Source organism: Elgaria multicarinata, chromosome 2 (assembly GCF_023053635.1).
Source record: "Elgaria multicarinata webbii isolate HBS135686 ecotype San Diego chromosome 2, rElgMul1.1.pri, whole genome shotgun sequence".
Lineage (NCBI taxonomy): Eukaryota > Metazoa > Chordata > Lepidosauria > Squamata > Anguidae > Elgaria > Elgaria multicarinata.
In genome coordinates this window covers 68,448,113-68,680,192 of record NC_086172.1, presented here as the reverse complement: position 1 = coordinate 68,680,192, position 232,080 = coordinate 68,448,113, and the positions used below count along the sequence as shown (strand labels likewise).

Genomic DNA, 232,080 nt, shown 5'->3' with positions numbered 1-232,080 from the left:
ATTGGCTATGCTGTCTGGGACTAATGGGATCTGTAGTCCAGTAACATCTGAAGGGACACAGAAAATATTTGCATGTAATAAATAATATGCAAATATCTTGTGACTTCATTTATGGCAATTTCATTTTATTAGACCAAACTAGCTCTCAATGGGCCTGTTCAGACAACACATTAAGCCATGGTTAGGCCGCTAACCCTTTTGCAACACAGGGTTAGTGAGCATGGTTAAACCATGGGTATGTAGCCACCATGGATAAGAATGGTTCACAAGCCATGCTAAGTCATAGTTCACATGACATGCTAAGCCATCATGTTTAGCTCAGAATGCTTCACTACCATGGCTTAGCATGTCGTCTGAACAAGTTCAATGGCAGGCTGTTGGATTTGTATTAGAAGAACTGGGGTTTGGATCCCCAGTTAGCCAATGAAGCATAGTGGGTAAATTTGGGCCAGTAACAATCTCTCAGTTCACCCTACTTCACAGGGTTGTTGTGAGAATAAGCTCTGTGTATGCTGCCTTATGAGAAAGTGCAGGAAGCAACTGTAATAAAATAACAACAACAACAACAACAACAACAACAACGGAAAGCTCCATGAGCACAAACCTACGTATAATAATTACTTTGTGGCCATTGAATACCAGGAGGTAGGATTGATTTCAGTGGGAATTTTCATATAATAACCTCATCCAGAGTTCCATGTGTACTCTGATGCAAACACACAGACCTTTTGTATTTGCCAGCTTCCCTGTTCAGTGAAGGTACATGATCGGAATGTTCATCTTGTTTGGCATGCAGACTGGCTCTCAATTGGTAAGTTCTTGTGTGCGAAGGTATCTGGAGGAGAGTGTCTCTAGAAGCTACCAAACCAATAAACAATTGTTGGATCAGGGCATGTGAAGAGTTGGGGCATAAGAGCTTCAAGGCTTCTGCGATTGGGCAAAGAAATATGTATTTTCTTATCTTTTCCCATTTTTCAGGCTCAGGGGAGAGCAGATAACAACATAAATGATGCTTTTTGCTCTTGAAAGAGAATTAATCAGAGATGCATCTATTTCTTTGCAAAGCCTAGCAGTGCAAGTTTCAGCTTTGCTGTAATATAATCGTCCAATTTCCCAGCTTGTACAGCCATGAGATATTTGTCCTTGAAAGTTATAGCCTCGTAATTATTGGCTTATATATAATATATTTCTTGTGGTTAGGAATGGGATACTGCAATCTGTGTAAACTGTAGTGTCTTATCAAATAAGAAATCTAATGAAATGAGATGGGATTTCGGATGATAGCCAGTGGAAAATCTGTTCTGAGATGTTTGACCCCAAGCTGGTTATCCCAGAATGTTGACCCATCTGGCCAACATTTCATTTACAGCATGGCTTTTAAACTTGGGAAGAACGGACAAGCGCATTCCTTAGCAGCAACACAAGGAAAGTTATGCTCCTACACTACAGTGGCCTTCATCATTTTGAATCTGTGGAACAGACGAACATATTGTGCAACAATCAATCCTGGCAGGAAGAAACACCAAGTTGGCGGAAGGCTGACATAGAAGTGACTTTAAATGGTTTTTCCAAAGCAGATGTCTCTACATGTCCAAGCTATCTGTGTGCAAATATTACAGTACTGATTGGGGGGATTCATCACAGTAACACCAAACCTAGAAGTGTTAAAAAGTTTGGGATGGGATTGCGAAAACATCTTTCTCCATGACCCCAAACCAGCCTTTCCCAACCTGGTTCTTCCCAAAACGTCAAGAGGGGAAGGCTGAGGCAAATATTAGAAACTCAGAAATAATGCCATAAAGGGACATTTAAAATGGCTTTCTTATGGTAGCCAATTTGGGTAGGTGTGCTCTATAATACAAACATAATATTTATTTATTACGTTTTTTTACTGTCTAATAGCTAAAGCTCTCTGATGGGCTCACAACAATTAAAACCTCAAAATACAGCATAAAATACAATATAAACATAAAAGTTTAAAAGTACAGTATAAAAGTAAAACCAAAATAAAACCCAGCAGCAATTTCAATTGCAATAACAGATTTAAAACAACAGAACTAAAAGACTAAAATACCTGGGAAAATAAACAGGTCTGTACCTGGCACCAGAAAGAGTACAAGTTAGGTGACAGGGGAGCCTCTCTAGGAAGCTCCATCTATAACTGGGGTGCCAAAGAAAAGGCCCTCTTATTAGTTGCCATCCACCTTGCTTCCTCTAGCAGGGGCTCTCAGGGGAGGACCACTGAAGAAGATCTTAGGGTCTGGGCAGGTACATATGGGATGAGGTGATCCTTCAAGTAACTTTCTTGCCTTAACCGAAGGCTTTCTCCCATCCTTTTCCCTTAGCTCACCAATGTTTGGGTGCCAGCCTTGTTTGCCTGTAGCAGGGATGGGCAACTTGTAGGCTAAAACATCAGGAGGGCCTCAGCTCCCATAGCCAGCATAGCCAATTGTGAGGGTTCATGGGAGTTGTAGGCCAAAACCTGGAGGGGCACCAGTTGCACACCACTTGTCTACAACATGCCGCAGCAGAATATGGGAGAAATGTTTATAAAAATTGTTGGAAGTATGTTTTGCATATACAAATAATGTGGAGGAAATGAAAAGTAATGTCCATCATACATTAAGTCAGGCCCTTTACCACAATTGGTACATCTGAACAAAACCATTACTCAGATATTATTTCCGGGGAGCTCCTAGTGCTACTAGTGAGAAGGTACTGGGCAGCTATTCCATATTTCTCTCCTTAATGTATTTTCTGTGATAAGAAAAAAGACAAAAGCAGTGGGGAAACACAGGAGACTTCTGCATGTAACACATTGACTCAGTTCAGACAACACGTTAGTCAATGCAGTGACTAAACTCCACTCAATAGTTGAGTTTTTAGGGGGTACTCCCCACACAACTTGTTCTAACTTCACCATTGTGTGACTGGGCTACCGTGGAGTTGAGTAAATTCCATCACAATGTCTGATTGACAGTTCCTCTGCCTCTCTCCTTCCCTGGTCCTCCCAATGGTATACCATCAGCCATTGCTGTAAAAAACAATCCCAGCGGCTCTCCTAGAGCAGCACTCACTCCGTTCACTGCTCTTGCCAGGGAACTCTGTAGCCAGTGGGAAAAATCAACTCAACACAACGGAAAACTCCATGGAGCTCTCCACACGACACACAACACGGTTGTGCAGGAACTCTCCTCTGCACAGTGTGAATATTCAGTGTGGAGTGTTTTCCAAAAAAAGCCTCCACCATTGAGTGGAGTTTTCCCACCAGACAACACATTTCTCAACGGTGGTGTAAAAATTCCACCGTGGAGTTCTAAAACCACCATTGAGAAACATGTCTGAAATGAGCCATCATCATCTGGACCCCTGTAAAGTTCCATGAATGGGTCAGGGCAATAAAAGCCTTGCCTGGAATCACCCGGGTTGGCCAAGGCAAAACCATTGTGTGGACTGCAAGCACTAGGACAGAAAATAAAGGAAACCCACTTATCTTAATTTCTCCAGAGTAATATTTCCAGTATATCCATGATGGAATGAAAAGTACACTCACAGCACAGGGAAAGAGGCCTGGCTAAGCTATAGAGATGATTGCATATAAAAGAGCATATTATTTTCCTAGGTACCTCACATATCACAAGCATAAAGGGCTGCTTAAGCAGAGCCACCTGCATTTCAAATATGATGATATAATTGTGCTATGGTTTGCTCGAGAGCAGGTCAGTGGGCAATTATGTGACGGAAGCAAGCAAGCTCTTTCTCGCGAATTCAAACAGCACACACTTGGGCCATAGCTAGACAAGGGGGGTGTATGGCGACGATCTCACAATTTTATGATTGCGAGCTCGTTGCCCTGGTCTACAAGGGGGGCACAACATCGCAGCTGCCATTTTTAAAAAATGAGAACAAATGCTCATGCGCAAACTGGTGAGGTTTTTTTAGAACACACACACACACCTCCGCCTCCCCCCACCCCATCCCCAATGGGCACAGAGCTCTTGAGGAGCTCTGTGCCCCATGCCCAGGTCCAGGCTCCTCGCAGTTACTCACAAGGAGCCAGGACAAACCTCAACACCCGGCCACACATTCCATGGTCTCGGGATCATCCTGAGACCATGGAAAAAGTGCAACAGAAGGGTAGGGCGATAGCCTGGGGAAAGGGAGGGATCATCCCTCCCTGCTCCTGGGATGTCCTGTGCATCATGTGGATGCACAGGGACAATCCCGGGGCAATCCCCAGGATATCACTCCGTCTAGCTATGCCCTTGGTTCCTTCTTGTCCATCACTTGAGGCAGCAGGATTGGCCCATGACATCTTGTAGCCTCAAATGATAGACAAGATGGTGTCCCCTCCACCATCTTGTCAAGCTCCAGGAACTAACACGACTGGCCATTTAATCTTATTTTGACACTGGCAATGTGATATTATCCTCCACACCATACCTGAAGCAGCAGGCCAGTTTAGGGGCCCAGAACAAGCCATGCCACATGCACAGCTCTGTCCTCCAACAGAGAGCATTCAGAGCTGCTGCCCCTGTCCCCAGCATCTGCTACTTGAGGCAGTTGCTTCACTCTGTCTAATGGTAGGGCCACCACTAGAAAGAAGGGTTTTATAAAAGTAAGCTCAACTAGACTGAAGCTTCACTTGTTTTCACTTCCTCTGTTCATGCCCATTATGTTCAGGGATTAGTAAGCACATTCATCAAGAAATTTGTTTGCTTTTCCTAAATTCTTTTTATGATACAATGTAAATTAGCTCTGCAACAGCTGAATTGCATGCGCCTCATGATTCCTGGGCTGCTTCCAAATTGAACCACAAATAGAAAATAGGCGTTTTACCCATCCCAAAGCCCATGCCTGAAGGAACAGATGAATTCCAGCACTGGTAAGCACTAGCAGACATGATTTCAAATTACTGGTACATTTATTTTTTGATAAGCCTTCAATTTGATTACTTGGCTTTTGGAAGACAAGTTAAAATAATTTGGGGAATTTTATTTTGTTATGAAATTGTCCGTATACCAAGCACCTAACATCTTTATCTGCAGAGAGCAATGTTGATGGTCCAATGTGGAAACCACAGACTTTCCAGAAGTACTTTCTTTAAAAACAAAACAAATATATGAGGCAGGCAGGGAATCAGTAAAAGTTAGAACAGATTGTTGCCCACCCTGAGCTTAAATTAAAGGGATCCAGTTCCAAAATAATAAAAAGAGTCATTTTATATGCAACATGAATCTTTATTTTCAGCTCACATTGCCAGATACCCTCTGTCTCGGATTTTGCCAAATGCAAAACTGTAAATTGTGGGAAAGAGGAAATGACAGCATTCATTAAAAATATAGAGTTGGAAATTTTGTTCTAAGAAATCAGCTACGGGGTTCTTTAGATTAAGGGGACATCACATTTACTTACCAGTGCTTTGCTTCCTGCTTCTCTTCTGCAATTGTAATCAACTGAATTACATGAGAGTAGAGGGGCTGACCACATGGTCTGTAACTGAAAACTTCCCTGCTCATATACTTGAATGGGACAGTGCCCCCTAGCTGGGTATTTTGTAGCACAACTTTGGCTGCACATGGCAGGAAATCCAGAGATATTTCAGAAGAATCGAGATGTCCAATATCTTTTTAAAAAAATGAATAACCAGGGGAAGGACCGCTAAGGATTTCTCAACTTTCTGATAAGCAGATTGTCTCCAAAAATAGAAGTACACCAGCTTTCTGCAGGTCAAATTCACTTTCCTTTCAACTTGAAAGGAAATTTATTTATTTATTTATTACATTTTTATACCGCCCAATAGCCAAAGCTCTCTGGGCGGTTCACAAAAATTAAAATCATGAAGAGCATAAAAACAACCAACAATGTAAAAACACAAATACAAAATACCATATAAAAAGCACAACCAGGATAAAACCACACAGCAAAAATTGATATAGTTTAAAATATGGAATTAAAACAGCAAAGTTTAAAATTTAAGTTAATAGGTGTTAAAATACTGAGAAAATAAAAAGGTCTTCAGCTGGCGACGGAAGAAATACAGTGTAGACGCCAGCCGAACCTCTCTGGGGAGCTCGTTCCACAGCCGGGGTGCCACAGCAGAGAAAGCCCTCCTCCTAGTAGCCACCTGCCTCACTTCCTTTGGCAGGGGCTCGCGGAGAAGGACCCCTGTGGATGAACTTAAGGTCCAGGCAGGCACATATGGGAGGAGGCGTTCCTTCAGATAACCTGGCCCCAAACCGTTTAGGGCTTTGAATGTTAGTACCAGCACTTTGAACTGGGCCCGGACCTGGACTGGCAGCCAATGAAGTTGTAAAAGGATTGGCGTGATGTGGTCTCGCCGGCCAGTCCCTGTTAGTAGATGGGAAATGAGATTGTAGAACCAGAAAAAGTGGTATGACTAGTGGAAGATTTTAGACCTTAAAAGGAAGAAACACACACACATGTTTAAAGCAGCCTAGAAGTTCTTCTACTCTCCATGAGAATTCCAAGATGTTTGACATGAGTCAGAAGCAAGCAGTAGATTTCCAGCCACAGCAAAGAATTTGTGTCACCAGCATTGACTTCTTTGTAAAATGGGTACTAAAGGAGGCACCTGGTTTTTTATCAGCCACTCCATGCATTCACATTTTTGTGAACTGCTCAGAGAGCTTCAGCTATTGGGTGGTATAGAAAAGGCAATAAATAAACAAATAAAAACTATCATGACATCTGCTGGACAGGCCCATGAGGCATTTTCAGTGTTGCTGCCTGATTTGCAGATTCATATCTCCCTGCACTTTCACGCTTACCATAGTTCAGTGATGGAACACATGCTTTGCATGCAGAAGATCCCTGGTTCAGTTCTTGACATCTACAGTTCACAGTGGTCTCAGTTAGCAAGGAGTGGGAAAGACCCTTTTCTGCCTGGGACCACGGAAAGCTGCTGACAGTCAGGGTGGACATGACTGGGTTGGATGGACAATCATCTGACCTAGGATAAGGCAGCTGGATATTATGGCAGGATGCCAATGCAAATATCTACAGCAGGGGTGGGCAATCCATGCCCCGTGGGCCACATACAGCCCCTGCCACCACCCAGTCTGTGCGGCCGCCACCACCGAATGCAGCAGCAGGGAAAGCTTGATGAAAAAATGCACTTTTAGCATTACAGAGCACTAAAAGGGTCAAATTTAATTTAGCATGTTTGCAAGCTAGATTTGAACTGTTTTAGCACTCCGTTGCCACTACAGAACACCAACAATGTCAATTCCAGCATCCAAACAAACTAAAATCAACTGTTTTAGCACCATTAAAAACAACTAAAAATGCTTTGGAGAAAAGAAAGGGGTTTGCCTGGTACCCAAAAGATAGCAGTGTAGGCACCAGGTGAACCTACTTAGGGAGAGCATTTCATAAATGGGGCATCACAACTGAGAAAAAAAAAACCCTCTCTTGTAGGCACCCACCTAAATCCTTTAGTGGAGGGGCACCTGGATGAGGGCTTTGGAAGATGACCTAAGGGCCCAAATAACTATATAAAGGAAGCGACATTGCTTTAGATCAGTGTTTCTCAACCTGGGGCACTCCAGATGTGTTGGACTGCATCTCCCAGAATGCCCCAGCCAGCAATTCTGGGAGTTGTAGTCCAACACATCTGGAGCGCCCCAGGTTGAGAAAGGCTGCTTTAGATGCACTGATCTCAGCAGGGCGGTGATTACTTTCTATCTCCATCTTTCCGTATCTGGGGCAGTGTCGATATACAACTGACAGCCCTCTGGCTGTATCCATATCAAAATGTTTCCTCTGAAGAAATATTTGTTAAACTTAGGGATTTAATTAGTTATTTAATTTGTACACTGCCTCAAGGCAGCTTATAGGCACAATTAAAATTGATTTAAACAATAAGCCAATATATTAAAATATTATAAAAACATAACAGTTACAAAAGGAAAAAGGAAAAGGCCTGGGCAGGCTTGTATGGGGGGGGGGGAGATATTTTTTCAGGAAGCCGGGTCCCAAACTGTATGGGGCTTTATAGGTCATAACTAGCACTTTGAATTCTGCCTGAAAAGAGACCAGTAGCCGGGGAAGCTGCTGCAACTAGGGAGATGTGCTCCCTGTTACTGGTGTCAGTCAATACTCTGGCTACAGCATTGTGGACCAGGGATGGAAAGAGCAGGCTATTTTCAGTTCCTGAAGTCAGTTTCTCATGAGTTCATTTCTAAGGCGGTTCCGTTCCGCTTTTACATGTCTCTTGCAAATGTTTTAAAAGTGCACGAAATTACACTCTTTCTCCAGAAAACAGGATTTTTGGCATGCACTTAACTTCAAGATGTGCATTTTTAAGTTTCCTTAAAAATGCAGACCAAACAAAATCCTCAAGCACTCCCCATCTCCTGTCACTATAGACCCATGGTGCTGTTCATACCCCAGCACTTATCTCCAGTTCTCAAAATATTCTTTGTTCCTTGCTCGTAGCACTATGACTGTTACAGCACACACCATTTTCTACTGATCCCTCCGGTGCTATGATGTTAGTCATGCTATGTTGTACATTTCCCAACACACTTGGTAGACCTTGGCTACCCTAAAAGAGCAGGTATGATCCTGCTGCTGCCAGATGGTTATTTATGTTGAACTCCACATTGTATTTGAGGTTTGTTTCATCTGATTGTTACCGATGATGACATTTGCCCCCAAAGTTTATTTCATCTCTTCACTCTCCTCCACTGTTCTGGACTCCTCCTGTGGTTTCTCCTAGATAAAGCTGTCAACGGGCTGACACGTCCATCGTCCCCGTCATGGTTTCCCATTATGGTTCCCCTGAGTTCTGTCGAACTACATTCATGGTGCTTTAAGCAGGATAAGCTGAGTAAATCATTACAGCCTGGCTTCTCCGCATAGACACCCTTTTCATCAAAGAACAAGATTAAATTAGGCTTTCCTGATAAATTGATTTGATGATCCAATTTGGGTGGTGTATGAGGTGTTTATACAATTCCAAAGGGATCAAGATTTTTTAAAAAAGCATTGAGATAATAGACACTTTTCAAGAAGCTTCTGATATCCATGCACTGCCCTTTATGAATTTATTCCCTTTCTCACTAACCATAGAAGTCGGATTTCTTCTTCTTCATCTTAGGGGCCAACTAAGGCCAGTTCTACACCAAGCAGAATATAACACTATGAAAGCGGTATGAAAGCGGTACATGGAATGTGTCATGGGCCCCAACAGTTGTCAGCGCACTTTGACACTGCTATAAAGTAGTAGTGCCCTGCCTAAGTGTGAACATTAAATGTATTTAACATATCTCGTTTCCTCCCCCTATGTAATAGCTTCAGGAGAGGGATCAGGATTGGGACAACAGCACATGGCGCAGGGTTCATCTCTCCCTCTCCCCATCGCAGCCCTGATTACCTTCCCCACCCCCATCCCGAAGTAGCAATTAGCTTCGTGTGGGTGCTGCTGTTAGCACTAATGGAAGAGAACACCCTTTTCTGACCACAAATCAGATTCATTGGGACATGACTGATGTCTGGAGGCAGCTTACTCAGGCAAGTAGCAAGTGGGATCAAGCAAGAGTTACAGGACCTTGGACAGGTCCAAGCAGACAACTCTTTCTATGCCTCTTGGGCCAGCAAGCCCTGCCAAGCTCCACCGACTTCTTATAGGGCTGGTCCTCTGGCCTGGAGCTTATCACTTGGCCACCTGCCATGTGTGTTGCTTATGCTGGTATCATGAGGCCCCTGATGCAACGGGAGCTAGTTCCTCAGGAGAATCTGGCTCAGGGAATGCCGTGTCAAAAGAACAGAGGAAACTGCTTTATACCGAGTCAGACCATAAATCCCTCTAACCCAGTATCATTGGTACCAACTGGCAGCATCTCTCCTGGTTTTCAGGCATTTTCCAGCTCTACTTGGAGTTGCCTGGGATTGAACCTGGCACCTTCTGCATGCAAAGCATGTGCTCTACTTCTGAGCTACAGCTTTTCCCCTCTGGGATGCCCAGTTTGGTGTTCCCTGGCCTAAGGGGCTCAGGATCAGAACCTAGGTCTGGGTTCAGCATGATCTGGCTGGTTCCTCATGCTTCATCTCAGTCCTGGGTACTACTCAGGGTCATGGTCATGGCAGCTTCCCTCCAATTGCTAACAGCATTTTGAGGGTGGGGAGTCAACAGAATTAGAATGGGGGAAAGGGTTAACCTTCCTCATATGCCACAGCCCCAATCCTGATCCCCCACCACCACCATGGCTGTTCTTCAGGAAGAACAAAGTAGACATGTTCAATGCAATCATGCATTTCATGTTTCATGACTGGTTTGGCCTTTAGTCTGGAATTGTATATTATTTTTTAGGTGCGTGAGAATTCTACCTTTCTCACATTTCTTTAAAACAGTTATTGACCATATTTTTCAATAGAAGAAAAGCACAACACTTTAAGCTCATTGGTTGTTCATAACCAGCAATTACGTATAAGCACGCAGTGATTTGTTTGACTGAAATAAAATAAACTAACCATTCTGCCTAGTATTAGTCTGAGTACTTCAGAAACTGCTAAATAACTCCAGCTACCTTAGAAATCTACATGTGAGATCTACAAAAAAAATAAAAAATAAAAAAATAATGTTGCAGTGCATGGATTCTTCAATATTCCAGTCAGTCAGCCATGGTGGCCCCCTCCAGAATATGCCCCCCCACCTGGTTTTCCATTCCCCCCCCTCAATGAATCAGCATTCCCTGGGCACTGAATGTGTTTGCTCCTCCTTGGGCTGTTTGGGGGGGTCCCTCCCTTATGAACCTCAGGGAGAGAACCCCAGAAAATAGGCCCAACCCAGATTAGGTGTACTTCTGCAAAACGTGGGCTTCCCCTGCCGACATCTCCTTCTTGGGTGTGGATGGTGCTGTTTTGGCTACATAAAGATCGACACTCACCTCTGAACTTCAGCAATAGTGTGTGTGTGTGTGTGTGTGTGTGTGTGTGTGTGTGTTTTAATGGTTGGAGACACTAGTTACAGCTTGTGTTAGGAATGTGGTTCCAACTTTAAACTGTGGAAAATATATTTAATTGTCCAGTTTTGATTGTCAGTATCCCATGGGACTATTATTTATTATTTATTTATTTATTTATTACATTTTTATACCGCCCAATAGCCGAAGCTCTCTGGGCGGTTCACAAAACTAGAAAAAGAGGGAAAGTGGAGCTGCTTGTGGTATAACATTTCACAGCTTTAAGCTGTAAATCTGATGCACCTCTTCTCCAAATATATGTTCTGTTTCTCTTACTCCACCTTTGCCTTTCTTGGGAAACAGCGTTGCGTTAAGATGTCACGCCGATCGTGCGTCAGGCTGCACAGTCAGCTTTAGAAGTACATCCTTATTATGACAAGGCTGTGCTTCTGCGATGACTGTTGAGAGATGTCTACCCTCCATTTTAATTACAGCACTTAGATTGCCGCACAATGGTTTCAGCATAAATTGATCTTGTTTTACAGCCAGGAAGTTTGTTTTTCCCTCCCCTTTATGATAATAAATGTGCCACTGATAATGGCTACGGTGCAATATCATGGTGCATTGCTTTGTGTGTTGAGCCCACAACTTCAAGCTTTTCTTATTATGTGTTATTGATGCGACACTTTGAAAACATTTAACAAAACAAATTAAGAGGCTCGCCTTTTCTTTTTCCTAGGTTTGCTGTTTCAATCTTCTTGACAGCTACAGCTGCAATTAGTAATGATCTCACTTTAAAAAATCATTTTGTGATGGAAGCTCAGGTCTGTGTGCATCTATAGCTACAAAGCGAATAAGCTCTGTGGAAAGGCTGAACTAAACCCAAGGTATCCGCGATATTTTGAAAATGCCTCCATTATCCTTTCTGAATTGCAGTTTCTTTGGGACACCTGACTTCTAGAGATTCCTGCTCTTAGGTGTAAGGGGATGCAGAACCATTGGCCCAGCTCCATTTGGAGGCGGGGCACCAGAATACATGTGGGCATCCTATGTCTGTCTGCATGCAGCTGGCATTGGGGGGGGAGCTTGATGGGGCCTATTTAAGGCCATCTACACTTCCCTGGTTGAGTTGGAATTCTCTCTGTGCCCACCCATCCCTCACTCTGGGAATGTAGTATAGGTATAGGTTGTTTGCATAATGGGCAAAATGGGATTTCTCCCCCATTGCCAAAGCTAGATCTACCTAAGAACATAAGAACATCTAGTCCATCTTTCTGTTCACACAGTGGCCAACCAACTGTTGACCAGGAACCCATAAGCAGGACATGGTGCAGCAGCATACTTCCACCCATGTTCCCCAGCAAATGTTGTATAGGCTTACTGCTTTTTATCAGTGTTGAAGTGCACTGATTGGGCACATTATGTACTCCAAATCATCATCATCATCATCATCATCATCATCATCATCATTCTTACCCGCCTCGCCACTTGAATTGAGGCGGGGAACAACAGTGAATACAAAACACATTAAAAACTGATTAAAAACATAGCATACATGATTAAAACATACCAGTTTTCTAGCATTATTTCCTGCTTTTTATTCCACATTATCCAAAATACCATGACTGATGTAGCACACACTATCACGAGGCATAAATGTGCAAGAAGGATATGGCGTCACCATGATGGGATCTTAGCGACATGACATGAGGTCCAGATCTGGCCCTGGTGTCAGGTTTGTTGTCTGCTCTGTACATTGGGGGCAGTATAGATGCATGGAAGATGCATGGAAGCCTTCCCAAACCAGGTGTTCTGCAGCTGTTTTGGATTTCGGCTCCTATTGACTGCTGACTGACAATGCTAACTGGAGATACCAGGGATGGCTCCAGGCAACTTCTGTATGCAAAGCTATAAAACAGGTGTTGGCAACTTTGGGAGTTTTGAGGGGAACAAGTTCAATTTGGCCCTTTTGACGCTCCATGGCTGCAATGGATGCCATGTTTTTGTAAAAAAGCAAAAACTTATTTTTTATTTGGGGGGCAGCAGAGGGCGGGGGTGGGGGTGGGGGTGGGGGTGGGGCTGTGTTGGCCACATGTTGTCCACCCCTACCATAAAAGCACCAACTACTGCAAATATGTTTGGTTAAAATCAACAACCCCAAACTCAAAGAACCCACACAAATCCTTCCAAGGTGGCATTCAAAACCAGTTCCTTTCTCCTTCCGCTGAAAATGACATTTATTCTACTAATATGGCTACAGCGTAGCAGGAAGAGCAGTTGCGAAAGTGGGGTGTGATCAATAGTCGAGGACAGTTCTGGAGCACCAGCAAAACATTGTACAATTCACTCCCATTCTTCATGAGTTTCTACCCGAAGCATCATTCTTCAGCCAGTGCTGTACAAACCTCATGTGATCCAGGCATTCTGGCAAATGGATATGCAGCTTGCCTGCTCTGCAAGTTTTATTCCTTCATTTCTAAAAATGGTGTTAGTGCATTTTTAGACTGCTGCTGGGTTTTACTTTGGTTTTTATTCTGATTTCCCCCCCCTACTTTAAACATAAAGTTTTATGTTACTGTATTTCATGGTTTGAAGTTTCATTCTGTCAACTGCCCAGAGAGCTTTGGCTTTGGGGCATTACAGAAATAATAATAAAATGACGACAACAACAACAACAACAACAACAACGACACTTCAGGGGCCATTTATATTGCACTGCTTTCCCTGCACACAGCATGAAATGGTGGCACATTCCATTTGTTGTTGTTGTTTTAAAGTCAGTTTAAAAGGGGTCCATTTTGTGACGGCAAAGCAAGCGGAAGGACCGAGAGGTGTGTGGAAGGTGGACGATGTCATCTAAAGGATGCACGAACATCTGTAAGTGGGCAGTAATGAGCATGCGATAAAATGTTCGTCAGGTGACACTCCTGGCATAGTGGGATTTCACTCATCCCACTACACCAGGAGCATCATGAGAGGCGAGTGTTTTATCGCATGCCTGCTACTGCTCACTTACGGATGTTCACGCATCCTTTAGATGACGTCATTCACCTTCCACTCCTTCCACTCGTTTTGCCGTTGCAAAATAAACCCTTTTAATCCATCATTTTTAAAAAACAACAATGGAATTATTATTATTATTATTATTATTATTATTATTATTATCATCATCATCATCATCATCATCATCATCATCATCATCATTTGTATACTGCCCCATAGCCGAGGCTCTCTGGGCAGTTTACATAGGATAAAAACGCTTAAAAACAATATACAAAAATTTAAAATCACAAAAATGTACAATTTAAAACCACAAAAACATACAAAAACAAACCCAGACTAATTGCATATTGCTAAATGCCTGGGAGAATAGAAAAGTCTTGACCTGGTGCTGAAAAGATAACAATGTCGGCGCCAGGTGGGCCTCATCAGGGAGATTGTTCCACAATTGGGGGGCCACCACAGAAAAGGCCCTCTCTCTTGTTGCCGTCCTCCAAGCTTCCCTCAGAGTAGGCACCTGGAGAAGGACCTTGGATGTTGAGCGCAGTGTAAGGGTAGGTTCATGTCGGGAGAGGCACCATTTGCTGCTGCAGCATGATAAAAAAATATGAATGGGTCACGCGGTCATTGCTGCTTCCTCTTTCTCTCCCCATGTAAAGAGACCACTGTTATTGTGGGACAGCAGCAGGAGGCCATAGTGACAGTAGGGAAATGTGAAAATCCACCCGTCTGATGATGCTTGATGTTTAGATAGCCTGGTGCCCTTCAGATGTTTTGGACTTCAACTCCCACCAGCATGGCTAATGGTCAAGAATGATGGGAGTTGTAGCACAATCTATATGGAGGGTACCAGATTGAGGTGTCTGTCCAGTAGAAAAGTTTGGGAGTTCTGGCACAACACACATTCACTTCTCATCGCCGCAGAACAATCCCCTTTTTCTTTCCATCTTCTTTAATTGGACATGCATATGGATTTCAAATCTTTACTGGTAAGATGGCAATTTAAAAATAGGGGGGCGGGAAATGAGTCTTAGTCAGAGATTTGTAATTGCAATTGCCAGCTAGATGTACCAAGGTTAAGACAACCCAATTACCTGTTTTGCGTTCACCAGCGTCAACCATTGCAGCAGATTAGGAATCAAGCCAACCACAAGGAAGAAAACCATTAAATCTGCTTTCTTATAATCATTAATTATGAAGATATCATCATTCATGCTTATAATCTATGAAATGTCCCAGAGTAATTGATTTTTGTAGTTCAATGAATTTTAATGGCAAAGCTGCAAACAATGCTTGCAAAATAACTCATTTAGAGGGACAACTACACCGGCTTCGGCCAGCCCAGGCTACTTTCAGCATCAGAAAGAAGACAGCTGCACTCTCCCAGGTCTGTAGAGGTCAGTCTTCAGTCATAAAATTGACAGCATGCTCCATTTGGTACCAAGTGCGTGTGTCAGGGCAGCCAAGCCATCGCCACTGGCCCGAGGACTGTGGCGTCCTTCGTACTTTGTGAACACAGGTAATAATCCTTGCAAGCTGGCTGGTTTTAGGTATAAATGCAGTTCTGGTATAAATGGAAATGCAGATTTATGCCTACAGGCAACTCTCATGGCTGGATGCCAGGTCCAGCCTATTCAGAGAGTTTGCATGCAATAGCAGAAGACGGACTTGGAACTTTTTTTTGCAGTTTTGAGCTACTTGAAAATGTGGAATGAGGATTACTGAATTCTGATCATTAGAAGGAAAGCAGCTGGGAAGTAGTGCTTAAAGTTGCCAAGTTGACCTAAGAGACACGACCGGGTCAGGGTATATTGGGATGGGGAGTGGGGTTCCTGTTCGCTTCTGAGCTAACAAAATGTAAGATCTTTTTCCCTCCCTCCAGGACAAGGTGGGCAATATGCAGCCCATGGAGAATCCCGCTGCCCCACCAAACTTCATGTTGGCAAAACAAACAAACCCAACAACCACCACCGATTTGCCACCAAAAGACGCTACAAAACAAATGTAGCTTGTTTGCAAGCTAAATTTGGCCATTGGAGCATTCTGTTACGGTTTGCAGTGATTTCATTTTATTCATTTGCTTAGCCACTGGTGCCCTGCAAACTGTGGAGTGCAGCCGTCAGGTAAATCCAGGTGGTGGGGGGAAAATGATCCCTGGACTTCCCAAATTTGCCAACCCCTGCCCTAGTGGCCTACCTTAGGTGAGTAGACATCGATTGCGGTTGACTCCAACTGCAGATCCACTCAAACCATTGGGCTCCACTCCCTGCTCGTATGATTCATTCACCATGAGCAAAAGCTGTAACTTTGAGAACTGACTGGTTAGTCACCTCTGTATCTTTCAGTGCCTCTACATTTCTACCACTTTCTAAACCAGACCTACACAACTTGTAACTTATGGAGCTGAAGTTAATCCACCTAGGGTGGCTGTTTATGTGTTACCTCAAAAGATGACATATATCACCAAAAAGGAGGATAAAAGAGGGTACAGATTTATATAAAATCTGTACGTGCTAATTTATGCGTATAGATGCAGTTTTAGAAAGAATTACTATAATTTATGTAGAACTATAATACATCTCCCCATAGAGGAGAAGGCTGTGAATAACAGGCAACCAGTGTGCCTGCTCAGTGTGCTGCCCAGGGGCATTTTCAAGGCCCCTGTCCTTCCTTCTTAAAGTTCTTTATCCTTAAAGTGGGCAGAAGTTCAAGCCGAGGACATCTTCAAACCGAGGACCATTCCCTAATGGCAGTCCTAGAAGAGGACTGTCATCTGTAACATACAACACAAGGCCACCCTAAACCAAACAGCCATTTGTCGCGGCTTGCCAGGTGCAAGGCAAGCCCCTCAGTTTTATAATCCCTGAGAAACCATCCACTTAACCTTCCAAATGTTGCCAGGTACCTTGTCACCTCAGAACTTCCTTAACAACATCAGAGGCAGGTATTTTAACCTTTGCACAGGCCTGCTTTTGCTAGCGTGCCAGTCTCATCCAGCGCAGTCCACATAAGTAAGTGATTCACTGTGGCGTGTTGGCTAAACTGTGGTGTAGTGACTAAAGTGTCAGACTGGGAGTCGGGAGATCCGGTTTCTAGTCCCCACTTGACCATGGTGACTTTGGGGCAGTCACAGACTCTCAGCCCAACCCACCTCACAGGGTTGCTGTTGTGAGGATAAAATGGAGTGGAGGAGAATTATGTACCCCGCCTTGGGTTCCTTGGAGCAAAAAAGGCAGGATATAAATGCAATAATACACACACGCACACACATACATAGAGAGGGAAAACATCATTCCCTTTCCATCCACCCATTCTCAACCAGCAATTGCCCAAATGGTCAATGGTCACTGTAGCTAATGGATGTGCACTAGAATACTTGGATGTTGATCTCAGCAGAGCACATTGTAACAAATGCTGCTCCATGTGAGATTGTAGGGCAGGGGTAGGCAATGTGATGCCCACAGGCGCCAGTGTGACCCCCATATCCTTTTCTTAGTGTGTACCAAAGTGCCCTGCCCCCTTCCACTTTTTTTTAAATTAGCTCATTTTCTGACCAGGAACTGGGATTGCTTCAATGCACAAAGAGGCCTGCAGCCACTGCCTTCTTCATTTCCCATGGGCCACAAGGGGGCTCATAGAGATATTTAGGAAATGAAGACAGTGGGTGACTGTAGTCCGGTACTTTCCCTTTCAGCATGTCCAGCCACTAAAAAAGAAGTAGTGTGGGGGTGGGGGAGTGACTCCTGAGAGACTGAAAAAGAAACAGGTTGGATGCGTTGGCTGGCAGAAGGGTGGAAAAGAAAAGGAATTTGCCCTCAGGTTTCTGTTGGAACTGAAAAGTATGAGTTCAAAGGAGGTGTTTAGTGTTTTGGGGCTCAGACTCCCACCTCTGCCTTTCTGATTAGCCATGCCTCCCATGGCAGCCATTTTGTACTGGTGCCCACAACATTTTCTCAAACTACCAAATGTGCCCAAAGGCCCCCAAAAGTTGCCTGCCCCTGCTGTAGGGTATGATTCTGTGAGGTTGCCCCCGCAGGCTCTGTTGAGCCGAGGGCAGCAGGGTGGGTAGCTGCAAAGCAGTGTGGTGATAGGGGCAGTGCGCTTCCCCCCCCCCCGTGGGGTCTGCTCTCACACCTGCTTCCAGGTGTGGCCTTCTCCTCTGTTCTTCCCAAGTGCTGGGTTCTTCTTTGCCCCGCCATTTTTCTCCATAAATTGCAGGATGGCAATCCAATTTCTCTGTGAGATTTCATTTCAGCTCTGCTTGATTTGGTTGTTGTGTTTGTTTCCTTCGCTGACGGATGGATGTGGTGCCGGCAGGATGCGCTTCCTATCCAACTATAGAAAGAATCATCAGGGAAACCTGCAAGAAGCCATGGCTGTGTGAGAGAACTATTGATGAACAGGACCTTGTGGGGCGGAGTGCTAATTAAATAGAACTTATGTCATCTGCTAGCTGTCAAGATGTAATTGAATTAAAATTGAGGAGGTGAGATTAAAAGGCAGATAATATGAAAGCAGCACGGCTTTACTGTGAGGTGGGAGGGAAGAGCACTTCTAAATCCCATTTCTAACTTTCCTGCCTGGAATAGGAGGAATCAATTCTCTCTAACTTAACAGATTCAACCTAAAAGCACAGTGAGCTACACAGCAAGAGAGAGGGAGGGAGCTTTGCCAGGGCAAACCTGGTCCAATCGCAAGTCATGCCAATGCAGCTTGAACCAGTAAATTTTGTACACCTTTCATCTAAAACATTGTTGTGAGCCAGGGAAGGGTTTGGGCAGGAGAGAGTTAAAATTAATATGGTCCTGCCCAGCCTATCCGTTGTTAGGTAAACTACAGAGGATACATTGCCATGGGAGCTATGATGGTTCATGAAGGCTAAGTTAAGGGTGGAGGAGATTATTCATTCAGATTCCCCCCCCCCACCAGTAGCCAGGGGGAAGGAGCAATGTATGTGAAAAGAAGAAATGAGTGCAGTTTTGAGTCAGATTCAAAGAGACAGAGAATGACTTCGGGGACTCTGTAAGCTAACAGCATTTTGGGGTCCTGGCTGTCTCCCCAGAGATCTGACGTGGAAGTAGTGGGGATCCGTGGGGATTATCAGACAACCATTTTATAGCACACTCATTAGTGGGCACTCATGGATTTGCAAGGGTCCTATTCACAACGCTGTGTGCCTCCCATGCATCTCCTGCTCTTTCTGGTCTTCTTCCTGTGACAAAAGAAGACCCCAGTAAGTTTGATTTATTTTTAGAAATGGAACTTGCTGTGATCTCTTGCTGTGCATGGGAGAAGCAGCATGATAAAAACGCCCACTGAATGGGCCACGTGGTCATTGTTTATTTCTTCTTTCTCCTATATGAGAAAGAGGAAGTATTGCATGACAGAAGCAGCGGTGGAGAAGTGATGGTAGAGAACCGTGATTTTCCCTTGTCTGGTAAATCTCTATGGTCAACTTGTATAATAATAATAATAATAATAATAATAATAATAATAATAATAATAATAATAATTTAAAAAATTCTTACCCGTCTCTCCACTTGGATCGAGGCGGGGAACAACAATGAATATAAAACACATTAAAAACTGATTAAAAACAGCATACATGATTAAAACATCCTAAAAAATGCAGACATTGTAAAATGCCAATTCATCTCCGGTGACCAACTTCTAAGGGAAGCCAAAGAGAGGTAAGTCCTCACCTCTGACATTGTTCGCCACTTGTAGAAGTGAGTTGCTTTCATCAATATACTGCTCCTTTCAAATATAATGGGAAAGCCAGGAGTGTGCTACAAAGATGACTCCTTCCATGCTTATAATATGTGGATGATTTGGAATGATGCCATAGCTTCCCAGATGTGCCACACCAAGTCCACACACATTGCACATCTTAGAGGCACCTCTTCCCTTTCCCGCAACTACAAGGAGTTAAAGCTTTATTTAAGGGACCTGCAGGCAGTGTTTCCCCTCATCCTTCCCCAAACCTCCATCATGGTAGGAGATGCAGAAGAAGTGCCTCAAGGAAGGCAGCTTGCGTGCACATTGTGCTCAGGAGTGCTAGGCCTGCTGCTCTAGGTGGGTTCCATCTTGTCCAAGATGACACTAGAGCAATGCAGCTGGGAAATGAGTGACCAATATGCTTGTGTGGCACCAATCATATTTAATATTTATCAAGAACCAGAAAGACTACATTTAAGGTGCACAACTCTACTAGACATTCTCCAATGAAAGAACACTATTGTGGGCTTTCACTACACCTGTATATATCAGTAGGGCTTGCAAACCAGATCTTCCAGGTGCCTGTGTGGTGATCAGGGTCTACACAAATGCAGGTGACTGGCTATGGATGGTCAAATGGTGGCTGCACACCATTTGAACATCCATCATCTTTGCTGGGCTTTTATGCATGACACGAATTCAGCTTCGCAGTGGCACCATATCCAACAGACATGGCCCCAATTGTGTCTGTGTGGAAGTGGTCCTAGGTTGTATTATTGGCTCTCTTTTGGCACATCTTCATAAAGGTTTGTTTTGTTTTATAATTAACTTATGCATTGATAAATGGGTTTTAATATGCAATGCATTTATTTCCAGTTTCACCTGATTTATAGTGTATTACGAACCACAGGTGAAGATTTTAATTAAGTAGGTGGTGACTCTGATTCAGCATATGAAGTGAAACTGAAGTGGTGATAAATTTGATACTGAAGGTGATGCATCATTTTGAGTACAAAATGCATTAAATTTATTGCGCTATGCATTTGTTACACTGCATGATGTATAGCTTATACAAATGTGTTGGCTGACTTTTTTTCCTGCTTTTGTAGGATTTTTAAATGCTCACTAAGTCCCTGTCTCATGGGAAGAAGTATTGTTGGTACTGCCTTTTTAATCTTTGCCAAAACTCAGAAAGTAAAGCAGTTTTTGTCAATAATAAACAATTGAGAGACAGTATGGTATAGTGGTTAGAGAGTTGGAGATCTAAAGGTGACTGGGTGACTTTGGGGCAGTCACTGACTCTCAGCCTAACCTACTTCCCAGGGTTGTTGTGAGGATAACATGGAGAGGAAGAGCTGACCATGTAAGAGTTGCAGTCTAAGACATCAGGTGCTCACACAATTGGGGAAGGCTGACCAAGGGCCTTGCTAGACCTACTGGATAATCTGGCTGGGAGTCGGGGCAACAGCGCGCTAGCTAGCGCGCGCCGTCGCCCTTTTCCACACGTCAACATGCGACAGGGCAAAGGGAAGCCCCATCATGTCCGCCATTTCCCCCCCTTAAAGGGCCATGTGCGCAGGAGCACACAGCCGCAGAAGGTAAGTCTTTTTAAAAATAAATATAGGGTCCCCACTCCCCCTGCCCCTGATTCCCACACACACACACAATGCCTGATGCCCCCACTGCCCGCTCGCTCTCCCATCCTCCCCCGTCTGCCGTGCCTTGTCCCCCGTCCTTCTTTCCCCCCTTCCCCGATGCCCTGTCCCCCGTCCTTCTTCCCCCCCCCTCCCCGATGCCCGGTCCTCCGTCCTTCTTTTCCCCCCCTTCCCCAGCCCCTATCTCCTCCCCCCGATTCCCCCCCCCGGCCCAATGGGCACAGCGCTCCTATGAGAGCGAGCAGCTGGGAAAAGCCACAGACCCTGCTAGACCTTCCGCAGCCCCGGCCTCAGGCCGGGGCTGTGGAAAAGCCAGGCCATAAGCGAATCCGCTTATCCTGGGTTAAGGGAGGTCTTAGCCCAGCCTGACCCCGGAAACCCCTGTGCGTCATCTGGATGCACAGGAGGGAGACCGGGCCTCACACCGCACTAAGACCTCGTCTAGCAATGGCCCAAATCTCAATTAAGTTTCCAGAGCCAAGCCTGTTTCTCAGTTCTGCATGGCCAGTGAACCTGACAAAATGGCTTCCACGCAACCATTAAAGTTGAGAGTAGCCCAGTGAATCTTGTCCCTGTACTCTCCATGCTTCAGTAGTGACACTGTGATTTGTCCTGTGGAGCGTCCCAGTGACATGCTGGATTGCTCCTGGAGGCAATTTTTGCTGGTGTGAAAACTCTTCACATGATCTGAAGTATCCATGTAGCAATGTAACAGACATTGCAAGCAGAGCATGGAGGTTTAGCAGGCAGACACAGCACCCCTTGGGTATAAAGTTACAAGTAGTAAGGCTGAGACACGAATAGGAGTGATAATGGCTACCGATGAAAGTTTTCACAAGCCTGGAATGTGCAGATTTGCCGCAGAACAGGGAAATCTGCTTACATCTTCTGAAATATTCTTTGTTTCTCAATATTTATCACGTTATCTTTAAAATGCAAATAATAAGAATGGACCCAACTCTTAGTAAAGCAAAATGTCTGGTGCGGAGCCAGTAATTCTCTATTTTTTTCTTCATTTTTTTTAAAACAAGGATTTAGGCTCCGAAGGAAAATTGAAATCTGAAACATATGGTCCTAAATTAATAAGTAGCAATTCCATCACCTCGGGATCAATGAAGCAGAATAATATCTGGCTACTAATAACAGCTTAATAAAATGAATGGCTTCAGCCTTGTCATGAATTATTTTAAAGCAGAGGTTGAGGAATGGCAATGTAAACAACCATTGATTTCCACCACCACCCCTGTTTGAGAAAGTACAGTATCACAAATAAAATATAACTCCACTCTGCCTATAATTGATACCGGCCAAAGCTGCGCATCACTGACAAGTCTGGTGTGAAGGGAAACCGGAATGGAACTCTTGTGATTCTTGAATAGAGATTAGATGAATGGAAGAGGCATGATGCAAAAAGATGAAAGCTCAGGCATGGTGCCTGGGATCTAACATGATCTCATTAATAACCCGTTAGCCCAAACCAGCGAGTTCAGCTCCATTAATTGAAATAATGTGATTAATGGCATTCAAGCCAACTGGGCATACTCAGAGAAATAAATGGCATCTGTACTTCTCTCAGCCGCTAGGGATGAAATCCGTAACAGATGTTTAACTACTCGTGCAGACGGATCCAAGGCGTGTTTATCCAAAAACCAATTCCAGTGTGTTCTTTGGAGCTTATTGCGCACGGGCTGCAATCCTATGCACGCCTACTTGGAGTAAGCCCTATTGAACACAGAGGGACTTCTTTCTCAGTAAACAACCTCAGGATCTCCTTGTTAGTCAAACAGAAAATCTGTTAGAAGATTTTAGATGTTATTGTTTGAGTTTAGGAAGGATTTGACAGATCAGTTCATTATTAGGGCAGGATTGCTCCAGTGGAGGCTGATGGCTCCAATGTCAGTAGGCCATGATTAGTTTTAGTCAGAACCAGCTGAAACTCTAAAGGAGTTATATCCATGTGCTGAATCCATTTGGGATAAGGTGCAGCACCTTGGACAGCTTCTTTAGAGCTCTGGTCCTGACTAAAACCCAGAATGGAATCATAACCCCACTGAAATTGGAGCACCCAGATTCTTCCCCTCCCCCTGGGAGACTGCAGTCCATGGGGCGACCAAAAATTAAATATAGGTAATAGTGAGCTTGGTTGCAATTCTTATTTCCAAAGTCTAAAACTTATAACATTTGGGATAGATCCAGACTCAGCCTTTGCTGACTGGGGCAGCTGACGTTTGCTGTTCTCCTCTCCCCCCGCAACTCCTTGTGTCCTTGGAGAGGCCATAGCTCAATGGCAGAGCACCTGCTTTGCATGCAGAAGGTCCCAGGATCGATCCCCATCCTCTGCAAATGGGAGAAGAAAACCCCCTGCCTGAAACCCCGGTGAGCTGCTGCCAGTCAGTGTCAACTATACTGGGTTAGATTGATCAATGGTTTGACACAGTATATGGCAGCTTCCTATGTTCCTAAAAATTAGGCTTAAGAGGGTTGGGGTACACCTGCCCCCAAAGCTGATTTTCAAAGGGTGCAAGTGGTGCAAGAAGAGGGGGAATCAGCAAAGGTCTCTTTCTTTCTTCTGGCAGCACAATCCCTGTGCTGGATTAAACAACTTCTGTGGATGAGAGGAATCCTACTGTTTGTGGAATGCAGTCTGGATCCAACCCTTTGAATTCTGGGATTAAAAAATGTTGCAATTAACACTTGTTCCAATTCTTCTTCCCTCTGACTGGGGCAGAAAGAAATGCAGATGTAACTTATTATTAGCTGAAATGCACTTGCATATTTACATTCTAACTTCTTTTCTCTGCCCCCCCCCCCAATCCAACGAGACTGGGGATCCTTGGAGTTTGTTCACAACAGTCCAAATCCCACCAATCTATTTTCCTATTTGCAATCAATATAAAGAACTTGTGGAGGGGAAAAACACTAATGAACACACATCTGTTTTCCCATAGCGACTGGAACAAACTGCAGGCTGCATGTAGCATAGGGAGGTCAGCTTTTTGGACTTCTTACTTTCTGTCTTCTTGGCTTGTACTCAATCCACTCATTCCTAATCATAATACAAACACTGGCAAAGGAGTCTCCTTGTTAACATAGTGTACATTTCCACAGTGGCCCAGTACGCAAACATACCTTGTTTGTCTCTGTTTTCCCCTACATTTAGAAGTTAATTGCTTCTTCTATAAATATGTTTTCATCTTTTGCAAAAATATTTGCAAAAGAGAAGAAGTTGTTAGTAACATTCTTCCCATGGTTCCTTCTCCTTATTTTCACTTTTCAAAACAGAGACGTGCTCCATCTCTACAGTACAATTTAGTACAGGCAGACATTTGCACTAGATGCATTTGGTGGTGAGCAGTTGCTATGAATGCCCTTTGGTGCATTAGGGTAATTGGTCAAATGGTTGAGATTAATGTTAGTATTAACGCTTTTATGGCATTATTAAAATTGAAGGATAATGGAATTGAAATTCCTCTAAAACTCTTTATTATGACTTATTGTTGCAATGAAGATTGTCTTAGCTAAGTATTGGAAGACTTGTTTCAGTTCCCTCTATTAAGGAATGACTGGTTAAAGCCTTGGAGATTACCTAAATGGACAAATTGACTGACAATACACAAGGAAGAAATTGAGTCATTACATTCGTTTCTCTGTTACACAAATGGTTTCTTTTTATAACGTACAAGAACCTGCATTTTAACTTTTCGTCATCGGATATACTTTTTCTTGTTATCATTTGAACATATTAGTTGGGGGGGGGTTAATAAAGAAAATACTGCCAATTACTACATCAGCCTTTGCCAATGTGATGTTTTGGACTAAATGCCAGGAAGCAGGCAGCAGGTCCAAAGGTCAGGAATGATGGGAGTTGTAGTCCCCATACCTCTGGAAGGTGCCATATTGGGGAAGATTGGTCTACATGATAGTTCTTAAAGATTAATTCCTGGGGTCATGTGAACTGTATCTCACATTTAGGTCTGGGGTCTTTAAGGTCGTGTTGGTCCCTTTCACATCTACTTATGCAGCATTATAACAATAGGCTTTGACACTCACTGGCTTTGATTCACTCCAGAATGCACTGGGATGGAAAATGGGACATGTGGCTCAAGAGAAAAGCCATCTGTCCATGAAGGTGTTCTAACCACAATAACTCAATGACCGATGATGATGCCAATGACGAACAAAGAGAAGGGCAGCCATTGCTAGACAAAATACCAAAATCATGCTATAAAGCACCCAACTATTATATAGAAATCAGCCAAGTATTATATAATAGCAAATGCTATTTTGGACTGCATTAATAGAAGTATAGCTTCTAAATCGCATGAGGTACTGGTTCCTCTCTAATAAGCCCTAGTTAAGCCTCATCTTGAGTATTGCGTCCAGTTCTGGGCACCACACTTCAAGAAGGATGCAGACAAGCTGGAGCGTGTTCAGAGGAGGGGAACGAGGATGATCAAGGGGTCTGGAAACAAAGCCCTATGAGGAGAGACTGAAAGAACTGGGCATATTTAGCCTGGAGAAGAGGAGATTGAGGGGAGACATGATAGCACTCTTCAAATACTTGAAAGGTTGTCACACAGAGGAGGGCCAGGATCTTTTCTCGATCATCCCAGAGTGCAGGACATGGAATAATGGGCTCAAGTTACAGGAAGCCAGATTCTGGCTGGACATCAGGAAAAACTTCCTGACTGTTAGAGTAGTACAACAATGGAACCAGTTAACTAGGGAGGTTGTGGGCTCTCCCATACTAGAGGCATTCAAGAGGCAGCTGGACAACCATCTGTTAGGTATGCTTTAGGGTGGATTCCTGCACTGAGCTGGGGGTTGGACTCAATGGTCTTATAGGCCCCTTTCAACTCTACTGTTCTATGATTCTATGATATTTTATATAGAACCATTTCAAATGAGCATTTTACTAGACAACAGGAAAAATTCAATTGTGGGTATCTACACAGAGCTTTTACTCCAGTTCTGCTCCACCCTCAAGTTGATCGTGTCAGATGATGCACACCCCTCTCTGTAGCTAGCGCAGCATTTCTTGTCCTAAATCTGTTCCCCCCCCAAAAAAAAACTCATTTTGTGACGGAATTACTTTCAGAGCCATCATTAGTCACTATTTGCTGTGTATTATAACAACTGCTATCAAGTTCTATACCTGCAGTTTCCATTTTCTCCTTCCTTGCCTCTAAGGGCCAAAACAGACATTATTTTAAGACTTAAGTGTATCTAGCAATGATGTCGTCTTCTTCTTCTTCTTCTTCTTCTTCTTCTTCTTCTTCTTCTTCTTCCATTTTTTACTCTAGTGTAGGTTCAGGATCTGGCTCCCAGTATTGGAGGCTTTTAAGATCTGGATCAGGGAGCCCTGCACCTACTCTAGAGTAAAAGATTAAAGGAAGACATAGCTGCTAGACACACATTTAAAGTAGTGAGTGACTCACATGGTAACTGAGGGGACAGATAGCACTCTGGAGAAGACTAGATTTGGCACAGAGGCCTCCAGTTGCTAACTCCAGAGACATGTCCTTGTTACTGTTGAAAGAATGACAACAGAAGAATAACTCTGGGGGGAGGATTTTTGGGGAGGAGATGTATGTGCCTGCAAGGTTAACTAAACTTTGTACTTGTCTTCTGGGATAACTGTGTGTGTGTGTGTGTGTGTGTGTGTGTGTGTGTGTGTGTGTGTGTGTTTAATAGAATGAACCACTCTGCCAGTGACTAGGGAGAAGATAGTAGGCATTGCTTAGTAAACAATGGGTAATTGGTCTCTCCCAAACCCCACCCATTCCTGCCTTTCTGTAATAGTATAGTCCTTTTTCTTTGCGTAGAAGAAAGCCATTCCTTTTCTACCTTCCCTGCATGATGGAGCTAGGAGACACACTTCTATTTTTCTCCCTCTGTAACAAGTAGAAGCCATGACCCTAACAAGTTATGTCCATTAAGTAAACCTCCAGTTAAATGTATGTTTTCTTCAGACTCAGGCCACAGCTAGACCTAAGGTTTATCCTGGGATCATCCAGGGTTCGCCCCTGCCTGAGCACTGGATCCCCTGTGTGTCACCTAGATGAACAGGTTTGACCCCTGGATGATCCAGGGATAAACCTTAGGTCTAGCTATGGCCTCAGTCTCATGTTCATCAATCTGGCTCTGCTATCAGTTCCAGAGGGTTAGAATTTCCTTTAAAAACTTATGATTCCTGTAATTTAATAAAGGCAGTGTGTGGGGGTGGGGGTGGTTTAAGTTAAAGATTAGCAGGAGGTCTAATCTTTAGAATTTGAGACTGCAATCCAAATAAAGAAAAACAAACGAACTTCTGACACAGCACCATTGAATCGCTGTCGTCTTCATTTTGGATGGAACCGCCTTATTTGACAGCTTCAAAAGCTGTTGAAAATTGAGCATCACAGAAAGCCCTTCAGTTTTCATCATGAACAAAGAACTAATGATTTTCTTTTATCATTAAAAAAAAACACACAGGAAAGCAGACAGGGTCCAGCCAATGTTTTATTGAATAGCCATGGGGATTTCAGTTCAGTGCCCTTGTCTTCTCGGTCACATTTGTGCATTTGAATATTCCCATTTGAAAAAAAGGACTCTTTGACTCTTATTTCTCAGCCAGCTGCCCTCTGAACCATTTGCTCCTTTTGTAGTGCCATCCACCCATCTCTGAAGTTCTCAGCGCAGTTATTTCAGTAATGTAATTGCCACGAAGATTCACACACAAATACAACCCTATACCAATTCAGTCCTGAAATTCATTTCATATTGAAATCAAAAAGACTGAAATTCATTTCAAATTGAAATCAAAAAGACTGAAATTCATTTCATATTGAAATCAAATAGGGGCAACATAAAAGGGATAATTTAAATGGTATACACTACATCTTGCAGTGTCATCAGACTGAGATGTCTTACAACAACATTCTTGGGGGTATGTCCATGCTGAGATTACTTCAGATCCATCAGTGTTGTAGTGCAGCCAGGGTTCTCAGGGGCAAAGCACCAGGACCTTTTCATTAGCAGGGACAGTGATGTCATCCACCACCATCTTGAGCATTCCTATTCCCTCTGAGCTTAGCTGCAATCCATAGGGTAGCGTGTGTGGTTTTTCCAGGTAACAATATGTTGTTGTGAGCCATCCCTTTGGTGGCTTAATTTCCTGAATGGGAAATTAAGACCCATGAGTGGAGATGAAAACTGCTAGAACTGGTTTTTTGATGTGGACAGTTTTGGACTCTTGGCAAGATGTAGTTATGGGGACTGCAACAATGAGCAACAGCACTTCAGAATGTACCCACTATACCACTGGTGTGCGGGGGTACTGTTGGTGCTGAAAGCAGCATTCAGATGCTTGCCTTGTGTGGTGCTGTTGACTGAGGTGAGGAGACAGGGCTGTGAGATGAGACTGCACAATGCAGGTACTGTATGTTGAGAGGGTTTGGGAGCCCTGGCCTGGAGCACAAGCCAATGGCACCATCAGCTTGCATGACACATTGTTAGAGTGCTTCTAGATGAGGCTTTTATTGTGGAATTGCCCTACGTCATCCATGGAATTTTATGGGGATGGGAGCAGCAGATGATGGCATCTTCCATTGTTTCCCATGTTTCCCATCCCATGTTTGCTCACTGTTTCTTTGTTCTTTTTTCTTCTTCTTAACACACAAAAATCTGCTAAGGAGGGAAAGATGGAAGAGCTGCACAATGTCTTTTGATTGGGAGCCCTAACAGCTCTCTGTCTGGAAGCCAGGAATGGCTGCTACATTGGCCAGCCCCAGCCCTATCTCCTGCTGCCTCTGCTAAGCAACACATCAACATCTCAGCTTCTGTGAGAAATGTCAACACAGAAGTGGAGGGGGGAGCGACAGCATCATCGCCTCATTAGCAGTATCCAAGCGTAGTGATGGCCACCAATTTGGATGGCTTTAAAGAGGGATTAGACAAATCTATGGAGGATAAGGCCATCAGTGGCTACTAGTGCTGTTGGCTCTATATTACCTCCAGTAATGTAGGCTGTATGTTTCTGTACACATGAGCAAGAAGGTGCTGCTGCACTCATGACTTACTTGTCCATTTCCCACAGGTATCTAGTTGGCCACTGCATGAAGAGAATGTCAGACTAGATGGGCCCTTGGCCTGATCCAGCATTCTTCTCACGTTCTTGTGTTCAAATGTGCAATAGTGCAATGAATTCCCCCACTGATTTGCTCTGTCTTACTGGATGCCCACTTTTTCAGAAAAACTACGGTGAAAGTAAAGCTTTGGGATAATTCCATAATGTTTCGGAGTAGTAGCGGTCTTTACACTGTAGTTTTAAACGGGCACTCTAGGGTGGGAAATGAGCTCCCATTTCATATCAAAGACAGTAATGGTTTGCGTTATCATTTAATTACTGAGACTATAAGGGTAAATGAACTCCCATTTTTAGTTCTAGTCGATTTAAATTGCCTTCTTACATTGCTTAATCCTCTGCTTTTAGAAGATATTGTATCAGTCTAAAGCATATTTAGGGGGATAAAATAATAGTTAGCATTTTGGTTGTATTTTAAATGACTTAATGATTTGATAACCAGGATGGATTCCATAATGCTAAGAAATCACTTAGGTGACAGAGGGCAATGTATTATTGACCCTTCAGGTATACTTGCACAACGCTACTCAAACACTCATGCTAGTACAAGTATTGGCATTCATTTCCTTTTTAAAAACAGCAACAACTAGAAACCTCCAGCACAAAAGCATTCCGCATGAATCATATTGGGACAGCCCAATGGTCCTTCCAGTTCAGTGTTACTCTCACCTTACCTCAGGCATAGATTTAGGCATAGATTTCCAAACCCAGCACCTGCCCAGATAAGTTGGACTACCACTCCCATCATCCCCTGACTGGGGTGATGGCAGTTTTAGTCCAACACATCTGGACAGGTGCTGGGTTGAAGGAGGCTGATTAAGCCACGCCCTCTGCCTGAGCTTGCCTTCCCACCAATAACTTTGCCTAATGCTGACTGATGGAGCGATTTGACTGCCATGAAGTGTGAATTCACTCCATGGGCATAATCAGCTGAAGAACCCGCTTCTTCGCATGCAGCACAGATAGGGCAGTTTTGCTCCCTTCCTTAGTACAACGCACCACAAATGAATCTCAATACGGATTGTCTGTTCACCCTTTGAAACATGCATTGCGCCTAACAGCAGCAATTGTGTGCAGTCGGAGGACTCTTGCCATCCACACCATGTCTTGCTGTGGGCCATAAACATAGTAGCAACTGATCAAAGTGAAATTGATCAATGACTGCAGAGTCCCTCCTGGTCACTGAGCATTTCCGACAAATCACAGGGGATCTTCATGGATAATTCTTCTTCTTTGGCAAATGATAGGTTCCTAAAGTGGTTTTCCTATCACTGTCTTTTTACTCAGCCTCTTGTCTCCCCTAGAGCAAATAGCCATGGAGTGCCAACAACTAGAATCTTGCCCAAGTAATAAGTCAGGGTGACATGAATTATCGGCTCTCAGAGCAAAGAGATCAGCAGATAAATAGATCCAGTGACATACCTGTCTGCCCTCTTGATTAATTCACTCTTAATGTTACTAATTTTCTTCAAGCTTAAGCAGGCTTCCTGGCTGTTAATATTACCAGACATATCAATAGGCATAATTCTCTTATCCGAGTGGAAATTGTCATACTCATCACAAAGTACAATATGCCAGAATGGAAACTGAAGACAGAGACAGAATGCAGTAGAGCTTCTGTCAGCTCTGTCCTAATGTCTGCCTCAACTTGGTGAAAGTTTTACTTCAGCCATGAAGCGTGAGGAAGGGGATAATATAACTCTTCTTCTGCACCAATAAAAAGAGCCACTACCGGAAATACTGTGCCAAATAGCAGTGGGCAATACAGAAGACCCAAACTTGGGTATCTTCTGGAAGCAATATGATGCTGGAACTACTGGAGATGGTTGGCCAAAAATAGGAATACCATCTCCTTCTCATTTCTGCTCTGTAATGAGTAGTTAAACAAAACAGGGGATGTGACATCACAATGGGAGTTTCATCCCACTGCACTTGATTGGCTGCTGCTTAGAGTGGGGAAGCTTCGAATGTCAGCGACATTATGCCCATTACATTGAGAGAGAGAGGGGGAGAAGGATGTGTGGAATTGCTATCATCATGGTCCATTCTAGGGTTATGCATGGCTTGTTTAACCCTCACATAACCAATGCTCACTGGGTTCACATGACACAACAACCCCCAAGTGGGGCTTGTCACCCACTAGCACTATGGCACATTACAGGTTAAATAACCCACAATGAGCCACAGTGTATCATATGAACTAGAAATGCATGAAAGCAGTATCTGTCCTCTGAGTCTCTAACTAGAAATGCATGAAAGCAGTATCTGTCCACTAAGTCTGTAACTAGAAATGCATGAAAGCAGTATCTATCCACTGAGTCTCTAACTAGAAATGCATGAAAGCAGTATCTGTCCACTAAGTCTGTAACTAGAAATGCATGAAAGCAGTATCTGTCCACTGAGTCTCTAACTAGAAATGCATGAAAGCAGTATCTGTCCACTGAGTCTCTAACTAGAATTGCATGAAAGCAGTATCTGTCCACTGAGTCTCTTAACTAGAAATGCATGAAAGCAGTATCTGTCCACTAAGTCTCTAACTAGAAATGCATGAAAGCAGTATCTGTCCACTAAGTCTCTAACTAGAATTGCATGAAAGCAGTATTTGTCCACTGAGTCTCTAACTAGAAATGCATGAAAGCAGTATCTGTCCACTAAGTCTCTAACTAGAATTGCATGAAAGCAGTATCTGTCCACTGAGTCTCTAACTAGAAATGCATGAAAGCAGTATCTGTCCACTGAGTCTCTAACTAGAAATGCATGAAAGCAGTATCTGTCCACTGAGTCTTCACCTCTTCCCATTAATCCAGAAGAAACATTCCGTAGTCAATTAGCAAGTTTGAGCTTCTATTTCTCATTGTGATCTCCAAATCAAAAGTATGTTAGAGCAAAGTGATTTAGTGACAAGAATGGAAAACAGCCCAGGATAAATTTACAGTTGTTCTAAAATAAGCCAAATCTGACGTTCGAACATCACCTACAAAAGGAGCTGGAAAGAGTATTTCAGAACTGAAGCACTGTCTGTGTTTGAAGGAAGCAGAACAGAATTCAAACTTCAGTGCACATCTGTGCAATATCTTTCCTGCCATCCTGTTTTGTCCTACCGTTTCCCCTTGAGCAAATGATAGGCAATAGGAAACACACTTCTACTTAATCAAGAGTGCTAACATCTTGCAGGTATCTTTATGGCCACTGTCTTAATCTAAAATGGGTTTTAGGTGGCAAGTTGGCAAAGTATTCAATACAGGGAACAAAAACCGAGCAATAATGGGAGGATTTTATCTGTAGAAGTACCTTTGTCATAAAGCTTCATAAAATAAATTTTATTTTCTATCGGTCCCCGAGGGCTTAAAGAATAAATATCCAGGGATTCACATAGTGGTGATAGTCGATAAAATGTCGGGGGGCAATGAGCTATGGAGAAGTTATGTATGGCAACGCATAGATGGAGACTTCTACAAATCTTTCTACCAAGGGATGCTGACAAAATGAAGATACAGCATATGTAGTAGAAAGTGTACTTTTTTCCTGTAATGACTGCTAGGCTAGTTTTGGGTTGTTTTTTAAACTCCCCCCATCTGTACCCATTTTCTTAAGTTTACTAGACCCCCCCCCCTCCCTGGAGGCAGGACAATCTTCACAAGGAAAGAGACAGCAAATTCTCTAACGCTCTTTGATATCCAACATAACTATATCTTGATTTTGTTTTTTGTGTAAACATTCAAAGCTGTGTGAATTAAACACCACAATGAGTGGAAAAGATTAGAGAACTTTCCTTGGCAGGATCTACGCTACTGCTTTATAACTGTTTATAATGGTTTTGACAACTGTTTGGGCCCAGGACACATTATATATACCATTTTCAAAGGGTTATATATACCGTTTTCAAAGGGTTATATCCTGCTTGGTGTAGATCTGGCCCTTGTAGCATTAAATAATCATGGTAACCATAACAAGACAATTAACATGACATGCAGAGGTGGGTGGAGCACAGAGTTCCTTAGAGGGGCCCAGTGGTAAACTATGACCTGAAACAATCAACAAGAAATGTGGCCCAAAGAGATTGTTGCAAAGAATTTCACCATATGTAGAATCATAGAATTATAGAATAGCAGAGTTGGAAGGGGCCTACAAGGCCATCAAGTCTACCCCCCTGCTCAATGCTTCTGAGTAAGACAACCTAAGGTCAGGAACCCACCTTAAAGCATACCTGAAAAATGGCTGCCCCGATGCCTCTTGAATCATACAGTAGCAGAGTTGGAAGGGGCCTACAAGGCCATCGAGTCCAACCCCCTGCTCAATGCAGGAATCCACCCTAAAACATCCCTGACAGGTGATTGTCCAGCTGCCTCTTGAAGGCCTCTAGTGTGGGAGAGCCCACAACCTCCGTAGTTAACTGATTCCATTGTCGTACTGCTCTAACAGTCAGGAAGTTTTTCCTGATGTCCAGCTGGAATCTGGCTTCCTTTAACTTGAGCCCATTATTCCGTGTCCTGCACTCTGGGAGGATCAAGAAGAGATCCTGCCCCTCCTCTGTGTGACAACCTTTTAAGTATTTGAAGAGTGCTAATATGTCTCCCCTCAATCTTCTCTTCTCCAGGCTAAACATGCCCAGTTCTTTCAGTCTCTCTTCATAGGGCTTTGTTTCCGGACCCCTGATCATCCCGGTTGCCCTCCTCCAAACATGCTCCAGCTTGTCTGCATCCTTCTTGAAGTGTGGTGCCCAGAACTGGATGCAATACTCAAGATGAGACCTAACCAGGGCCGAATAGAGAGGAACCAGTACCTCACGTGATTTGGAAGCTATACTTCTATTAATGCAGCCCAAAATAGCATTGGCCTTTCTTCAAGCCATATTGTTGGCTCATATTCAGCTTGTGATCTACAACAATTCCAAGATCTTTCTCTTTTGTAGTATTGCTGAGCCAAGTATCCCCCATCTTGTAACTGTGCATTTGGTTTCTATTTCCTAGATGTAGAACTTGGCATTTATCCCTATTAAATTTCATTCTGTTGTTTTCAGCCCAGCACTCCAGCCTATCAAGATCACTTTGAAGTTTGTTTCTGTCTTCCAGGGTATTAGCTATCCCACCTAATTTGGTGTCATCTGCAAATTTGATAAACGTTCCCTGCACCTCCTCGTCCAAATCATTAATAGAAGTGTTGAAGAGCACTGGGCCCTGGACTGATCCCTGCGGTACCCCACTCGTTGCCTCTCCCCAGTTTGAGAAGGTTCCATTGATAAGTACTCTTTGAGTCCGATTCTGTAGCCAACTGTGAATCCACCTAATAGTTGTTCTATCTAGCCCACTTTTAGCTAGTTTGTTAATCAGAATATCATGGGGCACTTTGTCAAAAGCTTTGCTGAAGTCAAGATATATGACGTCCACAGCATTCCCACAGTCCACAAGGGAGGTTACCCAATCAAAAAATGAGATCAAATTAGTCTGACAGGATTTGTTCCTGACAAATCCATGTTGGCTTCTAGTAATCACTGCATTGATTTCAAGGTGTTTACAGATTGACTTCTTTATAATCTGCTCCAGAATTTTCCCAGGGATGGATGTCAGACTGACTGGTCTGTAGTTCCCAGGTTCCTCCTTTTTGCCTTTTTTGAAGATAGGGACAACATTAGCCCTCCTCCAGTCATCCGGCACCTCACCCGTCTTCCATGATTTTGCAAAGATAATGTGCCACCTGTCTGTACTCTTCTTTTGTAGCCTGGCCTTCCTTCCACTTCCTATATGTATCCTTTTTTGTTTTCAGGTCGTCTCTAAGCTTTTTGTGGAGCCACATTGGTTTCCTCTGTTGTCTTCTATCTTTTCTCCTTGTTGGAATTGTTTGTAATTGTGCCTTTAAATTTTCCTTCTTTAAATACTCCCACCCATCCTGCACTCCTTTTCTCATTAGGTTCACTTGCCATGGGACCTTACTTTATCCACTAAGTCGTCCCTATTGGTCAATATCAAGTCAAGGATTGCCAATCCTCTAGTTCCTTCCTCCACTTTCTGTAGGAGAAAGTTATCACCCACACATGTCAGGAATTTCTTGGAAGGGCCGCTTTTGGCAGTATTACCTCCCTAGGTAATTGGTTCCATTGCCATAACTGTTTTGAGTTATGAAGAGATTTATCCCTAGAGGGCTCCAGGAGGAAGGAGGAAAATGAGAGTGAGTGAAAGGAAGAGAAAGGAGGAAGTGGGATGGGGGAGATAAAGAGTTTAGAAATAAAGTGATGTTCTATACATCCAAACCTTGTTACTAAGAAAAAAATACAAAAATCATCTCATCTTTTAAACACTCATCACAAACCACAGCCATTTTAAATTCTTTATTCTTCATTTTCACTAAAACACGGCTGGTTATCACATTCACACATGCAGATCAGCACTTTAATATGAATGAGCCACCGGAAATGAAACACTACAGAAAGAACTTTCATATTAACTCACTTGTCTCTCGTGCACAGGTAACTCTTATCCCAAGGGACGGGAGAAAGTTTTGCTGACATCTCACTGACTTCCTGTTTGCAACTTCCTCCTGTGGGTTAGGAAAGCAGCCAAGTTTTGGAAATGCAGCCGCTACAATAGGAAAAGGATGTGTACTGCACTGAATTCCCTCCATGACCGAGAACGAGAAGTTAGGAACTCGCTTACCAACATGATTTTGTATGTTGCCAAGGCCATTTGGATATAATTGTGGCTTTGTATAGACTTGATACAATCTCCATAAAGACGTTGATCTGCTGAACAAACAGGGAGTGCATTAGCATTCTCCTGTACCGCTGTATAAGGTTAGCGGTGATGATCTGCCAGCAATCCAATTTCCACCAAGACATGGTGCAATTAAAATCTATTACTACATATTATATATTATAACTTCAAGCATATAGATTCAAAAGTCAATGGTTCTGGGTAAACTAATGCACAGAGCACTAATTCAGGACCCATCCACTTGGATTTTAAAGGAAAATAAATTTGTCATCCCTAGATGATTTGTCCAATATGTCAACAAAATGCCAAGTTTGAACGTTACTTGTTGTAAATCAAACATGTTTAATGCTCTAGTCTCTACTTACAGAGCTCTGCAAGACAGGGACGTCTAGACAAGATAGACTCTTGGGAGACAGAGGATTCTATAATATTTATTACTTGGGATGTCCCTGTATCGTGAGGTGCGGCAATAAAACAATTAAAGGGACAATCTTGCCAGGTGAATTTGTTCCCTATTTCGTCTTACACTCAACTTTAGGGCCAGTTCACATATCCAAACCAGTGTGTGTTGTGGTTTGGGTGGATCTGTACACATTTTGACACAGACCAAAATCACTATGTGATTGCATCATTGTGTGCTAACTTGTAATATAAGCAGTGATGGGTGAGCTATCCTGAGCCTCATTTGAAATGGGTCCGTCTCAAGCAAACTGAGAGCCAGTGTAGCGTACTTGTGTCAGGAGACCCACATTCAAATCCCCACTCAGCCACTAAGCTCACTGGTGATCTAGGGCTAGTCACTATCTCTTAGTGTAACCTACATCACAGGGTGGTTGTTTCGCCAAACTCTGGGGGAGCTTTGAATGCTGTCATTATGTCCTTAGATCAAGCGTGGGATAAAAATACAATCCATTGAATACAATCTATTGTAAGATGTAATTGCGAATTTTGGCTAAAACCTACTTTGGTTGCCTCAATAAACCTTGATTGGTTATTATTATTATTATTATTTATTTATTTATATAGCACCATCAATGTACATGGTGCTGTACAGATAACACAGTAAATAGCAAGACCCTGCCGCATAGGCTTACAATCTAATAAGTTGTAGTAAACAATAAAGAGGGAAGGAGAATGCAAACAGGCACAGGGAAGTGTAAACAGGCACAGGGTAGGGCAAAACCAACAGTGTAAAGTCAGAACAAACTCAATATTTGAAGGCTATAGGGAAAAGAAAAGTTTTGAGCTGAGTCTTAAAAGCAGTGATTGAGTTTGTAGTTCTCAAGTGTTCTGGAAGAGCGTTCCAGGCGTAAGGGGCAGCAGAAGAAAAAGGACGAAGCCGAGTAAGGGAAGTGGAGGTCCTTGGGCAGGCGAGAAGCATGGCATCGGAGGAGCGGAGAGCCCGAGCGGGGCGATAGTGTGAGATGAGAGAGGAGAGATAGGCAGGAGCTAGGCAGTGAAGAGCTTTGAAGGTCAGTAGGAGAAGTTTATATTGGATTCTGAAGTGAATTGGAAGCCAATGAAGAGATTTCAGAAGTGGAGTGACATGGTCAGAGCGGCGGGCCAAGAAGATGATCTTAGCGGCAGAGTGGTGGACAGAGACCAGCGGACTGATGTGAGACGAAGGAAGGCCAGAGAGAAGAAGGTTGCAGTAGTCCAACCGAGAGATAACCAGTGCGTGAACGAGAGTCTTGGCAGAAGAGACAGACAAAAATGGTCGAATCCTGGCAATATTATACAGGAAGAAACGACAGGATTTAGCTACTGCCTCGATGTGAGGAGTAAAGGAGAGCGAGGAGTCAAATATAAAGCCAAGACTACGAGCTTCCTTGACCGGAGTAAGCGTGACATCGTTGACAGTAAGGGAGAATGAGAGGTGAGGAGAAGGTTTAGGAGGAAAAACTAGCAGTTCAGTCTTTGCCATGTTAAGTTTCAAACGACGATGAAGCAGCCAGGCTGAGATATCTGAAAGACATGCCGAGATACGATCGTGAACATCTGGAGAAAGTTCCGGAGATGAAAGATATAATTGTGTATCATCGGCATACAGGTGATATTGGAGGCCGTGAGATTGAATGAGCTTGCCCAAGGGCAGCATGTATAGAGAGAACAACAACGGGCCAAGCACCGAGCCTTGCGGAACCCCAACTGAAAGGGGAAAAGAGGAGGACGAGCTGCCGTTAGCCGACACGCTGAAAGAGCGACCCTCAGACTCCACTGAATTGTGTAAGGTCAAGCCTAATCTTACATCATCTCACTTCCACCAGTCCACACCACAAGCTCTTTCCAATGCTGCCTCCTTTCCCCAAAACTTATCATACTGAAGGGGAATAGTGGCAAATAAATTCCATAGCAAACCTACACCTTATGTAGTGTTTAGCATTGTTTGATGCTGTCACAAGCCAGCCTGGCAGTATCCATTTGGCACCAGCAAGCATGGGAAATGTAGCTCGTTTGCTTCCTAACATGAATGGATATAGCACTAATCATGCTTGATGCTGGAAGATATTGGGAACTACATCATTACTCATAGTTCCCAAAGCCAGTTGGACATTGTTTCACAGGCTCACAGCAGGATCCAGTCCTTCAGCCTGTGATCTAGGCTATCACAAAGCATTCCTACCACCATCCTCCCTCAACAAGGTGTGCTTTAGAAAGGGCTTGAGAGCTGATGGCAGTGGAGGCTGGTGGCTCTGATTTCAGTGGAGCTGTGAATCCATTCTGGGTTTCAGTCAAAACCAGCCAGAACTCTAACACACCTGTCAGAGGTGCTGAACCATATCTCCCAAATAAGTTCAGCAGCTTGGACAGGTCCTTTGGCATTCTAGCTTGAAATTGGTCCCACCAGCCTTCAAGGGCTGGTGGCAGGGAAAGCTGGCACCTCTGAATAAAGAACCCCATCTGATCCAGTTCCAATCTCCAGATTGATATGGGACTAATTCCAAAAGGGTTCAGATTGCTAGAGTTAACTTTTTGAGCCTCTGCCTTATTTCAGGATCATCATCAAATATGTAATCCATCTTTGCCACATCGCTTTCCAACCAACATCATTGTTTCTGCATGTGGTGAATGCTGCAGGTTTGCACTCAACTCACAGTCTCATTATATGATGAGAAGACACCTCTTCCAGATCATCCTTTGTACCTCATCTTAACTCTTTTGAGTTAGCTGAATCCTGAAGAACATGGGAAGGGAGCAATTCCTGATAATTTTTAAACAATACTGCTCTGAAATCTTAGGCTTTAATAAGCAAGAGAGGGCTGTGGCTCAGTGGCAGAGCACTTGCTTTGCATGCAGAAGGTTCCAAGTTCAATTCCTGGCATCTCCAAGTGGGAAATTCCTCCCTGAAACCGTGGAGAGCTGCTGCCTGTCAGTGTTGACAATACTGGGTTAAAAGGACCCGTGATTTGATATGGGGGTTTCGTATGATACTAGGAGGAAATTTTAGTAGCTTCTGAAAATCTGCACCTGTCAAACTTCATTCAACACTGAAAGGTTTATGAATACTACATGAAGCTAACCATCACTGTTGTACATGGTTTTACAATCACCCCCACCCTTTCTCATAAAGCACATGGAATCATGACCTCCCTGCTTGGGCAGTATGATTTGATAACACACACACACACACACACAGAGTGGAGTTTGCATTTGAATGTAATGGGTACAAGAGACGGGTCTGTGTCAAAAAGAGGCTTCATCTGAATGCTTGGCTGTGCAATTGTTTATCTGCAAAAGAAATTATACAACTCAAGAGCATAGCCGCCACATTTCATTGTGGCATAAAGAATATTTTATGAGCAGTTGCTAACCCTTTGGAAAGTGGGATTTGCAATTGGATTGCTGATAACAGAGGAGCAACTGGTAAAAACACAATATGTGCATCTATTACAAATATAACACAGCAGTACAGAAATGACTATAAATCAATGGCTCTCTTTGCTCTATCAGTGGGTAGGCCAGGAGTGATCTGATGGTTGGATTTAATGTCTATATATTTTTTCACTCACTTGGTTATGACTGAACTTATTTCCGTGACCTTTTACCAGCATTTAAAGGGGAGATGTGACAATGTACTCATTGGAGAAGTCATTCATAGTAAATGCAGAGGAATGGGGGAGAAGAAGAGTATGGATTTGTGTTCTGTTCGTGTTAACTGTCAAAGAGGCATTTGTGAATCGGGTTTCAGAAGTCTAGCAGCACATGTTCTAAAAAGCTGTGGCACCTTAGAAACTAAATAGTTTATTTCAAGATGGCCATTCATAGGCAGCAGCCTATCTTATAAGATGTATATAATAAAATGGGTTGTTTCCTTTGACAGCACTTGCCACAACAAAGGCATTCATGCAAATGCTCCTCCTATGCACCCACTTCTGCTGCACATGCAGGTCATGTCCTGCCAGACAGATGTTCAGCCAGCATGTGAAGGAACCCTACACATGGGGTGGGGGAGTTATGGCCCAATAAAGGTTCTTCTTCACATGTGGTTCTGCGTGTGTACTTCAATGCATGTATACAGCCCTTTCTCACACATGCTCAATTCATGGGCATAGGGGGTGTACAGTTGGCAGGTGCATCAGTGTGATGGGTTTATCCTATGAGTCTCCACAACCCTCCCTATCATCAGAAAGCTTCAATTTGACATTCAGTGTCATCACACAGGGAAAATCGTGTTTGCTCACTGTCGCTTCTCTGCCCATGTGTTTGTCCCTCACTACTTCCTTTTTTGAAAGAGGAAGTAAACAACGTGCACGTGGCACATTCAGTGGGCCATTTTGATCATGCTGCTTCTCCTGCACACAACAGGAGATAGCGGCAACTTCCATCTTTAAAAATAAGTCAGATTTACTGGGGTGTATGAAAGGCTAGAAGGGGTATGAGGCGTGTGGGAGGCAGACATTGTCGTGAGAGGGACCCGCAAAAATCTGTGAGTGCACAGTAATGAGCGTGCAATAAAAACCTTGTCTGATGGAGCTCATTGCCTATGAAATCTATGTCAAAATAAGCCAGCTAGTTTCTAAAGCGCTGCAGCACCCGTCTTCGTGCAAGTCTCTGCAACAAAATATATAGTGAGTTATAGCTCTCAGGGTTTCCCTCAAAAAATCCTGATAATTGTAGTTTGGTGAGTATACTAAGAATTCTGATAGAGATGCCTAGTGGTGAGGTGCTTAACCTTTCTCCAACTACTGTTTTGCCACTCAAAGCCATACACACAGCACACAGGATAGGATTTTGTGTGGGAAAACAGGTAGCAAGGAAAGAGTTAAGCGGAACACCTCTTCTCTGCTGTTGCTCCTTGCTCATGGACATGGATGTTGCCTTTCATTGATTTTATTTTTAAAATATTGTTAGAAAGAGAGTTGAATATGCATGTAACATCTTCTTTACCCTGTCTGTAGTGTAATTAGTGTTTTTTGAGCTATGGCATGTGACATAAAAGCTATGTTCTGTAATATGTTGCTGGCCACTTTGGTGGAGGTGGGGAAGGTGGTCCGAGGTGAGGAATTAGGGTGGCCACATGTCATCTTCTTTTTTTTACAGAGGACAGTCCTCTATTTGAAGATGTCCTGTATTTTTATTTGTATTATAACAATTATTTCTATACAAATTTCATGCAAATTGGTCTTTAGTTCTCTTTTTTGATAATGCATTCTGTTTCTCTCTTTTTCTTGGGGGAGGGGAATCGTAAGTGGCTAGCCTAGCAGGAGTAGAAGAAAGGGTACCTGAGTTTGATTGTGAGAAGCTGTAGTAACATACCACATGTACATTTATTTATTCAGATACCCAAACCTTTCCATTACCAAAAGCTGTAGTGAAATAATCTCTAAAATTCAACAATAACTAAAATGTTAAGTTTAAAACCCCACTGTCCTTAGAATTCTACTTCTCTTTTTAACCAAAAAGTAATCTTGCAGATTAGAATGAACCTTATCAAGTTCAGTTTTCCTGCTGATTCCCAAACACACTTTAGAACAGTGCTGGCACCTGCCTCCGGCTGGAGCTACACCCTGAATGGCCAAGTGACCCATTTCCGACCTCAACTGCTGCTTCTCTGCTGTAAGGCAGCAGTGTTGGCTGGGACGGTGGGTCTTATAAGAAAGATGAATGGCGAATGGGTGGACAGAAGGAGAGCAGATCATGGCAGGACATAAGCAAGGCTCATTCTCTTAGATACATGGGGACTAAGTGCTTTAGTGCTTAGTGGTGAAAAAAATCCAGTGGAGACTGATAACTCCGATTTCATTGGGGATGTGAATCCATTCTGGGTTCCAGCCAGAACACTAAAGGAGCTATCCAAGGTGCTAAACTTATTTCAGGGATTGGGTTCATCGCTTTGGATAGAGTTCTGGCTGGTTCTGACTGAAACTCAGAATGCATTCACAGCCACACTGAAATTGGAGCCACCAGCCTCCACTGGTCAAATCCAGTGCATTGAATTGCGCCAAGAAGCCAGTGCCAACCCAGATCTGTTGGAAGGCAGGCTGCTGGATTCTGCCCAGCTGCAGCTTCCGTACAACCCTGCAAATGTGCAGGCTGATTACAGAGGCGCATGGCAAGCACAGGCGTCATTGGGTCCCTATAATAGCTGATAGTGTGGGGCCTTAAAAAAACCAGCCACTTTGCAGCAGCAGATAAACCCATCTGCTCCTGCGATTCACAAACTCAAACATTCTTAGTTCAATGCTTTGCCAGTAAATTCCAGGTAAATGCCATTAAAAATGTGATGCTCATGCAGAATTGCCCTTTCAATCAACTTGAATTGCTGCAATTCACTGACAGGTGACAACCTAACTAGACTCTAAGGAAAAGGCTCCAAAAACTATTAGCCTGCCCGTTGCAACACCTTCTAATTAATTTGGACACCGATAGTTGTTTTTGTTACAGAACAAATGAGCTTTTGCTAGAGAATCATTGCTCCAATCTTTGTTATCGATTTTAGTTTTTGCGATGGAAATGCTAACAGACACAAGAGATATACAAGGTCTGATGACTTGGAAGAACTTGCAAGGCATTTGGCTCGACCAGCATTTTCCTATAAAATCTAAATGTCACTATGCAAACGGGCTCCCCAAAGATTTATATCTTAGGAAATTCTGGACACTCTTTGGACTTCTTTGCATTTTAGAAAAGCTGCTCTATTTACATATCGCTCCGAATTCTTACAGGCGATTGTGCAATTTATTTATGCATTGATGTAAACTGTTCATCCTCTTTCGTCTCCTTTTAGAGGTCTACAGCATAATTTATTTATAAAGTAAACCTGGAAGGATGGGAATTAGATGAGGTTTGATACTTTTATGTTTCCTCTGCTCCATCCAGATGCCCAATTTACATCCGCATGAATATAGCAGGTGTAAAGTTAGGGAACATAAAAGAAGCAACTCAATGCTAAGACATAATATTTAAATGAGTTGTTATTTATATTATACGGAGACATTTAATGGTCACACATCTCCCCACCATCCAAGGCTTCACCGACTTTTTCTTTTCATTCCTGTACCATGATAGACATTATTTACCTATTAAAATTTCACTTAATACAACAGAGATTTGGGCTACAGAATTTCTATTTATTTCCTAACTGCATTTAAAAAAAAATCTATCAGGAAAAGGTTGTAGAAACCACAATGGCCATATTTAATGTTGGTCAGTGCAGAAGACTTGATCCCAGTCTACTCTTCCATGCATTGAATATGTTCTGTCAACAGTTATTCTGTCAAACCTTCTTCATATTGTGACCCGCTATATATTATCTCAGTGTTTCCCATACATGATGAATGACAAAGTGTGATTTTATGAAAACCAAAATATTCAGAGGAGTGTGTGTGTGTGTACTGTATCTGTTTAAGACTCAAAAAGCAGAAGCATCATTAGATATAAACAGGAATGGTCATCTGCATATGTACACTTATACACACACACACACACACACACACACACACACACACACACACACAGAGTTCTTTAATTTCCTGTTCCTTTCCATAGACCAGAGTTCCTGTTTCCCTTTTCTGTCTTATCTAATACCCCAAATTTAGTGCCAAAATAAGAACATTGTGCAAAAAAAAATACTACATTTCTCAGTTGAAATGAATTAAGCAACTTTTCATGGTCCAGAGTTCCTGTCTCCCTCTTCTGTCTTACCTAATACCCCCAAATTTAGTGCCAAATTAAGAACATGCTGCAAAAAAATAATATTTCACATTTCTCACTTGAAATAAATTAAGCAACTTGACATGTGTCTGGGTATTTTTGCAGCTTGTTCTTATTTTAGCCCACAAGTGAGTTTTACGTTTTACAGCTGGAGATGGCAAGCTCTGTATTCCGCAACTGTTCAATTAAAACAAATGGAGCTACTTAAATACGTTCATAGCTACAGATTTTAAAAATATGAAGCAGACTTCTGAATAAATGTGTGTACCTTTGGTGCATAGTACTAGATTGAGGGATGAAAATAAGGATTTGGCAATGGTGCAAGGTATTAAAATTCAGAATCATAAACTGGAGTGCATTGATAAATCGGCATCTGCCAAAAGGTTGCCTGGCCCAAGGGCACATTTAATGATGATAGATTTCAACAGCTGCTGGAACAAATGTTTAATATATTGAAATCATTTATGTTCATTTGTAGCAAATAATTACATTACAGTGTTGCTTTTCCTTCGAATTACTTAATTTCTCTAATAAGTGTAGATATAATTATTTAAAATGGTGTGTTCAAGAATTCAGCTCATAACAATACATCCTTAATTGCTATAAGAGAGCCAGGCGGGTGGCCAGAGATGCCAGAGAACATTTTGGTCCATTTGAATAGTAAACTGCTATACATAACATAACACAAAAGCGTAAGTGGAGACTGGGTATATTAGACCAAAGGGCCATCACGCCAGCACTCTGTTTCCCAGCGCAGCCAAACAGATGTCCATGGGAAGCCCACAAGCAGGATATGAGGGAAATAATAGCCTTCTTCTGCTGTTGTTCCCCAGCAACTGATTTTCATTGACATATTACCTCTGCCAAGCCATCATGACCAGTGGCCATTGACAGACGTATCCTGATTATTCTAGAATAGTTCCTCTAGTATAAATAGGACAGCTCTAGAACAAGTGACTTTTGGATTGTTGTCCAGGTCAGACTAACGGCTCCTTCTCCTTCTCCTTCAGATGAATAGCACCCAAAGCAACAAATGACCATATGGATGTGTAATTTGCTTAATTTGGTCAATTTGCTTAATTCCTAATAACATTTTATTTAATTAATTTAAGGTCCAACTTATACATGCTTAGACCAAACACACACACACAAAAACCTAAAGCTCCCAGTGTTGGCTGGGGAATGCTGGGAGTTATAGGACTTGTTTCTGTCAAAGCTTGTATGGCATTGTGCCCTTACGTATTTTTTAAAAAATACATCTCCCACCTGTTTCCCTAAAAGGGAACTCTTACATATTTAGCATTTATATGGTGTTTTTGAATTTTTACAAATGTCGGTCAGTGTTATCATTCCAGGATGGCAGAAGGAGAAAGAGAGGCTGACAGAGACCATTTACCAAATTCATAGCAGAAGTGAGATTTTTGTGTCCAGGTTCACAATTCAATTTCTTCAGACTCCAATGCTACACTGAGCTTCTACCCAGAGCTATTGCTCAGCAGTAACCTGATTTTGGTGGACGTCTTCTCAATATGTGCATGCCGTGCCCTGGATTGAATCGGCAAATTTGTACAGAGCTGGTGGCAGACAGACCTTTCTTGCAGCAGAGGGCAGGTCTGGACCAGGTCACCTTCGGCCTTTTCCATTTCTGTGAGTCCATGAGTTCGCCAAGGCCAACTCATACTTTACCTGTGCAGTGAAGTTGCCACCGCAAAGGCAGCTAAATCATGTTAGAACATGATTATGATTATTAGGAATTATTTAATTCCTATCATAGCAATTCCCTGTATATTGGGACAGTTAATGATTTTAACTAGTGGAGGCTAGTGGCTCTGAGAGTGGAGGGGTGAATTTGTTCTGAGTTTCAGCCAGAACTCTAAAGGAGCTATCCGAGGTGCTAACTCCAGGGCTCAGCACCCTGCATAGTTCCTTTAGAGTTCTGACTGAAACCCAGAGCAAAGTCGCTACCCCAGGACATCACAACCACCAGCCTCCACTGATGGGATATACCCCCAGGATTGTTCATACATGTTAACAATCCAGCACAGCTACCAGGAAACAGCCATAGGGCTACTTTGGTTCCTCCCCACTCCTAGAAGCAGAAACACAATAAAATATGCAGAATAAACTTCTCTATGCATATTTGCATATTTATGCAATTTGCATTGTCTTGGTATAGAATCGTTACCTCCTTGTATTTACTTTCATATCGATCTGCATACCAAGTTTAGACTAAAGGCGCTGTTTCTCTCAGACTGTAACTCTGCAGTAGTAACTGTTACAGGATTTTTTTGTTTCTTTTTGGCAGAACTGACTCAAGTGGACTTTTTTTTTTTTTAGATGTTGATGCATTGAGTTGATCATGTCAATCTGCTATGTTTCTAGATTGGGATTCACCACACAGTGAACCAAGTGGGACAAACCATCTCCCCACCCCACCCCCTCCGCCACTCGTAAAATTAGCAAATGTAATGAGTTTCCCACTAAAGAACTACAGGTGATTTTTTTTCCTTCTGTACATCTGTCAGGATTTTTATTTTATTTTTAACAACGTGGAAAGACCAACCTTTGTAATTACACCATTTGTAATATAAACAAAAAAGTACGAGATGAAAAGGCTGTAGGTCTCATTGCTTTTTCATTATTTGCCCTTCAGTCTTTCTTGATTGATGGAGAGTAAACAAGCCTATTTTTCTTGCATTCATGTTAAACTAGAGACAGGACTATTTTGGTTCTTTTATGACAGGAGACAAAAGAGCTGCAAGGCTCCCCCAATATCTGAAGAACATTATTCCCTATTCCTCCTGAGCAGTACAAAGACCAACAGGTAGCATCACGAGAACGCATAGTGAGCAAATAAAAGATCCCGTTCCAATGCATATGTTACCTGGAGCCTTTGTGTTATGGAGCAGCAGCTGTACCTCTTTCCTCTGCCATGCAGATGACATGATGAGGCTTCCATCAAGAGTGAGTGGGGGGGTCTTCTTCCCACCGCACATCCTCACTTAACAGGGCAGAAGACGAAAAGTATGTACAGAAACAAGACGTCCAAAACAAAGGGCCCAAGGGACCCAGCCCTCCCTGTCTCTCATCCTTGCTTAGGGTGGCCACTTACAAATTGCTAAAAAAGAGGGGAAAGAAGACAAAAGCAGATGAAATAATTACTATAGTTTTAATAGAACTACAGTGCATCCTGTTGTAGTGTGGAAGAGAGCTCTGTGCCTTGTTCCGTCTGCTATCTGGGTGCCGTTGATGGACAGTTTCAAGGCCCTTCAGCTCTTCCTTCTTTATCTTTATACCAGACTTGGACCAGACAGCCCTTCAAATAGAGGATGTCTTCAAAATAGAAGATAGTCCTCAGACTATGAGGAAACATGACCACCCAGAGTCTTTAGAAGCAATCTGCAAAGAACTATAACCTAATGCATTCCAAGATAGAAAGGCTCCTTTGTTGGGAAATTCTGAAGATTAATGCAGTAAGATGAGGGGTTTCTCTCTTTTCCCAGCTAAGTGACTACCTTACACTAAAAGCACCTTACATTTTTACCTGCTTACTTTACCTACTTATTTACCTCTCTTCTAACTACCTGACTTCAGGAAGCTGGGAAAGGAGAAAGAAAGAACCTCTTCATGAAAAAGCATCCAGGATTCTGATGAAGTGCTTTGTCTGCTTGGAACACATTGGATGATGCTTCTTTGCTGAGCATTAGTCAAGACCTCTGAGACTACCTTGGGAATAATTTTTTTGGAGTTTAGGTTGGAGATTGTTGGGGGAAGAGCCTTTTCAGTGATGGCACCAGCACTTCAAAACTCCCTCCACTCGACATGTGTGCCACTGTGTCTTCTTTCAGGCACCAAGGAAAGTCCATCCTGTTCCCTTATGCCAGAGGTGCAGAACTTTGGGCCTGGAGCCAAATCCAGTCTTTAGGATTCCCCATCAGGCGATGCCCACTTTCTCAGGCCCCACCCTTTTACCCTGGTCAGCAACCATATGATGGTTTCCTGGCTTTTGTTCAGTTTTTTCTCCATTTTTAAAAGCTCCCTTTCCTAAGACTTAGGCTGTAGCTAAACCAATCCTTTATCCCAGGATTGTCCTGGGGTCAAACCTGTTCATCTAAGTGTCACACAGGGTATCCAGTGCTCAGGCAGGGACGAACCCGGGATGATCCTGGGATAAACCTTAGGTCTAGCTACGGCCTTAGTTAGAGCTACAATATGCTGGTTTTATGAGTATTTTGCATCCCCCCCTTTATGCCTTTAGCTCTGCCCCCTTTTGTCTTTTATCCACACTCACCAGTAGAGTGCAGCCACAGAGAGCTTCTCTAAAATTAAATTTGGCCCTCAAGCTGAAAGAGGTTCAACACCCCTGTCACAATCACATACCTCCGGTGGCTTTTAACAATCTTGAAGACTCTTTTCATAGAATCATAGAATAGTAGGGTTGGAAGGGGCCTATAAGGCCATCAAGTCCAACCCCTGCTCAATGCAGGAATCCACCTTAAAGCATCCCTGAAAGATGGCTGTCCAGCTGCCTCTTGAAGGCCTCTAGTATGGGAGAGCCCATGACCTCCCTAGGTCATTGGTTCCATTGCTGTACTGCTCTAACAGTCAGGAAGTTTTTTCTGATGTCCAGCCAGAGTCTGGCGTCCTGTAACTTGAGCCTGTTATTCCGTGTCCTGCACTCTGGGATGATCGAGAAGAGATCCTGGCCCTCCTCTGTGTGACAACCTTTTAAGTACTTGAAGAGTGCTATCATGTCTCCCCTCAATATTCTCTTCTCTAGGCTAAACATGTCCAGTTCTTTCAGTCTCTCCCCTCATAGGGCTTTGTTTCCAGACCCCCTGATCACCCTCGTTGCCCTCATCTGAACCCCCTCCACCTTGTCTGCATCTTTCTTCAAGTGTGATTTTAATTGCCTTTGTTGTCCTAGTGTTTTATTTTGCTAGGTCTGCTGGTATTCTGGTTTTTAATTGTTGTTATTATGATCTATTGTTGCAATCAACCCATTGTTGCAATTTGCCTTGAGGTTTTGTATTATGTTGGGATACATGTATGCACACAGGCGCGCGCACACACCCCGTTTTTACTTCCACTTCCAACTAATTACAGGGAAAGCAATGCATCAACGGTAAAAGGCCGCAGTGTGAAAGCAACCTTTGATAAAGCAAGGAGTTGAAATCACAGAACTCAAAGGGGGAAAGTTTCAGGACTGTTGATATTATTTTTGAAGGGTCTCAGCCTCTGCAGTGTAATACTTGCCTTTCCTACTGCAGGAAATAAAACTTTTGAATTCACTGAGGTTCTTTGGCAGCAGGACGCTCCTTCTGCCACAAACTGACGCCCCTGTTGTAGATTCTTAGAGTACTATTGCAGGGCCTTTTAAAGACTGCAAGGGGAAGGAGGCCTTATTTACTGCCTTCATTTTTCAAAGGAATGTTCTCTTTTAGGAATTGTGTAGCATGCAGCTTACGCTGGCACAGGTTTTTTATTTTCTTTTAAAAGCAAGTAGGTGATTTAAGGGACTGTAAGGGACAAGCAGGGAGCTTTAACTGAAAAGACATCTATTTGCTGCAGGCTGTGGAACAAAATAATTGCCATTGGGTGGTTTTGGTTTTGGTTTTTTGCAGGGGTGGGGGAGCACTTTGTTCTAATAAAATCACGTCAGTGTTTCCCATGTGTTTATCAAGACTTGGACTCTACCATAAACTAAAGTTATGAAAGGCTAAATAAGGGAGTCAGTTGTGGGTACTGTGGGTGCTTTCTTTGTTGTATTATTGAGTTTTATCTATCTACTTGTCTTCCCATCTGTCTCTCCGTCTTCCATAATAGAATGCAGAACTTCACAGAATACTTCCAATTTTACACAAAATATAAAACAATGCAGCTGCCCAGAGGGGAAAAAACATAAAAGAGATTCAGCTTATCCACAATCAATTCTTAACACTCTCAAATCAATTGTTTCCAGCATGTCTTTCAACGCTTCTTTATTGATTATAAAAATGCACAAATTTAGATAATTCATACAGGAAATCAAATGCCTTAAACCTATTTTTCTCAAATCTCAAAAAACAAATCATTTTATGGAGGGCGTTCCTGATGAAGCCAATATCTTGGTGCCTGACTATCTGGTTACATTTCCAAAAGAAGGAAAGAAAAAGGGAACATCTTTTTAGTATGGCTGAAAGTACAGAAGGCAAAAGAAAAAGAGCAATGACTGATAGTTGCCAAGTTAGTACCAGGGAGATCCAAGTTCAGGTTCCTACTCAGCCATGAAACTCGCTGGGTAATCTTGGGCCAGCCAGTTACTCCCAGCCTAGCCTATATCACGAAATTGTGAGAATAAAGTGGGAGAGCTCCTTGAAGGAGGGATGGAATGAAACTGTAATAAATACATAATAGATAGATAAATAAATACATAAATAAAGTTTCTATGCTAGCGATTGATTTGCTAAAATCAATCATTTCTACTCTCTTTGAAAACCTGTTAAGATATTCTCTCAAGTGATAAAATACAAAGATGGATATTCATTGATGCCTCTATAAAATATAAATATTGATTGTGTGTCCTTTTGTTCTCGAGCAATAGGTCTAACACACCTACAGATCCTCAAAGTCCTATGTACTGAAAGGGCCATTAGCACTCATGGCTGCGAAACTGATGTCCTGTGAACCACGCTCATAGATAAACACACGTTCTACTTATCGCAGAGTGAAATGTGAGCAATAGCACATAGTTGCAAATAAATCGAGCTTTTCTATGGTTCCTTTGTTACTTCCGTATTCAGTTTTGTTTTTGCTTTCATGGCTGCGCTATTAATCTTGCTGTGAAAATTGAGTGATTTTCTGCTTCACTAAACTAATGCTGGTGAGCAGATCACTGGGCATATGCTTCCAAACCTTAATCGTGGCTTGCTAGCCCAGGCATTTTTTTTTTAAAAAAAGTAGGGATTCAGGCATTTAATGGAATGTCTGTTTTATGTTATCCTCTTCTCTGAGATTCCTGTTCTGGGAGTGGGTCTTCTGAGCACTGTCAATTTCACACCAATGAGCTTTTCATGCTTGCTTGCAAAAGCATTCAGGCCAATTGGAACAGGGTGTTTGTGTGTCTGCTGACGTTATTTCCATGCCTTCTTCATGCATATGAAAGAGTATTTTGTTGAACTGTAACCATATTGGACCCATTTGCAGAGGGTAGTCAGGGTTGTCTATTGCATCAACCCATGAGACTGAACTTCCCTCCCCAATTTTTCATTGTCACCGTCAGCACCCATGCTAGTCATTTATGACACGCAAATTCGTGAAGCGTTCCATATTTTTCTCTTTACTGTTAGCTTCACCCTTCCCGGTGCCTGTTTACACTTCCCTGTGCCTGTTTGCATTCTCTTTCCCTTCTTATTGTTTACTACAACTTTATTAGATTGTAAGCCTATGCGGCAGGGTCTTGCTATTTACTGTGTTATCTGTACAGCACCATGTACATCGATGGTGCTATATAAATAAATAATAATAATAATAATAATAATTTAGTGTTCCCCTCCACAACCCAGAACTGATGCCAAATAATGCCTTAGTAGATTCAAAGCAGTATTAAACAAGCTGAGTATTAAGAAAGCCAAATAAGCCACTTTCTCTATGCCAATAAATTTTTCCTTAATAATCTATGTTGTTGGTTTGTGGCTGGTGAGTGGGGAGAAGTCAAATCCTTGGAGACTGGGGGGGAGCGCATAAGGAATAAGGATTGGGGAAGAGGGGTAGGAGTTGGAAGGGAAGGGAAGCAAATGGAGCAGTGGGTAAGGATCGACACAGGGCTGCGAATGGGGCAGTGGGGGTGGGGGGAGACAACCCGTAGAGGCAGAGGCAGAAGAAGATGCTTAGTGAGAAGCAGACCAATCAAAGACAGGTTGATAATAGAATGGCAGCATGAGGGATGGCAGGATATTGTCTCCACCTCAAAGGAAGCTGGGATACATGGCCAGCTAGCGGGAAAGACTATAGGAGGAAGAGAGGGGAGGGAAGGAAAATAAACAACACTGCACAGCTTGTCTGCCTGTTCATCAGTGGTTGAGTGTGGCTTGTTTGCTGAACCATGGGTCCATGAGTTGTCTGAACCCAGGACATTTTCTGCAGGGTGGCTTATTCACCATGGCCGTAGCTGGACCTATGGTTTATCCCAAGATCATCTCGGGTTCATCCCTGGCTGAGCACTGGATGCCCTGTGTGGCACTTAGATGAACAGGTTTGACCCCAGGACAATCCTAGGATAAACCTTAGGTCTAGCTATGGCCCAAGTAATGTGGCTCATTTTTCTCGAACAAACTATCTTAGGAACCCATGGTTTTCGTTGGATTGTTCAGGGTGGTTAACAAGCCACCCTGCAGAAAAAATCCTGGGTTAAAAAAACATTGCTTACGTAAGGTTCAACAAACATGGTTCAACAACAATAACCCACGCTCAACCACTGAGCATGGTTTAGTGTGTTGGGTGAACTCCAGTGCTGCCTACCTGACAAGCAGTTGCACTCCAGGTTTTCAGGCAAAAGCCTTTCCCAGCCCGTCCTGCAGGTGTCGGGAGCTGAACCAGGAGCTTCCTGCATTCCTATCATGCCCTCTATTATTATTATTATTTATTTATATAGCACCATCAATGTACATGGTGCTCTACCACCATGCCATGTCCTCCCTTACCTGCTGAAATAACATTTCAATTAGCCCTGACAGTATCAGAAGCAAGGACCAGAGCCTTGCAAGATTTCAGATGGGGACTGGCATTTCTTGACTTTGTTCTATCCAATGAAGCACCCAAGATTGTCCTTTTGGTAATGTGCTTCACATCTCCCACCAAGGCTGGATGTTCACAACATTTGGTTTTTTAATTCTGCATTTCTCCAGAATATGTGAGTTTGGAATTGCTTGCTTGCAGAATGTGCACAGGTCTTTCCCCTCCAGATGGTCTAGCCTACAATTCCCATAGTTCCATCACTCAATTCCCCTATGGCCATGCTGGCTTGGAATGATGGGAATTGTAGTTCAACTCATTTGCAGGACTCCAGGTTGGGGAAGGCCGGTGTACATTGTCCTGTCTGAAGCAGTGATGTGCATGCGTCCCTCCAGATGTACAGAAAGGAGAGAAATGGGAGTGACTGCGCCTCCCCAGTAGATGTGCCCATAGTGAAACCGAGGCACATGGATCATGTGAAACATGACATTGCACCATGGGTGGCTGATGTGCACCATCAGTTGTAATTCATGAATGTGAAAGAATATGGGTGTGGAGTCTTGACTACGTCATTTTTAAAGCACTCTAACACTAGCTAATCTTGTCTGATCACCTGTCACATTCAAATTTTTCAAAAGATTCATTTGTTCGATTATAAAGCATGTCACAGAGTGCTTTTCGATGGCTTCAGTTCTGATGTTCCTCCAGCATCAACTCTATAATCATAGTATTTTTCCCTCTAATATCCAGGACAATTCCTACCGAAAATATCGTGCTTCATGGTTTCCCTGCTATATTCTGTGAAAGTTTGGCTTAACTCACCTTTTCTTGCAGAATGACCTTAAGCGTTGCTTGTTCCATCAGCACCATTAAATCCTCCGTTAAGTGTTTTAATTAATATGAACGATCTCACCTTCGGCTGGTGCACTTTTAAAATGTTATTATTCTGGGTCATTGTCACTCCATTCGCTGTAAAAGTTGAAGTCGAAAGGATCCTTCCACTTTCTTCCCCATGTGTGTAAGTGTGTTATTACCTTCTACAGAATTCATTTCCATGGGAAGTGTAATAACTTTTTTTAAAGGGGGTAAACAAATACATAGAGGATAAGGCTATCAATGTCGATTTAACCATCAGAGTTAAATGGAGCTTCCAGCTACAGGAAACATATACATCTAACACTTTTCAGAGGTTTTATGTTAGTCTATCTTGACCCCTGAGATCTTCTGAAGAGGCTTTACCCATTGTCCCACAGTCAATGGCGTGTCACCTAGTTAGCGTTACGAAAGGGACCTTCTCAGTGGTAGCATCCACCTTTTATAACACTCTCCCACATGTGGTCTGAGAGGTAGAAATGCTGGCAACTTTTAAATGCCTCCTGAAAACATATTTGTTCACACAGGCTTGAGGGTCTCTGATCTGCGAGGATCTCTTTTATTATCCTGTTCTATTGTCATGGTGTTTTAATGTTGATAATTATTTAGTTATTTTTTATCTCATTTTTATGTTGCTCTATTGCATTTTAATGTGAACCACTTAGGGATTCTAATATATTAAGCAGTATAAAAGTATTATAAATAATAAATAATAATATGTATTGCTGCAAAAACAACAAAGCATCTTCATTCCGGCATCATTCTAAGTACCAGATGTTGTGAGAAGGAGGGAACAGGCGATAGACATGAGTCTCATTCCTTATTTATTTATTTATTTATTTTTATTTTATTACATTTATATACCGCCCCCCAGCCGAAGCTCTCTGGGCGGTTTACAACAATTAAAAATAGTAAACATTAAAAGTATACAAAAAAATTAAAAAAAACCATAAAAACAGTATAAAAACAAAAACAGCAACAGCATTATGAGTTTCCCAAAGCATCTGAGAGACAAAAATAATAATAATTAAATTCATTTTTGCATCTACAGTGTAGAGCACCCTATTCCAGAGATCAAACGTACATGTATGTATTCATAGCAGGGTCCACATTCATTTCAGTGGTGGGATATGTACATACAAAGAAACTTGTGCAAACTGACTGGCTGGAGTTTGCATCTGACTTTCAGGTGTTTTTTAAAAACAACAACTCAAAGTGCATCATGGGGTGGTGGTTTGATAATTTATTATTATTATTCTTATTATTATTTATTTATTTATTTATTTATTTATATAGCACCATCAATGTACATGGTGCTGTACAGATAACACAGTAAATAGCAAGACCCTGCCGCATAGGCTTGCAATCTAATAAGTTGTAGTAAACAATAAAGAGGGAAGGAGAATGCAAAGGCACAGGGAAGTGTAAACAGGCACCGGGTGGGGTGAAGCTAACAGTATAGAGTCAGAACAAACTCAATATTTGAAGGCTATAGGGAAAAGAAAAGTTTTTAGCTGAGTTTTAAAAGCAGTGATTGAGTTTGTAGTTCTCAAGTGTTCTGGAAGAGCATTCCAGGCGTAAGGGGCAGCAGAAGAAAAAGGACGAAGCCGAGTAAGGGAAGTGGAGTTCCTTGGGCAGGCGAGAAGCATGGCATCAGAGGAGCGGAGAGCACGAGCGGGGCGATAGTGTGAGATGAGAGAGGAGAGATAGGCAGGAGCTAGACCGTGAAAAGCTTAGAGAGGGGAGAATTTTAACCCTGTCTGTGATCCTGAGGAATATCCCCCTTCTGAAGCTAATGCTAGCTTCAGGAGAAAATACGTCCCCTGGTGTCAATGGGCCGTATTCTGCCAAAGCAAATGCCAGCTTCAGAAGAGGGATTTTTCTCCGGTCTTCGTGAAAAGAGAAAGGGGTTACATTCCTCCTCCACATCTGCTCTGATCTCATTCATTATCAGCCCCTCCCAGTTGATGCAATTTATATTTTTTAAAACCTGCAAAGTTAGATGCCAAGATGCGTTATCATGTGTAGTTTCACTGCCCAGCCAATCTGCCCACACACATTTCATTGAATGTTAAAAAAAAAAAAAACTGCACTGAAATAAATGAAGGAGGACCCTACTGCAAATACATGTACACCTGATCTCTAGATGAACTTGACAGTATAGATAATGAATACAAACTACTAGAAAATAAAAGCTTAATGCTACAATGGTCATTATATGAATGTTTTTAAAAAATCAGGAATGTGATGGAAGGGAGCACTCATTGCGTTATTTAATTTTTATTTATTTACTAACTTTTCAGTTTCAGAGATTTATTTTGTTTGTTTGTTTATTACATTTCTATCCTGCTCAATAACCAAAGCTCCCTGGGCGGTTCACAACAATTAAAACCATAAAAATACAAGACGATAAGATACTATGTAAAAGTTTAAAACTACAGCATACGAAATAAAAATAACCACAAAACAGAACCTAGCAGCAATGCAAAGATTTAAAACACAGTACCAGATTTAAAACAGGAACTGAAAAACTAGAATGCCTTGAAAAACAATTAGGTAAAAGAGCATAATGTAGATACCAGGAGAGCTTCTCCAGGAAGCTCATTCCACAACTGGGATGCCACAGCAGAAAAGGACCTCTTCTTAGTAGCCACCCACCTCACTTCCTTTGGTGGGAGAGTCCTAAAGAAGGACCGCTGAATACTAGGGTCTGGGCAGGTACATATGGGAGAAGGCGATCCTTTAGGTAACATCCTCGCATTAACCTGGTTACAATGAACCCTCCTGCATCCTTGCCCCTGAGGTCACCAATGTTTGGGTGCCAGCCTTGTTTCCCTGTACCGGGAATGGGCAACTTGTAGGCCCAAACATCTGCAGGGCCACAACTCCCACTAGTCCTACCCAGCATTGCCAATGGTGAGGGATCATGGGAGTGTATATGAGAGGAGTCAATCCTTCAGGTAAACTGATCCCACCCATTCAATGTTAATACCAGGATTTTGAATCAGGCCCAGAAATGGACTGGCAATTAGTGTAAATGGAAAAGTACTGGCATACTATGACCAGGTTGGCCAGTCCCCATAAACAATCTTCCTGCCCTATTTAGGACCAGCTGAAGTTTCCAGGCCGTATTCAAAGGCAGTCCTACATATAATACATTACAGTAATCCAGACAAGAGGTTACAAGAGCACGGATAACCATAGCTAGGCTATCTTGTCCAGATAAAGATGTAGTTGGTATAGCAACCTATGTTGATAAAAGGTGCTCAAGTGACAGTTCTGGGTCCAAGAGCACCTGCAAAATATAAACCTGATCCTTTAGGTGGAGTACAACCCCTTCCAGAACATGTTGAACGTCAAGATGTAGCCATTCATTCCACTAACACTGCTCAGCTTCCCTGATTAAGAAATCACTCCTACCAGCCCCAATTTTCCCTCCAGACAGTCAAGGGGGAGGAAAGGAGAAATAGAACTATGTGCATTGCTAATATGCCCCATCATGCATTCTTGCCCATTGTCCCAAGTCATGAGGGATGACTAACAAAGAGGGCCTCTTAAATGCCTTTATGGACTGTATACATTATTAATAGTAATAATTAATAGTGGGGGTTGACTGAGCGCTGAACCCTTTTGGCTTGTGGGAATAGGCCCATCCAAGGGATAAAAAAGGTAACCAAGTTAATCATATACATGGTATTCAGAACATCTGAATTAGGCTAATAATAGCATCTCTAGAGATTAAGTTACAGCTTCATTAATTGGTCTTGATTGCCGTGCACTAGTTGGTGGTATTCCTGACTTTAGCAGTAGAGTATAGCTGATGTGCAAAAAGTCAGCCGTCTGGCTAATTAATCCTCACAGGAGCTAAGGATAGGCCAGGACTCTAATGTTTGTTTCTCCGTTCTTCTCTCCAGCCAGCCCAGTGTTATTTCCTGCAGAAGACATTCTGTCCCCTGACTAATTTGGTTATCATGAATATTTGAGACCATTGTGCACAAGGCATTAAGGTGGGACGAAGAGGGTAGATTACGGATGCTTGCATGATCTCATCTGTGGCTTTCCACCTCTGTGACTAGGGCTAGATCTACACAACTGCTTTGTAGCGGTATTGAAGTGCACTGATAACTGTTGGGGCACAAACCACATTCCATATACTGCTTTCATAGAGCTCCATCTGATGAGCATTTTATTGCATGCTGGGCACTCTCAAATTTTTGTGGGTACCACTCATGATGTCGTCTGCCAACCGTGCGCCTCCCGCCCCTTCTAGCCTTCTTCGCGTGACAAAAAACCCCCCACTAAATCCGAGATAGTTTTTCTGAAGCGAAAAGAGACACCAATTCCTTCTGTGTGCAGGCAAAGCAGCGCGATAAAAACGCCCACGTGGTCTTTGTTTACTTCCTCTTCAGCGTGTGAAAGAAAGAGGAAGCTGTCATCCCAGAAGCACGATTCGCTTTGCAGCTGGACGCGGGGCTGAACCGGGACGCTGCACTGCTTTCTGGGGAAGGACCTTGGAAGTTAGCCGAACAGAGGGGGAAGAGATCTGTGTGAGAAAAGGTGGAGGGCCCCAATCTGCAGCTCCGGGCAATCTTACTCCTTACAGAAACAGCCCCACTCCTCCCCAGGTGGGCCAGCCTGCCTGCCTGGGCACTTTGCCGCCTGCCTCCCGCCTCTTCCACGTGCTGCTTCATGGCTCCAGCATGGCTGCTGCTCCCACCTTGTTCAGCAACTGTCGTGAGAGGTCAGGCAGAGTAGCTGGGAGCAGGGAACGGGTGACTGAGTGAGTGAGTGAGTGAGTGAGTGAGTGAGTGAAAAAGTGAGCAAGGGAGCCGGTGGGGGGGGGCAGCGGCTGCACTGGTGAAAAAAGCCTTCCGGAGGCAGAGCGGGGTGGGGAGAAGCTGAATTTGTCGCTCTTTCCTGCTCCATACCAGCGCCCCCGCCGCCTCCGCGCCATAGGCCGCCGCCTATTTTGCCTAGAGCTAGCACCAGCCCTGGTGGAAAGGAAAGGCCTTTCCCTTTCTCTGGTCCACACCCCCCCCCCCCCCATGCTGTCCTTTTCCACTGCCAACGGTGACCTGGGAATGAATGTTTAATTCACCTCATCTCTTGCCCACTGATGCTGCCCCTGCCTCTCAGTTTTGGGTGGGGGCAGCTTTGGAGCACATTACTTCCCCTTTCTTCTCTGTGATCATCATCTGTGTGAAGGAAGAGGAAATATTGTGGAACAGCAGCAGGGGGGAAGCAATGGTAGGGAAACATGTCCCCCCCCCCATCTGATGATCCCCATAGTGTTCTTTCCTGCTTTTTATTCCACATTCGTAATGATTTGACATGGTTCTGGGATCTTCCTGCTGCTCAGGGAGACAGAGAGCATGAAATAATTGTTTTTTTAGGGAGTTGGTTCAGAGCATCCCTTTATTTTGTGAAAAACCTGAACAGGCATTTAACAAATAAATATATAAAGCTATTTCAGATCACATATCACTGTTTCTCAGGAGCATCTATATTTCTGGTTATTCTGCAGTATAATTTAGTAGTCGCAACAAATGCTTCTAAAATGTACCTGTTTTATTCACTGTTGAACACATCCAAGAGCAAGTCTTTGAGGGTTGTTATGAATCTCCCTTCTGCACTCTGAAGGGTGCAAATCTATGCACATTTACCTGGAACTAAGACCCATTGAATTCAATTACCAGGTTCACACAATCACTGTAGCCGACTGTGGTTTATTTATGCCATGGTGGGCTGCAGCGATCAGGCAAACTGGCCCAATAACTGGGCTCACACAACAAAATAATCCACACTCAAGGCTGAGTATGGGTTGACGGTGGGATGTCATTTAAATATGGGTTGTTATGCTGCGTGAACCCAGCCATGCTAAGAAACCATGGTTTGTTAAACATGAACAGCCCACAGTTCACAACCCAACAACAAACCATGGGCTCCCTTCTTGGGTTGTTTGTGGTTAACAATTGTTAGCACTGGTAGGTTCACACAATACAACTCACAGTTCAACAACAACTCACCCACACTCAACCCATACTAAACCTTGAGTGTGGGTTGTCATGTTCTGTGAACCCAGCTAATCTCTTTCCCCCTTTGCTCCTGAAATAATACCACTACACCATGGCTGTAAAAAAACAACCACCCTTAATCCAGGCTTCTTGTGACTCTTTAGCGTGATCATGTGCAGTTTTAAAGAATAGAGATAACCATTATCACCTGTTGATTATTAATGCCTACTTTTGTATCTCACCATCCTTCCAAGGAGATCACAGTGGCATGCATGAGCATTATCCCATTTTATGTTCACAACAACCCTAAGAGGGAGTGACTGAATGGCCAGTTGGGGATTTGAACCCTGATCACACTCTAATCACAACGCTATACTGACACTCTCCTAATATGTGCTTATCAAGCTGCTATCCTAGGCCAGCGCAAGCTCTCCTGTCTCCACCGTGCCCACCCTGCATCCACTGCTACTGCCTCCATGTCTCCCCCCACCTGCCACAGAGGCCCCTCCTGGCAGGAGAAGAGGGAGCACGCAACTGAGTGCTCCTCCCACTCCACCACCTGAGGCAGGGGATTCATCCCACCTCATAGGAGGCCTGGCTGCTGTCAAAGGCAGAGGCGAAATGGCTGGTTTAAAAAATGTTAGCAGTCATAAGCATGAGGCAGGAAATGGCATGAAGCATGTGCTTGCTCTTATTCAGACAAGCAAACCCAAGGGAACAGACAGGCATTAGCAGTAACATTAACACAGCTGTGGGTTGCTGGGAGTTGTAGTCCAATGCATCTGGGCATCAGGTTAGGGATGAGGATGCAAATAAGACAGAGAGTGTTGCTGGGGGAAAGGCAGTCATATCCCAGAAAGGCCTCCTGTATCAGACCCACAAGAGAAGTCCTAGCTAAAACCTTGGCAGCTCTTCTAGTTTCAGCCAAGGCTAGCAAGCCATGGCAAAGCAATGCCATGACGTTTCAATGGGTACACGTGGGTACATGGTGGAAGGTGCCAGTTTTAAGTAGGGCAAATAAGCTAGTGTCTTTTGACAAAAGACAAAGCTCTCCGGGAAAATACAAGGCTGAGACAGCACATTACAACTCCACGGGAAAGAGGATAAAAACTGACTCAATCTGCAGTGCTTTTTCAGAAAACATATTAGTGTTTGCTTGTTGCAAGGTTGCATTACAGCCCCTGCTGCTGCTGCTGCGCTCTCCATTTAGACAGCACGATTTTTCATCTCCATCCGTGGCAGTTTTTCAGGGAGTTCAGCGAAGGCTTTTTTACTAATTGGATTGGAACCTTTTGCCAGAGACAAAACAAGTTGAGTTGTTAGTTCAGGTGGTGGGGAGGGGAGGGGGAGGGGAGGCCAGGCGGATTCTGTTGTCTCATGTTCCCGGGTATATTTCAATGGATATCTAAAGAGTTAAAAGGGGGGAGATGGGGGATTGACTGCACAAGCCTAGTGCTCAACGTAGAAGGGAGATGGATTCAAGGAAGCTCCAACAGTAGATGTGGCTGCCAAGTGGAGGGTCCTGATGGAGTGTTCCTATTAAGTCATTCTTGTTTTCTTTGAAGGGCTGCCAAAGGACAGTCCTCTATTTGAAGGCATCCTCTAGTTGAAGTGCGGTCTGGTCTAGGTCCAGTTTAGAGAGGAAGAGCCTTAAGAAGGAAAAACAGGGTCTTGAAATTGCCCATCGACACCAACGGAGACCCAACTGAGCAGGTGCACAGGTCACCCTGTCATAGTCTACCCCAGTATGGTGAGATGGGTTGCATTATTATTACAATTATAGTAATTAATTCTAATTTGCATCTACGCACACATACATTAGCACAGGGGCTAGCAATGCAGGCCCTGTGGGCACCCCTACAACAACTACACACCCCAGTATGCCCTCCAGACTTACATTACAATGGTGCATTACAATGGTGGGAAGACTGTGAAGGACAAAAGCCCTGATAAGCCTGTGGGAAAGTCTCCCCACGGCCTGAGTTCGATCCCAGCAGAAGCTGGTTTCAGGCAGCCGGCTCAGGTTGACTCAGCCTTCCATCCTCCCAAGGTCGGTAAAATGCGTACCCAGCTAGCTGGGGGGAAGGTAATAACGGCCAGGGAAGGCAACGGCAAACCACCCTGCTAAAAGGCCTGCCAAGAAAATGTCAGCGAAAGCTGGCGTCCCTCCAAGAGTCAGTAGTGACTCAGTGCTTGCACGAGAGGTTCCTTTCCTCCTTTCCCAAAGAGAAGTTCACAATAGGAGAAGAGGAAAACTGGAATTGGAGGAAAGTCAAAGGCAACAAGGGTGGTGGGAGGAGGAAATCCAGCAGTGGGGTAGAAATTGTTGTAGTGGGAAAGAAAAGTATGGGTAGGTGACAGGGGAGAGGGTGAAAGAAGAAGAAAGGTTAGTGTAAGGAGGTGGGCAAGCAATTCCAAAGGAGGAGGAAGGGGCAAGAAAAGAGAATACAACAAAATGGGAGGGGAGCTAACACCCTAACACCCCCAAGTGAAAGCAATCAATGGCTACTAACCCTGATGGTTATGTGCTACCTCCAGTATCCGAGGTAGTAAGCCTATGTGCACCAGTTGCTGGGGAACATGGGCAGGAGGGTGCTGTTGCATCGTATCCTGCTTGTGGGTCCCTGGTCGACAGCTGGTTGGCCACTGTGTGAACAGAAAGCTGGACTAGATGGACCCTCGGTCTGATCCAATATGGCACTTCTCATGTTCTTATGACCAATTCATTCATCCATCCATCCATCCATCCATCCATCCAATAACCCACCCATATACAAAGTACTCTAGGCCATCAGAGTGAAACTCAGAATACTGAGTCATGCCTAGAGGCTGACAACTTATGGTAATCATGCAGAATTGATAAGGTCTGGAGACCCACACCAATAAAGAGATGTGTATTCAAAATGTTTGAACACTCAAGTCACAGTATCAACTCTACCTTAGTCACTTTCAGCAGCAGTTGGAAGAGATGATGGTATAGTGTTGGTAGTATAATTGCGGTCAGAAAACCATTATATATATCCTACAAGTCCTGAATTAATCTTTGTGTACTCCATTACATGGTTCATTCGCAGTCTGTTTATTATCCATTGCAGGAGCCTTAAACGTGACTCCAAAGATCTTCTGCCTACTTAATTGAACTGCATCTCACACATGTGTAAGAGCCTTTGGCTTTTCCTCCTGATATGTAACATTTTATATCTGCTCTTTAATTTTGTGGCTATCAGCCCAGCTGTCTAAGCATAGGCTAAAACGAGTGATCCCTCTGTGAGAAGAAGAGTAACAATCTATAGAACAGTACCACTAAGGATAAGAGTAGATTATTATGGGTCTTGGATGTTGGGACAAAAATAGCTAGGTTACGACATCGTGAAAATGTCAGAATTGGAGAGTAATATGATGAGAGGGATCATGTGATCAGGCATCAAAGAAACCTTCCTGGCTGCTGCATTGTGCAGTTGGTGATATACAGGAAAACCTAGCTTTGCAGCAGCAAATGCTTCTAATGGCCTTCACACTGTTCCAAATCGAAGTCTTCAGGAACGGCCCTACCATTAGGCAGAGGGAGGCAGCCACCTCAGGCAGCACAGGTCAGGGGTAGTCATAGCTCACTCTTCCCATCCTCCAGCCTTCCACCCCTGTAGTATGAGTCTCTTAGCCACCAAGAGACCCCAGATAGTCCACTGCCCTGGCCGATAATTTCCACACTGACACTGCAGGAATATAATTTACTAACACATGGACATTTTTCAACTGCAATGAAATATCCAAGACAAAATTTATCCAGAAGGGAGCCACCACTGTACAGGCCCACATATGTATCAAAGCATCTGCTGTCCCACAGCACCAGCTTCTACTGGAAGGTGATCGTTTTCCCCAAAACATGTATTGTGGTGTCCAATACATCCTAAAGAGCCATTTTTGCTGCATGAGCCATAATTTCAGGCTGAGGGAAATATTACATATTGAGGTCTCAGCCACCTTCCATTGGCGTGGCTGGATGTGTTATCCCAGTTCCCTATTCCATGCCTCTCTGAACGTCAAGCTTACCACATGTCAAGCACTTTTGTTGGTTTGGCAGCTCGCATGGAGCTAAGTAGGCTCCCAGTAATTCTGGTGGCTCTGAGGCAATGGGCCAGTTTGCATGATCAAGCAGCCCACCATGGGTTTATATAAGGCACAGTTGCCTGTGGCATGGGCAGGTGGCCATTTAGAATATTCAAGCCGCAACTGCAGCTTTTCATGTTGTCTGAACCAGGTGAGGGTAGGTTGTTGGTGTGGTTAACAAACCATCCAGAACCCTAAACACTGTCCATGGGTTCTGAGTGGTTTATTAACCACACCAACAACCCACTGTATTTGGGTGTGGATGACACAACAAGCTGCAGTTGTGGCTTGAATTTTTGAAAGCTGCACACCACAAGCTGTGATGTAAATAAGCCACAGTGGGCTGCGGTGATCATGTGAACCCAGAAGCCTCCAGGTTATATAGGGTGCACAACATAGGCCAAAGGTATTGCCAATGTGCACTTTGATGCAAGTGATATTTTCTCTTTATCTCTGCAAATGGGAAAAATTCAGTCGCCATCCAATAGTTGATCCAAAGTCCAGACACCTTGTAAGCCCACTGCTCATAAAGCAAAGGGTGGTCTGTGATTTTCAGGCCAGCGCTGCTCAATATTTTTAGTTTGGCATGCAAGAAGGAGGCAAAGTATAGCTGGCAAACCAGCACACCCCATGTCTGTCTAGCCACCTGAACATGAGGTGGGGTAAGGCCTCCTCTGTTTGAAATATGGAGCCCTGTACCATCCATTTGGCAATTGGTGTCAGATTTGTAGATTTTAAACCTACCCGGGGAAGTTGTTATGATGAGGGTAGACAGTACATGACAGACAATATGCTTTGTGTTAAAAATTTAGATCAGGGAAGGTAAAACCTCCTTCTTCCATGGGCAGCTGTAACTTTGTCAAAGAGAAGTGTGGGGTGGGGGAACTTCCCCAAATAAATTTCCTAAATAATGCATTAAATCTTTGGGAAAATAAATTGGGAACAGACAACAGAATGGCTCAGGGGATGTATACTATTCGAGGCAACACATTCATTTCTAATGTATTGATTTTCCCACACACAGAGAGAGTGAGCGAGGGCCACCTTTCCAGATATAATGCAGCCTCAGTTCTAAGGGCTAACAGGTTTAGTTTGTCCATCTGTGAAACATCCTTGGGGACCTTAAGCCCCAGATAAACTATGGCTTCTGGACATGGCTTAAACTGCCATCTGGAAAACAAGATAAAGGTGTTGTTTGCCCCCAGAGGCATGAGTTCTGATTGTGTCCAATTGATTGTGTTTCCCAATAGTGACCTAAATGTATCTAGTAACTTAACTCCAATAAAGAGTTTTCGAGATCACCAATAAACAATAGCATATAATCCGCATAAGGGATTGCCTTACATTCTGTGGTGTGATGCACGAAACCCGCCTTCCCCTGCTTTGCCAGATGCCACAGGCCAATGGCTCCAGACGGATGTTAAATATCAGTGGAGAGTAGATAGCTCTGCTATGTGCCTCTTTGGAATGGAAATGATGGGGAGAGTACTCCATTGAGTACTCCAGATCTGTCACCTTGGGTTTCCATATAGGATTTTCACCCAAGCTGAAAATTCCTGGGGAAAGCCTAACTGGAAGAGTGTAGTGGTCCTAAAGGGCCAGTAAATGTTACCAAAGGCTTTCTCAGCATCCAGAGATAAAATGGTGGCAGGGTTCTTTTTTTGCAGGGGGGTGGGGAGACATAATTTATTTATTTGTTACATTATATACCGCCCCATAGCCGAAGTTCTCTGGGCGGTTTACAAAGATCAGCTGGCACCTTCAAATGACCTGCTCAAAATGAATTAGGATGCAATCCTATGGATGGTGCACTCAGAGATGGGAAGCACCCAAAGTATCCAATCATTTGATGCAGGGTGGGAGGAACAATGGAGGCAATCTTCCTCTCTCTTCCCTCTGACCCTACAGATTTGAGGAGATGGTCTTTTTATCCCATCTAGCAAGGGCGCTTTGGAGGGGGAGGGAAGGAGGCTGGAAGAGGCTCATGGTAACTGGTATCCTGGTCTATCCAGAGTCCTCTCCTCCACTCCCATCAGAAGACCCCTTCCCCCCCTTCTGAAGTCAAATTTCCAACCTCAGAGAGGCAGCAGGTGTGGCTCTCTCTGTGCCAGCTGTGAGGGGTCAGGATGTCAGATTTCCTTCCCCTTGCAAGGTCAGAGCACTGTATCCAACTTCGGAATAATCTTATGGTCCCTCAGATGCTTTCCCAGGGAAAATACAATTGCTCTCTTACTGTTGCTATTATTTTCTGCACTCTGTTAGCTTGCGTAGCAGTGAGGGACTTAGTGTCCATGTTAATCAGGGCTATGAGCCCATAGTTTGCCAGAATCCATGATCTTTTCCCTTTGGGACGTTTTTTTTAAAAAATGAAAGACAATATAAACATTTTCTGAAATAAATAAAACTCATTGGGATGGATTAAAAGAACGAAAAACATGGCAGGAGAATGCTGTAACTAAGGAGACTGTCAAAACCCTGGTTCAGAATGATTCAAAGCTTAACAGTGGGATATAGAGAACAGTCGCTTATTAGAAAGCTAGAAGTACTCGGACAGAGCATTCATGTGCTTTATGCAAAGCAATTAGGGCCACGTGAGGATTATTGTTGCTTTTACAACATGCCTGCCAAAGCCATCTCTCAGGGCAGGGGGTAGGGAGGGTAGTTCAGAATTGGTTCATAGAAAAAACATAACACATGCCGGTGACCTTAGGGCAATTGTACTTGCGGCTACATCAAACCAATGCAAATGAACTGAACGCCACAGGAAAATGCTGTAGGAGTAAAAATTAATCTAGAGACAACTAACTTATATTATGAAATAAATGTTAATTGTTAAAATGTAACTGCAAGGGAACAGACAGTGTACAATGACCGGAGGAGACCTGTACATATTTTTCCCCTTCCCGGGAGGAAGAAAGTAAATGCTAATAGATGGATTTGAAATACCCCCTTAATAACCCTACAGGGAGGAGTTTATGCACCAGGATAGAAGGAAAACATTTGCTACCCACTGAGCAGATGATCCAGATTTACTGCAGAACTCCCAGTGCGTTCAGTGGGGCTTACTCTCAGGGAGCTGCGTAGGATTCCAGCCTTACAGCACAATGCTCTGCTTATCTACTTGGATGTTAGCCAGTACGTAGTACTATTAAGTCCATTGGGAGTTAATCCCAGGTAAGTGTGCTTAGGGGGTGCAACCTGAAGCACTGGAAAGGAGTCATATAGATAGGACCCTATACCTTTTGAGAGGGGGGGATCCTTGTCTCTCAAGTGGTAACAACCTTCTGTGATGTTTTACTGCATATGGCTGTGATGTTAAATTTAATATAAAGGTTTATTAGTTAATGAGAATGTTTAAAGAAGGTACTCACTATGTGTGTGTAGCAGAATGCGAAGTACGAAGCCATAAAGGGGGGAGTGAGTGCTGGATGGAAGGAGAGTGCTGATTGGATGTTTGTGTGGAGCATCTGGATTGGTTTGAGAGAATGGGAGGAGTCAGAGACTGGAGAATATATATGCTGCTGCTGAGGAGAGAAAGTATGAGATGCGATGAATATATAGAGAGAGTTTTGGGATAGAGATAGGAAGGGTCTGCGTGCTTTGTTGTTTTGGTGGATTAGAGTGCTGGAGAGAGAATAGTGTGATTTAGAAGGGGTAGAGTAGGTAGGAGTATTTATACAGTTACATTTGAAACATTGAAGGGAAAGTACCCTCTGAAACCGTTACACATTGTACTTTGAAACCATACACTTGTGAACTGAGAGAAACCATTAAGCTTTTGAACCTGCATTAACGTCTTGTTAATAAATTACATTCATTTACATCTGGTGTGGTCAATCGAGTACCTGGGGAAGGGTACAGGGTGATCTATGGTGGCAGCGGAAGGGAGAAGTTTGGGGCGAGGATCTGTATAGCTGTGGGGCCTGAGCAGAAGGTATGCCACAGGGACGGCTTTAGCATCTCAAACCCCTGACAAAGGCACCTGAGCTGGGTCCTTTGGGTTCCAGAAGGAATAATAGCAATCCAGAATAAACCCAGGGAAGGGTGGTCATCACACCTTCAACCCTACATTTATAAAACATCCAACTGGACCTGGTCTAACATGGTGGATAAACTGGCTTTGCCAATCAGGTACCTAAGACATGAGCCCTAGTCCACGAGTTCAGACAGTGTATAAGGGCAGAAAGGGCGGAAGGACACAGAGACATTGCGCAGGAAGGCCTTGCGCATATGTGCACACTTTTCACATTATTTTTAATATTCTGCCTCTGGCACAATTTGGTGAAAAGGTGGGAGGCAAATTTAATAAACAAATAAACATTGGGGTATACATGTCAAACATGTAAAGATTAAGGCTGAGCAGACAGCCGGTGCGCTTGCCCGGTTTCGCTATACAAAGGGTGGGAAATTTCTACCATCGACCATTAGGGTCTTTTCAGCTAAAACGGTGTCTCAGACACTGTTTGAATCACCAATCTGGCTACCATATTATAAAGGATCCCTTGAAAGTGTTCAACATCTATTTTTAAGGATAATATTTGGTGCCCTAAGATGTCTCTAGTGCTGTCTTAAACTTGGAAACAGGACTTAATTCACTAAATTGTTTAGCGTGGAGCCATACTATATACTACTGGCTCCGCTGTCATTTAGCTACCACCTCAAACTCTTTAGTGTCATTGACCCTGCTAGATACTCGTAAATCTCGTTGGGCAAAAACGATTGAAGCAAAAATCTGCACTATAGGGCTCTCGCCTTCCCATCTGCTAGCAATGGATCTAGAAAAGGCTAAATCGACTGTTAGACAGCGATTAATGGATATAGATTGCCAGGAACTACAGGGAGCTGCCTGTGGCTCATGCTTTCCCTACTCACTAGGCTTAACTAGTCACCTTGATAAAGGCGCCCCCTCCCATACTTACGTTGGCTGACTGTCCCCCAAGTATAGGAGGGCATTTACCCAGGCTAGATTTAATGCCCTCCCTTCCAAGTTGATGGAAGGTAGATATAAAAAAATCCTTTTATGTTGAAGATGCTGCCCTTGCAATAAAACTGAAGTAGAGAACATTACGCATGTCCTGCTCTTTTGCAATTTTTATGATGATATTAGAAAGGAGTTGATACGTCCTATCACACAGGCTCTGTCCGGACGATCCCCGGAGACCCTGACAATTAGTCTCCTCCAGGACCAAAATAAAACAATTACCATACAGGTCGCCAAGTTTTTGAACCTGGCCATCCTTACTAGACCACGTATGATTGTGTAATTGTTTGAATATATTCAGCCCAAGACCTAATGTTAATTTATGTATCCTTCTTTTGATTCTGCTCCCTTCCACTCTTGATCCCTATGTATTATTTCCATATATGTTTTAATGGTATGTTTTCTGTAATTAATTCAATGTATTGATTCCCTGTTGAAACGATTTGTATTTTTCTCTTTCTGGTCAATTGACTGCAAATAAAGATGAAACAAATAAACACAGCTGCACTTATATATATACCCATCTTCATACAAATGTACATGCCAGCACTTGTGTGTAGCTGCACTAGCAATGGGAAACACAAAGAGTAAATTAAATATGCTTGAGAGCTAATTAGCACGGCACATGGGTGTTTCCAGACAGAACTTTTAACCTGCAATCACTCTGCCCCATTCATGGAATTTTATGGGTCGGACTGGGGGTCCAGATGATGTTATCATCAACTTGTAATGCTTCCATTTTTCCCCATCACTTCTTCTACTTTTTTCCTTCCTCTGAAAAATTTGTTAGGGAAGAGACAATGGAAGAGCTGGCCCAAAGCCTTCTTGAGTGTTAGCAGCAGCAGCAGCAGCAGCCTCTATGTTGCAATTACATCTTTGTGGTGGAGAAAGAACATGTGTGCATCAGAATCTTGATGCAACGTACAACAATATTATGTAGTGTACGACTTTAAAATGTAAACAGAACACGCATATATGTTTTGGATGCTTTAGCAACAAATTGGAAGTTTGGGAGAAGTTCCCTGAAAAACAACAACACAGTAACCAAGAACTCTGAGATAACAATACACCCTTCACTTGTTCTACATTGTAAGTCGGTCTGGTCCACTTAAGGTCTCCTTTTGCTGGGTAGGTTGTGGGGGGCAGCAGAGGGCATAACAATGAAGGATATCATGGAACTCCTTGAATGAGTTCAAATCTCCAGGGCCCGATGAACTGCATCCTAGATTCATCCTAAATTCATCCTAGGCCCCTTCCAACTCTGCTATTCTATGATTCTATGATTATGGCACATGATTGCTTGGATGAGAGTCCTCTTTGGCAGATGCAGCAGAAGGCAGCTGAGGATGTGGGGAAAGATCAGATGTGTTGAGGAAGAACATCTGATCTCTGAAAACTGTACAGCCGTGCCCTGGTTTTCCCTGAGCTAACTTTGACATGTAAGTAAGCAGGAGATTCTTTCACTAGATTCCCCAATGAGTTCCCCTCCCTGATATTTTGAACTACAACTCCCATCAGCCCCATCCATCATAGTCAATGGTCAGGAGTGATGGAAATTGTAGTCCAAAACATCTGGAGGGCACCAGGTGGGGACAGACTGAGTTATAGTGTTAGTGTAGCATAATGGTTAAGAGCTGCATGAGCTATGAGATCTTAAGTCAGCATAACCTCAATGGGTTGGTCTCCTTAAGTGTACTATTCCTTCCCTCTAGTTCAGCCCCCGCACCTGTCCTATGTAGATAATAATACTGACCATCCTCAGAGGTAAGAATTACTGAGATAATATATGTGAAGTCCAATAAGTTCTAAGGGAAAATGCTACGTATTATGAATGCTATACAACGTTCATCTGCCCTCAAAAGCCCTGACACACCTGACTGCTGTACTGTTTGGAAACTCACAACTGAACTTTCTAAACCAGTGCATTTATGATCTTTTAGTATAGGAGCTGAAAAACCTCTAGAACACATTTGTCAGTAGATATTTTTTAAAAAGGCAAGTACACAGATGTTAAACACTCGCTCTCTCCATCAAGAGATGAGCCATTAAACTGATGACTTGTGGATTTAGCACACAATCTAGCAAATCATTTGTACAAATGACAGTTTGTGGGGCACTGGCACAACAGCTGGGATCTTCCTGATCCACAAATGGTGCAGAATCCTTGGCCGTTACAGACATCTTCCCTGCACAGTGTCCGTCATTTTCACGGAGAGGGTCTTTACAGTCATGTTCAGCTGTTCCTGTGGGGTTTGTTTCCTGGGACTGTGGCAAAACCTGAAAGAGACTCTGTCCAAAGGGATTTCCCCCCAAGCTTTTCATTTTGATATCTGTTCGATTAGATTCACAGGGCTCAGATTTTAAGCTCTCCAGTTCTGCATTTACTTGGAGTTTCCTTCTTTTACAGAGGTCTTGAAGAATTCCTTCAGGACCATGAGTTCCAGGTGTTCTGTGATCAATTCTACTTGTCTTCTGATGTTCTAAGTAGGCAGACACAGCACTATTTAAGTACCGAAGGTTTGTTTCATGAGATGTTACTTCAGCCTGAGAAATAAAAAAGAAATACATTCAGAAGTCAAACTGACATCTTCTCTGAGACTGTTCATATTTGTTTATGTATTTCCTCCTAGTCACCTATCCTCTGTACTTTCACTTTATTTAATACCTTATTAGTTATGTCTTTTGGGTTCTCTCTTGCTTACAAAACCATGCATTGGGCAGGAGAACACCACTGTCAACATCTACAATACTTTCGCTGATAGAAAGCCCACAAAGAGTGATCAAGTCATCACCATTTCAAATCTTGCACATACATACACTGATTCCTAGGAAGGGATGGCAAAGTTCAATAGCCAATGAAAACCCAGACTGGTAGTTACAGTTCTAGGAAAAGGCAGCAGGATAGACAGAGCAGCTGAGCTGAATTCAGAGGGAACAAACAACCCTTAAACAAGTGCATGTTTATTCAGAGAAGCAAATCACTGTGCTAAATAGGGCTAACCTGGAAGTAAGCCCCATTTAGCTCAATGGAACCTACTTCTCAGAATAGATATGTAGAGGATTGCGCTAGCAAGCCAAGACTTTATGCAAATCTTCTCCAGGCCCTTAACTTCACAAATCCTAAATGACAGATGATTTCCCTTTTACTTATGCGGCACTAAAAAGCAAGATATCAAGATGCAATGAGAAACTGTATGGCAAACCTGGAGCCACCAGTTGAGCAGAGGACTTAATGAGGAAACGACCCTCAAATATCTAGACCTGTGTTTCCTCATTGGGTTTGTCTGATGATACTATATCCTAAAATTGATAGGCTGAATAGCACTGCTCATTCTTCCACTTGTACAAAAGGTTGTGCCACCTCTTGCATAAGCAGAATAACGGCTTTTTAATTTTAGTTTCACATTTCTTGTGCAACATTCTAGCATAAAGTCATTCTGTGAGTGGAAGATACATTTTGCATGCAGAAGAACACCTCTAGCTCCAACATCAACACCCCCTTGGCTTCTCTGGCCATTTAAAGCTAGGGAAGTATGCGGTTAACTACTATACGTCAATTAAAAAAAAACAACAACATTCCCCATAATATCATAAATTCCTTTATGCAGCAATTATTTGCTGTGCAGGAGCACCCAAGTATGCATAGACGTTTTCCCTATTCATTTAAATCGTGGTGGCAAGCCAGCACACCCAAGGAAATGCGCACACAGAGCTTTCCGCTCTAATGAAGCTAAAGAGGAAACTGGTTAAGGAAGAGTTCAGTGGGCATGCCCGACTTTGCATGGAGTTCCGGGTGCATTGCCTGTAAGACGTGAATGGCAAGTAATTCCATTCTCCGCTTGGCGAAGTATTTCCTTATCATAAAAGTACCGCATCCTTCACTGTGAAGATGTTCAGATAAATCCACATGGTGGATTTAAAGACAATTAAATGTGCACTGAATGAAAACTCAGTGCCCAGCAAGACACACACATGCTGAGATGCTCTTAGTACACAGGATCCCCTGCCTGTGTACAATACGTACAAAAGAAAATGGCAAGAATCCATATTGGCCATATGATCTGCACTACTGAATTCATGATCTGATATAGGGGGCCCTTGAAAGAACTGGGTCTTCCTTCCGAGATCATGGGAAGCAGCCATGAGGATTCATCCTCTATCATGCTAGTGATGCTAAGAACGTTCTTGTAAAGATTGGGAGTGGGGATGGGAAGTGGGGATTTGCATTACACTTTACAGAAATGTCACTGGGGCAAAAATGCATAGAAACCATGGCTGGCAAACCAAAAGGAGAACTTCACCTCTGTGGGGTTGAGCCAGGAATCTGAAGCACCAGGGTCTTCTGCAGGTTTGATTGCACATATCAGCGTTCGAGTTATTGCCTCTTCTATACGGGCTTCATGATCTGCATCCTATAAGAAATGAAAGCCAAAAATGGGATAATTGGTAGACATGGAAAGGGGGGAGGGTGTGTTGAAGGTGTCTTAGATGGAGCCCAACATGTTTAGAGTTAATGATCTCCTATTAGTGGCACTGACTAAGCAAATGATAAAGAAAGATGTCTGCTACATTATACCAGCTTTGAATGCAAGCTTCCAGTGACATGGGGGATCTCAGGAAAAGCCCATTTTGCCTTAGGACATCCTTCATGTTATGAAATGCTTTGCAGGAAAGGTTCTATCAGAACGCTGAGAGCGAGGGAAAGTCTGTGTCTGTATTTGGGGCACCTGTAAACTTTCACCTGGGACAGAGAGAGAGTCCTCTGAGTGCCCTTTTTGCCTAGAAATTGCATAGAGGAATATTTGAGTTGTAGAAGACACAATTGCCTTTAGTGAGTTCTCAGTACTCAGTGACCTGGTTTGCACAATCACTGGAGCTTATTTAAGCCACTGTGAGTTGCAGTGGGTCCGCTGAAATTATTGAATATTCAAGCCGCGACTGCAGCTTGTTGTGTCATCCAAACCCGGTAAGGGTGAGTTGTTGGTGAGTGATGTATTAAATATTAAATAAGCCACAGTCAGCTGCTTGATCTTGCAAATCGGCCTCCGTACGGATGCTAATCATTTGCCTTGGAACCAACACATATTACCTAGAGGTTGTGGTGAGGATGTCCAGGTATTGTTAGTTTCCAACTTCCATCAGCCCTAACCAGGGATGATGGGAGTTGTAGTCAAACAAGATCAGGGATGATGGGGGGTTGTAGTTGAACAACACCTGGAGGACCACACATTCTCCACCTCCGCATTACACTAAGGAAAGAGATTAAGATGGACCTGTTTAAGAGTAAAGAAACAATGGGTGAAGAATGAATATAGGTGTACAGAGATGAGAAACAACTAGCCCAGGAACTCCATATACATTTGCACCATTTGGTTGAAAATTTGTAATTCAGTGATGAAGAATGAGAGGTTCTAGAGGCTTCATAATGATTTCCTGTATTATACAAGTATCAAATATTCAGGGGGGGGGGAAAGGCTCCCGTGTCAAAGGGATATGTAATTACCAAAACAGGCATGTGTGTGAGTACCCATGGAGGTGGGGATTAACATCTCTTATTATTATAGCTGGGCCTTTATTGCATAATATGCTCATAAAAGCCACATGATCAAGCAATTAAATTTTTCTAATTGGCAGACAATACAATGTATTAGTGCCTTGTTAATTGAGGCTTGTGAACCTTAATTTATACCAGAGGGATACTATCTAACATATAGGATCTTTAATTTAGGGAGATCAGAAAGGCTTGTCCCAAACCATATCTCTAAATGATTTAAGCTCCTAAAACACAAAGGATATGACTGAGACAGCAAGTGCCTTGGGACCCATTACAAATGCAAGACTAAATTATTTTAAATTCCAGGGAGCATCCTGTCATCTGACAGTACCACCAGCCCACTGATGTATTATTGCAGTCTTAAACAGCAACAGAAGAAAAAAGCAAATGTTGTCTTTAACGAAGGATACGAGCACACAGCTTTTAAAGATGAAACAAGAATCCAGTAATTGATTCTTACACGTTACAAGCTGTCGTGTCTTTCCTGGTTGCCTTTAGGCAGTGAAATACAAAGACTAATTTAGGATTTCATCAGAACGAGATGCTAGGAAGGCAGAGCCTGCTTGTTAAACTGAATTGCTTTGGATCTGGGGACTCTTCTAGAGACAAGAAGGAACAAATTCACAGTGCAACATGGTACTCAGGCGCCAGGGGGCTGGAGATCGATTGAAGGCGTGGGGCCTGCTTGCATGTGTTTGTAAAAGCAAACGGGGAGTGGAGAATAGGGAGGTGCATCCTCACTTACTGGCACACAGTGTCTTGCAAGTTACCCATTGAAATTCTAGATTAGCCTTCCCCAAACTGGTGCCCTTTAGATTATGTTGGACTGCAATGCCTATCATCCCCAGCCACTGGCTGTTCTGGCTGATGCTAATGGGAACTGTTGTCCAAAACATCTGGAGGGCACCAGGTTGGGGAGGGCTTCCCTACAAAAAAATCCCCTTTCCTCCACCTAGTTGTCCCATTCTTTTCCTGCAGCACCCTACACCAGCAAAGGATGCACTATGTTGAATAAACTGATTGCATTTGTGATGATGCTCTGTCACGATTATACCAAATAAATCATACTCAACTGATTTAGTTCAGAATTATTTAAATGACTGTTGCATCATTTATTCTGCTCAAAGCAAATTTGCAGAATTTGGCTTTCTGGTGTGCATCCAAATTATGACTTCCAATACTATGAAGCACATAAATGGAATCCCTGGAAAACATCTTGGGGAAAAGCTGGTATCTCTTCTCCCCCCCCCCCCCCCACCAAGCAACCTGTACAAACTACGTAGCCTGCGCTGGTGTTGTGTCGGTCTCTGTTGGCCCTGTGTGTCATCTCAGGCTGAAACATTGCAATCAAGCTTCAAATCCCCTTATATTAGTGCAATATGGGTAAAGCTCTTGGATATGATGTGATAAGCTATTTTTCCTTTTGGTAAGTCTTCTTTATTAACAAGTTGGGGAGCTCGAGTTCGGGTGTGCTAAGAGACCCTAGTAATCTGGAGCAAAACACCTATTGTTCTTATGAAAATGAAGCGTAGTAGAGGACTACATCATGTCCCACATCCGAGTGGTCATTGAGAGGGTCGCCACTAAATCTTACTTGAAATGGAACCCAAAATTTAGCAGTAAATCCCCATAATATGGACATGAGTTTTGGAAGGGCATCAGTCTTATCAGAACCCACAATTCTTTCATTGCCGTGGCTGCATAAATAGCTAGGGAGGCCTTGTAATTGTTTGATTTCCCTCACAGTCACAATGTATCATGGGCCATGGAGTCTTGGGGCTGCTTTCAATTAATGAGTTGGATCCAGAATAAACCCACTGAAATCAATGGGACCAAGTTAGTCATGGTTAAGTATGTCTAAAGTATGTCCAGCTTGATGTGTATAACCTTAAGACTAAGAAGCCCATGATACAGGCTGATAACAAGTGAAGTCCACATGCAGAAAAATATGTGGGGACTGTACCTTAAAAACCCACAAAAAATGGACACTGTCCCAGGACAATGTACTTCAAGGTTGAATTTCTTCTGCAGGTTTTGAATATTCTCCCCCAGCCCTTGTTACATTATCAGAACAGAGCTCCATAAGACTGCAACATTTTAACATTTTACAGTGTGCACATTTAGGCCAGCTTACCTTGAGTATGTGAACATTGTTAAGCATTTCAAGGTGCTGCAACGCTGGAAAGTTCACTCTCCCTAATAGAATCCATGAATAACATTAATCACCTTACCTTAGGATGCAAGGTTTTGGAGTGGTCTCAGTGTGTTGAAAACAAATTAAAAACGTTCCCCTCTTATTGTAAAGTCTGAACAAAATAATTAATTGCATCAGTAGGGCTATTGAAGCTGGCATGGCATGCACCTATCACAACAACCTGATAGCAGCTGGTTATTGCCGGAAGCCAGAGAACTGCTTGAGTGAATAATGGAAATGTTCTTGATATTATATTTTAACACCCGAGTCACACATTATTTTCCCAAGATGGATAGCCCGACATCTAAAAAGTAATGTTGCTGTCATCTCCAGGGATAATAGGGTATAATCAGCTGTCACTGCAAAGATTATATGCAGGCATTCCTCAGGTTAAATAGTGCCCACGTTCAACGTAACAGCTCAGATCCTCCATACCGTTTGTGAGGTTTTTAATCCTGGGAGAGAGGTTAGTAGCTATGTCGACCATGCCACCACACTCCAGCAAGATTGGAGTGTATAGAACTCTTACGTTTGTATATATTTGACTGTAAGGTTATATGCCACGTGTGTTTTTTTTAAAAAAAGATGAGTAATACATCCTGTATGACATAGTACCATATCCTGGGATTTTCAGCACATTGGACTCAGTTGCTTGCGACCTAGAACTAGGAGATTATACAACACTGCTCCAAGAAAGTGAAAGAAAACCCACCCATTTTATATGAAAATGGCACACAGATAATATCATCCCCACCTCAGCTGCTCCACAAAGGATCTATTTCCTGAAGAACTGTGTTTTTGCAGCCTCTTGTGCGATTCTAGTTTTAATAAGCTGCAGTGGAAATGTTAAGACATGGCTGAAATACCCACGTAGATTTTTAACCATACAAACACCTGAGCCTAGGAGGTGAAGGCTATCAATGGCTATTAGCCCAGATGGTTGTGTGCTACCTCGAGTATTCAAGCCAGTAAGTCTGTGTGCACCAGTTGCTGGGGAACATGGGTGGGAGGGTGCCGTTGCACCATATCCTGCTTTGTTGGTCCCTGGTCAACAGCTGGTTGGCCACTGTGTGAACAGAGTGCTGGACTAAATGGACCCTTGGTCTGATCCAGCATGGCACTTCTTACATTCTTATTAGACTCTCTAGCCCTATTAGACTTGAATAAAGCCCCCTTCAACTGACTCTCCACATGATCATAAGGGACTAGGGCTACAAACAGCTGGTCCTACTTTCTCTGCACTCCACCATTGAGGTGGAAGTTCTGAAGAAGGGAGCCTGTTCTACAAGCATAACTTCTTCCATGAGTTCAAACCCTGCACAGTCAGAACAATGATTTATCTAGCACCATATAGGTGCATAGCACCTAACAATGCTATACATGGGGCTGCCTTTGGAAATGGCCCAGAAACCTCCATTAGTCCAAAATAGGGCAGAGACTGTTAATTGGAACTGGCAGATATCAGTACACTGGCTGCAAGTCCATTTCGGGGTCCAATTCACAGTGTTGGTTTTAGCCATTAAAGCCCTAAACGGCTTGAGGTCAGGATACCTGAAGGAGCATCTCCTCTCATATCTACCTACCTGGACCCAAAAGTCATTGTTCAAAGCCCTCATCCAGGTGTCCCCTCCAAATGAGGCAAGGCCAGTGCCTACATGAGAGGGGCTCTTCAGGGGTGGTGCCCATCTGTCAAATGCTTTCCTCAGAGAGACTCGCCAGGTGCCTACATTATGGCTTTTCCGGTGTCCGGTGCAGACCTTTCCCCCTCAGCCCTTTTAGGAACTGTTTTTAGTGCTTTTAAATCTCAGCACTTTTATACTGCTGGTGTGGGGGTGTGCTTTGTGCTGCACTGTTTTTATCCTTTGCTTCTGGTTCTATCTTCATTTTATTATGTACTGTTTTTTTATCATCATCTGTTGTTTCGTATTTTATGGGCAGTATCCAAGTTGATATTAGAGCAACACCAATAGTGACCTCTAGCACAACAACAATAATGTCAGCTGGCGTGACAAGTCACCTCCAGATGGTTGGCAGTCCCTCCGAAGCAGATCTGAGGGAGTGCCTGGGGGATGCAGTGGGGAGGACAGTAAGAGGAAGTCCCATTGCACGAGAAGAAGTCCGCTTGCACCGTGCTGGATTTAACCTTATATCTAGAATCCCAGGCAGAGAAGACAACAAAGGAAGGGGGAAGAAATGTAAGCAACGGAAAGAATATGTGATGACTGCAGTTACACTTACTTAGGCCTTAGCTAGAACGAAGGTTTATCCTGGGATTGTCCCGGGGTCATCCCTGTTCATGTAAATGACACACAGGAGATCCCGGGAGCAGGCAGGGACGACCCTGGGACGATCCCGGGATAAACCTTAGGTCTAGCTAAGGCATGAGTCTTGGTTAACAGAAAAGTACACAGATAGGTAGTTAGATCATTATTATAAACCATTCTGACACAGTTCATGACTTCATGCAGCCCATTTCAGGGCATGCTCTCTATGATGTGTATTCCTGACATTTAACAGACAAGCAGCAGTCATTTTAGAAAAGGGAGGAAGGTGGAATTACCAGTTCAATCCACGAATTTATGCTAACAGTGATGGGGTCAATGGATTCTACATAATGCCACCAGTGTCTGGGAACAAACAGGACCTGAAGATAAAAGACACAGAAATTCAAAGTTGCAGAAACCTTCCCCTACAATTGTGTGCAATTGTAACATCTTCCTTACATTTTAAAAACATTGCATTGAAAAGTACATTTTTTCAGCAGCAGTTTCTGCATTGGCCACATCTCAGGAATCATTATTTATTATTATTATTCATATATTCTTTAAAATATCTACCCCACTCTCCATTCAAATGAGTAGTAAAAGAAAAAGAAACACAATATGTAAAATTAAACCACAAATTAATTCAACAATAATTAAAAGCAGCAGTCATTAAATCAAATAATTAACTAAATCAAACAGAGCCAACAAGAGAGAATGTTTTAGAGCTAACTGAAAAATTACAAATTAAGAAGTCAGCAGGGCTGGATGGTATACCATAAGAGTTCTGAAAGAACTTAATTGTGAAATAACTGCTTATCTTCTAAGAAAAAGCTGCAACTTGTCACTGAAAGCAGCCTCCTCTCTGGAGGGTTGTAAGGCAGCTAATATAAATCCACCATTAACTCCCCCTCCAAAAAAACGAACCTAGCAAGGAATCACAAAATAAACTGCCATAAATTATTTGGAGTCAGGGTTGAAGGGGAAGTAGCCAAGATTGCCAGTGATACCAAATGGTTCCAGAAAGTGAAAACCCATGTGGACTAGGAAGAACTCCAAAATGGCCTTGCAAACTGGGTAAATGTGCAACAAAATGGAAAATAAAGACATAAGACCAGCCCCACTGGATCGCATGAGAGGTCTATCTAGTCTGGTACCCTGTTTCCCACAGTGACCAACCAGACGACTGTGGAAAGCCCATAAGCAGGGCATGAGGGCAACATAATCCTCCCCCATTGTTGTTGGCCAATGAGTGGTATTCAGAGGCAGAATGCCTCTGATCCTGGAGGCAGCATACAAGCATCAGTAGCCTATTCTCCATGAAGGATAATTGGTGGAATGGGAAAGGTACAGGGAAACGCAGTCAAAATATTCAAATAACCCCTGAGAAGGAAAGGCTAAAGCATTTGGAGCTTTTAACAGTTAAAAAAAAAATAAGTAAGTGAAGGGGGACATGATGAAAGTTTATACAATTATGCATGGTAGGGAAGGGAAGAGTATATAGAGAGAGATTTCTTTCCCCTTCCTCTCTCTTAATACAAGAACTCAGCGTCACCTGGCTTAGATAAAGGGGGATTAAACAAATTCATGCAGGACTGTCAATGGCTATTAACCATGTTACCTAAAAGGAGCTTCCATAGTGAAAGGCAGTGTACCTCAGAATAGCAGTTACTGGAGCCCGGGGGAACTAATGTGGAAGTGCTGTTTCTGTCATGTCATCCTTCTGGGCTTCCCAGGAGCAGCTGGCTATGCACAGTTCAAAAGAAGATGCTGAACTGGGTGGTCCCTTGGTCTGATCCAAAGGAGGTTTTCTTATGTCCCTGTGACAGCCTCTACTCCAGCCTCCCTGGTGCCCTCCAAATGTACATGCCCCAGCATCCCACAGCCATAAGTTAAAGACCAGCACAACTGCAGAGCACTAGGATTGGGAAGGCTGCTTTACTCTATCACATACCTACACAGAGCCTTGAAATCTGTTAGGTTTCTGAGAAAATAGGCCTTTGAAGCACGACCCTTCTAGAGGACAGACAGAGGACTCATCCACTGGCCTTCATGACCTGTACAACTGATGGTCATAACTTTGTTTTGCATTGCTTCCATTGGCTGGCCACCGCCAACCCTTGCATGGCTTGGCTTCGTGCCTACCTAGCCCCTTTTATTCTCTTAGCATTTTAACAGTCTATAAATAAATTTTAACTTGGTGTTTTGAATTTGTAATTTTGCATTGCTGCTGTTTTATCTGGTTGAGCTTTTATATTGTATTTTATATTATGGTTTTATACTGTTGTTTTATACTTTGAATGTTTTTAATTTTTGTGAACCGCCCAGAGAGCTCCGGCTATTGGGCGGTATAGAAATGTAATAAATAAATAAATAAATAAATAGCCCCACTGCTGCAGCCCCAATTGCCTCTCTCACTCCTAGGCTGCCCTACTCTTGCTCTGGCAATTGCATCTGGACATTTGACCTTCTTCTTGGACAAAGAGGTGGCTTGCTTCTGTTCATCAGTGGCCTCCGCTCATCTAGCCTTTTTACGTAAACCCAGGGTTTGTCATGGGGACAATTTCCCCATCCTGCCCAATCCTGACTTCTTGATTGGAAGCGACTCCCCAAGGTCACACGTAGGGGGTCTTCCAATTACCTGAGATGTGATCCCTCGAAACTGGAGAGGCCAGGGATTGAACCAGGGACCTTCTGCATGCAAAGCATGGTCTCTACCTGGTGGAGGCTGGTGGCCCCAATTTCAGTGGGGCTAAGAATCCATTCTGGTTTTCAGTCAAAACAAGCCAGAACTCTAATGAAACTATCGAAGGTTCTGAATCTATTTGGGGATTGGGTTCAGAACCTTGGATAGCTCCTTTAGAGTGGATTCACAACCCTACCAAAATCAGAGCTACCAGCCTCCACTGGCACTACCACTAAACAATGCTCTCTTCCCTGAGCTCAGTCTTCTCTCCTAAGATATAGTTCCTGAGAAGATTTGTACACAACTCTCCTCTGACCCCACTTCTCCCAAGACTTGAGTGGAAACAGTGGCCCATGTTCAGCATGCGACCAAGACAAGATTGGGGGGCCATGGCAAGAACATGTGGCCGCAGTACTTCATCACTTTCCATCCCATCTCCAAGCATCAGACAACCTGTTTCTGGTGTTATGGTGTTTCAGAAAACGTGCATCACTTTACAAAAGCAAAAGACATTATCATCTGCATTATGTTCATCATCCAGAGAAAGCAAAGTGTTTGCAAACATCCATTAGGTACACAGCAATGCTAGCATTGATACACAGGAGCAAAATTAAGGCATGATTTGATTTTATGGATCAACCAACAGGCTGCTTTAACAGAGTACTCAGTGCAGCATTACGGGTGGGAGGAAGCATGGTCAATGGGGCATAGGCCCCATGGCGTTATTTTAGCCTTTGAAAAAATCCATTCTTACAAGAGATCTTCTGAAGGTCATACACTAAGTTAGTCCAGAATGGTATTCAGGATGCTTGATTTCCTCTTGTTTTTTCCTAGCAGAATTATCTCGAGCCTAAAAAAATCCTCCATAATCTTGTTCTAGCAATATTTACTACAGAGAGTGAACAACGACTGATAACCTTTCATTCAAAATCCTCTTATCTCAGACAGGGTTATTAGCTCTGAACTCTTGCATATAAAACCAAAGGTTAGAGGGCATGTTGGGGTTTTTTAAACCTTGCACCTGGTTCAGAAAGCAAAACAACTCCTACAAAAAATCTAACTTGTCCTGTTCTGCAAATGCTGTCAGCTGCTTTTCTAACACAGCAGGCATTTCCTACTGGCAAAGAAAGAGCAGATTCCAACACAATATTTTCTGCTGTAGAAATACTTCTGGAATTATTCCCATCGAGACACATGGAAGACGTTATACAAGATCTGAAAATCCACAGGGATTTTCCAGGAAATATCCAAGAGCAATACATTAGTTTCTTGCCAGATCCGGCTAAGGTAACTTCATTGAAAAATCCACTTACAATTCTGGTGCACTGTTTTCTATGAGTTTCTTCCAATGATACAAATCCAAATTCCATGAGGAAGAATTAAGCATAAAGGGCATAATCCATTCGACCCCAAATCAAGTACTTCTAAATCGCATCAATTTTAGTAACAGGACTGGAATCCTTTTGATTTCATTGCAAATCAGTGGGATTTAAAAGTGCTTAACTATGATTTGATCACGCCCTATGTTTGTCTTTACATTCTAGCAGGTGATTAACAATGTACACTTCCAATTTTAAATCTATGTTTTGAATCTTGCATCTATTGATACTGCTTTGATGCATTATTCTCCAGCTCATTGTCTGACTCCCCCTTATATCTATTTAAAACAAAACAATAAAACTCCCTTATGCATCTCCCATATAACCCCCACTGGATGACGAGCACATGTAAACCACATTCACATTTATCTGAATATTTGGGGCACTTTGAATAAATATTTTTATCATATGGAAACTTGTTTATCATATGGAACGACGTATATGTCAAGAAGCCAAAAAGACTAACAATATAGAGATATCTGTCAGAATATAGGAAAGAAAATTTTGTGTAGCTTAATCATATTTTAGGCCAAATATTTTCTTGCAAGAAGTACATTGTTTATAAGAATTCCCCTAGGCTGGTACATTATCGCCTAGGCTGGTACATTATCTAGAAGACATGTCTCAAGTGTACAGTGCTTGCCAGCATCAAACCATAGTCTGGATCAGTCCAAAGTCTTATGTGGTTCAGAATTCTGTTTTTATTTATTTTATATATATTATTGCATTTATATCCCACCTTTTTCCCTGCAAGGAACCCAGGGTGGCGTATATAATCCTCCTCCTCTCCACTTTATCCTCACAACAACAATCCTGTGAGGTGGGTTGTGACTAGCCCAAAGTCACCCAGTGGGTTTCCATGGCCGAGTGGGGACTAGAACCCAGATCTCCCAACTCCCAGTCCGACACTCTAGCCACTACAACACATTGGCTCGGGAAGCAGGACATGAGAGCAATAGCCCTCTCCCTCTCTTGCTTTCCAAGTGGTATTTACAGGCCACTCATTCTGGAGACAGCATATAGCCATCATGACTATTGATGGCTATAGAAGAATTGTCTAAGATTAACTCTTCAGTTGTCCCTAAGTGATGTACATGTATGTTCAGGGCCAAATTAGACATGACTTTGTGTGACTGCAGTAAACACAATTATTCTTCTTATTAGAAGTCATTGGAGGTTTCTTTCTTCTTCTTTAATCGCCATGCAGGAGAAGGTGGCAGAATTTTGGGAAGTAAACCATGGGGCAACGTTTTAATCCTCTCCTCCCAGTGTGTGGTGATCCCGATGCAAATAGGGGCCATGCTCACTTACTCCACAGCATGCATTGACAACTTGCAGCCCTCCAGGTTGCACCATTGGCTAAGCTTCTTAGGGCAAATGGGAGTTGTAAGCCAAAACATCTGGAAGACCATCTGGAAGACCACAAGTTGACCACCCCTGCCCCTCAGTCAAAAAAAGAGAATAGCCTCAGCTACACATTACGGCTTTAATGTGTTCACCCACCCCAGTGTGAACAGGGTGTACTGTGTGTCACAGAGGAAGGCTATGTTCAGCATTTAATCCTGTTTGTCTGTGTGTGGACCCTACTGCGGCTTCTGTTCCATCTGTGGCCTTTATGCAAGTGCTGCTGACCTCCCCGCTTACAGAAACAAGTATTTCATGTTGACCCCCAGGAGTGCTAAATCGCTGTTATGAAACCGATGGAGGCCACTTGCGCAACAGAAATCTCCCATTGGATACTGCCCTTCCTTTTAAAGGTCTTTAAGAATGTCAACTACATTACGGATGGTCCTTTCTTAGTTTTTCATTTACCTCAGGAACTGACCCCTAGCCACTCCTTACTATTGTGCCAGAAGCTGTGACAATGGAAGTACAGAGACAGTCTCACCAAAAGGTGAGGGAAATGATAATTGCATTGAACATTTTTTGCACATTAAAAAAAAAATCAGTCCAAAATTAGCCACTCCATCTGGAACATGGAGTGGTTGTATGGATGCATTTAATTGTTCCTAGGCAATCCCTCGGAAAACTATACACTCATTTCTCAGGAAGAATTAGTCAGTCTTACCACGTTGTTGCAGAACAAATACATTCACACAACTTGAAAGACATCAAGAGCATTTCCATGTCTATTCAGAGGGTAGGGCTGATTTTTCTGATGAACAAAAGTCATCTTAGAGATGTGAAGGTAAACCGTTGGTGAGAGAGAGATGAAGACTACAGTTTGTCTTAATCTCATTTCAAAGGCATTGCTCTATATATGTTGATTTATTTATTTATTTGGTCTATGAGTTGTGTTCCACAGAATGGAAGAAAAAGAGATACGAATGCATAAAAATGTGGAGGTTTTGACGGTTCAGAAATCCACTGGCAACTAACCACATCGCTTGCCTGTTTTCTCTCTCTCCCTCTGTGTGTGTGTGTGTGTGTGTGTGTGTGTGTGTGTGTGTGTGTGGTTTTTTGTGTGGCATTCTTTTTAAGTCAGTTAGGAAGGTAGCTGGGGCTAATTCGCTACTGTAAAAATAAAGTCACTCAAAAATGAAGCGTTCAGTTTGCGTCTGTCATTTTGAACACGCAATTATACTCACAAAACCACAGGCTCAAATGATCATTTGCAGGTGCAAGAGCAGGCACAATTAATCTTACAGTAACTTGGTTATCACTGATCATCACAGAGATGTTTTGAGACCAGCGTGACATTTCAAATGTTTAATTGTGGGTGCAAGGTTTAGAAGGCCACATTAAATTTCTCCAAAATTTTGCCTAAAAACTGACTCGCTACTCGAATCTTTTAAAATGAATGAAACAACACTGAACGTGACTCCCCCACTTCTATTCATTGAGGCTTAAGACCAAGGTGGCATTAAAAAGTAATTAGAATATATATTGAAGCAAAGATCCCTGATGTCTCTAATATAAGAGAAAGTGGTGAAATGAGACACATTGGCCAGAAGATGGCATTAGGCACATTAACTTTCTTTTAATATTCAAAGCCAGTACCAAGCTCGCATACAGCGGCTGTCCTGAATACCAAAGTACACCTTTATCTTTATTTTATTTTTCAATTCTGCATTGTTGCAAACATCTTAATCCAAGGCATGTGGTTCCTGGCCAAGCAAGAAACAGAGATTACTGTAAATTACCACAAAGTGAAGCTGGCTGCAAATCCTCTGGTAATTGTTATTTGCAAAACAAGCTCAATCTTTGTATTCAGTTAGAACAATGTCTAAAAGAAATGCCTTCCTTTGCTACCTAAGGGATTCTCATCAAATTCCTTCATCACATCCCTTCCAATGTTAGACAGGCCTGAGTAGAGCCAGCAGGCATTATTCTTGAGTAAGACAGACTTGCCTTAAAGGGGCTTGGCATTCATTGCAGATAATTCCTTAGCTTTCCTTCATTTAGAAGGATCACTTAGTACAGCCCTCCTGGAATTGTAACACTGCAGGAGATAGGTAAGCAGTGGTGGTCACATGATTAAATGCCCCACCAAATGAAAAACTCCTTGTACACAGAAAATTAGGATGGCAGGAAGAGGTCTTAGGCTTAGCACCTGTGACGCAGGCCAGCTACCCCATGAGCAGGGAAGTGTATTTAATCATGCATCTCCCCATCTGCATTCTGAAGTGGTACAATCCTAGGAGGGCTTTACCATGCAATTCTCCTGAACATGTAGCTCAGCTTCAAGTCAATGGGCCAGTTCACACGGCACAGCTGAGCCACTGTGGGTTGTTTATTATTATTATTATTATTATTTATTTATTTATATAGCACCATCAATGTACATGGTGCTGTACAGATTATACACAGTAAATAGCAAGACCCTGCCGCATAGGCTTACAATCTAATAAAGTTGTAGTAAACAATAAGGAGGGAAAGAGAATGCAAACAGGGAAGTGCAAACAGAGAATGCAAAAAGAGAATGCAAACAGGAAATGTTTGACCCATGATGAACTGCAATGTGCGGCCACCATTCTGGTTCTGCAGTCCTCAATCAGACCGATGGGAGGTTGCACCATGTCATCTCAAACCAGTTATCGTGAATTATTTGAGGGTTAAACAAACCTTGCTTAATTCCTGCTGCAAATCATGGGTTAAGCAAGAGGTATTTAACTCTTGAATAACCCAGGATGAGCTGGCCATGTTATACAAGCTGGATCACTGTCACTTTAGTCAGCATAAGAGATAAAAATCTATATCAGCATCTCCTTTGTTCAGTAGCACTTCAGAGCACTGCTACAAGCGGCCGTCTGTTCTTAACAAGATTTGTCTTCTAATTAGTTTAAGCTTAATTAAAAATAGTGATGCTACTGCTTCATTACCATTCCTAATCACTGAAACAGACTGCCTACGTTGAATTCCTGGCCTAAATACAAGGCAGTGTCCTACTGTTATTTAAAAAACAAACAAACATAAGCCTTCCCTGCTACAGGGGAGGAAATGGTAAAGTCAATTCATTTAATTTTGGCATTGGTAAGACATTTACCAAACATATTAATATGCTATACAATACAATGGCAACAGCTTTGAAAGTGCCTTAAGAGTAAAATCCTAAACATGACTACTCAGAAGTAAATCCCACTGAATTCAATCAGTCTTACTCCCAGATAAGTATATTGCAGCATGAGGAAATCTGAGAAAATCAGTCCATTTGGTAAAGTTATACTTAGCACAAAGTAGTGATACCACTTCTACTAAGAAGAAATCACATTTGAAGTAATTTGGAAAGAAGCAGGCTGGTGGAGCTGAGATCCTTGAGTACTGGCAAATTGAACAATCCTTCACAAGGCTGCTAGTCAATTATTGTGGCCTCCCCCAGAAAAATATGATTAATCAACTTTCACATGACCTTGTTAAAAGTATTTTGAGAGCCTCCATTGAAACACTAATGCACATTGTAAATACGAATGATGTCGTTGCTGGGCAAGTGTTTCCATTATGGAAGTTATCCATCACCATGGAAGTTAAGAGCTCTTGACTGGCTCTGCACACTTATTCATTAATTGCACATTGGCCAACTCACTGTTTTCAAAGTAGAGATGGACGATACTACAATCGCCAGAAGCCTGCTAAGTTCGGGATCCAGAGATGCTTACATGTAAATGCCCCTGAAAGCCTGGGAGCATTTCCTACATTGTCCTCTCAGAGTACAGTTTTTAGTTGAAAGGCAAGTAAAATAATATGAACCTGGAGGGTTCTGTTAGTCAGTCGACTGCGTTAAACAAACAATGTTTGGGAAAGACTAGTAGGCAAAATGGAACCCATGGTTTCCTCCCACCATATTTGTTTACCTTTTCATCCCTGGGTCATATTTAATGAAAGTTCCAAACGAGAGTAAATTAACACAGATTACCTGGCCGGGATCAAGTGTAATCACATGGGCCTGTGCTTTCTTGAACTGTGGATAGCTTTTCAGGTCAGGATTGACTACATTGACTCTGCTGAACACACTGGATTCTTCATAGGGGATTCTGGTAGGATAAAGGCAACCGGAGTCTTCCGGTGGGTAGAGATGCCACCTTTTCCTGGAAGCAGAGATGATGGGAACTCACAGCCTGCCATTTCATAATGAATAATCACAACTAAATGAGGCTCTCAATAAAGCTTCCTGTTTAACAGTTGCGAGGAGCTGGAACACAGGTAGTTATTAAGTAGCGCAAGGCAGTAAATAGATAAGCAACGTTTTAAAGAGCTTCAGTGAAAAATAAAAACAGCGAACTATTTATGAGTCATGTTTACAACGAACTATTCATGAGTCATGTATCATGGATACAGCAGTGAAGGGAAGCAACGTATACAACTGCCTTCTCTAATCTGGCACTCTCCAGATGTATCAGAGTATAGCTCCCATCATCCCCATGCTGGCTGGGAATGATAGGTGCTGTAGTCCAACACTTTGGGGGAGGCTGCTACACAACAAAGTTTAGTGACTTGCTACTGCTTTACCTTTGAGGATCCAACTGTGTATCCAACTTAATACTGGAGTTTCCTTCGGTTCTGCTCGTGTTTATTAGTTCCACAAACAAATCAACAGAGCAGAGTAGAAATTGTTGTGTAACTGTAGGAAATGTAAAGTTATTATTGCACTGTTTGTGTATTTGGATACCATATTTGAATATATTTAAGTGAGTGACAATATCCAGTGATTATCTCCTTATATGCGACTGAATTGCTCGTTTTTCCTCCTAAACCTTCTCCTCATCTCTCATTCTCTCTTACTGTCAATGATGTTACGCTTACTCCAGTCAAGGAAGCTCGTAGCCTTGGCTTTATATTTGACTCCTCGCTCTCCTTTATTCCTCATATTGAGGCAGTAGCTAAATCTTGTCGATTTTTCCTGTATAATATTGCCAGGATTCGATCATTTTTGTCTGTCTCTTCCGCCAAGACGCTTGTTCATGCACTGGTTATTTCACAGTTGGACTACTGCAACCTTCTTCTCTCTGGCCTTCCTTCTTCTCACATCAGTCCGTTGGTTTCTGTTCACCACTCTGCCGCAAAGATCATCTTCTTGGCTCGCCGCTCTGACCATGTTGCTCCGCTTCTGAAATCTCTTCATTGGCTTCCAATTCACTTCAGAATCCAATATAAACTTCTCCTGTTAACCTTCAAAGCTTTTCACGGTCTAGCTCCTTCCTATCTCTCCTCTCTCATCTCACACTATTGCCCCGCTCGTGCTCTTCGCTCCTCTGATGCCATGTTTCTCGCCTGCCCAAGGGCCTCTACTTCCCTTGCTCGGCTCCGTCCATTTTCTTCTGCTGCCCCTTACGCCTGGAACGCTCTTCCAGAACATTTGAGAACTACAAGTTCAATCGCAGCTTTTAAAGCTCAACTAAAAACTTTTCTTTTTCCTAAAGCTTTTAAAACTTGATGTTGTGCAGACTTTATACTGTTAGTTTTACCCTACCCTGTGCCTGCTTACCCTACCCTGTCCCTGTTTGCATTCTCTTCCCCTCCTTATTGTTTTACTATGATTTTATTAGATTGTAAGCCTATGCGGCAGAGTCTTGCTATTTACTGTTTTACTCTGTACAGCACCATGTACATTGATGGTGCTATATAAATAAATAATAATAATAATAATAATAATAATAATAATAATAATAACATGGCAGCTTTGGACCTGTTCTCCTTTCCTGTCCTTTATGCTGCAGGACATACCGCCACTGTCCTTCAGTCCAAAGAGTAGGTGCACAAAATCCGTGTTGTCAGAGCCTGGCTATTGACTAAGATACTAAGGGCACAACTCCATATAAGTTTAGACAGATTCTGGCTGAAGAATTCTGGGAGTTGTCTAAGGCCATAGCTAGATGGGGCAATATCCCACAGATCACCCCGGAATCGTCCCTGTGTGATCCCTCCTTTTCCCCGGGATCTTGCCCTACACTTCTAGCCCTCTTTTTCCATGGTCTCGGGCTGATCCTAAGACTGCGTGGGCAGGCATCGTGGTTTGTCCCGGCTCCTTGCGAGTAAATGTGAGAAGCCAGGAACCACACACAGGGTGCAGAGCTCCTCAGGAACTCTGTGCCCATCGGGGGTGGGAGGGGGAGCAGGAGGGGTTTTTTTTAATTAAAAAACCCCCACTTACCTTTTGTGCTAGATTGTTCGAGCGCTCCTTTCCCTTAAAAAAAAGGAAAAAATGGCGGGCGCGACATCCTCCTCCTCACAGGACGTCGCGCGCCGCGTGTAGATGAGGGCGACAATCTCACAATCATAAAATCGTGAGATCATTGCCCTGCGACCCCCTCATCTAGCTGAGCCCCAAATATGCATAGAGTTGTACTTCAAGATGTCCAGCTCCTCTCTTACAGGGCTTTGGAGTTTAGTATGCGATGAAAATCTGAACTTCCATTCTGATTGGCAAGTGAACGCTTCTTCTTGTTGTGCAAACTTAACATCTGAAAGGAAGAGTGGTCTGCAAGGAGCTGTCCATCGAACTAGCTTCCATGTGCAGCCTGATCCTAGAGATTAGGGACTGGCCATGACTCAGTGGCAAAGCACATGCTTTGCATGCGGAAGGCCAGATCCAATCCTGGGCATCCCCAATTGAAAGCTTCAGATAGCACGCGCCATGAAGGGCATCTGCTTGAGACCCGAGAGGAAGCTGCTGCAAACCAGAATGAACAATACTGGGCTAGGTAGACCACCAATCTGACCAGGCATAAAGGATCTTCCTGTGCATGTTAGGTTGAAGTCAAACTCTCTGTATTCAATGGGGCTTCGGCTCAGGGAAGTGTGTGCAGGATTGCAGTGGGAGTGTAACATTCAAGCTGAATGCAGAGACCTTGGGACACTAGCGTGCAATCCTGTTCCCAGCCTCTTTAAAAAGTGTGTGTGTGTGTGTGTGTGTGTGTGTGTGTGTGTGCATGCTTGGGCATGTGTTTATCCATAACGCTGAACTGTCCATTCACAAAGCAGAGCAAATGAGCACATAAAAAGAGTTTTATAAAGAGAACAGTCTAAATGATGGAACTGGGAAAAGCAAAAGTAATTAAAATAATAGCTCACGCAGCAAATCTGTGGAATTTAAGAATAGCCACATAGAGTGATGTTCTGACTTGCGCATTGACATTACAGACAAGACAAAGAAAATACAACTTTGTGAATCAAATTAAAACAATTTGTGCTGACTGGCTTCCAGAACCAGGCTGCCTCTTTTGCCTTCGTCCCTCAATGCTAATCATCCCCCCCACCCCATACTTATCAGCTTTTGTAACATTTTCTTATCTAGTGATTCTTTCTGCCATGATAAAGTTACAGTCTGACAATTTCAAGGGAGCAAAAGAGGCAAGGTTTACTTTGCCTCCTCTCTGCCGAGATGTTGTAAGCATAAGTATGGAGCAAGAAGAGAGACGAAGTAGACACTTTATTCACAATGTGGTCAAGTCTGCAAAGCAAATGATTAAGGAGTGTGAAGAGCTCTGAAAGGCTTTCTCCAGACTGGGGGCCTCGCTAGACCTGCCGGATAAGAGCTAGCGCACGCTGTTGCCAGCTTCTAGACGCACGACGCGACGGGGCAACAGGAAGCCCCGTAGCGTCGGCCATTTTTTTTGTTTAAAGGGGCCATGTGCGCCGGAGAAGGTAAGTGCTTTTTTAAAAAACAATAAAGCCCCCCTGATTCCCCCCAATGCCCGATGACCCCCTCCCCCCTCGCTCGCCCGTCCTCCTCCCATCCCCGATGCCCTGTCCCCGGCTCTCCTTCCCTCGCCCCCAATGCCCGCTCTCCTTCCCTCGCCCCTGTCCCTGATGCCCAGCCTTCTCCCCCCTCTCTCCTGCCAGGTCCGGCCTTCCCCCCGCCTCTCTCTCCCCCCTCCCAGGATCCCCCCTGGCCCGATGGACACAGCGCTCGTATGAGTGCTGTGCCCAGTCCATGGCTTTTCCTGGCTACTAGCGAGTAAGCGAGCAGCCGCAAAAAGCCATGGACCCTGCTAGACGTTTCGCAGCCCCGGCCTCAGGCCGGGGCTGCGGAAAAGCCGGGCCATAAGCTAATTCGCTTATGCCGGCTAAAGGCAGGTTTCAGCGCGGCCTGACCCCGGATTCCCCTGTGCGTCATCTGGATGAACAGGAGGGAAACCGGGCCTCACACCGCGCTAACGCCTGGTCTACCAAGGCCCTGGGTGAATGGGCAGCAACATTCCAACTGTTACACTAACATTGTCATCCTTGATTAGAAAGGGGAATTCTAATACTGTGGAATTATTGTAGTGTTGTGCAATACTATGTGCAATACTGGTTGCTTCACCTCAAAAAAGAATATCATTGCACTGGAAAAGAGCAGAACAAGTCAACAAAAAATAACCAAGGATTTGGAGCAGCTTTCCTACAAGGAAATGCTAAGGTGGTTGGGACTTCCATGCACATGGTGACTATGTGGACACCATCTGGTATTAATCAGTCATTTATATTTATTTATTGCATTTATATCCCGCCTTTTTTCCTCCTCCTCCTCTCCATTTTATCCTTACAACAACAACCCTGCGAGGTAGATTGGGCTGAGAGTCTGTAACTGGCCCAAAGTCACCTGGTGGGTTTCCATGGCTGAGTGAGGACTAGAACCCCAGATCTTCTGACTCCCAGTCCAACACTTTAGCCACTACGCCACACTCATAGTGATATGCTATCACTATGAACATCTCTACATGACCATTTTATTGCACGCTCTTGATTGGTCACTCACGGAGGTTAGTGGGTCCTTTACATAACATCATCAACCTCTAGGACATCTCCCACACTTTCCCTCCTTTATCCTGCTTTCAAGAAGGTCGGAGATAAGCTGTAATAACAGTTACTGGCAGCATATTAGCAACATGTAATGCTGGAATAGCACTATAATACAGCCACTAGATGGTGTGTTTAGTTGACCATATAGAGCATGTTTTCAATTCCTAAACCATGTTCGCCACCTATAGGAACCCATTGTAAAGCCGGAAAGACTCCGGAAGAAGAAAGCCGACAACTGTAAATGCATTAGCAGAATTCCATGCATCTAATACACAATAAAAGTTTTATATTGTGCTTTACTATGCTGTGTTTTAGGGTTCTTCTTTTTACAAACCAGCCAGAGAGTTTGGTTATTGGGTGGCATAGAAATGTTATGAATGAATGGCTGATGAATGACAATCTGTTCTGCCGGAAAGCGGCATTTCCACATTGGTGTGAAAACAAAGAGGGCATGGACAACATACGTAACCACTTACTCCAAAATTAAGAAGGTCCTGGATGAACAATAACCAGAGATAAATTTTCTCATCAGAGAACATGCTTATTTCGTAATAATGAAACTGGGCACTTTGGATCATTAAGAATCAACTGAACAGTTTTTTTAAAAAAACACATCGGGAATTGGGCAATTTTGGTTGTAGAAACCACAACCATAAATAATTCTCCTTACCTTCCTTGCACTTGCAGCACTAAGTTGCAGCCATAGGAGTCCAAATGGCAAGGAGTGTTTGCTCCTGCTGTGCCAATCCACAGAGTACTCTCCCTTCCATTTCTTCCAGAAAATCCAAAGTCAGACCATCTTATGTCCTGTTGCAAAAATAGACTTCAGATACAATTATCTTGTTTTGAGTATCCATCCTGTTAATTAGCCACCTTAGGATTCTCTCATTTTCTTCTCATCCTTTTTGGGTGTAGCAACTTCAATTCTTTCCCGCTAATTAACACTGTCCTAGGGTATATGTGCCATCAGAGAGATCAACTCACATAATTGAGAACTTCCAAAATAAATTTCTGTAGAGCGTTTTATATCGATTGTCCAAAGCAAAATCAACAAAAGAATGAAGAAGAAAAGAAGTAAATAAATAAAAAGAAATACATTGAATTTAAATCAACTTATTGACAGAGGGTGGTACATTTAGCATTGAATCTAGATACTTATATTTCACCTCATCAAACTGTCCGTCACTCTTTGAGGTCTATCACTCAGGACCATTTACCAAGTGGCAAGTCTCTTCAATGTGCTTGTAACCACTTAGTAAGCAAGATGCCTGAGGAGTAAGGGACAACCATTTTATCACATGTCTGTGCTTGAACCGCTGTAAAAAAATCCTTAATATTATACAGGACAATAGCGATAACCAAGCTATATAAGAATAAGGGAACATTCCCCACGTTTACATCATGTGATACTCTGTATCATCCTGAAATGTGGTAAGGATTTTTTCTTTTTCTTTTCTGACCATACATCAAGAGTAGATACATGATAAAATGGTTGCTTCTATTCATCTACTGCTCAATGTTTGGGAAGTCTAAATAGCATAATGCTTCCTTCCACTCTTCTTCAAATACATGTTGTTGCAGAAACTAATCATGGCCTTTATCCCAAATCTCCTGGAGCTTACTTTGAAAAAAGAAAATAAATTAAGCATCTATATGATATCCCAATTTGATGGCTGTATCAACTCGTGATTTCTTTGATTGTGAGGACATTGTTAATGCCACCCATTGGTTGGCTGGGTTTTATTTTGTTTTACGCTATTTTAAGGGGAACCAATCACCTTCACCACCTTGCCCTTGATTTCTTTCTTGAAAAAGTAATCACCTCCACTGATATAAAATAAATAATAGATTAACAATTAGCATTTTAAACAAGCATTTTATAGCATGTTAGTGACTGGCCACTCACAGAAGTTTGTGGGGCATTTTGACACCACTGTCAGCCTCCTGCGCACCTCCTGCTCCATTCTCTGGTTTTAACAGTAAAAAATAAACCTCAGAAAACTGGACTCCTCTGGGATATATTGGTATTTGTTAGGTTTTCCTGCTGTGTACAGGTTAAGTTGCGATATAAAATACCCACTAGAAGGTGCTATCTCATTGAATTGTTTGGGCCACGTGGTCATTGCTCTCTTCCTCGTGTAATTACAGCTCATTGCAAATGCAGAAGAGAAGCAGGTAGAGCCATGGTAAAGGATCATGACTTCCCCCTGTCTGATCCTGAGATTATGCCCACTGACTGGAGTGTCCACTCACAAATGCCCTAGCCAGTGGAAGTGGGGTGGCAACTTTCATTGATTCCTCCTTCTCTCTGTAGTCTTTTGTACTCCAAAAAACCTGCTCTGAGTGCTGGAGTGGAGGGGGTTTGCCATCCCATTCTTCCACCAGTGGGATCCATCACTGGACTGTATACTTCTCCGTGAATAGAATGTCTCCTAGCTAGGGTCCGAGCCAATGAAAACAAATCTCAAAAAAGTATCCATAAAATAATTATATATACTTTCATAAATTAATCTGTCAGTGAAGTCAAACAACCTTCAATACCATCAGGTAAATAATAATCAATGAATTGGGATTCAAAGTACAGTAGGACAGGTAGCAACTTGGCTGCATACCAATTGTATTAAAGAGAAAGTCATCCAATTATTTTGAAAGGCAAGATCCTTTTAATGAAAAAGCTCCATTGGCACTGGGTAGGTGTCTAAAGTCTACTGTACAAATACATATATTTTGCCAAGAACATTAGAAGCCTTATTTGTGTGTGTGTGTTTTATCCATCAAACCTTATAAAATTAATGCCAAATTAATGTCTAGATCAGAGAAGCAGAAGAAAAAGAGGGGAAAGGGGTACTTTTGATGTTGTTTAAAAGGAAGGCAAGGAGAGGCCTCAAATTTGTGCTCAAAAATGAAAATTTATCATAACATTACAATGTGTTTTGACATTAGACTTCATAATTAGCCAGCTTTTTTCTAAAATTGAACACTTAAAACTTTTAAAGTCTTTCTCCGATGAAAAGATACTACAACTCGCTCACTAGTGTAGGATGCAGTCCTATGCAGGTTTAGAAAGGGGAAAAAAACTCCTACAACTCGCAGCATGCTGGGAGTTGTAGGGCTTTTTTCTGTCTAAACTTGCGTAGGACTGCACCCTTGATGTCTCTTATTTTAATACCTTCCCCAGCGCTACAATGTTCTTTTTAAGGGGAAAGGCAGTAAGAACTATATACAACTAGATGTATATACACAGATTTCTGTAATTCTGATATTAAACTTTGTTTCAATACCTTTCCATTAACTTCCAACATTGAACTTGCCCCTTTTCTCTACTACAGCATTCCATGCTGACATTGAGCCTTTTACTATTAACCTCCAAAGCTCTCTTGAGAACTTACTGTCCATTCAGACTCCATCAGCAGATATATGATAGGATCATTGCTTGTCCCAATGTACAACACACTGCACTTCTTTACACTGAATTCTATGTGCCTTTCTGCTGCTTAACCACTCAGCTTAGAAATATCCTTTTGTATCTCTTTATCATTATGAAAAATGTGATGCTGTCCACAACCCTGGCTATATAATTGTTGAACAGTGGGTCTCTTGGGTTGAGAGCTGTTTTGATTTTTTGTTATTATTCTGTAATCCTTCTGTTTTTATTTGATTTGAATGCATTTGTTGTTTTAATTTTAATTATGCCTGTAAGCCACCTTGAGTGCAATTTGTTTGGTAGAAAGACAGGGTATAAATCAAATCAACGAACAAGCATTGGGATAGGCAACCTGGTGCCCTCTAGGTGTTTTGGACAACAACTCCCATCAGTCCCAGACAGCATGGCCACTTGTCAAGGATTATGGAAGTTGTAGTCCAAAACATTTTGGTGGACATCAGGTTACCTTCCTCTAGATCATATATGAAGCATTTAAATAGCTCTTGTTGCAGTATAAATCCATGCTGTTTACTTTCCCCAGTGCGGAAATTATCCATTTATATTCCTATGCTCTATTTCCTTGAAAACAACAACAGTTACCCATCCACAAGAAGCTCTGTCCTCTTAGTTCATGCACGAAGGTGTTGAATCTAACCATAAAACGAGAGAGGCAAGGCAGAGTAAAACTGTCCAGTCCTCACGATACAGGACAAAGTCATAAATGAATGTCGATTAGTCAAGGTAATCTGCCATTTGCATTTCATTTTAACTGTTTGCCTTATTGAGTGGACTCTTTCCTACTAACAGACTACATAGAATGTTGCTTAGTACTGAATCCCAGAAGTATAAGTTAGTCAATTTGTTGTCAATGGCTGTTGTCAAAATAAATATATTTTCGTTTTCTATTTAAAATATTTTAGGCCACCCTTCTGTAAATTCTCAGGCAGTGTACAAGATTTGTTGTTGTTGTTATTACTATTATTATTATTATTATTATTATTATTATTATTATTATTATTATTTAAAAAATCAGGATAAAATCACAACAGAAAGCAAAGTCAACAGCATTAAACAAACTCAGTATTAAACGTTCAGTAGAAAGGATAAATCCTAATCACCCAGTTCATTTCTTTGAAGACGTCTTTGCCCGGCACTGAAAAGACAATATAATAAGCGCCAAGCAAGCCTCCATGGGGAGGGTATTCCATAAAGGAAGAGCTGCCATTCAAAAGGGCCTCTTTCCGAGCAACCACTCAACTAATTTCAAATGTTGGGTGGGGGACCTGGAGAAGAGCCTCAGATGATAAATACAATGTTCAGACAGGCTCATGTTCCAGAAAGGAGTCCTTTACAGTCCCAATTGAAGCCCTCCTGTTTCACCTTAAAAAAGATGTTCAATTAGATAGGCTTCTCATCTTACCCACACAGCATGCTAACCCACACTCAATGGTTGAATGTGGGTTGTTTTGAACTGTGGTTTCTTTGTTGAACCGTGGGTTCTCGTGTTGTCTAGAACTTGCTCACTAGGGCTGTGCAAGCCTCAGATTCGGAAATCCAAATAACGGAGGCCATTTCATGGCGGATCCACCATTTTGTTGCACAGCCCTAGGCTCTCCTATACAGCCTACATCTCCCAGCATCCAGTGCCTGGGAGGGCTGTACTTACCAGGGCCCAGGAGCAGAAGGAATACAAGAAGTAGCTGCCACCATCGCCAAGTCCTCCACGTGATTGCTGGCTCCTCCATGCCTTCCTTGCGCAATTGGCTGCTGCTGCCTCAATCCGGAAGTCTCCATTGACCCTGGAGGGGTCCACATGACTTCCGCAGGTGCCCCATAGCTGCCTGCTGAAGCAGGCAGCTGTAAGGCACCTGTGGCACATGGACCCTTCTAGGGTCAATGGAGACTTCTGGATTGAGGCAGCAGCAGCCGATCACATGAGGAAGGCAAGGAATGCACGGGGAAGCCGGCGATCGCGCAGAGGACTTGGTGATGGCAGCAGCCACTTCTTGTATTCCTTCTACTCCTGGGCCCTGGTAAATACAGCCCTCCCAGGCACTGGATGCTGGGAGTTGTAGGCTGTATGGGGGGGCCTAGGGCTGTGCAACAAAATGGCGGATCCGCCATGAAACAGCCTCTGTGATTCGGATTTCCGAATCCGAGGCCTGAGGCTTGCACAGCTCTACCAAATATAGTCACTATAGCTGAATATACCCATTACATCCAACCTCTGGTAAACCCTCCCTCGTGTGGTTCGGGAGGCTGAAAATGTAACATCTTTTAAATGCCTTCTAAAAACATGCCTTTTCACACTGGCTTTCCCTGGATTTTAACTTAGCTGGTTTAAATTTTTAATGTTTGAAATTTATCTATACTTGTCATATTTTATGGTTTTAATTGTGTACTGCCCAGAGAGCCTTGGATGATGGGCAGTATAAAAATAATAAATAAATAAATAAATAAATAAATAAAGATAGGTACTTCATAACCAGAAAACACTCCTGCTAGATGGCACCAACTTTATTATGGAGCCTGACCCCTCGTGAAAGGGTCAGGTTGTGCAGCAGGGAACACTGCTGCCCTCTGGGCCACTGTCTGGAAAACAAAGTGACTTCTGAAAACACCCACATTGCCCATTCCTATTCTACTAGGAATGGATTTCTCTAGCTTGCTTAGTCCAGGTTTGGAGCTGAACTTTGGCACACTAGAAAGTGGTTAATACATCCTAACTATCTCTAAGGAAGCATCTCTTTTTCTGAAACTCAATACTGAAGAATCGTCAAGGTGAATGATAAGCTTCTAAGTGAATGAGCTAATATTAGGAGATAACTTGATTTACAGAAAGAAATACAAAAGCCTAATACAAACATTTGTCAAAAGCTTCAAGAAATCACAAAAGAAAAGTTGTTCTAGCTTTCCACAGCCATAAAATTTAAAATCCAATATAACTATTTCGGTGATAAAGTTAAGGGTAATAACCATCCCTACACTTTAATCTCACACCTAAGTAGTTTCTATATTCTGTTGCAACTTAAGAAGAAAGAGAACGAACATAATCAATACTAGATTTTAAAAGAGCCTTTTCTGAAAAAGCTGCCGCCTCAGTAAATACCTGACATGATTATGGGCAAAATAGTTTTTACCCAATGAACTGAAAAGGAATGGATAAGTTCTGAAAGCCTGGCAGAAGGGCCTGCTTTTTTACAATAAAAAAAGATCCACAGCTGAATGAAATGCAGTTTGTAAGTATCCCAACCATAACAGATGGCACATTACTTCTGAATTACATTTATTTTGCTTGCTGCTTACAATGTATCTAATATACCCATATGTCACTTTAAGAGTTCTCGTTTCTATTTAAACGTCAGGCATATATCTTGCCTCTGATTTATATCTCAAAATTCGGTAATGTAATATCAAGTGAACAAAAAATCCTGGAATAAGTGAGAAACTGCTCATACATTAAAATAATGGAATCATTACCTTAAGTCACACAACTGTAAATGATAAACAGTGCAATCTGAATTTCAAACAACTTCTAAATGGCCCTATTAATCACTATAAATAAAAAAGGGGTAGCTGGTCTTCTTGTACCCTTCAAGTCACCTTAGAAAAATATCTAAATAAAATCTAAATGAAAAGAGCAGATAAGCATGAGAAAGTATAAGAAAAGAAAGCTTATTAATGGATGTACGTCTCTTGGTTGGCAGAGTGATACTAAGACATCTCTTTCGTGGGCCAGTTTATTTAAGCCATGGTAGGTTGTGGAGTGTGCCGGTGGCCATTTTAAATATTCAACCCATGGCGGACCTTGTCATGGTTTGTTGTGTCATCCAAACTCTGGCAGCAAGGGTTGTCTGAGCTGAGAGCCTCTCTACATGAATGCTGATTTTCCACCATTCTGGCTCATGTAAAGCAGCCTTCACGGACAGAGGAGGCTCTCCTCTTCAAATTGTTACCTTCCACAAGTAGAGAACAATGGATGCAACAAAGGAGAGGGGCGGGGCTAGCACACTCCCTCTCATTGCACACTTTCCCTATTCAAGTACAGAACATCTGCATAGGCCTACTGTCTTTCTGTTAAGTAGCATTCCAGTTATGATCATTCTGGCATGCTTTGAACCCAGTGGGGATATTATGGTAGGTTGCAACTAAAGGCAGGCCACCATAATATTTAAAAGGTTCGATTTGGGAAGCAGGATTATCTAGTTGTGTATTCAACCAGGATTGTCAATGGTCATAACATTGCCAGAGCAACAGAGCAATTTTTGGCTAGGAATCCATGCAGTAGACAAAATGTTAGCAAAAGGACATCCCTATCATACTGGTGCCACCTTAAGCCCAAACTAGTGGTAAGAAGGTTTGCTCTCAAATAGCAGTAGTTGTTTGAGCTGCAAGAAACACTTCTCACCTGGACTTTAGTCTGTTTCTCCTGAAAGGTCCATGAAACCTAGAACATTGTGTGTTTGGACTGTGATTTATTAAGAACCTTTCACGGAACAGATTGTTATACTTTTCATAGACCCTGAATTCTTCTTTGCTAAGGATTGGGTATCTTTGTCTTTGAGAGCCTACAGGGTCTGCTGGCTTGAACTGATTGTGACTCTTGGATTTTGCTGTACCTTGACCCATGTAGCATGGAGATACCAAAAAGGAAGCTATGGCCCTCTGTGTGTGGTATATAGTGAATTTAACAAAACAGAAAATAAATTGTGAAAAACAAACAACAACCATTACAAGCATAGGAACGTCATCAAATATACCATTCATAAAAAAGGGAGAGAATTATGCATACATTTCAAGAAAAGCAGACCAAATATCCATGTATTTATCTACTTGCAAGTGGTGTTTATATAACACCCATTCAAATGTTGATAGCATTAAGTCCTCAGTCCATTACACTATGGGAGGTGAGCATTTATCTTTTCGATGTGATAGTATAAGTCGTTTAGCTGTCATAAGGACTCTGAAAATCCATTTGCGTTGACCATGTGTTAACTTGCAAGAAACTGTTAACTTCCAAGAAACCAGCAGGTAGTTTAGGAGGACATGCATATCATTTCATATTAAAGACGGTTTCAGTACAAAGTTTATCCTTATTATAATCTCATCTCAAAAGGGGGGAACTACTGGGCATTGCCAAAACATATGAATTAAGGAAGTATTAGGTGCATTACATCGCCAACAATTGTGCAAGTTAAACATGTGTGGTTTGATGTTAGGCCTTTCTCTTGAATCCATGTTTTGACTCTTGGATTTGATTGGCCTGGAGCCATGTAGCACAGAGGTGCTAATTAGAATTCAAGGTTGGATTAAATCTTTGCATGTGTGGTTATATCTAGGTCCTTCTGTAGAACACTTGTCTTTGATTGCTTTGGATGGTTTACACCAGGAATCATTTGGGACCGTTACCTTCTATTCTGAACCGTAGCGACTGCAATGGGGAAATCAAGTTGTATTGATCTCTGACTCAGTAATATTTATTTTGAATTAAATCATGAGCCTACAGCTAATGGCCGTCAGCTACATGATTTCTAAAGATTTCTGAACATTAAGCTTTTGCTGTGGCTGCTAAGAAGCTCATCTATGAAATCTGATTTGCTAGCAATACAAGTTCTCACTGTTTCTGGTGTTTTGTGTTAGCCTGCCAGGATTTGTTTGTGTCAAAAAATGGGCACAGGACAGCTTGAGTGATTAAGTATCATCAGGTGGCTAAGTGAATTATTTATGCGTATTTGCTTCTATTTTTCTCAGTATTAAACTTACTCTTACTTTTCATACAGTGTAGTGATGGCTGAAAACAGAGTCAAACAAACAGACAGCAGCTGCCCAACCTTTGCATGCCATTTTCTTGGCAGAAAGGTGGGGTATAAATCAAATAAATAAATAAAGCCTATTTATTTATTTTTATTTAGAACCCTTATATCCCACCTCTCCATAAGCTGTAATGCTTCTTAATATTTAAATAGTGTTTTCTGAGCATTCAAAATGCTTCACATACATTATCTCAGTAATCGTTATAACAATCCTGTGATAAAGATCAGCATCAGGGCTGCCCTCCCACGAGGCGAGGCAAATCCCCCTGTCTCAGGCGGTGGATCTGGAAAGGCAGTGGTTCCTGCACAGCCAAGGAATGTGGGGCCTCTTAAAGGGAGGCATAGAGTGGGCGGTTGTAGCAAGAGAGCACTTCGTGTGGCTCTCCAAAATGGTGAGCTGACACCTCACTCTGAGGCATCCTCAGAGCAAGGAATTGGCCTGCCTTGTGCTTCGGAGAGCCACACTTGCCGCTTTCCTTGTATAACAATGCAGCAACAAGAGAAAAGTCATCTAATGCATCATTGTTAGATTTCAATCAAAGATTTCCCAGCTCTGAGCCAATGTGGCATAGAGTGAAAAGTACAGCTCACAGCCTGCGGTTAGAGGGTCACAGTAGGACCAAGAAGACCCAAGTTCAAATCTTACTCAATCATGAAACTCACTGGCTGACCTTTGTGCATTTATCATCTCTCAGCCTAACCTACTTCACAGGATCATTGTGAGTATTGTGTCCCATTCTGGACTCTGCACTTTAAGAAGGGTATAGACAAAATAGAATAGGTTCAATGGAGGTCAAAGAAGATGGTCAATGATATAGAAGCAGTGTAGTGCAGTGGTTAGAGTATTGGAGATCTGGGTTCTAGTTCCCCTCGACCGCCACTATGGGCCAGTCACTGACTCTCAGCCTAACCTACTTCACAGGGCTGCTGTGAGGATAAAATGCAGAGGAGAAGGACTATGTAACCTGCCTTGGGTTCCTTGCAAGAGGATAAAAAGGTCAGGATATAAATGAAATAATAATTAAAAACTATAGGAAACAAATGTTATGAGAAAAGGTTGAAGGAACTGGGCATGTTTAGCCTAGAAAAGAGAGGGCAAACATGATATCACTCTTGAAATACCCAAAGGACTGTCACACAGAAGAAGGCAAAAGCTTGTTCTTTGCTGCCTCAGAGAGCAGGAAATTGATCTAACAGCCTTAAGTTACAGGGTGGTAGATTTTGGTTGAACTTCATGAGAAACAACTTAATAGTAAAAGCAGTTCAACTATCTAGATGGGTGTGGGGTGGATGAGCTCCCCCTGAAGAGAGTTCTTCAAGCAGAGGCTGGGCAGTCATGTGTTAGGGATGCTCTAGCTCTGAATTTCCTGGATCGACCAGGACATTGGATTAGATCATCCCTTTCCCAAACTCCAGATGTGTTGGACTGCAACTCCTATAATTTCCATCTACCTAAAATTACTTTTAGGATGCCTTTAAGGGTGGAATTAAGGGTGTTACAGACTAGGGCCTGTCTTCAGGGCGTCACTTCCCCAGTCCTAACCCCTGAATCTCCGTAATATTGCTGCTGTGGGGTGGGGACAGGAAACCTCATGCCAGGAGGGAGTGTGGGTACTGAAGCCCACCCACCCTCTTTCTGGCTTCCAGTGACCGTTCTCCATCTGCTTAGGAAGGCCCCTGGATTGACTCCTGAGTGATGTCACGTGGTGGAAGGGCCGTTTTGACCTCACTTCTTCGAAAAAAGTTGGAGTAAATCCCCAACTTTTCCAAAGCATAGCTTCAGGGAAAAGCCCCGTGGTGGCTGCAAATTGGCAGCTGTGTCTTATAACCAACGCAGCCACCACAGGGCTGGGAAGACATATAGAAAGAGAGCAACAGGTTGGGGAGGTTGGATTATATGGTCAACGTGCCCCCCTCCAACTCTATCATTCTATGGGGATAAAATGGGGGCTGGGTTGCAAGAACCATGTATTTGGAGGAGAAGCTGAATATATACCTCCCATATATATCTGCCCAGATTCTGAGATCATTTTCAGCAGTCCATCTCTGGGAACACCCACCAAAGGAAGCAAGGTGGGTAGCTACTAAGAAGAGAACCTTTTCTGTTGTGGTGCCCTGGTTGGGGATGAACTTCCCAGAGAGGCTCGCCTGGGGCCTACATTGTGCTTTCTTTTGGGGGGAGGGCTTCTTATTTTCCCAGGCATTTTAACTTTTCAGTTTCTGTTGTCCTTAAATACATTTCTCTATTTTAAATCTTTGCACTGCTGCTAGATTTTCTTTTGATTTTATACTGTAGTTTTAAACGTTTACGCTCTTATATTGTATTTTAGCATATTGTATTTTAGGTTTTAATTGTTGTGAAATGCCAAGAGAACTTTGGTTATCTGGCAGCATAGAAATGTAATAAATAACTGAAAGAAAAAGAAAAAACATGTACCACCAATTTTTCATGACACCAGAGACTGCCTGCATAACAATCAGAAGATTTCTTATATGTACCCCAGCAAGATCAATAAAGGACAAGAAAAGCTTAATAATGTACCTGGAAATTTTCTGGCTTGTCTTCTAATAGCTGAGCGATATACTTATAGTCAGCGTAAGTCCAGTATTTACACAAATCATAACCACTGAATGGTCCAGAAGAGCAAGAAGTCTGCCTTCCAGTCCAGGCCAGAAATTCTTCAAGCGTTGCCTCCACATAACTGCACTCTGTTTCAAACAGAGGAGCTAAAGCAATATAAGAAGAGACAACATTACATGCACACTGAATGCAACACCAATAATAAAGAACAGATATGGAGCGAGGCAGTTTAGCAGATAAAACAATAACTTTCTGTCTCGGCTCAGACTGCTGGTTAAATGCAATATAAACCCACAAATGAAATTACAGCAGCTTGGATGTCTGAGCTGAAAACGCAGCACATATGACAACACTTCTGGCTAATTCCTTACAATTGACAGTCAGCCTTTGTGCAACAAGAGGGTTTGTGTATCTCTTTGTGGTACGCAGAGAAGGGATACCTCAGCTGCTTAAGGTTCCCTTTCTGAAAAAGCAGTTGAAGGGGGAAAAGTTGCCTTAGGACGGGGAAATTCTCAGATAGATGCTATGGCTCCATTTGCAAAAAAAGCTAAGCCAGAATTCTTCAGAATTCAGGCTTCTCATTTACAAGCAAGTATGTTTATGCAACTTACCCAATTGTTCCTGTTTGGTTCCACCTGAAAGTGGAAGCAGTTAAACTAACAGGAATGTACCAGGGTAGAAAAGCTTCAGTGTTACATTTGAACCCAGACTGCTAGCTTGTTGCTCCTCTAAAAAGCCAGAGTTTGAAGCCAGTTTGGATTTGACTTCAGATCCAGGACTCTTAGAAGACTGATAAGTCAGGAGCTCAATTCGGATGCAATATTAAGCTCTTCTGGTATGTTCCTGGTTAATGTACCCAAGCCTTCCTCAACCTGGTACCCTCCAAATGTATTGGACTACATCACCCATCACCCCCAGCTAGCATGGCCAATGGGATGGTGAGCATGGTAGTCCAACATGTCTGAAGGATATTTAGGAAGGCTCTTTTAGCCACTCTTGTTTTCAGGCAGATCTAAGCGGGAGCAATCGGGCAGCATGCATGAGCATGTTTGCTCAGGAACAATGAGCCAAAATTCTGGCTGCAAACGCAGCCTATATGCGATGCTGATTCCCATCCACACTGAAGTCTAATGCCCCCAAGCTTAAAATGTATATCACTGGCAGTACTGGGATTCAAAGAACTGCTTGAACATTAGACTCTATGACCCGGTTCACATGATCAAAACAGCCCACTGTGACTTATTGAAAACAGCCGCAGTGGTCTGCAGTGCATGCAGGATGGGATTTGCATATTCAACGTACAGCTGCAGCTTGTCGTATCGTGCAAACTGTGGCAGCGGGGATTGTGCAAGGGTTAAACAACCTTTGCAGAACCCATGGTCTGTTGTTGGGTTATGCGAGGGTTGTTTAAGCCTTGAACAACCCCCTGGTGATCAGGTTCACATGACACAAGCTATGGCTGGATGTAGAATATTCAAAATGGCTGCCCATGCACCCCACAATGCACCATGGCTTAAATAAGCCACAGAGGGCTGTTTGATCATGTGAACCAGCCAAATTGCCTTATCACAAATTTCCTTTGAAATTCTACTCACTCGCCATGTGTACCTGCTGTTTGAGAAACACAACTTTAAATTCCCTAGTTTTCCTTGGCCTCTAGGCCCCCTACTCGTTCTTTGGTTTTGGGCCTCTGTTAGGTTCCTGAAGCTCCTCCTTCCTGGCCAACTAGTTTTAGTCCTGGGCCATAAATGCAGAAGATACTTTCACGAGGGGAGAAATCAAATGAAAGAGGCTTCTGGAGGATCAGGTGTCAATGGGGAAGCCCAGTTCATCCCCATGTGAATGCAGCAACTGGTCTGTTTCATGTGATGGATGTTTAATTATATGATTTGTTGCTCAGGTTTGATTATTTCCAGCAGGTTCATCTTCATAAGAAATATTTCCCCTTCTCTTTAAGTAGTAATCAGCAACATGCATTGTAAACAGAGAAGTTTAGAATGTCAGGATGTTAACCATGTTGACAACATTTCAGCATTTGGGGATTTGACTAGTACATAGATAGACAGGCAGACAGTATTCTCCCTTTTGCCTAGAGGGGAAGAAGAACAAAGAAGAAAATATGGAAGGCCCTTACAGACATATATAATGGCATATCTAGAAGGCAGCTTATGTTGTTCATTCAATAAACATCTCAAAGTGTCCCTTGCCAGTCGTATGAAAATTCAGTTGCCTATTGCCACAACTGAAGCAAGCAATCATTCCCCTGAGGAATGTGTAATAAGTACTATTATATAATATTTCTGTCATTTTGCACCATAAAATGACAAACTTAACTGTCCATTTGGGGAAGCAGCTTACTCTCAAACCTGAATTAAAAACAAGAAACAAAAAAAGTTGTTTTAAAAATATGTAGCTTCACCACACTTGTCCATGCTGCAAAGACCGGCTAGGCTTCAAAAAGTAAGCATACACACAACACAGCATGTGTGCTGCATCCAAAACATGACAATTAACTATTGACTTGGTTTCACAACATCTTAGTTCATCTAAGTAGAAAGTCTTTAAAAATTTTTTAAAAAAATCATGGATAAGGCTGTCAATGGTTACTAGTACTAATCACTATATATTACCTCCAGTACCAGAGACAGTATGCCTTTGAATACCAGTTGCTAGGATACATGAGCAGAAGGGTGCTGTTGCATTCATGTCCTGCTTGTGGGCTTCCCATTGAAGTATCTAGTTGGCCACTGTGTCACTGGGAGGACAAGACTGCTAGACAAGATAGAATCATAGAATAGTTGAGGTGGAAGGACCTAGAAGGCCATCGAGTCCAACCCCCCCTGCTCAATGCAGGAATCTACCTTAAAGCATGCTTGACAGATGGCTGACCAGCTGCACCTTGAATGCCTCTAGTGTGAGAAAGCCCATGATCTCCCTAGGTAATTGGTTCCATTGCCATACTGCTCTAACAGTCAGGAAGTATTTTCTGATGTCCAGCCAGAATTTGGTTTCCTGTAACTGGAGTCCATTATTCCGTGTCCTGCATTCTGGGATGATCGAGAAGAGATCCTGGCCCTCCTTTCAACCTTTCAAGTACTTGAAGAGTGCTATCATGTCTCCCCTCAGTCTTCTCTTCTCAAGGCTAAACATGGCCATTTCTTTCAGTCTCTCCTCAGGACTTTGCTTCCAGACCCCTGATCATTCTCCATGCCCTTCCCTGAACCTATCTCCAGCTTGTCTACATCCTTCTTGAAGTGTGGTGCCCAGAACTGGATGCAATCCTCAAGATGAGGCCTAACCAGTGCCAAATAGAGGGGAACCATTACCTCACACAATTTGGTAGCTATTAATGCAACCCAAAACAGCATTGCTTTTTTTGCAGACACATCATACTGTTGGTTCATATTCATCTTGTGATCTACAACAATTCCAAGATCCTTCTCGCTTGTAGTATTGCTGAGCCAAGTATCCCCCATCTTGTATGCACATTTGGTTTCTTTTTCCTAGGTCTGATCCAGCATGGCTCTTCTTATGTTCTTATTTTCCTTTGAGGCTTAAACAGCAAAGCATAGTTTAGAATCCAGTGAGAGTTTTTCAACAAACCCCCTGCATAATACCTTGGTGAGCCTTACAACTGATTTGCTATTTTTCAGAATTACTTTCCCTACAGCCACGCTGAACTTACTGGCTTTGTCTCTTTTCCAAAGGTTATACCTTAATTGTTAGCATATAAGGGCAGGGAACAGAACAAAAACAAGAATGGCTATTCCTTTCAAAATGATATTAGTGACAAGGGCAGTTTCAATGGTGTTTCAAAATACTTCTTTAAAATTTATAATTCATGAAGTAGATGGATAGATCTAGAGTTTCTCTCAGAAGAGACTGAGATCCAGTGTTGTTTCCTGCCTAAGGAAGGGGGTGGGGTGCATTGGGAAAGGCGCCGGTTGAGAGACTAGCTCTGGTGCTGATAAAAAATGATTAAAATCTTTAATAATTCTTGTCTGTATCTGGAATGCTCGGCGTTTCGGATTAGAAATAATCCTTCTTCAGGAGCTACAATCAATCAGATTAACACAGTTTTAAAACTTATTTACAAAACCAAACTCACATGGGATACAACACATATGGTATTCTTAACATTTCAATAGTGGTTTATTGCCTATACAATCAAATTTGATAAATAGTTTTATAAGAAATTTTAAATTTTAAAAAACGTTTCCCCACAGAAGCCCCAGTACCACCTCTTACGTTGTTCTGGATGGTCACCCAATCCTCTGGAAAAGCCTTTTAGGGGCATAGGGGGATGCAGGCATGGAGCAATTGGCAAAAATTGCCTCCCCTACCTGGAAGGAACTCTGCTCCTGGGAACTGTGGGACTAACCCAAAACGTTTTACTGGAAAGATGAAGGAGCTGTTCAGATAGGGCAATAAGATGGGCTGATCATTACTGGTGATTATCAATGAAGGCCCAATATAATATTAAGAATTGTGTGGTGTATGGTGTGTGTGGGTGTGTGGGTGTGTATCTATATCTATATATAGAACGAAGACAAATCATTACCATGAAGAGTTTAGGCAGTACAAATTCTTTAGTTTTATGTAAGGCCAACTGCCAAGAAAAAAGGGGAAGCCAGTCTTTGACACCACCACATACCTGCTTCAGTTACTGGGTGGACTGATTCCTCGCCCACTACAGTGGCCCAATTTTTATTTTTTATTTTTTTGCATTTTAATATTCTATTTTCTTTTACCTACTCATCTATGCTCCTCCTTCCCCATCCATCACATCTCCTTGTTTCATGAATTTATTTCATTCCATTTGTTTTATGCTTTTTATATTGTATTTTATATTTGTGTTTTTCAGATTGTTGGTTGCTTTTTACGCTCTTCTTGATTTTAATTTTTGTGAACCGCCCAGAGAGCTTCAGCTACTGGGCGGTATAAAAATGTAATAAATAAATAAAATAAATAAAATAGTCACATTTTATCATTATATTGCTGTATTTTTATGAATATTGTAAGGCACTTTGAGGACTCCAGTCCAAAAGCAGAGTACAAACCTAAAAACATATTACTATCTAAATTCTTAGCCTAGACAACTCTGCATAAATGTGTCCATGGAGGTTCCTGAAGGGATAGGAGGAATGGATATTTATGTTGGCTTTGTATAGTAATGCAATATCATTCTGTACTACTATACCATTCTGCATTATTTGAAATATGGAAATAGGATGGGACTGGGGTGGGGAAGTTAAGCGGAATGTTAACAAGCCTACATGTCTGAATTAGTCGTTCCCCCCCAGGATGCAGTTATAAGTTTTCACCATACCGCATGGGCGGGGGGGGGGGAGGGAAGGCTGCAGTGTTTTTACTTGCATTGTGGCATATATTTCTTGTGGCTAATCAGAGACCTCCATTTCTCATCAGAGCTAGTCCTTCCACCGAAAAGCATAAGATATGAAATTATATGCTGAGCCGAAACCATTGTTATTGGGGAAAGTAAATTGCAAGGGACCACATGAATGGCAATGACAGAACGATCATTTGCCCTTCATTCCCCCACTCATGTACAACTGCTTAAATATGGACGCCTTTTATTCTTACAAGTGAGTCAGTGCTCCGAGGGCATTCATTCCTCATTGCTCTGACGGCACGGGAATTGCTGCCATCACAAACTCATACATTTGTTCTAATTTCCTCCAGGCAAAAGAACAAGCCCCTATCGCTGTCATTTTCTATTTGACCAGCTTGGATATCAGCTCTTAACATCCAGCTCACTATCAGGTTTATTGGCTAGGAGTAGGAGGCAAACCTGGTAGTCAGCAACACAACATTTAGCTTGGAACTGTATTAAGATCTCCTCCAGGAACCACAGCTGAATCCCAAATAAGAAATCCATGAACATACAGATTACACTAAACTTTGTGCCAGGTGTAGAATCTATACGTCTGGTCTCTACAACAAACTTTTAATGTGGAAATAAAGCCCTTTTGTGAGAACGTCCCACTTGTGGGATCAATCCACACCAAAAAAAAAAGGGGGGGGCTGGAAGGTGCTGTAACAAGCAGGGTCTGAGGTTCACTCCAGTGCACCACCAACACTATGGCCATAGCTAGACAGGGCGAAATCCCGGGGATCGCCCCGGGATCATCCCTGTGCATCCACATGACGCACAGGGGATCCCCGGAGCAGAAAGGGATGATCCCGGGGACAGGGAGGGATGATCCCTCCCTTGCCCCGGCATCTTGCCCTCCCCTTCAAACCCGCTTTTTCCATGGTCTCAGGATGATTCCTGAGACGGTTTGTCTCGGTTCATCGTGAGGAGACTGGACCCGCGCACGGTGCACAGAGCTCCTCAGGAGCTCTGCGTGCATCGGGGATGGGATACGGGGAGTGAGGAAAATTAATTTTTTAAACAAAAGACTTGCCTTCTGTGCACGAGCACTCCTCGTTCTTTAAAGCAAAAAAAAAAAAAATTGCAGCCACAATGTTGCATGCCAAATGAAGAACAGTGCGATGATCTCGCTATCATAAAATTTTAAGATCGTCATGGTACAACCCCCTGGTTTAGCTGAGGCCTACATGTCTGGGTCATGTATGAATCACACTTCAAACTATTGCACCTATTTTCTTCTATATACTTCATCTCAATGCTACTTCTTGATTTACAACCGTGTATGCACACAACACATGTCATCTTGCTAGAACATGAGCCAACAGAGAAAAATTACACAAAAAAGAGATAAATGGCTATTAAAGGATGTTCAAACATCTGAAATATTTTGAGAAGAATAATCTGCTTATAATGTTCCTTGTTCCTAGGATAAGCAGGGCAAATATTTGAAAAATATATATATCAAGAAATAGGGAATCTCTCACTTAGATATTGTATTTGCAGAATTCTCACTCCTAAAGCCGTAGACAAAAGGCTGTATCACTGGCTCTATGAGCCTCAAAGCAGAGATTCTGATTTAATTTATTTCTGATTCAGCAAGAAATACAAAATTATTCATTAGGTGCGTAGTGAATAATTAAAGGCTATCACCAGTACAGTCAGGCGATGATAATGGAATAAGTAAATCAGAAAAATGCAGTTATCTTGAAAACATCAGGGCATTAAAAGAAAAAAAAAATCAGAATCAAAGGAACCAACAGGGCAATCACATTCTTCACAAGAATGACACGTTAATACACTGTGCTATTTGCATTGCGTCATCCATTTTTCTAGGGTCACTTTTTCTTGGTTGCAGAAAGACAGACCTTGTTACTTTATAACCATGAAGGGAGGGGGTTCCTCAAAGATATCGTCAACCTGTTTTAGCATACAATAGTATTTCTGCCTCAAGAAAAACAAATTGCCCCTTAGACTGGATTTTTCAAGTAAGTAATAGAAAAACACACAAAAACTTTAATCTCAAGACAAAAACTGTTTCCTGAGTTGGGTCTATCCTTACGGACTGAAGGCTACTATCAGATGGTTGTTATCAAATCCACTCGATAGTGTTGGTGGTGGCATTGTTATCCATCGCAAACCCGATTTCTAGATCTTAAGAAAGATGCCTAGAGAATGTTAGGCCTGAGACATTCGCAGCATTATTGCCCGCCCCCCCTTCATTCACACTTCAAAAGCATCCTGATTATTAACCAACAAATCCCTGAAGTCTCACTCAGAAGCACATGCAACAGAGGTAGATTTAATAAACTGGTATTGATGAAATCCAACAGTGTCTTCACCAGTGGAATGGACACCTCTGCTGGAAACTATTCTTGCTCCTCCCAATAGGCCCCACCAAATTTGGCCAAGGAGATTGAAGATCCCACAGAACAGATTTGGGAATATATAAGGGAGCAGGACAGGAAGGGAAAGTTTGTTCGTCCTTTGTCTCCAAACAGTGATGGGAATAAAAGGCAAATGGAAAGCCTGGCTCACAATCTACTCTACCACCAGCTATAAAAAGCCTGGAGGTTTATGTCAAAGCCACAACCTCCCTCTTAAACAGCAAGGGCCTCGATTTTGGGAACTGCATGCCCCTCCTCCGAGTATTGCAACATACTGCCAGCCAGAAAACTGTGGGGAAGAAAGATCTACATTTCCTTATCTCCGATATTCCAAAAAGGAATCTGGAGAATAAATGGTGACATCTATATCACTGATGCAAAAGCTTTTTAGAAGTGTGATGTGATGTGTGTGTGTGTGTGTGTGCACCTTTCATTAAAGGATTTTGCATGAATAAACCACAACAAATTATGGCAAACAGCACCAACCAGGTAGATATTTTACAGCAGCCGAGTCATTTATTCCCCCAAGTTCAGCTTTGCCTGGCACTTGCCAACATTCAACAGCCTGTGCTGGCAAGGGGGAAGCCATTATCATGCCAGCTCAGTGGGAGACATTTGAAGTTATAGACGCAATCCTTCTCTAATAAGTATTCCACTTATTCTACGTAGAGCTTCCAAAATACAACCCACCTGTGTTTTGAAAGATGGCAGTTCTAACACTGCAGTCTCCAGCAGGGAAAGGTATCCTCCTTTTCCAGAGACACTTCCTTTCACTGTTTTACGCACAGTATATTTATATACATAATTACAGTATGGTATGTTTCACGGAACATCTACAAGCCATAATCTTTCATAGTGATTACTTACCACAAAGGAAGATGCCTTGTGGATGTACCATAAAACATAACATAGTATATTCATGTGTATAAATCTACCGTACATAAATATAGAATTGTGTCACATAATAAATGGCCCAGAATGGAGCAGCCCAGTTAGTAAAATTGTCCTTGTTGAAGGAAATACATTGCATTTGAACTGAAAGAACTCTAGTAGGTACCAGTTATTTTCTGGGCACAATTCAAAGTATAGGTTTTAACCTTCAAAGCTCTAACTGGTGTGGATCCAGGATCCTTTAGAACAGCCCTCCCCAACCTGATGCCCTCCAGATATGTTGGATTAGCAATGACCAATGGCCATAACAGCTGTGTATTACGAGAATTGTAGACCAACACACCTTGAGGGCACCAGGCTGGGGAAGGCTGGTTTGGAGAATGTCTCCTCCCATAAGTATTCTGATGTAAGCTTATGTCATCAGGTAAGAACCTGCCCCAATGCCACTTCCATCCAAAGTTAGATTTGGGAGTTCAAGGAGCAGGATTTTCTCTGTGATGGCATCCATTTTGTGGAACTCTTCCTAGGAAAGCTTGTCAGGACTTTATCTGTTATGCTTCTGGAACTGGACATGGCCTTTTTATTCCCTTTTTCATTCCAGAATGTTTTAGGATGAGATGAGTTCTTATACTTTATTTTATAACTAGGTCATCTGTGCACTCATACTGTATTACTCAGTAGCCACCCAGTCTCCTCTCTGGGATCCTGCCCCAGCCACTCCCCACTGCTCCTCCCAGCCACTGCTCCCCTTCTCCCGCTTGCCTGCTGATCCATGGGTCTTACCTGAGGCTTCCGCATACACTGGCAAATCTGGGAGTCCATTGAACTCCCCCCTCCCAGCCACTCCCCCTGCTCCCTCCCCCCCCGCTTCCCCCCCCCCACTGGTTCAGAAATGATATGTTTGAATGCCAGCTGTATCAGCTTTGTTTATTTATCCAGTTGCTTAGCAACACAAAGTTCTTCACATAGCGTGGAACCTCCACCATACAAAGTTCCGTGCAATACATTGCCATGCATCACTTTAGCATATATGGATAGATAGATGCCATCTTTCGTCTGGAACTTTCTAACACCTCATATTTGCATGTGCTGCTGGTTTTATAGGCTGTTTAGTGTCTAAATGATGTTTTATTGGTTATTTTAAGATAACATTTTGGTTTTGGTTTTTAAGATGTTTAGAATGGCTGTGACAGAAATGTGGGGCAAATATTTCAGAGTAAAATAAAAAATATCAATGCAGTGACAAACAACATTGCACGTTTCATTTAACCTTCCTCTACCTGTGTCCATGTCCTTCTTTCCAAATCTAAAATGTATTCTCTTTCCAGCCAATAGCTTGGCAAGATATGTAACATTCCAATGAAGAACTGGCCAATCAAAAGCCATGTTGCAGAAGACCGCTGGTTTCTGAAGAGACATTACAATTTCTTTGGCTTGTTCTGGTGTAAAAGGTTTGACATCATCACCTACAGCATGAAAGAGAAGGATTTTGATAGATGTTTAGTCATGTGAGAACAGTTATCTGATATCTCTTGTGGCACCAAAACCATAAATTACTAAACTCTCCTGGTTAAGCTTGATTCCACCCCCACTGCATCCTTCCCAATACACTTCAAACATTTTGTTTCATTGCATTTTTGTTGCTGTCCTGACAGGGTCATTTTTTTATGCTAAATGGGAATTCAAAGCAGCATATTAACATCCAGAATACAAAATATCTTAGTAAATATTTATGATTTTCTAATGTGCAGCATAGCCCTAGCGGTTTAGAATTAGCCTGACATTAATCACAGATCTCCTAATTGATGAATGTTCAAAGTACGTGTTTTGCAACGAACATAGATTCTGTTGCAGGGAAGGAAAAACACCCCTCCTCAATGCAGATAAAAAATTCCTTCAAAAAAAAGAGAAAGAAAAAAGGACAGGGTGTTGGCAGAATGTGCTGATGCAACCAATTTTAGTTAATTAAATATTATTTGCAATGCAAGAAGTGACGAGACAGTTTTAAAAAATATTTTTATCTCCAGTTTTTTTGTGTTTTTATTTTTTTAAAGACAATAAGAATGCCACACCAAGGACTATGCTAATCCTAGATTTCAATTTAACCCTGAGATTTATATGCCCCACTGAAACTGTCAACCTGAAACGTTGGCAGCCTCGGATAAACTCTGCAGTTTTACAACAAGTGCCCTAAGGGAACATGTTGAGAGAGGAACTGCTTTTTTAAACAAATGTCCCACAAAATAAAAGGAACCAGACTTCATCTATAGATTGTTAAAAAACATTTACAATGTTGATTCATTATCCCAACAAGAATTTAATAAAAATGGTTTGTTTGTTTTAAAGATGAGGAAACTTGTTTTCTTTGTTCACGGTAACTTAAAAAAAAAAAAAGAACTTATTGATTTCAATCACAGACTGCTCTGAAGGTTAGACCAAAGAATAAAGAAACGGTAAACAAAGTCTCCCCTTTGCTTTGGATTTACAAGGTGCTATGGGTAGCATTTTATTTATTTAAAATTTCTATTTCACTTTTCAATTAAAAAAAATCTAAGTGGCTCTCAAACATTTTAAAAATCAATAACAATATCTATATCAAAGTATAGAAACATAAGACAGAAGGCAAAATTACAATCAACAGTAAATCAAGAGCAATTTAAAATAATCAGAAGTCTAAAACTACTTTAAAAACTTCATGTGTCAAAGTGAATCCAATAGTGTCTTTCTGGTATGGAAAAGTTATCAAATTTGTTGCTGAGTGAACACATAGTGGAAGGGCATTCCACAGCTGAGGTGCCACTACCAAAAATACCGGCTGCCTTACCTCAGAAAGTGGGGACACCCAGAGTCAGGTCTCCATACATCAGGGATAGGGAATACGTGGTCCTCCAAATGTTGTTGAACTACAGTTCCCATAATTGATTGCCAATGGCTATGCTAGCTAAGGCTGATGAGAGTTGCAGTTCAATGAACATCTGGAAGGCCACACATGTTCCCCATAGATAATCTATAGCACACAGGTTCATACATGAATAGCCAGTCTTTCAGAGACTTTGGTCTTACACCATTGTGGTCTTTCAAACATTAAAACTAGCACTTTGAATTGTTCCCAGAAACAAAGTGGTAGGTACTTTTATTGTATTTATTTAACATATTTTGTATACTGTGTTTTGAGGCAAAGCCTGCTTTCTTAAGTGACCAAATTTTGAGCTCTTCACCAGAGATGTCCTGCTCACTCATTGTAAATTAATATAACCCACCAAGGGGCTGTGGTTTTTCTTCTTCTTTTTTTAATGGTTGCCTTTTACTTGGTGGTTCTATAGGTCACCATTTATTTTTATGATTTCTTTCATGAGCAGCAGACCACTTGACAGCGTGACATTTCTAAGATTGAGAAGGCACGGACGAGACTTAGCCCTTGGCCTTACCCTCTGCTACGTTACTTGTCCAAGGCGTAGAGGGGGTCTCACAGGAGCTGTAATCCTTGCCTTATGTTGTTCCTTATCCTGGCAGTGGGAAATCTGTGGGTTATCAGGCAACAAGGCTGAATGCACAGAAAGCAAGATCAGACAGAGCGCATGTCCAGCTGTGAGCAACGACAGCAGACACAGCTGCATGTACAGGCAAGCTGGCTTTCAAGATGGATTAGTAACTGGTTGCTACTGAAAATATCTTTGTGATGACCTACAACCATAGATTAAGGTCAGTGTGGTTTTTTTTTAATTTACTATATGATAGATGACAATGGTAGAGGCCAAATTGAGAGGACACTACAAAAAATATGAACTCCTGCACCCTCACTCTGACATATTAGATCCTGGTGCCACTTATTTATTACAATTCATTCTAACATGCTAACTACACCGCTATTTTAATGTAATGAGGCAGAGAGTTAGCCTTTCATGATCAGGCAGCTATGCTGGCCTTATGTTTTTGAGATTTTCAAACTTCCAGTGAAACAGAATTATTCCTAATTAAGTGATGTTTAATTGGCAAGCAGCTCTCCCTTTGCCCGCCTTTTCTCATTTGCAAAAGGACATAACATGCCAAAGAAACACTGGCTAGCTTTGTCCTCCAAATAAGATCCCAACACTTTCTTCAGTGCTTACTAGAGGGTTGAAAGGAGATGCCCAAACTTGAAGATGGAAACCAGCTGGTATTTCTGGGTGTGTTTTTTTACCTTCTCCCAACGTATTTTGCCAGTCAATAAATTATTCTCCCCTTCTTTGTTTCTTCTAGCACATGGGTTCTCAACAAGGGGGAAATTCCCCCCCCGGGGGGGAATTTTAGGGTTCCAGGGGGGGAATTGGGACCACTATTCAGCAAAGTATGATGTCCTGTAGATTATGTCTTCCTACACATTATTAAAAACATCCCAGAAAAGTGTCGTGTCGTCTGCAAAAGCCAGGCCTTTGCTGTCTTTTCCCTCCCTCCCTCGCAATCCTAGAAGTTTCAAGCTTCACATTTAAAGGGGCAATGCAAAGCATGGGAGCTGAGAATGTAAAAGGGGCCATGCTTTGCGTTGCCCCTTTAAATGGGACTAACGTAGAAAAAATAAAAGATTTTCAATATTATATGCATATTATTTGGAATGCACCTTTTGTGTTAGACTATCTTGGGAAGGAGGGAATTATATTCTGAACAATGGTGAAAGGGGAGAATGGATCAAAAAAGGTTGAGAACCACTGCTCTAGCAGCTACAGAGGGGAGGATTTTTTCCTTTCACTGTGGGGGTCAGGATAGAGCTGGTGGCAAGGACCGAGAAAAGCTTGATATGCTGATATTTGTTGACCTGTGGATAGTTGTGTTATGTGTGTTTAATGTTCGCAATCTTTCATTTGGTTTTCAGCAAGATAGATGGAAATGCTTCCATATCAGGAGACACAGAAGAGGTTACAAATAAGAATCTGAAGGGTGATATACAGAACTACAACAGAATGAAAATAACTGTTAGATTTGTTATGGAGGATACACTGTTGATCTACCTATCCAATCTTCTTTTAGAACAGTAGCAATCACGGGAAAACTGCATAGGGCCACTTTGGATGCAGAAAATGTTTAATAGAGCTGAAACTGCAATAAAATGTACTACAGAGAGATTTCTGGGTGGATTTTCCCCCCAAATGTAGGTTAACATATAGCATTGAAATAAAATTGTTTTGTACACTCATGAAAATTCATCCACTTGCACAAGACCCTCCTTTTACAGCAGCCTTCCTCAATCTGTTGGTCTCCACATGTTTTAAACTACAGCTCCCATTAGTCCTGACCACTAAGCCTGATGGGAATTGAAGTCCAAACCATCCAAAGGGCACCAGGTTGGGGACAGCTGCTCTATAGGAAGAGGCCACCCCTCTCCCTATTACAGAATGTAAATATCACATCCGAAGTGATTGTGGGCAGTATTTCAAGCTACTGATCTAAAAGACGATTAGGCAGGTATAGCTAATACAAGAACATAAGAAGAGCCATGCTTCATCAGACCAAGAATCCATCTAGTCCAGCACTCTGTTTACACAGTGGCCAACCAGATGCCTGTGGGAAGCCCACAAGTAGGACATGAGTTCAACACCCTCCCACTCATGTTCACCAGCAACTAGCACTAAGAGGCATACCTCCTCTGGGACAGGAAATAATATATAACCATCATGACTAGTAGCTATTGATAGCTTTATCCTCCATAAATTTGTCTAATCCCCATTTAAAGCTATCAATCACTACATCTTGTGGTAGTAAATTCCATAATTTAAAGATGCTCAGTGTGAAGAAGTACTTCATTTTATCTGTCCTCAATCTTCCACCACTCAGCCTATGGTTCAATAGAAAGCCAGCATGCTTTATTTTTATCCACTCTCTCGTCTAACATACTGTTCAACTATAGGACACTTTAACCAGATTACTCCTTTCGTTGCCACTCTCCACTCTTGAAGATTTACCAACACACTGGCCTGAGCCACACCAAGCAGGATATAGCACTATGAAAGCGGTATATGGTATGTGTCAATGGGCGCCAACAGTTGTAAAGCAGTAGTGTGGCTCCTGCCTTTTATATACTGCTTTCATACCACTTTCATAGTGCAACTCACTCCCACCACCACTGAAAAATGCAAGGCAGGGAGATTAAGAGTAGGCCTGCTTTTTTATTTGCACATCTTTTTGTGAGCAAGATTCTACCTCTTTCATCATCTCACTTTTTTCTCAAGGAAATCCACCTCACATTATGAGAATTATATTTCCATAATTTGTTCAGAATAGAAAACAAAACAAAACCCTGACTGTACATCAGAGAACTGTTCAGATTTTTCAGTTAATTGTTCAAAATTGTGCAGAAATGGGGAAAATAAAGAATTTAACACAGCAGGCTTTTAGTAGAAACGTGGACTCTTAAATTCTTAAGAAGTTAAATGTACTGTCAATTATTTGGAATAATTTAACAAATTAGAAGAATTCATTAGATGTCAGCAGTTGTCTTCTGCCAACATACCCTGCTGATTAAGTATGCAGTTTAATTGAGAGGTTTTACAATTATTTTCCAAAGAAAGAACCAGTCTTACTAAAATAATGCCCTATTTTTAGAGTACACCATATCCAGCTGTTTTTCTAACACGTACATAATAATTCATCAACCTAACATCATGGGTTGGGAAAAACTGAGTTTAAAAAAGGAAACCCTGCATGATGGTAAAAACAGCAAGAGAGAGAAAGAGACTTAATAATATGCCGATGACAATTAACTCTCTCCCTCTAAATCCAAAGAAGGTGTTCAATTTCTAAATTAGTGTCTCATGTTGGCAATGACTGGATGAGGGATGAAACCCAATCCAGACAAAACAGAGGTGCTTCTGGTCAGTGAAAAGGCAGCTCAGGGAACAGGGATGCAACTGAGGGATGGGGTTACAGTTCCCTTGAAGACTCAGGTTTGGAACCTGGATATACTCTTGTATTCAGCATGAATGCCCATGTTACAGTGATAGACAGTAGTACATTTGCACAGCTAAGGCTAGTGCGCCGACTATGCCTGTTCCTGGAGATGTCAAAACTGGCCAAAGTGACACATGTCTTAGTTACATCCTTGTTGGGATTACTGTTATGCACTCTATAAGGGGCTGCCCATAACTTCAGCTGGTCCAGAATGCTGCAGCCAAACCACATGAATCTTTGACTGTATCAGCTTGGCAGGAGTTTCCCAGATATATAAATGCTGCCCAAACCAGATTATTAGAATCATAGAATAGCAGAGTTGGAAGGGGCCTACAAGGCCATCGAGTCCAACCCCCTGCTCAATGCAGGAATCCACCCTAAAGCATCCCTGACAGATGGTTGTCCAGCTGCCTCTTGAAGGCCTCTAGTGTGGGAGAGCCCACAACCTCACCAGGCAACTGATTCCATTGTCGTACTGTTCTAACAGTCAGCGAATTTTTTCTGATGTCCAGCTGGAATCTGGCTTCCTTTAACTTGAGCCCGTTATTCCGTGTCCTGCTCTCTGGGAGGATCGAGAAGAGATCCTGGCCCTCCTCTGTGTGACAACCTTTTAAGTATTTGAAGAGTGCTATCATGTTTCCCCTCAATCTTCTCTTCTCCAGGCTAAACATGCCCAGTTCTTTCAGTCTCTCTTCATAGGGCTTTGTTTCCAGACCCCTGATCATCCTGGTTGCCCTCCTATGAACACGCTCCAGCTTGTCTGCGTCCTTCTTGAATTGTGGAGCCCAGAACTGAATGCAATACTCTAGATGAGACCTAACCAGGGCCGAATAGAGAGGAACCAGTACCTCACGTGATTTGGAAGCTATACTTCTATTAATGCAGCCCAAAATAGCATTTGCCTTTCTTGCAGCCATATCACACTGTTGGCTCGTATTCAGCTTGCGATCTACAACAATTCCAAGATCCTTCTTGTTTGTAGTATTGCTGAGCCAAGTATCCCCCATCTTGTAACTGTGCATTTGGTTTCTATTTCCTAAATGTAGAACTTGGCATTTATCCCTATTAAATTTCATTCTGTTGTTTTCAGCCCAGCACTCTAGCCTATCAAGATCACTTTGAAGTTTGTTTCTGTCTTCCAGGGTATTAGCTATCCCACCTAATTTTGTGTCATCTGCAAATTTGATAAGTGTTCCCTGCACCTTCTCGTCCAAATCATTAATAAAAATGTTGAAGAGCACTGGGCCCAGGACTGAGCCCTGCGGTACCCCACTCGTTGCCTCTCCCCAGTTTGAAAAGGTTCCATTGATAAGTACTCTTTGAGTCCAATTCTGTAGCCAACTGTGAATCCACCTAATAGTTGTTCCATCTAGCCCACTTTTAGCTAGTTTATTAATCAGAATATCATGGGGAACTTTGTCAAAAGCTTTGCTGAAGTCAAGATATGTGACATCCACAGCATTCCCACAGTCCACAAGGGAGGTTACCCGATCAAAAAATGAGATCAAATTAGTCTGACAGGACTTGTTCCTGACAAATCCATGTTGGCTTCTAGTGATCACCGCATTGATTTCAAGGTGTTTACAGATTGACTTCTTTATAATCTGCTCCAGTATTTTCCCAGGGATGGATGTCAGACTGACTGGTCTGTAGTTCCCAGGTTCCTCCTTTTTGCCCTTTTTGAAGATAGGGACGTTAGCCGTCCTCCAGTCATCCGGCACCTCACCCATCTTCCATGATTTTGCAAAGATAATAGACAAAGGTTCTGAGAGTTCTTCTGCCTTGAACTCAATGGGGCTTACATCAGAGTAAGAAGTTTCTGCTCTTAGTGTTGCGGTGAGAGCCTCTGTAGTGTTTTTTTTAAATCAATTTTTATTGTGAATTTTAACAAAATAAAAATCATACAAGAAAATAAGAAAAAAAGTTGACATATGCAACTGCATATTTCAAAAGCCTCAGTTTCAAATATCACAACCTTCTAAATGAAGAATGAATAAAGGGAAAGTAGCATAAATTACATGTTAGCATCCATGAAGGCAGACCAAATGTCTGAGTTTAAGTCCATTCATAAATGTCACCTGCATAGTCTTGTTAAGTCTTCAATCCATTGCATTATAGGCAGTGGTTTTATATTTCCAATGTTGTAGAATCAGACTTTTGGCAGTCAAGATGGTACAAAAAATCCATTTACGCTGACCATGTGTTACTTTCTAAGGAGCCAGTACATAATTTAATATGACATGTACATCCAAAAATATTAAAGCGCTTTCTAATGCAAAATTTATGCACCTGATCATTTCCTCCCAAAGGAGGCAACTATTGGACATTTCCAGAACATATGAGCTGTATGACATCTCCAACAATTAGAAAATTTGGACAAACCTTAATTAAGCAGACATTGTGGCATCCAATAGACCCAAAACAATATTTTTTGCTGAATAAGACATAACCAGAGATCCACTGACATATCAGATACCAATGGCAAAACAGCTATCTATTGATTCAATAAAATTCCAATTCCCTGTTCCATTCCTGCTAAAGCCCCAACGTATCATATTTATTCACTGATATTTATAAACATGATTTGAGGGTTGATTTACCCAGTCAGCCTCAACTAGTGCTTCCAATAGCAAGGGAGATTCTGAAACAGTAAAAGCTGCAGGGCCAAATCTAGATTCTAATAAATGTTGAAGTTGCAAAGTACTGCCATTGAGCTGTGGCAGGCAATTAAAATTTATCTCACAAAGCTGAAAATAACAAAACTCATCATCTGCACCCAATAATTGATCCAGTTTAAAAATCATTCTGTCTGTCCAAGTCTGACACAAAAACATTTTCTTTCCCATTTTTAAGTCTCGATTTTCCCATATAGTTAATTTAGCATGAGAAAATGGTTCAAACTGTAATTGGCATGACATAATATATCACACATCTCTAACTGCTGAAATTGTGGAAGGAGCACTTTCCTTCTTAATATGTGTAGAACCTAATGCCAACCATTTGGAAAGAAGCTCCAGACAGGATGGTTCCAAAACTGACCAACTGACCAAGGTGGGAAATCAAATCTAAGTGAAAAAGACCAAAATTTGGTGCAGGTCAGCAGATAAGCCTGTATGTAGCAAGGTCCAAAAAGCCATAATCTTTAATTGGAAGTTGCGTTCTTTTTGAGGATATTCTTGGTGGCGAGGAACCCCAAAAGAATCTATAAAACAAAGGATTAAGTTTTTGAAAATATTTTCTAGGTATAAGTAAAGGGATTCCACGTATAATGTAAACATTTCGAGGTATAGTATTCATCTTAAATGTATTAACCTTGCCCCGTAAAATTTACTTTAAGGATGCCCATCTACCAATATCTCGTGAAATATCATTAATCAACTTATTTAGATTTAACCTTATCATTTGAGATATGTCTCTTGGGAATAATTATTCCCAAATAAGTAATGGAATTAGGGCACCAGCAAAATTGCCAATTAGCTAATACACTGGAATGTATCTTATGTCCAATCAGCATTATTTCCAATTTTGACAAGTTAATTGAATAGCCAGATAAATCACTGAAAGTACTAATCAGTTTCATCAAACCCGGAACCGATGGCTAGAGTTTTGAAATAAACAATAAAATATCATCTGCATACAGGACAATTTTAAATTCTAAGTCAGCATGTACAAAACCATGAATACTACTGTTTTGCCTAATGGCGCAAGCCAGGGGTTCCAAGCATAAATCAAATAACAATGGGGAATGTGGAGATCCTTGTCTGGTACACCGACCAAGTAGAAAAAAACAGAAAATGTAGTTTTAACAATAGGGTGACCATATGGAAAGGAGGGCAGGGTTCCTGTGTCTTTAACAGTTGTATAGAGCAGGAAACGTCAGTAGGTGTCATTTGTATGCATACAGCACCTGGTGAAATTCCCTCTTCATCACAATAGTTAAAGCTGCAGGAGCCCTGCCCTCTTGACCAGATACAAAGGAGGGCAGGGCTCCTGCAGCTTTAACTGTTGTGATGAAAAGAGAATTTTACCAGATGCTACATGCATACAAATGACACCTGCTGAAATTCTCTTTTCTATACAACTGTTAAAGATACAGGATCCCTGTCCTCCTTTCCATATGGTCACCCTATTTTATAGTCAAGGAAAAGCTGTCTCTGATTGATTTCTGCATGTCAATTAACAACTATTATTCATATACGGTCATAAGTGCTATCTAAGGCAGAGTGTCAGGGAGAGGGTGAGAGGAAACACTGAATATATTGAAAATGTTGTAAGGATGCCAGAGTAGGTTTTCATTGATCAAGTGAAAATATTTGGAGTTTCTAGTTCCTTATACAGTTTAATCTGTGTGATCAGCAGTCTTACTCTTCATTATTTTTTAAAAAACTTTTACATAAAGCAAATGAGATTAGATTTTATTAAAACATCTCACTGACATTATCTATAGAGTTATGAAAACTGTGAGATGGCATTCGAGTAGGAATGAGAGCAAAAAGTAACTGTGCAATTCAATCATGTGAAAAGGCAGTATTTTAAATTTATACGAGTGATTATTTACAATATTTCCTATGTACAAGTACATCAAGCCTACTTCAAAGCTAAAGTAATTTACCCTTCTCTGCATGCAATAAACTAAGTTTCCAAAGCTGTCTCTGACTAGATAGAAATGATTTCTGTCATCACTAGGGATGGACATGACAGGAGGCTAAGAACTCAGGATTAAAATATCTAAGTTTACAATATAGACACACCTGTATCTTGCAGTGACCCAGTTTGGACGATTAAACAACCTACCTGTTCGCCTGCTTCTGCTTTGCTAAACAACTCAGGAACACTACTGTGTTGTTCACCATGACATCTGAATCCAGACCTCTGGGTTGCTGTGGGGAAAACCACCCAGAGTTTCAACCAAGCAACAAACTCTGGCTTAAAACTCTGGATTGTTTCTCCCTCAACAAATCAGAGTTCCAGGTTCAAATGTCATGGTAAACAACCCAGCGGAAGTGAGGAAGCGGTTGTGAGCCAGAATGTTCACTTTGATGTGCTCACAAACAACTCATGGTTTGTTAGACATAGGTTGTTTGATCTTGCAAATTGGATCAATAAGGGTGCAATCCTATGCATGCTTAGACAAACATGTTGGGAGTTGTAGAAAGTTTTTCTGTCTAAGGATGCATAGGATTTCACCTAAACTCAGTGGGACTTACTTCCAAGTAAATGTGGACAGAATCAGAGTATATGGTCATAGCTAGACCTAAGGTTTATCCCTGGATCGTCCAGGGGTCAAACCTGTTCATCTAGGTGACACACAGGGGATCCAGTGCTCAGGCAGGGGCGAACCCTGGATGATCCCAGGATAAACAGGTCTAGCTGTGGCCTATGAATGTTGATAATGATACCCATGCAGCAAATGAACTCCAGTATGAAGTTTTCCCATTAGTATATTGTGCTTCAAGAAAGCATGGATCTATGTTTTTACTATAATTTTTCATAATGGTATTTCACTGAAGCCTTTGAAGATCTATCTACAGACGATGGCCGTGTTCGGACATCACTTTAAGCCGTGATGGGTTAATAAGCTACTCACAGTAGTTTATTTTGAAAATAAGCTACTGTTATCCTCCACATGATCAAACAAATAAGCTACTGTACATAATCTGAGTCACACACTCCACCCCTGTCCTGCTGCAGTCCTCCCGCCACAGCTGTAGTGCTGTTTCACCCATTGACAGCATCGCAGCAGCCTCTTTTAACCTTCCACAACATCCCAATGAGAGGGGAGAAATGTGGGGTAAAGTACGGCAGCTTAATTCAGCACTTCCAGCAACACCCCAACAAGAGGGGGGTGGCTCTAAAACGCTGGACGTTTGCAGGATTGGAACAAAAATTCATACACAGCCTCCCGTTGTCAGGAGGCACCTGATGCACCATCAAAACCCTGCGTGATTACATAAAAAGGAGCAAAAAATCCAGGTGCACTGAAAAGAGGGTGATGCAAATAAACCCTTGGAAGTTTGCAGGATCAGGACCAAACTTCATACATAGCCTCGCCCTAGCAGGAATGCACACAAGGCCCGCTGAAATCTCTGTGCACTGACAAAGTCACATGAGTGAAAGCACCTTTTCACCCAAAAGGGGATGTTGACCACAACTCCATGGAAGTTTGCAGGAGTGGGACAAAACTTCATACACAGCATCCCCTGGCAGGCAAAATGACAAGACTGCACAGCTGCCGTCACTCGACTGAGACGGTGTTTGACATTTCGGAAGCTGTGGGGTGGGGGAACGGTTAGGGTCATGGAAACAGAGATCTGCTGGCTGGAAAACAGTGACAGTGGTTTTAACCGCTCTTGAGAAACAATTCTGGATGTGACCAAAATAACCCATTGTGATTGCCACATGACATGATAACCCATGATGGGTTAAATAACCCTCTCTGTAGACCATGAGTTATCAGAGTGGATTATTTTGGCCAAATAAGCCATTATGGCTTAAAAAAACTCCTGACAGACAACACAATAGCCCATGATGTCTTTAATAAGCCAGCTTATTTAACCCATTCAGGGTTATTGTGATGTCCGAACCCAGTGCTTGTGAATTAATTTTACTTCTCTAGCAAAGTTCATCTCTGGGACTACATTGCAAGGCAAGCTAAAGCAAGCAGACACCTCCTTCTATTAATATTACAGTGTCAATGATGAGAATACTAAAAATGCCACCTAACAAGAGTGAGGGTGAAATTAGCATATTTAGAGATGTATTAGTCCCAAGAGTGAAATAATGCTATCAGCCAGCTGCAAGATAAAGCTAATTTGGCTTCCAACAGTTTATCAACAATGTGCCATTCCTCCACATTAACTAATTTAGATGGCTCTATAGCCTGCAAATTCACATGGAATGCTGCATAACGCTAAATTAACTGAAGAGGAAAGGTCACATTGCTACAAGACATATTGTATAAAGGCTATGGTGCTATGAAACAAAGTAATTTAAAATACAGTAATTGTAATTAGTTATTTCAATTATAATTTTAATTAATGGTAAATAAACATGAACAACATTTAACATCTATCCTAAAATATTAATTCTGTCTGAAGGGATTTAAAGCTAGATTTTATTAAAATAAATAAATAGTGGTTTGGTCTAAATGATTGAATATGTGCTGTTTTGTCTCATGCTCATATTTATGTACTTAATTTCCCTCCTTACTTACTTACTAAAGTCGAGAGAGGCATGGGAAGAGTTTGCCTCAGTTTGCATTTTCTTTACTGCAATTGAAAGAGATTGGCTGGTTGTGAATATGATCCAGCTTTAGATATTCGTAGATGCAAACTAAATACTACTTAAATGGCACCTGAACATGATAAGACCAAAGATACTGTGCATTGCACCAATAAGCCCCTTCCAATCCTCTTAATGAATATGAAGCCTTAAATATTTTTGGATCCGAAGCGTATACATTGTAATTTTACCAGAGTTGGGTCTATGGAAAGCTATCATAGTTCTAGCCAACCTCAAATAAATAAATAAATAAATCACAGCTGAGCCCGATGCATGTTTACTCAGAAGTATGTCTCACTGTGTTCAGTGAGGCTTAAGCTCTAGTAAGTGTGTTTAGAATTGCAGCCTCAGAGAGACTAAACTAGTGCTTGGCACGTACCCGCTATTATTTATCTATGATGAAAACTGCTTATAAACAGTAGGCTATTAGTGGCACAACATAATGAAGTAAGCAGATTTTTCCATTTACTTAAAAGATCATTTGGGTGTAAACCACTCGAAAAGAAAAGCCTAAGAGGATCTTCCCTTCTTATGAAATCACACTGAGATACGAAAGGATACAACAGAACCACAAGTGCCAGAACTGCTAGAAGGAGGAGGTGGCGGTGGAAGAAGAAGACATATTTGGTGAAGTATGCACTGAATGCTGTAATCCTATACTCATTTGTTGTCAATTCTTATGCCCTCAAAAGATTGAATACCAAACTCCCATGAGGAGAACTGCTTGCAGGATGTGCCTGCTGGGGGTGGGGTGTGGCGATTTTCAACAATTATTCTTTCCTTCTGCAGCCCCCTGAAAAGCTGATCCAGGGGACTGGGGACCTGGGAACACAATGACAGGGGGGGGGAAACAGTGGGCGAAAATTGCCTCCAGTCCCCACTGGATCTCAGTATCTTCCACAATTGAAAGAAGCCCTTCTGTTTGCAGAGGGGACACTGGATTCAACCCGATGGGTTTAGGCATACCTAAGACTGCATAGGACCAGACTGTTGATTAGGTATGTGCTAAGGCTATGGTCTGAAGCTAAACCGGGGTGGGACTGGGTGGGAGACACCACCTTGAGTTCCATAGAAGAAAGGCACATCATAAAACAAAATAAATACAATAAAAATAGGAGTATGTCTCATTGTCCTCAGTAGGTCTGACTTTCAAATCAACATGCATCTGTGCAGGAGAGGGAAAGGACTAAAACAGAAATACAGCAAAGTAACACCAACTATGACAAATGTAAAAGGAGTTTTGCAATGTTGGCAGTAGCAGATCCTTCAGGCATCAGCTTGAACTAGTTTTCCACCTCCATCTGCACTATCAAATTCAACATGCACTTAGCTACTGCTGGGCTATCAGACAAACAGGTCCCGCTTCTGCCCTCACTTACATAACATTATGATGAATTTTAAGAGACAAGTTGCCACCTACACATTCTTGGATTGGAAGAGCACCAGCTTTGCATGCAAAATGTCCCCAAGTCATCCCTGGCATCTACAGATAGGACTGGGAAAGATTCCCATCTGAGAGCCACTGACAGGCAGAGTAGTAGAGCTAGATGAATCAATATAAGGCAGCTTCCTACAATAATATCTGACCATGGTCAAATAATACACAGGCAATTGCCAATATTTGACTGGTTAATTGACCAATATGTCAGTCCTACCTCTGAATTTCAGAGCCTTGGGGTAAGCAACAGGGGAACATCACCACTTTCTTACCCTGCTTGTATGCACCTATAGGCATCTGGCTGGCTGCTGTTTCAAACAGGAAACTCAGCTAGATGGAGATTGCTTGGATGCAGTAACACAATTCTTACAATATTATGAAGTTTTGAGTGCAACTTAATCAATCTTACAAGAGGAAACACACAAAGAATTGCATGAGCACAGAAGAGGGCAATGGACACTTTATTTCTTTGTCACCCTTCCTTTCCATCACAACTATAGCACTGGGGCACAGATTTGAGCTTAGAGAACATAGGCGTGCGAAAGGGGTGTGCTGTCCAATCCCCACACCTCCTTTCAAAGGGAGGGTGTAAAATACAGCAAAAAATATTTCCTGGAAGACAGAGACATTGGAATGCACATGTGGGTGGAAATATCAGCTTTAGTATTGCACCTGTTCTCAGAAGTAGGGGAGAGAGAATGCAAAACAGACTGCATGGAGAAAGTGCCCAAATGAGCACTAGTAGGTGATTTTGCATATTGCCCATTCAGTTTATATAATAGCCTCCAAATGATGTCAGGTAACATCCAACCATTAACAGAGTATTTCACAGATAGCCCGGTAAGTATGTATATTCCTCACTTGGAGGTATTATAAATTCACTGATCAATGTATGTGATATTCACATTGTCCAACATGGATATTATGCATATTGACCAGCAATACACACAATTCCCCCTTCATCCTCCTAATATATGCACATTCTCCATGATCTTTGCTGAATATTAATAGTTGCTCATTTTTATGCACATTCTCTATTCATCTCAAATCAGTTGCAACATGTATGCTCCGACAGCCACAGAGAAGTGGCAGAAGCAATGAAGCTTCAAGAGAGGACCACTCTTTCACTCAGTGGGAATTTATGTGGCTGCACAGTGGCCACGAAGGGTACTATGTAAAATTTCTTCAAACATTCGCAAGAGTCTGTGATTGTTTTAATTCACTTAGGGTGTAATCCTATGCATGTTTAGCCAGGAAAAAAACCTACGACATCTGGCTGTGGAATGCTAGGAGTTGTGGGACTTTTTTCTGTCTAACCATGCAAATTGCACTGTTCCTACAGTTCCCTTCTACTCTTCCATTTCTACCTGCCAAGAAGCCTTATTAGGCGAACAGCACAATCCTAGACAGATTTATTCAGAAAATAAGCCCACAGTCCTAGACACACCTACCTGCAAGTAACTCCCAAAAAACTCAGTGGGACTTACTTCTGGGTAGACAGGTTGTAAGCCCCACTAATTTCAACAGGAGGGTTCTAGTAAGGATGTTTAAGACTTTCTGTAGTTTAAGAGGATTACATTAGGGCACAATTCTACGCATGTTTAGACAGAAACATATCCTACAACTCCCATCATTCCCAAGCCAGCACGGCTGGCTGCAAAAGGCTGAGAATTGTGGGACTTTTTCTGTCTAAACATGCGTAGGATTAAGACCTTAACGTGAAAGATGGCTCCGCGAAATGGATATTATTTCATGTGTCCGTTTTATGCCTATCCACGTAAATCTAGAAATCGAGGCATGCTTGCAGAGATCCTATACTATGCCTGGGGAACCAGCACAGAGACACCATCGTGGCACTGAAAGGCGCACCTACCCCGCAGCGAAGAATCCAAAAATGCAGCAGATGCTCCCTCGGCCATCCTTTTCCCCATCAGTCCTTTTTATTCCGAAAGAGAAACCGCTCCAATCCCCTCCTCTCACTCAGCGGCTCAACCTTTTGCCGTCACCATTATCCGCCCTCGCCGAGATCATGTGACAGGCTATTTAAGTCGAATCACGCGGCTTTGGTTTTGTGTGTGTTTGTATCCTGGCGGAGAAACCGGAGCGGCTGGTTGTGCCCTTCTCGAGGGTTACGCGATAACTCCCTTTTCGAAGAAGCGCCTCGGCTGCATTTGATTGACAGTATTCAGCTTTGATTGAATAATTGTAGTTTTAGCGCGATGGGATCCTGAAAAGGCTGCTGCAGTCACTCTGTTGCTGATGTAACAACATAGCTAAACTTCCATTGATTTTAATGGAGCAGAATGATTTTCGTCCAGGTTTTATTAAGAGACGGATGATAGATACAGGTGTGATTAAAACTGAGACCACCACCTTCCTTGGAGGAAAAAAAGAGCGTTAAACTGAAGGACTGGATTTGTCAAAAGACCGAGCCTAGGGGTTGCTTGGAATAACAGGTTAATCCTTCACAGGTTTACTTCCCCGTAAACATGTATGCGCCGTCACAGATGCCACCACAAATAGAACACTAACGTCACAACTATTTACACAATATTTTTCAGCGAAGTCAGCTGACAGATTCAGCGGCCACGCATCAAGTACGTAGAAATCAAATAATGCAAGAATGGGGGACCTGAGGCTACTGGTCAACAATCATGGGAGTTATACTTCAACAACATTTGCATAGGTTCCACAGCCCTGAAATCAGGAACACTGACGTGTGAACGAGCCCAGGCCTACTCCACACAGTCACTGGATATCTGAAAAGGGCCCAAGTGTTGTGTAATCAAGAGACGAGAGATCAAGCACACGTATATACGTGAGCAAGCCCTGAAGCAACAGAAGCAGAGTCAACTGCATAGGGGTGGTGGTTGTGTCTCCCCATATTTGGGAGGTGTGCTTCCCCGCAACTGGTGCGATTAGGCTCAAGGAATAGATACCCTAAGGAGAGAGGGAGAGAGAGAGAAAGTTGTAGCTGGTGGTAATGAGAAAGGAGCAACTGCCTCTCACTCCTGAGTTAGAACAGAAACATGTTTGTAACCGTTTCGGAGCGGATATGTTGCCGCCCAACTAAATCCTGGTTTGTGATTTCCCCTCCATGATTTCCAACGCACAGCTCTTCACTTTTGCCTCGAAAACGAATGTAGCGCCCCAAAGAAACCAGGCGCGTTCGTCTCTAGACCATAGTCATTAGCCCCTCTATCCTTTTCCTGTCTCTACGAGCTGCCCGAAGTTGCCAGGAGCTCTGGCGGCGGGCGAGGCCCGCCCGGCAGAAGCGCGCATGCGGCTGGGCAGGTCCTATGCCTGGGCTGCCTTCTGCCTACGCCGCTACTGCCTACGACTGCTATTGGGTTACGTTAGGACACCGGCCGGCTGGGCAGGTGGGACTCCCTTCCCGCCGTCTTCCCGGCGATGGGCTCAGACTGGAGCAGCCCCGAAGAGCGGGAACCCCTCCTGCAACAGCCGCCGCCGCTGCCTCCCGCGGTGCCCCGGCAGTATCCTCATCATGGCCAGACGAGGAGGGCGGCGGCAGGGGTGGCAGCGCGGGTGGCGCCCCGGGGCCGAGGTCTGCCTCCGGCAAGGCCTTCGCCGAGCCTCTCGCCCACGCCGGGCCGCGTCTACGGCCGGCGCTGGCTGGTGCTGCTGCTCTTCTCGCTGCTGGCCTTCGTGCAGGGCCTGGTGTGGAACACTTGGGGCCCCATCCAGAACTCGGCCCGCCAGGCCTTCGCCTTCTCCGGTTTGGATATCGCCCTACTCGTCTTCTGGGGACCCATCGGCTTCGTGCCCTGCTTCGCCTTCATGTGGCTCATGGACAAGAAGGGTAAGAACGGGGGGAACGGGGAGGAAGAAGGCGCTGTGCCAGGGGTCTCCTGCTTCTGTTCCCCGCGATGTGGGGAAATGTTCTTTTCCCACGTAGTGGCGGCGGTGCTTTGTTAAAATGAAACGCACAACAACCCTGTGAGGTAGGGAGGTAGAGGGACTCAAGCCTGTCGCTTCCTCCTGTTCCACCCACTTGCATGTTACACGTTTCCCACATGAAAAACATTTCTAGAACGAGCCATTATGTTATAACTACTTGCTTTAGTGAATTGTTTATTGTATAGACCTACTACCTCACCTAATTTGTGTGTGTGTGTGTGTTTTAAAAATTGCTGATGTTACTGAGGGTTTGTCAACAGGTTTTGCTGGGCCTTAGGCAACGTGCCCTTTAGGAGGGATGGGGCATATGAGACAAGGCAATGGTTGCTCTTTGCAACTGTCTCTGCCGTTCACCCAATTGGGTAACCATGCCGTGGAGGAGGCTACAAGGAGTGGCTTCTGGCCTCTCTGCTTGCTCTCTGGACAGTGTGGCAGTTGAGATTCGGTGCAGTGGACAAAATCCTCTCTTGCCACATCAAGAGGGGGAAACAGAAGTTTAGCGGCTGGAAGGAGCAGAACCTAATCCTCCATGCAGCTTAAAGGAAGGAGTGAATTGAGGCAGTGGTCACCTCTTGCCATTGCGTTTTGCCCACCTGAGGAACAGCCACCTCCTCTTGCCTGTCTGCTGCCTCTGGGGATTAGTGGGGACTAGTTGAACTAATCCCCACTACCACCTAGCAGGAAAGGGCAGGCAAGTGGGAGGAGCTGGCTGCTCCTTTCAAGTGCTACTTACTTGCCCAGGGACAAGTCCAGTCAAAAGTTATAACTTTTGCCTGGTCTTGCTGACAAACCCAAAAATTGTAGTTGCCAGCATCTTCCTCTCCTGGCAAGCCCTTTCATTTATCTCTCTAGAGGGGGGGCATATTAGGTTGAGAACCTAGAAGGTGTTCTGATTGCCTTCTGATGGTAGTACTCAACACCCCTCTGGCCTTTCCTAAGGGAAGAGCCAATGGGTAGTGTACTGGATTGGGTGCTGCTTCTGTATGGTGATACGTTCACAGCAGTGGTACATCAGCACTCTCCCCCCCCCACCCCCCGTTTCCAGGAATGACCAGTAGAAAGAGTAGCTGGTTGGGTACCATTGTTTGAAGTTGCACTGAGTGCCTTCTAGCCATGGCATTCAATTCCTCCCACCCACCCATCTTTCCTAATTCAAGGAAGGAAAGCCTGGTTGGGTTTGTTTGTTTTACTAGTATGGCTGTACATGACCAAGGCTCTCCAGACTACTTGGCCAAACAACCCCCAGTCTTCCTCCCAACTTTGCTGCTGGGTAGGTGGCAGGGATTGATGAACAAGGAAGCAACCTTTGTCTGCTTCTGCAGCTTCAAGGTTGGGATGAAAAACGGCTGCAGGTTATGCTTGCCAAAGGTGCCACCCTCGCCTGGGTGAGTAAAATTGTTGAAGCCTGTACTTGCCTGGTTTGGGGAAGGAGGCAGGGAGAACGTGTTGCACAAAGGAGAGGACTTGACCCACCCAAGGGATGCTCAATCTTTCAACAGTTCTCAGTGACAGCTAGTATGGCTTGAGGTTGGGAAGCCTTCCTGAGGTACTGAGCCTTGGCAACTGCCCAATAGTGCTGACATTTGATGCTGGCCCAGGCATATTTTGCCATTTTTAAAGAGGAGGAATATATATTAAAAATGAATATTTAGTAAGAAATGCATTTTGACGGGTGCAAATCTTTCCCAACCACAATAATATTCGGTTAGCTCAAAATTCTTTGTGCTAAACAAAAGTAATTTGCTTATTTGTTATGACAATTATTGAGAAAGCAATGCTATGGGAGAGCATTCCAGGGACCATAGGATTCTTCAGATCCCCTTTCTGAGGTCGTAGATGCTGCTATGACCTTAGAAGGGGAGCTTCAGAAAACCATCTCTTCCCTTCACATCCAGTACAGATACAACTATTCTGGCTTCTTCCTGAGGTCACAAATGTGGCCTTGGAGGGAAGGAAAATTAGGTGTTCTGGCTGTGGGGAGGGGAGAGGCCAAGATATGAGGAAGCTTATGGCCTCTCCAGTCTCAGTCTTGCCCTTGCCATTGAACTCTCTCAGATGAACTCAGAGGCCCATCTAGAGTGGGGGAAAAAGAATATGGAGGACGGAGAGGCAAAAATTGCCTCCATCCTCCTGTCCTGCCAGCAGCAGCTCACAGACATTGGATACATGGAAGCCTCCAAGTTCAGAGGCTTCCATCTCACGAAAGTGCAACCCATATGATTGTGTCCTTAGAATATTTTTTGGATTGTTCCTTTGCTCTATGAGTGCTCGAGGCAATGTACAAATGAAAAATTATGGTATGATAATATGGGAGAAAATATATTTAAAGAAGTATACTATCCACAACACATGTTTGTTGGTAGATTATATGTTTAAAAATAAACTACCTGGGCTTCTCTCTAAGATCCAAGACAAAAAATGATGTAAGAGTTTTTTTCTGGGAGCATATAAACCTTTACTTGTGCCTACAGTAGCCCTTTAGATTGTGGGCAGTGTCTCCAATGGTCATATTTTTATGCTATGTAAAAGTAGAGCACAGATGTTAAAGCCCGGTTCTTTGAGGCTCAAATTAGTTCAGGGGGTTAAGGGGCCTAACAATGGAGTAAGGGTACTAGCCCCATGTTTGGCCCTTGTCTCTGGGGTGGTGAATAGTTCCTTAGCAATAGCATAGGTCTTCAGCCTTGTTTCTGAGGTAAAGGTGATCAAGAGAGTCCTATACAGGTTGACTCTCCTGCTTGATTAGAACAGGGTTTTACTTTGTACAATGTTTTTAAGAGTTCATTTCAGCAGCAGATAATTTTAAGTGTATCAGAATTATATTTCTAGGAAGGCTCAGAGAAACAGGTGAGCTTGGGCTCTGTGAGCTAATAGTATATTCTCTAGAGATCTGATGTGGGAACAGTGGACTTTGGCTGTCTGTTGGAATGTTTAAGTTGTGGCTGCACCTTTGCTCAGCCTGTATATTTGTAAATAAACTCAAATATTACCAAACACTATGAACCTCCAGTCACCTCCTTCCAAAGGAACCCAAACTTGGTTAAACACTGCCTCCATTCCCACCACTTGGACAAGTGGGGTGAGTGTTGCAATGCTCAGATGCCTTCATGCTAAGTTTCTAGTTTGCCTTTTGCACTGGAAATGCTCATTGTTCTGGAGAGTGTGAATATGTTCCCTTGCAAATGAATGCTGAAAGTATTCTAAGTAGTTCTGAAAGATGGATAAGGCCTACTCAGAATGCTTCACTATTGTGAAAGATTCTGCAGCTACATTCTGTCCTGGCTGATAGAATTATCTGGTCTTCTATGTAGATAGTTTAATCAGCCAGAGCACGGATGCAGGGCTACATCACCTCTTCTTTATCTCCTTTCCATAGGATGCTACATAAAAGCTTCTCAACATTTTTTGGTTTTCTCTTCACTCTAATCACATTTTTTGGTTTTCTCTTCACTCTAATCACAATCTGGAATGAATTGTTTGTACAAAGGGACCAAAAGTGAACTTGTTAGTTATATAGTTACAGTAGTATGTTTTTTGGTATTCAACAGAAGTATTGATTGTGCTGTAATATAGTAGTAGATTCAGGACCAGTACATCCGATGTAGGTAGATACATATGAATGTATTTGTTAAAAAAGTCAGATTAAGGATTGCCTTGCTGGAACTAATCAAGCATTCTGTTTTCCAACAGTAACCAGCTGTGGAATGTTCACAGGCGGGGCATGATGCAATAGTCATGTTTGTTCCTAGTACTCTGGAGTAACACTGCTAGTAATCATGAAGGATTCATTTCTCTTCTTAGGTCTAATTGATGGATTTTAGCCATGATTTTGTGTAATCCCTTTTGTTAAAGCTTCCAAGGCTAGTAGCCATCACAACATATTGCATCAATGAATTCTATGTTAATTATAGTGTTATAGTGACCTTCACTGGGTAACTCCAACCTGCAAAGGTTCTTGTGGGTTGTTCCCTAAATGTTTCCCCTTTATGCCCTCTATACCACTACTGATCTTGTAAACCTTTCAGTTGTCTCACCATACAAGTGTATCTGCCTTCTGGTGGATAAGGAGAAAAGAAGAGCTAGTTTGGAAAGGATCTATGTATGGAACAGAAATGAATGTATAAATTTGTATGATCATAAGTAGAGCACTACTTTGTTCAGCATTCAACTGATGTGTGATTGCACTCTTTATACTTGTGTAGGTTCAGAACCTTTCAGTTCTGCACTGATGGGTAAATGTGAACTTAAGGAAATTGAGTTAACCCCCTGAACTTAACCCCCTGAACTAATTGTGCACCATTTTTTGAGGAAAAGGTGGGATATATCAAATAACTAAATTTTAAACTAATAGTAGGATGTCTAGCCATTAGTTTGTGTCAGTATTACCTATATAATGAGGGAACATGAGGAATTGGCTATGTGGGAGAAGGATTTTGAAGCTTAGAGCACAGAAATAACAGGATGAGAGCTGGGAAAATTGCAAAGTGATCTAGAGCTCAACAGTAGAATGACACTTTTGTAGGCTTCTATCAATATGCAATCAGTTATAATTAGGAATGACCTGATGTTACTCTTCAGGCAGGCAGTGGAAACGAAAGCTCACAAGGGTTTAATTGAAGGCTGGATATGAAAGTTGTCATTACAATAAAGAAATTTGTGCCCTGTCTTATCTAATGCAAGAAAAACATGAGCTGTTCAATTAAAAAAGCTGAGTGAAATGCTAGTGGTTCAGCTGAAAGTGCAGGGACAGCAAAGAGGCTGAGAACATAATCTCTTTAACAAGAGATTCTTCTTCATTCTTTAAAAATACCCAACTGTATTTTGTGAGATTTAATTAACATTTGTATTATTTAAATGGCTCATGTAAGGTCAATGTTTCAAGGTCTTTGATTTAAAATTACATGTTTACAGTGTAATCCTATACATGTTTACTCAGAGTTCAGTGGAACGTCCTCCTAGGAAAACAGCCTTAATAAGTAAAGTTAAATAACTATATCGATGAGAAGATAATACTAAATAGATTGCATCAAATTTTGTAGAATACATCCTTAATTTAGCAAATCTTGAAGAAAATGAAATTGAAAGTTTCTTATTAAGTGATTAAAGAAACAATTAAATGTTAAGTATTGGTGTCTCTTCCCTGATAAACATAACTTGACATCCTGGTTTTGTGACTTTATGTTGTATTTATAGGCTGCAACAGTAAAAAAAAAAAAATCTGTATCACTGTGCTGATCCAGATTATATATTTTTGTAGAAACAAGAAAACACCATAGGTGCACTCTTCCTTTAATTGAAATCAATGGTAAAATTCCTATGGAATTCAATGTCAGTTGCGTACATTTAAGTGAATTGTAAGGAAAGATTACTACATTACTGTTAGACTCTGTTGTTAAACTTTTCTTTACAAGTATCAATTAGGAAATGAAATTGCACTGAACTAATGATCGTTGTTCTCTTAAGAATAACATTTTAGCATCATGCTTTTTGAAATTCATGGAATTCTAGGTTTCTTAATGTAAATAAAAGTGGGAACAAAGACATAATTTTGTTATTACTTCTTCCAGCACAGAACCCATTAATCCTATCCACTTTTAACTGCAATTTAAACTAAGCTAGTTAGTGAGGCAATGCGAGAAATTAAAATTAAGCAGTTAGAAGTACTGGATATTTGGTAAACAAAGAACATTCAATTTGGCTACAATCTGTTAATTTTAGAGCAATCATGTTAACAAATAGGGATAATCAAAAGCTTTGTTTTTTGTACAGGAGTGCTAAACACACTTTAAAGTCAGCTCTCTGGGGAAAAGTGTAGTACGTTAAACTTAAATATCATGAAGCTCAGTGTACAAAATAGCTCTGGACAATAAGAGAAGAAACTAGTTGGAAGAAGGATTAATTCTGGCATCTAAAGCAAAGGTGTGGAACCTGTGGCACTCCAGATATTGATGGACTGCAAATCCCATCAGCCCTAGTCAGCACATAGCCAATTAAGTGGCATTATGTATGTATCAATTGCTCAGCTGTATTCTGGTGATAATAATATAGGCCTACCTAATAGGGGGATACTATGGATTACTGAGAGAATTTATGAGAAGTGCTTTGAACTCTCAGACTATCTGGGTTGGATACACATTTAATCTGGGTCAACTACAGTGTTGAAGTGGACAAGGCTACCCCCTCCTTTCCACAGCACCCTCTCCAGTCCCCTAAAAATGCTACACAGAGAGTCAGGAGGCCCTGCTGAATGGGGTGACTTGTGGTGTGTGCAGTCCCCAAAATTGGATAGAGGGACCTTCTGTGAGAAGATCCCTTCCTCTTGCAGAAGGTCCTTTCTTTGGAGGAAGGTAGATCCTGGATCAAGCCCTATAAATACGAGGTATTTTTGTTTATTATCACCCCAGTTGAATATTCTGTGTGTAGTTAGGGAAGTAGGGAAGAAAGCATCTGAGCACAAGGACTCACTGTTTATAAAGGTGTTCATAGAGATGTATGTTCAGGGGAGGGTGCAGCTAATGTCTGAAGTGTTATAAAGTAATTGTGCATGTTTTTCTTAAACTTTTAACTAGCATCTCTTTAACTAGCATTTCAAAACTGTTAACAGCCATAAAAGAAATCCTGTTTTATTTTGGAGCATGTTTTTCTTTTGCAATGTTTGAGGTTCAGTCTGACTCAACATCCAGAAGAGACTGTTTTGTAAAAGTGAGAAACATGTTGTAATTTATTGATATGAAACTTGCTGGCATGGGAGAAATATCATATTACTTCTGTTCATCTTGGGGTAAACCAGTGAGTAATTCAGTGGGAGTTGTAAAATGGTAGAAACCATTCAGGATTACACCATCACAATTCTGCAATGAAAATAGAAACTCCCTGCATAATGCTCATTGTTACTGATTTTGAACTTGCGGTCATTAGGAATATTGGGCTCCCACAATTACCAACCTGAGGGCTGAAGCATGTGTCACTTCCCAAGTACCAGAATATGGAAGCAAAATCAGTTCCATTCCCTAGACTGCCTGGGAATCAAAGTTTGCATGGAATATAGAACCTTATATATATGCATACATTTACATTCTTAGAATTCTTATCACTGCTGCAGTCCTGCAGGAGATAGTCTTTGGGCTGAAGAGAGTGCATTAGGAGCTTTCAAATTGTAACATAACAAATACTAGATATAATAATTAAGTAAACCAGGACATTAAAGTCCTATAGTTGACCAAGTACATTAAAAAATGGCAGAGCCATACTATACATATTAGCCCCAGTATATTCAACGAGGCTTATTCCGAGTTAAGTAGAGGATTGCAGACTGAATAGCCAATGAGAACATTGAAGTTGCATTCCAAAGACTTAGCTGAGGCTCAGTTGCATAGATTTCATTTATTTGTGACTTCAGTGAATGAATAAATTATTTCAATGATTAATCCCATTAAATTAATAGTCACCCTCACAAATTGAGAACTATGGGGTCATTTGCATTTATTTATTTGATTTATATACCATCTTTCTACCAAAAATGGCACTGAAGGTGGCCATTTTGCTGATTGGAGAGCCGGAAAAGGATAAAATGTGTATCTAAGCAAAAATATAGATTTACTTTTATTTTTGGCACTTAACATTTAAAAGAGCAAAAAAAGTCAAGGACTGGTTAGTGCACACGGACTACACATGGAACACAAATAAGTATGCACAACCAACAGTTTTTAAAACATCAAAGCCAAAAGGACATCATCCATGTGGCCACTGCAGGTATTGTAAGGAAACTAAAAAGAAAACATCCCTTTTCAATCCAAGCACCAGAAATCATATCCTAATTACTGATTTTCTAAATTGTAACTCTTCAAGAGTAATTCATGCCATCTCATGCCCTTGTAAGAAGTTCTACATTGACAACCTTTAAAACTTAGGAGAGCACCTATGCAACTTAAGACATCAAAGGGTGAGAGCTCCAATGGTCAAGCATTTTAGCGAAGAACAAAATAAACCCAATGATTTTATCTATGGGGCTATTTTAAAGGTGAATGGGAATGATAAATTACTGAGCAAAAGAGAATTATTTTGGATTATCTCTTTAAAAAGTATGTGGACAACTGGACTTAATGAGGACTTAGACTCTTTTGGGCTAACATAAAGAATGCAGTGTGTATTCAACACCAATTGATAACACATGTATCAAATGCTGACTGATAGCAGGATCAGTGCCTGAGCTTTATTGGGGTGTAGTCTAAGTTTAAAAAACACCTGGGATATATAAGAGACATCTCAGGTTTGCATCTGGTATAAGAGTTAAATCCTCTGAAAAACTGTGTATATAAGCACCTTAAAGAAGGAATTGAATAACTGTATACAGGTTGGTTCATGTTTGTGGGGATTGGGAGGACAATGATTTGTGTAAGGAGTGGATTTGTTAAAGGCTATGCAAATATAAAGTGACATTGTTCTTACTACTGTCTTAATCAATTAGAAGTAAAAACATGGGAATTTTGTATGTTATGTTAAAGTGGGAATTTAATTTTAAATTTTTTTTTAATATGGAATTCTAATGTAGAAAAGCTCCTTGAACTTTGTAAAAAGGATGAGGGTGTTACTATTCTTACTTTCATATTTATTTATTGTTTTGTTTGATTTATAGCTCCTGAAGGAGACATCTCTGAAATGCGTTGAACACAATAAATTCCTCTTCTCTTTTTTTGAGCACTGGAGTTTTCCTCTTTTATTCATGGTGCCTTTCCCACTTCTCTGACTTTAAGGAACAAAGCAGGCGGCAGGCATACCTCTCTAACGTCTATACTTCTAATAGCCACAGTTAATACTAAGTTCCTCTTAATCAGGTTTTACAAACCTGCTCCAGATCCTGATTTCAGACTTCCCCTGTATGCCTGATTTAGCTTCTGTTCACATAATCAGTTGTTCTGGGGTGATAACTTTCTGAATTCAATTTCAGATCTGATTTGTTTGCTCAAACGTTAAATGATTGAACTGAAAGAAAAATATATTGATTGTTTGAATCCACCATGAAACCTATATTGAGAGGGTGGTGATACCATCCTGGATTTTTTTATTGATGTATATAGGGGGTGTTTGTCCTACATATACTGTTGGTAGTGGTGGGGCAGTCCTAAGGAAACAAACTCTGCATTTTAACAGTGTCAACAAACTTTTGGATCCGTGTAGGCAGCCAAGGTGCCCTACCTCCGCTTTTAACACATTTTCTTACCAGAAGCAGGCATGCTGTGAAATAAGTTTCCATTGGTGCTGAAAACTGTGGGTTCAAACAACTTGGGGATCGGACCACACCTTTGCCTTGTATTCAGTCTTTTGGGCAGGTTACTTGTCCTTTGCCATGCCTCCTATGACAGCCATAATGCACTGAGTGCCCAAGACAGTTTCTCAAATTGCCAAACGTGCCCATGGGCCTTAAAAGTTACCTACTGTTGCTGTAGAGGAAATATGTGTTTGACTTTGTGTTTAGAGAAACTTTAGTAGCAGTTGCAGGTTGAAACTGTAAGGGTATTTTGATGGAGATGATAATTTCAAGAAAGCTTCAAGGAACATATCCTTTCCAGCCATTGATCACAGCCTGAGTTGTTTACAGTGGCAAATTGTCAAAATTATGGGATAGAAAAATTAAAATAGAGGTGGAATAACTTTGCCAGATAAGCAATAAAGACTTGTTTCCAAAATTCAATGCACTACTAATTGTATCATCCTGCTTTCTCTAAGGGATTATTTACTTCTGGAGGGGGAGAGATAAAGAGAGATATTATATTTTTGGACATGCTCATGGTATGTCAGATTGAATAAGTAAGTGATAATTTATTGGTGTATACTGAGGCTGAGAAACAGGATATTAAAATTTAAAGACTCAGAAAGATAGGTTTTATTGAAAACAATAAAAGCTGTTCTGAATCTAGCGTTTTGGTCTGTAGATTCAAACTGTTTTATTCTGTCTCCATCCTCCATGCAAAGAAACTTGGTTTCTGGAATAATGAAAAGAATGTACAAAACTTGCAGTAATTTGCAGTCTAGGAATGAATGTTTCAACAGGCTTATTGTATGTTTTCTACATTGCAGATCTCCACTAGCATTAATATACCCAAGGGGCTGATGATTTTCATTGATGAACAGAACAAGCACCAGTGCTTGTGAATGTGTTACATATTTCTAGAATCTCCTAATACAGACATATAAATAATGCACCTTAAGCATTAAAAAGTTACTTAAATAACTTCTTTTACAACTTAGGCAAAATGTGACTGGTAGTAATTGAAACTATATGGCTGTAGTATCAGCCATGAGCAGAATCAGTAAAATTAGTTTTGATAAAGATAATTTGCTATGGTTGTGTTTGGGTACAAAAATAAGCCAGAGTTCCAGAAAATCCTGGCTTATAGGTGATGGACAGTGTGCTGGTGCATGTTGCCTGAGTGCTCCTGTTTGGCTCCTACTGGAACTGGGAGCAGCTAAATAAACCCTGGACCTTCTGTTCATGGTTTGTATATCATGACATCCAAAGCAGAGATTCTGGCTTGTTTCTCTTAAAGTAAGCCAGAGCTATAAGCGAACAACCAACTATGGCTTATAATTTTGGCTTATTTAGAAAGAGACAAGCCATAATCCCTGATTTGGATGTTGCAATAAACAAACTATGGATGGTGGGTCCATGGTATGTATAGCCACTCTCACTTACACAGGAGTAGCCAAGCAGGAGTGATTGGGCACCACTCATGACTCATAAGCTGTGAGTATGCTTCTGGAGCAGCTGTTCTTACCTGGATAGATGTTTTCAGAAGGTGATCCTGGTGGTTTTCTGCTTTCAAGGTTCCATATTGTCCCATGTACTGTTTAACACCTACACAGACCCTGAAAAATCAGGTGCATAGCTTGGGGAAGGTCCTAGATCCATTACTGTCATTAGAAGCTTAAGTGACCTCTCTGGCACTTTTTACTAGCTTTGATGGTATTTCAGCCATAACCCTAACTGGACTTAGATTGTCTGTCTGCAGTGATTCACACCCTGATCACCTCTCATTTGGATTATTGTAATGTGTTATATTGGGGCCTGTCTTTGAAGATGGTCTGGAAAGTTCAGCTAATACAAAATATACCTACAAGAATTCTAATGGGGACTAGGCATTATAGTCATATTATACTGGTCCTCTTTTGCCTCATTGATTCCCAATTTGTTTCCAGGCCCAATTCAGAGAGCTGGTTTTGATCTATTAATTAATTTATTTATTACATTTCTATACTGCCCAATAGCCAGAGCTCTCAAAAATTCACAAAAAATTAAAACTATTCAAAGTATAAAACAACAGTATAAAACCATAATATAAAATACAATATAAAAGCTCAACCAGATAAAAACAGCAGCAATGCAAAATTACAAATTTAAAATACCAAGTTAAAATTTATTTATAGACTGTTAAAATGCTGGGAGAATAAAAAGATCTTCACCTGGCGTCTAAAAGCATATAATGTAGGTGCCAAGCGAACCTCCTTAGGGAGCTCATTCCATGGCCTGGGTGCCATAGCAGAGAAGACCCTCCTCCTGGTAGCCACCTGCCTCACTTCCTTTGGCAGGGGCTCACGGAGAAGGACCCCTGATGCAGGTACATACGGGAGGAGGCATTCCTTCAGATAGCCTGGCCCCAAGCCGTTTAGGGCTTTTAATGTTAATATCAGCACTTTGAATTGGGCCCGGACCTGGACTGGCAGCCAATGAAGCTGGAAAAGGACTGGCATGATGTGGTCTCGTCGGCCAGTCCCTGATAGTAACCGTGCTGCCCTGTTTTGAACCAGTTGAAGTTTCCGGACCGTTTTCAAAGGCAGCCCCACGTATAACGCATTGCAGTAATCCAAATGAGAGGTTATCAGAGCATGGATAACTGTAGCTAGGCTATCTCCGTCCAGATAAGGGTGCAGTTGGTATATCAGCCTAAGCTGATAAAAGGTGCTCTTTGCCACTGAGTTCACCTGTTCCTCAAGTGACAGTTCTGGATCCAAGAGCACCCCCAGACTATGGACCCGATCCTTTAGGGAGAGTGCAACCCCATCCAGGACAGGGCAAACATCACCTCGCCAGACAGATGAACCACCCGCTAACAGTACCTCCATCTTGTCTGGATTGAGTCTCAGTTTGTTAGCCCTCATCCAGTCCATTACCATGCCCAGGCACTGGTTCAGAACAGCCACTGCCTCACCTGGGTTTGATGAAAAGGAAAGGTAGAGCTATGAAGCTGTACATAATATAATTATTACTATTATTATTATTATTTATTTATTTCTTACCCGCCTCTCCCTTTGTACATGGATTGGGCACTCAGAACCTGAATGTGCCTCTGATGAGTAAACTGTCTATACGTTGTCCTTCGTGAAGTGTTCACTCATTCTGAGGCTTAGAGTGTGACAACATGAGAGAGGTCATTATTATCTCTTTCTCACTCATGGCGGTTTTTCTAGATGAACATGATGGGCTTTGCCAGGTCATGCTGTCTTTTACAGATTCTGGAATTTCCTGACAATTGAGCATGTTTTAATTATGACTGCTTTCGGGATGTTGGTGTGGATGTGATGTGATGCTGGTGACTGATGTGACTAACGGAATAATTGTTACCTTTTCCTGTTGCCATAGTTCTTTGACTTCCATGGCCAGTGATGTGTATTTTTCTCTCTTTTCCTCTTCGTTTTCAACAACATTTTTGTCATTCGGTATTGCTATGTTGATGAGGTATGTGTGTTTTTCTTTTTTGTCTATGACCATTATGTCTGGTAGGTTGCAAGTATTGTTTTGTCAGTATGAACTGTTCGGTCCCAGTATATTTTATGATCTGCATTTTCCAAGATTAGTTTGGGTGAGTATGTATAGTATGGTGTTGGTTGTTTGATAAGACTGAATTTGATGGCCAGTTGTTGGTGAATTATTTTTGCAGCTGTATTGTGTCTGTCCAAATAGTCCATTCCTGCCAGAATTATACATCCTCCTGTTAAATGGTTTATTATTCCTTAAAATTGGTGGCATTTCCTGCATAGGTCTGTTGTTACATTGTTATCTTTTCTAATGTATTTTTTAGTAGTTCTTGGTTGCTATAACTTGATCCTATATAGCTATTAGGAATCCTTCTGTTTCTGAAAATAGCTCACCCTTCTTGAGCCATTCGTACAATTGTTCTTTGTTTATTTGCAGGTTCTGTATTATGTTGTAGTGCTTCTCATGGAGTGCTTTTCGCACCAATTTTTCTTTTTTCTCTGCGAGTGAGAGTGGTTGTGTTTGGTCTTTGTTTTGTAGTGCTAGGTTGAGTGGGTGTAGTTTTAATTTGCTTTAACTATGGCTTTATGAATAGGCGTGTTTTTAGTGTGGAAGAATTCTCTGAGTGATTTTATCTGTGTAGCATGGATTGTGTTCATGTCCAGCAGACCTCTTCATTCTTCTTTCTTGCTGATTGTTATTCTTTCAATGTATGGGTTGGGATGGAGCTTGCAGTGTTTTGTGAGTTCTGTGCGATTGAGTCTATTTATTTCTTTGAGTTCAGTGTATGATTCCGAATGAGTATGTGAGGATGGGTATTGCATAGATGTTGATGACTTCAAAAATGTTTTTAGAGTTAAGTTTGGATTTTAGGATTTGTGATAGGCGAGTTTTATATTGCATTCTTAGTTGAGTTTTTACTGTGGAGTGATTAAGTTTCGTGTTTTGTTGGAATCCTAAGTATTTGTATGTTTCATTTTCTTCCATGTTATGTAGTATTTTGTTATTTAGTGTTTCTACTGTTTCTTCTCCTCTCCATTTCCCTCTTTCTATGAGTAGCCTCCTGCATTTTCCTATCCCGAATTCCATTTTCATGTCTGTCATCAGTTCTTCAGTGACTCGCAGGAGGCCTTTTATCTGTGTCAGAGTTGAGGTAGACTTTGCTGTCATACATGCACAGGAGGTGATCTTGTGGTTTGCTTGTTTTTGTCATTTTACGTCGATGCCGTATGTGTTGTTAAGAGTGTTGGATAGTGGATTGAGACACAGGAAGAACCATAGAGCGCTGAATGTGTCAACTTCAAATATGCTGTGTTTGATATTTATTTTTTTCTGTCTGTATATGATCCCTGTCTGTTGTTGGGTATATTGTCATTCCCCATGTCTCTATGATTCTTGTCAGAAAGTTTTGGATTGAGGGATGTATTTTGTATATTTCAAATACTTTTTTCAAACAACTGTGTGGGATGGAGTCAAAAGCCTTTTTATAGTCTATGTAGCAGGTGTGGAAGTTTCTTCTCTGTTTTTCTGTTTGTTTCATGATGACACTGTCTATTATTAACTGTTCTTTGCATCCTCTGCTGTTCTTTTTACATCCTTTTTGTTCTTCTGTGAGTATATTATGTTGGGTGAGATGTTCTTCAATTTTCCGTGTGATTGTGGCAGTTATAATTTTGTAGAGTGTTGGGAGGCATGTTATGGGTCTGTAGTTAGCTGGGGTTTTGGGTTTAATGTAGGTTTTGCCTTCGGTAAGGAATAGCAGAAGTAGGTGAGTGTTCTATGATGGTGTTGATCTGTTATCATTATTATTTATTACATTTCTGTACCGCCCCATTGCCAAAGCTCTCTGAGCAGTTTACAACTTTTAAACCATTAAATATGTAGTTTACAAAATTTAAAACCAAAAAACACATGAACAGACAGTACACACAGAAACAACATATATCTAAAAACAACTTTGTGCAATCAGCCATACCGTAAGACAAATCCAGGATCAATTAAAACTCATCATATGCTGCCAAATCCATGGGAAAAGAGAAAAGTCTTGACCTGCTGCTGAAAAGATAACACTGTTGGTGCCAAGCAGGCCTTGTTGGGGAGATTCTTGATGCCCCCCCTCCCCCGCCCTGGAATGCTCTCTCAAGGGAAGCTTGCCTGGGGCTCACACTATTAACTTTTTGGCAGTAGGCTAAGACTTACCTGTTCTCCCAAGCTTTTACAGTATTTTAAAGCATGTTTAAATATTTTAGTGTTTTTGACATTTTAGTATTTTAGTCCCTGTGTTGTGATTTTTGCCTCTTTCAGCTGATAATATATTTTATGCTGTGTTGGCATGTTTATTAGTTTTATATTGTTTGCTTTTATTGGGATTTTTTTGGTATTTTTTAAAATTGTAATACACTTAGAGAAATGTATTTTGAGGGGTTTAATAAATAAAACAAAACAAGATAAGATAAAATAAGTAACAGCGGTTGAGAAAAACATCATCCAGACTTTTCAACTAGAACTTGCAGTGTTGACACACTCTTTCTCCCACCTGCCCCATTTCCACTTTTTTGATTAAGTAGTCACTGTGAGACTTCTTTCTTGGATCTGTCATCTGTCTTCAGAATCAAAAAGGACACTGTTGTTTATAATCTGGTTCCTGAACAGAACTGCATTCTGTGAGGAACTTAAAATGGTATGAAAAGTTCTCATAGGATGTTTGATGCTTGCACAGTTTGACTGTGAGCCAGTCACTAATGACGTAAAAGGTTTCAACTGCAAGCTTTTTTTTTCTGAGTTAAAGTTTAGATGTCGCATGCAACTTTGTATCAGGATATTTCTCCCATTGTGATCATTTTCCAACTTTGCTTGAAAAGTGTTATGCCAGAAAATGCTTAAGCTTACAGGAGCTCTTTGTAGGCCTCAGAGTGTGTATAAGAAGCTATCTAGTCTTCAAAGCAATTCTGTGAACTGTTATCTATCCCGCAATGAAGTGTCCCAGAGTAGCTAATAAACTTATCAAAGCATAAATCTCAATAAAATACCTTTCAAAAACAAAAACAGGCATCTTCCTTGAATGGGAGTACCACTCACTGAAGTTGCTTCCAATGGATTTTGGGTGCTCGTTCAAGAGGATATCTCAGCCCTTAAGAGAGGTTTAGGGGCATAGAGAGAATGGGGAGGGGAAAAAATCCCTTTTCACCAACCTCCTATGAGCACTTCTTAGGATCCAAGCCAATGTTTCAAGATATAGAAATGATGTGGAGATTGTTTAAAAGTGATCTTTTTAGTATTGTGTAGTCATATGTCTCTAATTTTGTTTAGATATTTTGTTTGCTTTTAAAATACAAACCCAAGTCACACCATGGGTCAAATGCTGGTTATAGGAGAGAGAGAGATTTGTTACTTAAAATAACAATTAACGACAAATACAGGGTGTGATCTAGAGTTTATGTCACTTGCAGTGTGTTTAGTTTGGAAAGGATATGTATTAGTTTCTCTAATTTTATGAAAACAAGGAAGCAGATGTGTTTTGTTGCTGCATTTGTCAACTGACATAAATTCCAATATTTGCTCATGCACAACCCTTAAATCAGGACAAGCTTACTCAACTGACTTGTCTGGGGAGAGACAAGCCAGAGTTCCTGGTTTGCACGTAATGCTATGCAAATCCTGGAATTTTGAGGGGCATACACCAGCATGCATGTATAGCGCCTGACTCCAGGTTTTATAGAAAGAAGCTTATTGGGGAGGATTTCAGAGAAGTGGGGCGGGGGGGGGGAACAGGTGCCTAAATCTTTTTCATGCCCACTGCCTTTCCCCTCATAGTTGCCTACCCCCTCAATAATAATAATAATAATAATAATAATAATAATAATAATAATAATACAGCTTTACTTTTATGGGTAAACCCTGTGTGTGTGTTTGCCTCTTCTATACTAAAAGTGCCCCAGCTTTTAAGTTGGCATTGGAGTTTCATCATATACATTTAGGTGTAATTTGTAGTTCACTTCACAATTGTAGCATACATTGAGCATAACTCAGCTAAATGTGGGCACGTTGCTCACCTTCATAGGATTCCCCTAGGCTCATCGGAGCATAGATAATGTAATTCAACTGGGAGGTGGGCTATATGCACAGAGTTCCCACTCACCCTAAAGGTTCCTAGTACCACATACATACTTCCTTAATGGCAGTGTCTGTCTGTTGCTCAACTGACCATATGTGAATCCTCTGTGGACTTAAAGCCACAGGCTGGATCATGTTCCTTAAAGATTAGCCCACATCAAGTATTTTAAGTTCAAGTTTTAAAATTGTTTTTTAAAAAAACATAAAAGATTAAAATCTAACTTGAAAACATACCTGATTTTAAGTCTTTGCTTGGCCTACTGTATATGTGCAGGAGCCACAGCTGTGATGCACCCAGCCTTTATAGAGTGCAATATTTTTAAAGCATCTCTAGCCAGCCCTCTGAACCATCTCTGTGACCTTTCTGCATTATGGCCTTAATCAAGCTACCTGCTTGACATTTTTAAAAGAAGATTTTTTTCTCTTCTTGGCAGTTCTTGACGTGTATGGCATTATTCTTTAACCATAGATAATTTCCGAGGTATGCATGCATATTAAGAAGACACAAAAGGTCGGAGAAATTGTCAGCACCACTCAAAGCACTTAAAAGCATCACGTTCTAATTTGTAGTTCAGGAACTGAATAGCTTGTACTAAAAGTGTAGCAGAAAGAATGTACATCCTTCATCTGAATCCATGAGGTTTTTGTATGGGATCCACACATTTTTGGCTGGCCTTGATGATCAATTAAACTTTGCACTTACCATTGCCTTGTCCCTCTCCTGAAAAGAGGATTGGGGGTCGATTGTGATGTCATGCTGAGAGCCTCTGAGGCTAAATACCACTGCAAGCACTTGTATTTCTCCCCAGTTTGAAGCTTGGGTGGGTGAATGGGTGATTGAGGTTTATTCCTGTTGCCCTGAGCCTCTGAAAATCTCCAAAAGTAGAAAGTTGTTTCACCACTTTTCTGAGGCTCAGTGTGAGGTCCATGAGAATCTAAGGCATTGTACTGATAGAGAGCAGTGAGACATCTTAAGATGTTCAGGTTGGAGTAAGCAACCTGGTGCCCTCCAGGTGTTTTGGATTACAATTCTCAGGAGCCCCAGTCAATATGACCAGTGGTCGGGAATAATGGGCATTGTAGTCTAAACATCTGGAGAGCACCAGGTTCCTAAGTCTGCCTAACGACAATACAGGAGGTGTGTGTGTGTGTGTGTCATGGGGGGAAGTCTCATTAGAAAAAGGTGTGTGCTACCAATGTTGAGCTGGCAAGTACATTAATAGATCCCTGCTCTTCTCTTTTAACACATTTTTGCATGTGGAGTCAACATTAAATATCTGAAATTGATTCATCAAGAGTAAGTGTCTGTACAACTAGTTCCAACATTCTGCTGCAATATAATGTGGGCAAGAAATAGAACTTAGTATGAAACTATAGAGACAGGAGCAGCATCGATTCTGTTATTGAATACCAGTGGATACCTATGTGGAGCAATAGCAGGAGAGGGCAATTGCCCTCATGCTCTCTTTTTGGGCTTCCCAGAGGCATCTGGTTGGCCATTGTGGGAAAAGAGTGTACTGGAGTAGAGAGGCATTTAATCTGTTCCAGCAGGGTTTGTCTTACAGTCTTCTGCGAATGACAGGCATTTTGTTAGTAATTGAAAAAATTGAACTTTCCTATTGCTGAATTGAGCTGTACTTTATTTTGAATTTAACTTCCATGAGGTCTTAGGCTATTGAGAAACTACAGGATCATGAAACAGAAAACTGGGTGCTTTTTCTGTTTGTCTGCATATTTCCACTGTTTTCAGTTGGGAGAAATGGGGTGGAATGCATTTTTAGATTTGCAAATCACGTTGCAAGCTCGGAAATGCACGGACTTCGACCGCAGATTGCATCAGAGTTCATGTTTAGTCAGTCTTGAAAGTGCAAACTGAGTAAATCCTGATGAAAAACAAACTGGGGAAAAATGTTCATACATCCCTAGCCTTGGGTTTTTCCTTTTCCTCCTGATTTGAAAAGAAGCCCACTGTGCATGCATTTATCCCAGGGCTTTCCTATGTTGCTAAAACACATGCATGCATGGGTGGGCTCCCCCTGCTCCCGCCACCTTGGAAGGAGAGTGCAGGTACAATTTGCCACATAGATGCGAAATGTTCCTTGTTTCAGAGTGAGTGAGTGGTTTTCCTCTGAGTAACTAACCTATTAAACTAAAACTCTTGTTAAATGTTAGTATAAATTTGCCACTCCTCACCTCATCCTAGCAGCTTTATAATCAAATAAAAGTTGATGCTTTTATTTGCAGCAAAAATGCCTGCAGTTGTGCATCCCTTTCACGGTCAGGGTGAATATTTCATCTTCTGTGTATAAATACGCAATAATTACCAAAAACATGGGAATTTCTTTATTTCAGTTTTTGTTGTTTTTTGGGGGGCGGGGGAAAGACCTAAGCTATTATCAATATACAAAAAAAGGTAGTTAAAATAATTGAATGTAAAATAAATTGAATGTAAAATCAAGTCATCAAATGTTAATTCAAACAGAAAAAGTTGCAGTGCTTCATGAAGTCATAAAATGTTCTTTGGTTCCAGCTAGTTTTAGGTGGAAACTTCTATGTATAAAATTTTAATTATTATATTTTTCCCATGGAAAATTGCATTGTTTCATTAAAATAATAATGAATGAACACACAATAGATGTTAAGTCTGGCAACTGGAAAGAGAACCACTTAAATTTAAACTGTAATTATAACATTATGATATGCCTTTAGGCCCAGCACCTCCCCCCATGACTTACAATTTAAAAACTTTAAAATAATGTGTAACAAGGGTAAACTTGTTTTTAAAAACAGAAAGTGGAATTGATTACATTTTAAATCATTCAAAAGCTGTGTGGAACAAAAAGCACACAGTGAAAGAATGATGGGGCCAGCCTAACCTCTCTAGGGAGAGGAGTTCCACAGTTTGGGTGCTGCTACAGAAAAGGCCCTGTCCTGTGTTCTCACCAAGCTAACCTCTTGGAAGGTGTCTAGGATTCCTTAAGTAGAGGTCATAATTCACCTTCTCCCAAGATGCATTTATTATTGCTTGCTGGATTTCACTAGCCAGGAGGCTCAAAGGCCCATGTGTGAGTCTGTTGGCAACTGGAAAATGACTTAAGCCTGTATATAGCTGCTTTCAAGTTCAGCCTCTGAAAGGAATGTGCTAGTGCATTTATTAAAATGAAATTATAGCAGTTTTAATGAAGCTGTTCTTTATCAGATTGCATCTCATTCTTCTGTAGCTGATGCATAGAGAAGACATAAAAATTCATTAAATGATAATGTAATATTTTAAAAATGCTAGGCACAGCACCTGGCAATTGGATCTGAGCACAGCAATACTTGCTTGTTTTTTTTTTTTTGCAATACTGACTAGTAAGCAAATTCTTCCAATGAAGAAATCGTTTTTTTTTTTCAAGATTAGCTTGAAGGTGCCATTTTAAAAACAGGAAGGGGAAAACTTTAACTGTTTCCAAAAAAGAAAAATAAGTATCCACTTATCTTCTTGGACATTAGTGCTGAAAAATTGTACAGCTTAGATTGACATTTGAATATAGTTACCCTGATCTGCCAGTGATTCCTTGTAGCTATGGCTGCTCTGATTTGCACACAGAGCTTTCTCCTCTTAAACGGCTTTCCTGTCACTTTCAATAACAGCTCTCTATGTAGATGACAGCTATGTAGAGTGGAAGTCGGTTTACATAGGTGTTTTGTGTATAAAGAGCAGCTTTGGTTTGGGACTTTAGCTGATACTTTAGGTTCAATAAAGCATCTTTCAGTACATTGTATCTCCCCCCCCTCAGTTAGCTTGTAGGTGAGTTTGAACCAGCAAAGATCGATACGCACATGCAGACAATTAAGATTGTTTTTTAAACAATTGATTATTCTGTTGGTTAAGTGTCTTTTCTTTATTATATCCTCCTAGATATACTTCATCAAATGCAATTGTGTAATTGCTAAGTTTTATATGTTCTACTTTGTTACTACTGCATCTGTTTTTCTTGTAATAAAATTACCCTTTTCCATTTAGGCCTCCGGATCACTGTGTTGTTAACATCATCTCTCATGGTGGTTGGAGCTGGCCTGAGATGTGTTCCTGTATCAGACCAAGTAACAAGGAAATGGTAAGAACTTTAATCTTTTTAGGGAGGTTTCAGATTATTTTATCAGTAGGATGTCAAAGGCTTTAATGCCTTAAATTCAAGGCAGAGTAGTGAAATTTTATGCAGAAAAATATCCAAAGAAGTTAATTCAAAGATTCAATCATGCTGTGCACTTATACCAATAATTTCTGACCATTGCTAATGAATTAAAGAGGCAAATCCAATGAAAGCTGCCTTAAATCCAGACTAGTTCTACAGGTAATTTAAAAAACATTTTAACTAGTCATTTACTATTTTTAAATTTTTTTCCAGCATTTGATTATATAGAAGCAGCTTTATTGTATAATTAATACATTCTAATCTTCCTTTTCTTACCTACTTTATCATAATGCTAAGAATTGCTGCTACAAGCTTCATCCATATGTAACAATATCTTATTACAATGTTCAGTCAACCCAATCTAGGTGGGTGTAGGGATGGAAGAAGGGGAACAATTGCAAAAGCCAAGATACATAGTGGCCAATTATACCTGATGTAGCAGTGGTATCTTCAGTAAAGTGTGTATGTTAAACCTCTCAAGTTCCATGACTTCATACTAGAAGAGATTCTTAGTGTCTGCTTCATATATCCGCTCCAAACTTCTTATTGGTTAATACGAACACTTGGAATTAGATGCTGGAGTGTTGAGCAGACAGAATATGAAAGTAGAGAAACAGCACTAAATCACAGTTTGTCTGTACATTAGGGAGCTCAACCTGTATTTTGGGGTTAAACTACTATTAGTGCAAGCCATGGTTTTGTGTCATTTTTAAATCTCTTTGGAAGGTTGTTATACCAGAAAAGTAGTATATAACTGCTTAAATTAATAATAAATGCTGCCTAAATATATTGGCAGGGGGCAGAATAAAATCCTGCATGAATGCACACTAATGGACACTTTTGTGAACCGCCCAGAGAGCTTCGGCTATTGAGCGGTATAGAAATGTAATAAATAAATAAAATAATGGTCCCAAGAGGATAATGGATCTTCTGGCTCTACTAGTCCACTCTTAGTTATGTTAGTCCCCAATGGTTCTGCTCTCACCTGCTAGATAACAGTGTCAAAGCACCAGCATTGTGAGGATTAACTTTCATCAAACCCTGGTTTCAATTTCTGGGCAAAAGGCAAAATCTGTTTATGCACTAATGTAGAAGTAATCCTAGTTAAAGAGAACCATGAAAATGAAGAGGGCATTAGTGTAGGAGAGAGGAGATGTATAAATCTGCCATATATTCCTAATCTATCCATAGTTAATTGAATAGTGCACATGATCATTGTAACAACACAATGTATTATTACAACTTAGACATCTTGTGCAGTAAGTAATCTTGATTTTTTCTTTTATATTCTCACCAAATAGGTGGCAGTTTAATAACATAATTGTCCTAATTTGGTGAGAAGAAACACCATTTCTTTCTTGATAAATCCCTGTATATGTCTTTTTACATGAAATGTTTTTTGTTTTGTTTCTCAGGCTATATCAAACAGCTGCTGAAATATGATAATATCAATGTTGGAGTTTTTGTTGTGTGTAATTGTCTAGTTCAATTTGTGTTTTGTGTGTGTGTGTGTGTGTGTGTGTGTGAGGGTTGTGAGCCACATTAGGCATAATTCTATGAAAAGGCGGCATACAAATAAATGGATTCTTCACAAGAATTGAAGTTGTACCTTTATTCTCTATTACAAGAAGAACTTAATGCTATTCTGTAAACATCTGAGAAAAAGAATTTGCAGAGTGAATACAGTTAGTTGGATGCTACAGTGGAATAGCTTCTGTCTTTCTTAAAGTGGGTATGTTGTGTTTTTCAGTTTTTTAAAGCCTAGAATGCTTTCCTAAAGCATGTTTATGGTCATTTTTGTTCTTTGGTTGGAAACTTACATCTTTCTATTAGCCTCTTTTAAGAAAACATGTGACACTGAGATTTCGGGAGAGTTGATCATCATTGAGGTCTTGGACTTGTGTTGCCTCAGCTAATTGTCACAATAGTGGAAGCTCCTTTTTGCCAACGCACAAAAATGTGAATTTATTGCCCCCAGAGTATACAAAATTAGGTTATGTGTTTCCATCTGGATATTCAGGTGTCCTGTCAGATATAGATTCATGTACGCTCAGACTGCAAATCTGAGTTTGCAAGAGGAGCTTAATTCCAACAGACTGAACTCCTTTTCCCAGATCAGCAGTTGTATTAACAAGGAGCAACTCTGCCTTCATTAGCTTCCATTTGTTCACCCCAGTCTAGTCCATTACTGAGCATAAGCACCAAATCAGAAACTCAACAGCTTCCCTAGAATTCAGTGAAAAGGACTGAAAGATGTTTGCATATTGTCATGCAGATGATGCTTTGGGCTGCCCAGGAGGACTATATTACTTAATTGTCATATTGGGACATAGCACTAAACTATCAATTAGTGTGGGTTGGAAATTTATGTCTCTCCAGATGTTATTAAACTGAACTCCCATCACCCCTCAAAATTGGCTATGCTGGGCAGAGTTGATGGGAACTGCAATCCAACAACATATGGAGAGCCATAAATTGTTCACCCCTTGTTTAGTGCAACAAAAATGGGCCTAGTCTTTTCCTGGGCTTGCATGCTTCCTCTTCATCTCTACATCCTTCCACACTAAAAGCTCTTGTGTTTAGTTAGCTTGTCATTTGTCATGTCATCTGGAGTGACAGCCTGTGATGAATATTAACTAGAGTTAATTTAAACAAGCCAACTTCAAGCCATGGTTTCTGAAGCTGTCTTATTTAAACTAAACATAATTAATGTTAACTATGGTTCCTGGTTTGGAAGTTATGGGATGCCACAGTTAACTAAGAGTAAAAGCAAACACTCCTCAGCCATGTGGGCATAGGAGAGGGGAGGAGGAATCACACAAGACTTGGAGGATGTTAGTTTTGTTTGAATCAGGTTAAACCATGGTCTAGTGCTATGTCTGAATGTGACTGAAGTGTCGGGTCTCACCCAAGTAAGACATTTTATTATCTGTATGTGATAAGTGTGGCCTTACAGGTATTCTGCAAACCATTTTCATACAGATTGCTAAACTGTTTATTCCCTGGTGTCTTGAAACAAATGTTTTGCTCTTTGGCAGTGGATTATGTATTTCAATCCCTACTGGTGAACCCTTGATATAAAGATTAGTTTAGAATTCTTTTTTTAGTGAAAGCATTGTTTGTTGGGAGAGAGATCTAATGCATATTGGTATCAGGACTGGGCCATGGCCAAGTACATGTCAGAAATCAGGACGAAAGAATAACCAAGGATAAATATGAGAGAGCTCATACTGAGCTGCTCAAGCATGTCTCAGCTGAAACAGCAAGCCCTTTGTACCCTTTCCTGCCCAGAAAGATCAAATTATCAGCCTATTTCAATGGAGTCAGTTCAGGGCCAGAAGGTTCTTCACTGAGAAGCTGCCACCTGCCATTCAATGGCTCACCACTTAAGAGAGCATCTACTTGTAGGTCAGAAATGTGAGAAAAGCGAGTTACTTTTAGTCATCCAGCTTTCCAGTTAGCAATGACTTAAAATATTTAAATTATTGATTTAAATGTTACCTATCTCAGTTACTAGTTATGATCTGAGGCTATTTAAGTGACCCAGTGGAAGGCATTAGCAGTTTAAATCTAGTATTCTGTCGTCTGAGAACTGCATGATTAAAAACTACTATAAAATCCTAATGGCAATCACTCATGGATATCCAGGGATTTAAAAGGGCTATGAACACTGGAGTTTTAGTACCTTCTGTCTCTAATGATCTTTCCTCTGCAGGTTAAGATGCATGCTATAAGGTCAGGGTGCTGAAATATCCATTGCTGTTGCTCACAACATAGCTAACTATATAAAAATACTCAATTTTCAAAAGATTTGGCAGCAATGGAAATTAAAGGTCAAGGATTTTTTCTTGATTTAAATTCGGTGGAAGAATGACAGTGCAACCCTACGTCTATGAGTACTATTAAAATAACTTTTTTGATTCTTTGTTACACCCTTCTATATTAGTCCTTGTTTGTGCGTCTAAGAAATTGAACATTTCTGCTGCTTTTTTGTTTTTAAAGCCAGTTCTCAGAATCCCTGGTTGCAGGGCCAGGATAAAAAAATCAGTGCAAGACTCACACCCATAAAATATACCCATAAAATAGATACCTATTAAAAATTGATGCAAGACATAGATACCCTAAAGAAACTTGAAAGGGCATTCAGGGAGCAGAGATTCCTAATCTCTGCAGTTCATTGCTCTAACTGACCCCTTATTTTTCTTTCCATTCCCTGGCACTTCTCATCCCTCTACGTTCATTCAGCCCTCAGTTTCCCAACTGTATTCCAACCAATGATAACATGTATTTGTAAGCAAAGTTAATGCAATTTGCAAATGTTCTAATTTGTGTTTTCCAATTTCCAGAGTTTGATCTAGTGGGTTCAGAGTTGGGGAATAAGTGCTGTCTCAGATTTTGCAAGCAAGGATGCCGTTTATTACAATTCCAGCATATTACCATCCACAGTGGGCATAATCCTTCTCAAATCAGGTGCAGTGACTGCATGCAAAGGAATCCCCATAGTGCTCAGCTGAGCTTTTGTTTTCACCCCCTCTTAATCTCTTTTACACATGCACGCACACCGTCCTGTTTAGAGCTAGCATGATAGGGTAGTGCATGGACTGAGAAGTCTGTGTGAAAGTTTTATCCCTCTGTCTCTACCTACCCCCACACCTCTGGGTTAAGTTCCTCAAATAACTTCACTGACCAGAAGGGCGTGAGCTAGGTGGGGACATGGGAAGCATGACCAAATCTCCCATTGCAATTTGTCAACATCACAAGAGCAGACTTCTCCCTTAGTGTGATGTCCTCTTCCTCTCTTCCCCCTTACACTACCCCAGATCTGCTCTGGAGGGTTCCCCAGCCCTCTGAAGCTGATTTGGGAGTACATGCAGGAGACTGCAGGGAGGAAGGGGAGTCTGTTCTTTCTGCAGTGTCTTTTCTGCTTGTGGTTGGTTACAGTTGGTTACAACCCATTCCCTGTAATTGCCTCTTGTGCTGCCTCCATTGTGAAAATTATGCTCTCTGTTTACAAAATTCTTGTAAGTTGAGATTCCTTATTTACCCATGAAAAATGTCCCTCATGCTAAGTTGAACATGATGATTTTGCTAATTAACCTGTTATGTCATAATGGGGAGTGTGTGATAAGAATTGTACTTCTATCTTTGATAGTAGTTTGGATTTAAAATGCATCATATATTTAAAGAATACAATATAAGTATCAACTAAAACCATGGAATGTAAAAGCTTGAATTTGAAATGAATTGTGACAGCATAAGCAACTGCAGACAATGGTTCAGTTGTATGTGACTCTTCTGTGCAGGCCAGTCTTTTTAGCAATTTTAGCTGAATCCCCCCCCCCCAAAGATATCAAATTTGCGCACACAGACTTGACAGTTTGATTATTATTATTATTTATTTATATAGCACCATCAATGTACATGGTGCTGTACAGAGTAAGACAGTAAATAGCAAGACCCTGCCGCATAGGCTTACATTCTAATAAAGTCATAGTAAAGCAATAAGGAGGGGGAGAGAATGCAAACAGGCACTGGGTAGGGTAAACAGGCACAGGGTAGGGAAAAACTAACAGTATAACTAACAGTCTAAAGTCCGAGTAACATCAAGTTTTAAAAGCTTTAGGGAAAAGAAAAGTTTTTAGCTGAGCTTTAAAAGCTGCGATTGAACTTGTAGATCTCAGATGTTCTGGGAGAGCATTCCAGGCGTAAGGGGCAGCAGAAGAGAATGGACGGAGCCGAGCAAGGGAAGTAGAGACCCTTGGGCAGGCGAGAAACATGGCACCAGAGGAGCGAAGAGCACGAGTGGGGCAATAGTGTGAGATGAGAGAGGAGAGATAGGGCGGAGCTAGACCGTGACTCAGTATCAAGCTTTTGAGGTCAACTTTACCCTGCTCCTTGGAATAGAATCAAAAGAAATAATGAAATATATTTAAAGGGCTTTGAAACAAGGATTTAAGTGGAAAGCAATCCATTGTTTTCACATAATCTGATTTAGTGCTCACTTGATAGCTTTTTCTAAAGAGAATGAAAAGTTCAGGGTTTCACAATTCTAGCTTAAGAGTTCCATAAGAAAAGTTCAACATGTCTGCCGTCTGTGGTTTGGTTTTGACCATTCTTATAATATGTAAATTGTCATAGCTTTGTGAAACTGAAAATACAAAACAGAATGAAATGATAAAACAAAGTGCTTGTTAATATGAGATTTATATATGTAGCATCTACATTGTTTCACTTTTATTCTGTCTCACTTTCAAATACATCCGATCTAAAACTTTGAGACGTTGGGTCAAGTTAGCAAGTGAATCATTTTGTGGTCTACTCTTAAGGTCATTTATAGTGCACTCAGTCTGATTGCCTATATGTATTTACCTATGAGGGAAGCATAAAACACTGCCTCAAGGCAAGATCAATCTTTTATGGACATTTGCCAAGCATTTGTCTTCTTCCTGAGTATAATAAGCAGCCTACTATACAACAACAATGTCTTAATGACTTAGTGATTGGTTTTAGGTTTGGGCTGCAGTGTGAAATTTAATTCATTTTTTTAAGCACTTTGATTTTTGGACAGATGCCCCTAGTGAACTTCAGAGTATTAATAATTTTATTATTTGTGAGCTGCATTGAGTGAACTGGGTTACTGTCCTTCATATGAAAATCAATAAAACATTTGGTGGGGAGGAGGGGAAGTTCACATGCCAAGTTTCCGTGAGGAAAGGAAACCATTGAACCACCAGCATATATATACTTCGCAATGAGTAATAAAATTTGAAGGGAGTTACTTTGTAAGGGAGTTTGTAAATGGGGCCATTAAGCAAAAAGTGCTTAGGAGATGAACCAAAACTTAAGGCAGGCTGTTTGGCCCAGCTTGTGAAGACCGCATGAATTGTGGCTCTTAAAGGAATAAGTCGTGGACTGTGTTGCTAATGCAAGATTTAAACCTGGAGCATCTAGGATGTACTGGTGGTCCCTAGCTTAGTTGCTGTTACCTGTGCACTGTTTTTGTATTTGATTTTGTTAGAGTGAGGGAATGTTCAGGCTCAATCTCCTTTATCAGGACTCAGACAAGGGGCAAAGAGCTACATCTGATGGAACTACTTGTTACAAAAGTAGCTGTTGATGGGGTTGTGGAGAATCAGTAAAACCATAAGATACAGTTTTACCAGAGGATTATGAGAATGTATCATTATGGTCCTATAAGGAAAGTGAAACCAGATTCATTAGCTATTGTATCCATCAATTAATTTCAGGAAGCTGTGAGTCTTTGGCGAGGAACAATTGAAAGATGTCTTCTGACTGTATCCTACTTGCTGACTAGAAGGAAGTGTTACCTAACAATGCTAAATGGGGGAAGGGAATTACGTTAAAGGCAATTAGGTAATAGAATTGGTTATGGAAGTGCACTAGCTTAGGGAGATAGGTAACCTCCTTCAAATTTTTGTGAACCGCCCAGAGAGCTTCGGCTGTTGGGCGGTATAAAAATGTAATAAATAAATTAAATAAATAACTGTAAATATTTTAAGCAAGCACCAAATAACACTTAATGTTGGTATCCAACCTGGCTAGGCATGGCCAAACCAGTAAATTCTCACCCCATTCTGTCCTGTTTTGGGGCAGGAAGGGGTGGCCAGACTTCTTGGCTGCCACCCAGCATCTGCTGAACCTGGCACAGGCTGCTCCTGCCTTTCTTCCTGCAGAGAAGAGTGATGGGAATTCTTCAGCCCCTGCTTTGCAGAGGTGAGGAAGAGAGCTGGGGAGTGCTGCTTCTGCCACTGCTTGACCCTGCGGCTTGAGGTCCCTCAGAGCAGCAGCTGAAGCCTGGACTTAAGGAAAGAGGCAAGAGAGAACCTTCTTAGATGTTGCTCAGTGGTGGGGTTCAGAGCCTTTCTGCTGTGCAGCATCTGAAACTGGCAGAGCATCAGCTAAAGCCAAAATGATCCCCTTTGCCTTTCCTGCTCTTGCCTCCATCATGCTGGTGACTACAATTTTTGGCTTGGCAAGTAAGCCAAGCCCAAAATTGAAGATGGTTGCATTTGAGGCACCTTGATAAACTGAAATTGGGGGCAGCTTGGCTCTCCCAGCTTCCAAAAGCTTTCTGCTTTGTGGTGATTCTTTCTACAAGCATGGGGTGGGCAGAGGATGTTTTGGCTTTTAATTAGATGTTTCGGCTTTCAACTCTCAGATGTCCCTGCCAGTGTGGCCAGTGGTTAGGAATTCTGGGAATTGACGTCCAAAGCATCTGGATATTTACTTTCTGCCCACTCCTGGTTTACATAATGCCACTTTGATTAGTCCAATTGTATCCATCAAGTCAGCTCATGTTAGTGAGAAATTGTTAACTTCTAAGTTAATTTGCATCTCTTTAGTGTTTCATTAAAGAGTTTATACCTTCAATATGTGTATTTATTTGGGGGACTTCTTTAAGCATGGCATCGTGAAAGAAATCAAAAAAATGTTGAGATGTTTTTTGTTTTTGTTTCCTTACCTCTGACATCTTCTAATAACACATGCTTGCCTGCTAGCTTTGATTCTATATGCCCTTGTCTTTCAAACTTAGATGAAGCTTTGACCGAAGAAACATTCTCAAGTGTCTGACAGCTGTGATGGCTGTGCAATAACACGGTATTATGATGTGAAGATCTGAGGGAATTTGTCACTGTACTGTCAGAGGTCTCGCTGCATCGTTATGTTGTTGCCTTTTAACTGTCAGGATATCTGACAGAGATGCCATTGTCTTGGCCTGGTATTGCAGTGTTCGTTTCATTGCAAATCCCTGACGCTTGGCGGACGTTCAGTAAAACCGTTTCAAAATAACAAGATCCCCTCCCCCCCCAGTTACTTAAGAAACAGAAGCCCACTGACTTTCAGAATCTTTACGTTTTCTTTCAAATAGCAAGCCCAAAAACACAAGTGAAAGGAACCAACCATGTTCAGCACCGAAACCATTCTGGATGGAAGTTGCCCATTTCCCTATTTGCTCATTCTTTTGTAGCCAGGAGTCGTTCCTAAATCAAGCTATGGACAGCACCTTCACATAAGGGTCCATTTTTCTTTTTGCTCTGCTAAAAAAAAAGGCTCATATATGCACCTTCATTTTTTCTGCTATTTTCTACCCACAATTTGTTTCTTTTATTATTATTGAGCAAAATTGTTTGCACATCACCCAGTGTATTGGAGACTACATGTATTGACAATGAACTCAAACATATAAGCTGTCTTCATAAATATTTAGCAAGCATGTCACTTTTTCTGTACAAATATGTCATTTATCCCCAAAAGCTATTTGTATGGAAATCAACACTTATTCTAAGTTTACATTGGTAGGTGGAAATATTAGTTTCTGCAAAAAAAATAACTTTATTTTTCAAGCTTTATGTCTAGATATGAACATTAGTCTTCAAGCTACTGTAGAAGCAATGTTACCATTTATAATGCAATAATATTTGATAATTGTTTATGTATATGCTTCAGTATTCATAATTCATCAATTTAACCTGAGAGCTTTAGTTAAGAACATGTATCTCTTGCTAAGTAGCTATGTGTTCCTTTTTTAAAATGTGCAGAACTATTAACACTATGATATAAAATAATTCTTAATACATTATTTTTTGAAAGATATTTTTGTGTCTGCTTCTTGAATGATTTACTTACATTCAGTTGCACTAGTGTTGTTTATTAGTTTGTGCATTAATTGAAAATATCTATATGAACTCATTGATTCAATTTAGTGTATCTTGAAAGAGCTGCTACCACTTCACATATTGCAAAATTAGTGTGCACATTACACAATAGTGTAACCTTAAACACACAGACAGACAAAAACACGTATATCCAGGAGTTGCTGTTGACCCTGAGACACTTTCCTTGCTATGGCTGAGGCACCCTACTCTTTCCTATTTTTATTTTTAAAGTATTTTAATGGTTTTTTTACTGGCAGCTGGAATTGCTTCAAAGTGAACTTGGAGCCTCTAGATGTTGCGATCTGAATGCCTCTGGGCAGGTCAATTCTCCTGTGTGACTGGCCATGCCCACCCAAAGCAGCTGTTTCATGGTCGTGCCCAGGACATTTTTCCAGTTTTCCAAATGTGCTCCTGGGCCCAAAAGGTTGCCTATCCCTGGGTTACACTATGGAAAAACAGACGGTGCACACTAAGGGCAGTATCCAGTGGTATTGCTCTGGTTATGCATTTCATGTAGCACTAGTGTAAGCAACCTCTGGCGCAACACCAACAGTATATCTTGGCATGATGGGTTTTCTGGGGAAATCTGTTATGCCAGCATATGCTACTCGTCGCTTATGCTAGTGCTATATCAGTGGCATGAGTGGAACAGCAATGTTTGATACTGCCCTAATATTATAATGTGTGAAGCAATCCTGAAAGTCTTGCCTTTTAGCTGCTGAATCTGACTTGACTTTTTTTAAAAAAAAAGCAATGACAAATATTTCCAAATGTGAACTGTTATCTCTGTCTCATCAGTGTCAGGAGGCAAGCACTAAAGTATTCTATGCTCTTGATTTGTAAATATTATTTATATAGAATGCAGTTAGTGGATAATTACACCCTCACCATACTTCTTTACAAATGAATTTTAGTACCAGATATGTAAGGATTTTTGTTCCTTTTTTTAAAAAAAATACTTCGTACGGGGGTGGTAAGAGGGCAAGTAGGGAAACACAGAAGCACAAATACATGACAGAGCTTATTAGAAGGTGTAGAAGCTTATTAGAGGTGATATATATAGATAATACATGTTTTAATGATCTTTAAATTGTGTGAGTACTTATGTGTATGACAGTGACACTTCAAGGGATATATATAAACCAAAGAAACGCAGGTGCTGCAGTTTCCCTTGTCCAAACATACAGATGCGGACTCTTTGTGTCTAGTCATGAGCAATGTATAAAAAGGGCGCAGTAACTGCAGGAAAAGGGAACTCACACTCTTTTTGGAATAAACAGATGATGTCAAGGAGGGAGGCAATTTTGGGGGAAAGGGGTGGAGCTTTTATGGGAAAGGACAGTCTAGAATATGACGTGGACCAATAAACTCAGATATTTTAAAATAAATTAATATGTATTAAAGAGGGAGGTAATAATATATGTATTAAGAAGGACCTTGAGGTATTTAAATCTAAACATGGAAGAGGAAAGGGACCTTCCTTTCCCTCAGACATGAGACCCGGGACGTTGCTCTGAGCCTTTGCATGTAGGCCTCGGTGACCCTATTTTTGCCTGGGAGAGATGGAAGTCCCTCTGCAAATAAAGAGCTCCTTTGCTGGTAAAGTACAGGTGTGTGTAGTAGCCATACAGCTGCTAGGTTTTTAAGTATGGCCTTATTTTTGCTTGGCTGAGCGAAGGTTTCTCTAGGTAGTTGTTTTAGTTTAATTGATATGATCTGAATGAATGTGAACATTCTACATCAGGTTCCCAGAAGTACCTCACCTACAACATTGGGGGCAAAACAGGACTACCTGAGAAGGGTGTGCATAGGTATTTATTACCAGGTATCCTAAAATTTTAGCTCTGGGTTTTCCCTTAAGGTTGGAATGGAGAAAATAAAGTGCTTATATATGCAAACATTGAGGATTCTCCTGAATCAAAGAGAGAGGTATGTGTAAACACAGCCACAGTTGCTTAGTCCTTTGAAGGTGAGCTAGCTTATTCAGTTTACTAGTTCAGAGAAAAGCGAATGCAAACTTAATACTAAATACAGGACTTTAGTCTGACTGCAGAGCTTGTTCAAAGAGAATCAGGTGTTTTAGTTTGGCTTTCACAGGCCTCAGACTTGAAGCAAAGGTTAAGTAATTGATTATTTCATAACTCCCTCTGTTGAAATGTTCCCTCCCCCCGCCATAGTTTTAGTTTCGAGCTTGTTATGAAAAGCTTCACACTCTAGGACTGAATTCTCAATACTCACTGCATTGCTTGGTACCTAAAAATAATTAGCTGAATATTGGAAAAATAATGTTCAGACCTGAGAGCAGAGCGCAGAAATCGATCAAAATGCTACTCTTAGCTTGGCCAGTTTTAAAAATGCTTTCCTATCGGGCCAAGTGCTGAACAAAATTGTCTTGCTATCCTCATCTTTCATACAAAAGACATCTTGCATTACAGAATCAAACTTAAATTACAGTATGAGGCAGTGAGGGAAAATGCAGTTGCTCTTTGCTCCTTCTGGATAACAGAAACAAGAAGAAAATGGGGAAATAACGGTAACAAATGTTTCTAATCTCAGAGCAATTTTAGAACAGATGATGGTCTGTAAGAAAGAGTTCTGATAGTCTTTTCAGGCTGAAATCTGCTGTAGTGATAATAAGACACTGTAACAAACAGCAAAATGCTCTGATACTGTTGTGTTCATATTTCTCTGTCAGCGATATTAGCTGTTGCAAATTTGTCTCCTAGAATACTAGTAGATTACTACATGCGTTGAACCACATTATGAGTATCTCCTTTCTGTCTGTCTCTAGGAAGATAAGGTAGAGATTTACAAAGAAACCCAATGAAAAGTGGCTTAATCCAGATGGACTTCATGAATCAGTGAATTAATATAATGATATAGCAGAGAGATTTCCACAAGGCAGTACTTGTGAAAGTGCATATCCCAACATGTGTGGTTTATGGTTTTGGTATTTGGAATGCATAAAACCTGAAAATGTTGGGAAATGAAGTTGTTGGATTGTAGGTAGTTTGCAGTATACATTTGTAACCTCTTCCAGAGTGAATTTGACCACTAGCCTATCACCTGGTTTTTACATGTCTCCATGCCTACTGCTTTTGCAGAATGTGAAAGAAAAAAGTATTCAGGGGTTCCTAAGTTTTTTAGCCAATCGGCATATTTGGAATTTTGTGGGAGTGTTGTGGGCACTCTCACAAAATGTCTGCCACAGTAGGCATTGCCAATCACAAAACATCCATTTCCCAGAGGGTAAAGTGGTGCGGCTAAAAGAAAAATAACTTGCTCAAGTACTTGAATACAAAGCAGAGGTGGGATCTTAGCACTGAAACACAAAACCACTGTTTTGAATCCATGGTTCTTTGCTCCAACATCCATTTCACATAACTGATGAGGCTCAGGCATAAGTAACTTGACCAAGAAACTGAGTACAAGATAGAAATGCGGACTGAACCCCAAATGCCAAATCACGTATTAACCCCCATAAGCTACAACAAACTACCCATTTTACAGAAGGTGAACAGGTCATGTTCAGAAAAATACATGGGCAAATCACCCACATCACCCATCCCAAAACCCCAGACAAGAATACACACAGCACCAAAATTTCACGTACGCCCAGGTGAAACACATATTCATTCTCTCTCTCCAAACAAATGACACAGCAGAACAAAACAAAAACAAAACGGCTTATGTGTACCACAAAAAGGGCAACACGTGCACAGCACAGGCAAAACACATACCTGTTCCCACCCCCCTCTAGCCCTCCATGATGTTTCCCAGCTTACCTTTCCCCTCTTTTCTGGGTGGCTGGATGCTCTTTAAAACGCATCAATTATTTTCTAAGAATGCCCCTGGGTTTACCTCTGGGACTGGCGTATCACTTTGCATCACGCCAGCCTCCTGGTGTGTGGGTGTGGGTGAATGTATATAAAAATCTAAACACTTACAAAAACATTGGTGGGGACAGGGTGAGCTTCAAAGAAGGGATCTGTGAGTACCACATTGGTGGCTGCAGAATTAAACCAAATGCAAATTATTATTTTTAACCAGTGCTAGAAAAAATATTTTTACATCCACATGTACGTCATATGGCTTGAGTGATGGACATGGTAGATTAACTTAGTCCCAAACATTGGGTGAATGGCTGATTTCAAGGCTGCTTAAGAATAGAATCTGTAAATTACAAATCTCACAGAATAAAGTGAAATAAAAGATTAAGGAAAATTGCCATTGTGATACCATCACAAGTCTCCCACAAAGCATGATGTATCAATTAGGAGAGGAAAAGATACTTTGACAAAGGAAGATGGAGGTGATGACACAAAATAAATCTGAATTTTCAAGATTCATATGGGAGTATTGACATTCATCAAATTTTAGATGTTCACTGTAATATATAACATGAAATAGATACATCTGACAACAGCACTTTGTAACACACCAGAAGCAAAAACAAGTCTTTTTGATATTGGCTAGTAAGCCTGCCCAGGGGCCAGCTGTCCATTATTTATTTATTTATTTATTTATATATATATAGCACCATCAATGTACATGGTGCTGTACAGAGTAAAACAATAAAATAGCAAAACCCTGCCGCATAGGCTTACATTCTAATAAAATCATAATAAAACAATAAGAAGGGGAAGAGAATGCACCAAACAGGCACAGGGTAGAGTAAAACTAACAGTATAGACTGCATTATAGCTACTAAGGCTACAATCTTATGCACAATTTCCTGGGAGTAAGTCCCATTAAACTCAATATGACTTAGGTCTGGGTAGACATGCATAGGAATGCACTGTAAATTAGGCTGACAGAAATACCTGGAATGGATTTTTGAGAGAGGGTTTCTCCTGTTAAGCCAGTCAACTAGGCTACCAGACCAGTTTCTGCTGTCTTGCTCAGACTACCTGAGTGGGAGTTGGCGGTGTCACTTTAAATTCCCTTCCTTGCCATTTCCCCTTGCTCTCCATCTTGGTAGAGTTTGGCCTAGTTCAGACAATATGCTAAACCATGCTGCTTAACCACAAAATGGTTAAAGGAATGCATTAACCTTAACAACTCAGTCCATCTGCTCTTTCTATCTTGCCCAGGGACAGATTTAAAATAAACTCAGATGGAGAATTGCTGCAATGGGGGGGGAGAGGAAAAACTGAGGTGAAGAGAAGGATAAGGATTGTGTTTACTGGCGTTTTGTCCTGGTATTGCAGTGAATTCCTGTTGGACTGTGCTCACACACAAATGAAGCCCTGTGTAATGGTGTGGGTAAACCCCAGCGTACTTAAGGCAAGGGAGCTGGAGAGATGTGGGGGAATATAATTTTGTAACAAGATGCTGGACAAGACTGGGGGTTGTTGAGGTGAAGGAGCCTGCTCCTCAGTTGTGTGCAGGATACTTCAAAGGGAGGTGTAGTGTTGAATTTTGAAAAAGGGGAGTTGAGGACTCAGGTCCTGTGCAGAATCCTTGCTGTCTGTCTTGTAAGCCCTTCTCTTTCATTGGGACAGGGAGAATCTGGCTGTATTTTCTCAATGGAAAGAGAAAAGCTCTCTGCTTGTGCTCTAAAGCACTTTTTGTATATTCCAGCTCTTAAGTCCTGAAAGGAGTTTTAGAAATCTGTAAATAAATAACCAAACGATCCTCAAGCTGTGCAGGGTGAAGAGGTGCCAACCTCTTCATGCCAAGCTATGGCTGTTCCTTCTGATGCTGCCACACTGTTGCCCCCACCCATGAGATGCTGCTGAGTACTGCCATTTTCAGGCAGACTTATCCTCTGGCTCTGGCAATTGTGAGCCACACTGGCTGATTAGCACCTTTTTATTTATTTTATTTATTACGTTTTTATACCAAGAGCCAAGGCTCTCCGGGCAGTGCACAATTAAAGCCTGTTTGCTCACTTGCAATAGTTCCTTCACGAAAACAGCTGCCAACTCTCTCCTGAGACTTAACCACTGTTTTTTTCAACACATCCTTTAATTATTAATGGCCTACCCTACTTTCAAGTATTTATGACTTATTTGTTGCAATTTTATCTTACTGTTCCTCCAAGTTGCTCAGAGAAATATACATGGGACTTACTTCAGAGTAAACATGCATAGGATTTGGGAGGCAATCCTAAATATTCTTTGGAATAAGTTTGTTTACTTGTACTTTACCACATTTTAAACATACTTTAGCCACTCTGATTGTGACTGCAGCACAGTCATTATAATGCCAGGGGTGTACAAGTCATTAAACGATTAAATGATTACAATGCAATCACAAAATCCTTAAAGGATGTTAAAAGAGGTAGCTAGTTTGCTTCACTGAATTAATGTGTGGGTTGTGTGGGAACTAGGAGAGGGCAGGCCTGAGTTTTAAACACCATATATGCTTTTATGCTCTTGCAAGCACTTGATGTTCTACTTTAGGCAGCAACATATCTTTGACCAGGCCTCGTGCGGAGGGGGAGGGGGAGAGCTGAATGGAACTACTGCTTTCAAGGGCAACAACATGTTGATTGCAATACTGCTAAGAAGGTGCATGGCTGGGACAATCTGTCTTGTAAGTTTTGGGCTTCTAGCAACACATCAGTTGCTAGCAGCAGCAACTTTTGCTGCTATTTTTATGGTGTGTGCTTTCCCAGTCAGTGAAGGAGGAGTGACTTTGTTGTATAGCAGTTACTCCCCACCCCCCAGGTGTCTTTTCCCCTTTTCATTCAGATGTTAAATAGTCACATACCCTATTATTGATCATTGCAAAAACAGTGACAGTTGAGGCTCTTCAGTATGTGCATTTACTGATTATGATGTTTTGATGAAAGGCTTTGGAATTTTACAATCCACCAGTCTGCCTTTACACAACCCATTCCCTCTTTTGTTTATTACACAGTGTCAGGGAAAATTAAACGTACAGTGTGCAACAAATGATAACACAGCTTCACACATCCATCACACAGAGATTCCAGTTTACACATTCAGTGCCATCTGAGTCTGTTTGAACTGCCTTAATGTGTGTATTTGAAGCTGTTTCTTAGTAACAGATTTCCCTAGAATACAATTGCACAGAATTGCAGATTGTAGTCCACAGTGAGATATGCTATTCATTATAGAACTGATACTGTACATGGTTAAGCTTACTAGGGAATTGCATTAGATAGGAGATAATTGACTACATTGGGCACAGGCCAATATAACTGTCCTGCGAAAGGACTGTAAATGTTGAATACTCGTCAAGTGTTTAGGAGTTTAGCTTTGCATTGTGTTCCAGAAAGAACACATGGCTGCTTAACATTACACCGCATCATATGTCAGCAGTGCCAGTGCTGGAGAAATTGTGTGGCCATTGGCTGCTACCAACTGGTGCAGCCATCAGAAGGAGAGGAAGCAGCAGCCAAATGCCCTTCCATCATGCCTGGATGTAGATGTCATTGAGAACCCCTCTCCTATCTGCTACCAGCTGTGATTGCTGTGGCCTCTTGAAGGAGAGGAAGCAGTAGTTGGGTATGGATCATGCATGGATACAGTCCCCCTGCTCTTCTGTCATTGCTAAAGCTGTTAGTGCAGGCATGGGGAACCTCTTTCAGCCTGAGGCCTGAATTTCATTTTGGAGAAACTCTTGGGGACAGGCCCCATACACACACACACCAGTAGTATATTGTTGCTGAAAGCTCTTGCTGCCAGTAACCAAGCCTTAGGTGAGACATTTCAACCTTTTAGAATGGGGAAAAACCTGCTCAAAAGCCAGGAAACCATCAGACAATAGGTGGTTGTAGGATTGGGGATGGAGCCAGCCAGGGGAAGGGAGCATGGCCACCTGGGGAACCCTGGAGGGCCAGATTTAGACCCAGGTTTGAGGTTCCCCACCCTTGTCTTAGAGCATTGGTTCTCAACCTTCCTAATGCCGCGACCCTTTAATACAGTTCCTCATGTTGTGGTGACCCCCAACCATAAAATTATTTTTGTTCTTCTCTACACGATCCATTGTCATGGGATGGTTTGCTAATGAAAATAATACATAACAATAGCTTTAATAATACAAAAGATGATACATGACATAGTTCAGTCAATACAGTTTCCTAAGACCATCGGAAATATGTGTTTTCCGATGGTCTTAGGCGACCCCTGTGAAAGGGTCATTCGACCCCCAAAGGGGTCCCGACCCACAGGTTGAGAACTGCTGTCTTAGAGGGAGAAGTAGCAGCAATTGCTCCTCTGTGGTGCTTATTATTATTATTATTATTATTATTATTATTATTATTATTTATTTATTTATTTATTTATATAGCACCATCAATGTACATGATGCTGTACAGAGTAAAACAGTAAATAGCAAGGTCCTGCCGCATAGGCTTACAATCTAATAAAGTCATAGTAAAACAATAAGGAGGGGAAGAGAATGCCAACAGGCACAGGGTAGGGTAAGCAGGCACAGGGTAGACACAGCTCCATGACCTGCTGAATTACTGCCTGTCACGCAGATGTTAAGGGATTTGGAAAGCAAAGTTGAGACAGTTTACTGTAAACCATACCTGAAACAGAGTGCTGTTCAAATTCAGAAAACTTTTGTCATTTGAACAAAGTTTCACAGATGGAGGCATTGTACCATGTAAGGTGGGAGGTGGAGCCATGGTTGGAAAAGATATGAGGGCTGAGAACTATTTTGGTAGGCATCGCAGAATGGATCAGAGATGGATGGGTAAAAAAATTATCATTAGGGGTGTGTACTGGAAGGATTGCAAGTGGATTGTACTGTAAATCATTTGGAAACATAATATTCCTGCCATGTATTTTGAGGAAATTATCTTTTGTAATTCTGTTTAGAAAGTCTTTTCCCTGAAAAGCAGCATATTAGCATTTATACTAAGTACATAAAATTAGTAAATAATGGAATTTACCAACACTTGGGGCTTTCCCTTGGGAGGTTCTGTCTGTCATACAGGGGCATCATTTGTGCAAAATATATATTAGCAAGTTCTTAGTCATATTGTGAGTTTTTTTAACAAGAGATCTTGTCATTCAATATGTAAATCTACCTCAACAGTTGTGTCATGGTATATAAGAGGTCATTTCCCTCTAAAAGTTTTTTCTGAAATCCTTGATTTCAGATGTATTTACAACATTTAACTAAAAGGAAAAAATACATTTATTTATTCATTTATTAAAACATTTGTATCCTGCCCTATATCACTGGGATCTCAGGGTGGTGTGCAGATAAAATCAGAAGAGTCTAAACTTAAATAGTTTACACAGATAAAAAAGTATTAAAGCATTAACAAATTTAAACCAGTAGAACTTTTTAAAGTAATAAAAACAATTAAAACTATGTGTAACCATGGAGAATTTAGCCCTCAAAGGCTTTGATAAAGAGCCATGTTTTAACTTGGCACTGAAATGAAGCCAGTGATGGTGCCAGTCGGGCCTCCAAGAGGAGGATATTCCACTACCGGGGTGCTACAACATGTTCACATCACTTCTACCTAATTTGCACATCAGATTTACTCTGATTTTCTGTGCTCATACAGCAAAATTCCGCAGTGGATACAGTGCTGGTGAAGAGTTGTCAGCATTCATGCTTTTGTTTTTCTTTGACTGTTTGGTATTTCAAATTCTTACCAGAAAGTTGACATGTGTCATTGCCCCTTTCTTGAAAATTGGAGTACAAATGGCATATCCATAAATAATGATTAAAAATTGCATATAGAATTCATGCTGCCAGGGCAACTTCCTTTTGACAAAGTGTATTTTCCGTTCTCTGTTTAGGAGCTGCTAACTGTATTTGTGAGAAGCTTAATCCTACAGGAGCTTCCCACCAAGTGTGATTCGTTACATTTTGCAAATACACCTGGATTCCATGTATCATTTAGAAATTCTAACCTATGTCAGTGTATTACTGTATCTTTTAAATAGTTGAAACCATTTATTCTTAAGGTGCCTTTTCCTATTAAGTGAATACAATGAACTTTAAGCACTTAAAATAATAACCAGGCAAGAGGATTAGGCTCTTTCAGATCATTATTTTCATCTAAGAGATATGGGTTCCATAATCTATTGGGTGAGCAACATTAAATGTTATCACGTGGATTATTATCAGGGGTCCACAAATGTGGGCTGGTCTTTATAGCCAGCTGTTGTACTTACCACTGATTCCATCCCTTTGTCTTCTGGTGCATGATGAGAATTCAGAAGAAGGGGAAGAGTCAGTTTCTTGCCTTTTATGAGATTTTGGAAATGCTCAGGGACCATCTTTTGAATGTCTCCAAAGCCTAGCACGAAGGGAGAAACTGAATCCTCCCTTCCCGCAGGTTCTCAGTGTACTATTGGGGCACTGGACATGGCAAGTAAATGTCTGTTTTGTGCTTTCTCTCCAGGCTGATTCATGGAGGGCAGCTGTTGAACGGATTGGCAGGCCCAACTGTGAGCAGTGCTGCTCCGTTCCTTTCCACTACGTGGTTTTCACCAGATGAGCGTGCCACCGCCACAGCTGTTGCATCGTTGATTAGTTACTTTGGTGGAGCATGTGCATTTTTAGTAGGACCTTTGGTGGTTCCAGGGCCGAATGGCACATCTACAATTCCACTTCCACCTGGAAGCAGCTCTGAACATATAAAGGACCGGATTGAGGCTGTATTATATGCAGGTATTATAGAAGTATTTTCACACTTAAGTACATAATGTGCATCTGTTATGGGTTTGTCACTGCCCTCTAGTGACTCCTCTGAAAATCTACGTTAGTATAAGCTTTAGAATTATTTGCCCTTTATCTTAAATGCCAAACATCAGTTGTGTAGTGTGTAGCTGTTGATTTTACACTCTTCTTGAATAATACCAGTCATTCCAATGTTAATATATGTTCCAGATTTTTCCACCTACACAGTCTCCTTGGCAAACATTTTTCTGCCAAAATGTTAGTGTGTTAAAATAAAACTGGCCTATTGCTCTTTCTCAGTATTTCAATACTAGCTCAGTTTTTCATACATCAATAAAATCTAGAAGCTGTGTAAGTCTCTGTAGTTTACTTGCCATTGTAAATCAATTTTGAATTGCTAGCAAAATAATGTTGTTTTTATGTAGATATATCTCGCCTGAATCTGGATCCATGGTAGATAACCACTTTAAAACAAAATCAAATAAAACAATAAACTGCTCTTTAAAGTACTGCTTCTTAAAAATACTCCATGCTAGCTTAGCCCCATTCACTTATACCAGCCCAAACAGAAAAACTATAGTCTGGTTTTGATCAAATGTGAAATGCCACATCAGAATAATGAGCAGGATCCAATAGGAATTTAGAACCCAGTTCATGGGGTCATTTCTGGGGGGAGGGGGGGAGAACTGCTGCTTTTTTTGTTTTGTTATTTAAGAAGAAAGACAAGACAATAAATGTTAGAAATATATTCCAACATTACTTGTCCTTGTGGTCAGTATTTGAGCATGAAATTTTGCAATTTCCCCCCTTCAGCCAGAAAATATTTGGCCTTTTCTGTATTTCTAAATAAGGCAGCCCTAGAGTTGGAAAGTAGCCACTGAGAAGACTGCCATGCATTTCCCTTCCTGAATGAATGTGATGCAAGGATGGTATTGAGACAGCAGTCTAAGTAGAGATTATCAAATGTTCAAAGGAGAAGTGGTCTGCAGGGCCTATTTCTTTTTTTAAAATAGTGGTCTGTTCAGAGATAAAAAAAAAACACTTGAGTATCATGTTTGTATATAGAAACATTACAATATAGCTAAAGACACTTGATTTGATTTGGTAACAAGTGACCAAATACTATGAAAACATGAAAATTGATGTAAAAGTTAATGATTTTCTTAGAGAAGAGTTTTAACTCCCATTAGTTTCCAAAACTCTTGAATTGGGAACTAGTTAAAATGTTTTTCTGTGTTACTTGGCAAATGTTTTAAAAGCCATGGTGAAGCTTTTAGATGAAACTCTGAAGAGTTGTTCAAAGCAGTACTTTGATACTTAATTGCTTTGTATGGTGGCCTTTCTTTTCTTTTTTTCCTGAAACCTAGAAAAAATGTGAGAGGTTCTTGGAAGTATTTCTAGACATGATGTTATTTGTTTGTTAACACCTGAGGTTGTGTAATATCTGTACTTTACTGCCACACTTTACATATTACTTTATGTGGGTGGTACACAGTTGCACCAAGGTAAATATTTATAAATATATTCCATCTTTTCTCCTAATCTTCAGTGCCAATTCATATATTACATATTGTGTGTGTGTGTTTCAACCAAGCAAGCCTGAAAAACTGAGCTGCATGCCAAAAATATATACTTATGTGTCCTTTTGTGGGGAGAATAACTGTTTGGATAAAAGCTACTTGCTTGCAAACAGCCGCAGTATTATAACTAGCTTAGCATGATATGATTAAAAAATGTTGTTGATATTTTAAGCCCACCTCTTCCTCTCTGCTTTGTTCTGTTCTGCATTCCTGTTTCTATTTTGCCAGACAAAGGGAAATAGGAAAAGGAAGTGGCATCTGAAACGAAATGGAAGATTCAAGGAGATTATTGTATTGAAGAATGGTACAAAGAAGTATGGGATATAGCTATTAATGATAAATTGACTTGTAATATTAAATTGAGAAGAGGTATAGCTAAAACAAATGATTTTGAAGGAATCTGGAAACAGTTGCTAATATTCGTGTTTTTTAAGGGAAGTGGGAAACCACCAGCAGAAGAAAGTATGAGATTTTGGAATCAGGAATGAGATCCCGAGGTGGGGGGTGCACTTATATGTTAAGTTTGAAAATTTTAAATAAAAATAAAATGAAATGAAATGTTGCAGCATAGAGTGTTCTCCAGTGTGCTAGCCACCAGTCGTTGCCTCTTCCAGAATCATTTCCATTCCCTGATTTACCATTCCCTCCCAATAATCTGTAGCCACTGATCATGCTCAGTTATTATTGGGCTCTTTAGAATTTTTGTGGGATTTTTTTAAACCTTTTATGGTTTTTTCCTAAATATTTTCGGACTTTTGCAGAACTTGGGGTTCCCCTAAGCAGACCGATACTTTCTTTTTCTTTCTCATATGCCCCGTTTTGTCTATAATCCTGTAATCTATACAGGATTATAGACAAAGCATCTATATGATGCTGCGTTGATATCTGATTCCCTCAAACCCCCACAACATTGCTGCTGCGAGGTGGAAACGATAAAGTTAGATGGCAAGAGGGAGCGCGGGCTATCTGGGCAGAAAAACTGCAGCAGCGGTGGCCGTTCGACTGGTCAAGCCTGCCCCCTACACTGCATTCTTGCGTTTACCTGATACGCCCAGAGCAATGCCCGCTTGGATTACCTGAACCGAGGCCACCACTGACGCACGAAGAAACAACGTGGTGACCTTGGAAAAAAGGGGGAAGTCGCAGTAAATCAACACTTTCAAAAAGCACAGTTTCGGGGGGAGGGGAAGCCCGTCATGGCTGTGAGTTGGCAGCTACGTCATATAAGCAATGCAACCCCACCGTGCAACCATGATGGAGTAAATAGGGCATATAGAAAAACCCCTGTTGGCAATGGCCAGCCACCTGATGCTACTAGCAATGAAGTGGTTATGAACTACCCACAACACCAGTTCACTATGGGGAAAATTATGCTACCCTGGTTTTGCAGACAGGTATACTATGCCAATGATCTGCTGTAGTGAATAAATTCCATATTACTGTACCCTTTCTTTACAACTTAATTGAATGCAGCTTAATACCAGCATATTTGCCACTATTTTAACCTTCGTTTAGCAGATTTGGCAGGCACTGTTTTTTTAAAAAATATATTATTATTATTATTATTATTATTATTATTATTATTATTATTATTATTGCAAATCAATACTTTTTTGGGTAGGGAGAGATGAAGTGATAAGCACCTGGCAATATTGTCCTCTTCAGGGGGTGTTATCTTATTACAAAACCTTTTCCTCCCAAGTATGCACCTGAAGGTATTAAATCCTTTATTGTGCAAGACAAAAACCCCAACCAAAAACATTTTTTATTACATTGGGACAACCCTGAATATTAAAATTTAGAATGGAAGGAAATTGGGCCAGGTATTGGCATGGTGAGGAGCTTATATACTAAACACTCCTCTGAGTGGCTACTTGAGATCAATTCAGCTGTCACTAGGCAGGTAAAGATTCAGATAATAGATTTCTCATTCATGTAGACCTGTTCACTGGTTATGTTTTGAAAATGTTTGATTTGGAGCATTGTTTCTACTGAGTGAAGCTTCATATAAATCTCTATAGTGTCAAGACACATTGATTGGGTTCAGACAATCATTGGGGCAAAAGAAGGCATCCTGACTTCTTCCCCTCCCCCATGATTTGCATAATTACCCACAATGCAGCACGGCTTGCCATGTCATCCAAATACCAGCACAGTGGCGTCTTACCCACACACCAATCCATGGTTTGTAGTAGGCATTCTACTACAAACTGGCATTGATAAAAAGCCACTCCCACTGTGCACCACAACAGGATTGGACAACATGGCAATCTGCGCTGCATTGAAAGTAATTATGCAAACTGTGGTCGCATATGTGGCCAGGGTGGGGGAAGAAGCCATATTGGCACCTTTCACCTCCATGGTCATCCAAACGCAGCCTTCGACTTTATGAGTTTTGTGCTACAGTTCTCTTGGTCAGGGCTATTCCCACATCTTTGAATACAGGAAACTACAAGCAGGGGTGGAATTCTAACTCACAATGAAGGTAATCCCTCCACAGAGGGGTTATATACCACCTTATCTGCTAAAAAGCCATCAAGACTAGGATTAGTACAATGTGACACAAGCATAAACTCGAACTAGAAATATGTGCTGATGCCGAATCAATTACTCAAGTGCACAGGACGTTAGACTAGGATCCACTTTGATCTATCCCAGTAAGCTGGCCTTCTGCTTGAATTCTTCTTGTGGATTTTCTTTCATCTTTTCTCATGTCACAACTATTGTCTTTACTTGTCAAATGTTCATCTATACTTCATCTTTTGGTATGCCCCTACCTGCTGGTCTTGTCTCATTCTGTTCTTACATTTAATTCTGTGCTAAGGTTGATAGCTCCTTCAAAGATTTAACACCACTGTATCTAAAACCATGACTAGACTTTTTCTGAATATTAGACAACTTTCTGGACAATTGTTTGATATCTCATCTAGTACATATGTAATAATTTATTTAGGAAACTACCTCCCTGCAGCTCCTTTTACCTTTTATCAGTGTCCTGTCTGCTCCTCATTCCTTTCTTCAGAGTATTATTCAGTGTTTTTGTAATTAGTTTCCCAGTCCTAAAAATATTCCTCAGAATTTATGTAAGGCTTTAGATTATTATAAGCTCTTCACATACATTGTCCCAGTAAAGCTGCATCTTATATATTTAACTTGGATGTTTCAATTCCCCACTTGCTTGCATAGCCTGAGGTGAATAGCCATTACTCCCCAGCCAGTTGCTCACTGGGAGGAATAATATGGAGATGTTCTAGATGCCTGTCCCTTTAAGGCTGGGACATTCTGCATCTCTCAGCCAGGGGAAAGATCAGGCCTTTTCAGTGGCAATTGTCTTTTAAAACCAGATGTTGAATACACATGCAGCCTTCAGAGCACTGGTTCCAGGTCAATCCCAGCTGCCTGTCTTAACAATGTTGGGACTGGCAATGACAGCAAGATATTGGGGAGCCTGTGAACAACAGCATTGTATGTGTTTGTTCATTCCGTACGTTTAGTTAGCCATTTAGATGTCCGTAGGTCTAATTCTCTGCTGTTCCCACAGCATTCAAATTACCTTTTTAAGTCATCTGAGAACAATTCTCCTGTGGATCAATTGTGATATTTTATGAATACGCATATCATCTACCATAATTCATTTCTCACTTTGGTTTCTTTCTTAATTGTATCCCCATAGAATTTGGCATTGTGGCTCTGATATTCTCTGCAGCACTAGCCTACTTCCCATCACGCCCTCCATTTCCACCCAGTGTGGCTGCAGCTAGCCAGAGGCTCAGCTATAGAAGAAGTTTTTGTAGGCTATTAAGGTATGTATACCGTGGCCAACTTGGTATAGGAGATTGCAGCACTTTCTGCTCGTAATAATGTTTATTATTTATTTCAAACATTTATATACCACCAGGTGTACAGCTTTCCAAAGTGATTTACTGAGGTTGGAAGGCTGAACAGTCCCAAGCATGATTAATGTGGCACAATAGAAATATATTATAACAGAATATTTAACAAGGCTGATAAACAGATTAACTTGTTAATCTTAAGTAACAAGCTGAATCAGTTATGAACTTTAATGAAGATTAGATTTTAAGCAAAGGAGAATTAAAATGAAGTATCTTTGCCAGTCAACACCAAATTATGTAAGGAGAATAAACTATACAGCATTTTTTTATATTCCTAAAAAAAAAGCTAGGGGATGATCCTTTCTTCTGCAGGTGGAGCACCATTGAGCAGAGTGATTTTCTGAAAGGCTCAATAGATCTTAGCAATGGGGTGAAAATCCGCCTGGGCCCATGAGGGGGCTGAGTGCCCCCTTGTCCAGCTTTTCCAGGCCCTCACAGATGCACTGGGCAGATTTTCAACTCATGGCTCCTGTAGGACAAACACGGTGCAAGTCTGGGTGGAACTCACTTCTGCCCTGACCTGCATGTGCCCTTTGTCCTCCTCCACCCGCTGTGTCAATGGCGGCTGCCATTAATGCAGTGGGGTAAAATGCGCAATTTCCCCAAGGCTTGGGAAATTGCATATTTTCTCCCTCCACTCTTGTTCTTCAGTCACTAATAGATCCTCATTTCTTCCCTCCCCTCCACAATTCTCCCCTTTCTTGGCATGGGTTTTCTGGCAACACACGGGAGCATAATGGGGAGAGGACATAGCTCTATATTAGAGAAAGTACTTTGCATGAAGGAGATTCAGTTTCAATCCTTTGCATCTCTTGTTAAAGAATCCCAGGTAGCAAGGCTGAGTAGACTGTGCTGGGCTAGATTAACCAGTGCTCTGATTCATTATAAAGCAATTTCATACTGTATATTCATGTGAAATCTGTGCCCCTTCATTTCCCATCCCAGCCATTCCTTTCTGAAGCTGGAACACCTTGTGTTTCATTAAAATGAAAGGCTGACTGGGGATCTGGGAGACACCCCAAACCCTCAGTTCCTTGCAGTGCTTGTGGTCTATATATACCAAGGGGAGTGGAGGCATGGGTGTGAAGAAGAGAGAGCAGTGATTGCATCTGCTGGCACTCACCCCTGGAAGATCTGTCCCTCTGCATTTCTTTATCCAGACAAGGAATGTGATTTCCCATGTTTTCAGATATTAGGGACAAATACTACAAATCGGCATACTTGGTGATTCTCTTATTTTGCATAATTTATTCTGGTTTGCTGTTTCCCCCCCCCCCCCCCCGACAACTGGAAAACTTGATCAGCCATCCCCCGTGTGTTCTAAGATTTCAGTGGGCATTACTTACAGACTTTAAGAAACTTGTTGTTCCTTAAAATGAAAGCAGAGATTTTCAGGAAACTGAATTTTACATACAACCCACTCTGAGTTGTCTGCACTCCTGTGGAATTGTGCCATATGCACAAACCTCACTATGCTTTTGTTGTTAATAATTCCAAATTCAGTTCTTATCACCTTGTTACAATTCTTCAAAGTTCAAGGCAACATTATCTCTGAAAAGAATTACTTTCAAAGAAGTTTGGCACAGCTGGGACACAGAGTGTGAGAACCAAATTGTTCTATTAATTGGGGCACACCTAGTTTGAATCTCATCTTTTCTGGGGCCAAAAGCAGACTTGGCCAGTCAATATGGACTGTAGACTATCCAAGATTATTTTAAAGTAGCCTTTTTGATTTAGGACACTTGGCAACCTTACTATTGCTGTCATCAGAGTGCCAGCCTCCTGTCTGCCTGCAGGCTGTGTTGTAAAAATGTTACTGTCAAATAAAAACCTGAATAACAGCTAGATCTGCAGGTGGAATATAAAATGTCTATTGACAGGCCTCCATCTGGGAACTGTTAATAAAATAGAAGCTTGTTCACAGTACTCTAAATGCTGAATTTGAGATCCCTGTAAAATTGAATGATGAACTAAAAAAGTTTACATTTACCAACCTTTTTAAAATAAAAACAACAACTCTGTAATACTTAAAAAATGGATATGGTTCTGTCTGTGGGGCTCTGCTTTCAAACACTGGAAATGATTAATAAGATAAAAGCAGTCTAATACTTTGTTAGCTGTTTTTTGATTTTTGGTGCCATTGAAACTTGCTGTCACACCCTGTACCTGAGCCTTCAAATGCCTGTCTTTGACATTTTTCTCCTGGGTAGCTTTTAGGGAATAATCTATCACAGGAGAAATAATTTTAAATAGTTCTGTAAGAAATGCATAAAGTGCATCAGATGTATATGTAGTGCAAATTTTATAATCTTGACAGCTGGCATCTTCAGACATAAACTTCATTGTTATTAGAGTATATTCACCTGCAATCATACTTGATCATGAGACTCTTAATTTCAGATGAGTACTTTCTTTACTGAGTCATGTTGCATAAATTAAATTTAGCTAGAATAATAGATGGGTGGGTAAAAAAATATCCTTACCATCCGATTCTGTGGGTGCCAACAAAAGGCTGCTTTGTACTATCCTTGCATGGTGTACTGTGGTGGTAGTGGTTGTGTGGGCTCTTTGTCCTGTGTGTATTTTTTGTAGCCTTTCTTTTGTAATCTTTGAGCTTCAGTCTGCATCAATATTGATGTCAGTGTTGTATGATCAGTGTGAGAAACTTTAATAAAATAGTAAAGTCAGGCCATGGAAATGAGAGAATCAAATCTCCCCTTGAGGCAAGATATAAGATAAAATTATATAGGGACTTGGTGTTCATGTTTTTGAGTTAAGTCTTGTTTTTAATGTTCGAAATAGGTGGTGTAAAGAGATCTGACATCCTCTCGATGTGGATGGATTAAGCCTAGAGGCATCACTCTATTGGCTGTTCCCACTAACTTCTCCTCTAATTCTTGTGCTGTTTTGAGTTGGCCCACCAGTGTAATCTCTTTTAACATTTTGCTGAACCATGACTTGTGATGTTGCGTTGGTGATGCAGCGGATATTGCACTGATGCCTTGCAGAATGGATGATAGATTACAATACAATTTTAGCCCCTAGATCTGCTGGCTGTAGGGGGTTGGGTTGCTGTGTAGGTCTCTCTCCAGCGGTGAGAGTAGGTGTCCACCCTGAGGCCCCAGTTTTAGCCACCAAAATCTCCACAGGCATAATTCTATCAGCAGCAGAAGGACTTGAAACAGAATATTCTGATGTAGGGGTGGTTCTCCATTCCCCAGTGAGGTCCCAGAATCAGGTGGGGAGGGAATCAATGATGGGGCAAAGAAAAGGATCTGTTGAAAGAAAAATTGGCGAATAATAATACTAATGCCCCGGCAGCAATGGCTCCGCAGCATATCTCTATCTGGCAAGGTTAGGATTGCTCTCCCTGGCTGTCTGTCATGGCTATTAAGGGCATATATTTAACCTTCTGCTTCTACAACTTTTATAATCAGTTATAGAGTGGTATTTTCCACTTAAGAACATCCGATTTAATTTTAAAAGATTAGGAAGTTAGAAGTATTTAAATATTGCCTAGACTTTGATGAATTGACTTTATTAATTATATATTTTAAATGTTTGCTGGACTTTAATCAGAGCCCATCCTCCTGTGCAAAGGGGTTTTCAATGGTGTTCTAAACTTGGGGTCCCCAACATAGTGCCCATGGACACCTCTATTCATGCCAGCCAGGCTCCTTTAATCTCATTTTATAATGTCTTTAGATTCTGTAAAATTATTTTTTAATTAAAAATCCCGGGAGGCTAGCATGCTGCAAAGCAATGTGCTGTTTCCAGTTCCATCTTTTTGTTCTGCTTCTGTGTGTTTCTGTGATCATCACCAGTTTGCCTTCTGTGTAATGTATATTTTGTTGTAATATTTGAGGGCTTATATGTGATTTGGCAGTTGGTGCTCAGACCTCATCTCTGCCTTTGTTGGCCAAGTAAATTATCTCTGGGCCTTATCAATTTGCTTTCTTTGAAAATGGATAATAGATTATCCATTGCAGCCATTTTGTGAAAGTACCCACAACATTCTTAACATTCAAAATGTGCTCACCAGTCCGAAAGGTTTGGGAACCCCTGTTCTAAACCATCTATGTAAATGTCTTAGTGGATTTGAAATTATTTCCCAAATAATAGTTTGCAATGGTAATGGTATCAAATATTACTTTTAATCTGTTGAGTTCAAGTCTGATAACCTTTAGTAGGTCGACTGCCCATGTGTGGTTGAAGTGAAAGATTATGAATTGCATTCATTGGCTTCGTATATCTTGCCCAGAGGGGAAATTTGGCTCTAAGAAGTTTAGAATATCATTTGTATTCATAGGTGAAGATTCAATTTGTTAAGATTTCCCTTGAACGTGTTTAATAGCTCTATCATATGATATCTCAATCCAGTTGAGGCTAAAAGGCATACAGACATGCTAAATAGATAGTGTCAAGATCATTGCCAAAATGTTGACTGATTTTGACAAGGCTCCCATCAATCTAGTTGTGAATTTTCTTTTGGTGTTCAGTAGAATGAGAATGTGTTTAAAAGAAGCTGGTCCTTATTCCAGCATAACACTGGCTCAAACAGATCCAATTCCACATTTCTTCCTTTTAAATAATTGTACTGAGCTGGGAAGGCTCAGTACAATTTGATAGCCAAATATTTACTGTTCCTAGAATTGTACAACAAAATGATTGCAAAGAATAAACACAGTTTTTTTTGTTGTAATCAGGGAGAAAGTGGCATTATTAGGCTTTGCACTATTGTAACATTAGGCTGCCAACATAACTCTGAAACTTGACTAGAAACAATATTGTGGAACAAAATGGGAGCTGTGTAGTTCCTTCTGTTGAGAAACAGACTGTGGCATAGAAATCTATAGACTATACCAAACAAATCCTTCAGGAATCAGTATACAAACTTTGGTGTAGAACTTAGTTAAGTGCTGCATAAAGTAATTGCATATGGTTTTTGAAATGGATTTCAAACAAAAATCTGCAACAGTAAGTATTTAAGAAGTTAATCATATATATATATATATATATATATATATATATATATATATATGACAGCACCTTAAGGTGCCTACCATGAGCTGAAAAGTAGGTGCCAGGCAGCATTCTGTCAATCCCGTTCCTGCTATGAGAATCCTCTCATTCTCATCCTTTCCTGAGGGTCCCCTAACACTCGGGAAAGGATTTTGGATTGCAGTGGGGAAAGGACTTTGTACAAGATGTCTTCTGTTTACGTAATGTGGATTCCCATCATGCCCCCATCACCACCATTTGGCAGTGAGTTGCCATTTGGACAAATTACCAAAAATACTCATGGAGATTGGGTAGCTAGGAGACAAGTGGTGTATGAAAGTTAGGGTGAGGAGCAGGGACAATGAAGCAACATAGATAAACTGGCAGAAATGCCCAATCATTTTGGGGAGCGTAGAAGGTGAATTTGGAGGTGCTTACCCTTAAAATACTCAGAGATTAAAAATAACTTCACACACACATATGTGTGTGTGTGTGTGTGTGTGTGTGTGTGTGTGTGTGTGAGAGAGAGAGAGAGAGAGAGAGAGAGAGAGAGAGAGAGAGAGAGAGAGAGAGAGAGAGAGATGAACTGGAAACAAAGAAATATAACTGGAGTGAGAGCGTTCATGTCATACTTTTTGTAGCAAAGGGTAGATTGTTTGCTAACTTGAGATGTAATGAGACTTCCAAACAGAAGGTAATATAGCAGCTATATGAGCCATTTTCCTCCTCCCAGAATGGATCTTCTACCTTTTATGGACCTAAAATAGAGAGTTTTCTATTTTATTTTTTATTTTTAAAGCCTCAGTAAATACAACAGAACACAACTGCAATGCAAAATATTTCTATAAATTATGGCAGGTGAAGTGTAGGATGTGATGTCCAGAAAGAAAGAAGGAACAGTAATAGTTCAAAGAATTCTGCCAACACAATGGACATGTTGCTAATTTTGAAAAGGTTAAGCAGTGAATGGAAAAGCACAAAAACAAGAGAAATCTTGCATTTCTTTCTTAATAAGAAAGCCAACATTGGTTGAAGACTATGTTTATAACACCTTTTATATGAGAATAAATGACAAGTAGCACTGTGTAAAATCAAGAGATTTCTAACTGTGTCACCTGTAAAAAGAAATTTGAAAATAGGGCTGTTAAGAGAAAGTCTTCAAACACTTTCTACTTGCTTCATTAATTTTGATGTTTGGAACAGGGCGATCAATCAGTGTTGTTTCTGTGCAATTTGACTTGGGTAGTTACCTGTGGTTACATTTCCTTGAAGAAAGAATTAAGGATCCTTGAAAAATGAACATTGTGCAGAGAAGCTGAAAAGGGTACAGGGTGATTCTCAAACTTTATCTGAATACTTCCAAATAATCTCCAAAGTAGGCAACTGCACATCTCCCCACCTGTGGGAAGGAGGATTCATGAGTTAATTGTGGAACTTCTCAGTTCTTCAAAGTAATGTTCAAAAGAGTCCCAAAACTGTATCTGAATTCAGTGGTGCCTGGACTAAAAATGTTAGATTTTATTTATTGAAATTTACAAACCACCCTTCATCCACAAGGGATCCCAGTGCAATGTACAGATTTTGAAAAACAAATCCAATATAAAAATCATAAAATTAAGAGACAAAAAATTCTTCAACCAACAAAAAATACAACAACCATTTATTGTTTTGTTTTTTAAATGTTAAATACGTGGAGGGGGGGAAGGCATGTTTTAACTTGGCACCAAAAAGAAAACAAAATATGTAGCGATTGTATCTCCTTTGGAAGGGCGTTGCAAAATGGGGGCACCACCTTAGAAAAGTCTCCACTGAAAATCTTAATGCACATATAACATGGATCTGTCGTGCTTTCTCTACTGAAAGTGCCACCCTTGTTTCAGCATCATTTATATATGTGTGTGTGTTTCCACAAAACTCCGTCCCATACCAACAAATCAGCTTCCACAAAAATGCTAGTAGGGAAGTGTGAACCTTACCACAATACCAACACTTCCCAACATAATTTAATATTAGTACACATTGGCCCATGTTACTGTATCCTCAGCAAAGAATAAAGTTCTTAATTTTGAACATAATGCTGATTTATTTTAAATGCTTTAAGATAACCTTGTGTATAAATAGTAATATGTATAGAAGACAAAGCTATATGTTCTGCTGCTATTCTGAAATGGAAGTAGTTAAGAATTGTACATATCTTTCTAAGCAGGTAGCCACTTGTTTCCTTCATCTGCCGTAAAGTTTTTTCTTGGGGGTTTTCTGACAAGTTTGTTTGACAGAACGAGGATGACGATGGAACTTTTACAGCTTCACCTTCAGTGAACAGTGAAGGTGATTTGTTTTTAAGAGGGAGAAAATTCTGAATCCTTTAGTGCTGTTTCTTGGGCATGTCTCTTTGCCTTAATTGAGATGGCCATTCATGGTGTTCAGATTCCTTTCCTCTTCATCTTTCTCCTTCCAATTTAAAATCTATATTTACTTGAACTCAGCCATATTTGAGCTTTTTCTCCCTGTACTGAGACCTAATATAGTTTACTCTGTTGGTGGACAAGAGTAGGGATTGGGAATAGCACATTTACACAGGATCGTATTTGCTGTTTCAGCATTTTACATCAGATACCTGTTGTAAATATTTAAATAGTGTTTCCTTGCATCAAGACATCAAACCTTTCTTTTTGGAGTGTGCAATGAATACTTAACACTACCCTTTTTAAAAGGTTGGGCATGAGTGCCTTGCTTAAGTGAAGCTATGATTCTTTCTTCCTCATATGGTTTCTATAGGTCAGAGACATTATTTATTTGAGAAAGGTTAAAGAGTTTTCTGTATAGGGCACTTTCACAGATAATTTGCTGCTTACGGTGCATACATAGATAACTCCGATATGCATCTTGGGTCTGATTTTGTAAATATACAGATATTGTTTGTTGGATAAATGATGGCAAAATACCTTCCTGTGTTTCCTCCTTGGGTTCCTGTCATACATCTGAAAAGAAGAGAATAATTAAGAAAATGTTTCAAGTGCTTACATGCATATTACATTGTACCTTCTTGGTTGCTTTTAACAATAGCATCAAAAGGTAATGAGAGCCTCGTCCAGGTAGGACCTATTTCTGTAGGTTTGAGCAGGGATCAAAAGGGTGTAGGATAAGAATGAATTACATCTTGTATGATGTACGATTAGTCCTCAGCAGTATTTTGATTTAAAGCTCAACAATGGCTTATGTTATAAAAACAATTCCCACAATTCCATGGTGCTATGGCATTTATGCTGAGATACGTTCAAAACAAATCTTTATCATGAAAGGTCTTCATCACTCATTAACACCCGTAATGCCTTTGGGCCAGTTGCACTATTCTTCACTATTTGGAAAATTTCAACTACAGCAGCCATTTGTGCCAATTTTTCTAGTCTGTTGCAGCCAGCCAACCATGTTTAGGAATGTATGAGATTTGTTTTGACTTCACTTATGACCAGAATGTACTGTATTCACACTTCCTCAACATTAGAGCAATCTGCTGTTAAAGCCTGGTCACTCCTGAGCTTGCAACAGGAAAAACATGAATTTAGAATTATAGGAAGAAATTTTCCATGATTAACTCAATGATTTGCCCCTCTTTGACCAAATAAACTAAAAGTGGCCCTGATAATGACTTGGTTTGTGTGCGTCTGCTCTTCAGTGTTACTTCATTCACTTAGTCCTAGAAAGTGCATAGTTTATTCTGCTACATTAAAGAGTATGGAGAAATGGTGCTTGAGCATCTCATTATGCACATAGGAATTCCTATAAGAATACTAGAACTGTAGGGTATGGCGAAGATGTGCCCAATTCATGAATTAGCCCACGGTGCTTGGGATGTTAGAGTTACCAGATGACTGGATTTTGTTCTACTTTTTATTTATTTATTTATTTATTTATTTACATTTCTATACCGCCCAATAGCCGGAGCTCTTGGGCAGTATAGAAATCTTGCCAAAGATATACCATAGTACGGAGTAGACTGTTTCCAGATACGTTTTTACACGTGTGAGGCACAATCTCTGTGGTTGCGGAATAAGAAAAGAATCAATGAGTTAAGGCTACATTGGTATATGTATGTTGGATGTTACATATGGATCCCTGAAGCATTGCCATTTTGCATGTTTTTCACTTTCAACACTTTTAATAGTTTTTCCCCATGTCAAATGGATAAATTATTTGTGGTTAAGAGGGATCTGGCATGCTTTCAGATTCTGAAAGTTTTGTACCATCAATGTATTTATTTGTTTTTAATATTCTTCATAAATAATACGGATTCTTTTGCAATTTCATTTTTGAAGTATTTACTATTTGACATGTACACCAGTCCAGAGATCTGGTGAACTCGGTTATAACAAGCAATAAATGAAGTTGAAAAATACTATTTGAATTCATTGCTAAAATTCATTGCTTTTATCACTTACTGAACTGACTCTCGTGGTTTCTAACACATGTTAGCACTCAGACAGTTCAATAAAAAGGCATTATAAACTGTCAACTATAAAAAAATAATAGTGGTGAAGACGAGGAAAGTCTGAAGGAGAAGCATGCTCTACAGATCACAGTAATTCTGAAACATAATTAATGTTTTAAAATGTGGTGCCAAAAAACAAGAGCCTGGCAACAGCAATGTTAAGTGAAATAGCAAAATACATTATTAGTTGTTTCTGCATCTGTATATGTGCTTTGATTGTTCATAGTGATATACTTGGAAGAGACTAACAGGTCATTTAGCCTAAAATCCTTTCACAAGACAGTATTATCCATCTGCTAGCCTCCCACTAAATCAACATATGCACATCAGATATCAGTTTACTACAAAGGGGAAGCACACTAAGGTGAATGCAGGGCAATAGCTCTGGATGAATTAAGCAAGCCAACCTACGCCTTTCCCTGCTTCATACATTCAGTTGTGGGGCACTACTGAAAGAGTGGAAGAGTGATTCAAACCTCTCCTCCCCCACATAACTTCTGTGAACACTGTATGAATCACACAAGGCTGGTTCACATACTGGTTCTCTTCCCTTTTTTGAGATTTATTTATTTATTTATTTATTTCATTTTTATACTGCCCAACATGCAAACTGGGCTTCCAAATGATTCATGAAATACTTGGGTTATAGTGAAGACTGTTTGGTATTATGAAACTGGGGGACGAAGGGGGAGATGTGAACCTCTCCTTAGTGTACCCAGCATATGCAGCTTGGGGAGTGGAGAGTGGGTAAACCTGGCCATAGGAATCCATCTCTCTGGTCAGGTACCCCGGCCAGCACTCCACCAGCTTTGAGTGTCTGTACCTGTTGTTCCGAAGTGAGGCAGAATCGGGTTTCTAAAAAAAGTTGATAACTACTATGCATATATCTAATCTTCCATTTTTGAGCAAGGTTCTGGAGTGGGTAGGGGCTTCTCATCCAGGTAATTTTGGAGTATGCTGATTATTCTGATCCATTTCAATCTGGGATGAGGTCTGGTTTTAAGATAGAAACACTAGGAAATGGACAGGGAGAACATGACCCTGTTAGATCTCCTGGACCTGTCAACAACTTTTGATATCATCAGCCATAGTATCCTTCTGGATTGTCTGGCTAGGGTGGTCTTAGGAGGCACAGTGTTACATTGGTTCCATACCTGTCATGTAGGTCCTGGAAAGTGATGCTGAGGAACATCTGTTCTGCTCTGTGGGTTTGTGAGGTACTGCATTATTCTGTTTTGTCCAGCATGCTATTAATTATCTACATGAAATTGCTGGAGGAAGTCGTGGGAGGATAACTCTTGTTTTCCACCTACTAATATTAGGAAGGCTATAGAACTAGGAAGGCTATTGAACAGGTGCTTGGAAGAGGTTCTAGGATGGATGAGGGCAAACACACTAAGTGTAATTGAGGCAAAATAGACATACTGTAGGTAGGTAAAATAGTTGATCTGGATAGAGGAATCCAGTCATTGTAGGACAGAATTGTATTCCCTCTAGTCCGTAGGTTGGGAGTACTTTGTGATTCAGTGCTGGCTGTGGAAGCATATGTGTCAGTGGTAGCCAGGAGTGCCATTTACCGAATGTGGTTCATACATTAGCTGTGGCCCTTTCTAATCAGTGGATCTATCCTCAGTTATTCCGACTGTATTACTGAAATGGGGCTTCCTTTCTATGTGGGGGTGCGAGAACTTGGAAAGTTCAGCTGGTTGCGACAATTTGAGTGCTTCCTGGATCTAGATGGCTAGATCATAATGCACCAATTCTGTAGCAGCTGCACTGGTCATCAATGTGTTTCAAGACCCAATTGAAATTGCTGGTTTTGACCTTTAAAGCCCTTAATGGTTTGGTTCAAGTTATTTGGAGGACTGCCTACACCGATATGAATTGGCCCATTTTTTAAGATAATCCTTATAAGGTTGATTGACACTAGTAATATGGGCTCCTCAGTGGTGGCCCCTACTTTGTGAAATTGCCTCACCTATTTAGAGGGCTTTAAAAATTTACTATGTTTTCCTGGCTTTTAATTGAATCGGTTTTATTGTACATGCTCCTTCTTCTGTTGATTAGTTAAGGTTTTGGATTAGCTTTGTTTTTGATCTTAATTTTTAGTACAACTGGTTTATTTTAAATTTGTTAAAAATGGTATTTCATTATATGAATTGGTTATACTGAAAATAATGTATTGGGGGGGCGGGGAAGACTGTGTTCTGAGAGATGGGTAAGAAATCTAATAAATAGCAATTGTGGAGATAAGGAGAAGCCGATGTGCCCTTGCCACTATGACATTTCAGCACCACCCCTGTCTGCATGAATCATGGTTATAAGACAAAATAAAGTATCCCACCTCCAACCTTTAGAGTCCTGAGACATCTGTTCAGTAGAAAACGTGTTCCTGACAATACATGTGGGAATCAGTCAGAATACAGCTCAGTAGAATTCCATTAACCAACTGCAATTTCTTTCTATCCAGTAACGTATCTACAGAAGAACCTGCCCTTATGGACCCATAAGAAGGGGGAAGTATTTATATATAATAGAAATTAGGTTTCTATGTTATCATACATTGGAAAAGCAATTCCTAATTTTTCTTTTCTTTTACAGCAATCCCCGGTTTCTGATGATTGCGCTAGCCTATGCTATACCATTGGGTGTTTTCTCTGGGTGGTCTGGTGTTCTAGACTGGGTATTAACCCCAGCTCACATAAGCCAAGTACGTATGTATGTTTTGTTTGTTTGTTTTGCTTATGTGCCACTGGCAAAATATTGCTTATGCATCACTGACAAAATATTGGGTTTGCAACTGGTAACTAAAGGAACCAAGCAAGATACGCTCGGCACTGTCCCGATTTTATACTAAAAGTATTTTCAGTGTTGTGACACCAGTTGGAATCGGTAAAAAATATTTTAAAAGTTACAGATTATAAAAAAAGAGGACAAAATTGGTGTCTGTTGAAACATGTATTTGTAAAGTTTACTGAATGAAATATTTTAGAAATCTTTAGGAGAAGAGCACTGGATAGAGATAGATTTATCCCTATCTCATAATGCTAATACCTAGTGTCACCAAGTAAAATTGATCGGTAGACTTTTTCAAGTGAGACAAAAGGAAGTGTTTCTTCACACACTACATCATTTAACTCAATTGTATTTGCTGCGAGAACAGGTGGTGATGGTCACTTCTTTAGATGGCTTTAAAAGATAGGCAGATTCATGGAGAATAGGTCTATGAATAGCTAAATACAACCTCTACATTCACAGCACTGTACCTCTGAATACTAGTGATTATTTACAGATGGCAAAGGCCATCCTAATTACTTTATACTTTGCTTGATATAACATTGTGTTTCCCTTTGTCTCTCAATTTTTTCAGGTAGATGCGGGTTGGATTGGATTTTGGTCCATTGTAGGAGGCTGTGTATTTGGCATAGCACTGGCAAGGTAAGCATCACACTCTTCCCTTTTATTTTTTCTTCTGTATTTTAGTTATACTGAAATAATATCCCTTGGGATCATTTCCTGTCATCTATGACAATTGTAAAAGAACAAATGCTTTTCTGTGACTTGGCATTATGTTCATCTTTTAGCATAGCAATTTGTGTGTTTCTTTTTTTCTTTTGATCTATGAATGCTGGAAATTCCATTTGCTCAGTCATCAAACTGAACAGTTCATATTATTGTGTTTGACAAGTACTCCCAATCTACTCTATCCAAAGGTGGGAAGAACCACTTAGGTAGAATAATCAAGAACCATCCGTTTTTTTCCTTGCTCACTTTCAGCTGTTCCATTACAGATGTGATGGATTCCTCAACAGAATCTTTAGCAAAATTGGGTACCCTGAATTCTAAGCTAGAAATTAAAGGCCTGGTTGACACATTATATTGAGCTGCTTTCTGAACTTGTAGGAGTCTCACTGACATTTCAGTTCATGTGAGTGGCTGGATGTGTGAGATGGGAGCTTGTGAAACTCACTCAGTTAAGTCTACAATACCAAGGATGTATTTCAGGCATAGAGGATGCTGCCGTGACTCTCATCAGTGAGCTCCCAACTCACAAGTTATATTGGACACATAGATGGATAAGCTGAATAAACTCTCATGCAAAAGCTGTCCATCCAATTAAAAGCCTGTGCATCTCATAGAAACTGTAATCATACAAACAAATCTTGGTTGAAAGAGCACCTGTATGCACTCCCTTTTCTGCACTTTGCACAAAAAACAAGCCAGTGAAACACAGTTAACTGTAACTTCTCTTTATGTTCAAATCAGGAACAATGGTTAATGCTTTCCCAACAAGCAGGATCGTAAACCAACTTTAACCATGATTATGAATCTTGGCGAGTTTGGAAGCAATTAAATATAGTACCTGGTTTGTATGTTAATAGGAAATGATGTTTATGTGTGGTGTCCTGGCTTGTTTGTTTGATTGCTTTGGATGAAGGGAAGAGTGAAGTAGCAGGAAATGGGCTGTATGTGGTTGCATGCTGATCATGCATACCCTGGCTTAAGCTGGGATTTATGGTTTACTGGGATACCCAACCCAGGTTATTGTATTACATTTGGATGTGAAAAACCCAATTTCAAATCTCTGACCAGCTGTGAAACTTGCACAAATTAACATCTCTCAGCCTAACCCACCTCATAGTTTATTGTGATATTGAAATTCCTGAGAGGAAGCAAAGTGCTAGTTTTAAATTATGAAGCCTCATATGGACAAAATGGCTTGAGATCAGGATATATAAAGGACTACCATCTCTCCTGTCTGTTGAAATTACTGTCAAAGGTGCTTCTCTAGAAGCTTTTGCTTTTAGAAGCTAAGATGATCATCTCCAGAGGGAAAGCCTTTTCTGTATTGGTTGTCGAATCCCCTCCCAAGACAAGTTTGCCTGGCATTTTTTAAAATAGCATTAGGTGCCAAGTTAATAATGTTTCATTTGCCTGAACTTTTAATGACCAGAAACTAGAGTTATATATCTGCTTCCTTTTCTGTTGACTCTTTTCACATTTTTATCTACTTCTTGTTGATGCAGTTTTATAATGCCCTTTGTTATGATTTATTTTGTTACTGTTTGTTTTATTTCATGGTTTTAAGCCCCTTTAAATTGTATGACTAAATAAATAAATGGTAAAATGTAACACACAAGTGAAAAAAAGGATTTCTCTGACTTGATAATTGGTGATCTTTACATTTGGAGTATTTTAAGGTGCTTCCTGATATGAAACTGAATTTATGTAGAGCTTTCAAACTGTGGGCCCTGGTGTGTTCCTGAGTGTGAGTCATACAATGAGGGTTTTGTTTTGTTTTTTAAATCTCGGGGCTGAATTTACTTTCACCTGGCCAGTCGCACACCATTACTGTTGTGCAACCCCTTTAAGAGATGGGCTTGCTCCCTTCCTGTATGCCAGTACGTGTGGCTAAGCACACTTTGGACCTGGTGTTCTGTGAAGGAATAAGGGGAGCTAATCATGACTCAGTTGCCATGGCCAGATGATTACCTGATCAAGTTTTACCTTCTGGCTACCTGTAATGTCTGCAAGCATGAGGTACTTATTTGTATGGTTTGCCCCAGGAGACTGATAAATCCAGGTGGTTTTCTCACCTCTGAGGGAAACTTCTTGCATATGAATGAGCATTTCTGCACACCACTGTGGCCCCCGACTTGCCATACATGGGGCCCTCAGAAGTGAAAAGGTTGCTCTCCTCTGCTATATGGAATGCTTAAGTTCTATTCAAATACTTATGCCTATATTAACATTAAAATAAAAAATAAAATTGTTAACTAGTGATGTGATCTTGTATTTTTCTGTTGTAGAGGGGAAAATAGGGCTTGAAAGATGAAGTTTATTTATTTATTTATTACATTTCTATACCGCCCAATAGCCGGAGCTCTCTGGGGGGTTTATAAGTGGCTAAACATTGCCTTGAGAAGTTAATGGTGTCCTAAGAATTATTTTAAATAAATAAACCACTTCAAAAAGCACCAGAGTAATGTAAATATGTTAATGTCTTAGATCTGGTGGTTTGCTGCAATTCCACAGGGGTGCAGTATAGCCAGAGTGGCCTGGTTCAGACAACACACTAAACCATGCTGCTTAACCACAAAATGGTTAAGGAAATGCATGCATTTCCTTAACTATTTTGTGGTTAAGCAGCATGGTTTAGCGTGTTGTCTGAACCAGGCCATTGTGAGAAAAAGCATGGTTTGTATTTAGGAGAATGCACCACATCATGCCATAGTTCAGCTGAAACAAGAAACTACAGTTTGTAACAAACCGCAGTTGGAAGCTTTACGTTTGCTCCCGCTGTGTGCAAAGGATCAGGAGTGTCTAGGCGTAAAGACTCCCATCATACATTCTTGTTACAAAAGCCTATGGATTGTCCTAATGTTGAAATGTTTCTAGTTAGTATTGGCTGCAGATTTGACTTTCTAACTCATTTCAAACAACAACAACATACATTTCTAGCCCTTGAAAGTAGAGAATGTAGGCAGTGAAAACTCAGAAGTTAGAGGAGTTGCTTAGTAAGATTTCCACCAGTGAGAGTGTAAAACTGACTAGCATGATGAAGCCAACCAACTGCAACGGAATTAAGAGCATAAATATGCAGAGCCCCAGCATCATTTTATAACAGCAATGACTTCTGTCATGATAACTTTTCACATGTTCTTATAAGATCTTTTTGTATACTGGGCAGCTCCTTCTCCTGCTCATAAGTTATATTGTGCTCATAAACGAGAGGCTTTTGAAAAGGGCCATCCTTTTTCTAGCCTTAAGATGATTCTAGTACAGATTTGCTGATTCAGACCTATCATGCAAATCTTGACCTTTTGCTTGACGTTAATTTGTTAAATATCTGGTCTAGTTTGAGCCTCAGAATATCCTTCTAACGTCTTTCATAGCTGCTACAAAACTGATTTCAGATTCCATAGTGAGGCAAGTATTTTGTGGAGCCCAAAATAGCCCTTCAGTCTATTTATTTGTGCTTTTTATAAAAACCTAAAGCTGATAGTCTGTCGCCAAATATCCCTTTTTGACTGAAGAATTATAAAGCTTCAAACATAGGGGCTTGTGTACAAAAGGGGTGGCAATTTGTCACTTTTGATGGATGACTCCCCCCTTTTAGGCCTATTCAGCAGTTATCTATGTAGAGTTGAATCAATGTCTGTGCTGACTGTAATCTGCTGAAAGTTGTAATTAGGAAAATTAGGTAATGATTCTTGTCAAGTGTGACAGGCTCATGTATTTCAGTGCCGGTCCTGTGACTTACCAAGCAGGCAGCCTGGTATCTATTGTAACAGCACAGTGTGGGGAACCTTTTTCTTTTTGTTCTACCAGCTGCTAATTTTCTTAGTACCTCCAATGTTTCCATTAAAGAACTATAGTGTAGTTTTACTTCCTCCTAGTCCCCAACTCCCACTGCCTCCCTGCCTCTGCAGTTAAATTGCAATATAATTCACCCTACTTGCAAGGATTATTTACTAGCTAAACACAATATATAAAGGACATGATATTCAAGTCTCCCTTTCCAATTTTTGATGACGCAAAAGCTATCATTTGGATGTCAAACTATCTCTGCACGCAGTAGAAATGTTTGTGCCTGTGGTACAAAATTATGCCTGTCAAAGGAAGGCACAGTTGGAAAATGAGCTCTGAAATTTCATTATTTTGTTACCTGTAGTATATGATGTCTTCCTCCACATGAGATTTATGCCCGCTCTTGCCATTCTCCTAGCCCCAAACCAGGAATTTGAGATAATTTATATGGCATGTTTGTGATTGAATAGCCCTGGATATTTTGGGCACCTGGCGGGGATTGTACCTGTTTGTTAGCAGCTGTAGAATGAGTCTCGTTCAGGGTGGAGATGAGAAAAAGCAACTTCAAAGAGTGACATCCACGTGTTTTTGTTTTTTAAAAAAACTGTACCGCAACACAAGTCAGCCTCCTTTTTTCCCTGGCATTTTTCTTGTCGCATTTGCTAATGATCAGAGATATTTTTCTGGTTTTGTCCTTCACAGTTCAGAATTCCCTTCATGTTTCAAACTATAGCAAAGTCAAAATGAAGAAATGTTGTGACATAGTGTAATTTCTGAAGCAGTTAAACAGTGGGGTTGACGGCAACAAATTACAACTCCTAGCTTATAGGGGGCACGAAATGTGAATTGTCTGGATCATACAATACTGGGTCAAGCTTGGGGGTGAAGTTGCCAGTAAGCTTTTGGGGGGGTGTGTGCTGTGGTAGGAAGGAAATCATTTACTTCTCTTCTGTGCTTCTCACTGCAGAGAACTAGGTGATGTACAGGATACCGTTGTAAACTTAGGGTCATGGGCGGTGTCACAATTGGACAGAAAAAAAGGAGTGGAAGTGCTCATTATGTAGGAAACATTACTATACCGAGTGAAATGTGAATGGTGGGAAGCAACGTTGAATTGGTGTGAGCAGGTACACATATTGGATACTGAGTTGTGTTTGGAACAGAAACCTATTTCATTAATGGATCCAACCCATTGAATTTCCTGGAAATCAGTGTTTGTGTCTTGTATGAAGGCAGTGGTGGAGTCAGCTTCAAATCAAAGAAGATATTGTTTCTAGTATTTAAACAATGTCATCTTGAGAGAGGTAAAGATTATGTTTAACTTCATCTTTATAATTCAACAGTATAGTAGGGATCAATGTGTTTCGGTTGTAATACCATGGAGGGTTATTTAGATCCATTTCAATTGGGCTTCAGATATGGTTTTAGAACAGAAACTGCCTTGGTTACCTGTGGGATAACCTTTGCTGGGAATCTTTTGGACTTCTCATTAGCTTTTGATATTATCAACCATACTATCTGTTGGATAGGTTATCTGGGCTAGGAGATGGTGGTTGCTGCAATGCCTGGTTCTGCTCCTGTTTGGCTGTCCGATTCAAGAAGGTAGTGCTGAAGGATTATTGCTCTGCCCCATGGCAGTTATACCATGGGGTGCTACAATTTTATCCCGCATGTTGCTTAACATTTGCATGAAACCACAGAGGGGGCTTATCCAGAGATATGGACTGCATCCAATATGCAAATGATATCCAGCTCTTATCTCTCCTTTTCATCAAATCCAGGTGAGGCAGTGGCTGTTCTGAACCAGTGCCTGGGTGCCATAATGGACTGGTTGAGGGCCAAGAAATTGAGACTCAATCCAGACAAGGAGGAGTGTTAGTGGGTGGTTTGTTTGCTTGACTAACTGATGTTCAACCTGTTCTGGAGAGGGCTGCACTCTTCCTAAAGGATCAGTTTTTTGTTTGGGGATGCTCTGGATCTAGAACTTCACTTTCAGTTGAGGCACAGGTGGACTTGGTACATGGAGCAACCCAGTTCAAAAGGCAGATAATATAACATCCTTTAAATGCCTCTTGAAAATATTCACACTGACTTTCCCTGGGCTGTAACTGCTGCTAAGTTTATTTGATTTTATATGATTTTTTTAAAAAAACTTTTAAAGCTTTATATCATGTTCTGACTTGCTGTATTTTATGGTTTTAATTGCGAACTGCCCAGACAGCCTTGATAGCTTCCAAATCGCGCGAGGTACTGGTTCCCCTCTATTCAGCACTGGTTAGGCCTCATCTTAAGGATTGCGTCCAGTGGTCATCCCATGAAACTGGTGGGAAATCCAGGACAAATAAAAGGAAGTACTTCTTCACACAGCACATAGTTAAATGATGGAACTCAATACCACAAGGTGTAGTGATGGCCAACAATCTGGATGGCTTCAAAAGGGGGTTGGATAAATTCCTGGAGGCAAAGGCTATCAATGGCTACTAGCCCTGATGGTTTTGTGATATCTCCAGTATTCGAGGTAATAAGCCTGTGTGCAGCAGTTACTGGGGAGTTACCATGTACATTGATGGTGCTATATAAATAAATAAATAATAATAATAATAATAACATGCGTGGGAGGGTGATGTTGCACCATGGCCTGCTTGTTCGTCTCTGGCCAATGCTGGTTGGCCCCTGTGTGAACAGAGTGCTGGACTAGATGGACCCTTGGTCTGATCCAGTATGGCACTTCTTATGTTCTTAGGTTCAGAGGAGGGCAACCAGGATGATCGGGGTCTGGAATAAAGCCCTATGAGGAGAGACTGAAAGAACTGAGCATGTTTAGTATGGAGAAGAGAAGATTGAGGGGAGACATGATAGCACTCTTCAAATACTTGAAAGGTTGTCACACAGAGGAGGGCTAGGAACTTTTCTCAATCCTCCCACAGTGCAGGGCACGGAATAATGGGCCAAAGTTACAGGAAGCCAGATTCCGTCTGGACATCAGGAAAAACTTCCTGACTGTTAGAGCAGTATGACAATGGAACCAATTGCCTAGGGAGGTTGTGGGCTCTCCCACACTAGAGACATTCAAGATGCAGCTGGACAGCCATCTGTAAGGTATGCTTTAAGGTAGATTCCTGCACTGAGCTGGGGGTTGTACTCGATGGCCTTATAGGCCCCTTCCAACTCTACTATTCTATGATTCTACTGGGTAGTATAAAATGTAATAAATAAATAAATACTAGCTTTGGATGATGCACCAACAACGTCCTTATCTGGACAAAGATAGCCTACCTACTGTAATCCTTGCTCTGATCTCCTTTTGTTTGGATTACTGCAATGCATTATACATGGGGTTGCCTTTAAAAATTGACTGGAAACGTCAGCTAGTCCAAACTAGGGCAGCGAGACTATTTACAGGACTGGTCAATGTAATTATATTATAAGAGTACTGCTTCATCTGCACTTGCTGCCAATTCATTTTCAGGCCTGATTCAAAGAGCTAGTTGCTAACGTTCAAATACCTAACGGCTTGGGGCCAAGCTACCTGAAGGAGCGTCTCTCCCATATACACCTGCTCAGACTTCAATAGTCTTCTTCTGGGAATTGAGGTGGGTGGCTACTAGGAAGAGGGCCTTTTGTGCTGTGGCACCCCAGTTGTGGAATGAGTTTCCCGGAGAGGTTTGCCTATAACCTACATTGTGCTTGTTTCAGCGCCAGTCATTTTAGTTTTTCAGGTTGTTTCCCCCCACCCACCCCGATCTGGTAGTGAATTTTATCTTTTTTTGCTGCTAGCTTCTGTTTGATTATTTTATTTTAAAATTGTCATCTAATTTTTTTTTAACTTTAATCTTGGATTTTATCAACTGTATTTTACTGTTTCGTATTTTATGGTTTTAATTGTTGTGAACCTCCCAGAGAGCTTCAGCTATTGGGCAGCATAAAAATGTAATAAATAAATGAATATTAGGGATCAATGTGTTTCAGGTGGTAAGACACTTCATGAAAACAAATATAAAACAAAAATAGACAACTCCTTTAACAAATCAGTATCAAGGCAATTATAAATACATTAATCTTAGAAACTCTGTAAGGTCTTCGTTTCTGCTGATGTCCCTTCCTCGTTTGCTTTTTTCCTTCCAACTTAAAAATAACACACCAGAAATCGCTATTTTAAATAATAGCATCCTAGCAATATAGGTGAAGTATAGTGCTCTTTCTCAGTTTATAGCATGTGTGAAGGGTTTGTAAAGTGTGATTTATGTTTCTTTCAGGTTTGCTGATTTTATCAGAGGAATGCTGAAACTTATACTTCTCCTGTTATTGTCAGGAGCAACTTTGTCATCCATCTGGTTCACTTTGACATGTTTAACAACCATCATTCACCTTCCTGTAACTACAGGTATGCTAATGTCCAGCCTTGGCAAACACTTTGGTAGCTGTTTTTCAATATGTGGGATGTTGGGGAAATGAGTTTGGATAATGGGGCATTTTCTTTTAGAGTGATGAATAAAGCGTTTAAGATAAGGTGTTCATATATTACTACCTGGTTTTTAACTCCCCAAAATGATTTCTAAAAGCCACGTATAAGGAATACTTTTATAAGAACGCTAGAGATGTAAAATTTCTGGAAATGTTGAAGCCATGTGGTGGTGGGGGAATGTTTTTAATCTTCTCTGTAAGACTCCCAATAGATATTTCTTCCATTCCTTATTAAAATTATTGTTAAGATATATGTTTTACTTATAGGCATTTAGGGATGCTCCAACTTATATTCAGCTTCTAAGCATGTAATAAGAATTGTTTACCAATGTGCATTCTTGACAGTTTGGTTTTTTTCAATAGGATCTAGTGTTTCTGGGCTTGTCCTGGTTAATTGTTGCAGCAGTCAATGGGTTGGTTCGCACATCATAATAAGCCACAGTGCTGTATGCTTGCTAACCCACTTTACTCCCAAAAAGTGATCAGACAATCTGTGGCTTTCTATGGCTTGTTTCTATTCCCACTCATGGCACGTATCCCTTCAGCTTTTGCGGCATACCCTCAGCAACTTGCTTTGCTATTCTACTAATAAGCCTAAATGTTCTCATTAGCAGAGTAGTCTTTATTTTGTAGATTTTCTACCCACCTTTGAGGAGATTTGTGCATGTTTAACAACAATTTCGTAAAAACTTTTTGGGACCATTTGCACAAATTTGCTATAGTGCAGAAGTTACTGCGAATAAGCACAGTAGTTACTGCAAATTTGCGCCAATCTTCCTGAAAGTTAAATAAATAAATAAATTTGTGCAAATCTTCCTAAAGGTGAAAAAATAATATTAAATATTTGCGAATTGCCTCAAAGGTGAAGAAAAATACTGTTAAATGTGCACAGATCTCCCCAAAAGCAGGAAACAATAACAGTTTTTCTGAGATCTCCCTGAAAGTGAAGCCCCCTGTTAAATTTGTGCATATTTCCCCAAAGGTGGTGGAGGGGAAAGAGGTCATTGTCTAGGGAGGCAACGATGTATCAGAGGTTGGATAGCAAGGGAGGATGGAGGCAGGAAGTGGCACTAGTGAGATTGCAAGGAGCAACTAGATTTTTCGCTGCTGTTGCCATGAGGCTCTATAGACCTTTCTGACAAGCCATGCATAAGCCACTCTGCCTGCTTCGCATGTCATGACAACCCAAACTGAAAACAAGCCACCCTGAACAGCCCCACAACAAGCCGTGAGTTCTCAGTGGTGGCTCATGCATGGCTAGCAAACTGTGCTAAGGAAACTGTGCCAAGTGCAGACATCACAACAAGTCACCATGAAACAAACAAAGGTGACAATCCACTATGGCTCGGCGTGTTGTGCAAACAAGGTCAATGAATGTAGTTCTAAAACCCATATGTAAGAGAAACATTACATGATACCACCACATGCTATAGAACATCATGTGGGTTATCTCATCTATGTTTCTTTAAATAAATAAATAAATAAATAAATAAATAAACCTTTGAAGCTTGGGTCTGTGGAACTCACTGCCACAGTTTTTAATAATGTTCCTGATAGACCTTTCTGCTAGGGGATGCTGCCTCAGCTATAAAACCTTCAACTGCTACCACTACCCCCCCAAAAAACCTCTGTACCTAAAAGCATGAATTTTAGAGACAGCAGCAGCAAAGTAATAGTTGGTTTGTCTCTGAAATTGAGCAAAAAATTGCAACAGTGGCTTAAAAAGGTAAAATTTAGCTTTAAAACAAAACTTTAAGCTCAACATCAGCAAATTTGGCAGTGAGGGTGGGGACATGTTGCCCACCCATGCCCTAAAATAACTAAGTGATTTTATGTCAGTAAAGAGAACAGAAAACCACCACCCCCCTCAAATTTCTATTTGCCCCTAACAGAAACCCTGGAAAAAACTTTTTACTCCTATGGCTTCAAAATTACTTGAAATTTCACATCTCTAAGGAAGTACCCAGTACCGCTGCTCTGCCTCTACTATTCCATTGTGCTCACAGGACCTATGCAACAAGAAGCAACACTTCCAAAAGGGTCCCCCCAAATGAGCAGAAACACTCAGCATAGCTCATTTCTGCTAGCTCTGCTGACCCGCCCTTCCATGTTTTAATTTGGAAAGCTGCCTTGAGTCCCAGTTTTGGGAAAAAGGCGGGATTATTATTGTTATTATTATCTATATAAATAAAAATGAAAAAGACCGTTCGTTACTGTCGTTATATCTCCGAAAGTTCTTCACCGATTGCTTTGAAATTTTGACACAGCGTTGCGTTCGAATACGCGAGCGTTGTTATGTAACTATGTTCTCTATGGGGTCAAAAGTTTGTCTTAAAATCGAAGAAATAGGCCTCCTCAAAACCAGTCCTGCTGATCATTGTGACATCGCCAACCAGTAGGCCAATCCACTGCCTCTGCCTCCTCTCCTATTTGCATGTTCTCTCCTATTTGCTCTTATAGGTCATTGTGACATCGCCAACCAGTAGACCAATCCACTGCCTCTGCCTTCTCTCCTATTTGCATGTTCTCTCCTATTTGCTCTTATAAGTCATTGTGACATCGCCAACCAGTAGGCCAATCCGCTGCCTCTGCCTTCTCTCCTATTTGCATGTTCTCTCCTATTTGCTCTTATAAGTCATTGTGATATCGCCAACCAGTAGGCCAATCCACTGCCTCTGCCTCCTCTCCTATTTGCATATTCTCTCACAATTGGCTGAGTGAATATAGATGTCACACCTGTGACAGTTGCACATTCTGAAGAAAGGTAACTGCCAGGAGTTTCCACTAACCTCCTCACCGTAAAAACATCCTTTTTAAAAAACAAACAGTTGGCCAATCCACTGCCTCTGCCTCCTCTCCTATTTGCATGTTCTCTCCTATTTGCTCTTATAGGTCATAGAAGCAACAATCTTGACAGGACCTTTCAAAGGTGAAGATGTCCTCATTCCTCGCATTCCTATGATTCCAACAAATATGCCATTTCAATTTAAGAGATTGCAATTCCCAATTCGATTGGCGTTTGCAATCACCATCAACAAAGCTCAGGGCCAATCTTTAGAATTGTGCGGTTTAGATCTAGACACAGATTGCTTCTCACATGGACAATTATATGTTGCGTGTTCTAGAGTGGGCAAACCAGACAATCTCTATATCTACACAGACAATGGAACAACTAAAAATATTGTATATTCACAAGCATTGTGAAATTAAACATAGTAGAAACATCCGCTTTGTCTTTTCTTTCTTTTCAATTTAAGCAGACTGAGCCACAGCAACGCGTGGCAGGGTACAGCTAGTTAAGAAGAAGAAGAAGAAGAAGAAGAAGAAGAAGCAGCAGCCTTTCTGCTTATTTCTGATTGCTTCTGGAACTGCTAGGTTCCCTTTGCGCTAGCAGTAGTTCCTACTAGCAAGCTGGCTGTATTGGACACTGCTCCTAGTTCCCAAAACCATTTGCAGTGTAGTAGAAGAGAGACTGTCAGACCTGACAGTGTAAGATCCCACTATAAATATTCACTTCCAGGCATGCAGTTGAAGGAACTCCCTGGGTGGAACCTTTAACTAATAAAAACAAACTAGCTTTGCAGAAAAGGCAATAACAACCTGTAATTTTATTTATTGATAGAAAGCAAGTGAGGGGGAATTTTGAAGTTCATTAAACTGAAGTGTTTTTGACAAGGCTTTCAAAAGTGCTGTTAGCTGATAGCAAACTTTGGTTAAAGAAAGTGATTAATGTTGACCCATAAGCCTGTCTTGCTTGGAATTCCAGTTTATAGCTGCACGTTGTTGTTTTTTGTGGTCATATAGTATAAGGTGCATATCTAGAAACTGGGAACACGTTATTCTGAAATAACAAGCTGTTATGAATTGCTTGTAATATGCTGAACTAATAAACTTCACGTTTTTTCCTTCAGTTGTTCGATCACAGCAGGTTTTACATAACACAAGTCACATACAGAAAACATTTCATCACACAGAAATCATACCTGCATTTTTTGGTTGCAGCTAAACTGACTATTTCTGGTATTTCTTCACTTTATGTTTTGACATCACAGACCTCTTTCCCCTGTTTACATTTCTTCATCCTGTGGTTTGTTTATAAGTTTTGCCTATCCACCACTCTCAGTAAGCTGGTATCCTGCTGCTCCTGGTGAAGTGTTTGAACTGAGATCAGGGAAAGAATGCTCATACCTCTTACTTATTTGCTCAGTTGCACATTTTTTTATTTGTGAGGGGAAAATGTGTCAAGTTGTGTTGCTTGTTTTCTTAAGCAATTCTCAAATTCTCCCAGTTCTTCTGGACTTTTCACTTAAGTTGTAAATTTACTAACATGACCAAACAGTTAAGTAGCTAAGTTAGCAGACAGCTAAGTAGTCAAGGTGGGACTTTTATTAGACTTGAGGGTTAATACTCTGGGATTTTATACCTTGGCGGCCAGTGTCTGAAGCTTTCTAAGATCCCACTCTTTAAAACATCAGCTTCTGTTCTCCTCTCAGTTGGGAGCTTCATATTCTGAAGTAAAAGGCTTAGAAGGCTTTCATTTAAGTTAAGAAGAGCCACCAGAATGTTCATGAGAACATGAGAAGAGCCATTGCTGTATCAGACCCAAGACCTATTTAGTCCAGCATTGTATTCTCACAGTGGCCAACCAGATGCTTGTGGGAAACCCACAAACAGGACATGAATGGAATTGCACCAGTTGACCATCAAGTGGTATTAGCAGGCACCCACCCTGTCTGTGATGCTGGAGGTAATATATAGCCATCGTTACTAGTTTGCATACATACTTAAATCAGGTCTCAGAGGACTGGAGAGACCTGAAGTTGCTTTCTTAACAATGCTGAGTAGACAAGCCCTAGTTTGATACTGTGCTACACCTTACTTCAAGACTATCCACCCTTCTTTGCATGTGAAACTCCCAGAGAGTCTGTGCAATGAACTTTGGGATTGAGCCTTGAGCCTTTTTGTGCTGTTCTGTAGCTAAAGAACTTCCCTTTCCCATCTATCACATTGAACTTAGTTTTAAATTAATGAACAGAGCTTTCATTAAGTACTCTCTCTATATAAATAACTCTATCTTATTCAAATTAACTTTGAGGCTCCAAAATTGTCCTTAGTGCATAGCTATAAACCAGAAATGAGTACAGCATATTGAAATGGATGTCTGGCTGAGAGGAAATACCACCTGAATTACCCATACTATACATTCCAGGTGGTCTATACTGTGATCTGGTTTTCATATTGTAAAGTTATTGGCTCTGGACTCTTTATGTGTGTGTTTTTTAAGCAAGAAAGGTATTTTTAACAGCTGAGCAAAAACTTTTCAGAAGCTGCTATCTATGGGGTACAAATTGTTGCACTAAGAGCTTTTCCGTTTGTGCTTGTCTGCATTGTAGAGTACAATTTGACAAAAAGTAATCTTGTCTGAACTGATGCAGCAAAATAAATGTATGCATTCACTTCAGTTCTTATTTATTAGGACAAAAGAGGACAGGCTTTGCCAGGTGAAAATAATCTTACTCTTTCTCTCTTTCATACACAAACCACTGATCCAAAACAGAACTGGTAGATCATGTTTGCGTTTTGCCCCTCTCAAAGCAGTCTGTTTTCAAAGATGTCAGCACGCACAAAACATGATTGCTTGGGAATAACATAAGCCTCTTCAGTTTCTTTTAGATTTTGTAGCATCCAATTGCATTGCGTTTTTTTTTCTTTTCTTAGAAGAATGTTGTAGTGATGGTGAAAAATATCACAAATGGATTTGGGGGGTCACCTGTGAATTCTTAAAAGCTTTTTTTGGTAGCCACCATCAGGACTAGAGGCAGTTGGTGCTTCTGTGCCAAAGTGTAAACAATGAAACTAAGGCTGCAATCCTATGCATGTTTAGACAAAAAAAGTCCTACAACTAGCATGGCTGGCTGGGGAATGCAGGGAGTTGTAGGACTTTTTTCTGTCCAAACATGGACAGGATTATACCCTAACATGTAAACAGTTTACACATCTAAGCCCTCGGAGAAGATAATATTGGTCAAAATGGAGAGGCGGGTAAGAAATAAATTTAGTAGTAGTAGTAGTAGTAGTAGTAAATCAAATGTGGCTTCCTTTGTAATTAGTGTTCATTGGATTAAATTGGTGTGCTCAAGTAAGGCTCTTGGGGCTTTGTGGCTGGCTTGTTCTTCACTGCATGATATTGTTTACTTCTCCAATTGATGCCATTGCCACCACACTACCATGAATGTACATGTATGTAGAATGGCGGGAGATAGGAGATACCAGGAAAGAGCAGCAATAGGGGCAGGTGAAGGAGAATAAGAATTTTCAGACCACCTTGTAAGTAGATTTCTATCAAAGCCTTGATTTAATTAAAGAATTTGGCTTGCTTTCTCTGCCACAGGCCAGCCCTTGCTGTATACTGCCAACATTGCTTTGCCAAGACCTGTTTTGAATATAACGTCTATGCAAGCAAAATGAGACTGGATTGAATGTCCTGGGTAGAGATAATGTTTGGGGGAGAGTAAAGGATCTTCAAAAGCAAATTTTAATGAGAGACCCAAATCTGGTTGAGGTGGTGGTTATAACAAAAGCTCTGTGCTCAAAAGTTCAATGAGATTCTACAACATGTTTTCCAAGATGCTTGGCCTGCAGGTTCCCTTATATTAGGCAACACACATGGCACATAAGTAATGCAAGGTTGCTTGTTCACCCATGTAGCAAAAGAATGGGATATTCCATTTCTGACAATTCTTGTTCCTTGTATGAAAACCAGGTAGCTGAGCAATTCCCCGTCTCCTTCCCCCCATTGCTTATTCCTTCTCATTTAAGTAGTGAATATTTTGACTGTTCTCCCTAGTGCTATGAATCTAAGCTTCCTTACATTTTTCAGACTAGCAGAAGACTTACGCATGTAATCAAAATGTTGAGATAGTTCGAGAGCTAGAATGAAGAAGTGTCATTTGATAAGACAGGCGATTTTATCCCTGTAAGCAAAAAATGTTGACTGTACCTACATCTGACACAAGAGCTTATTACGTGCATGGACGACTTTAGACCTGTCAGGTACAAGCTGATCCCACCAAAATTCAGGCTGTGCTAGACTCAATTGTTCTTAGCTAAGGATGAGATTAATCTTATTGCTTAGGCTGTGTATCATCAGTATGTTTAATGAGTTGTCTTTGCTGCAGAGTTTTGGGTAAAGCAGACTTGGAAACCTTCCAAAATGAGGGGGTGATTTCCCCCTTTATGTAACAAACAGCCATTGCTTCTCTTGCAGCCTTCAGCATCCCTGTCTAGAGTTTACCACTAAGATCAGTATGACATACCAGCACAATAAATCATCACATTTAAAAGGCTTTTCTTATCCCATTCTTGTATGCCTGAACATATTTTAGCACTTGGCATAAAGTCTTCAAAAGCAAAATCCATTAGTCTTGATAAGTTGCTAAAGGTCAGGTTCTTCTTTTTTAGGTCCAGTGGCTTTTTTTGACACACTTTTGCTAATAGAATACTCTTGTTACCTTTGGAGGAGACAGGCCCTTATAAAACTTCCTCCAGAATGTGGCTGTGATGATCCACAGACTCCTTATTTGAGTAGTCCGCAAGATTCCTTTGGAATAACTGGCCCAGGTGAAATTGCTTTCTTTGCTTGTCTACTCTTTAGTATATATCTGAGGCCCAAGTACATTTTGGAGAAAAACCCAATTGTAATATTGCAGACTATCTGTGTTCAGGATTTAGCATGTTCCCTGTTCATTTATACTCACTGGTAGATTTCTTTGTATTTCTGGAACTTCTGCATAGCAGCTTGGATTTTGCTAATCCCCCCCCCCCAACTGTTTTCTTATAGGAAATAATGTTATATAGATTCAGTGGATTTTCTTGTTTTTTGTCTTCATGGGTTGAAAATCAGGCTCACTTGCACATGAAATAATTTCTTAAGGAAGGAAACGCACCAGCTATTTAAGTGCTAATTTATAGGGATTCGTGCTATCTTCATTCCTGAATGTAACGATGCTATATAATGGTGACCTCTGCACTCCAGAGTAATTGGAGAAATAGCACATTTAAATTGATTTGGTTGAACTTATTCTTTTTTGTGTTAATTAAGAGTTGCAGGGTGTAGTGTGCATCTCAGTTAAAGGATGGGAGTTCAAATGCAGGGCAATGCTCAGGCTTTGGGGCAGGAATATAAGATTGCTATTTAAGAAGCCAGAGCTGGTTCAGCATTAATGCCTGAGCAGCTCTGCATTGACATCAGAGGTCCCATGGGGGCATTGGCATTTCCTTGAATTGCAAAGAGGGAACATACAGTGTATAACAAAACCAGTTTATCAGCATGTCCAACTATCTGTCTTGGCAATTATGGTAGAATATTTTACATTTTCAAGGTAATTTGGTTTCATTAAGTGATCATCAATACTCCAATAAATGGGCACCTGTTAATGGTGCTGCTGCTTGCTGTATGGGGAAGAAGCCATGTCTGAAGCAGTAAACTCCAAACTAATTTCTGGGTTGTAATTCCAAATGGCTTCCTACCCAAAGTTGTTAGATAAACCAAAACTGCCCATTATAAGTCCTATAAGTTAATGCAACACTGTAGTGCTGATCCTTCTGCCCCTTTCTCATATCCCTGAGAAAGTCCTTCATCACTTTCACTGCTTAGAATGTGCAAATATTTAGATAAGTATTGCAACAATGTGACTGTTATTATAAGTACTGCTCTGCCGGTGCTACTTGTTTGACAGGGGCATAAGGTCATACTAAATCTCTCATATTATCAGAGTGGTTTCATCAGCTTTTGATTTAAGAAGCAAGGAAGCTCTACTTATTTCATAAAGAGGATTAGATTAGTATAGACAAAGAATGCAGTCTTGTTATTAGAAAAATATATGTATGTATTTGAATGGATTATGCATTCATAATTTCTAGCATTTAAATTTGCACTGCCTACAGAGCCATTGCATGGACAACAGAGTTTCAGTGTTGTTTGGAATTTGAAAGGACCTTCCATTGTCCTTTGCCTGCTACCCTTAAACTCATTGATTCAGTTGTGATGGAGACAGATCTCCTTCTTCACTTCTGCCGTATTCTTCCTTCCTCTGGTCCACGGGAGAAACAGTAATAAATTCTGCACCTGGTGGCAGCTTCAGTCAGCTGGCCATAGGCAGGGAGCTGAAACACACAGCAGTTTCAAGCAGCAGCCAGGCTCCCAGAGGCCATGTGAATTGGCTTGTAGTCATGAATCATTCCTTCACTATATGGTAACAGCCAAAGCGAAATTGTGCAGAGTTCTACAGAGGCACTCTTTGGCAGGACTCTTGAAGTTCCCTGCTAAGTCTGAGCACCCCCAAGAGTTCACTTCTTCTCACAGACTGGTTAGATTATCCTTATCAAGGTGTAGCAGTTATACCCTCCTCACTGAAAACTCCTGCACCACTTGCACTTTTAGCCTGTCGAGTTCAAGCATACTAATTAAGCGTAGCTATTTTTGTATTATATAATACAAAACATGTAACACACCCAGATGGATAGCTAGATAGCTAGCTATAGATGTATATAATGCAAAAGTATATGTATATAGATACAGACATAACCAATATACAGTACAAAAATATATAATAGCAAAAGTGTGTGTGTGTGTTTGTGTTGTGTATATGTATGTGTACACACACGCACGCACGCACGCACCCCTACCTCAGACTAATGGACCTGGAACTCTATTGAGCCTCTCAGTACCATCACTTGAATTGTGGAAATCTGTAATGATAGTGGACCTCTTTTTGGTCCACTATCATTAAAGGACTGCAAAGAATATATAGTGCAATAACTAGCAGAGTTCTGGGTAGTTGCAGTGTGCGTTTAGAAGTTTGTATTCTGCATTTCAATAAAAAATTTCCAAGCTTTCACTGAGTACATCGATAAAAACAATAATCAGAAATACGCACACAAAACAATATAGCAAGAAAATTAAAAGTGGCTAAAAGCAGCATCAAATCAATCAGCTGAAGTGTTTTTAAAAAAACAAATAAACCTGGGGAAGAAAATGCTTCTTTGCCTGGCATAGAAAACATAATGCGGGTGTCAGGTGATCCTCTCTGGGGAGAGCATCCCATAAACTAAACATCGCAGTGAAAAATGCTATCTTTCTGGTTGTCACCCATCAGAACTCAGTCAGCACCTGGAGGTGAGCATTGGAAGATATAGTGAATGGGCTGTCTAATAAAGAGAAAAGCAATAGCAGCATTAGAGTTAAGCCAAATGTTGTGGTGTGATCAAAAATATACTGCCATTAAAAAGAGGGTTGGAAAAGGACAGCTTCCAGCAAGAGGAGCAGCAGAAGGTGACACAGCAGCATATGTAATGGTTTGGGCAAGAATCATTACTGGACAATATTTCATTTCAAGACACAAATGAAATAGCTATGAAAAGGTTAAAAAAAAGGTTCCATTCTTAAATAGAACATGGGGCCATATGTCAATAGATTCTCCTTAGTTCTGAAAAAGACTTGTCTGGTTGTCAACTGTACCTCTAAAGTCCAAACTTAGGCACATGGAAAGCTGTCTTCATTATGATTGGTACCCTAATTAGGCACTTGCACATTCATTTGCATGCTGCAGCCTTGTAATTAGAAAAACATATGTAGGAGAGATCCTTCCTGTCTCTCCTCTCTCATCTCATACTATTGCCCGCTCGTGCTCTTCGCTCCTCTGATGCCATGTTTCTCGCCTGCCCAAGGGTCTCTACTTCCCTTGCTCGGCTTCGTCCATTTTCTTCTGCTGCCCCTTATGCCTGGAACGCTCTTCCAGAACATTTGAGAACTACAAGTTCAACCGCAGCTTTTAAAGCTCAGCTAAAAACTTTTCTTTTTCCTAAAGCTTTTAAAACTTGATTTTGTTCTGACTTTATACTGTTAGTTTTACTCTACCCAGTGCCTGTTTACCCTATCCTGTGCCTGTTTGCATTCTCTTCCCCTCCTTATTGTTTTATTATGATTTTATTAGAATGTAAGCCTATGCGGCAGGGTCTCGCTATTTACTGTTTTACTCTGTACAGCACCATGTACATTGATGGTGCTATATAAATAAATAATTAATAATAATAATAATAATAATAATAATATGTATGCATTTTTGGGTCAGAGCATGTGAGTTACTTTTGCACATGGAGAAGTAGTATTTTGTGGTGTGTCGTCCAGCTTTTTTCACATGCTTAGGAGAAGCATGATTTAGCAATCTATTCCCTTAATAATGTAGATTAAATAATATAGGTCGCATGTATTATATAATATAAGAAACTACTTCACTTGAAAGAAATTAGACCATTTATACTGCTATTAAATTAATTAGCAAATTTACATATTTGGTTATCTCCTATATTTTGTTTTGTTTGAAGGCACAGTTCCAAATAGTTTATTGTTGAAGTTTTATTTTTCCTTTACTTTTGGGGAGTATATCAAGTAAATCAAATTTGTTCTAACTGCAAGCCACATTCATGACTTTTTCATGTGCATAAGAATTCGATCAATGTGCACTGGAATAAGAATCTTTCTAGTCAACTGCACTAAACAGATGAACATACCCTATGGGGAAATGCTTTTTGTTTTTATATGATTCCATAAGTTAATTATGGGAAAGTCTGTTATGTTAATATTACACTGGTCAGGTTTCATAAGAAACAGTTAAAATTTTGCTACTTCTCTGCGAGCTTTTATAATAGTGTGCCCTCACAGAGACTAAAATAGTGGGACCAATGTAGTTAATATCGTTGAGTGCTGGCAGATTTTGTAGGGTCAGTTAAAGGGGAAAACAGATTGCTAGCATTGGATGTTTTGGCCATTAGAAACTATGATGATTGCCACACTACAAATCCTCTCATTCTTTACACTATGCTGGGGAGCCCAGTGATAATTTGCCATCCTATATCCACTGCTGTGCTGTCAATTGAAGCAATGTAATTTGCCTTCTCTTCAGTCTAGGGTAGCTTAAAATACTACTACAAAGGGCTCTGTGCCTATTCCCAAGTATGCCTTTTGCTGGTGCTTCTGATGGGGGATGCACATCAATTGAGATGAATATGTGGCAAAATGATGGCCATGGGGAGATGTCCTTGGGATTATGACCTTGGGCAGAGACCAATTTGTTCTTTTGGTAACATTGTTCAATTGTGTTACGGAGACTTTGTCGTTCTCTACTGTATTATTTCTGTTCGGACATGACAATAAATCATGGGCAGTATCCTATACTGCCCACACAGAAGCAGAATGGACAGTTAGTGCAACAGGGATTAGCTGTTACTGAAACAACCAGAAATAAGTGGCAATGCTTGTTTCCAGAATGGGACAGGTCAGCATTGCTCACAGAAGGGAACTCCGCTGACCTGTCCCATTCTGGAAGTGAATGTTTCCACTCATTTCCTGCATATTTTTTTTTTTGGTTTATTTTGTTTTGTTTAGGAACCACTAGTTCCTGTTGCTCCAGCAGACTGTTTAGCTTGTGCAACAGAACTAGTAGAGGTGCAGCGGCTGTACAGGATACTGCCCTATGTTATTTATCATGTTGTGAACAAGCCTAGGGAAATCTTGTGCTCCACCTCCTCAGTCCTGTTCCCATGTGGCCAATTCCCAGTCCAACACTCTTGCCACTACACCACACTGGCTCTAATACTATATTGTAATTAAGGCAAACAAGAGAAGAGATTGGAAAATTCAAGCTGGAGAGAGGAAAAGGTAGCGAGAATACCAATCTCTGTTATTAGTTGGATTGAGTCTAATGGAAATTTAACACTGGCTCCCAGCCAACCATGATTTGCAGTTCAGACCTTCCTGAACCTGCCCACTGAATTTGCAAATCATGATTGGCTGGGAGCCAATGTTAAATTTCCACCAGACCCCATCCAACTAATTGGTATTCTACCAGTGTCATGAATAAAGTTCTAATTAACAATGATAGAATTACTGCTGTGTTGTCAAATCAGAAAATGAAATGCAAATTAGAAGGATAATAAAACTTACTTTCCAAACTGCTGTTACTGAATGAATATTTAGGCTTCTGAGTTTCACAAATCCTTTTCTGAAAATGGAACCCCATTTATTCTGCCTGATTTCTGTGAAACTCAAAACTTGTACTCTGTCAGCGGTTGAGTTCGATCCTTAATTGGTGACAAGGTACAAGATATACTAGAGATGTTCACATCTACCTGAGCCTCGTGTGGCGCAGAGCGGTAAAGCAGCAGTTTCTGCAGCTGAAACTCTCCCCACGGCCTGAGTTCAATCCCAGCGGAAGCTGGTTTCAGGCAGCCAGCTCGGGTCGACTCAGCCTTCCATCCTTCCGAGGTCGGTAAAATGAGTACCCAGCTAGCTGGGGGAAAGATAATAATGGCCGGGGAAGGCAACGGCAAACCACCCCGCTATAAGGCCTGCCAAGAAAACGTCAGCGAAAGCTGGCGTCCCTCCAAGAGTCAGTAATGACTCAGTGCTTGCACGAGAGGTTCCTTTCCTTTTCCTTTCACATCTACCTAAATTTTCGTCTTCGAAATATCCTGTCTTTTCCTTTCTTCCTATGTAGTTCTACATCTTCCAGAATGAAAAGAGGTGTCTCTTCCCTCCATGCCCCCCACCCCCATTTTATTTAGGTTTTTTTTTTCCTTTTGCTTCTGGCTCTGAAATCCTGTCAGATGCCAAGCTACAAAACAGAAAATTGAAACCATGATTGCTTTTTAAAAAGAGGGATTAGAGGACACTTCCGTCGCAAAAGCATGTTGCTGGCAGCAAGGGAAGAAAAAAAGGGGGGGAGAACCCCCTCCCAAAAGGACTTATGCAACTGAATCACTAAGTTACAAACCTTAATAAGTACTTTTTGTTAAATCTATGGGAGTTGTGGCAAGGGATTGGCTCAGTATGTTTCAACAAGAGCTCATTGGCTTCATGACACTGTATTTCCTTCCAACTCTCCCTGAACTGTGTTGAACTGAACTTGAAACACTTCTGCTTTTTCTCCTGACACTATAATCAAAGAACATACTGGGAATGAGGTGGGGGGAAGCTTATAAGTTCCCTTATTCAAAAAACCCAGGCATGTTACAAAAAGCACACATAAACCCATAACCTATATAAAAGCCAACCTAATCTGTCCTTTTCCGAGCCCCTGCCATTTATTTCATCTTCCTAGCAATGTTTTCTTGGGTTTGTCTCTACTAGGCTCACTCTTCTCTACAAAGAAGTATGCCTCTCCAGCTCAGAAGAGAATCCTATCACACAACCGATCTGATGAATAGCTATGTGTGCCTTATCTCCTAAGCCTTTGCTATCTGTTTTTCATGACTCCTCATATATTAGCAAATGGCGATCTTTTTCAGCCCTCTACTTCCAAAGATAGATATAAAAGAGAATATTTTCTAGCATGCTTAAATTTCATAGGAAGGGTTTAGATACACCATAGGCTAAATATATCATTACTCTTCAGGCCAATTCATACATATGTTCCCAATTCCCAAGGTAGTAAAGAAAGCACATGGGCTTGTGTAGCCATAAAACTTCTGATCCCTTACCTATGGTTAAAGGATTTGAAATGGGGGCACAGATTTGTGCTGCTTTCTCCTTAACTCTTTTTTTTTAAGGTCCCCAAGCCCCTTAACCATTGTTAAGACTTATATCAGCATCAATCTGAACCTTGGCTAAAGCCTAAAGTTTGTAGCTAACTAGGATTTGAAGGATGAGGAATGTTGCTTCTGTCCTAGCCTCAACTTTCTATGCTTTGTCTGAAATTGCCATAGGCAACCCTATTTTTCCCCTATTAGTCTGGGTTTCCCAAATGAAAATGAAATGAAAATGAAAAGTGCGGTTTTATTTTGACCACCCTAGAAATATATTTGTGAATCGGCACTCAAAAGGAGTTCTTGGTTATATTTCACCACTCTATTCTCTGGACCTCTTGAGAGTCCATTAGAACAAACATTCAATATTCAATTGCCTTTGGGGCCAGAGTGCTTGTTAAGAAGCCAGAGGATCTCAGCTTTCTTTCTCTCCCCACCTCTGCATCTAATATGTGGACTCCAGCCACAAAAGGAAGTTTACTTGTAGTTGTGAGAGAACCCAGAGTGAATGTAGACCTTACATGAGGTGGGAGGTGCATTATTTCCAGCTTTTAGTTGCAGTGGGTTGCTTCAGTCTCCAATACAGCTGATTAGCCCACTTGCCTTTTAAGTGGTCTCTTATTTACTTTTTACAATTTGTGGCCACAATCCACCACAGAGTTAAGCTTACCTAAATCCTTTGATTTTAATGGGATTAAGCACCCTCAGCTCTGTAGTGGATTGTGTTTATTGCTGGTGGAGTCCTCTCCCAGTCTAGGGGCTATATTCTATGCCAAGCCAGGGGTCACCTTCCAGATGGAAATAATTATGGAAAGTTAACTACCATATGTGTCTCATTTTACCATCTACTTGACCAAACATTTCCTAAATAGTGTTCTTCAACCATGAATTCCCATTTTGGTTTGTTTAGTATACCAGCTTAGAAAGGTCTGGCAGATGCCCGTACCAGTCAAGTCATAAGCAATATAGTATTATACAGCATCAGTGGTATTGGATACCTGGTAAAGCATTAAGTTTGGTTTTCCTGTAATGTGGAAGCCAGAATGAATGCTGACCTTCGCAGTAGAAAGCAAGGAAAGATAATTAACAGTTCATTCCTAATTTAGCACAGTAATTGGCTGTTTGTAGAACATTGTTTATTTTGGAGTTACGGTAGATAAACATAGATGTTTGTTTGTAGGCCCACACATTAAAAATGCTGCATCTTAAGGAGCGAAAATTTAAACTCTTTGGCCTAGTTCACTAATACAATGCAGACTTTTTTCTTTTTCTTGCTATTGGCCAAGTTGCTTTCAGGGGGAAATGAAATTATTAAATTATATTCATTTAACAAAATCAGCTCCTAGTTCCTTGTTTTCAAATTAAGTGGCAATTTAACGATCTGGGAATTTTTTATGGGTAGTGGGAGGAGGAATAGCCATCGCTTCTAAACATTATATAACGGCCAGAGCTGTGGCTTTAAAAAGTTCTTCGGGTCTCAGTGGGGCAATTGTCGCTGGTCCATCCCTTTGATTGTCTCTTTTCTTTGTGATGTGTTAAATGAGGTTAACCCTATCCCACTGAAACTGGATTGCTGCAGTTGCAATGGCAGGAAATCGTAACATAGTAGTTCCCAAATGGTGCTCTGCTTGCTATACATAATGCAGTCACAAGCAGGGCCTGTAGATAAATAATAAATGGAGCTCCTCCAATTAAAAGTTACTAGAATGTTCAGTCATGGGAATATGCAAGGCAGCCCTCCAGAGGTTTCGAGGGGTGACAATGAACTATGTTCTAAAATACTTGGAAACCGTTTTTATTATATTGTGTTACATAAAATAGTCCATTACAAGCAGCTTTCTGCTATTCTGGATAAGGAGCTTTGTGCTCTGTTCTGCTTTCTGTCTGGAACCTTTAGCCATCCGTGCTTATCGGATACAAGTTTACTCCAGAGTTCATTTTTATAATGTCTGGGCAGAGCAAGGTGCTGGTTGCCCCTGTTATCCCCATGGAGGCCATCAGACCACTGAGCCTGCTTCAACAGACAAATACTATCCCAAGCAAAGTATTCCAGGCAAAGTTAAAGAAGCTGGTGCTGTGGATGCTAGCAGTGCAGAAGATGAGATTCTCCCCCCCCCCTCCCCACAACCGCCCATTTTCACCTGCAGGAGTGAGAGGAATGGGGATTTCTCATCTGCTCAATGCGCTTGTCATTTAATGAAGTGTTCACCTGCATACCTGTGTGTGTAGGTGGTATGCTTTTAATAATTAAAAACAAAAGGAGGAGAGCATCCAACACAGGTCAGAAAAAGGAGAAACGGGTTGGCAAGTTGCAAAATGTTTATTTTCATGATGCCTGATGTGTTTCAGCCTGTACTTTATTCCAAGGCACAGGCCCTTGTGGCAATGTGCTTAATCTAAACATATAATATTATGTGTTACCTTAATGTATGTTATTGCATTATTAATTTTACAGCCCCTTGAGGAAGGCCTTTGAATAAAGTATAGGCCGAAGCGTACCGGTCTTTGTGAAAATAAACATTTTGCACCTTGCAATAATTGCCAGAACGCTTGTGAGAATATGCACACACACAATTGTGTGTGCGTGTGTGTGCATGCATTCAGAAAAGTACAAGTCAGTGCATACACATGTATGTTTGATATGGTCTATTTGCCATGTTAAAATTGTAATAAATTCTTCCATTGCTTATTTGCAATAAGCATATAAGCCATGGGATGATATATGTACCTTATAATGTAAAGAGAAGTTAAAAATTCAGTTCTTTTAAACTTCCAGCTACGGAAGACCAGTTCAAACAGACTGAAACTTCCCTGTGCTGTTGAACCCCTAGCTGTGGACATATTCATGTGTGCAATGTAATGCGTGACATGAGCCATCTTCACAGGAAATACTTTTAGGTAGTTGTGACTGTACTTGAGGGCTCAGATGTTCTAAAATAATTTAATTTGGGGATGATCCAAATAAGATATCCTTCCCGTACTAGTGGCTTCATTATTGTTATTAACATGTATTGATAGTTACGGCATAAAATCATGTACTTTTTGTTTTGATTGCAGCCACATTGTACACATCCTGCATTTTGCTGGGAGTCTTCCTGAACAGCAGTGTACCTATATTCTTCGAACTTTTTGTGGAGACAGTCTACCCAGTTCCAGAAGGGATTACCTGCGGCGTGGTCACCTTCCTAAGCAACATGTTCATGGGAGTCCTTTTATTTTTTCTTTCTTTCTACCATGATGGTAAGGAGTGTTGAGATGCTTGCTGAGAATACATTTGCTAGAATGGTGTATTTCATCTTGAGTTTATTTCTGGCTGTGCCAGGAAGAGGAACTGCATGCAGATCTTTCATTAATGCTAACAATGTGTATAAATCCTAACAGCATTTGTGGAAGAATAGGCCTCCTAAGTGTTTGTCTTTATATGTGTGCCAATCACAGAATAAAATCCTCATGTGGAAGCTGTCCTTCAAAGTCAGTGCAGCAGGATGGCTTTGAGATAAGCACTGTGGCAGGATTTTTACAAAGAACAACGTAATGTTATGACCATTAATAACATTTGTACCTAGGCAGGCTAAAACAACGATAAAACTAATCCAATCTCATGCTTCAAGGTCTAATCCGATTGCCTGTAAGGGTAAGAAGAAAAGCATAGGCATGCAAAGCTTGTCTTTTAACCACCTTCCCACCATATTCACGATAAGGATGGGAAAGGAGTGGATATTTCCTCCTGCTCCATTTCAGGCATGTTTAGGAAGATCTTAAATTATGAGTGGCTGAAATGTAGATTTTGTGTTGTGAGCTGCTTGAAGCTTTTACAGTGTATTTTAACACAAGTAGGTCCCACAACAAAATTTTGTAATGTACTAAGAGTGCTTCACTTCAGGGCTCCAGCCAGCTTCCAACAGGATCTGCATAGCACTTTTCAGGAATTGTGGGCCAATGGGAATAGGAGAAAGTATACCTCTCCCCCACCTTCCCCTCCTTTCCTATTATTATTATTATTATTATTATTATTATTATTATTATTATTATTTACATTAACATACCGCCCCATAGCCAAATCTCTCTGGGAGGTTTGCTGTACACTTTAGTTCTAACGGGCTCCAGTTTGCAATATAGCCAGGAAGCGAGGAAACTCGTTCCTTTTGAAGAATGAGAAAGAAGCCATATCTACTTCTAATTCCTTTTAGACTTTCCCCCTCTTCCTAGGGCACAGCTGAAAGCTGCCCATACAAAACAGTTGTGGGGTGGGGGTAGTATTTTAGCAGAGCTGGGATTAGACAGTGTGTCCTTCTTCTAAACAAAACATGGCTTTCCTGTATTTTGATTGCAGTGTGAACCTGGAAGTCCCATCTCCAGAAAATGAGGAGCTACTCTATTATCATTTTTAACCGCAATGTCCTCAAAATTCTTTAGTTCCTGGAAGGTCAAAGAGCTGTTTTGGAAGTTTCATTTTTTTTTTTTTACTCTACTTTATAGTATATTTATTTATTGAAAGATTCATGGCCCTTCAGCAGCGCTTCCAGGGTGGTTTAGACTTTAGAACTCTGGAATACATACAAAAATACGGACAAAATGAAATACAGACAAAAAGCAATATAATAATAAGATGTTAAAAGAGAAAAATACATTTGAAGGCATGAGAGAATAAAAATGCCTTTAGTACCAAAAGTATAACAAATTTGGCAGCAAATGTGTAATTCCCTCTTGGAGGGAATTAAACAAACAGTGTGAATGCTGAGACCTCAGCAAGGCCTGAAACCAGATGGAAATGAGTCCAAGTCACATCCAAGAGCACCTGGAGTTGTGCAGCCACCATCCGCTTGAGACCTTTGCAAAGAAAAGATGTTTTAGTGACCAGCCAATAATAATTACAGTTCTTAAGTTCCAAAGAGGGGCTTTACAACTGCCTCTTTCAAAGCAGCTCATATTTTTTATTCTGTCAGAGACATTAAGCACCCCTTTGCTTGCAGTTAATAGCCCTGAAGGACAAGGGTTAAGCAAACAAGTGGTAAGCCACATCCCTACAAGCACTTTTCAAAGGAAGAAATGGCTACTTCTTTTGGGTGGCCATGTTTCTCTTCTAGACCAATAGAAACTCAACCACCCAAGTTTGGTATTAGAGGGAATGGAGTTATATACAAAGATAAGATGTTTGTGCTACCCAATATCTTTTCACTTTAATGATGCCCCCCTTTTTTTTCAAGGGAACAGAATATTTTAAGTAAATCTCAGCATTAAATTATTTCATATTTTCAAATAACACCCATTTTCAGTACAATGTGTTTAAATTTTAAAAGACAACTTAAAAGAAAAAGAAAACTCTCACGCTAGTTTCAAATGTACCTAAATTCCAACTGATGCTAATTTTCCATGATAGAGATTCTGGTAAGATGCAAGTGATGGTGTGCTTTAAATGTAAGAAGCAGATCACCAATCAGTATATTTAATTATCAGAGATTATTTAGCATCACCCAGAGTTCTATATGCTACACACTTCCGGAAGCTAAGTATATCTACTGCCAGGCATTTAATGGCATATGATGAGCCACATCTGTCAGCTGTCTTGAATCGATCTGTTATTGAAATTGTTTTTAATTATTTAAAGTTCTGTAGCTTAAGTTTTTAGACCACGTTTTATTATAATGTTTACAATGTTGTGATTTTTGTATTTATTTCGGTCTCTGCGGATGAACTGTCTACAATACTGCGCTCTTCGAAGCCTTCCACTTGTTCTCGTGATCCGATTCCTTCTCGCGTCTTTATTAATCTTATTCCTGCTATCCTCCCTTCCTTGCTACATATTATTAATCTTTCTCTGTCCTCTGGTTCATTTCCTTCTGCTTTTAAACATGCTACAGTCTCTCCCATTCTCAAGAAACCTACTCTTGATAGGCTATCTCTGTCTAGCTACCGACCTGTCTCTTTGTTGCCGTTTGTTTCAAAGATCCTGGAGCGTGCGGTCTACTCTCGCTGTCTTGACTTTCTTTCTAGTAACTCTGCTTTGGATCCATTTCAATCTGGATTCCGTCCTCTGCATTCCACCGAAACAGCCCTTACTAAGATCACCAATGATCTCCTTACTGCCAAGTCTAAAGGCCATTATTCCGTTCTTATTCTCCTTGATCTAACTGCAGCCTTTGACACGGTTGATCATGATCTTCTCTTAGATTCCCTTCATGACCTTGGATTTTGTGGCTCTGTCTATAACTGGTTTGCCTCCTATCTAGCGGGTCGCTCTTTCAGCGTGTTGACTAATGGCAGCTCGTCTTCCTCCTTTCCCCTTTCAGTAGGGGTTCCGCAAGGCTCGGTGCTTGGCCCGTTGTTGTTTTCCTTATACATGTTGCCCTTGGGCAAGCTTATTCAATCTCATGGTCTCCAATATCATCTGTACGCCGATGATACACAACTATATCTGTCATCTCCGGAACTTTCTCCTGATGTTCACGATCGTATCTCGGCATGTCTTTCAGATATCTCAGCTTGGCTGCTTCATCGTCGCTTGAAGCTTAACATGGCAAAGACTGAATTGCTTGTTTTTCCTCCTAAACCTTCTCCTCATCTCTCATTCTCTCTTACTGTCAATGATGTTACGCTTACTCCGGTCAAGGAAGCTCGTAGCCTTGGCTTTATCTTCGACTCCTCGCTCTCCTTTATTCCTCATATTGAGGCAGTAGCTAAATCTTGTCGATTTTTCCTGTATAATATTGCCAGGATTCGATCATTTTTGTCTGTCTCTTCTGCCAAGACGCTTGTTCATGCACTGGTTATTTCACGGTTGGACTACTGCAACCTTCTTCTCTCTGGCCTTCCTTCTTCTCACATCAGCCCGTTGGTTTCTGTTCACCACTCTGCCGCAAAGATCATCTTCTTAGCACGCCGCTCCGACCATGTTACTCCGCTTCTGAAATCTCTTCATTGGCTTCCAATTCACTTCAGAATCCAATATAAACTTCTCCTGTTAACCTTCAAAGCTTTTCACGGTCTAGCTCCTTCCTATCTCTCCTCTCTCATCTCACACTATTGCCCCGCTCGTGCTCTTCGCTCCTCTGATGCCATGTTTCTCGCCTGCCCAAGGGCCTCTACTTCCCTTGCTCGGCTTCGTCCATTTTCGTCTGCTGCCCCTTACGCCTGGAACGCTCTTCCAGAACATTTGAGAACTACAAGTTCAACCACAGCTTTTAAAGCTCAACTAAAAACTTTTCTTTTTCCTAAAGCTTTTAAAACTTGATGTTGTGCAGACTTCTACTGTTACTTTCTACTGTTAGTTTTTCCCTACCCTGTGCCTGCTTACCCTTCCCTGTACCTGTTGGCATTCTCTTCCCCTCCTTATTGTTTTACTATGATTTTATTAGATTGTAAGCCTATGCGGCAGAGTCTTGCTATTTACTGTTTTACTCTGTACAGCACCATGTACATTGATGGTGCTATATAAATAAATAATAATAATAATAATAATAATAATAATAATAATAATAATTTTTATGAATTGTGAACTGCCTCAGCTCTTGGATGGTATAGAAATGAAATAATAATAATAATAATAATAATAATAATAATAATAATAATAATAGATAAAAAGTATTTTTCCCATTCCAAATTCTATACAATGTTTGCAGATGGTAAGTACTGGTGTCCAAAGTTTCTCAATGCTGTGTTGCCTCAAATAAGACCATGGATTTTGTGTGTCTGCAGAGGATGATAGCAGCTCAGCCAAACAGCATTGTGAACCAAAAATGAAATCCCCTATTCTAAATTCCAATTCGTAGTTTAGATCTTCCAGTTTCTAAAAACCTACACAGGTAATGGCTTCCTTTCAACATGATGCAGATATCACATAAGGGAATTCCTGTCCTCTTATTCTAAAAGGAGTCAAAACTTTTAAGGCCTACCTGATAAGTAACAAACTGTTCACAAATTTTGTTTTCATTAGCATTATGCATAAATTCTTAATAGCTTGATGTAGAAAGGCCAAACTTTCTTCAATAACTGTTTATAGGATGTTGGATTCCAAAGTTCCCATTAACAGGTCTCCTGAATTAAAAAAAAAGGTCTACATGTAAGTACTGAGGATTAGAGTTATAGTTCTTGTTCTAGTAATAGCAGTAATGGTGAATGCCTCCTAAAATTTGAACTACTTCGTTTGTTAGAACAGTCAGGTAAGAGCAAGACAGTAACTCTTTTCATTTGTAGCCCCAAAACTATAAAGCTAGCTTTGAAAATTAGTCTTGTCATCATAAAAGGAAAAACTGACAGGAAATTTTATTACAGTCTCTACCCTGGCAATGATGGTTCAGTATGTAATAGAGATTTCTGAATCTGAATTAGACTTGAAACCTAGTGTTTACAAATGAGATAACAAAATCCTTGCAAATCATTGTGATTGTGTGTGTGTGTGTGTGTCTGTCTGTCTGTCAGTATTTGAGACTGTACCATATAAGGTATTGGCGCAGGTTTTTGTCCAGTCCTGAGAATTGCTTTTATTTTCATGGTTGTGAAAATTTCTTCGAAAGAAAGTCGAAGAAAGTCAAAGTTGACAAACCTATCTGCATTCATCTAGGAATGAGCCTCCATTTAACCCAACTGGTCTTCATGCATTTATTTCAATCATTTATTACATTTCTATACTGCCCCATAGCCAAAACTCTTTGGGTGGTTCACAAAAATTAAAAACAATTCAAAGAAAGGCATTTACATAAAACCATATAAAGAGATAACGCACACACAACATATATCTAAAAACAATTTGTAAACCAATAGCCAAAGACAATCCAAGACCTAATTTAAAACTCATTCATTCATTACTTCCAAAGAAACATACATAGGATCAAACCAAAGATCTGTGTGCTATCGATATGGTTTTCATTCAACATAAGGATTCATTGATGAATGCTTTTATTTTGCTATTGTCATGGTAATATTTATTTATTTATTGCATTTATATACCGCCCCATAGCTGAAGCTCTCTGGGCGGTTTACAAAAGTTAAAAACAGTAAGCATTAAAACAAATATATAAAGTTTAAAAACATAAAAAGCATAAACACGGTATCCTTATAAAAACAGCTAGTCTGGGGTCCGTTAAAAACAAACAAACTCAGCATATGTTGTTACTGTTACTACCAACTTTCACTTCAGCTTCAGCATAAAAGCAATGCACTAATACAGGGCCTTTCAAACTGTGTTCCAGAGAGAGATGGAGGCTTGTTGGAAGCTTAATAGGGGTACTTTAATGAGAAGAACATCAAGATCAAGCAGACTTTCCTGAAAGCAAGCTTGCCCATTATTACCAGTCCTCCCCTGCAATGTGCAGTCATAGGAGAGTGTTGGGTGTGTCCTAAGCTGTGCTTTCAGTACACATGAGTTAATGGTGAGACCCAACAGACCTAACTAGTGCTTTGTGTGAACTTGGTACTCACCTTGCTTCATGTTCCAGTTTCCTCAGCACCACACAAGGTATCTACTGCAGACAAATTGGAAGGGAAAATGTTCCCTGAAGGTAGAAAGCTTGAAAATAAAACAGACTAATATATCTGAAAACAAACATCCCAGTATTTGTAGCCTTTTCTGTTTCCATGAAGGAAAATGTAACCTCTAAAAGTATGTGGCTTGTCGTAGGTTAAACAAAATAGACATTGGCTTTGTCCAGGTTGTTTTACTCTCGCTTAACCCATGCTCACTGGGTTTGCATGACCAGTCAACCCCCAAGCAGGGGTTGCACATTCAAAGTGGCAGCCCTACATGCCACAGTTTTACCATGAGTTGTATAAATCATGGTGTTAAATAACCCATGGTGGATTGTCATATCATGTGATCAGTCCCATTGTCTTCTAGGATAATGGGCACAGTTCCTCACAAGCACTTCATCTTTCTCAACTCCTAATACCCTGGAAGACATAAACAAACTTCACCGTGATCTTAATAGGCTGGAGCACTGGGCTGAAACCAACAGAATGAAATTAATGGGGATAAATGCCAAGTTCTACACCTAGGAAAAAGAAACCAAATGCAGTTATTAGTTGGGGGATACTTGGCTCAGCAATACTACAAGCTAGAAGGATCTTGGAATTGTTGTAGATAACAAGCTGAATAACAGCATGATGTGGCTGCAAAAAAAGCAAATGCTATTTTGGGATGCATTAATGGAAGTATAGCTTCCAAATCGCACGAGGTACTGGTAACCCTCTATTCGGCCTGGTTAGGCCTCATCTTGAGGATTACATCCAGTTCTGGGCACCACACTTCAAGAAGGGTGCAGACAAGTTGTTCAGAGGAGGGCAGCGAGGATGATCGGATCTGGAAACAAAGCCCTATGAAGAGTGACTGAAAGAACTGGGCATGTTTAGCCTTGAGAAGAGAAGATTGAGAGGAGACATGATAGCACTCTTCAAATACTTGAAAAGTTGTCACACAGAGGAGGGCCAGGATTTCTTCTTGATCATCTCAGAGTACAAGACAGAATAATGGGCTCAAGTTACAGGAAGCCAAATTCCGGCTGGACATCCTGACAGAGCAGTACGACAATGGAACCAATTACCTAGGGAGGTCGTGGGCTCTCCCACACTAGAGGCATTCAAGTTGCAGCTGGACAGCCATCTGTCAGGGATGCTTTAAGGTGAATTCTTGCATTGAGCAGGGGGTTGGACTTGTTGGCCTTACAGGCCCCTTCCAACTCTACTATTATTTGATTCTATGAATATCTGTAATCAAGAGTAAGAAGGCAAAAAGAAGAGCTGATAGGAATAATCAAAATAATCAACTGGACATCCTCTGCATCCTAAAAAGCACCCACACAGCTCATTTCAGAATGATTTCTGATCATTTTGGATTTGGAATCTAATTTGCAACTGTGATTTTTGCTGTGCCCAGCTTTTCCTGAAACATAATGCTGTAAAGCCTCATTTTCTTTTGACCATTTGAATTATGGTAGTAGCAGAAATGCTGCATTTTCCCAGAGTTTCTGCAGCAAAGAAGCCACGTGGGTCTCCCTAGCACAATGGTTTTCTTTATCTCTGAATGAACTGAAAGCTTTGCTGCATCAAGGAAATAAGTATAAGTAAAATTTAATGCTATTTTTAAAACGTTCTGCAACAAGGTTATCATCAGTTATATTTTTCTCTCACTGTTTCTTCTCACTGCATCTTCTTAAATCAAAATCTTTGGTACTTATAACACTTTTTTGGGTATAAATAAAGCCTGTTGTGTTAATTCCCCAAAATAAGAATTAAAAACATAAATTAGGTGAGGCTATGCTGCCTCTGGCTGTGCTGCCTCCCCTAATTCTGGTCTCAGCAATGAAGTGGTAGCTGTTGGCTTATTTGAGCACTTAAACTCCCATTTCTCATGATAATGCCAACTTTTACTGAAAAAATAGTGCAGATTTTTAAGAGTGTTGTTTTTTGCCCAAAGAAAGCCTTGAGCCTAAAAGTTTGCTCTGTTTTTCTCCCGAGTGATTGTGTTAACCTAAATTGTGACGTTCCTTAAGAGCTGTAGCTTTATTATGATGAAGTAGAGAATATTACATAAATATCTAATACTAATTCCTGTTCTTTCTTTTCTTCGTCACCTAGAGTTCTCTTGGTTTAACTGGTGCCTCCCAGGATCCTGTTTGTTAAGTCTTCTGCTCATTCTGTGCTTCAGGGAATCCTACGACAGACTTTATCTCGATGTCATCGTCTCAGTTTGATAGCACAAAACAGAAGTGAGTTCAGGAGGAAGATGGAAGCAGGCATTGTGCTTGGCTGTTTCCGTGGAAATTGTATAGCCAAAAGATTGCAGTAGAAGCTGCAGAATTTAACATGGACATTTTAACTGAATTTTTAAAGTACACTTCCTAACTTGTTGTTTTATTGTTTGCATTATTATGAGTCAGTCTTGTACAGGAATGGGAATTAGATTATTTCAAGAGTATGTGTGTCAGGGAGAAATTCTAGTTTATAAACTGTGATATTTTATTTAATAAGCTATTTAATTGGTTATACAAGTTTTGTGCCAACTCAAACTGCTTACATGAGAAGCATAATAGCAATATCATCTCATTGAGGGCTTAAAGGTGAGACTTCAATCCATTTTTAAAAAAGAATCTGTTTTTTGCAGCTTGAAGAATCTGATGAAAATTCTCATGATCCCAGATTTTTCTTGCTTTTTAATATTGTATCCCTTATGGTTGCATGAAAAGAATAGTGCTACTGTGATGGCAGTGATTTTCACCATAGTTGTCAGGATTGATCAACTTGCTGGTCCCTCACTTTGAGCCATTTACCTTCTGTCCAAAATGGGAATCATAGCTAGACCTAATTTGCCCTTTGAAGACATTGGATTTTAAAATAACTATGGTTAAATTTTAAAATTCCATATAAATGTCTTAGCATGCCTCTGTTTACTAATGAAGCCATTTCTTATGTTTGATTTTTTTTTACCTAAGGGTTAACTGTGGTTAAAGTGCTCTTATTCTCCCCCCCCCTTTGCTTCTTGACACACTGAAAGGTCTCGTGGCAATTGGTGCTATCCATTCAGTTATGTCTAAAACATTTGTATTTAATTACCTTTCAGTGCAATTCTATACATGTCTATGCAGAAGTAAGCCCCATTGAGTTCAATGAGGCTTACTTTCAAGTCAGTGAGTATAGGATTGCAGCCTCAGTATAGGAAATGTTGTCAAGGATTGGTAACTCTTAGGAAACACTGATTTCATTAAGGATCTGTACTGAACAACTCTTCTATACCCTTTCCTGGGTATTTCTTGATTCCGTTCTCCCACCCAAACAATGCAAGCCCTCCTTCCAAAGTTTTACCAATCTGATTCAAAAGAGAGTATAGATTTTCTGTTACAGCACGAATGGGAAATACATGACCTACAGCTGCATGCAGATCCCTGTCCTTTTGTGCCAGACCCACACCACTAAAATTCGGGGGCATTAGGGCAGGGGAATATATAGTTTGCCACTGAATATTGGTAGGAAACTGCTACAGAGCCTTTTAAGGCTCTGTAGCAGAGATGCTATCATCTATATGTTTTTAATTTTATTTATGCTGTCAGCAGGTGTGCGGACTGGGGGGGGGTAGAAAGTGGCTCTGATCCCCCCAGCATTACCCACCCTTGTGTTATAGGTAATGTCTCTCTTCAGGCTGTTTTATAATTTAAAGGGTGCCTATCACATTTGGTAGTTTTGTTTCCAAATAGCTATTTAACAGTGAATTTTTCAGGTGCTCTTGAGTGGTAAAATTAAATAAGGAATCAAATGGTGACTTCAGAGCCTTCAAGTTCTGAACTTTAGCATAACCTGGAAAAATGCCATGCCAGTTATACTACTCCCATACACTCTGTACTATGAGGAATATCCTACCTTTGGCTTCATTTTCCAAATCTTTTGGAATTGTTTTTACAAAAACTCACAAGCTCATGGTTTGCAACAAATCCAAAGGAAGTTGTACCTTGCCAATACAGGCTGCCTTTATCAATGTGGTTCATTTCAAACAGCCCTATGTTTACTAAATTTTAGCCAGCATGATTCTCTTTCAACACTAATATTTCAAGTTTCTTTATCTAGCTTTCTTACAGGCCTGCTTAATATTGATTACACTTTTTAATCCTGACTTTGTTCTCTTTGGGGGCAGTGTAGGTCTCTCTGTAGCACATTTCTGTTGCATTTCATAGTTAGAAGTTTCTAACAATATATCAGTCCCATTAACCATTAGAAAAGCAATCTCTTCAGGAAATGAAATAGTTTGCACAATACATTTGAGCCATAGGATTAATGCAGTGATTGGGGGGAGGGGGGAGAGGGGGGGACAATCACATAGCCCATCTTACCCAGGAGCATTTGAGGATGTTGGCATGTAATATTCTGCTTCAGTGAGAACTCTGAATTGGATACATCTCACTCCTTCAAGGCATTCCATTCTGCCACTCCAGATTCATTTTGCCATTGTAATTCAGAAATTAAGTGATATTTTTCTGTGTGTTCTATTCTGACATTCATTCTATTCTGTAGATACCTGAATTTCCCCTCAAATTTGCATTAGGAGCTATAATTATTGGTTAATCATTTTATAGAGTTAGTGTTTTTTGTTATTGGTACCATCTTGTATACCATAGACACTATGGCATAGTGGATGATAGGATATGAATGCTTCCCTTGGAGGTACCTTTCCCACAAGACATGTAGCCATTTTAGTTTGTTATATAAGGTAATTCTGAGTTCACTTCACTTATAGGCAAGCTCTTCTCTACTTAGTTAGCAGGGTGCCTCATAGCTCTAGCTGTGTAACCCTCTGCTTGGATGCAACAGCTACAAGAAGGGAGAAGGTTAGGTTGCCGACAGAAATGGGCTTCACCCACTTCACACCCTTTCAATGGTCAATCTCTGTTTCAGTATGAAAAGCTATTATGAGACTGTAGAGTACCCTCAAGGTTTTGTCTGAGAGCAATGCCAACTTAGCGCATCCTGTTCCCAAACAGGTCAAGGCTGTACCTCTTTTGGCCATCATAGGGCTATCCAGTAGAATTAAAATACAGTCCAAGGGATATATGAGATTTTCATTTTTACTCGCAATACATGTGAGCATGCCCGTTGGAAGCCCCGAACGTGAGTATGAACAGGTATCTGCGAAAGGTATTTGGAAATTGTCAAACACATGCTCACATTTGTCTCTTTCCCAATTCCCCGTGTGATTTGTGCAAATTTCCTCAATATAGTGAATCAGCCCTGCTTTTGTCTAAGGAGGAAATTTGAGCAAATTTGGGGAGATTTGCGAGCAGCGATTGCAAACAGGAAGCAGGTGCGAGACAATGTTCAGAGGACCCTAGCAATCTCGAATATCACTTATTAGGCCATCCCTATGGAGACCTTCATTAGAAGCAGAAAATATTTTGTTGCACATATATCCCGTTTAGCTGTCACAGTATTTGTTTTGCATCAGCTAAAATTGGTCCTTAGAATCAGGTTAAATGTTCCCTTGGATTAAGCTTTCAGAGGATATCTTCCTATTAGCTTACTTTGTCATTTTCAAGTTATTTCTCACTGTTGAGGTTACAAGGAAAGAAACTCGCTAACTGCAACATCTGTGCACTTTTAATCTGCTGATAAATAACTCCACAGCCCTGAGAAATTAAATATAAACATTTCAAGTTATTAATCAGCTGCTGACACTTCATGCACAGGTTCCTAATTTTTCACTGGCTCCCCTGGAATTTTTATTGGATAACAATAGCCATCTATCCTATCTAATTTCAGCTGCAGTGTGTCATCCCTTATGGACAATGACCAGTTGAAAATTTGGTAATTTAAAAGTGCAATTATAAATGGTTCTGAACTGACTAGCACACTCTCAACAAAGCTTAATCTCTCCTGGCTTTAAAGTTCTCCAAAACAAGAAGAATTAGTACAGTATGCCTTAATTCATTCATAGAATTCATTCTTTATTAACTCCTACTCCAAATTTATAGTATGAATATGTACTGCTGATATGGAAAATTATGTCAAAGGACGAAAATTGCTCTAGTTTGTTATTTTATTTTTCTTTGTGAGCTTATTCTAGGACCATATTTGTCCATTATAAATAGTGAATATATGGGTGTTTATAGATCATGGGTGGGAACCTTTGCCCCCAGATATTGGAATACAATTCTCATCAGCTCCAGCCAACATGACCAATGGTCACTGATGATGGGAATTGTAGTCCAACAACTTCTGGACTTCAGGCTTCCCACCCCTGTGATAGATGTTGAATTAGAGTTGGTACTAATTTAAAAAGGAGACAAATATAATCTTTATGGCAGAGGTGGGCAACACATGGACTGTTGGCCACATGCAGCCCCCCCCCCGTGCCACCAAGTTGAACTAGAGCCCCCCCCCCGGCCTCTAGTTCAACTGCCGCTGCTTCCCCCCCCCCCCCCCCCCCCCCGTGCCACCAAAATTCAGTGTAGCGGCAGCAAAAAAATTCAGACAGAGGCTGAAAAGGGACCAATTTAGCCTGTTTTCAAATTTAGCTTCTGTAGATTGAAAATAAATTGAGCTTTTTATAGAATGAAAACAAGCTAAATATGTCCCTTCACCACCTCTATCAGAGTTTGTTGTCAAAACTCAATGGAAAACTGCAAAT

General features: G+C 41.1%; 2 protein-coding genes across 3 annotated transcripts; one reads left to right on the top strand and one right to left on the bottom strand.

Moving 5' to 3' along the window:
* Positions 1–70,528: 70,528 nt before the first annotated feature.
* Positions 70,529–131,351, bottom strand: HSPBAP1 (HSPB1 associated protein 1). Of its 2 annotated transcripts, XM_063116683.1 has the most exons (9): positions 131,271–131,349; positions 117,186–117,278; positions 115,038–115,223; positions 105,049–105,233; positions 93,940–94,076; positions 88,402–88,573; positions 79,283–79,366; positions 73,276–73,386; positions 70,529–71,518 (listed from the first exon to the last, which is right to left on the bottom strand). In XM_063116683.1, exons 3-9 carry the CDS (start codon positions 115,174–115,176, stop codon positions 70,985–70,987), a joined length of 1,362 nt encoding a protein of 453 aa, XP_062972753.1. In that variant the 5' UTR covers positions 115,177–115,223; positions 117,186–117,278; positions 131,271–131,349; the 3' UTR covers positions 70,529–70,984. The 2 variants fall into 2 exon arrangements, with proteins under 2 accessions (XP_062972753.1, XP_062972752.1); XM_063116682.1 differs by lacking the exon at positions 117,186–117,278 and having other exon boundaries at positions 131,271–131,351.
* Positions 131,352–132,700: 1,349 nt separating this feature from the next.
* SLC49A4 (solute carrier family 49 member 4) lies at positions 132,701–231,817 on the top strand. Its single transcript, XM_063116680.1, has 9 exons — positions 132,701–133,217; positions 154,186–154,279; positions 174,380–174,648; positions 179,911–180,040; positions 192,222–192,330; positions 192,991–193,058; positions 201,188–201,315; positions 219,036–219,218; positions 227,547–231,817. Exons 1-9 carry the CDS (start codon positions 132,809–132,811, stop codon positions 227,660–227,662), a joined length of 1,506 nt encoding a protein of 501 aa, XP_062972750.1. The 5' UTR covers positions 132,701–132,808; the 3' UTR covers positions 227,663–231,817.
* Positions 231,818–232,080: the final 263 nt, after the last annotated feature.

Coding starts and splice junctions, on each gene's coding strand:
- SLC49A4 (XM_063116680.1), top strand. CDS start 132,809: ATGGGCTCAGACTGGAGCAGCCCCGAAGAGCGGGAACCCCTCCTGCAA. Junction 154,280..174,379: donor GACCAAGTAACAAGGAAATG/GTAAGAACTTTA, acceptor CTTTCTCTCCAG/GCTGATTCATGGAGGGCAGC. Junction 219,219..227,546: donor TCTTTCTTTCTACCATGATG/GTAAGGAGTGTT, acceptor TTCGTCACCTAG/AGTTCTCTTGGTTTAACTGG.
- HSPBAP1 (XM_063116682.1), bottom strand. CDS start 131,328: ATGGGGAAAAGGATGGCCGAGGGAGCATCTGCTGCATTTTTGGATTCT. Junction 88,574..93,939: donor GTGCTGCAAGTGCAAGGAAG/GTAAGGAGAATT, acceptor CTCTGCTTCCAG/GAAAAGGTGGCATCTCTACC. Junction 79,367..88,401: donor TTACACTTGATCCCGGCCAG/GTAATCTGTGTT, acceptor TTTTATCTTCAG/GTCCTGTTTGTTCCCAGACA.